The sequence below is a fragment of the Coloeus monedula genome (genome assembly GCF_965178545.1).
Source record: "Coloeus monedula genome assembly, chromosome: 4".
Lineage (NCBI taxonomy): Eukaryota > Metazoa > Chordata > Aves > Passeriformes > Corvidae > Coloeus > Coloeus monedula.
Window position 1 is genome coordinate 43,730,818 of NC_138784.1, and position 257,063 is coordinate 43,987,880.

General features: G+C 40.4%; 2 protein-coding genes across 4 annotated transcripts; one reads left to right on the plus strand and one right to left on the minus strand.

The window, feature by feature from the left end:
- Positions 1-348: 348 nt before the first annotated feature.
- On the plus strand, positions 349-136,756 carry PPM1H (protein phosphatase, Mg2+/Mn2+ dependent 1H; the record flags this gene model as incomplete). Its single annotated transcript, XM_082279557.1, has 10 exons — positions 349-584; positions 68,129-68,297; positions 76,949-77,293; positions 84,312-84,424; positions 99,450-99,534; positions 106,619-106,737; positions 119,791-119,854; positions 121,474-121,581; positions 130,112-130,263; positions 136,276-136,756. 10 exons carry the CDS (start codon positions 349-351, stop codon positions 136,421-136,423), a joined length of 1,539 nt encoding a protein of 512 aa, XP_082135683.1. The 3' UTR covers positions 136,424-136,756.
- Positions 136,757-177,363: 40,607 nt separating this feature from the next.
- Positions 177,364-244,979, minus strand: MON2 (MON2 homolog, regulator of endosome-to-Golgi trafficking). 3 transcript variants are annotated; one of them, XM_082280003.1, is made up of 36 exons: positions 244,758-244,979; positions 231,795-231,858; positions 227,737-227,864; positions 226,785-226,916; positions 225,226-225,355; positions 224,569-224,666; positions 223,246-223,371; positions 222,304-222,498; positions 221,456-221,580; positions 220,930-221,069; positions 218,148-218,301; positions 215,416-215,645; positions 214,216-214,297; positions 213,332-213,513; positions 211,981-212,093; positions 210,781-210,885; positions 210,444-210,524; positions 210,283-210,356; positions 210,114-210,204; positions 208,787-208,888; positions 206,503-206,613; positions 205,661-205,836; positions 202,352-202,514; positions 201,572-201,865; positions 200,702-200,900; positions 198,760-199,388; positions 194,754-194,897; positions 194,214-194,231; positions 193,819-193,947; positions 191,722-191,912; positions 184,955-185,015; positions 183,527-183,650; positions 182,529-182,736; positions 181,733-181,815; positions 179,723-179,865; positions 177,364-178,804 (listed from the first exon to the last, which is right to left on the minus strand). In XM_082280003.1, exons 1-36 carry the CDS (start codon positions 244,866-244,868, stop codon positions 178,757-178,759), a joined length of 5,184 nt encoding a protein of 1,727 aa, XP_082136129.1. In that variant the 5' UTR covers positions 244,869-244,979; the 3' UTR covers positions 177,364-178,756. The 3 variants fall into 3 exon arrangements, with proteins under 3 accessions (XP_082136129.1, XP_082136130.1, XP_082136131.1); XM_082280004.1 differs by lacking the exon at positions 194,214-194,231; XM_082280005.1 differs by lacking the exon at positions 194,214-194,231 and having other exon boundaries at positions 177,364-179,865.
- Between the last annotated feature and the right edge of the window lie 12,084 nt (positions 244,980-257,063).

The window sequence follows — 257,063 nt, forward strand, 5'->3', positions numbered from 1 at the left end:
CCGGGGCCGCCCGTGCCCGGCGTGTGCCAGGAGCCCGCCGGTGCCGCAGGAGGAGCAGGAAGCTCCCGGGCGAATCCAGCCGCGCTATCACATGACTCAGCAGCCGCTGCCGCCGGGCTGAGTTCACCCAGCGCCGCGCCGGGAGGGGGAAACCTGCAATGAGGCCTCGGCCCCGCGGCTGCCCCTGAGCCCACCGTCCTCTCGCCCGGCTCCGCGCGGCCCGGCGCCCCCATTGCGGGAACGCGGCGGAGGTGCCGGAGCCGCCTCCGCAGCGCTGCCCGCCGGCGCGCCCCGCTCCCCGCCCTGCGCGGCGGCCCCGGCGCTGCCGCCGCCGCCGGCGGGGGTACTATGCTCACGCGGGTGAAGTCCGCCGTGGCCAATTTCATGGGCGGCATCATGGCTGGTAGCGCGGGCGCCGACCACGGCAGCGGCGCGGACTTGCCCCTCCGCTTCCCCTACGGGAGACCCGAGTTCCTGGGACTGTCCCCGGACGAGGTGGAGTGCTCCGCCGACCACATCGCCCGCCCCATCCTCATCCTCAGCAAGGACACCCGGCGCCTGCCCTGGACCACGGGCTACGCGGAGTGAGTACGGAGCACGGCCGCCGCGGCGAGCAGGTGGAGCGCGGCCGAGCCGCTGCCCGCGCTCCCGGGCGCACCGGCGGCGAAAGGCGGCGATGCCGAGGGAGCCCCCGGCGGGGGCCGGCGCTGCCGGAGGCGGGGGGAGCGCAGCCACGGGCCTGCGCGGCGCCGCGGGCAGCGGGAGCGGCGGGGGGAAGATGCAGAGGGGGGCAGCGGCATCCCCGGCGCCGTGTGTCCGGCCGTGGCCGTGGCTCTGTACCTGGGTGGCTCCTTCCCGGGAGCCCGAGGATGCAAACGGCCAGCTGCCCTTGAAAGTCCCCGTGGGAGTGGCCGGTACCCGGATCGGCGAAGGATGGCAAGGGGCAGCACCGGGCTCCCCTACCCGTAGTGACGGCTCCGGGGCCGCAGGGGCCAAGGATGGGGTACCCGCCTGTGAGCAGCAGTCTCGGTCCTTGACCCTGGAATAAGAAGGGCTTTTGGTAGGGAACCCAGTTTGGTTTGTGCGTGTGTAAATACTTCCCGCTGCCCAGGAATAGTGAAACGTGTGGGGTTTGGGACACCTTCCTGTGGACCTGACAGCCGTTGTGCTCGCTGGTGGTGACTGGTCACTTATCTCCCAAAGTCTTTCTAGTTTGGGGGGACGCTTGAGGACCACAGGCTCCAAACTGAAAGAAAAAAAATCCGTTGGCTAGCCCTTAAACTGGGCTTTCCAAATGGTTTGTTGCCCTGACTCACTCATATAATGGTATTTACTTTAGAGGGTGTCTGATCAGGACCTGGTTGTAGCCTTGCCAGCCAGATAAAAGGCAGTGTGCCTTTGGATGCATCCAGCTGGCAGTGGGAGTAGCTGCGGAGGCAAGGCATGTCCTTGCACTTGATTCCTTTATCGGTAGGCACATCGTTTTCCTTGAGGATTCTGGGTGCAGGATTCAGTATTTGGTTTCTTTCTGTTACTGCTTCTAAGTCTTGAGCATGTCTGGCGATCCATGTTGCTACCAGCTCAGAGATTACAGAAGTTGCTAAGATAGCCCTTCCAGACTACAAGTTGTTTTGCTATAGTCTCTTCAGACATACATGAATTCCCCAAAAAACTGTTGCAAAAACTACAGTGAAGACTTCATAATGTTAATGAGCAATCACTAGCTTTATTTAAAAGGTTGTTACATCATTGGGGATGCTGAAATGGGAGATTTAAAGAGAGATTTTAATGACAGATTTAAAGAATTTTAAATTGGATTGTTCTCCTTAGATTATTAAAGAATTGAATAGATTACTGATCAAATTCCCCATGAACTGTAAGTTTAAATATTTAAAAGTAAGCTCTAATTGTTCTGCCACTATAATAGTCCCTTGAAAAGCAGTTCTTTACCAAAATAAGTACATGCTGCTATCTTAATCTTAGGTGATGTTCTGAGGCTTTCAGCAAGTAACTGTAATTGCAAGTTGGTGGCAAAGTGGAAGGGAGGTTCTCTGGATCCCAGGTGTGTGCATCCGATGAGCGTCACCTGAGACTGCTGGGGCAGAAAAATGTGCGTGCTGGAAAGTGAAGGTTCAGGTCAACCCTGTTGATAAAACCTGATGTGAGAGAGTGTTTGGAGATAAAGTAAATGGCTCTGGTGGTCATGAAAGCAGAACATACCAGGATTGTTTTCATATGCTTGTTGCTCTTCCTTCTTGAGCTTTGAGCAGCTTGGTTAATTGGGAGGTGTAAAAAAGTCACTAGCTTTCTCAGTTCCCGTTGTTATCTTTGTGAAAAGAGGTTGCCTTTTTGTTTTTTCTCTGGTGTTTTTTTTTTGTTGTTGTTTTGTTTGTTTTTGGTTTTTTGTCTCATCCCCTTCCCTTGCAGTTACTGGCTCTAGTACTGGTGGAGCAGATCTAAGGGGAAGGTGGTACTTTTTAGAGAGAACTAGTGAATGTGTCTCTACCCTCTTCCCAGAAGCATGTATATGATGTTCCAAAATTTGGGTTCATTGTAACCAGAAGATACCAAAATGCTCGCTGTGGAGAAGCTGACAGGAAAGCAGTGCCACCAAAACTGCATTGTTTTCCAAAGGCAAAGCATTAATAAAGAAGAAGAAGAAGAAGAAAATATGGACAAACTCAGATATACTAAATATGAACTTTTTTTTTGTTTGTTTTACTCATACTGAGCTACTACTAGGCTTTCTGAAAATAATTGCAAGACTTGCTGGGAGATGTGTTGAAACTATGTTTTTCTTTTGAAACAGGTTTGAGTTATATAGAGAAAAGAAATGGAAAAAGTACCAGGAAGATGAAATTACTATTATACATATTCTGAAGTTTGTTGGTTTGGGGAAAGCAGGGGATAAAGTACTTTTATGCTATTATTTAGCATTTTGTTAGTGTCGATATTAAGGAAACCGTCAGAACAATGTTTGCCTTTTGTTACAATACAAGCGAGCTCTTACAAGAATGTTAGGAGGAAGTTTGGTGTCCTCACAAGCAGCTTGTGATGTAACACAAAGGTCAGCTATTTAACTCACATTTTGCTAGTTTGCTTTGGTATGAAGATGTGAGAGAAGACAGGCCATACCTGCAGTGTGCTGAGGTCAGCTTCCCTGAGCTATTTATTGCCTTTTCTGCGTTTTCATGTTTTAGCAAACCAGCAAAAGTGATTTCAGTGTTCTGTTGGTTGGGATGCCTGTGGACACAGGGAGTTTTACTTCCTGAAGCTAACGAGAGGTTTGTTGTAGACTTAGTAGGTGGGGATTTGGCCCAGAAGGTGTAAGGAGAGTGTGTGTCACCTATACTTTGTCTGCCCTGATGTTGTGAGCCATTGCACAGCGGGGTTTGAGTCAGTGGATTTATGTTCCACACCCAGCACCAGCATCTGTCTCACTATCTTCAGGAAGAAAATTTGGCTCTGAGAATAGGTCACATGGAGGCTTAGTTTCAGGAAAGCATTTGTAGTGTTTGTGTTCTTTAGTTGTAAAACATGTCAGTTTACAGATGATACTGGAGTTCCTTGATGTCGTCATGTTGGTATTTCATCCAAGCTGGAGAACGCATTTTGGGGTTAGACCTGGTTCCCATGCAGGACTGAGGCAGTTTGTATGTACAAAATAAGCATTTTTTTTGTAGGGGATTCCTCTTGTTTCTTTGATCCCTGAGGAATATTGTTTCTTACTAAACAACATATTGACAAAGTATCTCACCCTGTTGACTATTTCTTTTCCCTAGTATCTGTGTGGTATGTGCCTGTTCATCTGACTTATTCCCCTGGAACAAGCACTTCTCCTCCGCTCCACTTTCTTGCTCCTCTTGTAATGAACATTTTTTGCAACAGGTATTTTTGCAATATTGCTCATTCATGTCATATATTTTAACATATTTTTTAAATTACCTACTTAGTTCTGTGATATTATGTAGTGAAATGTAAATTAGCCTTTATATTTTTATTATTAACTCTCCCTCTTTTAATGCTGTGATCGTTATGAAAAACATTTGCCTGTAGGCAGGCAAATGAAATCTTCAGAAACCTATTTGGTGCTGGGATAAAATATCATTGCTTCCTGAAATTTTGGTGGGAATCCCATAGGGACTCAGCTTCCCTTAGTAAGCAGCCTAAAAGTTGTCTTCTGAAGTGACTGGCGTGCACATGTCCCTTCCTTGCATGGGAGACCTGAGACCTTGAATTTCGTAGTACAGGATGGCAAAAGGCCAGCTGATGTTTCAAAGAGATACTCTTATACTAGAGACACTTGTCTAATGGTCATCAGGCTCCATAGAAGCAAAATTAAAATTGTATCCCACATCCAGTAAGCTTTTTAATTGTCTTTAAAGGTATCATTTTATTTAGAAATAAACTCTTCATTTTTTAATCAAGGGTGTCTTTAACATAGTCTTCTGCATGCGGTTAGCCAGCATGCATCAGGAATGTCCCTGGGAGAGGGTAGTCTGCTAACAAACGTTCTTTTAAGTCTGCCTTTAATCCAGAGGAGTAAGGAGATTTGCTGCTCTCTGAAAAGTTAAGTGATTTATTTGAATAAGGGAGGGTGGGAGGGATCCTGCCTCACACTTTATTTACTCACTGCCCTCCCTCTCCTCTGCAAGCAGCTGCACTTCCAAGGCCATGGGGATCTCTTCTAGAGTTTTCCTTGTCTGAGCCACGAGCTGGCTTCTGAGCTTCTGCTTGGATTGCCCTGTTCCTGGGAGGGAAGTTTCTTCTTTGGTCCCTTCCTGTGCTGTTTTCAGTTGTGTCCTCTTCCCTGCAGTGCTGCTGATAAGCAGCCCCAGTGTTCAACTCTGAAAGTAACTGGCAAAGTGAAGGCAGTAGCATAGAGTATGTAAATATGAAATGATTCAGATGATATTCACTGCATCTGAACTCTACCCAGAACATTATTTTTCACTGTTTCTTCTTCTGCTTTATGTTCTTCCCTCTGTGAAGGTAGAGGATGAACTGGATGGAACAGAGCCCTTCTCTCCTGGTTGAATTTCCTTGACTACATATGTCAGGATAAAATAAATGCTACATTTGCAAATGACGAAGAACTAGCCTGCTGCTCGTGCTGGTGGAGTTGCAGAGAAACTGCAACTGAGTAGCGTTTTGTGATAGAAAAAGAAGATTAGTCATTTTCCATCCATTTAAAATGTATATTGCTACAGACCAGACTGCAGTACTGTAATTGCTCTTCTAAACTGTATGAATCCTGGGGATGGGACTGTAGCTGGTTGTTTCTGTGTCCTCTGTGTTCCTCTCTTTGCTCTTGCTTTTCTGCCATCTCTTTGGAGAACTTCAGAAGGTACTGTTAAATACACTTAAGGGACAGGGGGAAAGATTCAATTGCATGTTGTCTCTGTCCTCATGCAAAAGAGAATTTTGCCCGCCTTTTTAATTTACTTTTTGAAAAATTCTAAATGACACTTCAGATACCTTTGCAGTTCCGAGTTACAATAGGTTTCCAGAAACTTGACTTTACTGGTATGTGTGTTTCTTGGCTTAAAAAGTCAATTTATTATCCCAGCAGTGACTTTTGTTTGATGGGACAAAGTCCGGGCTGTTTTTCCGTACTGTTACATTTCAGAGATACTGTGGTTTCTCTGCTCTGCAGGCCTGCAGTAGAAATTACATTTTCTCTGTGGTGTTGGTGGCTAGTGACCCATAATGAATGCAGCGTTGTAGGTGAAGCATGATGACCATCTCCTTCTACAGCATTATTACAGTGGCAAGTTGTTACAGTTCAAAATGAAGAGGGGGAGCAGTTAATGGATTTTTTTTTTTTTCCCTTCTCAGTGTACTGGATTTTTTTAAGGCTGATGATATTGCATCATGTTTTCTCATGCTGTGTTACTTAGCTTGTAATGAATGTACGTGAGAATTGACTGGAGGTTTTTATTAAAATATTTTCCAGCATTTCTCAGTGATTGTAAATATTTTGGGGAGTTAAGATAACACAGAAATATTTGTCTACCTTTTGTGTTCTGTCTAGACCAAACTACTTATACAAATGCTAAGCATTTTAATAACAATATGAAGCAGGTGAAAGCTTAACATGTCTGTGAGCTGAGGTAAGGCAAAACACAGCAAATGAGAAAATATTCCCGAGTTGAATATTATGAGGTTGGAGGATAGCATAGGGCTTGCAGCTACTGATTGCTTATTCTAATCCCCATTGCTTCTTATTAACAGAAGATAACAACACCACAGTCCTGCTCCTGTGAATTGGAAGTGATAGTCTTTCTAACCCTCACCTGGGAGCATGACTCATACCCCATCGGTAAACACATTTCTTGTGTGTGTTCTGTTTGGTACAAATTTCAGGAGGATCATACTCCTGGGGAAAAGAATACTTTTTTTTATCTTGTTCTGTTTGGCTGTCTTTTCAGGTTGTGTACACAGAAAAAATGAATTACTTTCCTTTTTAAACTTTTAAAAAAATTGTTTGCAATTCTCTTTGTCTAGATGAAAATATTTTTATTCTTTTTGTAGTTCAGAATATAAGACTGAGTAGGACCTGAAGAATGAACTAAAAACTCAAGTCCCATACATGTAGCTAAAGACAACTGAGCAGTCTTCCTCTGTATGAATTATTCTTCTGTGCACATTATAATGTTAACTTTAATGTATATTGCCTGGCTCTTGTTTAAGCCTGGGTTCAGCCTACAGAAATCTCATGATAATTTTAAGAGCTTCAGAAATCCCTTTCCTTGTGCAAGAGCTTATGCTATAGCATCTAATATTTATGTAATGCCCTAATCTGCCAAGTGCATTGCAAATAATAATTTCAGAATAAACTTGGAGAAAAATGTACATGTGTAAATGGACTGGTTCTTCCAAGTGAAAAATTGCAGCAGTGAGGATAAGTTTTGGCAAGAGATTTGATATGAATGTGGGGAATGAATCTCAAGTTTTAGGTTCTGTGTTTTGGTGACACAGTTATTTTTCCTGCTGTTGTGTACTTGGCTTTTCCTATGTGGCCTCTGATTTCTTAGAACTTACAGGGATAAAAGGAGAAAAATAGAAAAAGGATAAAAAAAGGTAAACCATGCTCAGGTATTTTTAATACTGTCTAAGTTGCACAAGCATGATTTCTAATGAGACAAGTATGAAATTCATGCCTCTAAGCTAGTCCCTCTGTTGCTACTCCCTCAGAGGCTTAAGACTAGTACTGTCTCACATGTTTTTGAAAGGCTTCCTTGAGCATGGTCCTAGCTTCTGACACCAGAGGGTCAGTGTCCTCCCAGGTAGCCTTCCTTTGGACCCTTCTGCCTTGGCATAGGTGGCAGTCAGCAGATGTTACTGGCAAACACTCCAGCTTTGTTCATTTGTCTCTGTTGCAGCTGCATCACTTGGGGTAGGTGTAAGTGGGAATGGCTTGGCACAGTTATCATCACGACATAAAGTAAACTGACAGGGCTGTGGCCCTCGGGGTGAATGGCTTTGAGCCTGTGAATGTGATCAAATGAAACATGCTCAATATGACCTTGAAAGGAAGCAGTGCTGCAAAGCACAGGTCATTCCTGTGATGGGATCTATGTGCCGCTTGAGAAAGAAATATGACTTGTGGGTTTAAGGATGGGTTAAGTCAGCTTCGTGAGCTGAATCCCAAATAAGACTTGGAGTGGGGGAGCGCTGTTAATGAGTGCAGGGAGATAATTTAGGCAGGGAAGACATAGCTACTTTGCTGTGGCATGGGGCTGCAGTAGGTGCTGTATCTGTGATGGAGCAGCATTTGCAAGGAAGATACAGACTCCTGAATCACATCTAACCTGGATCTTTATCCACTTCCCCTTGGATTTCTGTTCTGATTGAATTTGCAGTTCTAAAATGCGTGAGGTCCTGTTGGACAGCAGCACCTTTGTATTAACTGTGCCTTTTGTTGTCTCTGTCTAACGATTTTTTTCTTCCTTCTTGTTAAACAGAAAGAGAAAGGTGACTTCTCAGAATTGGTTCCCATTGGGTCAGGCACAATACTTGGTAAATACTTGGTAGGGTATATTTGGGATGGCCAGCTACAATACATGTATTATCCAGAGTGGTTTTGTGATCAGAGGTCAGGTGGAGTGGGTCACAGTTTCAAGTGCTTGGGGCACAAAACAGTGAGCAGGGCTGGTGAGAGAAATCCCAGCTTGTGTCAAGCCAGTCTGCTCCTGAAATCCAACAGATGTGGGATGGAAGTTTTATTGCATGGTAATTACAGAGGGTCCAGCACGCAGGAGATGGCCAGCAGGTCCGCTGAAGCCATCTGGCTTCCCCACTGCTATCTCCCCAATCCAGCAGCACACTTGCTGTCTAGTAGATGCTGCCAGCTGTACTTCGGGCTGTAAGTGGCAGGGTGCTAAGTGGTTGATGCTGCATGAGCTGTTCAGTAGGTGAAGCTCATAAAATGGCTGGAGGCAGGTGTGATTCCTCCTCCCAATACTGTATGTAAGGCAAGTGTTTGTCTGAAGAGTTTAACGTTCTCCAAGTAAATACTGCACACAGTATTTCATCAGGGGGAAGCAGTGCTAGGGTAAAGCCAGCCAAAGGGATGTCTGTGGATCTTGATCACAGCATGGTTTAATTGCTGAAGTCTGAGTGGGGGAAGGAGATATGTAACACCAAGCTGAGGCAGTCAGCATTACCAAGTGCAGTGGGTAGTGCAGGAGGGGATGTGGGCAATGTGTAGTTGGGGAATGCCAAAATATGGACCCTGTACATAACTTAGCAATCACACTGATTTAAGAAAGAAATTCAGATAAGAAGAGGTTTTAGTGGGTTGTAGCCAGCAGGCAACTTTCTGACACAAAGTAGAGTGGCAAATCTAGAGCTTTGCCCATCGTTTGGGATCTATATTCAACACAGTGAGGCTTAAGGGGAAGAGAATCTGCTGAGGGAGTCTAGAGCTGCTTGAGGTACAGGGATATGGGCAGTGCTGTGTCTGCAGAGAGCCTCTGGCTTGACAGAACTGAAAATCTCATGTGGCCTACATGGGGACCTAAATGCACCTTCTCCAAGAGAAGCAGGAGTTGAGTGGGTCTGGTCCCCCAAGATCATGTCAGCCTCTCCCTCCTCTGGTATGGGGAGATCTGTCTGTCCATTGCGGTCACGTGTCATAATACCAGCTTGTTTTCAACTCTAATGAACGATGTCAGACCCTGTAGGCTCTGTACCTTTCCCTCTTATGAAAGCAGATCTGAGGTCTTGGTGGTGACTGTGGCTTAAAGGTGAATAACCATTTCCAGTATCTTTTTTTTCCCCTTCCTCTTTCTTCTTTTTAAAGTGCTACCCTAAGGTGTAGTCAATCTTGACTGATTGTTTTTGATGCTGTTCAGGCTCTTTTGCAAGCAAAAATAATGACACTGAAACTGTGATTTGAGGCAGCCAGCTTCACGTGATTTCAGGGAGAAAGGGGGGGGGGGGAGATTAGGAGACTATGTGCCATGGCCTTTATGCTTTCCATGGTGGTATTCTGCTACAATAAGGGAAGAAATACACTGAGCTTTGATTGCATCTGATATCCTGCATACCACTGCTCCAGAAATCCTGCGGCAGAGTGTCCTTGGACTGGCATTAGAGGTCTGTGAGATTGTCCCTTTATAGGCATAGCTCTGTTTCCAAAGTCTTTGCAGTTAATTTCTTTTATTTAATCTGCTGGTCCCATATCTAAGTGCCTTTTGTGCTGTCCTGTCTATCTACCCCGTTGCGTAAAGGTACAGACAAGAGGTGAGTTCTTTCCTCCTCTCTGCTCCTCTCTCCCACTGTGAGCCCTTCTGGGTTTCCCTGATTTATTTCTCTGTCCTTAGTGTCCTGTTATGATAATTTCTGCTTTCCAAACTCCCTGCAAGGAGCAAAAAAGATCCAGCTTCAGCCAAGTTCTGCAGCAGATCCTTTTTTTTTTTTTCCTGCCAACATTGATTCATTCAGGCCAAGTATGATTTTTCTATCTTTAGGTATGTGTTAGAGACCTCCTCAGAAACAGATGATGCGTAGTGCATGTTTGTAGTGCTGTAAAATACCTGTCAGTCATAACTAACAATCTGGTCCTTGGTGGAGTTTGACACTGAAGGTGGGACTGAGGACATGTCTCCAGCTCTTATAACTTGAGCAGTGCTCCATTTTGTGCAGAAGGCTTGCAAAGAGACAAAATAAGTAACCTTGCTGTTCATCAGAGATCCCTGTGTTTTCCAGCTGAGGCAGGTCACCATGTGAACCCATGGGGTTTGTTAGGTTTTGAAACAGTTTGAGTGAAAGATGGATTTGGGCAACATTTCCCCCCACCCCTCCAACTAAGTGCCACTAATATTTAAAAAAAAAATTTTTTTTCTCTTCTCTCTTGAGGGGAGTTGTTATTTTATTGTTGGTTGTGGACCTTTTTCCTTTTTGATTCATTATCTCTGCTGCCTGTCTGGGGAGGAGAGAGCAAGAAGCTGTGAAACTTAATAAAGGGCAGCAACCTTTTCTTTTTGGTTGTGAAGAGCACTCCTTAAATTGCTTCAGGCCCAAGCATTGTAACTGAGAGCAGGGTCCTCTTCAGCAGGTTCAGGGCTGCATTGGATGATCAGTTTCAAAGGCAAGAACCCCTTTGTTAAACTCCTGTCCGTGCCTTGCTGACCAGGCTCATGAAGCAGCTGAGCAGCTCTGCTCCTACCCTGGGGCGCAAAGGGTTGCACCTCCCTTGGCTCCAGTGGCCGCGGGAGGGAGCTTAGTGCCTCTTCCTCTGTCCCCTTGCATCTCTCCCACTGTTAATTCCATTGGCTCCATGTCTGTGCAGGTGGCTTGGCAGACTGAGTGAGGGTCTTGGATTTTTTATTTGTTCAGCAGTACGTGATGTTTTGCAGAAGCCTGTGCTTTAAGCGTCTTTAAATTGCTGGTTGTGTTTTTTAAAACAGCATTTTGAAGAAAGTGCCTTTTCTTCTGAATTTGTATTAAGAATCTTTGTTTCATGAATGAATGCTGAAGTTTGGAATTGAAACTAGATCTATCTGAACTAGTTTTTGTTTCTCTTTGCTGAGCTTATTTTTAGGTGTCTTGACTGAGAAAGATCAAATCCTTGAAAAGAAATGGGGAAAAAAGGAAACTTCTAATTTCCTAGGCTCAAATTTGCAATGTTTATCCTTTAGAAAGTCTAAAAGTTGTACAGTGAAACCTACATTGTATTTGTGGTGCCATGGGGGGTGGAGTATGCCTTTAGATTTTGGTATTTGGAAATGGAAAATAGTAATCATAAAGGTATCCTCAGTGATTATTGCTGCTTGTGTCATGACAAAGGTCAAAGTTTTATGTATGGTTGGTTTGATATGAGTGGCTTACATTTTGCAGGATGTAAACAGAAATTTTTCTCCCCTTCTTCATCTTCCTGTTTGAACAGAAAAATTAATAGTTTTTCAGCTATTTTCATGTGTCATTTGACGATTAGAACTTGGCCATACATGCTCTCAACCATAATGCAGGAATTGATAAGGTATTAAAATGTACACTGATCTCTTTAAACAAAGGTGCATCAGCATCACTCCTGGAGGGCAATTCCTTGTCCCTTACCTTGTCACTCCTCTCATTAATCACATCTCCAGACCTGGGCTTTCAGTTCATTTTGTTTTTCTTCTCAATATAGTTCAAGATCAGCATCTCCATAGCGTTACAAAACCTAGATTGCAACTTCTTCAGGCTGGGGCTCCCTCTGGGGTACTTCTCAATGTCATTTTAAGGTCTCTTTATCCCTTCCTGGTAGTGCAAAGCTAGGAATTACAGTCCAGTTAGTTCCTTTGGCAATCTCTGCAGAGTAATCCCTGAAAATCCTAGGTCTGTGGATGGTAATTCTATTAGCTGTTCAGCAAGCTGAGTCTGGAAGAATGCAGCTGGTGTGTGGGAATGTGGGAAGTTCCCCATCTCTGCCTTTAATCCTGCTTTTAGAGGGGAAAAAAGTTATAGGCTAATGTGATTAGCTGTAATTCCATTCTTGCTTGGTTTTAGAAAAGTGTCTGATTCTAAATCACAAGCTAGTTCGGTGAAGTGCTTTCATAGAGGGGAGAGGGAACTATTTTGGTAACTTGGCTCATCTGTCTTTGAAAAAGCACTGGAATCAAGAGAAGAAACTCTCATTGCCAGCAGTAAGTTTCTAGTTCTTGCTGCACAGCATAATTTAGAAATTTGAAACTAAGAGCATGTAAATGGAAACAGAACATAATCCTTTCAGGTGTCTGGCGGGGGGGGGGGGTGTGTATAAACATGGGCATGGAACAGCTTAGCACACTGCAGATCACTCTTCAGGGCTTTGCAGGCCCAGAGGTTTACCTTGGGATTGTGTTATCGGCTGATACGTGACGGCTGCTGCTGCTGGCACTGGTGGTGTGGCTGGTTTAACGCAGACCAGGGATAGAGCTGTCTCTAATAAAAGCTGTGGCTTCTACCTGAAGTGAATGATCTGGAGACCTTTTTTCCCCCTTGAGGCACGTGTTTTTCTTTTTAGTGCTGAGGGAATGAGAGGATGGACTTCTGTGTGAGCACTGGTGTGAAGCATTAGAAACGCTGCTGGGCCCTGGAGAGGGGCAGAGGCAGGAGCCCCCGTGACAAGAGTGGAGCACGCTGTGGCCTGTGTGAGCATGGACAGCACTCTGCTGTGGGGACACAGGGCAGCGTCCCCTTGTGTGAAAGGCAGAATGCAACCTGACCAGATTAGTTGTGCTCAAAGGTTCCATGCTCCCTGTGGTCATCATATGGGGAGAAGAAAGTGTTGCCCTCACCAGCTCAGCCTGTTTTCTTTTTGCATGAGAAAGGAGGGAGAAGGCAGGGAAATACCTTGTTCATGTCTGGTCTGTTGGAGAAATTGGAAATGAGTGTGCCTAGTCTTGGAGTCAAACACTGCCTGAACCCTCTGCAGTGAAAAGCTCTGGAGAGGATGAGGTCAAAGGACTGAACTTGTTGCGTTTTTTGTTCAAGCAGCAAATTTGAGATACTTCAATTTGGAGAAATTGGATTAATTGAGGTTTTTCCTTGACTTCCTGACAACTTCTCCCTCCTCTCATATCCTTTCTTGCCAATGTGGTGGCAGTGACACTGGGGCAGGGGGGTCCTGGTGGTGGCTGCCCCCAGAGTCCCAGGGAAGAGAGGGAGTGTGCAGGCACTGCTGGAAGGGTGTCTGGCCAAGCAGTAACACAGCTGCTTGGTTCAGTTTCTAAACGATCGCAAGGTAGGAGCAAATTCAGTGAAAAGGAGTATTATTTACTTCTGTCTCCTGTGTTGAGTTGCCTTAAGTGTTGGTCCTGTTACAATAGTTCAAATGCTTGGAAGAGATGATGCTGTAGCAATAAAATGTTGCAATACTAATCCTATAAATTTATAGGCTTAGTCAGGCTGGTGTTTTGAGAGGTTGTGTGGAACTGCCTTGTTTACAAGCAAAAACTATCACTTCGAAAGTGGTGTAAGGTACACTGCCTCTCTTGCACTTACAATCTTGGTGGTTTGGTATTTGTGGTTTAACTGCTGTGCTTTCTCACAGCTTTCTCTAAGGCCAGAAAACCTCTTTTAGTTATCAATAACTGAGTGCCTTTCACACAACAGCAGCAAAAAAAGCCTCAAAGCTCCTCCCACTATCAAATAAAGGGCGAATTTCTGTTCTTTTCCCTTTGAAACTGCTTCATACTCCCTGGAGAACATGAAACCACTCGAAGAGTAGATGAATTTCATCTTGGAGAAATGTAGTGGTGTTTGGCAAGGATAATCTGAAGTAGTGTTACACAGGTACCTGTTTTGAAAATATAGTTACCCCTCTAGTATCGTTTCAGAGAGCACGTGTACGATCGAAGTAGGATGTGATAGTGGAAAATGGGTTGCCTCTGAAAAGTCTACTTTTAAAGCACTGTTAAGACTGTGTTCACCCTTAATTATGGGCAGTGCTAAAGAGGAGTAATGACTATGGAAAAAAAACTAGTAGGAAACATAGAGGAGTTGAAAGAGGGCAACAAAAATGAAGCGTGAAAAGGCAGGAGAGAGCACACTGAAGGCAGGGTAAATATTTTTATACTGGTGGAAAGGTTTGACGGGAATAGAAGCCCCTATGACAAAAAATGAAGGGCTGTAAACAGCAATAGAGATAATGCTTCCCTGTGTAACTTTAGAGTATATAGGCAGAATTCTTTGCATGAGAACATACCAAAGAAGTCTGTTACAGATGTAGGTCAGAGTCTCCTGTTTCAGGAAGCCATGAGACTGTGGATTTAAAGGTATTTAAAGTTAAAGACAGGTATCTTGAAAACCTAAAATCTTCCCCCACTCCCCTTTTTTCTTTGAAAGAGAGAAGTTTTCATGTTTGCTGCATGACAGGTGTCTACTGAGCATTAAGGGGATTGTGCTGCCATGGTTGGGTTAATTCCTGAATTAACCTGTTATTTCTCCCACTTCCACCTGTGCAGCAGAAAGCAGTGCAAACCCCCCTCCCCTTCCTTCTTCTTACACCCAATTTTTATTGCCAGCATGATGCTATATGGTATGGAATATCCCTTTGGTCAGTTGGAGTCAGCTGTCCTGGTTCTCCTCCTTTCCAATTCCTTGTGCACCCCCAGCCCATTCACTTGTGGAATGGGGTGAGAAAGCAAAAAGGTTCCTTTGATGCTTTGTAAGGCCTACTCTGCAATAATGAAAGCATCTCTGTATTTCTGACCCTGTTTCCAGCACAGATCCAAAACAGAGCCCAACACAAGCTAGTAGGAAGAAATCTAACTCTATCCCAGTACAGAGAGGAAATACCAAAAGGCAGGAGAAGGCCCCTCCTTTCTATTGCAGGATACTGCAATAGAAAACGGAAGTGGCAGCACAAACTACCAAAAAGTGGTGTGTAGTTTTTCTGCATGGAGAGAAATTCCTTTAAAAAAGAAAAAACCTCTTTTAATGGTGGGTAGTATTTTCATTTTAGGAGTGTATATTTAGACATTGCAGAAGGCAAATTTTTTTGTTCAAAGATGAATGTGCTTATTTCATGATATTCCAGAGTAAGAGTTTTTCCCCAGAAAAGAATTGAGGAAGACTACCTCACCAAGAAGAAAAATAATTACTGCTGGGTATTGCCATCATGTAACATCTTATTCTTTGTCCTTCAGTTCTTGTGTAATATTTTAACTCATGTTTCACAAGCAAAAAGGCAGAAGAAATTTGTCCAGATACCTATTTTTTTTTCCTCTTCTCTTGTTGAGAGCCACAGCTCCTCAGAAGCATCACAGACCTGTGGGGCTCTTATACAGCTTTCCCCAGCGTTGCAAAATTACTGTTTGAAAAAGACTTCACAAAGTCAAGTGAGCATCCTACTACAGTAAACATCCTACTACAGTAAAAGCCAACATCATTACAGGCAGGTTAGAAGGCATGAAAGATCTGTGACTAGTGAATGGATTAGTCATAAAGAATCATTGAACAAATAGCTCAGTCTGGGCGAACAGCAAGGTGGTGTTGACTTTGAAAATAAGAATGAAATCTGTAAACTCTTTCCCATGTGAGGACTTTAACAAGACCTGGAGGAACTAAAGTATTGACAGGGAAGTAGTCATACTCTCAAGGAATTAGAACAGGTGGGTTTGTTTTCTATGCAGAGAAAGGCACTTGCAGTACAAAAGCACTTGGCGCTCGCAGTAGCATGCTGCAGCGCAGTGGGACCCAAGTCAAATGTGGAGCTATTGTAGCATTTTGCTGGAGAGCTTATCTTGACCAAAGGCAAAAGCATGTTTGGAATTTTTAGAAAGAGATGAGGGTTTTCGTATATGAAGCACAAAGTAAGCTTGTTTGGGAATGCTCCTGCTAGAACATCTTCCTAAGCTGCTATTCTCCTGTATCTGAAACAATGAAAAACTCATTATGCATATCTGCAGATAAGCGCTCATCCAGTATTTGTCAGCAAAGTAAACCTGGTAAGCTGTGCAAATTTAGCTATTGTGGGGCTGTGGGAGGAAGTGTGATTGGAGGCTCAAAAATGAAGGTGAAAGAGGAAAGAGTTACAACTTGTTGTTTTAGGAAACAACATGAAATCTGAATTATAATTTGAAGTGTTAGAAATAATATACTTCCAGGTAGCTGTGTGTTGGGGTTTTAGTTTAGTCTTAGGGGGTTTTTTTTCTGTTAAAGGAATTTTCTCCCATATGCATGTTGCTAGGGGACAAATAGCTGTACTTAAGAAAGACAAAAAGGGAGTGGGGCGGGCCTGGCTACTTTCTTGTCTACACCTGGGTGTGGGGGCAGTTCGCTCTGAGCGTCCGGGGAGAGAAGCTGCAGAGAAAGGAGCTGCTGCGTCTTTCTTTTTTGGCCGTTCTTCTCTTCCTGCTGGAAACAACGCCGGGACCCCAAAAGCCGCTTTCCCTGCCCTGCTGGAGGCCGAGCTGTGGCTGCCCTGCCCCGCTGCTGCTGCTTCGAGCTTTTGCTACGCTGTAGCCCTGCTCGCCCTGCCTGCCTGGGCACCCGTGGGGTTCTCCCATCTGGATACATCTCGCCTGCCACCCGGGATTTGCGTTCGTCCCTGCCGCTCTAGCCTGCCGCTCCTGCCTGCCGTTCCCAGCCTGCTGCTCCTGAGAGTCCGGGATCGGCTGCCCAGGGGTTTGTGGAGCCTTTGTCCCATCCCTTCCCGGGATCCCAGGCCGCCATTGCCCGCGTGTTTCCCGAGCTCGCTCCGGAGCGCCCCCTGCAGCCGCGGGGGAACCATCGCACCTGCCCTGCTCACCGGGAGCCGCCAGCGCCCCTGCCGGCTGCGAGCGGAACTGCACCCGAGGGGAAATAGCCTGACAGCCGAGAAGGCTGGCACTGGGTTTGTGTGTGCTGTTACTGTCATAGTTGTTGTTGTTTTGTTTGACTGGTTATATACATATACATATACATATATATATATATATATATAGTAAAGAACTGTTATTCCTATTTCCCACATCTCTGCCTAAAGGCCCTTGATTTCAAAATATAATAACTTGGAGGGAAAAAGGGTTATATCTGCCACTTCAAGGGGGGCTTCTGCCTTCCTTAGCAGACACCTGTCTTTCAAAACCGAGACAGATCTTGGCGCCCAACGTGGGGCCTGAGGGCATTAAGAGAGAGAGCTGAAAAAAAGGAATAACAGTTCTTGGAACTTTATTTTGTGTGCCAGATATAGGAACCTTGTTAGGCTGCACTATGTGGTCTAGTTTACCCTGGTTCGGGTGGCATGTGGCCGTAGCTATATTCTTCCCCTTTGCAGCTCCTTACTTGAATATGGGTCCTCTGACTAAGGCTACCATTGCTGTTATCCAGCTTGCGTTATGGGTTGAGAAGGTGAGGAATTCATGGGTTTTTAGCTTCCTCCGGAATGTGGGCACATGGATAAACGGCTATCACACACTGAGCACATGTTTTTGGGGTTATGTTAACAATGGTACCTTCTGTGAGGAAATGACACCAGGGGAAGTTTTCCCCCAACCCCTCAACCAGTTCTTCGGGCCCACCCCATCAATTTTCGAAGGGTTTAAATTCCCTCTGAATATTAACCATCTGCTGCTGATAGGCCTACTCTATTTAGCACTCAAGGATAAGTTGAGATTGGCTTGGATATCTACCCGGACACCAGCCCCAGAGACTATAGATCCTGCCCCAGAACCTGACATGGCCCCAGAGAGTAGAGTTCCTACCCCAGAGCCTGATCCTGCCCCAGAACCTGACATGGCCCCAGACACAAGAGATCCTACCCCAGAGCCCTATCCTGCCCCAGAACCTGACATAGCCCCAGACACTAGAGACCCCGCCCCACAGACTGATACCGCCCAACAGTCCACCTCAGAAATGGACTACCCAAACTGGGTGGGGGTACTGGCAAAAGGGATGCAAGAGATGTGCCAAGAGATGGGTCAGGTGCGCCAGGGGATATGCCAGGAGATGGGCCAGGTGCGCAAGGAGATGTGCCAGGAGATGGGCCAGGTGTGCCAGGAGATGGGCCAGGTGCGCAAGGAGATGTGCCAGGAGATGGGCCAGGTGCGCCAGGAGATATGCCAATTGCTAAGGGAATACACCTCCTCAGCTAGTGAAAAGCCCTCTCCCTGCCCCAAAGAGGGTGAGTCCGATGGTGCAGCAGTAGAACCCACGGATGTTACAACCGTCCAGGCTTCAGCTGAACCACAAGGACAACCACAGCCAGCAGCAGTCGCCCCTGTGCAAAGGAGGAAGTGTAAGACCAAATCAGTACGACCAGTTAATGATGATGGGCAACCAGGGCCCTCACAACCAGCAGGAGAGCCAGAGCCAGAAATCATCACTGAGTCCCTGTCGTACGACAGTCTCCGCACTATGCGAAACGACATTGCGCGAAGGGGGCGTGAGCCTTATACCACCTGGCTGCTTCGGGTTTGGGACCTTATGGGCACAAGTGTGCAACTGGATAGTGGTGAGGCAAGGTATCTGGGATCATTGACCCAGGACCCAGGTGTGGACCAGGTATTTGTGAGGGAGCCAGGGCCCCTTTCTCTCTGGGAGCGGCTCTTAATGAGTGTGAGAGAAAGGTTCATTCACAAAGAAAGAATGCAGGAGTACCATCATAGAATGCAGTGGAAGACACTCGAGCAAGGGATTCAACAGCTAAGAGAGGTGGCAATATTAGAGGTACTCTTTGGGAGGGATGGACAGCATGATAATGACCCCGATAAGGTCAGGTGCACAGGACAGATGATGTGGAACCTGGCAAGGCTAGGGCCATCGCAATACACCACCTTCATTGCGACGATTGATGCTGACAATACCCGAGAAACCGTGGGCTCTGTTGCCAGCAAGCTCAGGCATTATGACAGCATGATCAATGGCCCGCTGAAAGCTCATGTCTCTGCTGTGGTCCAGGACCTCAAAGAGGAGATGAAGGAGATGAGGAAGGAGATGAGGGAGGAGATGAGGGAGGAGATGAGGAGGGTCAGTGTGGCACCAGTGCGAGTCACAGGCCCCCAAGTCAGAGCCCGTCGTCCCCCTGCTAGAGAGAGAGGGTACACCCCACGAGCTGAGCTGTGGTTTTTCCTGTGTGAGCATGGGGAAGACATGAGGAGGTGGGATGGGAAACCCACCTCTGTCCTGGCAGCGCGGGTGCGTGAACTCAAGGAGGGAGGCACTAACCGAGGGGGTTCCGCTAAGGTGAAGGTAGCCTCAGCCTCCCGCGATCGAGCTGCCAGGTATTTCAGAAGGGAGGATGATATGTCGGATCCCCTTGAAGGTACCTCGAGCATGTACACCCAGGGAAAGAATGATAACCAGGGCTAGAGGGGCCCTGCCTCTAGCCAGGAAGAGGCACGGGAGAACCGAGTTTTCTGGACGGTGTGGATCCGATGGCCTGGCACATCAGAGCCACAAAAATATGATGCATTGGTTGATACTGGGGCACAGTGTACTTTAATGCCATCGGGACATGTGGGGACAGAACCTGTATCCATCGCTGGGGTGACCGGGGGATCACAGCAGTTGACCCTTTTGGAAGCTGAGGTGAGCCTGACTGGGAAGGAGTGGCAAAAGCATCCGATTGTGACCGGCCCAGAGGCCCCGTGTATTCTGGGCATAGACTTCCTCCGGAATGGCTATTACAAAGACCCAAAAGGACTCAGGTGGGCATTTGGTATTGCTGCTGTGGAGGCAGAGGGCATTAGGCAATTGAACACCCTGTCTGGACTATCTGAGAATCCTTCTGCAGTTGGGCTCCTGAAAGTGGAAGAGCAACGAGTGCCAATTGCCACCTCGACAGTGCACCGCCGGCAGTATCGGACAAATCGAGATGCTGTGATCCCCATCCACAAGATGATCCGCGAGCTGGAGAGCCAAGGGGTGGTCAGCAAGACCCACTCACCCTTCAACAGCCCCATCTGGCCTGTGCGCAAGTCTGATGGGGAATGGAGACTGACTGTGGACTATCGTGCCCTGAATGAAGTGACTCCACCGCTGAGCGCTGCCGTGCCGGACATGTTGGAGCTCCAGTACGAGCTGGAGTCCAAAGCAGCAAAGTGGTACGCCACTATTGACATTGCCAATGCATTTTTCTCCATTCCTCTGGCAGCAGAGTGCAGGCCTCAGTTTGCCTTCACATGGAGGGGCGTGCAGTACACCTGGAACCGACTGCCCCAGGGGTGGAAGCACAGTCCCACCATCTGTCATGGACTGATCCAGACTGCACTAGAAAAGGGTGGGGCTCCAGAACATCTGCAGTACATTGATGACATCATTGTGTGGGGGAACACCGCGACCGAAGTGTTTGAGAAAGGAGAGAGAATAATTCAAATTCTCCTGCAAGCTGGTTTTGCCATCAAGAAGAGCAAGGTCAAGGGACCTGCCCGAGAGATCCAGTTCCTGGGAGTAAAGTGGCAAGATGGACGGCGTCAGATTCCCACTGAGGTCATCAATAAGATCACAGCAATGTCTCCACCGACCAACAAGAAGGAAACACAAGCTTTCCTAGGCGCTATAGGTTTCTGGAGGATGCACATTCCCGAGTACAGCCAGATCGTGAGTCCTCTCTACCTGGTTACCCGCAAGAAGAACGATTTCCACTGGGGCCCTGAACAGCAGCAAGCCTTCGCCCAGATCAAGCAGGAAATTGCTCACGCCGTAGCCCTTGGCCCAGTCAGGACAGGACCAGAGGTGAAGAACGTGCTCTACTCTGCAGCCGGGAACAATGGTCTGTCCTGGAGCCTCTGGCAGAAGGTGCCTGGTGAGACTCGGGGCCGACCACTGGGATTCTGGAGCCGAAGCTACAGAGGGTCTGAAGCCAACTACACTCCCACAGAGAAGGAAATCCTGGCAGCTTATGAAGGAGTCCAGGCTGCCTCAGAAGTAATTGGCACAGAGGCACAACTCCTCCTGGCACCCCGACTACCGGTGCTGGGGTGGATGTTCAAAGGAAAGGTTCCCTCCACGCATCACGCCACCGACGCTACTTGGAGCAAATGGATTGCCCTCATCACGCAGCGCGCCCGAATTGGAAACCCAAGTCGCCCTGGGATCTTGGAAATAATTACGAACTGGCCGGAAGGTGAGACTTTTGGGTTATCTTCTGAAGAAGAAGAGGAGCAGGTGACACGTGCTGAAGAAGCCCCACCATATAACGAGCTACCAGAGAGTGAAAGACAATACGCCCTCTTCACTGATGGTTCCTGCCGAATTGTAGGCGCTAGCCGGAAATGGAAAGCCGCTGTATGGAGCCCCACACGACAAGTTGCACAGGCTACTGAAGGAGAAGGTGGATCGAGCCAATTTGCTGAGCTCAAAGCTGTCCAATTAGCTCTGGACATAGCTGAAAGAGAGAAGTGGCCAAAGCTCTACCTCTACACTGATTCATGGATGGTAGCCAATGCTCTGTGGGGTTGGCTGGAAAGGTGGAATAAGGCAAACTGGCAGCGCAGAGGAAAACCAATCTGGGCTGCTGAAGAGTGGAAAGACATTGCCACTCGGGTAGAGAAGCTATCCGTGAAGGTCCGTCATGTAGATGCTCACATCCCCAAGAGCCGGGCTAATGAAGAACATCGTAACAACAAACAGGTAGATCAGGCTGCGAAAATAGAGGTGTCCCAGATAGACTTAGATTGGCAACATAAAGGAGAACTGTTCCTAGCTCGATGGGCCCATGATGCCTCAGGTCATCAGGGCAGAGATGCCACCTATAAGTGGGCACGAGACCGAGGGGTGGATCTAACCATGGACAGTATCTCCCAGGTTATCCATGATTGTGAGACATGCGCTGCGATCAAGCAGGCCAAGCGGGTGAAGCCTCTGTGGTACGGTGGGCGGTGGTCCAAATACAAGTATGGGGAGGCCTGGCAGATTGATTACATCACACTGCCTCAAACCCGCCAAGGCAAGCGCTATGTGCTCACAATGGTAGAAGCCACCACTGGATGGCTGGAGACCTACCCTGTGCCTCACGCTACTGCCCGGAACACCATCCTGGGCCTGGAAAAGCAAGTCCTTTGGAGGCATGGCACCCCTGAGAGAATCGAGTCTGACAATGGGACTCATTTCAAGAACAGCCTTATAAACACCTGGGCTAGAGAACATGGCATAGAGTGGGTGTACCACATCCCTTACCATGCACCAGCAGCTGGGAAGGTTGAGAGGTGTAATGGATTGCTTAAAACCACTTTGAAGGCACTGGGTGGGGGGACTTTAAAAAACTGGGAGATGCATTTAGCAAGAGCCACCTGGTTAGTTAACACCCGAGGCTCCACCAGCCGAGCAGGCCCTGCCCAATCCGAACCCCTACAAACAACAGATGGGGATAAGGTTCCAGTGGTGCACATGAGAGGTATGCTTGGAAAAACTGTTTGGGTAAAGTCTGCCTTGAGCAAAGACAAACCCATCCGTGGGGTCGTTTTTGCTCAGGGACCAGGTTGCACCTGGTGGGTGATGCAAAAGGATGGAGAGACACGATGCTTACCTCAAGGGGACCTTGTTTTAGGGTGAACTACCCATGGCTCTGTACTTGTATCACTATCAGCATGTATATTTGTATATAATTTGGGTAATGCATAGATTTATATGGTTAAGAAAAAAAAGTTAAGTTTCATGTAACATGTTAGTATGGGAAAAAATTCGGGGTGGATAATGTTGGGGTTTTAGTTTAGTCTTAGGGGGTTTTTTTTCTGTTAAAGGAATTTTCTCCCATATGCATGTTGCTAGGGGACAAATAGCTGTACTTAAGAAAGACAAAAAGGGAGTGGGGCGGGCCTGGCTACTTTCTTGTCTACACCTGGGTGTGGGGGCAGTTCGCTCTGAGCGTCCGGGGAGAGAAGCTGCAGAGAAAGGAGCTGCTGCGTCTTTCTTTTTTGGCCGTTCTTCTCTTCCTGCTGGAAACAACGCCGGGACCCCAAAAGCCGCTTTCCCTGCCCTGCTGGAGGCCGAGCTGTGGCTGCCCTGCCCCGCTGCTGCTGCTTCGAGCTTTTGCTACGCTGTAGCCCTGCTCGCCCTGCCTGCCTGGGCATCCGTGGGGTTCTCCCATCTGGATACATCTCGCCTGCCACCCGGGATTTGCGTTCGTCCCTGCCGCTCTAGCCTGCCGCTCCTGCCTGCCGTTCCCAGCCTGCTGCTCCTGAGAGTCCGGGATCGGCTGCCCAGCGGTTTGTGAAGCCTTTGTCCCATCCCTTCCCGGGATCCCAGGCCGCCATTGCCCGCGTGTTTCCCGAGCTCGCTCCGGAGCGCCCCCTGCAGCCGCGGGGGAACCATCGCACCTGCCCTGCTCACCGGGAGCCGCCAGCGCCCCTGCCGGCTGCGAGCGGAACTGCACCCGAGGGGAAATAGCCTGACAGCCGAGAAGGCTGGCACTGGGTTTGTGTGTGCTGTTACTGTCATAGTTGTTGTTGTTTTGTTTGACTGGTTATATACATATACATATATATATATATATATATATATAGTAAAGAACTGTTATTCCTATTTCCCACATCTCTGCCTAAAGGCCCTTGATTTCAAAATATAATAACTTGGAGGGAAAAAGGGTTATATCTGCCACTTCAAGGGGGGCTTCTGCCTTCCTTAGCAGACACCTGTCTTTCAAAACCGAGACACTGTGTAAGCTGTGTATACCCTTGATCAACTTTGGGTGGGTAGTAGGAAAGGTCCTCCCTGTTGCCTGTCTGTTCACCTTATGCTCTGCTGCCCAGAGATGCAGAGCTATAAAAGCTTTCATTTTGCAATGGTTATGTTGCTTTTTGTGGACAAGGAAGCCAGTGGTAGCATGGCTATGGAGTGGGACTAGATCTGTCTGTGGTGGTCAGCAGCTGATAGGAAGGACGCTATAGGAAGCATTGACTTGTCACAGTCTCTCCGTGTGCTGTGTAGCAGGTCTGCAGATCTCCTTCTGAAGGTGGTGAAGGGGGTGGTGTGACTGCAAAGCTGATTTCTATCCCTCTTGTCCTCCATATTTCATGCATGCAGTTCCTATTACAAAAGAGTGAAATATGTCCATTGAATGGCAGAGTAGTCTGACAACGTAGTTAAGGAAATGTTTCCACTTAACCAGCTGTGAATAGGAATTTGGTCTAGAAATCTGAACACAAGAATCTGACCATTTATTGAAGTCTAGGACTGTTAATAGTGTTGCCTTGTTGCAAATAGGGGCTTCCTGTGTGAGCAGCTGCCTCAGCTGGTGTGAGCAGCTGAGGAACGTGAACCACAGCTGAGAGTACAAATTTCATCTGTATGTGTTGGTAATGACTTATTAGATGATGTTTTGAAAAAAGCCATTTTAGACGGGTTTTTAGAGAAAAGAAACCCATGACCTTTCTCTGAAGTAAAGTCTTTCCGTATTCAGTGTGCCCAGCAGGCTGCCATACTGGGAGGTAGTTGTGTTCTTTAAAGTGTTTTGTTTTCTTTAGCTTATTACTTTCCTTTGGCCCTTCCCATGAAATTGCTCCTGTGAAGTTCCCCGCTGTTTGTTTGTAACAGCTGAATAAAATGGAAAACTTATAATTATATCTGAGAGTGCTGCCACTTGACTTGAGTACAGTTTGAGATAAAAAAGCCATGTTGCTCTATCTTTCAGCTGGTCTAATCTTGCAGTGTGACAGATATATTTTGTGAATTATGTTGATCATTATTCCTTTTAATTGTGTGGCAAATCAACATGAAACAGAAGAGTTCTGTCTAAAGAGAGCCAGTATTTTCCTCAACTAGCTTGTAGGCTGTGATGTCCAGTGTGGCTGTGCTGTCCATTTGACCTGTGGAGTGTTAGGGGACAAGAAACTTGTTGTCATGCTTTGATTTCTTAGACCTTGTCAAACTGCTGAGGTTTGACCACAGACCGAGAAACCCTGATCCCCAACACTAGCAGGCATCTGAAATAGTGGCAGTGTTATATGAAACTCATGTGTTGCACTTACCTTAACTCACATTCCTCTTCTGCCCTTACTTCTTGAGCCTTCAGAATAACCATCAGTCTTACCAAAATCTTTGGAAGGAACAAACTCGCAATGCACTAAAACAAAACCAAAACCAACAAAAGAAGAACCCCCCCCCCCCCCCAACAACCAAACAAAACAAAAAAGAAGTCTGAAACTGAGCTATGCCAGAATAGAACCAGAGAATCATGGAATGGTTTGTGTTGGAAGAGACCTTAAATATCATCCAGTTTCAACCCCCTGCCTTGTGCAGGGACAACACTGTTTCTAATAAATGCTTTGGAGGGCAGAGCTATAGGAACTTTGAAATTTACATATGCTTTGAATACAGTAGACTCTGTCCAGAACAGTAGGAATTGTGTGGGTGACTCTACACCCAGACACTTTGCTCCAGACAGTTGGTGAAGGATTGGAACACTATTTTTTGTCTTTCATATTTTCCCATCATCTTCCTGGCCATGATTTTTCTGAGATATTTTAAAACAAACCCCCCAAAAATCCAGAACAAAACAAAGAAAAATCTTTTTTAAAATGGGCCTGAGAAATCAAATGTACTGTAACTCTCCTGAATATGCATAATGGAAAAAGCTATACATATGCATAATGGTAGGGATATCCCTAGATGTGTGTAAGGTCTTTATGGCCTGACTTGTCCTCTGCTCTCCTTTTTTGCCTCCCTTCATTCCTAGTCTGCCCTTTCTTGCATCATCTCACCAACTAGTGCTCATCTTGTCTGATGAGGTGCCCTATGTTCTACCAGCAGTTTGTTTCTTTATGATTTATCTGTATGTAGTTAGAAGTTTTCTCCATTTGTTCATTTCTGAAAAAGTTTCTGCATACTTCAGGGCAAGTATCAGGCAAAGTTTGAGCTCTGTCAGCTATTCTCATAAAAGATGCTGTTGCTCTCTGGAGACCTGATCTCCCTAATATTATTTTGATAGTGGGCTATTTTAAGCCACAGTCAAAAACAAAATAACCCCCAAATTTGATTTTTAAAAGAAAGACATGCCACAGACTTACAGTAAGTCTCTTGGAAAAAAGCCAGTAAGATTAATTGCTGTCTGTGAACTCCCAGATGGTGAAGCTAGCAAAAGATTACACTTAAAGATTGTGTGAAACCCTCTTAGTCACTGAGAAATAGTTATACTATGTGGGATGCCTGAAAAATATTAAAACAATTATTTGTATAACACTGACTTCCATCGTCAAATGTAATTGTCACATCTTAAAGTTTTAATAATCCTCATTTTTCTGCACCTTTTAGATCCTATTAAAACCATCAAGATTTCCTAATTTCAGAATATGGTGGTATTTGTTGACAGTGAAATACTAATGTGGCTTTTATAGGTTCTGCTACAAAAAGAAAATGGCTATTTTCCTCTCTTATTTCAATTTCAGAGTCTGTTTCCAACCATTGCTACTGTGCCTTCTGTTTTAATCAGGACCTGGCAGAGGGATGGGAAGTGTAGGAGGACAGGCAATTGATGTTTAATCCTTCATATGATTTCTAATTTATACTAGGGCTGATTATACATGCATCTAGAGCAAATAGGCACACATGAATGTGCTAAATAGAGATACATTACGATTTTCTTGCTACAAACAGTATATCATCTTCCACAGCCTCCGTGGTTTCAGCCTGGTAAAATTCCTTATTACGTATTTTCACTTCTTCACTGTTCTTGCAGATGGGAAAACCTTGATAAAGATTCAGTGCTTGAGAAGTCTTGTTTCTTAGGAGATTTTCTCAAACTGTCACTTCTTAGATCAAAATTGGGCCTTTTTTGTTCTGAGTAATTAAAAATGCTGTATAAACTACAGAATTCCCTTAAGTGGTTGTGATAACTGAGTGGATGTGATAATTGAGTGGTTGAGTGATCATTTTATATGAAGGTTACAATGTATCTAATGCTTTGTTTAAAAACTAAATATAAACCCTTGCAGAAGGCCAAGAGCGTTGCTGCTGCTTTGTTACAGGGCCGAATTTGGCCCTTTTGTCTCTTTGGTCCACATTGGCAAGGTATCTGTTTTGCATAATTGCCCATTATTCCAGGACTGAAAGCTTGGACAAATCTGATAGCTGCCCCAAAAGGGTGCTTTGGAGGCTCCCTGATAGCCTGGTGGCATTTTTTAGCAGGGGGGAGTGCAGTGGAGAGAGTTTCATGCAGTTCTTTTGTTTGGGGTAAAGGCTTCTTGTTTCTCTGGTACATAAAGGAAAGGGTTAAAAGAAATCTCTCTATCTTCACATCATACTGTGTATCTGTAATGACAATGAAGTATTTCTGTATTATTGAGCGTTTCCTGCTCTGGTAATTACTGGTGTGTAGCATGCTGCCAAATGGTTTTATAAATCTGCAGAGACTGCAGCTAGCACGGGAAGTCTTTAAAAATAACACAGACTTGATTTACCGGGTTTGTCTACAGTTTTGAAATTTCCGTGCTGCAGAGTACAGACACAGTGCTTACAACTTAGTACTGTATTTTGAAGTCACCTTGACAAAATTTGAGGTGGCTTTCACACTTGGCATGAGAAGGGAAAGCTACAGGGACACACCCAATGGGAGTAGATGCAGGACAAGGCAAGTCACTTCCAGTGGAGACTTTCCACTCTCTCAAAGCATGAGGTTAACAAGCGGGTGTGCTTTGAAAGAGGAGAGAGCAGAAGAAGAGAGAATGCAGAAGGTTTTAGCGGTTAATCACTCCTTGGCATAAGTGGGCAGAGCTGAAGCCTTTGGGGTTTTGATAGCTTGAGCCTTGCTTTTAAGCTGTCTATGAAAAGACACACTGTGCTTTCCAGGTAATGTGGCCATATCTCTCTGATGTATCTCTAACATGCCCCAGAACTGCAGGATGAATAAGATTTTACCTCTGCATATCACATTGCATGGGCACTGGGTGATGTTTTGGTGTCAGTATTCTTTAAAGAATGTTAGAAAAGCTGCAGGGTGAGGAAGGGGGCTGTGGAAGTTAGACTTAAAAAGCACTTTAGAGCAGGAGACTTGGATGTAACCTACCTGGTTGAAAAAAGAAAAGGTTGAGAAATGAACTGATTAGATTTATGAAAATATTCATGGAAAAAAGGAACTCTTGTATCTAGTGAAGAAAAGCAGAAAAATAACTGAGGCCTGGTTAATTCAAATGAAAAATGAAGCACAAATCTTCCATGGCATGGTGGGTAGTTCAGCGCTCCATCAGGGAAATGATTGAAGCTCCTGTCTTGTGCTCCTAACTTTCATTTGAACACTCCAGAGACACCAAATACTGTAGAAACACAAATGAGTGCTGTTGATATTGAGATATTTCAGTCACACATCAGGATCTGTGGTACCTCAGAGGTCTGAGCAGATAATTAACTTTTCTGGCTCCAGAACGTATAAGTATACATTTTAGAATACTTGCACTGTCATAGCTGTTGGCTATATTGGTTATAGCACTTGCCTGCAGTCTTCCACGTTTAACTACTTGATGGTGCTTACACCACCTAATCAGACTGTGACAGCCTTATTAGTAGCTGTGGAGATGCTCTGCATTTTCACCCATTTAGAAAACATTATCTTGGCTGGGGTTGTAATTAAGCAGGTAGCCAATTAGCTGAGCAGTGGCTGAACTCCCAGATGCCACGTGTGTGCATACAAAATAGGTGTGCTAGGCAGTGCTCGTACCTGGTGACGGAGCTGCAAAAGCCGGCGGTAGGACAGCCCGGGGAGCAGCGGGGAGTGATGTGGTGACAGTGATGTTTGCAGTGCTGCCCCTTGCAAAGGGACAGCCTTCTCACTTCCGAGGAGCAGCAGCCCACGGCTTCAAACTAACAAGGCTGAAATTTAAAAGTGGATCTTGAAGATAGTTTTTCACAGCTGCTCTATAAAATACCCAAAAAGGATTCTGCGAAAGCCCATCTTTGGCAGTTTACAGTCTTGGGAAAACCTCATTTTCTTTAGGGGGTGCCTGTACTTCGAGCATTTGTATTTCTGCTGGGCTATTTACTATATTGTCATATTTACCCTAGTGCTGCTTTGACTACTAGAAGATGACTTACTTTTATTTTGATTAATTCTGTTTAATTAAAGGCGAGCATTTACGTCACCACATTTCCTTTTCCCTTTGATTTAATTTTATTCAGCCCCCAAGGAGTTATAAAATATCTATGAGCTTTCTGCAGTATCTACATAAATACTTAATTGTGAGGTGACTGTATTAATAGAATTTATTGTTCCTTATTTGAGTTTAATGTTTACATGCCATTTCATAACACAAGCAATGAAAAGAGAAGCCTGCTAAATTTCACGTATACAGAAAGTAATGACTCCTTGTCAGAAACAGTATAGGGATTTCTGTGTGTCTGTCTCCTTCTCTCTAAATATAAATGTAAGTATTAGAATATATTTATAGATATATAAAATATATCTGTGTTTGTAAATATTTTTATATGGGTGTATGTTTTAGAACAAGCTTCCAACAATATATGACAGGCCATGTGAATCAACTCTTTAAGACCTCACATGTGCAGAAATCTTTCAGGATAGCTGGTTCAAGGCAGGGTTCGCATTTTAACTTGCCTGCTCTGCTTGGTCTTATCTTACCTTTGTGCTGTAATTGTAAAAAGTAGTATTTTCATTACGAGTCTCTCTCTTTTCATTATCTTATTCTAGATTACTGGAGTTGGAAATACCATAATTGGGGTAAAAAGATCAGTGTATTATCCTTTGCCTGATTCAAAATATGTATTAAAGGGAAACTGATTTTACAGAACAAACGGAAACCCCCACATAACTCTATGGACAAAGTAAGTCAAAATTGAAGGACAGATGCACACTTGTTTATCACATCTCTCAGGGGTAGATCCATAGCTTGAAGTTTGCAGAGGAAAATTTCCAAGCCAAACTTATCCAAGGAGTAAGGCTCCAAGGTGAATACTTTCAGACTTCTTGAAAATATCTTGATTTATCTGTTCTCTTTGGCCAGGCCTGGTTGTCAGTCAGAGTGGGTGTATTGGCCAGTGGGTTAGCAGATTCTTAGCTGGGGATTGGGCATTACACAAGCTGACTCTTCTCCTGAAAGGAAGGATGTGCAGGAGCAGCTGGAAATAATCTTAGAAGATTTGTTTAATAAGAAAAGGGGAGAACACAGGAACTATGGCGGTATCAGGGACAGAGACAAGCATGGTGTTGTGATGCTTCAAGGGGCACAAAGATGAGAGAAACCGAGTTTCATCATCTCTGCTGCTATCATTCCAGTCTTCTGAAATGAAGAGGAGACAATGAAGCTCTCTATTGACCTTCATGAGGGCATCAGTGGCCTGGTTCCTAATTATTAATGTGCTAAAGCAAGGGCCAGTTGGTACTGCAGAGCAAAAATAAAACTTACCAGAAATAAGTGGGATTTTTTTAGCATTGTGTTGAAGTATAATCAATTCTTAATGGAAATCTTTTTATAACTTCTTAGACTGGGCATTTAAAAATATTGATTATAGGACTAGTGGTTTTAAGTGAAAACATGCTTTACATGCCACAACATAAGGGGGGAAGAGAGCTCAGTTTGGGTCCTAGTTTATGGTGTTAAGGAAATGCAGAGATTGCTGTCTCCCTCCTCTTCAGGGTAAAAAATTAGAAATGAAGTTATAAAAGTGCAAGAAAAGCCAAAAAACCCTGTAATGCACAGAAATAAAAAGTTAGCGATAATTTTTTGTAATTATTTCTGTTAAAGTACTTTATGTTCCAGAATGCAATTTGGACCATTTACTTCTGAACTCAGGCATCAGCTAACTAGAAGCCTAAACAATTTTGCTAAGAGTGTTTTTTCTTTTTAGTTGTTATACTCATTTCTTGTGGAGCATGTAGAAGAATTACAACACTGATGTTTCAGTTGGTTTCAAAAGCAAATGTTCCATGGAGCACTCAGAACCGTTAGATTTTAAAAATAACCTGACAAAATATACAATAAAATCCATACTGTATGTGCTTTTATCAAAATTAACCAGAGGTGATGACATCCATCATCTAATACAACGTAGTAGCAAGGATCTGAAAGTTTAATTCTGCCAAACATCCTTTGAAGTCTGGACATCAGGGATATTGAAATCTGATCTTTGTCAGGAGGATTTGACATTCATGGGACCACTAAATTCCAGAAAAGCTACAAGTCTAACCTTGCCTTTTAAAAATTTGGTTACACCAGTATAGTTAAGTTGGTGTATACAATCTAAGACACAGATATTGCTGTACTTTTCTATGCTGTCTCGCTATTCTTTGCCTCCACACAAAAGAGCTGGGATGTGACTTTATGGGGGTTGGAGGACTAGCCTTTTTTTTGTGGTAAACTATTGAGGTATCTCAGCTTGCACTCCGTGTGAAAAATTAATTGTTCATATGAATTATTACCTTAGGGTTTAATTCTACATCTGCTGAAGTCAGTTAAGTGGCTTCTCTTCGGATTTAATTGTTTGAAAATGTGAGTCTTTGGAAATACATATGACTTGGAGCTAGAGGTTCTGAAAAAATAAATCTCTTCTATGTGCATATCATTAGTCTTGTACAAAGGTGGTTTGACTTTCAAATAGGAGAAAATAATTCTCCAGATATGTATTTATCACTTTGACCTGTGCAAGTAAAAATTTTACTAAGATGGGGAAACCTGGGAAATAATTATTTTATACCTGAATTACCTGGAAAATCAGCTTAGAAAAAAGGAATTTTTTGCACATGTGGTACCATCTGTTCTAGGCACTGTACATTAAACCTCAGTGGGGGGGTTTTGTTGGTTTTATTTTTCTTCCTAATGTATTGCTATTATGTAGTGTTTAATCATGAGTTTGGAGGATGTATGTGACCTCATGTTAAAGTCCCAAAGCTATACAGGAGTGTGATGTTGATTGTTCCCTAAGTGGTGTTCTGTCTGCTCTCGCTGGTGTGGCTCATGTGAGGCAGCTCATGTTCTTTAGGGACCTTCCCTGTTCTTGGGGTGCTGAATCTTCCAGTGTGGACTTGAAACTTGTGGGCTGGGCATACTAAATCATAGTGTGGTAGCACAGTGTTACATTGTGTGAACATGGGGTGTGTTGCAGTGCTGGAGGACTAATCACAATTGTCTTTAAAAACTCAAAAGCCGCCCCTTTTTTTGTTTTGTCATTGGATCTCTTGTTTTAGTAAAAGTGATTGGAAGAATCTCTTGAGTTGTGACCAAAAGAGCCACAACTGACTTGACAAGGACAGTGTAAGGAAAGTGGTGCTGGGAGGTGTTTAGGAGGGTGGGGGTGACATTGGTGGCTGAGGACTTGACTTGTGGTCATCGGTGGCTGGAAACCATCTCAGTAACTGCATGTGTTGTGTACAGATGTTTTCCCTCTCACTGCTTTGTCCTTAACACTGGAATGAATGCTACCCTGATATCAGTGTTTATCTTGGGGATTGGAGAAGGTAGAAGGCCCTGCCCAGCCCAAGAGTTGTGCCCTGCTTATGCTCAATTGAAGAACTGATGAGAGGAAAAAACTGTTGGCACCAGCGGCCAGGAAAGGCCCATGGGTGAGACTAACGCTGTGGCTGCTGACAGATGGGTGCAAGTGTGGCAAGCAGCTGTTATGTGGGGGTCATCCACAAGCTGGGTTGATAGCTGGTGATCGCTGGATTGATTTGCTAATCTCTGGTTTGGTTCAGTTCATGCAGGAAGACTCTTCCAGAGCTGTTGCAACCTGTCATTTTTAAAGGCAAATGAACTGGTTTGTCTCTTAAGGCGTCCTCAGCAGTACCTTTCAGGTGCTGCACCAGCTGAAAGGAGATGTTTTGCTGCAAAGAAGTTGCATCTGTTTATCCCACCTCACTTTTAAGGGTGGAGGGCTTGTCCCTCAAACTGCAATGCACAAGTTAAGCACTTTGCCTGGCAACAGACATGTGATGAGATAGCAAAAGCAGAAAGACACACAGGAACAGTACAATGCAGAGCTATAGGAGCAAAATTAGAAATGAGCTGAGATGAAGTGCTAAAAACTGTGTTCTGTTAATGCTATTGCAAGCCTGTGAGGCAGGCTGGGTGGAGGAGGAGACTGGAGTTGCTGTCATTAAACACAGGAGAGAAGAGGAAGCAAGTGGATGCAGAACAGGGAAAGAATGAGTGGCCATGTGGCATGCATTAAAATAACTTTAAGGTGATGCACCCAAACAGGAAGGCAGCCCGGTGACTTGCAGGCACAAGGCTCTTGCTGTAGGCAGTTTGTGCTGCCAAGTGGTGCCTTGGCACGGGCTTCAAGCCAAATGCCACAGTTGTTTGGACTGACTGAGGGGTTTGGGCCGTGGTGTTTGGTGCTCTCAGGCAATGCTCTGGTGCAGTTCTCCAAGTCTCTTCAAGGCTGTTAAAGAACATCACTACAAGAGCTGCCGATCCTGCCGTGCTTTGAGACTTGCCTTTTTCTGGGTTTAGTTTAGAAAGGCCATATCCTCCTCGTGATGCCTCGTTCTTGCCTTGAGATCCCAAGAAACCCTGAAAGCTTTGAGCTCGGAACAACTGCTATAATACCATTCCTAGATGACTGGGGTAGTGCTGGCAAATTGGTTAATAGACTCAAAAGTCTATTCTGGTCTCTCATGAGGTGGGGGTGAAATGTATCTTTCATACCTTAGAAGTCCAGAACCCATTAGGATTTATCATTTTGATATTGCAGAGACCTGGGACAGGATTTTCAGATTCATGTAGTGTGTACAGCCACTTGATCTCAGCCTGGTTTAGAAATTATTTTAAAAAGATGTCTTTGCTCATTCAAGATACTGGGAATAATATTTTCAAATTCTTTTTAAGAAAAATACATGCCACAGAGAAACATTCATCAAGATATGACTTCATTGTTTTTTGTGTAAGTTTGATAAATATTTCAGTGAAGTGACCTGAACACTTTTCTGGCTGTTCCTAGAACTCAAAAATGTACCTGGTCTGTGAAAGCAGGACTAGACTTACAGTATGCCACAGGAAGTAAATTCATGAGTCAGGACTGCTTATTATGGAGAGGCTTCTATTAGATTACATGACTTGCAAATATCTGTAATAACTATTTAAAAGAAAAACGTTCTGCTTAAACGTGAAGATTCTTATAGTTGAGACTGAATCCTTATCTGAGAGTTCAATTTGTCCAAAAGGGTTATTTGTCTGTTCTCCAACTGAAGAATTTAGAAGGCATCCTTATGTCTTCAAAATGTTGTTAATTTCTTGTTAATTTCTTCAAATTGTTGTTCGTGTAAATAGTATGAAACAAAGAACTAAAACAGCCTTTTAGTGTCATGAAGCAAAATAATTATGAAAATAAGTTTTAAACACTGCTAAAGACATCGAAATCTTGGGTGAACCCCCTTCTTGGGTCTGTCTAATGCATTGCAGGGCTCATGACTTCCCTTTGCATTAACCATGTAGACACAGCTCTCTGCAACAGTCAGGGACTTGTCCCAGGATCATCAATTGCTGTTCACCAGCAGCTTTCACTGAATTTACTTCTGTTTCCTGAAGGTATTTAATTAGTACTGGTAGTTTGTTTTTTTGACTAGGGTTTCTGTGCTTTTCTCGACAAAAAGAGTTTTTCAGTTGTGGAGTTAAAGGAAGCTTTGCCATTTGTTTCAGTGGAAGCAGGGTACAGCCAAGACTAGCTGTGCATGTCCAGAATGTCAGTCTGCACATGCAGTTACTGCATCTGAAGATCAATTTATGTAGTCAGATGAAAATATAACTTAATTATATGGTTCAGTGAGAGACTGTGTAGTACAGCTGTAGCTAGTGAAATCCAGTGTGAAAGGAACATACAATTTTAAAACAGAATCATCATCTGTAAACCCAGAGAAAAAGGGGCTAAGTGAGGATTTTGGTTTTCTGGAAAAACATGAATACAATGATACAGCACTTCAAACATGGTCTATGCATACATGTTGTGGGGTTTTTAGTCAGTGGGGATTTTTTGTTAGTTTTTTTGTTGGTTGTTGTGGGTTTTTTTCCCCTAAATAGAAGTGGCTGGCTTGTGGGTGCTGTCCCTTTGCAGGACAAATTCTGGTCCAGTATTTCATTTTGAGTGTAGCATTGCAGGGAGTCAAATCCCAGAAACCTGTGGTTTGGGAGCCTGGGTATAGGGCCTTACAGGAACTCTGTTTTCCAGCTGTTTAGACAGTATTGAAGAGGAGATACATGAATGTTCTCTTGTTTCGGTGATCTGGAGAACATTGGCTTTGCCTATGGGTACGTCCTGGGAAAATCTTTGTGGGATCAGTGTTTCTGTGCAGAAATTGTGGAAAAACTGATATGTTTCTAGGAAATAGGTGCCTTGTTAGATACATTTTCACCTTAAGATGTGATGTCTTTTGGAATCTCTTCAGTAAATGTTTTTTTGTAAAGCTCCTTCTGTTGGACCAGTGGTTTCCAAAATGGGGTGTGCAAGATGATCCCTTGGGGTACAGGAAGGAAAAGAGTAGAAAATGAATATAATATAAAAATAAATTTTTAATTAAGAATTATAAATATTTTATGAATAAATATACATATGTTGTGGGTACATGGTCAAATTTCAATTTTATTGATGGGATGCATAATGAGGTGGAGTCACTGCATGGGACACTAATGTATTGCCTCAAATAAAACCACAGAAATTACAAAACTCAAGTCCTGTTAAAGAGTTTGTTTCATTTAAAAATATTTTTCTTTTTATTTCCTTGTCCTGACAGGGTCTCTTCTTCCCTTCTATCCCTCAGGGTGTGCTGCCTGTGCAGGCAGTCTTCCTTGCATGGACAGAGTATCTCAACTGCTTCAGGTGGCTGTCACTTCTACACACATTTACGTTCCAACCCAAGACCTTAGTAAAGCCTTACGTTATGTTTTGACGTGCTGTTAACAAAAAAATGAAGTGATGCTTTCTCTGTCAAGGATGAATCATCCTGACTACCTTTCTGTTGTACCAATTAAGGCTGTCTTCACATTAGGGCCATTCTTTTTCCTATTTGCTCCAGCCTGGACCTTCCTCTTCTCAGGAATGGCAGATGTGGAGAGAAGGAGCCCAGGATTGAAAGCACTTTCTCATTCACCCATTGTCCTTTGGAAAAGCAGGTGGATGAACCAAATCCTTTCTCTTCTAAAGTTCCTTTGTGATGTGAGGGAATGTTGTAAATGTTCTGATCACAGTTGGCAATCCAGATACAACTGAAATTTGCTTGGTTTTGAGTGCTGGTATTTAATGAAAAGTCCTATTTCTTGCTTTTTGTTATTTATAGTGTTATCTCCTTTACAAAATTATTACTTTCAGAGTAAAGAGTTCATGATCTAGGTTTTGTGCAAAGAATTTGAGTGCATCACTGAGAAGGACATTACTTCAAAGCGGGTGCATCTTTTTGCTTCTGAATATTTTTTAGGGGTGTGAGAATCATCCAGTTTCATAGCCCTTTCTCAGGATAGATGCTTACTTTATGTAATGCACTTTTTTTCTTTGATGCTGCTCCATCTCTCCTTGCCCACAGCCTCACGCACCCAATGGTTGCAGCCAGCCTCCATCCCTGCTGGTATGGGAAGTCACAGGCCGTGAGCTCTGCTGCACTGTCCTGGGCTGTGTTTGTGATACTCAAGATATCATTCTTGGTAGTGTAATGTTTGGTCTCTTTTGCTTAGGAGTTTATAATAATATTTAATTACACTGCTTTTTCAGATCTCTAGACTGTATATTACTTTTCTCCATATTCTGGAGAGTGATTTTAATAGCACTGTTTGTAGGCCTCCCTGCTCAATTAGTGTTTGATGCTGATTATAGAAATCTTGATCTGGGGGTTCTGAAACGATTAGAAAGGTGTATTTTTATCTGGAATTTGTATGCTAGCAGATGTTAATACTGACCACAGGACTGTGGCAGTAGATCTTTCTTTTCTGTGTTTTCTGGGGAATACCGCGTCATGTAGGATTATTTCAGAAATTATTACATTTCCTAGGGAGAATTCTGTTGCCATCACCAAGATCCCCTAGGTCATTTAAGAAAACAACAAAAAAGGAATTGCTACAAACAAACGTATGCCTACTTTTGAAATACTTATTTTAAAAGCCAATAAAAACCCAGGAATTATGAAAGGAAACTTCACATTTTTATCTAAGGAACTTTTCTTAATAGCTGGCTGACTGAGTACGTACACTGTAACCCAGCTTTTGTACTGGATGTTTGACCTGATTATTTAGTATTTTGTTTTGTTTAATTCTACAAAGTTGCATCCCTGCCAACTCTCTGCTGACTTCACTAATGACATTCCTCTTTTGCTCTTATTTGTTGTGAAGTCTAGATAAGTCATCTCTGGAAAAAAAGTAGGCTGTAAATTCCAGTTGTGGCTGTCACTGACCTTGCTGAAATAATTTTGCAGGCTTTACCCTGGACATGATTGTCTTGTACTACCACAGCGCACTGGAGTTAATGGACAGGTACCAGCTCAAAAAAATGGGGTAATGGTAAAGACTGAGTTTAAACTGCACAGCTACCAATGGTAGTGTTTTTATGGGGTGGCACTGGCAGGTCAGGTTTGGGGATTTTTAATACAAATGCATCTTTCACTTATATCTTTTACTGGCTTGAACCTGTTTAACTGCATGGTAAGGCACCCACCTGAGGAATCTGAAAGCTTTGTTCTGAGTGTCTCTGACGGATGGAATATGCTGAGCTGGGACCAGCCGGACTGAAACATGGGCCACTTATACCTAGAGTTGTTGACCAGCTTTTCTGCAGGAATCAGAATTTTGCTGCTGCTTGTTTGACTGTTAGTGCTCTTCTTGACTAACTGATGTGTAGTAGTCTTCATTGTTGCTGTTTTCTTTGTTGATCACTAGCAATGATACTAAATTAAAAAAGAGAGAAAGAAAGAAAGAGAGAAAAAGAGAAACCTTCATTTTCAGGAGGAAATTTGTAGCTATTCTCCGGGACAGCTCTTCCCTAATGTAGGAGCCATCTCCTGCAAAGCATGGATGTTGCCTTTTCAGTTTGGCATGAGGTCCTGCTTATAGCCAGCTCCAGGCTTCCTGAGCTGGAGTGAAATTCAAAGGGAATTAGGAGGCATAATGACAGATCCAGATCATGTCAGCCCTGGAGACGTGTCCTCCTGAGTCTGTATTTGAGCCCAGTTGGCAGAACTAACATCTTGTGACTGGGCATCTCCACTGAGTGAATAAAATAAGTTGATTCAGTTGTTCGGCTGGGCATGGAGAGGACAGAAGTTCTGTGTAGAACAAACTTACTCTTTTAAGTTCCATGTATCCATTTTTACGTGGCTAATGCTGTTGGCTCCCTTACTGGTCATGCTCACCTGCAGCTGGGAATGTGTAGGATTTGGTATTTTTACACTAGGACTCAGATTTTGTTGTATGCCTCTGCAGGAATGCTGATGGTGATGGGTGAAGTACTTGAGTGTCAGCTGCTGGCTACTCTAGTGTGCGTCTGTGTCACAAGCAAGAATTGTTACACTGCAGTTGATACATTTGCAAAGGGCATTTTTCAACCAATTTTACACATTCAGAGTTGGAATGTATCCCAGCAGGAAGAAGTAATCATGATGAAGGAAGCTTTTGGCAGTGCTGCACTTGCATTGCTCCCAGGTCTGTGCTTGGGATGGAGAGGCAATGCCGTGGCGGTGTCACATCTTTGCACGCACAACTCGTGGACTGGCCTAGGAGCTTGTAGCTACTCTGTTCTTCTTCCCCAGCAGATACAGAAGGGGTCCTAAAACCTAGCTCTGCAGTTCTTGGCTTGGAAGGAAAGAAGGAATGCTGCTCTAATTAAATTTGATTTATTTTCGTGCTTTGTTTTTACTTCTGATTTGCCTGCTCCCCTTGAAGGTGGAAACAGTCCTAAAATTTTTTTGCTTTGCTATATGTAACTACTGTGTGGGTGTTGCTGGGAGAGATGGAAACAAGGGGCTGAGAAATGATCCCCATTTTTTAAAATTAAAAGTGGTGTGTATTATTTGCCTGGTTTGGAGGACAGATATGAGTATATGTGATTTTTTTTTTTTTCCAGTGTAGCATTTCTACCCTGATTGCTTTGTCTATCATACATAATTTAATTCTTGAAACATCTTGCCTAGCATTGTTATTTGAGCAATATGAAAGATAAAGTTCCCAGTTCAAGTCCTTATTCATGACTTACTGCCTAAGCATTTACACGTAAGTGTGTGGCGTGTGTGTGTTGAGGGTTAGGGGAGAAGAACCTTGCCTGCTTCCCTGACAAGGATATGCCTGCAAGTGCTTCTCCACCAGAGCTCAGAGAATCACAGTGAAAGCATTGCTTGTGCATGTGGAAGGGAGCGGGTGTTCCTACAATTACTGAGGTACACTTACACTCAGTAAGAAGGGGCTGTGTGGGCAGCTTCCATCAATTCTGCTCAAATTAATCAAATCCTTCACAGAGGGCCTATTGATATTTGAGTATAAAGTAAGAGCTAAAAGGCCTCTGTTCATTAATTTTTAACAGCTCAAATGGCTTCCAGGCTTTTGATTTTTTTTTTTTTTTAAGACAAATTATAAAACAGTAATTCACATGGGAAAAAATTTGTCACATTTAAATAGCAGCCGAATCTTGTGGGACTTTTCCGAGGAACACATGTCCTGATGTTTGATGACTTTAAAAAATCAGTAGTAGGAGGCCTGGTTTTCACTCTCACACTGCATACACCTGGGACACCTTCATCATCAGATGTGTTTAAAAATTGGAAAGGGCTTTATATCATACCAGATACAATGCAGCAGTGTAAAATGATATGCCTGTACTTCAAATATTTGTAAAGCTGTAATTTTTCAGGGAAAAAATATTTTAGTTTTTGACTGGACTGATTAGCTAGATGGCTTTGTGAAATAAGTGTTCTGTTAGGTGAAGCTTTGATGGTATAACCTCAGTTTGCTTTCTAGCCCTCTAATATTTTTCCAGAAGTAACCCTGGGACTGTGAAACCCAAATTCTATGGGACAGTGCAAAGAAATAGAGCCAGCTGCAGGATAATGATGCTGGATCTTGGACATGAACACTGGAGTTTAACTGCCAGGACGTGTCAAATCTCTACTGAATGTTTTATATGCAGCAATATCCTTAAGCTAATAACTAACATATGTTGCATAATCCAGTGTTCAATGTTGTTGGATTTCTATTCCTTCCTAATTTCTTACATGGTTACTTAGTGCCAGCAAAGAATGGTTTGAATTTTGTGCTTGTTTGTAACTTTAAGATGAGGCCTTTCACCTTCTCTGTAGATTTCCGTAATTGTTAAGATTATTTTCATGATTTTAACAAATCTGGATTTAAAGTCAGAGAGCTTTGTTTTGAATTTTATTCGCTCTTTGAATGTAAAGAGAGGAGAAAAATTGTAATTGAGACATGGTATGTAGTTGAGTGATGGAAAGCAGGAGGGGTTGATAACTTTTAAAATAATTGCTTCAATAACTTTCAATCTTTAAAATCAAATGTATATAATCAGACAACTCAGCAGTTAAGACAAAGAAAGTAAAAATGATAACCATTGAATCATGAAGTATGCTCATTTGGTACTTTACAACTTTAAAAAGTTAATCTAGGTGATTAGAGCAGGCTCCTTCACCTGCTGAAGTATGGTAACAGGAGTGGAGGCTTCTTACTGTTTCAGGTGTAGGATGCTTACATTTGGGTCTTTGGTTCAGCATAGATCTGGGCTGAATGTTTAAAACAGAAACATAATCTAAAGGTATGGAAAGTGACCTCCAAAAGAAGGTGAATTTCTTAATTTCACTTTTCTGCTATCAACAGAGCTAACCCCAATCTCTTGAACTCAAATTTTCTTGCTTTACAGCCAGACCCTCTGAGATGATTTTGCAAAGCCATTTGCTTGTTGCTCTGCTCTCTTTCATTGCATTTTCAAGCAGTGGGTACTAAACATACTTCTTCCCTAAAAAAAAAAAAAAAAAAAATCGAAGGGCAGATAAAATTGGGGAAAGGACTTCCCATTTCATGCAAGACTTAAAAGTTTTCTTGCATGACCTCAGGTATTGTGTATTGGTCATCTGCAGGCCTGAGACTGGAGTGTCAGTGGGGCTGTACTTGGTTGTCTTTTAATATTTTACCATGAAAAGGCCTTTTTGCTGACAGAAGTGTCATATGTTGTCTTATACTGGATTTCATGGAAGCTTGTCAAATTATTTTTGCTGCATGTTGTAGGAGCAGATCCTGCTTTCTGGGAGCATTGAATATTGATCCAATTTGTTTACTGTTTTTAAGTAGATGCATCCTACTAACAACAGTGTCATTTAATACTTCCACTTATCATTAAATTCACATTTGATTTACTCTCTGTTTTACCAGTCTTATACATTTTGGAGCTGCACTGTACTTCTTGAAACACCAGATTTGGGCTGTGACTCATGATAAATCTGCTTGCATATGTCTCATCTTCATCCTCTGGAAAAGGCTGTCTTCTCATTCTGGAAGTGGAGATGGCTCTTCTGTATTTCTTCAGGAAGAGGTGCATCCAACTACAGACAACATTAACCCTCTAATGGTCCGAGTCTGCCAAATAACAAATTAAGTATATTTATTTTAAAACAGCTTGCAATGGAGAACAGAGGTGATGCAAACCAAAGTCCTAAAATTTGAACTTATCAGAAGTTCAGAGGAGCTTTTGTCTCCATGCTGGTTCCTATGTTTCCTCTGCTAGCATCTGCTGCCAGTCCTACCGGGCTGGGTCTGAGGTGGGACGCAGTGAAAGATGCCTGCTGTACTTGGTGCTAGCAGTGAGATGTTTTTGGGCAAATTGATGTCTTTGTTTTTTTCTGGCCCTGGCAGTTTGCTTTATTTGATTTAAATAGGGAACAGGAGGAGGAGAAAGGTAAAGGAGCAGTTGTAAATTAAAGTGGCACCCTTGTGGATTTGGGCTTAGTTGCAATCAGTTTCCAAAAGCTCATGTTAGAAAAAAGTTGTGTTTAAAGTAAGTTTTTCTCATGTTTGGATCACAGTGATAGTTTTGCCTCTTGTGTTCTTCACTGTAGGTGAGGAAAAAGCAAACATAGCATCCAGGATAGCAGCATGCTTCAACACTGTCAGTTCAGTGCTGTGAATGCTTGCCTGGGAGGATGCGGTTCTGAACATTTGGCGGGTAGATGACTATGTATCACCTTCAAAAGTCCTGAGATTTTTAGCTTCTCAAAAAACTACTCCATCAAGGCTTCACTTAACAGTGCTAATAATTTCCCCTGTCTGTCTGGCAGGGGGTTGTTTGTTTTAATGTGATCTCATCAGTATTATTAAAGGAGTTGGAACACTGCAACCTTTCTTCCCTTTTATTCCAATGCCAAATATATTTATGTGTTTTTAAGGTGGAGAGTATGCATTAGAATTATGATGCAGTATAAATAGCAAATGCTTCTCAGATGGCGAGTGAAAATAATTTTAGTTTATATTCTGCACCATGCAGTGTTTTAATGATTTGAGGCATCTTATTTTTACAGGACAGATTTCAGATATAGGTGACTGAAGCATTATGGCAAGTTCTGTCACTGTCCAAACAAAACCTTGGTTTAAAAGATACATATCTTGCTTTATGATTACTCCCTAATTTTAAGTGTTACTCCATTTATGTATGTTACTATGCATAATTTGTGTATTAATAATTCTGTTGAACAGAGCAATGAAGCCAAGAAACAGGGAAAACTGACAGCAAGATTGTACACTTGCATAAAAAGTTTTCCAGTCACAACATAAGAAAATCACCAATGTAGAAGAATTAGGTACTCAAAAAAATCCCAAGTTTTATTTGTTCTTTTTCCCTGGGTTTTCTGTGCCTTCTCTTATGACTGTTTTCCTTAATGGTGCATGACCTGTCTGTTCTCAGGTACCTTGGTATTGCATGTGGGACTCTGTAGACCAGGCCTTTGATAAGAATTAAACTACAACTTTATGGTGTTATCTCTATGGGAATTTGTAGCAGTCAGGTACTTCAGTTGTCTCAGGGATTTTTCTTTGCGCTGGTTATTATGCTGGGTTCTTCCTATGCTTCTACACACTGCAAAAATCTTGAAGACTGCTTTTATCTTTGCCCAGGACTTGATTCAATGATGACCCTATTGATTTTGTTTGCTTTTGTTGTGGGGTGTTTTTTTCCTGAGGAATGGCAAATGGTCAACTTCTCATTCGTCTCTTTTGATGAGCAGTGTGTTCTTTTTTGATCTTTGCTCTTTATCCAACATGTATTGTTCTAACTCCAGGTTTTATAATTTCAAATTATAATAGTTTTCAAGGTCATTGGGACAAGTCTTTCCCCGCATCAAGGGGAAGAGTTTTGACTAGCAGTGGGGGAATCATCTAGGGGAGGGGTAGTAACTCCTGACCAGCTGGGATGTGAATCTGTTGTTGGAAACTAAGCACTGCTCATGGGTAGTGAGTGTGTTAACGGGTTTGCTTTTTGCCAGGCATGTGATATGAATACCAAGAACAGGATAATTTGGATATTTTCCTCTTCTGGCAGATTAAACAGTACACTGTGCTCCACCAGTCTACACAGAGTCCTTGAACATTTGATGCCAACACCTGTTAAATTCCTCTAGAAAGTGTATTAAGTGTTACAGGGAGGAAAATTGTATGTCCTTATTTATGTACCCTAGAAAGGAACTTGGTGCTAAAGACAAACGTTGATCCAAATGATCAGTAAAAAAACTACTTGGAGGCAGGGGTAGGAAATCTTCCCTTTGATTTTTTTCTGCTGTTGCAATTGCTGTGTCATTCCCCTCAGGAAGCAATGTTAAACAAGATTAAATATGACTGGAGAAAGACATATCTGCATTTATCTCATCAGCGTACACTGATGTACACTAAATTCATGTTTCTGGGATAATTTTTTTGCTACAATCCAAATGTTACCTTTAAAGAAAAATTTTCCCTTTTTGCTTTTAATTTTTTTTCTAAATTGACCATCATTTCTGGACTGTGGCAGTAACCCACTGGAAACATAAAGCTCTTCATGGTAAAAAATATGTAAATCTTGGTCAAAAGTACAGTATGACTTTCTATGGTAGCCAAAATAAAATGGCATCTCTGACAGCTCAAATCAGTCTGTAGCTGAATTTAAAAGCTGCTTCTGCCCTGTGTTTTGATGACTCATATGCCATCTTCATGTTCACTGCAGAATTCCTTGAGGACTCTTAAAGTTTGGGCATGCTTAGAATAAACTGCTGAGTACCAAGGAGGTAGCCTGCCCAAGGTTTGTCACACAAGCACCTTCTTCACCTGGAGCCCTGCAATGACCCATGCAATTCCTGCATGACCCATACAGTTTAGTAAATGATTGTGCTGTTATCCTCTAAAAACCCTTGAATTCAACTGGGAGTTGAGCATCACAAGAACACTTTATGTCCTTGGTGGTGCAGTACCTTTTGTGTACCAGATGTCCTGAGGCCAGGTTGGTTCAAAGTAAAGGTTTAGGGCTAAAAATACAGTTTCTTTTCAAAGTTGTAAAAAGATGACACATCAAAATGTATTTTTAGAGTTATGCTTAGTTGGGTTTTCTCTTTGTTGTATTTTTGGGTTTTTTGTCCTAAGATTCTTTCTTACCTACTTTATCAGGTTAAATAGCTTGTGATAATGGCTAGTGAGCCCCATAGCTGGGCCGACATGTCCCAAAGAGTCACTAAAGCTACGTGTTCCTTCTGTATCCTTTCAGGTAACATGTCCTTCTGAAGGCAGTTTTGCTGGAGCTGCTCAGAACAGCTGCTCTGAGTTATTTTCCTCTCCCTGCCTAAAACATGAGGAGTGTCCTGACTTTTCGAGCCTCATTTCTTCCACTAGACACTGGCCTATTATCTTGTGGGAGATGAAGCAATTTTTCTGTGTCCTCAGACTCTTGATTAAAGTTTCTGTTGAGTATCTCACCTCGCCTATGTCCCATTGTGGCCCTCAGATGCTTACAAGGCACATTGTGCATTTAATGTTGTCATCACTTTAATTTTAATAGTATGGAATGAAAAACAGTATAGTAGAGGTGGAGAAAGATTATGTATTTAATCTAAACTGAATATATGAAATTCAGTTTACTATGCCTGTAGCTCTTTTCTTTTATCGTATAAAACCAAACATGTCACTGTAGAGCTGAATTTGAGACTGAGCATTGAGTAATTTCATCTTCCTGTCATGTGCAGTCTTAGTTTTGAAAAGAGGAAGAGGATATTCTAAGATACTCTCTTAAGAGTATTTTAAAAAATTGATGGTGTGAAAGAAGTGTGGAACTCTCAGGCAATTTTTATTAATGACTTGGGCAAATGTGTTTTCAGTTGGGCAGTCTATTTAATTGAGGTACAAGATAAAGTTTGTACTTGTTTAGAAGTGTGTCACATCATGCTGAATTTGTTGTAGCAGTGGTCGTGTGGACATCAGATTTCTGATTAAAACCTTTTTAAGCTTCCAGTAAAGCTGAAAGTAAAGCATGGAAACCTTGTGTTTTGGGCATTATGTCTGTTATGCTGCATTGGAATTAGGGTGCAGTTTTACATGATTCTTCATTCTGTAGTTATCTACTGGGTAAAACCTCAAGGTTTCCCCTAGTTCTTAAAAGCAAACAAACAGAACTCCCTAAAACTCACCACAAAGAAACCAACTTGTCATTCCTGTTGAGCTCTGTAGTCTGGTCTGTAATAACTGCACTTCTTCTTTTATTGAATCTTTTTCATTATTCTGGTCAATTATTTACTCTGTTTTCTGTGGAGACAAGATCTGTGCATATGTTCTGTGCACACCTCCTTACTTGGCTGAAAATAGTCAATAGGTTTCAAACTAAGTTTTACATTTATTACATTTTTTGTGGAAATATTGACTGTAGGGAGTGGTTATTGGTCTAATACTCAGCAGGTATTAAATGCTGGAGATGTCGCATCTTTCAATTCTGGGCTTTTCAGGGCTCTTGAGGTTTTGGGGTTTCATCAGTACAGCCTTTTGGGGGAGAGACTGTTACTTGGGCTCTGTTGATGAAACACAGCTCCAGGTTTAGTTTGATGAATTGTTCAAATTCATTAGCTTGTAAAATGGCAAAGCCGCTAGCCATGTCCCCTTGCCTCAGTCACCTCTCCTGGAAATTGTAAAGTACCCTCTGAAATAAGCTGCTGCTTAAAGTGAGGACCAGGAAGCTAAAAAGACTCTCTAATCACTTCAGTGTCTTCTCTCTCCAATTTGCTTCTTCCTACAGGTATTGAAAAGTTTTCCCTTAAAATAACTTGAGAATTGATTGATATGAAAATTGCACACAAGAAATCTTGTATGGCATAGGACAGCTTTTTTATAACCATGTCTGCTTTCACTATTGCTGCAGAGTTCAACTTTCAACCTGTGTTTTGCTGAGTGGAGAAGCCACTACTTCAAGGTACGTGTCAATCACGTGGAGAGTGTGGATTGCAGAAAGCTAACCTGGTAAATGCTTTGTGGCCTGGGCAGCGTGAAGCTTTAGTGCAAGCTGAAAAACCTGCCTGCAAAGCCAGGACAAAGCTGTTGACTTGAACGAACCATCTACACTGAGCTGAGGTACTAGCATGTGCAACATATTTTGTGGACTGTAAACTGGGACATGGGATAGCATTTGGGACAAGGGCATAATAAATCTGAGCCTTAAGTTTCAGCCTAAAAAATAAACAACAAAAAAACCCACAACCCAAATCTGGAGCTTTCTTTTCTTTTGTATCATCTTTAATTTCTGTTTCTTCATGCACTTTTCTCTGCTCTTGGAGTCTTTGATCAGTACTGAGTTCACGTTATCGATAGTCTAGTTCACCTTCTCTCATCCTGAGATCTCACCAGAACACCACAGGTGTTTTCTGTTACTGAATGCAGCTGTAGAGAAGGAACTTTAGAGACAATACACGGAAGTTGTAGTTTCACCTCCCCAAACCAGGTTAGGGCAGTACTCCAAGGAGAACAACAGTTTTAAACCACTTCTTCCTTAATTCCCTCTTCCTGTGGTACACGAAAACACTACTGTACAAAAAGAGAAAGAAAGCAAACTGGCAAGCTGTTATGTTATCCTAGCATGAATTTTCAGGCAATGGAAAGGAGGCTTTTGTATTTGGTCTGATGACACTTTTGCTTAAAGGTCTTAAGAATCCTTACTGGGAGCAGGACTTGTCTTGTGACTGGCTAATCTGGAGGCTCCTGATGCAGTTTTTGCCCGTTTTTGCCAAGATTATAAACTAGACATTTGTCATAACTGGAAGTAACTTTCTCAGAACCTCACAACCAATGTATGAGGGATTTAGGAACAGATACAGCCCAGTGTAGCATCATACTTGCATTGATGCTTTGTGCCTTGATGAGAGAGGGAGAAGTTTTCAAGTATCCCCCCTAGAAAAACTGGTGTTATCCAGGTAATGTTGTTTTAAGACAGCCTGTTTTCAGCTGCCTGCCTGTGTTCTCCGCCAGATGAACTCTTTTGTAACATCCATCAGGATAGTGTGGTGTCTGTAGCTCGGCCCTGTCAGCTGTTGATTTGGTGTTGGTCACTGGAGGTTGGTTTGGCTGTGAATGGGTAGGTGGGGGGCTGGAGGCAGCTTGTGGAGAGTCAACAGGCACAGTAAATTCTATTGGGGAAGATGGCTAAGACACCTGGAGGGTGATCAAGCCTCAGCTGCCTGTTTGCTTGGCTGATGTGTCAGGTTCACAAGAGTCTTTATGAGGGCTTATTGCCCAAGATGAATCCTGAGCCTTTGATTTTGACATAGCTTTTTCTTGATTTGCTAGAAAGATAAAAGAGTGACATATGGGCTTTTATTGGCCAAAAAATTATAGTTATCTGATTCAATACCTGAGTTATTTCTTCTGCTGAGGCAAAAAACGCAGTTGCCCAAGGCAACCAATATGTTCGGTGTGATTTTAGGTTGTGATTGGTAAACCTCTGTGGGCCTGACTGATAACATAAAAAAAAATGGTGTTGCCTTTTTTCAGTGCAGTGTTGGTTGCAAATACATATTAATTTTGCTGATTTTATCCTTTGTTAGCAATGTTTGTTAGGAACATCTGTCATCTAATAAATGAGATACCAGGTAGGAGCCAGCTTTTGCTTTTTTAAAAACAGTGCTGATATTGGTGTTAAGTGCATTAGGATCTGTCCTGAGTACGCAGATAGAGCTGGATGATGAAAAAATTTACTGTAATCCTTTCTTCCCTTGGCTTACCCAGAGGTGAAGAGGGTGAGGGGGTTAAGAAGAAGCACTGTATAAAATTAACCATGTGTAATTCTTGGGGTGCAGAGTGTGAATTCCCTGTTTGGAGAGATGGGGGAAACAGTTAACTCAGTTAACGTCTTGGGGATGTGGAACTGTAGCCAGGAAAAGCACTTGCTTTTCCAGGGTTACTCTAAGCTGGTCTTTCAGTTTCTTGCAAAAATAAGTTCAGTTGGGCACTAGGGAATCTTGGGAGGCCAGTTGATTCTGTCAGTCCTTTGCCTAGGGGTGATCTTTTTTGAGGTGATGAACTGTCCCTATAAAATGGGATTGTTTGAACCTGCTGTTTATGTTTGATGTTGTAATTATTTTTAGTTACGGCTGGGAGAAAGGAAACTTGTAAGTGGCTAAGTAACTGTACATGAAGGAACAAAAATTATTTTTCTTGGTTACTTGTAGGAAAAATACTTTGAATGTAGGCCTAAGTATCCCATGTCCCCTTCTTTGCTGCTTTTGAGACTGCTGAAGATTTAACCCACAGTCCTCAGTAGTTTCAGCTGCAGAATCACCCTTAATGCTCAGTTGTGGAACTGATTTTCCTGGTCTTGAAAGTAGCAAACCCTGTGTTTGGTATTTGGGAAACTGCTGTTGAATGAGTATCAGCACCTTGTCACTGGCTGAGAAATGTCATTGCTCAGCCTGGGGACACCAATTTATGACACCAGAGGGTGTGGGTGCCTAAGCCGCTGGGAAGCAAACCTCCCAATTACGCCCTCTAACTCTTCTCCCAACTTGACTTCATCAACAAACCCACTGGGAATAGGAGCAGCCAGTGGTCATCTAGCTCAGAAGATACATCTATACAGAAGAATATATTTGCTAAACTGCCTGTCTGGAGGTCTTGGAACAGGTGAAAGAACCTCCATGGACTATAAAGCAGCCTTGCTAGCTTTGTACGAGGTCAGAAGGGAGAAGAAGTGGAGTGGTTGGATTTAGAATAAAGGCATACTTTTCTGTCTCTTGACCTGGGCTATGTAACCTTGGTGTAGGTGAACAAGGCTGTTTCTTAGTTTGAAAAAAATGTTTTTTTTACTGTTCTGTCTTATCCAAGAGATGTGAAGAAAGGAATTACATTCTGATTAATGATACGTATTTGAAAAGTAACAGACATACCTGTTGTCAAATACAAAATTCAGATTTAGAGATGTACTTCTAAATCACAAACTGTGATTAAACACTTGAAGGACTATACTTATTAATTGCTGGGGTGCTGATAGATGGCTCCAGTCTATAGAACTTACTTTTCACTTCAAAGACAACTGTTGAACACGCAGGGGAAAAAAGTAATGTAACTTCCTCTCCTTACACTTAATGTAATATCAGATCCATTCATCTGTCACTTTCCTCTCCCCAGACTAGCATTCCTCATGCTGTTTTTTGTCCTTACTGTGCAAGGATTATGTCAGAAAGCTTGATTTAAAGGTCGATTTTACTACAGCAAAATGGGTTTGCGTATGCTGTGCTGCATTTTATCTGACTGGGAAGATCTTGTTACCGTGCATGTTACCAAGCACTACTGCACTTCCCAGTGGAAATCCCTGTAGATGTGTCTTCAGTAAAGCTCATCTGAGGTGCAGGAACAAAGCTGGTGGGGGCCTGACCCCAGGCTGCAATATGAGCTCCTACAGGAGCCTCACACAGTCACAAATAGTCTTGGAATTGTCTGTGCATGCCAGCTGTGTCCTCTGGTGTTCACCACCTTCTCTCAGCAGCGAATATAAAACAAAGCTGCACAAAGCTGATTTTATATGTGAGAGGTAGTTGAAATATATTCTGAAATCAGGAATAAATTGGTGTATTCTAATGAGCAGCAGTTCTGCCTGTGGCACTGCATCTTGCATTCGTCAAAGCACCAGGAATATATTATAGACTATAGGCCTGCATGACTTGGAGGTAGATACAAATAAGCTACAGTAGGAGAAGGGAAACATTTCATTTCTGGTTTTGTTTACATAGTATTCTGTGCATCTGCTCATTTACAGAATTGCCCATGCTAGTTTATGGATTTTTGTTATTTTTATTTAGCTCCCAAAGGCTTGGAAACTTCATTTTTCTTGTAATCTGCCAAAGCTGGAAAGAAAAGCTGCTTGTTCCATTAGGCTGTTTCAGGCTTCTGTGCAGTTTTTGACTTGCTTTTAAAGATACAAAAAGCTATGAGTATCAGACTGCCTGAAAGGTGAAGAATAAGTGCAAGATAGAGATGTCTCAAGCTCTGTTCATATCTTTGAGCTGTTGCTTGTTTCCATTAACTTCTGACCGAAGTGATAGTGCTTAAAAGCATGCCCGCCTCTTTACTTGACAAGATGGATAGTCTGGATAGTCTCATTCCTCATGTGGTGACAAAAATAGTACTTTCTCTGATTAAACAGCCATTATCAAATATATTGAAAGCAAAGGTGGTCTCCTTATTTTTGAAAGAGCAATTCTTCAGGTAGATAAAGTTAGTAGAGTTCCAGTGTTTTTTGGAGACCCAATATAGATGGGGTTGAGGAGTGTTCAGCTTGTGGCATGCACCTAAATGATATGCAAAACAGCCCCACAATCTGAATATTAATTTGACTGTATTATCCTTTGAGTCTTATAAATGCCTACAGAGTGGTGGTGATGCAAGGAATATTCTTGGAGCAAACAAGCTGATCCCCTTCTTTCACTGCTTTCTTGGGCTGTTAATGAAGTGATGCTGCCTTTGTTACAGAAGATAACTCTCTTCTTTTGAAGACACTTTGTAAAGGACAAAGCCTGAGATGATTTAAACAGTGGGGAGTATTGTTCCCATGTCCAAACAATGGATTTCTTTGTTAATAAGTAGTAAAAATGATCAGTCTTACCTTAATCAAGACAATTTTGAAAGTCTGTGTACTGTTGAGAACTAACTATAACAGTGTTTTTGTTTAACTTCTTTATTGTGATATTTAAAGCCCAGTTGAAGGCCACTGTGGAGTCATAGGCAGATAAAGATGCTGGAAGCACAGAAGTCTAATGGATAAGATTATCATTGTAGCACTCTTCGCACTATTTACTGAGGCTATTCAAAATGTAATTGGACACAAAGTTCCATCTCTAGAGAAAAAAAAAATCTACTAGATGTTTGGGTCATGTGCAAAATATACCATATCCTAAGAGAGTATTAGTTGGTATACTTCACAGCACATTGTACCATTATCTGTTAGCTGATGAAGGAAATGGCAAAAAAAAAGAAGGTATACAGTGTTGCCAGCTACCAACTAGAAAATCAGATGAGTAAAAGTGAGAAAAGCCACAGGCTGAGACAAAGACAGTTTAACAAGAAGAGCAAAAGCTGTGCATGCAGGCAAAGCAAAACACAGAATTAAAGGACTGCTTGCCATGGGGCAGGCTGGTGCTCAGCCATCTCCAGGAGAGCAGGGCCCCATCACATGTAATGCTTACTGGGGAAGACAAATGACACCACTTCAGACATCCCACACCTTCTTTTTCTCAATTTATATACTGAGCATGATATCATACGATCTGGAACATCCCTTTGGCCAGTTTGGGTCATCTGTCCCGGTTGCGTCTCCTCCCAGGCACCACCAGTCTCTTCCCCAGCGTGGCAGTACAAAAAGCAGAAAAGGCCTTGGCTCCATGTAAACACCTCTCAGCAATAACAACAAAAAAATCTCTATTATCATCACTGTATTCAGCACAAATCCAAAACATAGCCCCATACTAGGGGCTATGGGAAGCAAATTATCTCTTTCCCCCTCAAAACCATCATAAGTAGGCATTTAGATTTTTTTTTTTTCTTTCTGTGTAGTTGTTTGTGCTGGTAGGCAGGAGATAAATCCGGGTGGAAGAAGTACTGTTGTCATAGAGGTAACAAAATTGAGTGCAGTGAAGTTTTTGTCTGCATATATAAATGGGAAAGATGGGATACTTATTGCATAGTCCTCTGGCCTCCCATTGATGTCTTTATGGCAGAAATTCATTTTATATTCAATGGCTAGTTATGGTCTAGAAAGTAGAGTAAATCCAGAAGACTGGGCAAAGTTTCATGCATGTGAAAGTAAGAGGATTAAGCAATTTTAGTAATTTTTTTGTGGTAATTAAAAGAAACGTGCCTTCTTAAGCAGACATACTGCTTGCAAAACAAAACAAAAGACATGCAATTTTCCTTCAGCATCCAACCTCCTGGAAAAGCCTCTTTTTTTCAAAAAAGGGAAAAGAAGCACCTGCCAGAGTAACTTTCACAAGAAGGGAAGGAATCACACGTGGAGAGACATATTTGTCTAAGCTCAAGTGATAAAATGTGATTAACTGAGATTGGAGCAACCATTGAGGTTGGAACAGCCACCACGTACACTAGAAGACCATCAAGCAGGAAGTGGACCATTCTTTTGGCATTTACTTGAAGGTGTCTGCTCCCAGTAGTATGGCAGGAGAGTAACATTCCTTTGAAAAATGCTCAGTAAAGTATGTAAATAGCTCTGTTTGCTGCCTGCTGTCTACTCTAGAATGCTACCTTGGAGTTCTGACATGTCAGGGACTGTACAGCTGTGCTAAGGCTGTTCTGAAGATGCCTCAGGAAATTATTTCTTTTTGTTCCAGTTTATGAATGGAAGCAGATTATGAGGACTATGGACTGTCAGATTGGCAGGTTGGAAGGCTGGCTTCTTTCTTTTCTGTTGGCACCACCATCCCCCAGTGGGTAGGGAAGCAGAAAGACATAGTTGCTGCCATTGTCTGCTGCAGGCTGGTTTCTCCACAGACCTAAAGGGGCAACTTGCTCACCCCTGAGTGTGTAATCCTGCTCTGGAGGATCTCAGTCAGTGTGCCTTCACTCAGGTGCCCTTCTTTCTCTTGTTTGATCCTGTGAGGCCACACAGTTTGTAATTTATGTGTTAAAGGAGAGAGGTGTGTAACACCAGGAAGTGTGGCAGGAGACACCTTTGCCCCTGCTGCAACCACTCTTCATTCTGTGGAAGAACCTATTTCTTCTGTTCAGAAATCCAAATAATTTCTTTGTAAGACTGAATTTTGTGCGTACTGATATAGTCAATATTTCAGAGGAATTGGAATTTTTTTGCTTGCTTTTTTATCTTTTTTCCTTTCTCTTCCCAGTAGGGGAAGACTTCTCTGTGTTTCAAATTTCTTTTCTAATTGCTGGGCTGATTACTCCTGTATTCTGTGGAGCATTTTATTTCAACACTCTGAGATAGTATTTCTTAATCTTTGCATAGTAAATAAAATATGTCCTAATCAAATAAGTTTATCCCTCTTTAAAATGTACACGTGGGAGATATATATATATATAAAAATATATATATATGTGTGTGTGTGTCTCCAAAGCATAAAGGAAGTACGGTGATTGAACTGGTTCAGGAAACACTTATTTTCTAGGTGGTGTGATCATATTTTGTGACTATTTGAGTGTGTGAAATAAAGAATCTCCTTCCCAATTGAAGAATTGCCCCTACCCTTGAAACATGCACTCTCATGAGAAAAGGTGGGTATTCTGAGCTGGTTGATGGGTAAAAGGAAGGAAAATTATGTTGATGTCAGTTAAAAGTGAGAAATCCAGTGTAAAGCTGGAAGAGTCCAGATGTTTCATTAGCTATTTCAAAAATATTTTTTTGTGTGTGTGTATCTGTATGGATTTGTGTATAAAATAAAATACAACTTACTGGTTGTACATACATGCAGTATTATATAGACGCTATTTGTGATTAAGCTGTTGTTTCTCACGCTTAAAGTATTTTCTTTATTTTTATTCTCTTACTTTGTAGGTGCTTCCAAGGGCTTTTTGCTCTGTATGTAAAAGCTACTTCATGTTATTCTACTGTATTGTGCAATGCATTAAGGAATTTGAAGGCAAGACATAATATATATTAAGCTGCTGTATTTATTGCCTTATATTAGGAGACAGTCTTGTAGAGCTGGAGGATAATCTTGAAAATCAGTTATGTGTATATTGGTTTGCTATGAAGTTTCTGTTTGTTGCTGGTTATAAAAATTAGATGATTGGGAGTTTTCATTTTTCTTTCTTTTAGTGGCAGTATCTTTGGGCCGTGCTGACTTATAGTCAGAAATAACTTCCTTCAGCTTGCTTTCAAGGAGGGTGGTGCAGGACTATGGAGTTCCTAGCAATGAGAAAAAAGAAACAAGTCTTTTGGTGGTGGGACAAGAACCAGCTAGAGAAGGTTGAAGAACTGGGTCAGAAAGCTTGATACCATCCTGAGGATTGGGGGAAGAGATGTAGCCTCACTATAGCATATCCCTTTAACCAAGGGGTCTGGCAGGAGGAACCTGAGACAGAGTAAATTTAAAGAAAAAAAAAAAAGAGGAAAAAACCCAAAAAATACTTCATATAATATTGCAGTTGTATTTAGTGGTGAGGAGAGCTTAGGAAGAATGTGCTTGAACTCTGAGAAACTTGCCAGGGGACTGGAGATTGTGATAGGAGGCAAGGTTAGGCTTTATCAGGTTTGGCCTTTAGGCTGCATCGCTAGTTCTGTGGATACCTTAGTGCCGCATGCTCCTGAAGAGGAACTTGGGCACAGTGCTGGGAGCATGTTCATGCTGAGCTGAGCAGCAGCTAGGAAAACACCTGCCAGTGCTGAGTTGGCAACAACCATGACTCAGAGATGTCCAGGATCAAAAGGTCGTTCAAGCATCCTTTCCAGTGTCTTTGTGATCCAAAAGGGTGGTGCTCAGACAGGAATGGCTCTCACCCTGCTGTTGCCACAACACTGCAATGCTGATGCTGTGCTTGTTTTCTCAACACAGAGTTGGGATTTGCCAAATGACCATCCTTTTTAAGTTCCTGGCACTCATCTTTACCAACATCCCAGTTAGTTCAAAAACTATGTGGGCTTTTCTGCAGAACCCTCTTTGGTATTGTAAATTTTCTTGCTGCAGAAGAGTGGCTAACCTCATTTTTCCTTGAGTGCATAAGAAGTCTTTTCCGTGAATAATGTAACACACTTGAAGGTTCGGAGAAAGGTCTTTTGAAGATGAATTATTTTTAATTATGGTGTTCATGGTGCAAAACAGCAGCTATCTGTACTCATTTTTTATGGCAGAATTATATTTCAGGGGCATCATATGGTAAAATAAGAGGGGTTTGTTTTCCTTTTCAAGAGACAGTGTGTAGAAAAAAAATAATTTGTTTTTGTTTCTCTGAGGTTCCTGAGAAATTGTCAAGTAGAAAGGCGTAACCATCTGACAGTGTCCAGTGCTGGAGACCTTATAGGACTGTGTGGGAATTCCTGAGCCTGCAGGCTGGGATAAACTGCCCTTCATTGTAGGTCCTGTTCTGACTGCCAGAGCAACATTCATACTAGGAAATACTGCTGAAGCAAGTGTTGGCTTCAGTGTTTGTCATACGTTTATGGGTGTATTTCTAGTGTGTGCCCAGCACAGCTGTAGCCTGTGCAATCTGGCAGTTTTTCAGATGGTACCCAGGATCAGCCTGGGCAGCGTTGGGCAGTTTGGATGCAGACACTCAGCTCTGGGAGAAGATGAAGAGTAGCCCATGCCCTTGGCTCCTGGACTGGATAAGGGCCAGTTGTATGTGGTAATAAAGATGTAGCCAGGAGCAGGCTTGCGCAGTGGAGCAGGTTGCAGAGTTTGCTCCTGCCTGTCTGGGGCAGCCATGGTGCTTCCCTTTCAGCAGGCTCAAGGTCTCCAGCCTTCTGCTGGCCTGACAGCTTGTGAAACCATCAGGAAATGGATCTGAAAATTTTAATTATGTTTGGGGGGAGAAGGGGTAGTATTTGTCTGGTGGGTGAAAGTGCAAAAAATGAAGGTAATGGGCCTGATGCAGGGAGAAGGGAAAAGCCTTGAGGCAGGGAGAAGGGGAAAACCTTTAGGCAGAGGATGGGACCAAACATGCCAACAAGCTGCCCATGGAGTCTTTTGCAGCATTGCTAGATGGAGAGGGAGCTTTGATCCACCTTTCAGCCTATAGGTAGGGGAAGTCTGCATTTCCAGCAGGCTGTTCTGTTAGAGACCTAAACAGATTTTTATTCTTTAAAGTCCAGATTAAACTTTTAAATTTTTTTTTAAATGCTGTCCCTAAAGGAGGGGCTGAAGGCTGCACTCAGACTTGCCAAGCAAGAGACTTTTGGTCATAACCCCACATTGTGTCCCAGCCTCAGTCTGGGTTTTGAAGTTTTTTAGTCAGGAGACAGGCATTTTCTCAGATGGGTTAGAAGGATTTTTTTCCTGCTATCTTGAAACCAGATTTCTTGTATGCTGCCTTTAGTGCCCCATCCCAGCTAGATGAACTCAAGTCTCCTTGGGACACTTTATGAATGTGGGGCAGCCTGTGCACTGCTTTGAAGATCATGCACCAGCTCTGTGGCTTTTCCCAGTCTAACAGCCATGACTTAAAGCTGCTGGAGGTTTTTGTCCTTGGCAAATGATTTGCAAATCCTTTGCTGCCACTTGTTGATTATTTTGAATCGAGAGCAGATTAATGATTGTTTCTCTACCGGCAGTGTTGGCCTTTTAATAACAGCTATCCAGCTTTCTGTGCCTGTCTAAATATCCTGTGCTCAATGACTCCAAAGGTATGTATCTGGGTACTGTGCAAATGTCTAAATATAGCAGTAATAATCTCTAGCTTTCTTCTTTTCAGTCACCAGAAGAAATTGCTGGATCCATTTCCATGTGTGTGGAATACGGACTGAGATAAGGCTATGTTGACGTCTGTTTCGATATTAATTCTGACATCTCGTTGGTACTTTTAGAAGACGAGAAATTGTTTTTATGAAAAAGTGCCTGAACTTGTCTTTGGTTCCTGGTTGTGGGTTGGGCTTTTTCCCTATTATGCTGGAGAATACGCAGTTCTCAGCCCCCTTCCGAGCTACCAACTTTCTGTTCCACTGAAGTTACTTCTGGCTCCAGTCCCAGTATTTGTGGGGAACAATAGATCCTATTTTAGCTTATACAGATTTAATTGCTGTGAATGAGATTGGCAATTATCTCCTTTTGTGTCTAAAAATCCCACCAGCTGTTTTGTATGCATTTAAATAGTTACACCACGTTAAACTCGCATATTGCATCAGGAGCTATAATGCCAATATGTCCCTGGCCTTTATTTTAAAATAATTTTTGCTGCATTTATTTCTGTTTCTTCTGCTTCCCTTTAAACCCTAATTCTCTGCCCTGAGTGGCATTATTAGTCATACCATACATATCAAATATGCATTTTGAGGAAAATGCATTTCAAATAGCAAAAAACCAGAAACAAGTTGATGGGCTTTTTTGTTGTTGTTTTTTGTTTGTTTGCTCCCTCCACCCTCATAAGCTCAGGCATGTAAGTGGGAATCATCTGACCACATGCTGACAACCTGCTGTGTCAGTGTCTAGGCTCAGCTTTATCACCCACGAAGAGGAAGACACGTTTCATGCTATGTAAACAACTAAAATAGGTCAGATGAATCATGCCCCCAGATGTCTTCTTTCTCTTTGAGCTAATCACCCAGACTTTATAAGCAGACTTAGCTGTCTGCACAGTAGACATCTGACTAGATCTCACCTCTGGGGACCATACTTGTAGCAGCAATCACATGTGGGTGACTAGACACACGTAGACACGTAAGAAGATTAAAAGTACTTGGCTTCTTGAGGCAAAACCACTGCCAGTGCCAAGGTGAAGGTGCTCTGGGATCATCTTCTTGAAACCAAGGACAAACCTGAGTGGATTTTCCCAGAAAAGAGACATATCAGTATTTGATGTTCACAGTTACATACTGCTAAACTGGGGTGCACCATTTCTTTCTCATTACTAGCTTCCTAGACTCCTAAGATACAATTTCATAGCTTGCTTTTTCAGAAATGTTAGACAGGACTTCTCCCTATCATCTGCTATTTCTTCCTCCATATTGTCTCTTCAGTCTTGTTGTGGAAATATATTGATTTGGATTAAAAAAAAAATCGTATCATTGCACGGGTGTCCCTGTGGGGTAGCACACTGGCATATGAAGGTGGAGGTTGCTTATATTGGGAAAGCCAAGAGAGGGCTTGAAGGACTTTACTTGAAGTTTGCCTTTCATCCTTTGCCTGAGTATTTGCCTCTCTTGCTAATTTTACAGATTGTTCAGCTGCTGAATTCTGTGGGGTTTTCTTTTCAGTCTGAATACATTGTTTAATATTTATTTAGAATCTTGTCAAGGGGTTTATAAATTCAAACTTCCAGTTTCACTCTTTGTGCATTTTTGCAACTTATAATGTCTGGAAGTGAGTTGTTCCTTGGTGTAGCAGGATGCAGGGACACTCTAATACTTTATTATTTCCGGAATACGTATTTTTACAGATCTTGACACAGTTTTAATTTCCCAGTGGTCTGAGAGGCGTGGAGAGGTTTACATGGAAGTTACAGTAGTCAATTGGTTCTGGTGTTGACTTTGTTCTTGTTGAGGCCTCTCTGGCATTGCGTGTGCCTTTGGTCACACTGTGCAGGATCTACCCCATAGGGGCTGCTTAAGTTTGTACCAGGCTATGCCATCTCCTCTAGGCCTCTTTGGACACAAGTGATTCTCCTTAGTTATAGTGCTTTCTTAAATATTCAGTGTTGGCCCTACTTACTGTGTTTGTGCTAAGTATTTGCCACTCTGTAGGCTTTCCGAATGTGCCTGTTGCATGTACAAATGAAAACTTGGATTGAGGTTTTTTGGGTGCTTGTGCTATTGACTTTGGAAGGGGTAAGGTTCATGGTGGAGGCAGATGCATGCACAAGTAGAGGAGATGGTAGTGCTTGGGAGGTGTGACCTTTCAGACTTCACAGGGTGTCTGTGAGCTGCTCCTGCTCAGGGCCAGTTCCTGTGCACACATCAGGTAAGACATGTCTCTTGCTTTGTGCTTTCCTCCCTCTGCATTCCCATATGGACAAGGTCCTGAGCAACCTGTTGTAGGTGACCCTGCTTGAGCAGGGGGTTTGGACCAGATGACCTCCAAAGGACACTTCCAAGCTCAGCTGTTCTGTGATTCTCTGGTTTTGAACCTTTGAAAACTGCATAACTTTGTTGAGCCTCCTCTGCTCTTGGGTGGGAACATACCTTTTCATCCTACCCCCTGCAAGGACAAGCAGGACCCTGTGGGGGTAATTTACCCTGAGGTTGTGGCAAACCATATTAATAGGTGTTGTGCAGACCCCAGAGCTTCGGTACCTTCCCTCTTGATAAAGATAGCAGATGGGGCTGGAAAGGATACCCTTGTCTCCAAGCTGTGTGCACACACAGAGACTCTCATTTGCTCACTGCTATTTGCCTGCTCTTGGGTAGAAATTCTGCATTTGTCTGTCATTCTTCTTTTACTGGCACTGGTTTTACCAGGGTTTCTATGTTGACTTTCACTCTAAATTATCATTGCACTTGAAAATTTTCATCTGTGATGGCTGAACAACTGAGCAAATATGTTAAGCACTTTGACCTATATTACATGAAAGATAAGTGTTTTCAATGACATTTAACTGAATTTTGTATGACTTGCATGAGAAACATCACAGGTTTTTGTTTAGGGGAGGGGGTGTGTGTTTATGCATGTGTATATAAAATATATGTAAAAGTACTGAAAAATTTTCTTAATGCTCTTTTGCATTAATTATGGTGACTTTTTTTATACTTTGAATTTAGGAAAGCTAATTTCAGAATTGATTGTTAGCCCCAAGAGGAATAAATGAATGATTGCTGCAAATGTTTTGATGAATCACGATCTCTGAAGATTAAGGGAGCTGCCATTTTTCTGTAATCTTTTTTTTTTTTTCCAGGCTCAGGATTGCTGATATTTCATTGGTTTGCATTTAGCTTCTATTTTAGCAGCTTCAAAGATGAGGTCTAGGAATGCAATTTTGGTAACAGAAGTAACAGACTGGGTTTTGAGGCATGTTTCTATGGCAAAGAGTCACTGGAGTGTTTTTTTGCACATGGCCCCTTCCTGCAGACCTGCCAGCTAATGTCCTCCCAGAGGAAAAGTGATGGATGTAAAACTCCAGCACTAGGGTGTAGTTTTTCTTTAATTATTAAAAATTACCAGCATATGAGTGGCTTTGAATTAATTTCCTACTTGTGGATTTTTGGTAATAAAGCGATACGTATAATGTTTTCTCTGTTTTCTTTTTCCTCCCCCTTGCCTTGCATATGTGTGCTTCCATACATATACAGTTTCTATAATGACTTTTAAAAATAAATTAGCAGATTGACTTCTTTCTGGTTGTGGGGGCTTCAAGTACCTGCTGCAGTAGAGGGATATTGTGAATAAAGCATTAGTGCATATCTGTGGATATGTGTACCTTCTCTGTCAGAGATTATCTTGGGGCTAATTTCAGTTGACAGCTGTATAAAAGGGATTAGTACTGTCACCACTCACCTCTTGGGGTTAACTTTCACACATGCTAAATATGAGAGATCATTTTTTGTTGTTGTTGAAAGCTTGGACCAGTTTTGCATAAGCCATTTATCTTGATTTCTCTTAACCGTGAAGCTGAGACTGCGGTCTACAGCATCATAATCTAAAGATGTGGGATTTACTGCATTACTTTAAACACACAACTTGCTTCACTGTAAGCATAAGGAGAACTTTTATTTGCATATAATTGGCATTTCTGTAAGGAAGAAAGGGTTTATTTTAGATGTGCTTTCAAAAGTAGAACTTTGGGAAGGAAACTGGGGAGGAGGGGGAAGTAGTCTTTTGTTTTCTTCATGCATCCTTGTCATGTGCAGACACTCATTTAAAAGTCTAGAAGAAAACAAAAATATTTTAATTCAAATTAAGCTTTTGGTTGGGGTTTTGCATAGTAGTAGTAGTTGGTGGTGTAGTAGTAATGGTAGTGTTGAGCTTGTAGACAGAGTGAATATTTCTGAGGCCCAGATGCCCCTTGCTGTAGTGATTAGGGGCAGGTTGCTTTTCCCTGCTTTTTCATCATTTTAACTAGAGTGATTTCTGTATTTCTGTCACATAACTCTGTGGGGACAACTGAACCTCATAGGCAACCATTTTAACAGACTGTGTCTCAACTGTGGTACCCTCCTTATGAGGGAAGCTCATGGTCAAGACTATATTCAGCCACACAGGCAGAAGGTGGTGTACAGCTCATGGGAACAAACAAGTGGCTACTTTTCCTTTGCGTTAGAGGGAAAGGAGTGGCAGAACTTTGGTTCCCATCTTGAATGTGAGTTTTAGGAGAGATCCAGAGATGTTTTTCATCAAAAAGCAGCTCATAACTACTGTCCAGTGATGTGTTTCTTGGTGTGCAGTCAAAAATCAAGTATTGCTCATCTGAACTTTCAGGATCACCCTTAAAGGTTATGACAGTGAAATCACATGTGATAAAATGACTGTGAACAAAATAAAGAAGTTACTGTCAGGATGTGATTTCTTTAGACTGAACCAGGTGCCTCAATTTCAAGAGTTGCCAGTCCTAATGTGCAAAGTCACAGGCACTATTCACACATGGCTAATGAGACATGGTAAAGGATATTCCTGTAGAAAGGGTCCATTTCTTTTCACTACAGTTTAGGGTTTTCTTAATGCTTTCTGCTTCAATTTGAAGCTGAAAACTTATCACACCAGCCAAAACTACTAAGCATTATCAACAACATAATAATGTTATAACATAACGTAATGAGGGAACATACTATAACATAATAACATAAGGTTTATCAACAACAAAAATCTAGAAAAATCTAATAATGCATAAAAATCTCAATGTTTTTGTGTGAATATACTCATCTGCAGGCTGACTTCACCAGATTGAATGTGCCCTATTCACATAAGAAGCATAATTTGAAGAACTTTCAAGGCAACTTCTTCCTGAATACTGTGGAAAAAAGTTCAGGCCCATTTTCTGCAGATTAGCAGGGTTTGAGAACTTAACTGTTGGAGAAAAGAAGAAAAAGGTCTAAGTTAGTGAAAACTGGACTAGAAGGACATTGGCCAACACAAAGTTGTTTATTCGTATTGTCTTTTGGATCTCTTGCTTATACTTCAGCAAGTGTTGAACAGCCAGGCTGTTACTCTAGTTAGAGTTACTCAAAGTTAATCTAAATATACATGGTGAACAGTCTGACCTGGCATTCTCTGCAATTTCACTGTGCTTTGTGGGAAGTAAATGGTGGTTCTCTTACAGTGTCAAATTAATCTTTGCTTTTGCAACCTCTTCTTACCCCATTCTGATAGCTAGTACAGAAGGAGTGAGGAAGAAGAATCTGGCAAGTAGTATTGCCAGCTGTGGCTGAGGTTGCTCAGCTCTGAAGTGAGATCATGCTTAACCACCTTTGTATCCCACTGGTCTGGCTCAGCATCTGCTCGGGGATCACTGTCCCTTGGTTTTCTTCTGCAGTACCTGCATGCTAATTATCAAAAAGAGCTGCTTCTCCCTGTGTGGTGGTCATAGAGCTTTCTCATTCCTGCAGTAACCTACAACTATTTTGTTCCTTGTAGTCACTTAGTATTTAATCTTTTTTTGGAAAGAAAGCTGGATGATGTGCTGCACTGTAGCATTTTGGGAAGTCCATACAAATAACATCAGAATAGACCCTTCCAAGATGTCATTGACTTCAGTCCAAAGACAAGCTGTGTTACCAGGTTATGATCATTTGCACTGCCCTTGTGGTAAATTTCCGGCATAAGTGGTATTCTCCTTTTATACTTTGCCTATTTTCATCCCATATTTAGTCCTTATTATCTTGATGAGTGTCACAGCTTCTAGCTGGGCCTTAAAGTGAACTTGGCCTAGTATACCAGTGTAATTGCTGGTAGGAGAAACCATATTTTCACAGGACATCATTGCAAGATTTTATGGCTAAATATTCACTTCTTCCTTGGTTAATAAAATGAAAGTTTTATTTAGCCCCATAGATTCAGAGAACTGATTCAGGGCTGGCTTCAATTTCTGCCCACAGTGGACAATACTAGTGAGTGCTTTGGTTTTGACGTGCACAATGTGACAGTTACAATAATGAATGAATGGAACTGTTTAGGCTGCTTGAAAAGCTGCCTTTCATCTGAGGGAGGAGGTGAACAGCTAGAAGGAAATCTCTTTCAAGTTGATTCCCAGTGCAGAAATAAATCTTATGTGGGTGAATGGGAGGAAACAGACACCTACCTGGAAATCTAAGACTGTAAGTGAGATGTCACAGAAAAAAGCAGTGGCATCTACTCACATGCTAATCCATTAAGGGCGGGGGGGGGAAGTGGGAGGGGAAAGTAAAGCCAGCAACACTTATGTGAAAGTTGGTTTTTTATGGGATCTTTAATCGTCATTCTAAGACTGTTGAAATTATAACACAAAACTGTTAGGAACATGTTGTCTATAGGTATGGTATTCATTTGTCTGGGTTACTTCTGTGTTATTTGGGTTGGATGCAAGCTCTTGCCATGCAGTTGTGGAGAGGCGTGTGTGCGCCACAGCTGGAAAGAGGAGAGGCTGGCTGTAGCTCCTGTGATCAGGGGAGAGAAGGGCTTTGTGCTTCCTGATGAATTGATTCATTCAGAGTCAAAACAACTACAGGTGTCCACTGCTAGTCTGAAACCCCAGAGGAGGGTAGAATTGAAAATCGCAGTGTACAACAAGCTGCCTATGGATATAGCCTCTTTTTTTCTAGCTCCTTTTTTCTTTCTAACCTGTAGGGAGGGGACACAGATCTTTTGCATTTGTATGGGATTAATATTTGTGGAGCAAATGAGCACAGGTTCCCCAAGTAAAGACATAATGTAGGGCACTTTACAAGCAATGTTCCTTTACTGCAGCTTGTAGACTGAAGCTTTTGTTGTGGGCTATATTTTGCTCCAGGCAGGTAAGGCAACTTCATTGAGGTTTTTTTTTGGTGGGTAAAACTTTCCTGCTACAACACAGCTTGGAGTTTTGGCTGATTACAACTTAATGTAATATCAAAGAGCGTGGTATAGGAAGGACTAAAACACCCAAAGAGTATATGTATTGGTATTGATGCAAAAAAACTAGAGGGATAAATAGAAATACTTCAAAAGATTGAAGCCATCTTTTTTGTTTGTGGGTTTTTGTTTGCCTGTGGTTTGGTTTGGGATGTTTTGGGATTTTTTTTGAAACTACTATCAAAGCCTGTTTTGGATTTGTTCACCAGGCCTGTTCTGGTTCTCTTAAGATAAACTTAGGATTTTGCAATCAGTGATCTTGTCACAGGACTTTAAGCTCTGCTTGTGGAATGAAGAATACAAGAACAGTGTGACCTGCATTTCCATTCAGTCAGATGGGCTTTGGGGTCTCATGAGATACCAGCAGAATGCTAACTGTGAGCTAGACAAACTAGCTGTCTCCTATCTGGTGGATTTGCTTTTAGCTGAGGACATGTTTCAGATTAAGCCCCATAAAATACGGAAGTGTCCATAAATGTTGATGCAGATACTTCAACTGTGACCAAACCCCCACCATCTGACTGTGCAGGCTTCAGGAAGCTCCTGTTTGGAAAGTGGGATGGGTTTTTATTAGCACCACTATACCTCAAACTAAACCTTAGGATTACTTATTACTGAGAAATGCATTTGACACAGTAGAGACAATGAATTCTGTAGAAAGAGGGGCTTCTGATCCAAATTAGGTACATTATTTAGGTTGAGCCTTGCAAAAGATTGGATAGGAGATATATGGGTATTGGAGGAGAGGAGGGAAAGGATGGAAAGCAGTTGATCATCAATAGGTTTAATCAGTGTCTTGAAAAATTTGGGGAGAACAAAAGGAGGAATTCACTTGAAAATGTGTGTCTAAGTAAGCTAGAGAATTATGTAGGCCTCAGTTGTCTTTTAATTAATTTTAAACTATTTTCTTCTCTGCATTATTATTAGTATTAATGGTAAAATGGAATTGAAATGATCAGAGGTGTTTTATCTCATTTTGGTCACTTTACTGGTGGATAACTTATAACTTAAATTAGACAGAAAAAGATATGAAGGGGCAATCTTTGGAAGCTGAGGCACTTCATCTGTGGAAGTAAGGGCAGATTTTTCCATAAAAATTCCAGAGGTCTAATTAAGAGTTACCTTTTAGAGATATTCATATCTTGTTAGTTCTGCTTTGTTATTTGTATAAGCACCTTAGATGTGATTTTTGTTCTGATGAGTTGCAGTCTGGGAGAACAAGGAGGAAAGACAGCAGTGAAATCAGCATTGGAAAGCTGGTTGAAAGAATTGCCTGGAGGAGGGATTTGGGAAATTGCAGAAAGAAAAGCATCTCAAAAGTCAGCAAAGACAGAGCTGTTTGAAGCTGAGTAGATGTTACCAGCTTCTGTGCTTGGCATCAGGCACCAACGCATAGTTCAGGCTTTGAGATTAAAAATCACGAGCTTCACTGCAGCCATTTTCCAGGGTTTGCCTATGAGATGGGATGTGAGAGTAGAAGAGTGCCTGTGTCAGGCTAGGGGGCAGCTTTTGGTATCTAGACCCTGTATTGCCTGGTAGGATTCATAAGCACCATTTTTACATTTTGACAAATCCAGGCCTTCACAGAGAATAAAATATGCTTAATCCTCTGATGAAGAAAGAAAAACTGGAATTCTGGGAGAGACAGTTGATTTCTCGGATGAAATGCATTGTTCAGAGCCCCACTCCTCCCTCCTCAATACACTGACATCCCAACTCCCATGTCTACTCAGTATTCAGTCTTGCCAGGTTCCTTTTGATCACATCCTCTTCTAGCAAGGTGCTTGATACGCAATTTCAGCTCCAGGTGTTATGTGATAGCTGAATGTCAAGTCAACCTGTTGGGTCACTTTGTTCTCACAGTCTTTCTAATGTATTCATGACTTGACAAATTTTCTTGGTAAGAGCTTTATAAAATGGTAATATTGTACATAACTTGACGTGTCATTAAACATCAGAACATCTTCCACCACACAAGTCCTGAAGTCCATCACTAAGCTCAGAAACCGGAGCTACTCCAAGAGTTCAGTGACTTTCATAAGGAACAGTAAGTGGCAGGAAAGTAGTGATTTTTGTAAGGAGTAACTTTTGTCTCTCACTTGTCTTTTTTAAAATGGGATTGAAAACAGCAGCATCAGTAAGGAGACTGGTTGGCTAAATATTGATTAGTTCCTGGTATGTTAAAACTACACTTTCTCTGCTGCTGCAGTATTTTAATCATGTTTGTGGCATTTCAAACTGAAAGCTGATTTAATTGCTTTGGTATTTCTGGTTTTGTCATGTGTGTTGTGTGTTCTTCCCCCCCATTTCTGAATATATGCTTCTAGTTTTTCTAATGTCAAGAAAATGAGAGTTTTCAGACTCTGCATCTCAGTATTTCATCTGCAATTGCCCAAAGGTTAAGCACTACAGGGGATGAGTGCTTAAACTGCTCACAAGGGCCTTGCAACTAATTCCTCTCTCATCTCTGCTCTGTGTGTGTTGCAAAATAATTTTATCCACAATTAGTGTTTAGTTACAAGACATACTTGCAAACAAATAGTGGTATTGTGCATACAGATAGACTGCAATGTGTGGCATTTAGCACTGTAAGGAAGCTTCCCATTTCTGAAAGCAGATAATTGCAGGGGATGTACATTTTCTTTTTAAAAAAGACTGTTTTTTCTGTTCAAAGGCAGGAATACTCATTTGCGTGTCACAGCATCATATTGCTCCTTGAAAGTCAAAAGAATGTATTATCTTCAAGCAAGTATCATCTGATACAGACTTGACATTTCAGCAAGAGCAGGCAAGCTGGGGTCCCCTTCAAGCCTTCCTTTTGTTTTTGTTTTCATTTCAACAACCTTTAGCAAGTATTTTCCTATTGTGTAAAGTTTTACTGTAATGAAAACATTAGAGATCAAGAAGTCAGGTATGTCTTGAACTTGCCATCAGGACTATGATGTGCCTTCAAGCTGTTTTAGTTTCTGGGGAGGCAGCAGTTATTTCTAAAGACATTGTGTGCCTGATGTGAAACTCGGTGTTTGTCCAGTAGTGGAAATACTGTCTCTGAGTATCAGTCAACTTGTTGACCCAAACCTTGCAGTAGAAAGGAGTGGGTGGATAGTGTTTGTGCAAGAACGCATGCTTGCATCCAAGTTATGGTGTCTTTGCTTGGTTGGAACAAGACATCATCCCAGCTTGCACAGGTTTTCCCCATGTGAACCCAGGACTGTCGGTTGATGCAAAATTGGTCAGTTTGTGATAAGATTCTCATGTAGAAGGTGGAAAATGTGTTTGAGCTTGACTGTTCTGAGACTGATGATAGTAACCACAGTATTTTGGATAACACAGACTTCTGATTAAGATTTTAAAAGCTTGTTGGTGGAATAGCTGTTATTTCAGCCTCATCACTGATCAAAGGAAGGAAGCTGTGGTACAAGTCTCAGGATACCTTTGGCTGTTTAAAGCTTGTACTGAGCTCTTAGTGCTGGTTTTTGCATGCCTGCAGCTCAGTGCAAATCTTCTGTTTTCTACAGGGCAGGTGGGACAGATGGTTTGAGGTAGGCTTCTGGGGGCAGGGGGTTACGCTGTGCGGTACTAGAGGGATGTATTTAGTATGCATCGCTGTATCACTGTGGTACAAGCAAGCTTGACTTGCCTGTCAGAGACAAAGTCTTTCCTTCATATTTGTGTCATAGCATTTCTAATATATGCCATTTGAACAGACTGCCTTTAGCAGTAACGGCTTTGTAGTTTTATAGCAGGTATTTTGTTTGTGCAAAGACTTGGAACTTGACAGAATGCACACTCTTAGCCAGCAGATTCATTATTTATAGCAGAGGGTGACAAGTAGAAAAGCAAATGGGGGTCTCATGTTTCAGCTGGGAGGCATACGTGTTATCAACTTCATCCATAAAGTAGTCTCTTGTAAGAAAAGGTATGGTATGCCTAGGGGTGAAATATGCTCATGGCACCCTTGGTTCTTATTCACATAGTTCTGCAGAAAATGCTTGTTATGTCGTGTGTGTGTACGGAAATAAGCAAGTATGCCTGTGTGTATGTTTGTATCTGTGTAAGGCAGTCAGGTATTTTAATTCAGTCAGTACTTGCAACACTGCTGGTCTCTGGTTCCCTACATCTCGAGTCACATTATGAGATACAGATGGGGGCTTCTGTGCTTTGCTAATCTGGTCTTCGTTTCTTTGTTTTGTTTTGCTTTTTTCTTAGGGTAATAAATGCAGGGAAGAGCACGCACAATGAAGATCAAGCCAGCTGTGAAGTCCTCTTTGTCAAGAAAAAAGCTGGAGGCAGTAATTCTACACCAAACAAGAACTCTTCAACAAAACGGAGGTCATCACTGCCCAATGGAGAAGGTCTCCAGCTGAAAGACAATTCAGTAAGCAAATTTCTGTATCTTGTCAGTGGAGAAATACAAAATAAATACAAAAGGATTGTGAGAATATGGCACTAAAGGGTGTTTTCTGAATATTTCATATATTTTCTTTACCTCTTACTAATTATCCCTGTTTAAATGCAGAACACTTCACTGTATTTTTCTTAGCTCTGATATTTAATTTTTTGCATTGAAAAATGCTCCTTGCATCTAAGATATTTTAGTTTAAAGATGGGCAAGGGGATGCTCCTGGATTTTTCTTTTTGTTTCATTTCTGAAATATAATGTTGAGAAATTTGAAGATGATGAAAGGGCTGGAGCACAGCACAGCCTATGAAGACAGGCTGTAAGTTGGGGTTGTTCAGCCTGAAGAAGAGAGGCCTCCAAGGAGCCCTTAGACTAGTGATCCAGTACCTAAAGGGAGTTGGAGAGGGACTTTTTTCAAGGGCCTGTAGTGACAGGACAAGGAGTAAGGACTTCAGACTAATAGAGGATTTAGATTAGATATTAGGCAGAAATTCTTCGCTGTGACGGTGGTGAGGCATTTAAACCGTTTGCCCAGAGAAGTTTGGCCAGGTTGGATGAGGCTTTGAGCATCTTACACCTAGTGCAAGGTGTTCCTGCCAATGGCAAAGGGGTTGGAACTAGATCATCTTTAAGGTCTCTTTGATCCCAAACCATTCTATGGTTTTATAATTTACACAGATGCCTCATGGTGCCACAGAAACACAGGTCAACCTCCATCTGCTCTTTCTAAGTTTCTGCACTGTCTTGTAGGCACACTTCTGCTACATGGAGCTCTGTGGACACTGCGTTAGGAGCTTTTTTCCCCTGTGCCTACACAGGGCTCAGATAAAGACCTATATGAACCATATAGTCTGTTAAAATGGGTCTTATATCTAAGCCACTAAACCACATCTTCAGCCAGTGTTGGAAAGATACCTGTGTTCTCTAATTTAATGAACTACTAAAGCAGGAGAATCTTTTGGTTTATGGAGGTAGGGCAAGGTCATCCAGCACACAGAATTCAGTGATTTTTGCAGACTATAGCTTCTCTCATTTGTGTGAAGTCTGACGTATGTCATACACTTGTTACTGGCAATCATCTGCTATTCTTCATCTGTCTTGTTTCCTGACTGGCTAATTACTTCATCTGCTCTTTAAGCATGAGCTCAGCCTCCAGCAGTGATTGGTAGTGTATGTTCAATTCCAGCATTTCACCATGTAATACTAAATGCCCTGTCTGAATATTTGAGTCAGACAATGTGGACATGCTGCATTCCTGCTGCTGGAGAAGATACATTGTCCCTAAGCAATAATTAATTTTTCAGTGGACTGTAAGTAGCCTTTCTTGGTGGTTTGAGGTTTTTTTGTTGGTTGGTGTGTATGTCTGTTTTAAATCGCATGGTGATTAGCAGCCTGCTTTGGTCTCTCTCCCAGAATTCCATGGCTTAGTACACCTGATGGCTGCAGGGCTCATTGGGGTCCTGAGGAACAAGCATTCCTCTTGTACTGTGTCCCTCCCCACCTCTTGTTCCTCCAGTTCTGTTTCATACTTCATTATTGTTGCAACATTTTCAAACTGACAGATTCTCAGGGTTTGGAAATTTCCCTGTTCTTTCCTCTTCAAAACCTTTTTTTAAATCACATTTCAGTTTCTGTGTGCTGGTATTTCTCATTGTATTCAGACAGTCATGATTTCTTTTTTCAAGTACATTTTTGCAAACTCCTGGATAAAGAATAATGCCCCAAACTTGCTGGGACTAAGCGTTCTGCATACAGTCATGCAAGGCAAAACAGAATTTGTTTTAATAAGCTGTGGTTTTAAAAGTCTTTTCTACGAAGTCCATGCAACTACCTGCTGTTGGTTCAGGAAGGTGCTTGGTTTCAGGAGTGTATTTAACTTTTGTATGTATTAATTATGTTTAATGAAGCCACATTTGGCCACAGTACTTGTTTGTATATAGAAAACACAACAAGATAAGCACCAGTGTCCTTGGTCCAGGTGATGGGTTGGTTTGACACTATCACTGTGCCATGCACACAGGCACACTGCAAAGACCTTCGTGCACACACCAGCCTGGGTACACACATCTTGATGCCGTGCAGAGATACGAGGTTTGGTCTCATGCCACGGTTAAGTTCCAGACTTACTGTGTGAGATACGTGGTCAAGTGCCTCTGTGTCTGGGATGTGGGTGAATGTAACTGGGCTGAATTTGCCTGCTTTTGTGTATTTTGGGGGCTTGCATGGGACATAAAAATCTTTGTAGCATTGTTTCACAAAGCCCAATTAACTTCCAGTATCAAAAGCTTCTCAGGAGCAAAAGCCATGCACTGCATGGTTAATCAACTTCCTCAGAAGGAACTTTTTTCCAACTCTTGCATAGTTAATAAGATTAGATTGCATTAAAATACAGGGATCTAAAATAGTTTTGTTACTGGAAAGGCATCTTACCTAACCTTGATGTTATCCATTGTTACAGTTGTAGTACTGTTATAGCAATGTAGTGGTAGAGTTAATTGTTTAGAGTTGTTTTTAAAAGCGGTTCTTTTTATCCATTTGAAATTTCATGATTGTCGGTAAATATCTCCTCAGTAAATATCTACTTACACAGTGTTTATGAGAAGTATCTCATAGAATGTTCTAATTTTCCTTTCTCTCTTCACTAGTGTATTTCCTAGTTTGATTCTGTATCTTTCATCTTGATTTTGAAACAGCCACTCCCTTTCAAGTTTCTTGAGAGAAACAATCTTGTTTCAAATCTTCTGTTCTTGATTCTATTTCTGACATATTTTGACCAGAAAGGAGGATAACATCTAAAGTCAGGAGCCAGCTGTTCCATATAATAGAGTATACTGTTTTCTAGTTATTTGTTGTCTTGTTCTTTATATGTTCTCTTCTTATCTACAGATTTACTTCTGTTTTCTACATGGCACTGGCATAAGTGCTGTCACACTCATTATTTAGTTGTGGAAAACCTATGTTATTAGACCACAGCTTGTGTATTTAAATTTGTAGTATATTTTCCCAAAACAGGCATCCTGGAGAAAGTTTTCTACTAGAGGGCAGTCTTACACTAGCAGTTAGTAGGATTTTTTTCCTTGCTACACCTTTTGTTGGTTGAATATATCTAAAAAGGCAGGGGGGGGAAGCTCATTTCTATGATGTGTCATATTTTGTTTTCATATTTTTATACTGTGAGGTATAATACCCCTCAAATAACACTGTTGGCAAATATTTTTTAAGGAGTGTATGAATTTTTTGTTAAATGTGATGAGGGTGCAACTTAATTTGTGTGAATAAAATTTAGAAATACTGACTTTAGACACTACAGTGAACGATAGACTATCATCCCAGGAAATACTTAGTAAGAAAGCCAGAGATTAAATACTGTAAATGCCTCATAGGGAAATCCCACTGTAACACACAATCTGAAATTGTCTCTATGTGGTGAAACACTTTTGCAGAAATACTGAAGGAAAAAGAAATGAGGGAAGTTTATGGAAAGAAAGAGTTCTGTTCTTGTTCTGTTTTTCAAAGTGTGGAGCACAAGGGAAATAGGTACTGAAACTGTCTCTTCATTTAAGAGTCCTTTTCATCATCCTCAGATTTTTCTTTTTTTCCACAGAACCTTTGAGAGTGCCACATACCATCTTTGTTTTATCCTGCTTTTTGGGAAGTTTATGAAACATCAGCTACATCTGAGACTGTGTGATTATTTTTGTTTAATGCTAACCATCAATCCAGCCCTGTGCTTTGACAAAGTAGCATAGGGGAGTTGGAGATCCATGTGTTGTCCACACAAGTTGAGTGCCACTATCATGGACTCTCCAGAGCTTCCAGAGTTGGAAAGGAGGGGGTGGTAGGCCAGAAATGCAGAAGCGAACGTTTCTTTAACGCCGACACACAAACAAATCCCAGGAACTCTATTAAATAGCATAAACATTGTTTTCTTCTTGAAAGGGTGGGTAATAAAATCAGCAGAGCAGTGAAAGGAAAGAATCTTTAAATTCAACCCTAATTAAGTAATTCTCTCCCCTTCTCCCCCACCCCACTCCACTGCTGCTTGATTAATCGTATCTGCTGTCGGTCCCCATTCAAGAATATTCATGTTAAATTGCACATCTTTTTCACTGTTTTTAAATGCCTTTAACTATGGTGTACCTTCATGATGAATGCCAAAAACCATCAGCAAACAAAACGGAAATCCTGTGCCAGGATATTGTCATAGTGACGATCAGGCTAAAGGACTTAATGTGATGCATTATTAATTGTCATTGTAATGTGAGGATATATAATTACTAATTCTGTAGTTTCCTGTGCCACAAATCTGGGATGGTCTATATGTTTTGTGTGACACAAGGCTGGTAGCCTACCACAGGCAGCTGAACATATCACTGGTAACATGAGGAGGCTTTTCTCTGAGGATTAGGGTGGCAATTGCTGGCCCAGTTCAGATTTTAGGAGAACTCAAGTTGCTCTCTTATGTGTTTCGAGAGTGTAGTTCATATCTGGAACAATAATAGTCAGGGTAGGTTGTAGTTTCCAGAATAAATCTTTAGTGGCAACATGATTTATTTGCCTGTTTGGAAGTAGCTCCATAACAACATCTGAAGGTTTGCAATGTAAGACTACTGTCTAGCTTACCTGAAGAGCATGTCCCAAATTGATCACTAGGTATTGCTAAGGTTTTTCCCTTTTTTTTTTTCCCTTCATATCATTGAGCTCAAACTATGTGTGTATATATATGCAATTTCTCTCATGATTTCTCGTCGGTTGCTTGACCCAAAACTTTGCATGTCTTAATTATATTTTACAATTGCAAAACCCAGGAGACTGCTGAACCTTCCTGAAAGCTAGGTCAGCAGTTGAGGAGCCTGAAGCTTATTAAATTTCCTAGTACATTCTGGGAATTAATTGTAAGGTCAGTGCAGTGAAGGATTTGTTTTCTCTTCATGTTTCTGTTAGCTATTCAGCCTGTTGTTAGGTTGGAATCTTTTGAATGAAAATCTAAAATAAATCACTGTGGTGATTGACCACAGTCCTATTTGAGGACTCTCCCCAGTTAAAAGAAGAAATGAAGATTGGTATTTGAAAGACAACTTTTGGCAGAATACTGCCAGTGCTAGTAAAAATAGATGTCTTGTTCTCAGAGTTTGCAGTATGTCAGTTCTTTTCAGGAAGAAGTTCAAGCTCCCAAATGTAAAAGAGAGAGAACAGCAATGCATATGCACACCAAAATAGGTAATTGGTTGGTGGCTGCAGAGGTCGTCTCAGCTGTGAGAGGAAAAGCAAGGACCTTTCTGTGCATTTTGCCTCATCTGCATGCCCTGACTGCTGGCCCTTGTTTGTTCTCTGAGTCATTGCTTTAATTACATCGTATTTTTAATTCTCATTGAATTGGTGTGGTTTTGGGGAATTAATTTCTTTCAAATAGAGGAGCTGGTTTTATTCTTAGGGTGGGGAAAACGATTTTGTTTTTTTCTTCGGTTTTTTTAGACAGCTAATAGGTTGTCTGTGGTTTTCCTCTTTGCTAGGTGAAAAGTAAATGAAGCTTTGTAGGAATACACAGGAGTTTTTCAAGACTAATATTTAGGTAACAGTAATGCCTGCAGATCCCAGCTGAAGTCAAGGCCCTAGAGCATCTCACTCAGAATGTGTGTATGAGAGCAGCATTATGGTAGTCATCTCCCCTGAGTGCTTAGAATACAGACTTTCCAGTTATCTAGGGTGCTTCTGCTGTTGCTAGGGAGAAATAAATCTACTTTGGAATGAGATGAGCATAGTCTGAAAATGCAGGAGTTTTTCTGTCTGCCCAACATAAGGACAGTTTAGAGAACTATCCTGGAGGTGGGCAGTGTAGATGTCTGAACTTAGCTGAACTGGTAGCAACGTCCTCTTTGTACAAGAATTACAAGTCCAAAAAGCACAAGATTAGTGAACCACCACAGCTGATGTGACCATGCCACAGTGACATGTGTCAGTGACAGTCTGAGAATACAGCTCTGGCCCATGTGAACTTCTTTGTCCAAATTTGTGCCACCCATTGGCTTAGAGGAAATAAGTGGTAACATTTCAATTTCAGGTTTTGTCATGGGCTATTGTTCATTTATTGCTTTAAAGTGTCCCAGTCTCCTCTTTATTTAACTCCCAGACTTACATGAGGCTTGTTCAGTGTAGGACATATCCAGAGTTGAGATCATAATTATGAGAGTAAATTGTGTTAATAACTGTTCTCCTTTATCTTCTGAAAAGCTGTAACACAGACTTTTCCGGGGGTTTGCTTTGGAGAACTTAAGAAAATGGACTGTGGGTCAAGCTTGTTCTCAATTGTAAGTTTCTGTTCCACTTTGGGGGCAGGGTGAGAACAATGACAGAGTATCTTCTTCCTTTTGGTGGAAGGTAAAATATTTCAGTCTCAATCAGAGTTGAAATGCCTTGGGGTTTTTTCCCCCCAAAGACAGCACATTTCCAAAGGAGTAGCAACTTTAAAGGACATGAGGACAAAAACTGTGGAAGCATTATACATGGTGCATCATAACATGGAGTTTGGCCAGGGAGACAAACTCTTAAGAAAAGAATGGGAGCAGAAGTGGTTTGATACACAATTCCCAGGAGGCACAGTGTTGTCATTTTGAATAGTTTCAGTTTTCAGCTGAAATACTTTCACTTTGGAAAACTTGCTTCTGTTGGCAAAATACTTTACATTTTACATGAATAGCAATCTATTTATACAAGCAGGTTTTTAAATTGCTAATCCTGTTAGCCATTAAAAATTACTTATGCAGAATTTTACAGCCAACTGTTGTAAGAACTTGGAGAGATTCTGAGCCCAGAGCAAGGTAGTAGTACAGGGGGAAATTTCACAACAGGGTTTTTTATGAATTTACCAGGCTGGATAAGTGGGGGGAAGAGAGGAATGGGGCGGGGGGGGGGGGGGAGGGGGTGTCTGGCTAAGGAGCTGTGTTCAGAAATATGGACACTTGTTGGTTTTTCCAGGAACCACTAGGATGTATCCTGTGTGATCCTTACTGTGGTAAGTAAACAGTACTTTAGGACAATACTCCCTTATCACAGCATTTCAGTAATGAAGTGAAGAATGCGTGAGAGACTGATGAATTCCTCCTCTTGGAGGAGCTCTCTGCTGTATGGATGACTATGCTGTTGATGCATTGGTTAAGAATATGTTTGAACTTTACCACATCAGCAATGACTTTTATCCAGTTTTATGATCATGGCACCTTAGTGGAGCAGATGGAACAACAGAAAGAAGAGATTCTGAGCCCAGTGGAGCAGCTGGAACAGCAGCCCTGAGATTCTGAGTAAAAGGAGTTGCAGTTCACAGCCCTGTCCATAAATTTGGAATAGGCAGTTCTTTGGCCATGAGGTGCTGAGATGTACGTGGTACCTAGACTTTATGCTGATCTGTAGTGTAAAGGAGCAGTGTTCAGGGGAACAAAACAAATCATGTCTGTCATCCTAAATTAGACCACAGTCAGTGTGACATGCATATGTAATTTTGAGGTTCTTTGACTGCAGTGAGATCTAGGTTATGCTTTCTTATTACGAGGTGTTTTACGGTATTGTAGCCTCGTTCCTGTCCCTTGCAAAATTGTTTCTTTCTAAATCTGTATTAGTCCACCCAGATCTGACTTGCAAGGCAGCCCCACTAACAGCTGTTTCTCCATAGCTGGGAGAAGGTGCAGGTTTAAAAGAAACGGAGGGGAAACAAGAGACAGGAAAGACCCTTTCCCCATGCTGCTGCCTGATATGCTGTCATGCAAAGATGGGTATCATCACGCCTTAAATGCTTACCCGAGGATTGCTAGGTGAACTTCTCTTCCCCAAAAAAGTTGAGGTTATTAAGATTATGGCTCCTTGGTATCTTCCAGGCATATTGGAGCTTGTGATGCCCAGAGCTACTTTGCTTCCAGCCCTGGTTTAATGCCCTGTCTAAGTGATAGGTACCCCACCATCTCCAGTACTATGCAGGAAACTTTTTAGGGGAGTGTGAAGAACTAGGCAGTCAACATAGAGGCTAGAACAAAATGAAATGCAGCTGATCCCACCTGCGTCTGTCATCCTCGAGGACCTCTGTGCAGGTGCTGTTTCCTGGGCTGGCACGGGCAGGGAAAGCCTGAGTCGTCCCATCTGCCAGCATGGATGGACCTTATCCACCAGTTGTGGAAGTAGGGTTCACATCTTGTTGCTGGATGTCAAACTGAGGTCCTTTGTCTCATGCCTAGTAAAAAAAAAGAAGGTCTGTCACAAAAGTATCAGGTGCTGTTTTGTGTAGAATTCTGGTCTTTTGTGGTGGTAGGTCTATCATATATTCAGATGCTATTCTACAACCTGTGATGGCTGTAAGATAAGAAAGATTTTAAGTTCAACCTTTTTTTTTCTTGGACTTTTTTTTTAAGAGGTTAAGGAAAAGAAAAAAACATGGTGGGGATGTGTGGTAAAAATACGCATTTCTTCTTTCTACCGGAGTTGTACTGACACTGGGTATTTCTGCATTTCAGAAAGAATGTAGCCTCTGGGAAAGTTATCTGTGTTTCACCTGCTGCCTCTGTGCCACCAGTCACCCTGCTCACAACTGTGTGACAGTGACTATTTCTTTTCCTTCCTTTTCTCCCCTCTTGCTTCTCCAGGACACAGATGGGATCAACCTGTACTACTGGTCCCTGTTTGATGGACACGCTGGGTCAGGGGCAGCTGTGGTCGCTTCCAAACTGCTGCAGCACCATATCTTGGGGCAGCTGCAGGAGATTGTGGACATCCTGAGGAACACAGCCGTCCTCCCGCCCACCTGCCTGGGAGAGGAGCCTGACAACCCATCCACCAACAGCAGGACACTGACACGGGCGGCCTCTCTGCGCGGTGGTGTGGGAGCCCCAGGCTCACCCAGCACCCCTCCAACACGTTTCTTCACTGAGAAGAAGATCCCACATGAGTGCCTGGTTATTGGGGCCATAGAAAGTGCATTCAAAGAAATGGTATGTATGTCTCAGGGCTATGAAGTCCTTGTTGTTTACATTGAGTCACATGACCTGGAGAAGATGAAGATTTCGATTTTTTTCTTTTCTTTTTTTTTCCTTTCATTGCTTTAACACCATGTGAGTGTGAACAGAACTGTTTAAGAGCCTTCACAGCTTACCAGGTACCCTGTGAGGCAGGAGCTGCATCTTAACTCCCAGGCAGCATTGTGGCAATGTTTATTAATTACTTGGCATTTAGTATGACACTCTTATTTTTAATTTTCTTCTCCCCCTTCTTTAATGAGATAAAGATCAGTATTGCCTTACAGTGCAGATTTCAGCATGGGCAGTTATTATCAGGCTGAATATATGGGCATGCGCTTTACAAAGCCTCGCTGCCCTACCAGAGCAGCAGCAAAGGCTCCCTGTCCAATGACCCGTAGTTCACATTGGTGTTGGAGTAGTCACTGTAGAGTGTCTGCAGCTCTTCAGTGAGGCAGGTTTTGTGGGTGCGTGGGGCATGAAGTACATTCCTACCACCCACTTGTGTACAGCATGAGCAACTGTCAGGAAATCACAACCCTATGGAAACAGAATATCCATCTATTTCCCTATGGAAGCTGATTTTTTTCTCTTCTGTAATTGATGTAGCTCCTCCACATCTTCCCCCTTCACTTCTCCACGTTATTAAAAGTCATTCTTTTCAGGCAGAGCAAAGGTTTGGCCTGCCAGCGAGTACGTGTGGATCAGGTCTTGGGAGGTCTGATACTGTTATTGTTTTCTTTTTTAAAATTTTGTTGCTGTAGTTTTCAGAAAAGCCTCTTATTTGAAAAGAAGGACTGTGAACTATTCAGTATTTCCCAGTGGTTTTATTTGTTGTCTGAAAAGAAGTATCTGATCATTGTTTTTCCTGATGTATGTGAATTTTGTTCAGTACATGCATTTAATTACAGACTGCAATTGTTGTTACAAGTAGTACTTCACTTTGAGTTCTGAATAACAATTATCTTTTGCTGGATTGTTCTTTCCTCCCAAGGATGTGCAGGCAAGCAGATCCACCAACTGGGTTTGGACTTGCAAGTGGGTAGGTGCAGGAGCAGCATTCATGGCCATGGCTTAGGCATACTTCAGTAGGGGGTGTGCGGGCAGATTTATTCATTATGGGTAGTAGGCTCAATTTCTGCTAGATGAAAAGAAAGAGGAGGATGTAGGAAAATCCATCAGTTTAGCACACCTTTTCAGAAAGAGAGGACTAGATTGTTCCCTTCTTTGTTGAGAAATGAGGGAGGAGATGACCATGCCCATCCACTGCACCCTAGTGGGTTCAAAGCATGCTTAAGAGGAACACCAATTTCATGCTTCAGTTGGTGTAATTTTGAGGCCAGAAGAGTGCCAGGCTCTGAGAGCATGACATGATTCTCTCCTGTTGAAACTGTCTCCAGGTGCAGGAGAGATGAGAAGTGGAGTTTCATGAGACTGGGCAGTGAAGGTAACAGAGCATAGAAGGTCTGTATCAAGTACTCTACCTCTCCTGTGAGAGCAGTGTGTGTGGTACCTGTTGCTGCCTTCCTGCATGTGTCTGAGTGATTAGGGCTGTTATTGCCCTGCTTTGTTTTGACTTCACATCTCTGGTAGGTATTCACACAGACAACCATCTCAGCTTATGTTCAGAGATCTGACTGGTTGTGAGGGCTTTTGTGGCTAGAGTATGACACATGCAGAAACCCTGGGTAACTCACTCCAGTTACAGTGTTTAGGTATTCCTTGTATAGCTCATACTAATCTGTTCTCTCTGTTTCTAAACTGAACTAAACAGAACATCTTCCTCCATGTGTATTTGTTCATTTGCTACAGATCCAATATCTTCATTCCCACTTGCTTTATATTAGAGGGTTGAAGTTCATCATCTGTTTTTGATAAACAAATGACCACCACAATGCAATGTAATTTCAGCATTAAATTTTACAAGAAATCTTACAAAAATGGTCCAATTAAGGAAAGCAATAGAGAATTGAATTGTATCTACTTTAAGCTCTGGGGTGAATCTTGCCCTTTTAATTGGTTTAGGCGAAAGAGTGTTTTCTTTCATCTGTGTAAGGGAGCAATTCATAAAATCAACACTTCTGTGTCTCATCTGTGCTTGCAATATTTCATCTTCCTCCTGCCTCTGTTTAACTTCCTGATAGCTTATACTCCTTTTAGTCTTTGCATGAAGACTTTGGGCCTCTTCCACAGCACATTGTTTAATCAGCCCTTGTTTGTACTGGAACTGGATGTTGTTGAGTTAGGTCAGTGCAGTTGAGATGTGCAGTGTGTATAAGGGTTTTGTGCCAGCAGAGTGTATCGGTTTACCTGGCACGTGGTGAAAGCTCAAGCTTCCTGGACACATTGGCAAACTTCTTGGTGTTTTTTCCTGAAATACCCATTGCTGCAAAGGAGTCTTATGAACCAAGTGAAAATAATGAGTAGATGAAGATACCTTTTTTAAAGAGTCCAACCTGACAGGTTTATCTGATGATGGCTGTGTCCCCTTTTCCTGGGAGCATTTAGTATACCCTTATTTTTTTCCCCAACTTTCTTTTGAATTCTAGTTAAGATCTCCCTGGTTTTGCCTCAAGTCTCAAATAAAATGCAATTCATGGCTTTCAAAAGGCTTTTAAAAATTATTTTACCTTTTTTTGGTGTGGTTTTCTTTGGACAGTTCTTGTCTAACAGCTACATGCAGGAAAACCCTGTGGAAAGCTGATACAGATCAAGTCAGTGCCTAACTTAGATGTTTAACAATCAAACTGTCCCCATTTTGAAGTACATCTATATGGTGTTTTCTGTGTTGAAACTGGGATTAGCAAGTTTGTGCTGTGTTTTCAGATAATTTAGTGCCCTGTCTAAAAAACAGTAAATGTCAGTAATTGCCAGTATCACAATTGTTCCAGTTAAAAAGAAATAACTAAGCTCAAGTTCTGAAGGTGTCATAAGTCAAATCCTCTCATTTTCATCTGTTGAGTTTTAAAATGTGCATTTATAGATTCAGTTCAAAGGAGCCAGGAGGAATGCTTCCAAGTGTAGTTCCATACTGGACAGGAACATCAAATTATAGTAGTTTCCCTGTATTTAACCTTGTATACATGTGTGATGTATGTATTTGCAAGAAAGTTTAAGGGGAGAGAGCACCTGTTGTACACTGAACCCCATTTAATTTTAGATGGGAAAAAATGGCACAGAGCTAGTCTGTGTGATTTATTGGAAGGTATAAATTTGCATTCGTTGTATGATTATTTTCTTCTTTATTGAGATTTTTTGACTGAGACAAAATCTAGACAGATGCTTTTTCTAGATTGGTGCCATTTTAATCAATTGAACGGTCTTGAGAGAGCGGCATGTGTCGTAACGATTCTCTTTTTAAAAGTTTCTACTCATATAACCAGTAGAAGTGAGAGTTTAAACAGAATTACAAGCATTTGATATAAAGCATGCCAGGGAGTTAATTTTGTGTGTATGCCTTCTGAAAGGTTTTTTTTTTTTAAGCAGATACCTAATACTGTTAACGCTGCTTTCTGTCATAGCAAGATTGAGATCCTGGAGGAAAAGCCCCTGCTCTGAGGATAAATACAGATGAAAAGAGTGGGGGAAGAGTGTGGCCAGCAGGTTGAGGGAGGTGATCCTCCCCCTCTACTCGGCCCTAGTGAGGCCACATCTGAAGTGCTGTGTCCAGTTCTGGGCTCCTCAGTAGAAGAAAGAGAAGGAGTTACTGGAGAGGGTCCAGCGGAGGGCAGCAAAGATGATTGAGGGGCTGGAGCATCTCTCTTATGAGGAGAGGCTGAGGGAGCTGGGCCTGTTTAGTCTGGAGAAGACTGAGAGGGGATCTCATTACTGCACATAAGCATCTCAAAGGCGGGTGTCAAGACGATGGTGCCAGACTCTTTTCAGTGCTGCCCAGCAACAGGATGAGGAGCAGCGGCCATAAACTAAACCACAGTAAGCTTCCCCTCAACCCGAGGAAGAACTACTTCACACGGAGGGTGGCAGAGCCCTGGAACAGACTGCCCATGGAGGTCATGGAGTCTCCCTCTCTAGAGACATTCCAAACCCACCTGGTTCCTCTAGGTGACGCTGCTTTGGCAGGGGCTCGAGTAGATAGATGATCTCCAGCGGTGTCCGGCGGCGGGGAGCGGCGGCCGCTGCGCGCAGCGTCCGCCAGGTGGCAGGAGCCGCCCGTGCCGGGCCGGGGCCGGGGCCGGGGCTGGGGCTGGGGCCGGGGCCGGGGCCGGGGCTGGGGCCGGGGCCGGGGCTGGGGCCGGGGCCGGGGCTGGGGCTGGGGCTGGGGCCGGGCCGGCCCCGCCGTGGCTCCGAGAGACGGTCACGTCTTGTGGGGACCCCAAGCGTGTGCTCCGGGAGCCCGGCCCGAGCCTCGGCCCGCCCCGCGGTCCTGCCGCCCCGCCGCTGCCGGGCTCGGTGCAGAAAGCCGCCCTGCTCGCCCTCACCTGCTCGGTCCGTCGCGGTGTCCTCTGCAGGCTGTGCTCCGCCCTCCCGCATCCAGCACCAGGGAACGGGGACCACGCCTGGGGCAACCCTTGGGAGCATCTGCCACCACATGTCCCGGCGCGGAGGGTTGAGCTTCAACTAAATTGGCTGCTTCTTCGGCAAAAAAAAAAAGGAGCTTGCTCTGAAATAATGGAAAATGAGGAAAGCTTTGTATACACTCTGTCTAGAAGGAGCCCCTTTACACCCATAAAGGCTTTAGAGGCATTCTGGGGCTTCTGCCCATGTCTGTACTACTTTCCCAGCACTGCTGTTGTGAAGTATTTCATTAAAAGCCGGTGTCTGTACATCAGAACGAATTGGTAGCATTGGTGAGCTTCATTTTATTTTGCTTTATTTCTCCCCCTCAAATCTTGTTGAGTTGTCAGAAAGCCTTGCCCTCTCTCCTTGCCGCTGAAAATGTCAAGCAAAGTATGTAATATCAAATTATACACGGCACTGAATGTACTCTGACAAGTCATGGTAGTAAATTGAAGTTCTAGATGGGAGAGCCCAACGACAGCAATGATTCGAGAAAACACAGTACACAGATCTAGTTTAAATCAAAGAAATTCTGAAAAAGGGCCCCTAAGGATTATCCATCTTCCCTCCTATAATAGATGCTTCTGAATTCTGGTTATTGCAAGAAATAAATTTTGGTTTAGGCACTCCAGCACTTGCAAAGTGTATGTATGACAGTGCTGAAACCAGATGAGGAATTGCACATTGTTTGAAGGTCTTGGAGGATATTATGAACTGTGGAACTGAAGTGTTCTTAAAATTCCTGCCAGTGCTTGGAAAATCCACTGTAGCATTTGTAAGTTTAAATTATTTTGATGGTTAGAAATATCGGCTTCCTTTGAACTCTTCAGCTTAATTTAAAAATATATAGAAACCATGGGGAGGAGAATACAGCTCCATGGCAAGATTAGATAAAAAGGCCTTTATAACAGGCCCATGTGTGTGACCGAAGGTTCCGCAAGATATGATTTATATCTTGGGAGTGTTTTCCTCCTGGTCCTCACCACCACCACCACCACCCCCACTTCCCCACCAAAAAGTGGGTGAGTGCAGTAGAACCCGTGTTCCTGTGGCAGCCACGTGCAGTTTCCACACACAGCTGAGGATGGCCCTCTGGGACAGCACCTTGGCACTGTGTTTGTGGCACAAATGGGATGTGTGTGCATTGGCCAGCGAGGAGTCACATTATTTGGGACCAACACTTCAGCCCACCCGCTCAGGACAGCGCCTGAGCGCTGCTGAGCATCCCTACTGCTGCTCCAGGTCACCTTCCTCCCCTGAAATTTGCAGGAGACAAAGCGTGGGACAGGGACCTCTTCAGATTTTCTATCAAATTGCAGCTGTCACGGTTTGCATTTGTTGTAGTGCTTTTCTTCAGATAAATTTAGCTCTGAAATAAAGCTCTAAATTCCATACCTCAAGGCATGAACAATTTGAGCTGTTTCTTGCTCAGTGCAAATATGAAAATGGCTGAAGTGTAGGTCTGTGCATATGCACACACACAGAGGCAAACATATATTCATAATAAAAACCACATAAAAGTAGCCAAGGTTTAGCTGGAAAAGATCTGCCAGTACTTGCAATGGTGACGTTAAATGATGCTCCCTGTTTGAATCCAGTGTTACAAGGACGGACCAGTTGGAAATTGGATTTGGCTCTGGACACAGGAAAGAAGGGTAATTTGTAGCATGTTATTACCTGAAACTAAACTACAGACAGCAGAATTTATTCATTGGCATACACTTCAACGTTTGTTTCAAATGTATGCATGAAAGTAGCTTATTTACTTTTTTACTCTATGTTCTCCAAGCTTTCTTGAGGCACTGTATGTGTATGTGTATATGTGTGTGTGTTTATTTATATAATTTTTTCTTTCCAGGACTTTATTGATTGTTGGTGATAAGTATAATTTGTGTCCTCCACTTCTGTGGAGGACTTTTTAATATTTCTTGCACTCAGATTCAGTTTAGCATCCACTCATTCCCCATGTTTCTGAAGGGTAGCCTTGTGGCATGAGTGTATCTTGCTGTTGTTCCTAAAGGCGTATGCCCCACAATCCTAGCATTCCTCTAGGGGACCAGGTATTTATTCATGTTGTAGCTGGTCTCATTAATTATTTGCTGTCTATGTAAAGCACTCTCCAATTATACCACCAGGTACCTGTTGTTAAGCTTCATTTATCTTTGCCTTCATTGTGCTTTTGCTGTTGCAAATTCTCTTGCATCGCTGAGAGATGCTGTTTATTCCCTAGTACCTGATGTTTTACAGTCTCCTGACCTGATTTTCCCAAACATCTTTACAAAAAGTAATAGGTACTCCTCAACACTCTGTTCTTCTCCCAGCTCGTGTGACCATAGCTGCAAGAAAAGACAGCCAGTGGGACATACAATTTAATAAAGACTATTGTGTTTTTATTCTTATTGTATTTTTATTATTTCATTTTCTCAAACATTAATTGCAATGCTGTCTTTATAGATCTTGTTCTCTTTTCCCACAGGATTTGCAAATAGAGCGAGAGAGGACCGTGTATAACATTTCTGGTGGCTGCACAGCCCTAGTGGTTGTGTATTTATTGGGGAAGCTTTATGTGGCAAATGCTGGTGATAGCAGGTAAGTGTGTTGTCTCTCCGTCTAATCCTTTACCCCAAACTCCCCAGGCCTGGTGTTACCGAGTTCCTTAAAAGCAGCCACTATCACAAGATTCTGTTTCTTGGCTGGACACTTAGCACTTCTCGCAGAAATGCATGCAAGTGCCAAGGATAGAGTTCCAGTATCTTGAGCAGTGGTTGCAGTCAGGGAAACTTCTGGTCCTGTAGCAGTTTCTGAAAGACTTGATGGTTGCAGAGAAGTGGAAAGGTGCTAAAAAGCCATTGAAACAGAAGAGGTGTTGGGCGTGTAGTAGAATTGTGTTGAACACTGACAAGGTGACTGCACCCAGAGCAGCTGGTAGGGCTGTATTTGTTCTGTAGGAAGTCCTGTGTCTCTTGTTGCCAGGCTTAGTCTTGATAGGCCTTTTGGCTTTCAGATTTTCATGTAATTGAAGGTAGTGATCAGTAAGCAAATAGCTGCTACTCTTGCATCGGGGGCAGAGGAGAGGGAGACAGACTATCACAGTATAGGTTTTTTGCTTTTCCTCTTCTAGCTCATGTACTTGTACATTTCTCATAACTGAATGCTGTTGCTCAGGAGCTGTTGCTTTGTTTTATTTTGAAGTTGGGTGCTTGAAGACTCATTATAAGCTTTTTTTTTGTCTTCTGATGCTGCTGATGATAGGAGCATACTGGAAATCTCTCACTTGCATTCTTTCCCCATCTCTAACTCTGCCCTTACCATCATTGGAGAGAGATAGTGAGGGTCTTCCTGCAAGACTTCAGACTTCACATGTTTCTTTTGGCAGTGCACTGTATAAACAGGACAGAGAGAATAGTTCCCTTGTGATATGAACTGCTGTTGTATTCTGTTCATTAACAGCCAAGTAATTAATATCTGCAAAAGTATTGAACCATGTTGTCTTTAGGTGAAGACTGATGTGGTTATGTGTTTGTGTTTAAGGTTTGTGCACACACAGTTCATGTTTGTAGTGTGTACACCCACGTACTTACAGAGACAACACTCAAAAGTGAAGCATTTTGTAGTTTAAACCTAAGATTTTTATTGCCTCTTACTGATTTAAACTGTGTAGGAAGTCAGATAAATCCTTTGTGTGTAAAATTCCTTTGCTTTTTACCTTGGTGATTGTTTTTAAGATGCTAAATTTGCTGTATAGGTTGCAAGTTGTGCACCCAGTTTCTATTGACAAGTGACCTATTTGAAACTCCTTTCTGCATCGTGTCAAGTGAGCCCTCACATGGTAGCTGCAACCATGTTTGAAGTGATCACCTGTCTCGTCAACAGAACCACTAGCTGAATGATCTTCTATCTCTTCTGCCATTAAATTAGAAATAATCATGTTTTCTTGTGCTATTGTGCTTGAAGTACAGTTGAGTCTGAGTTGGCTAATTTGCTTTATTGCCTCTTAAAAGTGCGCTGTGTAAAACTGACCATGCGGGACTTACTTCTGAGTAGCCTAGTACTTCTAAGATCTTTGTTCCTAAATGACTGGAACTGGCTGCTTCCAGTTCCCTCAGGATTCCTCCTGTGCTCCCTGAGAGCAGCCTCAGCTCAATTGCAGCCTCTGATACCCAAGGGCAAGACAGTCCTGTTGGCAGTGATCTGCAGTGGGTGCCAGAGTATTGGTGTAACTGTAGTTAAACATACTAAGTCTTCAAGGAGTTTTGCATGTTCATTAAGTCCACCCAAAACATCTCCTCAGAAAAAGAGGGAGAGCAGGAATCAGAAAGGAAACCATCAGCAAGACTGGGTGTTATTTGAACCAGGATTCAAATTCTCATTCCTAATAATTTGTAATAAAGTCCCTTCAGATTCAAAACAGTTTGGTTTTGCACTTTCCAAATGGACTTCACTGAAGATCTCTCTTATGCTGAGGAGAATTATCCCAAAATCTTTCATTTTCAGGTAAGTCCATTCCTAGACTTTCCTAGCTCAAAAGAAATTTTAAAGCTTTAAAGTGTAGATCAGTTGGTCTGGGTCTTTCTCCCACCAAATCCCCTTTCCCACTTACAGGGAAAAAACCAGCTATTGCAAAACATCCGACTTGCTGTCATGACAAAAAGGACGTTTTAGGACTAAACAAGCCACTGAGGTTGTCTGCCCACTGCCAGGGTGCACAGTGCATTCCTGTATTTTGAAGAGCCCAGTTATGTAGTCAAGAAATTTTACTTGTGTTAGTTGGAAAAATATGTTGCTTTTTGCTGTCTCATCCCTTGTGGTCAACTTTGTGGTTTGTACAGATAAAAGGGAGCGCAGTGAGAAATACAATAAAGAAACTACTTCAAGAAATGTTTATCTGCTTTTTAGAAGAAGGGTCGGTTTGTTCTTTCACTTAAATAGGGGATGACTTCTTGTTGCTGTTGGAACTAGATGCCAAAACCCTTAGTTCTTAGTTCCCCTCCTCATTTGCACCTTTCTCCTCTCCTCGTTCTCCTCCTTCTGTCTCTGCTACCCCACTGGAAAAAGCCGGCAAATAAATCAAGTTTAATTTCCCACAGATAGGAGTCAGTGAGAGAAGATTTCGTATGGGAAATAAACATTTTGGGTTCATGTAAACCTCAGTTACACTGCCTCTCCCCAGGTGAAGGTTAGGTTTTATAATTTCAGAGAACTTCAAAACAGCAGAGGCTTTTAAAGGTGGATTTTGAAGAGCTTCTGCTGTTGGAGGACCAAGGTATGTGCAACAAACTGTTCCTATCACAATGAGACTAAGGCAACGTTAAGTGTGAGACTTGAATAATAATGTACTGTGTGGTGCCAGCTATACCTCAGACTTATGTCTGTGGTATTCAGTTTATCCACCAAAGCTTCTCAAATCTAATCATTTCATGCCATGTACCCTGGCAGTGTTGTATAGCAGCTGTCCTTTTGTAGTTGATGTGTAATTACATCATGAAAAGACTTTAATTACCATATTACTAAATTACCAGCCAGCAATCCTTTCAGGTTCAGCCCTAGCTCACTTCTGTATGGACTATTAGGCTTCTCCAAGCTGAACACTTTTGGTTGGTGTAAAAGGGAGGAAAAACTGTGCTAATTGTAGGTTTTGTTATGAACTATTATTGAGCTTGATGTTATGGCATCACTAATGTCAATGATATAATTAAACTTCTGCTAACGATGCAATCACAGTTCTGTAATAATTACATGTTAACTGCACATGATACCAGAACCCTACTAAAAATGAGGTGATGTATTCAGAGCCTGATAAAAACAACTTGGAAGGAACTGCTTTCATTCTCTAATGGCTTATCTGATCATTCTTGGACTCTGCCATAAATATATATATAAATACTTGTACAGTCAAAATTAATATCTGAATATCAGCCACAGCTTTTTCTAATGTTTCTTTGTCTCTCTTTTTTTCAGTGATTAGCATTGTCCATGCAAGGTTATCTGATTAGGAACTGATAGTGCTATAGTCAGCTATCCAATATATAGTGCTTTTTTTGGTGAACATTGAGGCGCTGTTTTTTGCTTACCAGCATGACATATTTACTATGAAAACTAGGCCATTGGAATAGCTGCTATTTTTTTCTTTTCTTTTTTTAATATGGAATAGTAAATCTTCTCTGGTCATTGTTTTAAATAGTGTCGTTCAATTCTATATTGCTAAAGTGACTTTTACTTCTAAACTGCCATAACACGCCTTGTTAATCTCAGTTCTTTTTAGTTTTATGCTCTTTATTAGGATGTTGTTTTATAGCTACTGATGAAGCAGTTGTAAAACAGGGACTTAATGTTTTTACTGATTACTGCCCAATTATTGTATAGCCTCATGCAACATAACATTTGTCCAATATCACTACAATGACTGTAATGCAATATGATCATATTAACCATCTTTGGCACGGGCACTGTTCTGGCTTTTGTGTTGTCTGGTTAGGGAGCTGCTCGGAGCCTGCAGGCACTTCCATTTTGTGCTGTGCTTGGAGCCATGTAGGGTAGCTGTGCCTTTATCATTATACAAGAAGCAGAATATCACAAGTTGATTTGACTTTTCCATACACCCTGAAACCCTCACTAAATCTGCAAATGGGTTCTTGGGCTTTTTTTGATTTATTGGCAGAACATAGCATCAAAGCAAAGAGCCTGATATTTCGAAGGCTTCACGGACTTGCAGGGTCACTGAATTTTTTGCTTTGCTTCATCAGCTCTTTTTTATCATCTTTTTGCCTCCTTGCTTTTGCTCCCCAGTACTTATGTTTTCAGGGCATGTTCACACTCTCCTTGAACGTACATCCTCATGTCCAGAATAGATTTTCTCCTCCTTTTTGCAAGTGTAAAATTAATGCTAAGGCATTTGGGCTTATTAAATGGTAGGAGCTTGTTGAGTGAATATTTTTGTGATGGTTTTGTGTGGGTGCAGGTAAAGTAACTTCATTGGTACTTCAAGCGACCAGGTGTGGGAGAGTGTGTTTATAACACAGTCTTCTCCCAGTGTAATAAAATAGTGAATTGAAAATTGAATTTGTTTACCTTTTCAGTTCTTTCTGGATTTGCTGCTTGTGTTGAAGCTTACTACATTTATAGTTCCTCTTCTTTGTCATGGTGCTTGTCAGCTGCTTCCCTCATGGTTAGTTCTTGTTATAGGAAGTCAGATTTGGGGGCTTAATTTGTTTTTATGAAGTAAATGAGAGGGGCATGGAAACAGCTATGTGTCTGCTGACTGGCAGTGTAGCTTAAATAGAATTTCTGAGAAGTCAGTATTGATGATTCTGAGCCATTTTTGTGGTTCATGGTATCTGACCTCTTCCTTGAGGCAGTCCAGCAGGGTTGTTTTTGCCAGAGGCGCTAACACTGTGTAAGGATGGAAACTAAAAAGTGTTCTTATATATTGCTATTGTAGAACTAGTTTAATTTAGTCTTTGGTTTACTGTTTTTCTAGGAAGCTTTAATTTTCTGTTTTTCATAACTACTCATCTTCTAAATGGTGTGTTTTTCCCCTGTTTTCTGCGAGTGGTCTGCCTAAGCCCTCTCTGTCTTCTTACATCTGTGTCTACGTAAACAACAGTAACTGTGCTTTATACTAGAGACTTAGAGGTCTCTAGGGGAAAGACTAACTCAGTTACTAAGCTTCTCCAGTCTGCAGTATTTGGAAAAGCATTCTTTTTCATGTCTTCTCCTAAGGATGGGGCAAAGAAAGTTTCAAAACTGAGCAACACACAAAGGCCATGCAATTGGTAGGGATTTCTCTTTGTCCCCTGAAGTTCTCATTCCTCCAAATTCTCAAAAGATGACTCCCCTGAGGCAAGAGCAACACTTACAGATTGTATGTTGGCTGATCTATGGTACATCCCCTTTTTAGGTTATTATTAATTCTGTGACAGAATCACTTGAAAATAAAAAATGTTAGATCATTTCAGGGCAACAGATAACCTAAGTCTGGTTTGCTCACAGGTCTGTGTAGTGAGGAAAGACTGAATTCAAAGCAAAGCAAGTCTCTGCCATGTACATTCTCCTTCACTGCAGTTTGATAGGTGGAGAAGTCTGATCCTGACTAGCCCAAAATGTTGGAAAAGATTAGCCACGTTCAGGAGACATGGCCATGTCCTCTCTTTCTGTTCCCTCTGTCTCTTTTCCTTAGAAGCACGATTTTCAGGCCTGCAGAAAGCCCTTCTCCCTTTTTCCTGCCTGGCCTCCTTCCAGGGAGAAGCAAGAGCACAAGATTCATTGGAATGACAGCAACATCAGATACTGCAGGATTTCATGCTGGATAAAGCTTTTGAAGGCACTTCAAGAAACACTGAAGGCAAGGTGTGAAGAAAAGGTGTTGGATCAGAAAGAAGTCATTTCACTCAAAGGGCAGTGCTAAGGAAGAGCATTTTCTAGTTATCCAGTGGATGACAAGTTCAGGTTACTGGCATGTCATATCCAGCACTGACTTGGTAGAAATTATTCATTTGGTAGTAAATGTTTGTAGGCTTTGAAAACAAAATGTCCTACTTCTTTTTCAAACTCTTGTTTTTCCTGGGAGAGCATATGCCTTAGCAATACCTGTGGCAATTAGCAGGTACTGAAGTCATTGTAAACATTTTCAGTGAGGAATACATTCAGTTAAATCACTGGTCCTTACCACAGAGACATTATCTTATGCTACAGATAATGAGGAAGGAGAAAAATTTTGGCTATTCGAGTAATATCAGTAAACTGTAAAGCCACAGTTCATTGGTATTGGTTTCCAGGAATAAAGAATTCTATTAACTTTAATTCTCATGGAGTTTCAGCCTTTAAAAAAAAAAAGGAAGGCAAAAAAAAAAAAAGCCAACGAACTCCAAACAAACTATCTTTTTAATCTGTGCCTTTGTAGCTGAGCACAGAGACGTGCAAGTTCTTCATTGCAGTGTTGCAGGGCCAGGGTCAATGCATGCAAAGCAGCCTGGGCACTTGGTTCTCTAGCTCCGATCTGTACTTTGGGAGGGGGGCCAGAGGGAGCACCCCAGGCTTGCTTGGTGAATGTTTCAAAGTCTGCTGTGGTCCTTACTATGTTGAAAAGCTTTTCAAGTCACCTGAATTCAGCAAACTCAAGGCAGCCCAGGCTGTTCAGTCTCAGAAGCAGCTGTGCAATGCTGCTTGAGCCCTGCTCCTGAGACTTTAAGTAATGGCCCTGGTCACTTCTGTGTGGGTGAATGAAGCAGGACTTGGGTAAAAATTCACGGATGAAGAGCAAGCAGAGAGCGTGACTTGCAGTCTGCTTTTGCATCTTGATCCAGCTTGTTCCAATATCCTGCCACTGGTGCTGAGTTAAGCAGAAAAGCTGAGGTCAAAGTAGATATGACTTTAGGTGCTAGAATTCATTCTTTCTTTGTCAATGGTGAGACAGCGAAGAGCAGAGAGGTAAAAAATCCTTACTTCTTCCATCTTACATGGACAGCCATATCCCAGCCATATCACTGACAAAATAAACACTGGCTTGCACAGCAATGCCTTCATCCACTAAGCCTAGGTTTAGTTGCCATAGTAACTTGTCTTGGAGATGAATGTGATATCCTGGACAGCAGGGAAAAAGACTGATTCCACAGATACCAGTCCTGGGGCTCAGAGCTGGCCACAGAGATGTGACTGCACTTCTTTGTTCATTTCCCTGGCACGGCCTGAGTAATTGGTGGCCTGGTGTTCAGCCATGATACAGAAACATGGTGGTCTGTCATCATTGCAGCCTTGTACTTAGCTGTGTTCAGATGAAGAATACACTGAAATCATTGGAGCAAAATGAATCCTAAGAGGGCAGTAAATCTCCAGCCTAAGGCTGTTGGAGCCAATGGTGGGCAGTTTTTGTGTGCTAGTAGTGTCACTATAAACTGGCTTGTAATAGTTTTCTAGCTGCCAGCTGAAGCCCTTTCTGAAAGATTGATGCGTTGAGATGTAAACTACCAGGAGAGTACACACAATTAATTACAGAGCATTTTAGTTTAGTTTATTCACATTTGGGTTAGTACTACTGGAGCTGGAGTAGACGATACTAGGAGTGTAAAGGTAAACTTATAAAGTCACTATTGATTCAATAGCAAAAGTTACTTTCCCAATTAAGCAGACAAGAACATTGCATTCAGATAGGTACTGCCATTGCATTAGTGATGGGGTGGGCATAAAAGAAAATATATAATTAGCCCTAAAATGAAACACCATTGATAAAGCCAAGTGCTAATAATAACTCCATACTTAAGATTTCATCAGCCAGGCAATACACTTGAGGACGTAAACTAGGGCAGGGAATTCACAGTAGAGTCCCATGGGAATGGAGCTGCAGCCTACTAAAGAGGCACTGACAACTAGAAGCATACCACTCCAGGGGTCAAAAATGATGGGGCAACGTGTCTTCTCCAAGTTACTTCCTCTGTGGACAGCCTGCAAGCTCAGCATTACATTTAACTTAAAACTGTACAGTAGTGATGCAGAAACAACTGAAGTCATTTAGTTCCATTTTTTGTGACAACCAGGTGCTTTTCATGGTTAGATGCAATATATAGGGCAGAGGGAGGCTGCCAGTGGTAGAAAATCCCTTTAACTGCTGCTTACTGAGTTGTTAGTGAATACATGAGATGGAATACCAGATCAGTTCTAAAAATTCTGATTTCTGTTATTTTTTGATGGCAGTAAGAAAGATCCTGACTGGTCAGGTGCTACTGTAGATGAGAAGTAAGCCCTTCCATGGAAATCTGTGTTATTCTGCTTAGAGAAACAGCTTCTGTTTGCCTATTTGTGATCCTTTATTAAAAATAATACAATTAAATCAGACCACCAGAACAGTGGCTTTAGAGTATTTCAGCAGCCTCATTGTGCCCAGAAGTCTTCTCCAAAGGAATCACTAAATAAGCACTAGAAATAGAAATATGAGTGAGTCAGGTAATTGGAAACAGTGTAAAGCTCTATACGTGTGTGCAGGAACAGCTCATGTGCTTGCAGGTGCCTCTGAAAGACAACTTTCAGGGAGGTTTGCAGGGTCTAGATTTCATAATTTCTTTCTCTGCTTCTTTTCAAAGGCAGGAGGAGGTTCTTGTCTTGCCACAGGAGAGGTATAGCATGCTTGGCTCCATGCTGCGGCAAAGACTTGAAGAAAGGACCTTGAATGAAATACTTGGGAATGCCCAGTCAGTGTCCTAGTGGAGCAAGGGCTGCACTTGGCAGTTGTGCTGCTGAGATACTAACCCTTGGAGCAGCCAGGGTGGCTGGCAGTCTGCAAAAAGCCTTAGCAGAAGTTTAGAAGTGATCTTCATTGTTCTGGCAGAAAATGCCAGAGCACGCTCCTGTAGGAAATTACTTTTGCAATACTTCACCAAGGCAAGTTCTCACACCTTTTATTGGCTTGAGGGAGCTGAAGTTCCCCCAAGCGATGAATGAAAGTGTCTGAGCAGCCTGCTATAACCCACAACGTAACATGAAACTACATTGTCCCAGAAGAGCCACAAGTAGGGAGAGTCTGCTCCCACTTAACCTTGGCTTTGTTCCGCTGAAAGAAAAATGATCCAGTGTTTCTATCCTGTCACAAGGTTTCTGTGAACGGGCTTATGTTTGTGCTGAAGAATACAAAGAAATCAGAGTGGCAGGACTGTTGAGTGACAGTAAATGGAAAGTGAGGACAGAGACAATTTTCACTAGCTCTACTCCTTCCCTGGTTTGTTGCTTGTTTTCTTCTTGATAGTGATGCCAAGAGTTGGGGCATTATCTTAGATATTATGGGTGGGAGGCAGCCAGAGTGTTTTTTCCGTTGGTGTTGCTGAGGGTTGCTGCTTCCACCTGAGTTTTATGGTGATGGATATATCATCATTGGAACCTGTTTTAATGCCAGGTAGATGTTACATAATGGTTTGTTTCACTATCTCCAGCCTACCTTAATTCATAAAATTAAGGAAATCATTTAAAGGCTTTGCACTATAGAATCATGTTGTTAGTGAATACATGGGATGGAATATGAGATCAGTTCCACAGTTACTGCCAGCACAGTGAGGTGTTTGTTCACCTGGTTTTTAAAGAAACATTGAGAAATGGGTCTGTGTGGGACAAAGTGGGAGTAATTCAGTTTTAAGTAAGTAAAACCAAGTTGCCAATGCTGCATGTATTAAAAGTTATCAGTAATCATAATGGCTGTAAGTTCCAGTACTTCATTTACAGAAGAGAAAAACATTTCTCATTTTAATAATTTTATAGTCATTGTCTTTCACTTCTTAGCAATTAAGAAAAGGTAAAGAAATAAATAAAAAAAAGCACAGCTGGTTTGAAGCTTATCAAACATTAACATTGATCTTTCCTGGATTGTTAAAATATATGCATTTAGTTACCAATGTAAACAAGTACCCATATAGACTGATTCTATAGTAGTTCTAGGATTTCCATTCTTTTTTCCACAACGATCTTGTGACACACCTAATTAAAATCTACTGCTTAGTTCCCCCTTGAATGTAATAAAACCCTGCCTTATTCTTTCTGTCAGTTTAATCCCTCTTTCTTTTTCATTGACACATTTCTAATACCTTTGCAGACAGGCCAGGCACTTCTGCTTCATCTGTACTGAATCCACATGCTTAACACCTTTTGACAAAATGGATACATCCTCCCTCTGGCTTGGAATTGATATACACTGTCAAAAAGGGTTTTCTGAATGGTCTTTCTCTGTCACCTTTACCAGATTTTTATCCTGTGTTGTAGAAATGTGCAGTTTAATGTTGCGTTTCAAATAATTTTTGGCTGAAAAAGTGTGTAACGGAATCAGGCTGTCCCCTGAACACTCCTAAGAGTTGGAGATGTCCCTTTGTTTTGAACACCAGAATCCCAATAGACCTGTGACAGCAGTGGAATTACACTTTTGACCTTGTTCACTAAAGTGTTGCTTTCTCTGTATGATTAAATGAGAGTAACCAACAAGAGGTTCCTCTAAAATGTATGAATTTCCTGTATTTGTTTCTCATAAGAAACATAGAAAGGATGCTGTGCAATTTTCAGCTGATTATGTTTTCCACAAAAGATAAAACAAACAAACAAAAAAAACCCTAAACCCTGCTTGATTTGAGGAGAGGTGGTAGTTGTTAGCCATATTAAAAATGCAAAAGCAGTTGATATATCAATATTTTCCTTAAGCCTGTGTTGTTGCTACATCTTGAGCATCACAGCAGCAGTATAGCACAGTGGCAGATTTTTGTCCTTTTGTTGCTTCAATCTCCATGTATTTTAAAAGCAGATGTATACTAAGGCACTAAATATGATTTCTAAGTATTGAATCTGAATATAGAAAATAACTGTATACTTAATATTCTGTGTGAATTTAGCTGATCATTCTGGACTATACTCTCATGTGAATCCAAAAGATAAATGCACTGTTTTCTGTAGATGCACATGCAGCCTTTTAAGCTCCTGGTGTTTCTTTTCATTTGCATGTGACTGAGCAGACATAGCCGGCTGTAGGATTTGCCATGACTGCCAGTCCTGACTTGTGCATTGAGCCACTGGCACATCTCTTGCTCCCAATTTAGTTATTCAGGGTGTGGTTTCGCTGGATCAGAAGAGCTGGAGAGGCCAAAAGAGATACAAAATCAGATTCTTGTTTCTTCCATTTTAGGCTACTTCAGCTGTGTTTTGGGAAATTTTTTCCTCAATATATTCCAGTTTACTGTGAGTATCCCAGCTCTGGATTAGTGAACATACTTTCATTGTCATGCAGAGGATATGAAATGCAATGGCAAGTACAATCCTGTAGTTCCTGTGGGTAGAGAGTTAGGGTTCAAAAGAGAGGAAAGGACTCAGGGAAATCTAGTTTGTTTTTAGAAGAGATCAGAATAAGTGACTTACTGGCCTCTGTGGCTTCAAGACTTCAGAGCAGTTTCTCGCTGTAGACAATGGTGTGTGGAGAGGGCATCAGAGCATGGAGGGCAATGCACTGAGGAGTCTGCAGATCTGTGACTCCCAATTTCCAATCCTGCCAAAAAAAAGCTTTTCTTTTTAATTACTACTTCATTGGTGATATAAATTAATGATTGGTGTGGGTCTGAAGCAACCTTGTCATCAGAGAATATTTGGTTAGTGTTGACATACTTGTTCTCGGCAAACATGAATCATCCATCTGCCTTTGGCAGGCTCACCCTGTGGCTCTGCTATAATGTGTTTCACCAGTGTGGTGGAAATTAAAATGTCACTATTAAACATGGCAGAATCAAATGCTCTCTGGGCGCTGCATCTATTCAAGGAATTCTTGCTTCCTATGTAGTTATTTCTGACAGTTTAATAGGACAGCTGTATTCTGGCATAAAATATACATTCATATATCCTCAATACATGGGGAGTTTAAATGCTTTCAGAACACTACTTCCTTGCATACGTGTGTTTCATGCATGGCAGAAGCAGTAATGCTCATGTAACTGCTGCTTAGTTGCCATGTTGCTGCTTAGTCCATTAGGAAGTGCAAAGTCAAAATTAATTGTCCTGCAGGACCGTATCTAGTGGGTCTCTAAAAGCAGTTGCTGGAGCTGTTTGCAGCTGCTGCATCAGCCAGGCTCCCTCCTCGTGAGCAGTTATTGACTCTGGGCTGTTGAATTCTGGGCTCTGGAGGCTGCTCGGTGGAAAAAGCCTTCAGTCGCTGGTTGGCAGCTCTGTCACTGCAAGGTCACAGAAAGGGCACTTCAGTCTCCAAACCCAATTAGGGCCTTATTCGGCACCTTTTCAATCACAGGGGAAAATCCCACCGAGCAGGGTGGCTCCCAGGCCAGGCTTTTGCACCCAGCTTCCTCAGTGAGATAGCCAACAAATGTGCCCATTCTTGTCATTTGGGCCATCAGAAATACCCTTTGCTGTCATGAAACAGCTAAGCAGTTAGTGCAGAAAGGTCCCAGTATGGGCTTATAAGCTCACCACAGTTGAATTTGGACCAGTGCCTTGTACGTGTATGTCTGTGTCCCTCCCGTTACTCATATCTAGAGCTGTCTCATTCCTCAGATCAAATCATTTGACTTTATGAGCAGCTGTAACTTGCAAGTTGAATAAAGTCCAACTGGTGAAAACATTAATGAAAAACATAAAACTCTATTTTACCAGGTATCAACAGTATTACTTTAATTCCTCCTCCTCTGAAGATTTTTTTTTGTGTATGTGTGTGTGTGCTGGGTTGTGCTTTTCATCCCAGGTGGCTGCCAATTCTGGTGAAAATAAATTGAGCCATGAAAGGTTGACCCACTCGCCTCTGAATTGCTTTTTATTTGATGTGAGTCCCTCAGGGCCAAATTCTACCCACAGAAGTGAGAATGACAGGTATCAACATATATAGAAAGTATGTCAATGTGCACAAAGAAAAAGGTGAACCCCAGACTGGTCTCAATGGTCTTTAAAATATGGATTTCCTGTGAAGTGGTGATTAAAGGGGAAGCAAAGAATAATTAGAAAATTAGCCTGATGTGCTAACGGTTATATCAACGTGTGGTTTTATATTAGCTCTTGCAGACAAGCAAAAGATCAGAAAATCCCTTATGACTCACTTAAACTAGTGTGTAAAATTTGGTTAGTGTCTGATAGCTCCTTTGATCAGTCTGGTCTAGACTGTTGCCAGAGTATATATTCTGTAGTAAACCCACAGACCCCTTAAGTGGAGGCCTACTCAAGTGAATCAAATAACATATAAAAAAGTTATATAAAATGTTCACTGTCTGCGTAAATAAATCTGGTTCAAAGCTGAATACCTCAGGAACTGCAAAAATAAAAACAAATGTGTTGTTGCAGAAGAGAGGTGGTAGAGTTCTTAGTCTGTATTTAAATGACTGTCTCAGAAATGCAAAAGATTTTCAGCAAACTTTTATTATTTTTAATTGGATAGGCATTTTTGTAAGCCTGTAATGTAGTTGGATTCCCTAAAGTAGAAAAAAAATCTGTCCAAAATTATGCACAAATTTGTTTTAGGAAATTAAAGAGTTGCAGCTACCATGTCTGTCTCAAGTACATAGTACTGGTTTTAATTAAGGGCCAGTGGGAACCTTCAGTATATAGGCTGCACTCTTGCCACCTCTAATTTCTACACGGGATTATTTGCAAGGAAGTGCTGGAAGTCCAAGAGCATGAATTTTATTACCTTTCAAAGCAAATCAGTTTTCCCCTCATTGCCTGAGCTTCTTCCCACATCTCCCATTGTAGTACCATCCTGAACCTATCTGCTTTTTGCAACGTGAATCTCAGAAATGTGAACAGTTCATTTAGTCATAGATAATGCTGCTGCCTTTTGCATACTAGCAATAGTAGGTGACAGTCTGGAGAGAGTTTTAGTCCACTGACCTAACCACAAGACTTGGAAATCTATCCAGTGCCACTAATTTTAGAAATTCAGGTTTGTACCTGAGTTGGTTTTCTCAGGATGCCTGTGTTTTGAATTTAGAGGTTTAAGTTTTCAGTCTTTGTGTGCCTACTATATTTGTTGGTTGCTTTGCAGTGCCATCAGAATACCTGGCATAGAAGTAATGATAGCAAATCAATCAAATTATCAAGGGAAGTAAGCTAACTCATAAATAGGACGTCAGTGGGGTGAAAAGATCACAGAAATGGGACCATTTAAAACATAGAGAAACTAAAATCCAAGTGGCAAATACTTTTTTAGCTATACCAAATTCTGTCTAAATTCAAGAGGGGAGCTGGTACACTGCTGCTATCCAAACACTGAATTAATCTACTGGTGGCTGAGGCAGTTCCACAACAGACGTTGAAGTCTTTGGGATGATACATAGTTTACCAAGCTCTTCAAAAGTGCCAGGCATTGCTCTGCTTACAGAACTGCCTAAATAATGGAAAGATAAAGGAACGTAGTTCTGTGAGTGAATACATGAATGTAGAATGCAGAAATATTGGGTGAATTCTCCCTTCCTGTGACTTGTGTTCCAGCCAGTGGCATTACACCAGGGAAAGATTGGACCATATTTTGTGTGCAGCATAGCAGATTGTTAAGACGCAACAGGCAGGTGTTTGAGAAAATTTTCTCTCTGCCATTTGCAGAAGCGTGTCCTGGCTAATCTACAATCATTCCATTACCTGCCATCTTTCAGCAGGTAACTAGTTAAATTTGTGTTAAATAGGATTTGCTTTGCTATTTCCATTTGCTGTTGGAGTAGAGATGTTCTGACATGACATATGACCAGTCAATAATTGGAAAGTGCTTGCATGAGTCATTTGAAGCCAGTAGTTTAGACAGTGTCAGCCACAACTGGTATTAAAACCTGCAAAGAGTTGTTCTACAATCACTGATTCTGCAGCATCTCCTCTGGGTGTCTGCATTTCACTTAATAAGGATACCCTGTAGACATCAATTGAAGTAACTCTTGCCTTTATTGCTTGGATGTTTTTGTGAGCTCTAAAATGAACTTGGTTTATACAAGTATACTTTGTTACCCAGCCTGAAGGACGCAGGGCAGGAATTACCCTGTTCTGCTGACAACCTCAGTGGAAAAGAAATGTCTTTATTTGTCGTGATTCTGAAGAGAACGAGACTGCAACTGTACCCCATGGTTTTCTGGGTTTTTTTACCTTCTTTTTCTATGCTGATGATGTTTTATTACTTTTACAGGGCTATAATAATCCGAAATGGTGAAGTCATTCCAATGTCTTCAGAATTCACTCCAGAGACTGAACGCCAGCGACTTCAGTATCTGGTAAGAGACCTGAGGAGCAAATAAGGTGCTGCTGATGACAAGCATTGCCTGATAATATCTAAGGCTCAGAGAAATGATGCTGAGTTACTGTGACTCAGTGAAGGATGATGTGTCCACTGAACACCAGTGACTGATCACGTATGTCTTTAAGCCATCAACAAATGTGGAGAAAACCCTGGTGGTGCAAATCTCAATAAAAGGACTATTACCTCTTTGGCGATGGCCATCGACTAGCATGGCTGTGCTTGTGTACCTTGTTCAGCTGCATACCCTTCAGCAGCTCATTGGTGTTGGATTTTGAGAGCTCAGACACAGAGCTAATGAGCATCCCAGTGCTTGCTGTGTGACAGTATAAAGTACCACAGACTGCTCTTTGTATGTGAATGGTACTGCAGAGTTTGATTAATTTACTCTTAACGGTGTGCTGGTTGTATCTCCATCAGGGGAAAGATAGCCAACTTAGAAGGGATCTCAGTGAACATTAGTAGCTGCAGGATAGGATGGGTGATCAAAGACTAGTTTTATTTAGTGTAGCAGCACCCATAAAGCTGGGACAGGGTGACTAGCTGGGAACATGTGGGATGCTTTATAGACCAAGCTGTGTTGGCTGATAAGCTGCCTGAGTAATATAAGTCAAAATGTATGGTGTTATTTTTCATACAAACCATCCTGTTACTTTTTAAGGTTTTCATTGATGGACAGGTCAGATGGTTGAAGTCAATTAGTTGTTTGTCAAAATGCCATTCCTAACATGGCTGAGAGATTTCCTTTGTGCTTCTTCTGGTCTCCTGCTTTTTCCTTTTAGAAATTTAAGCTTCATCCAAGGCAGGCTTCACTCTCAGCCTTGCCTGACTCAAGGTGGACAAGCCAAGGCCAGTGGTGTTCCCAGGTCTAAGGTATCTTCTATTTTCAGCCTGGACCAAGCACTGTGGTTTGAAACTAAACAAAACGCCAGTGTTTGGAAGGTGGTGGTGTAAGGTTTTAAAGAAAAAATTGTGTTTCCTCAATTGTCACGTTTGATTTTTTTTCAGTCAGGTTCATCGGCTTGAAGCTGAAAATTTCAGAGGAAGTACTGCTTTGGGACTATTCATATTCAAAGAACCAAATGGAAAAGAGGCCTAATAAATATTTACATTTCAGTTACATTTAAAATAATTTGTTTGCCTCTAAAATAAAAGGTGTCTTTAGCATCTAGGGAGTCCGCTACTTCTGTAGGAAATACGAGATAAAACATTGCCTACAAGGGGTTTTTTTTCTCTTTTGATGTGCTTTCTGGCTTATATTTGAAACCAGTAGCTGATCTGAAAAACATTTCTGCTGTTTCCTGTGGAAAATTCCTTTACCTTTGTTTGTCTATTTTAATTCTGTATGTAACAAATATGCCAGGTCTATGGGTATCACGTTCGAAGAGAATACATGCAAGACAGCAAGAGCATGAAACAAAATTACAGATCATTTCAAACATAACACTCCCTAAGCAAGATTTTTAGTGTTTAAAAAAAAGAAGATTACCCCAAATTTCTTGCAAGGTTGGCATAAGCATTACACTCCAAAGTTTGCATCTGTCTTGCTGATTAGATCCCAAATAATTCCTCTTACTCGCTTGTCGGTCCCCAGGTTCTGCTATCAGTCTATTATTCTACCATCAACATCTCTCGTCTGTTGTTCCTGTCTGAAAGTTATTTACTTTGAGTGTATCTTCTTATTTGCAGTTAAAGCTGAGTTTCTTTGTTTCAAACATGGTGCGCTGCTGTTCCTGCACAATAGGAAGAAAATAATTTAATCACTTTAGCATTAATATTCTACTTGGTAAATGCAAAGATACTGCTCGCTATGAGGAAGTTACTGCACAAGCAAAGGGACGGTATGGATTTACAGCCTGCAGGCTGTTCCCTGTGCAGCAGACGCTGTTGGTGCAGTCAGGATGAAGGAGCTTTCCTCTGCCTTTAGTGCCTGTTGATTGCTTCAGTCACACAGGATGTTCTTTTAGGCCCTCTTTTCTGAGCCTTAATTTCTGTGTGGAAAGAAATCCATGGGATAATGAGTTGTTCAGGTCATGTGAGTTTCTTTATATGAAGTCCTCCAATCTAGTCTTAGACAAAACTGTGCTTCAGCTAGTACTGATAGAGTAACTGAGAGGGGAGGGAAGCCAATGTTTTTCCTGTCCTGGCAGGTTTATTGACATGCATCCAAGAATGGCCTTGGCAGTAGGCCTCTGGCATGGAAACCTGAAAAGAAAAAGTTGACTATCCAGTTGTTCTGACTTTGAAGCAGCTCTGAGCATGGTCATCACTCCATAGGAGGGCAGGCAGCATACAGCTGCAGACTTCAGGCAGGCTGTATGGCAGAGACAGACTTCTGTGTCAGGCAGCTTGTTGAGAGTATTGCAGAAGGCAATCAATCCTTCAGTCAGAGAGCACTTCTTAAGATGTAAAGTGTGAAAGCTTTGCACCAGTATTCCCTTGGTCCTTCGGCTTCTGTAGAGGTTCAGTGCACCATGGCGCTTCCCTTCCACTGGTGGGCATTCAAAAGCCTCCTTTTTTTTGAATTTCTGTCTCTCTTTTGCTTTTAGCACTGTAGCAGGAGAGCTCCACACAGCACTTGGGAAAAGTCCTGGCTTACCATATCAGTGTATCTTGAAGGGAAAAACAATCCAGTATTGCCTGGGAACTGCTCTGGTACATTCAGCAGTTGTGCAGGCAATGACAGCCAGAAGCAATTTTCCTTTCATCTTCTGAGGAGACTATTAATTCAGTCATGATAGTCTAAATTGCAACAGTAAATAGGATCGATGTTGTTACTTATTCTCTTGGAAAATGTGTTTAAAATGAATGGTGAATTGAGCATACTGCAGGTGGGTGTATTTCTACTAGTTACTGAAGTTGCACTTCTGAGATGTCACGTGAGGTCAGTGTGGTGTTTGTAGCATCTTCATGACTGCAGCCAAACAGCCCCTCAAAAGTTCACCAGAAATGGTGCACCACTGCTGCCAGTGCAGGTGTCACTGCTAGTAGAGACTAGGTGGCCACCAGTGACAGTGACCACAGATTATCTTTGTGTTTGTAACCATTCAGACAACGGTTCATGAGCCCAGATAGTCATGGGCTCAAAGGGGATCTATTCTTACTTTGTTGCTCAGGTGAGGATAAAAGTGATACTAACTCACCTGCTGAAGGATGCCTGCAAAACCTGAGCCTGAAGAGGAAATGCACCTAGATCTCCTAAATGTCCAGTCAGCACTTCAATTACAAGTCAGTCAAGATGTAATTCTCTTACTGTTTGTGGCTCCCTGTATCACCCAGAGTAGGATTGCTTCAACCATCTGACAGAGTGCATGATGCTGTGGTAAAAGAGATGTGTGGTTCTATGGAAAGGGTCTGGGCCTTTCACAAGATAAGAGACCAATCAAGGGACGGATTTGGCTTCTATTCTTTTCCTTCCTTTTACCACCACATCCTTTAGTTTTAATCTCTCTTTGGTTTAAATGTGTCCTATGAAAATGGCTGAGTCATCTGCAAAACTTCCGGGTGCGTTGGGCTGCGCATGCTGTTGAGAGCAGTAGTCCCTTGTAGTAGAATATCCTTTTGGAGAAAAGGGCATGATATGATAAAAGTATGAAGTTGTAAGATGTAGTTCGTGTAGGGGAAAGCAGCAGTTCTGAAAATAACACAGAACACAGTGAAACCACTAGTGCCAGCAACATTCCAGTGCAGTGCCTACTGAAGGAGCTGGAAAAGGCATTGGCAGGCCTTACTGAGGTACAGATGAGATACATGCAGTGTTTCCTGCCACCTAATTAACTAGCGTGCTAATGTGTAAGTCTAGGTTTATCTTAATTTCATGTTTGCTCTTCTAATCATCAGGAAACATAGCAGGAAATAAATGGCCTTTTTAAAGAACCATGACTAATATTTCCTTGAGTGGAGTCCATTTTAAATAACTAATTTTGAATGCAATGCATTCAGCCACAAAATACACCATAGAATGGCAGAGTACCAAAAACACACGATGCGGACTATGCCAGGTTTATGCCAAAAAGCTCAAATAGCTTCTGAAGCAGAAAACACAAAAAATGTTCCAGTTCCATAACACAGAATAACAATGTTGTCTGAACATACCTTTTAAGGATATAGAAATTGTTTGATAGTTACACTATTTGTTAAATTTCAGGTTCTCTGAGTGGTGTTTCTGATCTGAGGTTCTTGCAAATCGAGACTAAACAAATTAAAAAATGGAAAATATGTTGCATCATCACAGGTGAAATTTTGGTGGTCGGTTCACTTACCATTTTTGTTTCTTGTTTGATCACTTGAGGGGATTCATCATTTTATGGTGTCTGCTTGTATATCTATTTGAAAGATCTGTAGATTTTCAAAGTGTTGCTTTGTATTTACTTTCTGGTTCTGCTGCCCAGCATGGTTTTTTTGAGCTGGGGAGGAGAGCCCCACCTTGTAAATGAAGAACAGTTCTCAACAAACCCAACTGGATGTTGCAGCTGAATTTTATAGTGGAACATTCTTCTCTGTGTAGAATTACCCGTGAAGCATCAAAAATAACTTTTTAAAAAATGGTAAAAAATATGGAAAATTAAAAAGCAAAGCAAAGCACAACAAAAATCCCCATTTCTTCACATAAGAATTCAGATCACAGAACACCAGAAGCTTCCAAATTGCTCTTTTCCCTCTGTTTTACTGATGCCAAAAATATTAGAATCAAGTTAAGATCCCTGGATTATAAATCAAGCATTGAGGCTTGGCTGCGGAAGAGAAGTCTTATTTGAACATTAGCAGTCCACTGGTAACGGTGCCAGCTTTATTAATCTTATTTCAGTTGTGACCTCAGACTTTCCATCTGAGTACATCTTTATGCAGTGCAGTCTCTCCTGATCGCTACCTTTACAATAAAGGAAATTCTTGTTTTTAAGTTAAAAATGCTAAAAACCTCTATAATGTTTTTCTTCTGGACCTCTGATCCAGACTGGTGAATAATCTCACAATCTGAAGGTTAGGTAACTTCATGTTGGTATCAGGTGTGATGGTTTTTTTCTTTAAGTATGACCTTGTTTTGTAGGCAGGCAACAGTCTTTAGCTGGTACTGGTTTGTAATGTTTTAATCAAGGTAGGCTGTGCATTTTTAAAAGTGAACTGAACTGCACTTTCAAAGCAGACTGACTTAATTGTTTACAATGTCATAGACTAGAAAAAATTTTAAAAATACCAAAAAAATCCAGCTGTTTGTTGTCATATAAACAAGTGTCGTTCATATGTTGTGATACATCAAATCATTAGGAATTTTCCATCCTTTTTGCAACTGCAATGAAAATAAATAAAATAAAAAGCTTACGTGTACCTTTGAATGAAGAAGTTCTGTAAGTATGAAAAACTTCATGTGGACTAATACTGCTGAACCTCTCAAAAGTCACTACTGCTTCTCAACCATTTCTGTAATGAGGAGAGGGATCCAATTAGAGGGTCCTTGAGAACAGTAGTTGGGTGGAGAAGGGGACCTTGGCTGACTGTAGACTGCAGGAAAAAAAATGTAATTGCCTTAACTGTACACAGAGAGAATTTGATGGAGTTCCTATTCCAGGAAAGGATCACGATGTCAAGATCACGCTTGGATGCTTGAAAACCATCTCTTGAAAGCAGAATCCAATCTTGTTTGCTACACACAGCAACCTTCCTCAGTCCTGTTTCAACCAAGCTTGAGGTGTTTTCTGGAAGGATGTCTGGCGATGGGAACAGGGACAAGCCGATAGCAAGTTAGCATTGTGATGTGCTGAGCCTGATAGAGCTCCTATTAAATTGAGCGGGAGCAGGCTCAACTCTTAAATGCAGGAAATATTTTATTGTGAACTATCTGCATGACAGATGCCAGGTAGATCAATGAGGGCTTCCAGTGCTTCCTGCTTACCATTGATGAGCACTAGATTTATGACATACACACAAACTAAACCCCAGCTCATTTCGTCTTCCTTGATGGCAGCTGCTGCTGAAGATAAGGCAGACTTTATTGCCTCAACTGGCTGGATAAGGAAAAAGAGTTATCTGCAAAAGGTTAAGAATTGCAACTTTTTTCGGTTCCCTAGCCAATTTGACTGTCTTTCATAAGAGCTCGTTCACAACGCAGCTTTGCAGACAGAGGGAGAAAGGCTTGTTTATTTGAGTACTAAAGAAAAAGGAGTGAGATTTATTTCAAAAAGAAGAAACAGAGTATGTTTAGGATTAACCTATCATGTCAAGTGCTCATGTATAAATTCAGCCCAAAAATTTATACCGTGGATGAAGAGCCTCGTGATGCTCTCAACTATGGTCAGCTTTGGAGAACGTGAGCCAGAGGGACAGCTCTGGCAAAGAGGCCTCTCAGCATCTGCAGAGCAGTGCACCAGAAAGGACATGAGCAGCATTTGAGCAGTACAACCATCAAAGACCTTAGTTGCAGTAATGACACAAAACTGCTGCTGCTTTTATAGAAGTCTGTTTTGCATGAAGGAAGTAGTTTTTCAAAAACAAGAAAATAAATGGCTCTGTAGCTTGTGTTTATTTGCAGTGTTGTGTGATGGGGTGCATTTGTCTTGAGGTGGTGACAAAGTGTGGTAGCAATGTTAGGTTTTCTGTGTTGTTGGCATAGCTGAACTAGGAATCAAAAAGCTTGAGCTTCACTGCACACTCATCCCTCCAAGTCTCTCCATGGTTTTGTATTTGATCATTCCTTTCCCTCTTGCTGACTTACAAAAGGGCATGTGTTCTGTTTTACAAAGCTCTGCAGACTCTTTCAGGGTCAATGGATGAAGTGTGGTTTAGAGATCCCAAATCTTGAGGAGCAGGGAGAAGAAATGAAGAATTTTGAGGGCAAGAGGCCTGCTCCCTAAAAGGCTGCTGCTGGATATCAGGCACGGTCAAAAATGGTGTATGTGCATTGTTTGTTGAAATGGAGCACATAATCTTCCTTATTTAAAAAGAAGGGTAGAGGAGGGGGTGGAATTTGTGTGGGAAGGGACCAGGAAGGGATGGTAATACTGTCTCATTAAAAATAGATGATGTCTTGTTTTATGTGGTATCTGTGGTTTGATTTCTGCCCGCAGGCTTACATGCAGCCCCACTTGCTGGGAAATGAATTCACACATTTAGAGTTTCCACGGAGGGTGCAGCGCAAGGAAGTTGGGAAGAGGATGCTGTACCGTGACTTCAACATGACTGGCTGGTAAGAATGTGTCCTTCTCAGCATGGGGTCAGCCTTCTCCCCAGCAATGCCTGCTTCGTACCTGTCTTAGATTAGTGTAAGCTGCATCAAACATGGAGGTGTACCCCTGTGTACTATGAGAAAAGGCATTTCCTTCTTTCAGATGTATCTTTCTTCTAGAAGACAATCTTTTAAATTAGTTAACCTCCCTCCAGAGCCAGGACCTTGTTTCATTTTAACGTGTGAGCACTCAAAGCAGAGCAAGCATATAAAGGGGAAGATGTGCCAGGGGATCTTCCTGAAAGGTAAACAATTTTCCTATCTTGGAAGTAGCTTTTTATGAATTCTGGATCAGTGGGTCAGACATTTGTCTTTTAAACCAAGACATTGGGCCATCATACCTTCACATGCCGAGGAAAGCTTGCAGAAGGGAAGAGCTGCCTCCCTACTCCAGTGCAGCTGGCTCTTGATTTGGATATCCCTTGAGGAATTGTTTTAGACATGGGCCTATCTGAACCAGCCTAAAATGAAAAGGCTTGAATGAACAGCATGGACTTAAAGAAGCAAAGACAGAAAGAATTATGTGGATTTTTTGTTTCTGGCTAAATGTCTTCATTGTTTTTTGTTGGTTCAAGAGGCTCCTTGGAGAAGCCCTAATCTTTGCTGTTGTGAGTTTTGTGCGTGACCTATAAAGTCAAAAGCCCAATATATGCAAATGGTCTTCATTTCCATGACATTTATGTTTTAGTGTCTGTAGTAAATGTCCTTTCAGGAAGAGAATGAACAGAAGGGTTAAAAAATAAAGCCTGTTTTAGGTTGGGAAGCCTGGATGCTCACATACAGCTACAGCTCTACATAACTTTTGATTTGTTCCATGCTTTATGGACCATAAACATAACGATGTTTTAATGGCAGAATAATGATCTAAGTTTAGTATAATCTGAAGTGTTTGTGCAGAACATGTAAATCTGAGAATAACCATCATTGTCTGTCATCTTGAACAGCTGCTAGTAGAATATGCAGTTTCACCCTGAGAATGATGACTTCACATTTTAAAAAGGCTACAGGCATGAGCAAAAGAATAGGAACAGAATGAGAACATTGGATCATCCGAGGACTTAGACAGCAAAACATTTGGAAGATCATGAGACACTCTCCAAGTTTCTGCAAAAGAAAGATTTTTTTGTTAAACTCCCAGATGTCTCTGGAGGCATCAGTAAAGAATGGTTTCGTGTAGACTTCCAAAAGCTCTTTTTCAAGATGTGACATGCCAATTGGGAGGACAAACATGTGGGGAAGAGCTACAGAAGTATCATAGGAACTTCCTGAGAGGAGGGCAAGAACAGATTTCTGTCATCATGGTTGGAAGGCAGAGAGAGTTTCTTCAGGTTCATGGGAGCTGTTTTGCATTTCCCTGGTTGGTTAGTGGTCTGGAAAGGAAATGAGGTTGGAATGGTTGAAGTTGTAGCATTGGCACTTGACACCACAGCTCTTTTCTTGTTAAACAAGAATGACCATGAAGTACTGCAAAAGAATTAGGTGATTAATGCAAATGGACATCACAGTGATCAAATTTGGTTTTGATAAATACAAAGTAAAGCATGAAGAGGAAAAAATAACTATTTATGCACACTAGAAGTTCCAAATGAAACGTCAAAAAAACTTAGTGGAAGTTTTGCTTACTACAATAATTTTTCCAGTCCAAATCACCAGCAGAATGTTGAGATTTGTACAGCATTGGAAAGTTTAAAAGTTAAGTGAAGAGATAATTCTGTATATTAGTTTCTACCTCACTTGTGAATGTGTGCATAGCACTTTACCTTATCCAAAATGGTTATTACATAGCTAATAATGTTTGGCATTAGAAAAAGGAACAGAAATTCTAAATGTAGAATAATGAGTAAGGTAGAAGAGCTTTGATAATTCAAATTGGCAGATTTGATTCAATGTGTTGCTTTTCAGTACTGGTTTGTGAACTCTCTTAGCTCTAGCATATAGCAGAGAGGAGAAGACAGTTGTTTTCCAGTTGATTTTCTGAATTTCCTCAAGTCTAGAACACATGTTGATCCAGTTAGAGATTCTAATATGGTCAGTGCAAAAATTGTCACCAGTTCAGTACAAATAGACTTAGCTGTAAGCAGTTGTTCTGGAATAAATGCTTGAACTATGACTTGAAAATTCAGGTCTGAATTCATCACAGTATTGTCCCAGAAAAAGATGACCTGTGCCAAGCAGAAGCATGTGGAGACTGTGATGAGGCTGCCTCTCCCTGCTGTTCCTTTTGACTTCTGGATGGAAGTGAAAAATGGGGCCTACATTTTTGTCCTAATAAAAGAATTGGAGTCTTTTATCTGCTCCATATTGCACAACTAGTGCATCAGTTACCTCTTTGGTTGCCTCGGGACAATAAAATGATGAGGAAATTGCTCTATTGCCATACATTTGTGTAAAACAGAGCCCTTCTAAATAAGGATCCATTTCTTTTCGCAAGGTTTTGCCCAAGGTGTTTCTTATCCATTGAATTGTGTGCAGTGATCTCCTAGGCAGAGGAGAAGCAATCAGTTTCTGTTTATCTAAGAGTCTGGGTCAATTTTAATGGTTGAGATTGTGGACAAGACATTCAATTTCCAGTTTGGTGGCCCCTCAGAGGTGACGGTTTGAGGCTGCAGAGGTTTCTTAGTGGTTGTTTTCCACTTCAAGGATTTTGCTTCTATTTTCTTTCTAATTCCTGGATTCAACTGATGCATCAGGACACAGTGGCTGAGGACATGTCTGTTTTGCATTTGTTTCTAAGGACACTATCTATCATGGAGAATAAATTAGCATATATATTCCTTTTCTTGAAAATGTCATATGGTGCTTTGGCCAGCCAGAGCTTGATACACTAAAATGCTGCTGAACTTTTATCACATACAATGCAGATGATCAATTGTCTGAGTTGTTTTTTGGTCACTAACCTCACTGTGTGTTGACATTTGCACATACACGTAGAGAGGTGCAGGTGATAGTAGGAAGAAATAGCCACTCTTATACATAATTACTGAATCCTTTAGTGAGAGAATGTAGAACACTCTCTGCTTTGATGTTTCTTCAGGAACACAAACTGTTTTATTTTACAATTCAGCATACTTTTTGTGTTTTCTATTAGAAGCTGTATGACTTTTTTTTTTTCTTCATTTTTATCCTCCTCCCTTGCTCCGGAGCTTTTCAGATTCTCAACAATGGCTTGGCTTGCCCAGCTTGTTTAGATTACAAAAGATTATTGTCTTTGGGTCTGTTATAATGCATTTGGCCCTTTATTTTTTCTTTCTGCTTTTTCTTTCTTTTTTTTTTTTTTTTTTAATGTGAAGTTTCCACACTGGCTTTGTCTCCACAGCCCACAGTGGTAGCACAGCTGCCAAGTTTCCCCACAGCATTAGGACAGCCACTGATCCAGCAATGTGTACCGCATCACTAGTCCAAGCTGCCTGTTACTGCTTTGAGACCAGCCTTTCCCTTCTCGCTCCAGCACTCCTACCCTTTCTCCTTTCTTTGCAGTGGCAATTGCAATGAGAAATAATGCTGTATTAAATATACCTAAAATAAATCCCACACTGGTGAGAGCTGACCATGAGCTGCCCTTCCTGCACCCTTGCCCCATGTGTGTTGTGGTTGAACAACTATTGCAAAACATGTACTGTAGCTGGCGAGGCATCTTAAGAGCAGTGTGTCCTGCTGAACAAGCTTTCAAGCTGTCTCCAGCCATAATTTGCTGGCAGATATTTGTGTTACTGACAGTCTTTCACAGCTGGGTCTCTGGGCTGGGGTTTTCAAGCCCATGGCTTGTAGAGGTTAAACTTGTATCGGAGAGAGGTGTCCTGGTGACTTTGGCAAGTTCTGGCAACAGAAGCATCAGGAAAGACTCAGGGGCCATGTAAGCAGAGAGTGGTCAGTGCTAAAAAGGGGGGCAAGTTACCTGAAATGACAATATAGTGGGGGTAAACAGCAGGCCTGGTGATAGCTGCTCCTTTAAAGGACTGCACAGAATTAGTGTTCTCTGTCTCTGCCTTTTAAAGTTAAGACACAGTTGGTCAGATTTCCCTCACTTGTACATCCACTGTGAACAATTTTGAAGGACTTTACTTTGACTATATCCGATAACCTTTCCAAACTTGCATTTCTGACTGGCTGTGTCCTTCACTGTGGCTCCTTCCAGAGTTCCCCCCTCAGCCTTCCATGGGGCTGGAGTAGCAGTACAGCGCTGTGCTTAACCAAAGACATCCAGAAGGCACTACCAATTGCCATCAACTTTGGTGGTTTCAAAATTAATTTTCTGCTCGTCCTTGGAACAAAAACAGTGGCTTTTCTACTGCTTGCATTGAAGTGGAGTTCTTTAAAGGCTTGTTTCCAGCTCTCAACTTAAGCTTTTTGACTTGATTTTAGCATGGCAAAAGAGATCTAGATAACAAGTATATTTTTTGACCTATTTGTTGGTTGCTTCCTTTGCCCTCCAGGAGAGGCAGAGCCAAACAGCAGAGCTGAACTGCACCCCATCAGAAATGGTCTGAGGCAGTGTGGTACCCACCATACACCATGGGCTGCAGCCCAAGGAGGCAGTGAACAGGGGAATTGGGCACTGACTCTGAGTGCACCATCTTTGCAGCAGCAGTGGAGCCCTTGCCAGCTCCGTGTCCATATGTCTGGTGAGGGGGTGCTGTGGCACACAGGGTCAGCTCCCGAGGGTCAGCCCGTGCTGGGGAATCGCCCGCCCTCATGATTTATTCCAAAGCTGGGAGGCTGGTGCCCTGAGGCAAGCGCTAAGCAAAACCCATTTTATTCTAGAGTCAATATTGCCCACTGCCTGGAAAGCTGCCAGCCTACTCTGCGTTCGCCCTTTTCTTTCCAACAGGGAATGTCTTTCAGCCTCTAAGCATCTGATTAAAAAAGCAACTTCACTTTTCAAGCCGTTTTATTTTGTTTGGGATGGATGCCTTTTGCTTTCATTGTGCAGCCTGCCTTGCCGTCTGCGGTTCAGACTCCAGCTCACAAAAACCAGGCTCTCATTAATCACTTATTGGGGATCCAGAATACCCCAGTGAGAGCCAATGTACATGTTTTGCTTGGTAATGTGTGAGCTGATTTGAACAAATATTGCCAGTGCAGCCGCTATCTTATTCTTTATTGCTGGGCTCAATGTCCTTTGACAGCACATTCAGGTAGCCTGCCCAAGGAGTGCCTGAGCAGATTGAGAAATGCCACAGAAATGCTTTATGGAGCTGGCGCCTGTGTTGCACCCTCCTTTAATATAAATTGATTTATTGAATCAAGCGCCGAAGCCCTGCTACAGAAACCTCAGGCTATAGTCTCTAGAGAACCACCTAATAAAACAGCCCCAACTGACACTCCTCATTAGCTTTTCCACCGATCCCAAGGCAGTATTTAAAGTGACAGTGTCCCTCTTTTTGGCCTGAATTTATCTGCTGGCTAATGCCTGAGGGTCTAATTAGCTTAGCATTATTAGTCTTATTCAGATAAGCTGCATTTCCTAACAGCTTGATTCCAACTTGTAAAAAGTAATTGGAAGTCTGCAAACCCTGTGCTCTAACCTGCTTGATTGTGCCTTTTAGCCAAAATCATGTAATTTACAAAAAATTATCCTTCCCCCATTCTTTTTAATTGAGCTTTTTTGTCTAGTGAAACATTGTGTGCTTCTTCTGCTGAAATCCTGGCTGTATTGTTGTGTTTGAGACCTCAGCCGTATCCTTTGTACAATCGCCAGGGAGAGATCAAATTTTAATTTCATAATTACTTCATGAGAAAGCAACCTTTTCCCCAGTCATGCCTGATATTAATTTCCTTCCAGCAACTTACATTTTCATAATTTAATGATTATGGGGCACCTTTGCAGCACTGGGCCTTTCTGGAGGAGAGAGAGGATATAATTTTTGCAGCAGAAACCATCATCCGCAGTCACTTGCCTTGCTTTCTGTGTCTGTGCTCTTGTGTCTCGCTGCAAGGTGGCAGGGAGCGGGAGGTGCACACAGCTAGAGCAGCTTGCTGGGCTGTGCCTGGGTGTCGGGGGGCACAGCTCTGTGATGATGAATGGCTGTTTGCAATGTGCATGTTATGCATCTTTTCAAGATTTGCAGCCCTCGCTGCAGGAGCAGCGGGAGGTGAGAGCTGACCGGCTGTGTACAGCACGTCTCCTGACAGTGATGAATGGCTCTTTCCCCCAAGTGTGCACATGCCATAGGAGCTGAGCCAGTGTCTTTGGGGCAGGAGAAAGCAGAAACAGGAAAATAATACTGCTGCAACAAAAGAGAAAGGTTAAGTCTGGAGTAAAGCTCTTTGTAGACAACCTCTATGGGGCCAAATGAGAATGATAAGCGTGAGGTTGGTCTGAGTCAAGTCCTACAAGAGCATCTCCTTCTGGAAGCAGTGCATCTAAGAGCTGTCCCTACATGGCTGTGCCTCTCCACTTGGGCTTTGCCTTGGTGTGGAATCAGGGGCCACAAATGCAAGGGCAAACAAAAGGGTCCCACTCTGTTTCATCAGAAGGAAACTAAACTGGAATGAGATAATCTTCAATCTGAATACCCAAGCAAAAACAGCCCTTCTTTCTGATAAGGTGAAGTCTCTTTCCACACTCATGCTTTCTCTGGCTTCCCCATCTGCACAAATTTGACATAACTTCAGCTGGGTCCGTAGAAGTTCTCTTTCTTTCCCTTGTTACCCAAGATTGATTTATGGCTCTGCTTCTGGCTGAGAGAAGGCCTCTTGCTCCTTGGAGGAGTTTGAGCACTGCTGTGGATTGGTGAGGTCTCTGTTTGCTGTCTCACTGCCTCCTCCATCCTGCACTGCAGAGATCTTTCCCAGAAGAATTTGCTTTGTCAATCTGTCTTAATACCACTTTCCTTTGCTTCCAGAGGATCCCAGCTAGCAAGTGTGGAGCAGGCACTGTGAATTTAACACGCAGCCTTTCTCCCATCTGCCTCAAAACATCCTTTTAACAAGAAATACGGCAAAATACAAATTTACAAATGGTGTTTCTGTCCATCAGAGTGCGCTCCAGTGCACTCAGCCCATAGAGTGTTAACAGCCCACTTCCCTTACCCCTCTATCTCCAGAGTAAACTGCTGACAAACCTTCCTGTTTGTCTTTTAAGAGTAGAAGAAATGAAATTTTAAGAAGTGTTTAAGGCAGCAAGTTCACTGGGGGAAAAAAAGAAAGACTCAGCCTGCTGAGTCTGTTGTAGAAGGTGAACCTGCTTGATGTGCAGCTGCAGTATCTGCACACAGGTTCTGTCACTCACTAGTGGAAGCTCAACAGCTCACAAGCTGTGAATGAGAGCACTTGCAATACTCTTGCTCTGTCCCTCCCAGCCTCCTGAGCACAAAAGCAGTAAGGGAGATTGCTTTTAAATATCTTCATAATTTTTTTCCCTGATTTATCCTTTTTTGGTCAAGGACTTCTCTAAATACTTGAGATGCTTGACAATCCTGTCCCTAACTTTTCTTCTACCACTTTCTTTTAATGCTCCATTAGAGGTGAATAGACTAAAAAGTCAGCCACATTCCAGGAAATGCCTGAAAAGATTCTGGTGCTTGAGTCTTTAAACTAGGCTGGCCAAGATGGATAGTTCATTTTGCTTAGGAATTACTTCCACAGGAATATATGGTGCTGGTGCTCTCCGAAGTCCAGACTCCGTCTTAGGACTGTACACAGCAGTGAAGGCTCCCTGGAAGTCCAAGGCTCACAAACTAGTCTGATTTGACCAAACCAGAGATCATATATGTGTACAAGTCAAGCTGAGATACTTTATATTTTTTTGATTTGTAGATTGGTAGACAGAACTGGGATTTACAAAATGAAGCATTATATACTTTCAGGTTCATAAAAAGGTGTTTCTGAATTTTCTGGTAATAATGAGTGTTTTAAAACTTGTGTGTTTTCCTCTTTACTTGAAAGAAGGCCTGTGAGATTATCTTGGTTAGGGTAGATCTTCCCCTAAAAACAGTTTTGTGCACATGTGCTTGTACATCAGTCTTTAATTGATTTGGCTTTGCCATCATCTTTTCTCTTAACAAACACTGCTATAGTTTGTGTGCTTTAATTATCTTTGTTTATTGTAATTTTGTTTCATTAAACTGTGTGTCAGATGAGCAATAGGGGAAAGATACCAAAACACTGAACTTCAGAGCTAACCTATCTAGAGGGTACTTAGTATCAGACAGTGCTGTCTGGATTTAAAGATCCTGACTCTGCAGAAGCACAAGTGTAAGGACATTTTTAAGATTATGGCTGAGTTGAGACATAAGTTGTATAATTTTCAGTGGCTCTGTGCCTAACCTGCACTGCACATCTTCTTGATAGTAAGCATGCTCTTTACACTGGTTAGATACCTGTAGTTCAACAGACAGTACAGATGAACAGTTCCTTTTGGACTGGTGATTTAAGCTGTTACCCAAAGGGTGAGCTCCATTCCACTGATTACTTGTGTGGGAGGGAAAAAAAAAGAAAGTTTTGTGTTGCTCAGATATTAATATGTGATTTTCTGTTGGTATGACCAAAGAAAGTTGACCTTGAGAAGGAGGTTGTTTGGATATCTGGGGTAGTTTTGTTGTGAGTTGGGTTATTTTGGGTGGGGACGAGAGTAGGGGCAGGTGGAGGGTGTATGGGGATACCCTAGGTTTGGGGTTTTTTAGAGTGGTAGCAAAGCAGTGCTAGAAATACACACAATCTACAGACCTGTCTCCGAGATGCCTTTAGCCTTGTACTCAGTATGAACTAGGACTTCTGTGAAGCAGTAGTGCTTTCTCTTGGTTGCTTGCCAGAAGTAGGTTTATTCTATGCTTCAAGCTAAAGCCCTTTGATGATGATTTTCTTTGCTCTTCCTTAGGTTTAATTCTCAGTTTACTATTAGGTGTCACAAGCAGAGATGTGAAACACAGACAAACTTTCTAAAGCCAAGTGCCATGAAAAAGCAGAACACAGAGTCTGGATTCCCCTGTCATGCACAAAACTGAACCTTCCAGGTCAGGGTAGAGATAGATTGTGTTTTCAACACCATCTGTTGTGCCTGGGGATGCCAACACAATGCTTTTCATGACCAGTAACCTTACACAGTTTGCCATGAAATGAACTGGAATGTGGATTTTGGTTTTAGTCATGAACTTTTGCTCTTATGTGAATTTGAATGTGCTTTCAGAAGGCCAATTTTAAGAACAACTTATATGGCAGGAGAACTCATAACACATGTAAGACATTATCTAGGATTTTGGCTCTTAAATTTGCATATGGGAGCTGACTGGTTTTTCAAGTTCTGACCCAGCAATATGTAGGTAACTTTGATAATCTTTTATTTAAAGAGCGCTAAAGCACTGCTAATGACCTCAGCACTGTAAGAAACTTCTTCTGTAGATTGTGTTGTGCATTTAGTAGCTCTTGGTTATTTTTTCACCATGAATTTAGAGCAGATTCCAGTTAGCATATGAGTAACATCATGTCAGTCCTAGTTCTTTTGTTCTGACATCTCTTTTGGCTCCTGGTGCGATTTGGCCCAGTTTTCCAAAATGTTGATCCTGAGTCCAAATGTAACTTTGTGGGTGGTACATATGTCAAGGCCTAGTTCAGTATTTTTGGACAGCAGTAGCATTTCATAATTCTTTTGAAATGAAAAGAAGAAACGAAGTTAACTGAAAAAAATGCAGCTAGATCTAGCTGGGCATGAGCTTGCCTTTTCTACTTCCCTCTGCTCCCCCTGTTTTTCCATTTGGAAAAATAGAGGCTTACGTGGCAAAAGCACTTAACAGGCTTTAGGCTCATTCAGCTCTGGAAGCAATAGCATTGCCTTGTCTTTATAACCTTTCTTGTCATGCCCTAGTGGCCACCAAAACCTCCTGGGATGTGGACAAGGAAGACAGGAAGAGGGGAGGGTTGCAATGCTGTGTTGTTAAAACAGTGAGCTGGGCTGAATTACACAGAGGGCTGAATAAGGCCGTGCTGGCATTAAGAGAGCCAAACCACCCCCTCAAGTTCTCTGTATGTCTGTGTTTGATATACCTACTGCCATATTATATCTTTATATACAGTAGACAGAAGTATAAATGCAACTTTATTACATAAAATCAAGATAAATAGTCCAAAAGGTTGTAGTCTGTGTGAAATAAACCCACATACAAAATACGGGAGGTTTCACAGGGCATAAATTAAAATGAACTTCATATCTTCTTTCCGTCTGCCCAGTGCAGTTGCTGAGTTGTTAGCTGAAAAGCTGTGCTTCATGCTTCTCTTGCAGCAAACCACACACTAGTATATTATTAATTCTGTTTCTCTAGTAACGCAGGACATAGGTACTTTTCTAAAGTGTCTCAGGTTGCTTTTCAGTGTGTCTGTGCTACCTCCGCTGCTGTGGTTGCAGTTCTGAGCATTGTCTTTTAAGTGCTGATAATTTTTCAGGCAATAGCTACATCAACAGTAAAAGCACATTTGAGATGAGTTTGACACCCAAGTTCTAAGCCCAAGAGGTGACAGGCTTTGAGAAACCACAGAATAAATCACTGTAGCTCTCTGGGGCTCCCTCACTTAGTTGCACGGCTTCAGGAGGTCACAGGCTAGCCAGCTGCTCTCCATAATCTGCTGATGGAACAAGTTAGCTGTAGCCCTTGGAACATGGCCTCCCCCAATGTTCTTATACCGTGGTGTCACAGTTAAAGGCCTGAGGGACAGTGGTTTTTGTAATGGTTCCATAAAAGAAGCTGGATTCAGCAGTGGGGACCATTCTTTGGAAGGACACTGGCCTAAATTATACTTTTTTCCCTTCTTCCTAAAGCACAGTCAGTGTGAGGTGTTGTGCAGGAGAATATAAGGAGGAAGAGGAGAGAGGGAAAAAAGCTTGGTCCCTGTTTTTGTCAACTTACAGTGTAGTGTAAAGGGAGGGCTTTGGTCTTAAATATTTGCAGTTACCTTGCAGATAATATAGTCTGTGTGTAAAGAATGGGCTTGTTTTTTCCTTTAAAAATGGGGCTGCAAGTAGTTAAGTCACATCATCTTAGTTTTGTTTGCTATTTTAACAAATATGTACAACAGTGTGAACAGCCAGTACTAATGGTTGTCTTCTTAGGCTTGTGGCTTGATTAGTCATTTGACTGATGCCCACAATGGACTCAGCTGATACCCATTTTCTTGGTGTCAGAGCACAACTGGCTCTGTGCAAGGCATAGCTTGGACTCCTCAGGAAACGGTACAATTTTTGCTCTACATTCAAACCAGGATATCCAAGTTAGTGAGTGAGGCAGAGGTATTTGTTGGAAATAAAGGAAGGAACAAGAGCAAAGTGCATGACTGACTCCTCCTTCCCAACTAAATGCTATTTCAGGATTTAAACATCAGGGCATTATTATCATGCTGGCGACTTGTAGTAATTTGTGTCTTTTTGTCTGGGTTAAGAGCTAATTTATTTGCCCTCCCCAGTACAGAATGCCATTTGAATGCCTTCACTGTATTGTCTCTTAGAGAGATGGCCAAATATTATGGTTATATATTCTAAGATATTCTTGGCTACATGAAGGACCCTCTGTAATTTGCAAACCTCACCTAGTTTCATTTTGGGATGTCATACATAGTAATGTTTTGTAGTATGGGAGAGGAGTCCTCCACTACTGTTTCTTCTATGCATTTTGGTTGCTTTTCTCTTTTTTGTTGGTCCTTCCCTTACCTCCAAAACCGTAATATGATCCCTCCCTGTGATTACTGGGAAATGTAAAGGCAGGGCTTAAATGTCTATGCAACTCTCAGTAAGTCCAAGGCTTGCCTGGGTGATGCAACATACACAGCACCATTTATTGATCCCAGGCCTGTGCCGTATTTTGGTGAAGCAGGGGGCAGTTTGATTACAATATAGGATTTCACCCGTAATTTTTAATATCCTGCTGGTTTAGGTCACAGCCTTAACACTGCTTAAACTTCATCCCATGTGACTCCCTGGAGCTCAGGCAGCCATCCCAGAGAGGTGGAGAGCTACACAGCAGGGGTTGGCAGTGGATGGCAGGGGACCTGCCCAGCACCTTCCCTCCCCCTCCCGTTTGTGCACTCGGGGTGCTTTTGGTATCAGCCCGAGGGCTTAGGGCATGGATGGGCCAGGAGGGAAGCACAACATGCCGGGAAAGGCTGAGGAAGGATGATTTTGTATGACAGGAAGCATGCCCCTCTGGGGCAACGTACCTTAGCCAAAAAGGTACCCCAGCACCTGAGCTCAAGCATGTATTATACAAACCACAGGACTCTACAGCTTATGAGAATGACTGTCGTCTTCTGTTGTTTTTTTTTTATTTCTCACTGGCAAAATTGCTAACCTTCTTGCCTCATCAGTGTCAACAGCTGGATGTGTAAAAGGTAGAGTACGCAGGCATGCGGTAAACAGAATCAGAGCATGAGCATTTACTTCTCTTGTCTCTTGTCCATGAGAAAGCTGCTGTGAAATGTGAAACCTCTGACAACCTTGACTGTTGCAGCCAACGTCAAGTGAGCACTAAATAGCCTAAGACTTCAGCATGTGAAGCTTGTCTTGGTTTCTGTGGTCCTGGAGGGTGAGAACAGGATCAGAAAGCTGTTTTACTCCATCTATACATGTCCTGTTGTTGCTCACGTTTCACATTAACAGTGTGAATCTAGGCATTGGTTAGTTTCTTGGTGGGTTTGGGGTTGTTTTGTTTGAGTCTTTTTTATTTGGTTGAATTTGCGTTTTTTTATGACACTGTATTATGGTATAGCTGGTCATACCCAACAATATCTTAACTGATTAGGATGTTATTCCAGCTCACCTCTTTCTCTGCAATCAGTCATGTTAGATATTACAGGAGCAGCCTGTCATGTTAGATATTTTCTCATCTTCACTTTTCCTTTTGGTGAAATGGATAATTATTTACAGAAAACCTTCCTGCAGGAAAAGAAATTTCCATCTTGGTTCAAAGACAGAGTCCCTAGGAAAAATAATCTTTTTTTCCCCCTTTTTTGAAATCACAGCTGCTTGTTTCAGGGCACTGGGTCACTAATTGAGTGCAAGCTTCATAAATGTTGTTTGTCCTCCCCCCACAGGGCATACAAAACCATTGAGGAAGATGACTTGAAGTTTCCCCTTATATATGGAGAAGGCAAGAAGGTGGGCATGTTTGCTTTCCTCAGACCAAAGGAAGAAGGAATTCTGTGCTGTTTACCATTCAGTTTAGCCCGTGGCAGTCCAGTGTTTTCCACTCAGTATCTCTTTATTTTATCGTTTTGACAGCTTGAAAGAATATCTTGGTTCTGTCATAAATCACTCTCATGTCTGGGGGGTGGTGGGGGGAGCTCAACATACTAGAAAGCATTTTACAGCAAACACAGTCATTTGTTGTTTAGTTCGCTTTTGTTTTTCTTTCATTGTAAATAGGCTACGATGAGACTGTCTGAAGTAATTTACTTTAAATGTTCCTGTTTCATTGTAAAATATAACTAGAACAAAGCAGGAAGATATTTAATAGTGCTCTGAGATGCAAAACTCTAATTTAGGAAAGGGGGGGATCAGGGAAGGATTTGTCAGGTGTAACACCCCTTGACGTTATCTTCTTCAGTTAGTGTATGTGAACTCCCTGTTGAATTTTGCTGATGTGTGATGGCTGATAGTTGAAAGGGAGAAACACTGTTCTGTTTGGTATACTTTGTTTTCAGCTCTGTGATTAAGAACAGTGAGATCATTAGTGTTGGTCCCAGCAAGCTTAGCTGGATGCAGCAGTAGGATCAATATAAGGATGCAGTGGTGTCAGTTTGCTGATATTGGTGTGCTTGCTGTTTTCTAAATAGTGCTTTCCTGCTGCATTAGGTTCTTACCTCAATGCAAAAATAGACACTCTTCAAAATTAGTCTGTGTTTTGAATGTTCAGACCTGCAGCTTATTTGTGAATTTGGTTAGGTTTATAATTATTTGCAAAATGTTTCATGAACATCTTTTTCATTTACTTTCTTATGGCCCTATGAAGCCAGGAGTTACTGAGGCAAAATGATTCTGAGTCAGTTGCTCACTGTTTTTGTTGCTGAGCTCCCTTGCTCAGAAGCTGCTGTGGTTAAGCTCGAGTTTGGGGAAAGTGATCTGCCCAGCACAGAGAGCAGGTGTCCCTGGGAGGCTGAATGCCTGGTCAGTCTTAGAGAAGCTTTAATGAAGGAGAGCCCAGAACCTCTTGGGACCCCACTCATGCCACAGAAGAAGGTGCTGGGGGAAGGAAGGGGTAGACATGAGGGAACTGCAGACCTGCTGTAGAGTGACTCTCCCTAGAAGAGAGCACTGTGGTCAGTGCTGCTGTCACCTGTGTGTTCAGCAATTTAGGGTGGCCTTTGGCACTTTTCCCTGGTGAAGGGAATACACAACAATATGCCAATAGGAAGGTGCCACAGATTCCTTATGTGAGTAATTAAGCTCCTTATCCTCTACTAACAGTATAATTTGCTGAAGGAATGCTCTCATAGACTGGTGTGGACAGTGAGGTGACTGAGTTAGGTTTCCATAGTCCCAGTACCTTAGAGATGGTGACTGAGTAAGATGTGGATGAAAACAAAGCTTAAAATAAGGAAAAAAATGGAGATGGAACGAGTGTGAAAAGCTTTGACGTTGATTAGCTATGTTAAATCTAGAGTTTCTGGGAGAGAAATCCCTAACTGCAGCAGTTACAGATTAAGAATGTTATCTCATTCCCTATTGACACAGTCCATGTAACAAGATTTTATCCCATTGCTTTTCTTTTTTTGCAGGCTCGGGTTATGGCAACAATTGGAGTGACCCGAGGACTGGGAGATCATGACCTGAAAGTGCACGACTCCAATATATACATCAAACCTTTCCTGTCCTCATCTCCTGAGGTAAAACAGCCAAGGTTCAACTGTCTGATTTGTGGGAGGGAAATAAATTTACTTAGTGTGTTTATTTGTTCTTCTCAAATCATCCATTCTGATTGTGGTCCAGTCCAGGTAACATGCTGCTGTTTCCAAAGGTGCAGCACAATAGTAACATCCACATAGTAGGAACTAAGTTCACAGTAGATTCTAAATTCCCTAAGTGCATGCCCTTGCTCTGATTGCTCCACATCCCTGCAGAGCACTGATTCCTTCTCACTCCCTGTTCTATGGTTATCCTGTAGCCTTGCAATTCAGTGAGACAGACGCCCATCTCTCCTCCCACCTTCACATGCTCCAACTCCTGTCAAGGCCTAGATCATGCTGCCTTCACAGAAGACGTAAATCTGTGTACTGCAGAAGGGATGTCTTCCACAGCAGTGTAATGCCCTGCATTATACAGAGGATACCAGATCAACTCTTAAGCAGGAAAATGCCAAGAGCCATAGGAAGGGTACTTTATGCTTCCATCTGTCTGCCCCTTAACCTTCAGTTCTTAACTCTTTTGATAGTTTTGTTTAAACACCAAATAATGAGAATGTGCATTCCCAAATGATGGTGTAATGAGGAGATTATGGGGTATTTGGGTTAAGGGTAGTTTTAAATGCCTCCTTCATTTTGAATTGCCTCATCACAAGCAATTCCACCCAGTTTTTGACCACTGGAGACCTTGGAGTGAAGGATATCAAGCCTTCCAAAGGGATTTGAATGTATTTGTTAACAAGGAACATGCAAGCCTTGCTTTTTTTTCTCCCACTGTAACTGCATTTCTGTTACTATGTCAAGGAACAGATGTCACATATTTTCCATAAAATATTAAGCAAGGGCAAACCATCTGATGACAGCACAAAAAGCGGCAGCTTTGCTTCCATGGCCCAAATGCTGAAAACTGTCCATTGTCAACTGGATTGCCAAAGTTTTAACCATACCCAGTATTTGACCTTGAATTTATCACTTGCCCTGGCAGTATGAGAGAAAACACACAAATAACATCATACTGCTAGGAAGGAACCAAATTATTAAATTAACCTTGCATGGAACATCTCTAAGGCCAATTTGTCATGAGTGAGTGTTTCAGGTTTCTCAAAGAATCATCAGCAAAGGTATCAGCAAAAGCAGGTTTAATATTAAAATGAAAGCACAACAGTTTGTTGGCAGGGTTCACTCTACTACTTACTAGATGGTTGAAGCACACAGAGAAAAAATTGGACTGAAATCTAAAGTAAATCAATCTAAAACTAAAGTCAACCAAAAATTATCTATGTGGGGGCTGGGGACAAAAATGGTTAAGGATAAGGGAAAGGGTAAGGATAAAAAGGAGTAAGGGAGACCCTTCTGTTGAGTCACAAGGTTCAGAGTAGACCCCCTTGTCAAACTTATCCCCAGACTTGACTACTTGACTAAAGGTTTTAACAACACTTAACTAATAGCTGAATTTAAACAATTGAACGAAATTGTTTAAACAAAAGATTCTATAGAATTTACTATAAGCACAGCAGTAACTAACTTATAGGCTTAACTTACTTACGAATCTAACATATTTAAGAATCTAAGAGAGCAACATTCCTAGTACCTTTGCTATAGCATATTCACACTCATACATACTCAGGCCTAAAAGAGTATGTACACACGCTGCTGTGGTCCAGGAGAGCTCAAAGGGTCTCACTTGGAACCACTGTTTATAGGGTTGTAAGAAAGTTGGCTTCAGTCACAGTAATTTACTGTTCTAGCTGCAATTTGGGTTGGTAACTTTTTCTGAAAGTTTGATAACTTTGTTACAATGTTGCTCCATTTGGGTTGTTACTCAGGTAAGAATAAATTTCCAAGGCTGTTCGAAAAAACAGCTCGTTAGGCAGCACAAGTTCCTGGGAGCAGACGGTGTTTCTGATAAGCTCAAGAGGAGCTCAGCCCAGGTGCTGTTCATCAAGGCCAAGGCCTAACAGCATTTCTGAGATCATAGTGGCCCGAGGAGGGGCAGGGAGGAAGGATGCACCACCACGACTAAAGGCAGTCTGGCTTACTCCACAGAGTGGCAGTGTGGTCTCTCCTTGCCTCTGTGCCTATAAACAGAGATATAAAATTTACATATATTTATTATATAAAAATTATGTATTAAAATTCCAATTAGAAAAACAAAAATTAAAGAAGTGCTAAGAGATTCCAGCCCTGAAGAAAAGAGGGAGCTCTACAGACAGCCCCTTCTTCATGTTTCCTTGCTCTCAATTGTGTACTTCCCCCTCTCCCCCTTTGAATGTGTGGTGTCCCTCACTTGAGACCTGCTCTTTTTCTCCTCAGCCCGGCAGGCAGGAGCTCTGCCCTCATCACTGTGATGGATTTGTTTAATGCCAGAAAAATGATGCAATTCTACCTATTTATTTTTCTTTCTGGCATGCTGAGACCCAGTGTTTCTGGGATACGTAATGGCTGCAGCACAGCATCCCAGCAGTATCATCTCTGCCAATTGCTGCTGCAGTATTTGTGTGTGTCTATAAACCAAAGCTTCTCATGGGCTTTTCTGATGTGTGGGGAATGTGTCTGTACGTGTTCAAATTCTGGAATATGACATCCAGTTCATATGCTAGCCACGTTTTGGGATCGCTTAACTGCTTTGCAAAAGGGAAGCAAAACTGGCTTTGTTTCCACATCTTCATCACAGCTAAATTCGGCAGAAATATATGAGGGCAGGAGGAGGAAAGACAGAGCACCAGCCACCTGAATTTAGAGATACTGGCAAAAAACCCCCTGAGTATTATTAGGAAGTAGCATATGCTCTAGCTTGCGTTCCATTGCACCTCCTCCTCTTAATCATCTCTTCCTTCTCTTCCTAGAGAGAGCCCCAGTGCTTTAACTCATGTTTTTCCCTGACTTGTTCTGTCCAAACATCGGCAGCGCACCTTGCACAGAAACCAGTATGAAGAAACAACATCTTTATTCTGCCATCTGGGAGGCTTGGCACTTGGAAGCAAAGGCAGTGGCATCAAGCAGCAGTCGTATTTGGTCCCTGTGCAGCACTGGATTTTGAATTGTTTATATAGAGGTAGAGAAGCACAATGTGTGGTTTCCAGACCTGGAAAAGGGGAGGCTCAGGAAATTAAAGTGCAGAGTGGGTTGTGACAGAGGGAGGATCCAAGTCCTCTGGCTTCTGTTTCTGTGCCATAATTACCGTGTCCTTTCTCAAGTAAGGGGCAGTGTGGTGAGTTTTCAGAACAATTTACTTCCAGTGTGACAAAGCTTTTCTATGTCATATCCACCAAAATTTAGCTCAAGGAAAGGTAAACATCCCTGAGACTACATCCAGAAATAGGCATATAATAGTAATTTGACGGTGGTGTGAAATGATACTTTGATAGAGTGCCAGGCTATGGGAGGAGAAGTCATGCAGCCAAGACTGACGAATGTAATCAGTATTCAGTGGCTCAGCTGTTATGAGACCAGATTTGGAGGACTTCTGCAGGTTGGTGAGCTCTAGAGATTTGAACCTCTCATAATCAACTGAAGTAGCACAAAGCAGGCAAGCCATGGCTGAGACTCTCTGGCATGGAATTAAATATTTATTTTTCATAATGGAACAGTCAATTTGAAAGCTTTCAGCAGGAAATTCTGCTTTTCAAAGCTTAGCAAGAGCCACCTTGTTGCAGATGAAAAGCAGAATTTCATCCTGAAATTTTTTGAATGGCAGCTCAGCTATTTGGTGGGGAAAGATGTGGATCTGATGGCAGCATTGGCCTTTGCCAGCAGTGAACTAAAAGCCAGCCACCACAGCAAATGATAAGAAGGATAATGAAGAAGAATTTTTCTTGTTCCATTGTGTTAGTAAAATCTTTCTGACAACTCCACAAATATGTCCAAAGAGATCACTTTAGATTCACATCTGCCTTCTGAAGAAATCCTCAGGAATTACGCCATCGAAAGGAACGAGTAAGGCAAATACATAGAGAAGTACAGTGCGATCAAAGGGAGTCAAGGTGCCTTTAGGAAGCAAACATCAAACCTTAGTGGCTTCAGGTCCTTGAGATTGTGTCTACAAGAGAATTAAAAAATAATAATAAATGCAGCAGATGCTCTTGCATGAGCACTTTGATTTCTCAGAAAACATTTGAGAAACCGTTCTGCATCACAGGTTATTAATATAAAAGATATGAAGCTACAGACTAAGTGGAAAGTTGGCACAGTCTACTGGAAACTGGCTAATGGGCAGGAAACAAAGGGTGGCAGTAAAAAGCTAAAAGGAGATTAATTGGTGAATGCTGCAGGGAACAGTGTTGGGACCCACTTTTTATTATTTACATATAAATTACTTGGAGGGTGGTATTGAAAGATCTCATCATTTGCCAGCAAAGCTGCACTGGATAACACTGCACATAAAAGGGATGATACAATTAAGAAAGGGCTTTATTTATTGAAGTAGCTGGGTTGATCAGTAGTGCAGGCGAGTGAATGCAGGCTGTTGTTTAGCTGGAATTCCCCTGAGGCCTGCTGCTGAGGAGCACCTCAGGTGGCTGCAGGCTCACATGTCACTCTGTTGTGAGCGGCTTTCCAGCCACAGGGACTTTTGTTGGCTGCCTATTAAAAACAAACCTGGTGAACAGGGCACAGCGCCTTCACAGGGCTGCCATCCTTTGCAGCAGCAAAAGGCAGGGTTTGTCCAGTGGGTAGATCTTTTTGAAATGTAAATAAAAACCAGCTCACCTGTTTGTTCATTGCTTTCCCAGAGTGGTTTTCTCAATGCTCTTGACTGCATGTAGGTAATATGTAATATGAGACACAAATACCTGGATGAAAGACGTTAATTGACAAACTGCATAATGCACATTCAGAAAGATGTGTGACTGTGGGCTCTAGTGGTGTGTATGCCCTGTTACCTGTCAGCAGATCTGTAAGTACTAGTCAGGTTAACTAGTATTATCCTATCTATAGGATGTAAGTGCTTATTGTCGTGGCTTCATGGCTGGCTGTGCTGCTGAGGTTCCTTGCAGTTTTTAGATTTTCTGGTTGCTAATGTCAAGTTCAGCTAGTTAACAGGTCAGCTGCTTTACATCAATAAGACATCAGCAGATGGAAGAAGCATGATGACCAAACTGGGCTCCTTTCAGGGCAGCTGTGATACTCCAGAGAGATTAATTTAAAGAGTGAGAAACACTACCTGGGCAGCACAGAAGGGGCTGGTAGGCTGGAGGGAGTTGCTGAGAAGGCTCTCAGGACAGCATGGGAGGCCGAGGACACAAGTTCTGTGGGGCACTCTCAGGATTTATGTCTGGCTGCAGAAGCAGTGATTCACAAGGGAAAGACGGAAGATCCAAGATGGCGTTGTTAGGAAATTTGTTGAGGGTGCTGCACTAGTTGAGGAAACCTCTGCACTGCCGGTCATTGTCTGGCCAACTGTCACCTGCAGGAGCAAGGTTCTGCAGTGCTGCTTTACAGAGCAGCTTTGCACAAACTTGCGTTACAGACAGAATGTTCCTTAAACCTCACTGTTTACTTTCCTGAAATACAGCTACAGGAAAGAGGCAGTCATTGAGAGGGTTTACTCTGGAATTTTAAAAAATAAAACAAAATAGTCATTTTCATTGCAATCATTGAGCTGCTTTTGGTCGCATAAGATTTACAGGGCTGTAGGGTTCATTGCTGTTGCAGGCACTTAGGTAATTCCCTGCTTGTCTCCTCATATTTCAAAACTGTGGCATATCATACTCTCTCACCTTTTCTGTACAGTGTGGAGTGTGCCGTGGGTGCTGCACAGCGTGAGATGTGTGTGGGGTGGGTGTTCCGTGAGCCCTGCTGGGCTGAGCTGCTGTTCCACGTGCTTTGGTGGTGCTGCCGAGCCTGTGTGCCTCCAGGAGCTCTGCTGTCACACTGCTCCATGTCCAGCTGAAGGCACAGGGCGCTACTGCAAGAGACCCTCATTGACCCAAGTAAGAACTACAAGAAAGCTGCTGGCAGAAAAACGAAGGGTTAGGAGCTGGTTACTTTCTGCACCTGGACAAGGTGGTGTGTGAACCTAACTTCACCCTCCAATAGACTGGACAGCTCTAACTCATTTTTGTCAGCAACATATCAGGGGTACCTACAGCTGTATTTAAGAAATACAAGGCAAGACACAAAGAAAGGACTTAAGGTAACTGCGAGGCAGACAAAACTGCATTTCAGTGAACGTTTTGTTGCATGTCCAACTAGTCCTTGTATGCAACAATCTTACCTCGAATTGCCCCAAGCTTGTCTCCTGTAACCTTGGCACTCTCTTTTCCTTAGTCTAGGGACTGGCCTAACACCTCACTGTTCTCTGCATCTCTTCTGACATCTAGTTTCTTCTCAACATATGCCTTTCTGCTGGAGGTGCCCAGTTCACAAAGCTTGACCTTTTAGGAAGTACCCTTCTTCCTGGATTACACAAAAAACCCCAGTAATTGCATTTTTTTTCTGTTCCCCTAAAACGAAACATATTCTTGGTAAAGTGATCTCTTCTTGGTGTTGCTCTTGCATTTTGACCCACGGACTGGCTGCAGGTGGCTTTGAAAAGTTTCTCATCCATCCCAGTGCTGCTCCTCAGAGCACCAGACAAAATGGTTCATTTCAGGAGGATTCCAATCAGTGATGCATGGTTTTGCTTTCCCACCTTCTACCCCACCTAAGCTGCAAAAAAGGCTCCTGTGGTATAATATGTCCTTTGCCTGGGTTGGGATGTGCTTTTCCCAGCACAGATGTTTGAAGCTTGGTTAGCCCTACCAGGGGCTTGGTGCTGAGTGCATCCTTGAGCATTAACTCTGATGCTTTCTCAAGTATTTGCTGGTCCCCAAGAGATCTGACCAGAACATGTGCTGCATATTGATGGTTGTATTGGCTAACTTACCCTCCACACCCCAGCGACTTCTGAGTTGCAGCTCAGAAAACAGTGGGCTGTTAAGGCTGAACTAAATTCTGGAAGACAGGGACTATGACAGCTACTGATTTCTGTGCAATGAGCTTGAGATGAGAGGTGTGCTGCATATAGGGGTCTTTTCTATATTCCCACTCAAGTCTAAATAAGCAGATACACTCTAATGAAGAGAGTATCTTGCTTTGAATTTAATCCTCTCCAAAGTCCTTATTCAGCTGCTACCTTGGATAATGAAGTGAAGGTTACATTTTACAAATGACCTTCTTGTGCTTTTGAGTGAAAGGCGAGCTGGTAAGGATTAGCATCAGGTCTAGGTGATTTTTTTAAATCTTTTTTTTCCTCTGGTACTGGTTGAAGTCCCATAAAAGCATAATTACATTAAAAGGTCCAGGCATTTTATGTGCATTGCCTGCCTGCTCCATGGCTCCTAAGGGAAGAGTGCACCATGAGGGAGAATAAAACAGCTCATATTTTCTTGTTATGCCAAGTGCTTGTCCTGACTAACTGTGCTGTTAGTGTAGTCCAAGACTGCAGCAGGGTGCATGATGAGGTGCACCGTTTCTGAATTTCAGTATAGGTGATGCTTTCCTCCTGTCTGCCTTACCATGGCTGTTACAGTTCTTTCAAGTTGTGGTTGTTGCTGTGGTAATGGAAGTTCTCTGTGGGTCCTTCCTAATGGCTCCCCATCACAACCTGGGAATTGCAGGCATTTCTCAACTGGAGTGTGCTGGAAGGGGAGTTACACCAAACTAAAGGCTTGTTTTAAAACACTTTCTATGGCCTTTGCTTGTATTCTGGCTCAGCTGATGGCCTCGCAGCAACCCCCACCGTGACTGCCTCTGCTACTCCCAGCTTCTCTGGGAAGAGGGCAGTGGAAGTTGTTTTAAAGGCAGGATGTTAAGAGGTGCCAGCAGTGGTCAGCCTGACTGGGGCTGCAGACAGATGAGTTGAAGCCAGTGGGTATTTTAATAGTGCAAAAAAGCTTCACTTTTGTGCAGATCTTGAATCGGTCTGTAGCTACTGAAATCCTAACAGATACATGAGACTGAGCAGTTTTTCTGCATTTCATGGAACCACTCACTTGCTCAGGCAAAACTCGTGAGTTCAGCAGCTGCCTCAGGTTTAGAAAAGTGAATGCAATGCTGGCTGTCACACAGGCATTTCCGAACATGCAATCTGGCAGACTTAAATGGATCTGGACAAATAGTGAAAACAATTATTTGTGAATATTTTATAAAATATCAAAAATTCATCAAATAAATTATTCAGCTTCCATACAGCTAGTCCTGCCAATGCTAGGGAGGAGCCTCATGCACTGAAGCCAGGCTGCCGGGTGGGGGAGGCTTCAAGTGCTTCTGGCATCAGGCAGCACAGGGCTTTAGAGCCTGGTTTCAGAATGCTTGCATCCATCCCGGCTGCAGTTAGCACCTGAGCCATGCTGAGCTGCAGCAGGAAGGATTGCTCTGTGGAGGGCTGAATTGGAGACAGACTCCAGCAATGCCATGGGAGGTATTTCAGTGCCCTGGCTGAAACCTGATAAACTCACAGCCAAACTCAGCAGTTTCATGAACAGGTCTGACAATTGCCTCCTTCATGAATGTCTCTTGGGTTTTTTTCTTTTAGGTGAGAGTCTATGATCTCCTGCAGTATGAGCATGGGCCAGATGATGTTCTGATCCTTGCTACTGATGGACTCTGGGATGTGCTGTTAAATGAAGAAGTGGCAGAAGCTGTCACTAACTTTCTACCAAACTGTGACCCTGATGATCCCCACAGGTTCGTGCTCATCCCTGATTTTCCAGCTTCTCTATAGAAGATCACTTTCTGGTAACATATTTTTGTAGAAAGTATGATATAAATAACATTTGGGAAACATGCAACAAGAAGACATTTTTATAGGTTGGATGGAGCCTCTACAGCAAACGTGAGCAATTGGAGCAGGGGCTCTATTATAACTCAGGAATGTCCACCTTGAAAGGAATAGGTGTGGGATCACAGCATCTTGGCATGGGATTCTGTTTGCTGTATGAGATCCTGTGAAAACTGTAGGAGGCTGGGGTCTTGGAAGACCATGGCAACAAGTCTCTCCTCTGGACAGTCCCTTAACACTAAAGATTGTTTCTCTGTAGGACATCCTCATAATCTCCCTCTCTCTCCCACTGTGTATGTATATAAATACTGCACGCTGTGGTTCCCACTCATTCCTAGTCATAGTGTGACCTTTAAACCCACCTTCCTTAGAGGATGCTCAGTGCTACCAGCTACAGGATGGGTGTAGTGACAAAATAGGTGGAAAGTCCAACCTGTGTTTCCTTTAATTAGATTATGCTTTATTTCACTATTTTAATCTACCTCGTCCTCCTCATTTTTTCTATCTTTATCACCTCTTAGATCATCAGTTTCTGTCCTTAAACCATCATGCAAACAAACAAGTTCCCAAACAACCATCTAGAGGCTATCTGCCTTGAGTGAGTCCATAGGTTTGTCTGCTACTGAGTTCAGTGTCACTGTGAATTAAAACATTATGCCAGAGATCAGAAGTCTCTCGTTTGTAACCAGGACTGTGAAAGTGGAAAGAGCTTGATTTATTCTTAGGGACTGCTCAGGAAGGGAAGTGTGTGTTGCTACTGAATTTAGGCCTGTCTACCACTGTGTTCTGCCCTCACCCTGGGCTGAGAGTGGGGAAAAGAGATTTTACACATCCCCAGTTGGTCTGTGGAAAGTGGAGTTTCAGAAATAGCTAAGACCCATCTCAAAATGCTTGCTGTTTCTTGTATTTCTAAGTGGTCATCTTCACAGGGTCAGCCCTATTCTTCATCAACAAACAAGGTAACTGGGTATGGACACCTTGACAGTGACTTGGGTTTTAAAGTGAGAACACCTTCAAAATAACAGCAGTATTTTCTTGCACTGACACTTGCAAATACAGAATGCAAAAAAAAGGGTTTGCTGCAATTGTCAGGAGAATGGAGGACTGATGATTATCATAAAGCTGCAACTGCAATATTTTGACTTTGCCCATCTCCTTATGCCAAAGATAAGATATGGTATGAATGACAGCCCTGGGCCATCTCTACTTCAGCAAGACATGCAGCTGTGTCTGCCCTTTCTCCGAGAGGAGATGAGACAGGATCAGTTAAGGGCACTTCAAGGGCATCTGGCAGTGTGCTATGCAGACATGCCATTAATTTAAGGTAGGAGGAGATGAGCCATCCAACCTACTTTCAGTTATTAGCTGACACCATTCAAAAATGCTATGGTGCTTTTGTTCTCGTTCCCGCACCACTGAGCCTCTTCCTGCAAAGACACCTGGTAACACACAATACCTCTGTCCTGGCCTGTCTCCATTCTCATCTAGTATTTGGGAAAGGTTGGCCCTGCCTACCATCCTCACCAGTCCCATCTGTTATGAATACAGTCAGGGTGTGTTATGTCTATCTTGTTCCTTTTGGTCTTTACTAAGCTCATGGTGATAGCCACCATGATTGCTGCAGTAGGAAGCAGGATTTTTTGAGCTTTTTGACTTGTTAGGTGAGTCATTTTTCATTCATTTAAAACACTCAGAGCAATGAGAGACACAAAGAAAATTATATTTTCTTCGTTTTGATTTAGATTTTCTTGTACTGGTTGGGTAATTGTGGGGAATTAGTCACTGTTTGTCCCAACATGAGTACCACACATTCCAGAGCTGAGCCTGCTGTTTTTATAAACAGACACATTTATTGGTGTTTGAACAAACACATTTATTGGTGTTTGACCTACTGGTCTATGAATGGACATCTGAACTGAAAATAAATTTGTTCTTTTAAGGAAGTTTGTGCCAGATCATTTAGAGGCTTACAAATAGTTGTGGCAAGACATTTCTCATGCTGGCATGCAAAAGGTAATTAGAGCAGTCCCTCATATAGTTTACAATGATATTTATGAAAATTACCTTTGTGAAATTGCTCTTGCTGCTTGGTTGTAAAGAATATTTAAAGGTTTTTAAGTACTGTGTGAGAGGTTTTACATAATTATTTCACAGTGGTCTAAATGAGGTATAACTAATGAATTTACAGTAGCATTCGAGCTCAAGCTGTGGAGCTGCATTCATTCCTCTCACTAGTCAGTGACAGAAAAATCTCCTTTGCCATATTACAAGTGTTATGTTTAAAGGAAATGTTATCCCAGAAAATGTCAGGTTCTGTGATAGGTGTAGTGACATAATCTGTGGTGAGGTGATCAGCTGAAAATGTAGTATCTCTAGGGATGTAGAAAACTTGTTAGAATGTAAGAGCCTTGCACCCTGGGTTTGGTAGTGCTGTGGTCCTCAGGAGAACCAACCTGTGGAACAGCCCCTGGATCCACCTGACCCAGTAGCCTACTTATTCCCTGACAGCAGTGTATTAAAAAAGAAAAGAAAAAAAAAAAACTAGAGAGGGTTTTAGAGCTGCAGAGTACTTATCTGTTACATAATTCGTTCCTTGTGGGAACAATATCCCTCCCATTTGAATTAGAAGTCACTTTATAGCCTGATGGGTAAGAGCTTAGAGCCCTCAGCAGTGCTCTTGGGACTCTCTCCAGCTGATATTTACTGTGAGTATTAGTTGCCCACATAAAAAACATCTCTGAGTTCTGTCAAACATAGCATGTGCCTGGATGTCTCCAAGCAAGGAGAGCAAAGTCCCCAGGTCTCTCTTCATCCAGCCATGCAGACACAGCCTCAGGAGATTTGGGCACAGACTTGTTTAGAGAACAGTTCCTGTGTGAGGACTGTGATGGAGTGAAGAGGCTGGGATGGAGCTGGATTTCTTAGCCAGCTCATTCCTTATGGGTATTGTGGCAGACAAGCATTACAGGGGCTCTGAGCGAAGAACAGGTGGCAGCACCACTGCTGCTGTCCATACATCAGCTCTCTGAAGAGGTATGAAGATGGAGAACTGTGACTGTTTGCCAACTTCCTTCAGCTGCATTTATGCACGTTTACCCCCGACCTTGGGAATCTTTTATTTCTCATCCTTCCCTTTGTCATTTCTTGTCCCCTCACTTTCCCTCTCACTCACTAGAGATTTATGAGGATGCTGAGGAGCTCCTCCACATCTGCTGAGTGTGAGGAGATAAGAAGCTGCTCAGACATCAGCATGATTCCCCCACTGTCACCACTTCCTGCAGTACTTTCACTGATCAATACAGAAAGCTTTGGCATAAGAAAAAAACCTCCGTATGTTTATTCTTAAAAGACAAAAGCTGTATTCCAGCAAGGCTATTCATTAGGAGGAAGTGGATACTTTAAAACTACTTCAGCAGTTCTCTAATGCTGTTTCGACAGCTGAATCCCAATTCCACAGCACTGGAGAATAAAACATGCGGTAATGGACTGCTGCTGCTATTCATCTCCAGGTACAAGAGACTCACCCTGGCTCTGCCAGTGCCAAGTTGAACAGCATTGCTTCAATTCAGTTCTACACAGGAGAGGAATATGTTACTTCACTGCTACCTTCACCTGTTCCTTTTCCTTTGCTTCATTGTGCTGGTTTTCTTGAGTATTTCACCATTTGTCTACAAGAGAATTTCTTGTTTATTAAAATTCCTTTTTTTTTATCTTCCCCTCTCCAAACATTCAGCAGCAAAAGCCAAATACAATCAAAAGCAATACTCATTCCTTTGTACTCCTTAGATGTGGGGAGTCCTTGTTAATTAGAAAAAGCAGGGAGGCAAAGTTTTCTTGCAGAATGATGGGTGTTTCTTTCTTAAATTCTGACAATAGCTGAGAAATCCTTGGGAAATATGTTCTTGCCAAAATTCACTCAGCATCAGACATGCTGTGAATAAATATTTCAGTTTCTTGCTTGCCACGTGGAGTTCTTTTGTTCCTTAGCCCTGCATCTGATTTGGAAAATGAGGAGTGCAAGGGTGTATGTTTGGTTTTTTTCCCCCTAGAAAACATGATTTCATGTTGCATTAGGACAGTAAGGGCAGTGGTTCTTGTTACATCCTGATGTTTTAGCTCGAGTTTGTGGCACAGACTGATCTCAGAACATGTGGACAGTGCATGTATGTATGCAAGCATGTGTGTTAGATTTCATGTCTTTGGGCCCTGCACTTACTGCTAAAAGGAAATAATTTGTCAAAACTAGTGAGGCCTGGAGATTTTATCCCTCAGTACCATTAGGAACAGTGGGTGCATTGCAGCTGTACAACATTACTTGAATTTGGCATCAAACCTTTTGACTAGTTAAGTGTTGGTTCATTTGCATTGAAGAAATCTATCCAGTAGAGCAAATACATCTGCTCTTGGTTCAGAGGAGTCCTCTGAGTTCAAGGCATCAAGATTCTAGACACAGAACATAATTGGGTTGTTTTTTTTTTCTTTTATCCCCAGAGACTGAATGAAGTCTCAGTGATAGAAATTAAAACTTAATAATGAATTCTGTGGTGAAAAGTTCTGAGGTTAGAACACTCCTGGATAATTGACAAACTTATACATGTACACAGTGCTTCTGATCAACAGAGATACTGTTCTTTCCCTTTCTACAGGTGAGATCTGGGCAGATAATTTCTGGTCGAGGATCCTCCCTAGAAAAGGGGGTATTGAAATGCAAACCCTTCTTGTCCTTTCTGGTTTGGGAAACTACAGAGGTGTGCTTTAATTCTGGAGGCCTGTGTGTGTGGCTTCATAGAGCGCTTGCATCATGCTGGAGGTTGATACTTACGCTTTTAATAGAACACATGCAGACTGGTGGTTTTTTTTCTTGTCAGAGCTTTAACTATTCAGTTAATTTTAATTATCAAATCATAGAAAAGCTTGCCTCCAACCAATCAAATACAAAATATCTTGCCTATGTGTTGGGCTGATGAAGTAAAACACATGACAGTAGCTGTTCACCCATAATGAGGTTCCTTTCAGAGGAAACTTCTAAGTGAGTACACAGATGTGTTGATGTAGTAGCAGCAGGTAAAGCAGTAGGGGACAACATGACAGAGCACTGTCTAAGCACCTTTTGGACTCTGACACCCTTCTGCCCCCAAGCAGCATGTGGTATTTTTTCAGGACAGAAAAATAACTCCCATAAATCCAATGCCACTCAGCCCAGCACAGGCTGGGAGTTTTGAAGTAACATGAAACTTGGTATTTCACTAAATTAAGCACTTGACCACTCACATTCATGCAGTTTTCACTGAACTCATAAAAGTGAAAGAACTGTGGGACTCTGATAATCTGACCATGTTAACTGTTCCTTTCCAGTTTCAGAATAAAAGAGCTTTAAAAATCATTTCTGTGGTCAAGAAAAACAGACAAGTTAGTCTACTTTGGCTTAAAGAGAAATTTGGATTTTATTTTTCATGCTCTATTACTTGCTTTCAAATTACTTTGTTCCAGTTCATTTCTGAAACAGTTGAGCCATGTTTACCTTCAGATGTGTCAGTGAACAAGTGTGTGGTTTTCAACAAGTAGTGTTATTTGGGGTCCTCAAGTTTTCAGACTACTACTAGAAAGTCAATTTGTTAAGGCAAGTGTGTTTAATATTTTTCTGAAGACTGGTGAAGTCAGGCACTCAGAATGGCCAGTGATTTTTGATCAAGTGGTGCCTTTCAAATACTTTCACATTCTTATTCAGGAACTGTCACTGAGCTGGAAGGAGTTGCTTTGTGCATATGCCATGGCTTGTGTTTCTCCTGCCTGTTTCTAAAACACTGGGAAGCATGTCTTGGTAGGTCACAGCATTAAATCTGGCAGGCAGCAGGCTGTGAAAACCCACTTTCCTCATGGAGACAACCCTCCCTGGCTGTATTGTGCCTTTTCCACAGGTACACGCTGGCGGCGCAGGACCTGGTGATGCGAGCCAGGGGAGTGCTGAAGGACCGGGGCTGGCGGATATCCAACGACAGGCTGGGCTCTGGAGATGACATCTCTGTCTACGTCATCCCTTTGATACACGGGAACAAACAGTCGTGAGAGGAGCATCAAGAGTGGTTATAGGATGGGGAACTTTTTGGGAAGGGCCTGTAAGAGACAATATGCTTTTGGTGGTCTGACCAGGACACTTCCAATTGATGTAATCTAGTCAAAACTAATGCTGGAGGGGTATTTTTCTGCCCAAAAGGTAGGGCTCTGCACATATACTGTATATGATTAAAGATAACCCTTAAGATTCCAATTTCCCTACAGAAATGGTTTTGGTGCTTAACAGGAATGGGATTTAAATGCTGCTAGCATATTGTGGATTCTGTCATCCCTCTAGGTGGGGTGGGGAATTAATTTTTTTCTCAGTTTACCATGTAGCTTGAAAGAGCCATTTCAGTTGTGAAAGTAGAAGGGGGTATCAGAAGCCAAGGAGGCTCCTGAAATCCATCCCCAAATATTCAGAAGGGGGCTTGGGTCACATCTCATTTAAGAATATATATATATACATATATGACACTCAAGAGTTTTCTTCTTTCAAAAAGTTGTATTCATGGCTTACCTATGGACAACTTCAAACTCGTGTAATCCTCTGAGCCCCCATTTTCCTCTCCTGTCTCTTCTTCAGTAGACTATACCTCCTGTATTTTAGTAGGAAAACTGAAATTGGTTTCAGTGTGACTATACCTGTTTACTGCAGCTAAAACAGTCACCTGCAAAATTGTCCAGGAGAAATAGGTCACAGTCCTGTATGGCAGAATTTATTCTGGTGTGAGGAGTTACTTGTCAAGATTTCTTGTTGTGTGTATACCATGATTATACAGAGCATGCAAACTCAGCTTTATGTGATGTTTACCTGGAGGCCGTGGTTTCTTTGGGATCAGAGATTTATATTCATTGAATGGTTCTGCCTGCTTTATCCTGTTGAAAGGATCCCTGACCATAAAATTTTTGCATCAGTTGAGATTTAGTAAATTTTTTTGGGCTCCTGAGTGTGCTTTCAGTTGGACTCCTACTTGAAGTAGTGGTATTGTTCTCATGAGCAATTTGGAAGCCCAGATCATGATCTATTTCAAAGGTGTTTCACTTCTTCCTGCCTCACTTATTATTCAAGTATACCTTTGCCTGCTCGACTTTAGTGATCAGAAAGGGACAGCTTAAAACTGTGTCGTCTTGGCATTGAGAACTGTAGTCAAAGATCACAAGATGACTTTGAAAGATACAAGCCCTTGGCTTGATTCAGCAGCTCTTTTCTTTGCAGTGAAGAAAATTTGTGTAAAACATTCTTGACGTGAAAGCAGTAGTCCAGAGAGAAACAAGTGAGCAAGTCTGCAGTGTAACCTGGCTGCCTAGTCCAGGCAGGCAGCTCTCTTACTTCACTGGCAGCAATTTAAGAGAAAACAAAATCAGGAAGTTCTAGCATACAGGCAGGTATTGGCTGGGGAGCCAACTTCCACGTCATTTGTGCCCAGAGCACATTGGTGTGGAGCTGTTCATCTGGTTTGTACTTCTTTGATAAGAAAAAAGACCAGGAGCTGACGTCATTGTGGGGCACTGACTAGAGAGCTCGCAAACGTTATGTCCTTCCCAAAAGAGAAAGAGATGCTGTACCCTTTGCAGACTTTCTCCTGAGCAGGTGTGGCCCAGAGAGCTTGCCAGTTCTGTAATTCATGATGTGCTGTGTAAACGCGACGCAGCCTGAGTGCGGTGCAGCTGCCAGATGCTGTATTTGACTGCATCTGGAAGTACAGTTTGGTGGATTTAAACTACTCTTCTACAAATCTCTAGACCCAGAAGAGTTTCAGGATGAAAGTAGACAATGTGGAGAGTGGAACAGCTCAAACATTGCAGCAAGCTGCATGATTTTAACCTGAAAAGTGTTCCATAGGTTCCCCAGTGCCTCATGTGATAAAGCTGCACAGAAAATGGATGGTTTATATTCTAGAGCTTCAGTATAAATCAATGGCATATCTGATTATGTGTTTTCATGCTTTCTTTCCATACTTTTTTTTCTCTTTACCTCTTTTTCTGTGTGCATCTGGGTGAAAAGAGGGGCTTGGAGTCTAGAATATTTTTCACATGGCCCTTCATATGTTTTAAAGTTTAAGCAAGAGATCTTCTCTTGCACTTTTTTTTTTTTTTTGGCCTAATAAACTGGTAAACATGCTTTTCATGCTCTGTGCAACTCCTGTTGTCTCTTCGCAAATGCAGTTGTGTAGTCCTCTAGCAATTCAGATCCTCTTTCACAAATAAATTAGTGCTGGCAGATCTGGTGAAATCATCTGAACAGGAAAGATGCTGGTGCTTGCTGGTACCAACAAAAAGCCCAAGTCAAGTATTTCAGTGCTCATGCACTGTTGGTCTTCATTTGGTAACATGGTGTCAACATACATAGCAGTCACTATAAAACCATTGAGTGCAATGTGGTGGAAATAGATTTCCAGTGTAGCATTTGCCAAAATTTGAAAGTGAAACTTCAAGGCAATGGAAAAGGCACCTTCTCATTCAGGGGTGTTTTTAAACATACCCCTGAAGGGGTGGGTTAGCATGAGTTGGTGGGAGCAAACTGGCAGGTGGCTTCTCAGAGCATGATCTGGTGGGCTGGTGAATCAGCCTGCACAGTGTTTGTTGTTCATCTGAGATATTGCCATCAGTCAGAGCTTCTCTGCAGTGACTTGGCCCAAGGACGAGTTACGTTCACTGTCAGCCCCTCTCCCAGAAAGGGCAGAAATACAGTATCAACAATTAACATCAATTAGCATCAATTAATGAATTCTGAGAACTTTAATAAAAGGTTTTCTCCTCAGATGTATGTGACTGAAACTATGCTGTGACGCTTTCTGTTTTGCTTTTTTGCAAAGTATCTATTACACATTTGGGTGCTTTCCTCCCTGGAGTGTCTGGCACATCTCTGATCCATGCATTAGTACTTGAGCTTTCACTTTTACCTGCTTTCAGTAGGAGCTTCTTGCATCCCTGAGCTGGGGTCGTGCTCTGCTTCAAGGCATGGTATAAATACATATACACACCTAAGGCTCACAGAAATAGCAGGCAGGAGTCATTTTTTGGGGAGGTATTGTGTGAGAAGCAAGAATAATTAAAAGGACTTCAAATTCTCTTTAAAGGCTGAATTACTTTGCATTACACAGCATTAGAAAACACTGATGGCAGGGAGGATCCCTGGTGCACAATGCCATTTTTTGGATGGGTGCAGGATGGGTATTGCCATGTTCAGACTTGCAGCTGCTCTAGGGCTCAGTGAAGCTCCCAAGTTAGAAGCAGACAGCTTGTGTCCTCAAACTGGAGCAAGTTAGGCACCAAATCCAAATTTTAGATCCCTGGCATGTCATCTTAGTTACTGCCTGATGCCAGCAGTACTCTGGGTTTTGCCAGTCAAGTTCCCTTAGTATCCAAAATTGTTTCAGCCTCAGCAGCAGAGAACCTCAGTCCTGAGTTACATCTGCATTCATACTGCTATTGCACACAATGCTCTGCCTTGCCTGTGCATAGGCACTGCTTAGAAAGTTGGGCAAATTCTTGTCCTTCCTTGGATAATGGCAAGGAAAGGCAGCAGTAATGGAGTTACCTGCAGTGTAACACTGTCTTCTCCTGCCTAGTCCAGTCCCATTTTTAGCAACTCAAAACCAAGAAGCTTTTACCATTCTCCTAGAAGTACTGTTGCAGAAAGTAGAACAGCCATTTCAGATATTTTTCTCTTGCACTACCTACAATTTTCTAACCTAAAATTTTATTTATTTAATTTGATGAAGAAGGTGTTTAGAAATTTAATTTACAACTGATTATGTAAGGCACACAACCATCTTTTGGTGCATTAAGACAAAAATGCTTCCTTCATGAACACAAAAGTGTATTGTCTGAGAGGGCTGCTGTTCAGTGGCCTCACATTGGAGAGAGAATTTTTTTAATAAATTCTAAAAAACAACAGGGCTAACAGGCTAAAGGAGAAGTGGGCAGAATCTGCTGTTAATAGTAGATTTCCATTTACAATTACTTCCATGTTGAAATATGATGAGGTTTGTGAGGTACTGTGAACTCTGTTTCCTCCAGGATGTTTCTGAAGAACTGCTCTTGATGTTTGGGCAGATTTTGGCTCTGAACTTCTGCTAGGTTTTTAAAGAACACTACATGCTTCGAGCAAATCTGCTGTGTTTCTTCCAGCCTGGGTGTTTTCCTCTTATTTTACATTTTATGTACTAATACTTTCAGCATTTTTCTATCAAACATGAATGGCAAACTGTGTGGAATTGTTGTTCCTCCCGGACATTTTAGGTATGTAAATAGTTTTCCTCCATGTGTCTTAGATGAAGACTCAGTGATGTGGCTGTCATAGAGAGAGTGACCAAATGATGCTGTAACTGTGCTGCTGTATTTCTACCTGTGATGTACTTGAAGGAGGATGCCCTTCTCCACCTCCATGCTCATTCTGTTTTCTTTTTTTTGCTTTTTAATCCATTGCTGTTGGTGCTCTTTCATAGGCATCTTATTTTGATTTTTTTTAATAGCTGCCACATTTTTCTTTCCTTCAATGGGCACTTCATCTTAATATCTTAATTTGAGATCTGTACAACTGTCTGGGGTTTGTATGTCCTGAAGAAAGGAGGACCTGCTGGAGGAAGATTATTTTGGACCAATGTACTTCTGCTTTGTGACTGTGAAATGTTAATCTTTTTGTAATCTAAGAACAAAAAATGTTTAGTAAAGGGATATATTTTGTGTTTTTTGAAACTTTTCAGTGCAATGAACAAAAGAGGAGGATACTGAAGAAGTGTATGTGCAAAATTTTAAAATAAAATTTTAAATTATATATTATATATATCCATCTAGATGTATAATCGTTATTATTCTGCCTTTGTCATGAACATTCCCTGAGTCTCTTTATGTGTATTACTAATTGTGCAATGTGGACAAGTAGCACACTCTGCTTTACAAGGGAAGAGAATTGATGATTCACTGACAAAAGGTCTCACTGTTGAGTTAGTGAAGTAAATTCCTGTGAGGTGCATTAGTGTATGGGTTGATGTGGAAGAGTTCAGCTGTAGGATAGCTGTGAGAGCTTTGTGCTGCCATCAGATCATGATTCATTGCTCAGACTGCCAGTTGCCGTGTTCTGACTCAGTGAAGAGCTATGCAAAGTGATCCAGTACCAGCTCTCTGAGGCATTGAGTGTAATTCTGGAAATGACAACACAGTTGGAGTAAGTTTTCCCTCATCCTCACTTCCTTAGGAATCACTGTCTTAAATTCTGCTCTGAGTTTATGTTTAAGGGTGAATTCATAGATTCCACTGAAGCAAGGTCTCATGGTTATTTAGTAACCCACAGTGCTTTTGCAGGTACTGAAGATGCAGGAACAAACACCAGCCTCGCCCTGTACCAGCACAGCCACAGACAATGCCACCTGGGTTACCAGCAAGAGAATGAAAACTGGGCACTTATCTACTCATTATATTTTGAAATATTGCATTGCAGCACAAGTGGTTCTCCTGCTTCCTATTTCACCTCATGCTTGGTAAAAGAGCAGTGAAAACATCTGTTCTAGTGCTACTCCAGTTTTTAAAGTGCTGCACGTGCCCATTGTATCCACTGAGCACAATGGAAGGTGCAGAGAGAGGTAGTGTGTTACTTTCACTCTTGCTTCACTACTCTCCCCTTAAGTCCTACAGTTTATTACTGCAGTCCAACCTCAGTGTCAAATTTAAAATTGCTGTGCAAATAAAACTTCAGTACTGCTTTGCCTGGCTTGCTGGTGTCAGCTGAATAATAGGTGTTGGTAGCATGCAGTGATAGGGAACTGTTGCACACCAACTGAACCTAAAGGACCTTGTTCCACATCATCCTCTTGCTTTTGCATTTCCTATGCCCTAAATTCTGTAAGCTTGTAGATCAAGTAAGGCTTGTTATTTTAAATTTTTTTAGGTGATCCATACAACTCTTAAAATTTGGACATCAGTTTCTGTAATTCATGTAGGAAATAAATCAGTGCTTTGCCAAATAATCCATGCATGTATCCTACTGAATGTACTCAGTTAACTAAAGTGACGTAAGAGAACAATCCCAGTTATTTATTGTATTTTGTACAGTTTCTGTAAAACCGAGGCCTGAAATTTTGTCTTCTTAATGTATCCTGGTAGAGCAATGTACTTTCACAGAAAGTTGACTTCTTTATGCTTTTACACAGTGGTTTTTACTGATTCCAGAGTTTCTCTCATGCTTTCCAGGAAGGCTTATATAAATCAAAGTTTTTGCACATCCTGTTCTAGTTAGGAGGAAGGATGAAGGGGTTTTTTTTAAATCCTCCACTTTGCAAAACAAGGGACTTTTGGGGATGTTAAAATTATTTCAGGGGAAATGGTGCTTTGAGGGCGAGATTGTTGAAAAGGAATTTGATGGAGGTAGACAGAATGTGTCTACAGGTAGATAAAGACACCCTATTTGGAGACAATAATTTAAGAACAATTAGTCATAAATTTGAAGCTGTAGCAATAGTCCACAGCACTCTGCCACAAAATAGTAAGGGGAGAGGGAGGTAGCTGCAGCAGAAGGAATAATTAGATCTTTACTGTAGCTAACTTAAGACTGATTATTTAGATGCATAGACATAGAAGATCTCTGAACCTTCATGAATTTGTGATCACCTAATACTAGAATTACATTGTTTTTCTTATGTGTTTTAGTCCGTAATTTCTTGGCCTCTAAAGAGTCATAGTGTCCCTCATCTTGACCACAAGCATTTATTCCCTTAAGCAACAGAAATCAATCCCTCAATGTTTTCCTCTGTCAAGATGGCACTACAACCAGCTGTAATGGTTTCGTGTTTTCCATGAGCTTCTGTCATCCCTGGATTTACAAGTCTGTTGGTTGGGTGTTCTTGTCTGTGGTAAGTCAAGAACTTCCCAACAGACTGTACTCCAACAGAGCATCTTCCTGGCTTATTTATGCTATGCGGTGGTATTTTTCCTTCCTTTCCTCCCCTTACTATGCCCCTCTGATTTAAAACATTTTGGAGTAGTTAACTGCTGTTTGAGATGTGCCACTGTGTCCTTGGCAATCCACCTCCTCCCACCACTTGCTTCCTGCAGGTGCTGACAGCATCACCAGCAACGCAGGAATGCTGGTAGCTAAAAGGAAAACTCATAGAAGGGGAAATGATTTCTTCACTATCCTAACATTGCTCATTACTTCAAAATTGAAATTTACATGCCTGTAATATTTTAATTCTCCTGTTTGAAAGGAGAAACTTCCATGGTTTTTAAGTTGGTTTTAGAAGGCTCAACTTTTTGAGCCATTGTTACCCCAATTCTTTGGCTCAGTAATTCTCCAGGAAAACTACTCCTTCTTGGCAAATTAAGAGCTGTCTGGAAGATCCAAAGGTTGTCACACAAGCTCAAATATAGCATTTAGCTTCTCATATGGTAGTCATTTTGTATTTCTGTAATTGCTACAACTTTTGGGGGACTAAGCAAAGAACCTGAAATTTTGCTATTTTTGCTTTAGAAAGGTAAAACTTAAGGATATGGAAATTCTGCAAGATATCCATGAGTAAAATTACAAGAAAAGATTCTGTTTTCCCATGAGAGCTACTGTGGAAGACAAACGACTAGGCAGTCACCTCATGAAACAGCACAAATTGTTCCTAAATGGAGACCATTTCTCTGCCCAGTATAATGTTCAATAAAACTCAAGGATGTAAAAGCAGCTGACAGCCCTGCAGTCATTTCAGTCTGTTCAGAATTTAGACTGACCCTGCCCATCCAGATCTCTTAAATGTGTATTAGTTTAATTTTTAATCCTGCAGCCCTTTGTGGCAGATGTGGGCTGAGGCAGCTGTTTCAGGGTATGGTGCAGTATCACAGCACATACTGGGATGGGCAGGAGGAGACAGGGAGAAGCCAAACCCAGCTGCAGTTATCCAGGATCTAGAAGCAGACAAACCAGTTATTTAAAGAGGGAATTGCCAAAGAATGCACAAAGAGCAGGGAATTCCTGCAGACATGAGCAGTTTAGGCCTTAATTCTGAAAAATCCTCTTGTCCCCATGTTGTGCCTGTTTACTTTCATTCCTGGATTGGTACTACAGCTAATTGCACCAAATGTCTTATTTCTTGCCATCCGCCAGCTTTCCCTAGAGCTTTGTCTGCCAAATGTCAACTGCATCTCATCTAGCTGAGATCAAGGTACTCCACGAACAAGCTCCTAATACAAAGTTCTTATGCTGCGTTTTCTGAGGATTGTGTTCACTGTGCTCCCAATTAAAAAAATAAATTTACTTTGCTGGTCTTTTCACCCCCCTCTTAGTGCTTGTTTTTCACCAGCACTCATGCAATTGAATTTTACATCTGGGAATTTAGAATATGTTAAAAGAGCTGGAACATCATTCTTACTCCTTGTCTGCTTGAACACCAGCATAGAAGCAGTTTAAATGAACCAGACAAGAATCAAAACACAAGTTTCAAACTCAGTTTCATGTCCAGACATATAAGTATTCTGTGAATGGGAAAAATATAAAACACAATGCTGAGACGGTAAATCTTGCTGTGGTTACATTTTTTTAAGAGGGGTGTTTTAGGGAATGTCTGTTTAGTGCCAAAAAAAAAAAAGAAAAGAGGGAAAAAAAGAAAAATATTTACTGTTATATAAAATTTCCCAGTCATTCTTTTCTGCTACTGCTCCTGCAAGGTTTCCCTGGTGCTGGCTTCATTAGGAAAGCCGGTAGCCAGGGTCTTGGGTACTCAGTCAATTAGAAAATGGGAATAAACACCCAACAAACCTGGAGTCTTGAGGTTAGCTGTACTGCACAGAGTTCTAATAAATAAGCTTTTGTAGAATATAAAAACTGAAAATACATAATTATATATATATGTAGTTACACACACACATACATATATGTATGTATAGGAAAAATTAATAACTAACTTTGAACAGCAACAAAGAAGATACCTGTTTCTCCAGGCACCTCATACTCAATGGAGACAAAATCAAGTTTTAAACACTGAGCTAGGAACAACTCGATTTTGTTCATTCTTTGGAGGATTCAGCAGCTACCTTTGTACTGAAAAGCTGCATCTCTCCACAACTACTGGGAATGCACCAAACTATGGCTGTCAGACAACCTGGGCCAGTGAAGCCACCTGCCCCTGACAACCAGCAGCCTCCTGGTGATGAGTTGAGCCTACACCTTGTGAGGACCTGCAAGGTTAAGCAATGGCTAAAGAGATGACATGAACGTCTAAGGGATAAATCCCTCAGGATATAGGCTCCTTTCTTTTTTTGTTTTCCTTTCTTTTCTTGTTGGACTAGGGGATGAATGCTTTTATTTGCACAACACCCAAAACAGGGCTCAAGAGCATGAACACCAACCCTTGTAAACCTCTCAGTAGAGTCACTGCTCCTCAGGAAAATGGAAAATAAAATGACTCATCTCTCTTTCTGCTCTGGAAACAGGCAAAGAGAGAAAAGCATGGTTTTGCCTACAGTCAAGAACCAGCACAGTTGCTGCACTTCAGGTCATGGGCTGCCTCACAAATAGAGCTTGGTAGAGAGATTTGAGGTTTTGGGGGTCTCCTCCTTGTTGTACTGGGCTATAGTTGGCATTTAACAATGTTGGCTGTTGTCTTGCAACAGCTGAGGTGGATTTTGTTGCTATTCACCCATCCAGTATTGCTCTTAAAAACAAATGTGCTGAGGTTTCTAGAGAAATAGTTATTTTTTAAATGCATCTAGGGCCATAGTGTGATGGTTGCATGCCAGCCTCCCCCAGACACTGGTCACACTCTCCCCTTGCCCTCCCCAGTAACATAACATGCTGTGTGCAATGAGCTGCTTGCTCCAATGGAGGTGATTCATTTCCAAGAGGCATATTTGTAGGAGAAAAATGCTTTGAGGGTGTTGCTGTGGCTCTGTGTGACCTGCATTGGGGATGAAGTAGAAACCTCAACATTGCAGACATACCCAGGGTCATGTTCACAAGGGTAGCAGTGGGGGAAGGATGTGAGCAGAGCATGAGCAGCTCTCTTGCGTCATGTGAAAATAAACTCTAATAGCAATTCAGGAAAAGGAGTAGGAAATTAATAAGGCAGTAAAGATTTTTCAAAATTGGTCACAAACCATTGGTTTATCCCTTGAAAAGCTTAGTTGCAAGGATTCTCTCCTCCCTTTGTCCCCCTATCTCTTTCAATAATCATCCTTCTTCATGCAAATATAGATGGAAAGGGGGGAACAGTGAAAGGTTAAAATGGAAGCAGGCTATCTTTCATCAACATGGTAATTTCGCTGCTTGGCTCAATGCCAAGCGCTTACTGCAGCCACTAGCTGCCATTCCAACATGAGTGAAAGGATCTTTAATAAGAGTGTAAATAAAAGCCAGGCTGAGAAATGAGTTTTCCATCCCAGCAATCACTGGCCTAACCTCGGCTGTAAATAGTCTCTCAGAGCAGCACAGATGGAGTACCAGCACCTGGGGATCAAGGCAATCTCTGCACAGTGCAATTTAAACAGCTGGGTACAATTGAAACACGAATTAGCAGGGATAGATGGAGGGATTCCATTTTGTGTGCTAGGTAAAAACAAATAATTCAGTCCTTTTTCCCCTTTTTAAAAAAAGGTGGTGTATGGGGGGAGAACTTTTGACATGATCTTGTGGGAGGTGCTCATTGCTGCAGCTGTGAGGTTAATTTAACCATGAGAATTTCCCACAAGGTGCTGTAAAAACAGAGCCCTAATTTATGATCATTGATTTAACAGCTCGAAAGTGATTTATCTGACCTCAGTAAAGATAGTGAGGACACCAGAAGAACGATCGGTCATCCTGGGCTTTGTGTGGCTGTGATTGGCCTTATTAATTTAGAGCAGAAGGTCTGTTTCAATGTCTTATTGAGACAGTCAAAGGCAGTTGGCAACTGAACCATTTTAAATACTTTTTTTTTTTAAGCATTACTAATGCTGCTAAGAACTAAGAATTTATTCCACATGGAAAATATTCTCATTAGTTAAGAAATGGTAAGGCTTCATTTAGAACTATACAGAAACAGACACCTGGTCCTGGATTTGCAAGTTGTTTTTTCTTAAGTAATTTTTTTACTGTTGTTGGGAATCTAAAGCACACTGTGAAATGGAATTGTTAAGCATTACAGTAAATGAGAAATAGCTTTGCAAGAGATAAAAGAGGTTGGCACAAGGGATTGCTGGCTCTTGCTCTTTTTAAGGGTAGATTTCAAAAACACCTAAACACGTATTTTACTATTTTTATCATTCAGTAGTCTTTATGGAAGTTATAGAGCTTATTTGTTGACAAGTAAATATATCTAGGTTTCATTTCAGAAGAATATGCTTTTGGTTAAAAGGGGTGTAGCATCCACTACTGAAATGTCACAACTGAGTGATAAAATTTCTTCACAAAAATAAGAGCAGAAAGGACGAAAGGCAAAGGGAAAGGTGACTTACTCTCTCCCTCCAGAAAGAACAACTGTTTTTAAGAGGAGTGTGAAATGAAATTCAAGTGCTTTAAAAGTTTACCTGAACTAGAAAATTTGAATACAGAATAAAGTGTATTTGCACAAGTGTGTGCACCTGCACAAAAATCAGCCAGGAGGTGTGTGATTAGGAGCGCTAACCAGGAAAATGGGCTGGAAACAGTACTTACCAATTTCTCTGACCACCTGGACTGATGTGTGGTGGGGTTAAATGGCACTGATTTGTATGGCTCTGCATTTCATTCACCACTGGATCATGCCCAGCTTTAAAGCCCATCTACAAAGATCTCAGTAATTGTCTTTTCAAGGTGGGAGACAGAAATGCTGCAGGTTGGGATTTCATCCATGGGGGATGAATGCTTGCAGTCATTTTGCTGTCCTGGTGACATGCTATCTGACTGGAAACTAAGATAGTCCACTTAATCTCCATACAACAGGGGGAAAAACAGAAAACAATATTTCAGCCCTTCGAAATGTGAAATAATAACAGTAATTTTCAGAAGTGAAAAGACTTGGACAATAGAATAAATTATGATGTATGTAAAGCTTCCACAAAAATCTCATACACATTGTCATGAGATTGAAGAATAAATTCACAAACAGCTATAAATCTCACTGAAAGGTTTGAGGGACCAATGGTACCTATAAAACCAACCCTCAAACCCCATACAAAGAAAGCTGAAGCCCATGTTAGCGTCCTGAAGAATACAGAAAGTTTTATGCCAGCCTGAGCATCTTCTTCTACTTATTAATCAATAAGTAGCACACTAAAATATTTCCACACACTATTTTTACCTGTGACAAAGATGTCCTAAAAAATAAAATAAACCTTCAGAATACTGACCTGCATCTTTGTTCATCACAAAATAATGCTAGGTATTTCTTCCCTCTTAAATCCCATTCTGGATGGGTTCAAATGTGCTTCTGGAAAATTACAAATAAGCATCCTCAACAGCACAGGCATCACAAACACTTTGGAAGAAATCACTGCTTCTTAGCAAGTGGTTTGCATTTTTTTTTCCCTATCCCTTAATTGCCACAGACTTATCCTAACCCTTGACATGATGGCACACATAGATGTAAATGAATCTTACAGGTTAGTTTAAAAGCACAGTTATTTTTCATCTCAAAAACAACAACTTAAAAGACATTCTCTTTTAGGGGCTATAGTTCACATGACATCTTGGAATACTGTTCATCTCAGACTTCTCTTGTTTAATATTCTTAAGGAAGGCTTAATTGGCAGGATCTAAACTATGATGAGACTTGTTTACTGCTGAAGCACAAGCAGTACAGGACAAAAATCTAGAATATACAGATTCACTTGGTTGGGGTGGGGGTTTTTTTGGTTTTTTTTTTTTGTTTGTTTTCTTTTGGGTTTTTTTGTTAATAAAAAAAATCTCGGTTACTGCATTCACAAAAATATTCCTGCTTAACAAGAAACAGACAACGTGAGAGGACTGAACCTTTGGAAAAAATGTTAATAACTGATGAGCTCTACAAGGTGCTCTTTTACACATCGTCCTCCTTCATTTCTTTGAACTCCTAAGAACTATTTTCATGAAAAGGTGTCTTTAATTACTGCAGGAGTGATCTGCAGACAAATATGCTCAAGTGCCAATGTGTTTACCATTAAGACATGGAAAGAGATATTCCCTTTCTTTGATGCTACTTGACCTCCTCAGCTCTGGATCAACCCACTCCCACTCCTGCTTATGGTCCCAACAACAAAGACCAGAAGCAGACTTCTCTTGGAAAACACTAGAAGGAAATCACTGACTGCCCAAGGCTGCGATTAAAGCCACTCATATAGTTGCATAAAAAACACAACAAAAACTGGTGTTGCAAGTCTCTTAAAAAGTACCCACAGGTTAGGAAAGGACATTGCTTGGGGGTTTGCTGGGCTTGGATTATGTAGCATGACCAGGAAAAGCCTGGTTCTGCCTAAGGAGTGCACAGCATAAACAGAACGGGCTTCAGGAGCACCTCAATCCTCCAGTCAAAACACCACACATCTTACTGCTAAGTATCCTGCCCACAGAAATGCATGACCTACACCTGAGAATTAAAATCACAAGCTAAAAGCACTGCATGCAGTGACATGTGGAGGAGCACAGGCACGAGGAAGCGTTTGCAGTGGGGCGGCAGCGTGCGCGCTCGGTGACACCCTCCACTGTGGGCACACGAGTCCCAGCGTGAGCCCACCCAGCCCTGCAGGGCACAGGCAGAGGCACAGGCAAATGCCACCGTGGGAGACCAGCCGCCACCATGGGGGCAGAGCACCGGCAGCAGAGGAGCCACAGAAACTCAAATCTGCCTGGGACGGCAGGCTGTGGGTGCGCTGCTCTGCGTACAAAGGTCTACAGCTAACTCTGGCAGCTGAAGTGAATGTTGTGCTCACCTTTGCTTCAGTGCTAAGAAAACTGCTGGAAAGAAGCTCACGGAACTGAATTAGGATACCGGTGGGGTGGGGGGTTGTTTGTTTACCTTTGCAGAAGTTTTAACATTACTTGAGATCTCCTGGAGAAAGGATTGGGCCCAGTAACTTCCATCCTGACTTGGTCTTCAAAAAAAACCTGTTTATTATCAGTCAGGTGTACAGCAAATTGCTTATAAATGCAGAGGTAAGAGAAAGCTTCCAAGTAGTTTTAAAGCTGCAAAGACCATAAGGAAAGTCCTTTGCGAAGTTCCATTTTGCTCCCACACTGGCAACTTTATTGCCATCCATAGATCTATGAGAGGAGGGGTTAGCAGAAGTTTGCTAGAGAGTATAAATCATCAGTTGCTTGTGTGCAAATGCACGATGCTGCAGTACACAACTGGCTGGGGATTGGAAAAGTGAGGGTTTGTGAGGTCAAAGACGTATGATCAACCTTGCTTATCTTCAGGTTAAAGATGCTGACTCCACCTCATATGCAAAGAACTATATGCTGGATTACAACTATTACTGACAGGTGTAAAAGTGGTACAGAATATATGTTTGAGTTATGCATAAAAACAGTCTTGTAGATGAGAAGAAGGAAGTGGAATGTATTTGTGTAACAGAAAAATGCTGAATACTGTATTGCCTGCTTTCAGCCTCCTTCCTATGGAAAGGAACTAATTGCTTATTTTCATCAGTGGTAAATACAGTCAGAGTTATTTAACTTAAATTTCAGCCTTTAGTGGAAACATATTTCATCTGTACTGTTACTATTGCTACCATCATTGCATTCATAGTAATTTCTTGTGGCTGGTGTTGGGTCACCTTCTGTCATCTGCACTGATGGGCACAGATAGACAAGTGAGCTTTCAAGAAATTGCTCAGAAGAATAAAATTTGCGAAGTCATAATGTCAAAATAATTACCCTGTGTTCTTAAAAACTGCACTTCATAAAAGAACTTCCATGAAACAGTCTTGTTCTCAACACATTCTCTTTCCTCCTAACAGCAGAATTTTCATTTTTAAAATAGGCTATTTGTATATATGTTGATCATGCACCACTGCTGAGAAACTCTATGCTAGTTTTTAGCACACTTTCTATAGATACTTAGCTGGGGATGAGCAGTAGTCCTTTAAAACTGGACCAAGAATGATTCATGTGTGTATGCCATTAGTTTGGCAAAGTTCTAGAGTCTCCTGTGTTTTTCTTACACTGCCATTTCCTCTGGAGTTGTGCCTATAGGACGATTTCTCCTGTGGATTTTAATGTAACCGATGAGATTGAGCTCTTACAGCCCTTCCACTAGCAGGCTCTCTTCTTTACAGAGCTCTTTAGATAAAGGCATAATTTTTTCAGAAACTTAACATTTCTAATTTTTCTTCCTGTTGGTTAAATCTGGATGAAATATGCCAATGAATTCAAGGAAAGATTAGCAGATATTAGCACAATCACATGAACCTTTTTTTCTTAAAAAGTCAGGTTAAAAGTGTTCAGCCATAGCAAAGTAATTGGTTAAAAAAGCAAGTGAAATTACGTTATAAAGCAGAACAAGCTTTTGAGTAAGAAAGAACAACAAAGAAGCATGTGACTATGGATTTACTTTACCTTTCTGTTTCAAGAGACATGAGGAAGGCTGAAATGCTAAAAACTACCCAGCTGCAATGTTAAGTGTGTAACAGTGACACGACACTACAAAATGGCAGTTGACAAAAAGAAGTTGTCATAAGACAGAATCAAGAGAAACAGTTAGAGACCATCTTGATAAACATTTAAGACCATACAATAGGAAGGGGCTCTTGGAAACCCATATTTTATTCCTCAATGGTTTTACAACTGTCTCACATAAGTCTTCTCGCGTGGGGGTTTTTTGCCTCAGCAGTCTGCCTAGGATGACTGTTGCTATAACAGCACTCTCTGTCTCTTTCTCCATGCCCTACTCTGTGATGAGCCTTCATGTCCTATGCCCTTCCATGTGTTCATGTAGTCATGGTTCATACACAAATGTAGCTCTATCTCAACTTTATTGCCCACTGCATGGGTCTAAACTGAATCTCAGAAAGTATCTATACTTAGCATATCCGTTATGGAAGATTCTTTTTCTGTACTGTTCTCAATAATCCATTGATCTTAGCACCAACTCTTGAGTCATCTCTTGATCATCACACTTTTACCCTTCCTTCTTCAGGAAATGGGAAAACTCCACTGGAAGTTTCTAGGAAATCTGTACACTTCTGTTCACTGGATCATTGTAAGTTTCAGATCCAAATCTTTAATTTTTGTCTTAGAAAACACGCTTCCAGATCCATTATCATGACAGCCTACCCATTTTTCTTCAGAAAGGAGCACCAGTTACATCATGTCTTGGGAACAGACACAACTAAGCTAGCTGACGCAAATTGACCAAAGAGATATTTCATACCCTATGTTAGTTCAGTTATAAAAACTGAGAAAACGAGCAGGAAGGGGGGCATTCATTATTCACAATGTTTACCTTTCGGGGCAACCTCTATGTGTGCTGAAGCCCCGGTTCCTGGGAAGGGCCAGACATTGCTTGCTGATGGGAAATAGAGAATAGAAATATATTTTTTCCTCTTTGCTTGTGTACACGCAACCTTTTGCTTTTGCTTTATTAGACTGTCAACCTACAAGCTGTTTTTCATCTTATTCTCTCCCCTGTCCAGGTGAGAAGGGGGAGTGATAGAGTGACTTGGTGAGCATCTGGCATCCAGCCAAGGTTTACCCACCACAGAGAAGTAAAGAAAATAGCAATATTTAACTGCAATTACCCAGTATCTTTTCTCCATAATCAGATTAGGTACGGTCAGAGAGTTTTGATAAAGGGCAAGTACATAAACAACTTCAAAATGCATGTATAAGTGTTTACAGTTCAGCATTTCTTATGAAATACTAAGGTTACTGCCAGAGTTTCAAGCACCAGTAGGACAATAATTAAGTAATAATCAACTTGGTCATCAGAACCTAAGTGCAACTAACTAAACTTTCTTTCTTTGAAGGGGAAAAACTTGAGAGAGAGAAGAAAATACTGCTATTAGTATAAACTGGAAGAAGATTTAGAAATGTGTTCTACTAGAATACATTCCTACAACACACTTCTCTATGTAGTCATTAACAATTGGCGGTTGGTATAGGGAAGATGAGATTTTTACCAGCATTATTTGAAATATAAAAGAGTAAAAGTCTAGTCACTACAAACTCAATACCACGTTGATAAACAATCACAGAATTATCTAGATTGGATGAGACCTATAACATCATCAAGTCCAACCTTTGACAGATCAGCACCCTGTCAACTAAACTGTAGCACTAAGTGCCATGTCTAGTCATTTCTAGAACAATTCCAGGTATGGTGACTCAATCACTTCCCTGAGCATTCTGTTCCAATGCTTAATGACCCTTTCTATGAAGAAATTCTTCCCAATGTCCAACCTGAACCTCCCCTGGCACAGCTTGAGGCTATGTCCTCTCTTCCTGTCACTTGTTGCCTGGGAGAAGAGGCTGACCTCCACCTGGCTCCTGTCTGGCAGTTGTTGAGTGATAAGGCCACCCCTGAGCCTCCTTTTCTCCAGGCTAAACCCCCCAGTTCTGTCAGCTGCTCCTCATCAGACTTGTGCTCCAGACCCTTCCCCTTCTCTGGACTCGCTCCAGCCCCTCAATGTCCTTCTTGTAGTGACGGGCCAGAACTGGACCCAGTACTTGAGGTGTGGCCTCACCAGTGCCGAGTACAGAGGGACAGTCACTGCCCTGGTCCAGCTGGCCATGCTATTGCTGATACAGGCCAAGATGCCATTGGCCTTTTTTGCCACCTGGGCACATGCTGGCTCATGTTCAGCTGCCTGTTGACCAGCACTCCCAGGTCCTTTTCCACTGAGCAGCTTTCAGCATGTCTTCCCCAGCCTGTAGCACTGCATGGGGGTCATCTTAACAAAAGAAGTCACCCTAAATAAACAAAACATCATGAGGATGTGAAGTCTTCTTCTGATAGGAAGAAGTAACCAAATTCAGAAAAGGAGGAAGGGGTTAAATTATAAGAACATCGAATCAGGAGATATATTTTATGTTCATTACATGGTAAGATTATACTGTTCCAACAAAAATAAACCCCATATATTTTATGCAAGACAAATGAGGTCATTAGTTTATGTTTGAAACTAGTTTGATTTCAGTCACTAGGCCTAGGATTCTCTCTAGTACAGTGTATTTTTGGGAAAAGCTAATAAAAATGGTCACATGGGAATGGTCAAAATAATTTTAAAAAAAAAATAAAAGGAAAAAAAAGTCTGTCAGGCAAAGGTGTGAAAAAGTGCCTGAATAGATGCATTCATTTTAAGAAAATTATTTTCCACATGTATGTAAAGATCTGTCCTTTTTTCAAACAGCTAAATCACTTGAGGAAGAATGGAAGTTACTTTTTAAATGCAAAACTGGCCAAAATGGAAACTCAATAAAGAAGTGGAATTATTGCTGGAGAAAATGATCATACTTTCATCTTAAATTTGTGCAGTTCTTAAGGATCTGCTTATTTACATATTTCTTGTTATAAAATAGCATGTTCTTACATGAAGCAGCAGGCACTATCAAGTCAAAGAGTGTAAAAACTCCAATTTCTTTCCATCATTTGCAAATATCAACAGAAATAAAATAATTCACCCATCCTGCATTTTGCCAAATTCAGGTTAGAGTAGATTAAAAAAAAAGGAGGTGAGAGTGGGAGAAAATAAAAATACATGTGTTGCTTTTCAAACAGTTCCTTTTCTTTTGTAGATACCAAGAACAGGCATTTCTGATAACCTCGACATGACAGTGAGATAGAGAAGATTGTTTGCTCCTTCACCTTTTTCCTGTAGCTTTTAAGACAAGCTGAGCTTTGCAGGCTCTTACTCGAAATACAAAGGCAGCTGAACAAGTTGTATTACACAGCAACACACCTGAACTACAAACAGGAAACCATGTTCTGGGTCAGGTTTGATATCAGGTTTCAGAATACTGCCTAACAATGCAGTGAATGTGCCTGTCTGGTTTAGGTGACAATACCACCCCGGGTGGCTGCAGACTCCTCATATGAGTACATCCAGGTTTCACAGAAAAGGTTAGTCATTTTTGGCATAGCTTCAGACTACTTCCAAACCACCAGACCCATCTGTGTACCACCGTGTTTGAGTCCCTGGTCTCTCACTGCTTCCCCAAGTTCACTTTGGGCAGCTGAAAAAATCTCAATCTATGTTTCCTGAAAAATTCTGTAAATGGCTCCTTTCAAATGTTGGAAAAGGCTGAGGTTAGGTTTAACTGGTTATCCTGTAACAGAACACATAGGAGTGTCCTTGGAGAGGAAGAGCAATTTCTCAGCACTAACTTAAGAGAAAAATCTGTTGGCACAAACACAGACACTTAAAATTAAATGTATCATTCCTGTATAAAAGAAGGAGGAATCTAAGGAAATTTATCACAGCTTTTCTGATTTTTTTTTTAATTGAAAAGCAGACCATTATGGAGATTGATCTAATGGCCCAGGTTAAATGATAGTTTCTTGCTGCAACAGCTGCTCAGATGCTTCCATAAATAGGGCATATGACCTATATTACTTCAAAGGAATACTGACCATACTGGCAGTGGATCCATCAATTCTGCAGTTGCCTTCTATAGCCAAAAAAGACATACATGGAAAATCCACTGCTGAATGAAGATCCATATTTAATAATATGGAAAACAAAACCTGCTGGAATTAAGGTGAGAACAAAGAAAAGGGAAGTATTTGAGAAGACTAACCTTCATGAAGCAGAGAACTCGAGTTTGTTTGAGGGGGTTTTTTTTGCACCTGTACTTGAATAAGCACCCCAAGAGAAGCAATGTGCTATTCACAATCAGAGCCAGTGATGACAGCAAAGGAAGCAAAGCTTCAGTGAAAGCAAAGGAAGTATTCTGTTACAGCCATGCCAAGACACTAAAATGATTGTAACCTACTTGCCAACGTAGTCCCACTGACAAGCTTTATCTCATGGCATAGAAATCTCCATTTCTAAGCAGCATTTTTAAATTGTAACACCAACAAGCATTTACTAGGTATTTGCCACTGATTGCTAAACACCCCCCCAAACAACAAACCAAAAACCCCCAAACAACAACAAAACCAACCAACCAAACTAACAAAATCAACAAGTTCCACCTACTGTCCAATCAGCAGTGCAGATTGACTTGTGGAGATTTCTGAGTAGCCTTTTTCCTTTAAGGTGACAGCATAACAGCTCCTGAGTCTGTTCACATTCCAGCATATAAAACCAGGCAAAAAGAACTGCAGAGCTGTGAAGAAAAGCACAAGAAGAGTGCCTTTCAGCATCAGCCACTGCTCCTGACTCTTCCCAGGTCACTACAGCAGTAGCTATGTATCCTTTTGGCTAAGTTTGCAGCAGCTGACCAAGCATGGCAGGGAGTGGGCTTCTCTCACTACCACCCTACCGTCAAAGCCTGGCTTTTTGCAACAGGAAGAGGAAAATGAATTCAGTACCTGCTCAAGGAAGGAACAGAACATCTCTCTTTGTACAGGTTAGGATGGGCAGACACTGTTACAGCTACGAGAAAAAAAGACGTGAGGACCCTGGGCTTCTGTTGACAAAGCTATGGGCTGGGTGCCGTCCCCAGTGGGAGGGCAGAAAGATGGCCAGATGCAGGGAAGGAAGACAGGATCCAGAAGTGGGTTTGGTGGTTGGACAGCTCTGAGCACATTCCATGACCAACATACCTGTCAGATGCATTTAGATGACCATGAGAGAGCTACGTCCAGAAGGCCAACACCAAAGATGAGTCAAAGTCATTACAGAAAGAAGCAACTCATTCTAAAGGCTGAAAGAATGTCTCTAAGCTAGAGGTGCCTTGTGAACTATCAGGAACATAAGTTTAAGCATGATTTCTAGGAATGCTGAAGGCAGCAGGATGTGAAGCCAAGGAAACACTAGTGACAGGCATGGAATAACTGTATTTCATAGAGGAAAAAGTGCTGTATAATACTGCAAGAGTGCATTGTTAATGACTTCCCATCCCCCCCCAGGAGGAAAAGAGAAAGGAAATCACTGACTTGAACATTCAATTAATAGCCATAGGCATTCTGCAAATTTTTATACTACAGGAAGAAGAGAAGAACCATTACCATAGTCATTGTCTCTTTTGGACTCAATGGAGCTGAGGACTTTAAGTACGGTAAGGATGGTAGGATTACTGCCTCCTGAAAAAGAGAAGTCCAGGGCCCAGACTGCCAAGTAGAAGGAGCTGACTGTTTGAAGACCAGGCAGAAGCTTATCCATTAAGTAGTCATGGAATCCGATGCTGAAGACAGTCCCAGATAGTGTTTTGGCCTAGTGGTACTGCTGTTGTCACTTGCTCTATACAACACCCTTGTAACTTTTTCAAATGTCAAACATCAAACATGGGTCATTGTTTAATGACACAGCTGTTAAGAGCTATAGCATGCTTCAATTCTATCACTCCTCCCAGTCAATTGTTCAAAGGTTTAATCACTCCTACAACTCAGACTGTAGAAATTAACGGCATAAGATGCAGCTGCATTTTCTGTGACTCTATATATTATTAAAAGCTGCCCACAATCTTTGATATATGTAAGTGCTATATTATCTTTCATCCTGTTCTTTGATCTGCTGACTACATATATGGCATGTATCTTGACAGTTTTTTCCCCCAAACACTTCATTTTTTGAATTCTCTCCAATAGACCCATTTTCTTTCTGAATTAAGATGATCAGTTTATCAATATACAGTAATCAAGTGTTGCATACCGGGAAGACCACTTTGTTTAGCTTAACAGCTTTCTTTCTGTACAGTGAAGCTGTGTTACATAAGCCCACTTCAAGAGGACTATGCCAGCCCCTTTTCTAAATCTTTGCTTAATGAGATATAGCCCCTGTGGTGACTACCTTGGTCCTTGTATACTGCCAAAATCCATGCAAAGGAGTTAACACGATGCTGCCTTGCACTGTATGAAATGTTGAAGTTATGCACCTAGCAATTTCATCCTGCTTACTTCCATTGCAGACTACCATGCAAGACTATGCAAGCACTTTATAAAGAATGTGGGGGAGGCAGTACTAGTCCTACCCAGTTAAAGCATTTGAAGGGTAACCTAAATCTTCAGTTGTATCCCTTTCTCACTATATTAGATATACAAAATATAGAACAGAAATAACACTCCTGTTTTCACAGTCTTGACAAACCAAAATGTTGGTAATAGTGTTAATGGTATTTTTAGAGATGGGAAACCAATTTGAAACAGCTTAGAGATTCACAGTGTGAAGCCAAAAGGGATGTATAAACATAACAAGAGAGAGAGGGAGGAAAAAAACCTGAATACTAAACAAGTAAGAAAGTGCCATTTGGTCTTACTAGGTAATCCCATACTAGCCACTATTAATGAAAAGGTGTCATCTTTCAGTCACTTCAAGCTCTACCAAAACTATTGCAACATCAAAGACACTGCTTTGTACCTGGTCAGAAGGTTGCAGAAGGCAAGTTTTTGGCTAATTAAATAGAATTTGATTAGCATAAAGGAAAAAATCAGAAGACTAGCAAAGAAAGAAAGAAAAACAAAAGCCCAGAGGGACAAAAGGAGTGAAGTCTGGTATTTTGAATAATGGCTGGGACTAGCTCAGTCAGTAAAAATGGCAAAATCACCTCAGCCCTTGCAACCTTGGCTTAGTCTGAGAACTTTGGGATTTCAAAGCATCATGACTGAACCATGAAGTGTGGTAACCCACACTGGTGTTGACTTTGAAGGTAAAATCTGCAAATCTTTTTACTTAATCAACAAATTCCAAAGGAGACGAAGAGAGGGGAAGCCCTCCTCTTCTACCATTTAGGCTTATTTCAAAACACTGGGTCCACTGCAATAATTTTCCTGTCAAACACTCCTATTATCCATCAGATATAATCTCAATATGTTCTTTAAACCTGCAGGAATTTTTGACTGAATTAATTCTATTTTTATCTTTTTCCTGACGTTTACAAATAATTTTATATAACAGACTGAGAGTTGCCATCTGTTACCTTAAACTACTTTTAGGTCTCCATACAACACATCCTGCAGATGTAGCCTACTTTTTTTGCTAGTATATATGGTACTTCATGGTTGACAGTGGTAAATATGTTGGACTGTGATTAAGGAAAACAATCTGGATTGCTTTGTAACAGTAAATGCTCCACGTGTAATGTCCCATCAATCATTCTGTCATCTGTAGCTGTCATTATGGATGGTATTTTGCCTTCCAGAGCATTGATAACTGGAATGAACAATACTGGCATCCATATACAGAACTGCAAATTTTAGCATTGAGTAAGCTCTGCCAGAATAAGACTGCCAGAGTAGATGGGCCTTGGGAAGCAGCCCCATGCACAGCTCGGTTCCAGTGGTTCAGTCTCTGCCGGTTGTTGACAGTTGCTGCTGGAGTTGCTGCTCCACAGCTGCCTGAAACCCCTCCTGCCACTCCAGTCAATAGGAGGCTGTGGAGGGTACCACAAAGACCTCAGAATTACCATAAAGGATTTTCTGGGCAAATGCCAAGTCCATCCTTGGCATGAGCTGACCAAAGCCATCTGGGCAGCATTACACATGATCATCATGACCAGCTGAGCCACCTGCATTAGGGCTTCCTGACACCGAAGGTCCTAATGGCACCTGAACTGTTCATGCACCGCCTTCAGATTCAGCTTCAGCTAGCTGCAGCTCATGTGGTGGCTGCTGGAGGTTGTCAGGAGTCATGAGATATCCTAAGAACTCCACTATCACACTGCTACAACAGCAGGGCCACAGGTAGTACAAGATTGGGAAAGGGAAGGGAGAACTTATTACATAAATATTTAAGCACCTCTGCTCCCACTAGACTTGGCACTGATAATTTTGTGCTTTGATTAGCATCACTACTATTTATCTACTTTCTTTAAGCCTTGCACTTCCTTGCATTATTAGACCATTTTTACTTTTCAACTATTAAAAGGGATTGGTAAGCGTAAGCACTTGCTTCCTCTGCCATCCTCCCGTATTTTCTACTCTAGCCTATAACTACGTACTAATGTTGCAAAGGCAGCAGCTGGGTACAGGATGCATGACAGATCATGTATGACATCAGGCACTAACACGACAAGAAAGCAATCTTTCAGGTGCTGGAAAGAAGACAGACATTCATGAGGCTGGGAAGCAGTGGAAAAGTCAGTCACAAGGGAGGGAAGAATCCCAAGGGACCTGGAAAATAATGGCATCTTAGCTGGTAGACTGGCACACCTATAAACATTTAATGTGTATAGCAGTGCTAGCTCTCACCTGACACCAGTTCAGACCTCCCTTCCTCTAGCCATTCTAGCCAAACCTACATGAGGTTATACAAAAGTAACCTACTGCATCCTTGCTGACAGAAGCATTTCTTGGGTCCATATGCAGGTTTTGCAGCATGAAAGGCCACCATGATACTGATGGCACCAGCAATGAGCCTAGCTCAAATGATTACTATTTCACCCCCACACTGTATCTCTAGGCTGCCAAATTTCAGCACGACTGTAAACACTGTGTAAATCAGATAGGGTTACATGACACAGAGCAGCACAAGACAGATATGGACTGTGACAATGCATGTGTGCATCCTGATAGCACTTAAAATTATCACCTTGGGAAAGAAGACCTCAGAAAGCACAGATTCCACATATTCAGTACAGCCCACTGTCTACGTAGATACTGGCTCCTAATGAGGTAAGCAGGTAGGTAAGTGGAGGTAAGGAAGTGATTTATTTTCTAGTTAGCCTGAGAACTGCAGAAAAAACATCACACAGTTTTTGCATCATCATGATGCAACCCTCCCGGTAACAGATTCAGACATCAGATTTACCCATCATAAAGTAATTGTCCACTCCACCAGCTGACCAGAACTGGGTGGAGCAAGGCTCATGGAATCATAGAATATCCTGAGTTGGAAGGAACCTATTAGGATCATTGAGCCCAATTCTGGAGCCTGCACAGGACACCCCAAGGATCACACCATGTGTCTGAGAGCACTGTCTGAGTGCTTCTTGAATTCTGTCAGGCTTGGTGCTGTGATCACTTCCCTGGGGAGCTGTTCCAGTGCCCAACCACCCTCTGGGTGAAGAACCATTTCCTAATACCCAACCTAAACCTCCTATGATGATACCACTTCAGGCCATTTCCCTGGGTCCTGTCACTGGTCACCACAGAAATCAGTGCCCACCCTTCCCCTCACAAGGAAGTTGTAGACTGTGATGAGGTGTCACCTCAGTCTCTTCCAGGCCACTTCTCCTACAGCTTCTCTTCTAGACCCTTCGCTGTTACAGCGGGGATTACTGTAACAAGTATATTTCAAACCAGGAGTCCCGTGGAAAGGAAGTATATATGGGCAGATTCGTGGTAGATGTTTCAGAGATGTTTATTTCTCCAGCCGCATGGCCGGGGCTCTCTCAAGGACTCTACAATCACGAGGCCCAAGGGTCCTTGGCCACCCCGGGGAACACAAACCAACCAATGGGAACGAGGCTGACCAGGGGCAGGGAGACCCCGTGTCTCCTCCCCAGGGCTCCATGGCAGGGGGGAGAGACCCCAACACTTCGCCATCTTTCTAGCCCTCCTCTGGAGTCTCCATAGAGGGTAGTTGTCCTCTTGACATGTACTGATGTAGTTGGGAAAGTGACAGCTCTTCACCTACAACCCTGAAAACAGGCCTACAAAACAGCAAGGAAGCTGAGGGTACACAAGAATTTAGGAGGAGGTACAGCCTGCACAAATGACCCCAAGTGACCTAAGGGATATTCTGTTCCATATGGCATATATGCTCAGTATATAAAGCTGGGGGAAGAACGAGGATGGAGCAATGGTGTTTGCCTTCTCAAGCAAACATTAGGCATGTTGGAGCCCTGCTTCTCTGGGGATGGCTGAACACCTCCCTGCATGCAGGAAGTGGTGAATAAATTCCTTGTTTTGCTTTGTTTATACATGGAGCTTTTGCTTTACCTATGAAACTGTCTTTTCTCTCAACCCACAGTTTTTACACTTTGACTCTCCTGATTGTCTCCCCACCCCACTGGGGAGAGTCAGTGAGCAGTTGCTGGTGTATAGTTGCCAGCTGGGGTTAAACCATGACAAGAAGAACCCCAGGGCTTCATGAACAAGAGTCAGACTGCACAATTTAGCCTGTGCATCTATTGTACAGACAAACCATTTCACAGAGGACTGTACTTCGGCCCTACATCTCCCTCAGCTTCTAAAACATATTCTAATTAGAAACAGAGAGAACAAAAAGAACACACAGCTACCTCCACAGCCTCATCTTCTTCCTGGCATAACTCAGGGTTCATCTACAACTCATCTAAAAATTATCCAAGGGAACACACAATAGCAGAATCTACCCCCTCAACACTGGGGGAATGGAAAAACTGATCCAGGTGACGGCTTTCTTACATGAATTAGTACCTATTACATAGATTGTTGACACAGGAATACATTTTCCAGAAGGTTCTGAAGGCCCCATGCTCCAATACTAGGAGTGGAAACACCAGAGTGGCTCACAGAAATGTTCCAGGTTTTGGGACCACTTTTGGCTCCTCTGTGCTATTTGTTAGGCACCACCACACTTCTCCCTGCATGAAAGATGAACATGTCTGTAGTAGCTGCACAAACTGTTTGCTGCCTGATGAATCCCATGGTACTGTACAAAACCACAATGCATGTCAGGTATCATTTTTCTGGACAAGACTGATACAGCTTTCACTTACACCTACTTAAGGAAAAAAGGCGCCACTTCATATTTCAAATACTGAAATGTAATTCACTATCATGAGCAAAGCTTCTAGTAACTAAAACAGCATTTTTAGGTTTATTTTAATCTTGCAGAAGCTTCATTCTGGAAGCTCAACTGGACCAATCTCCCGTTTAACAGCATGGTGCAGAAACTCTGGCAGTGAACAAGACCCTTTTTAGACTGAAAACTAAGCTTCAGCCTGAAACACAACACCTCAGCAAAATCCACACACACAAAACACACTGATTTTTACCAGATAAACTAGAAACCAGATTTTTTAAAAAGTAGATTTCAAAGTAGCTGAAAATCTGTTGCCTTTTTTTTTTTTTTAAACTTGCCTTCACACCTACTATTTTTCTTTGCAGGTGGCACACAACAGATGCTCTTGCCTTTCTGGTCAAAAGCCTTGGCACCAAAGTAATGCTCCTTCTAGGAACATACAACACAGGTAATACGAGGTCACTAGGCTATCACTTGGAGTATTCCTCCTAAGGTGGTACTTCAAAAGTTAACCAACAGCAAAATTATCCCCTCTTCTCTTCCAATACACACAAACCTCCACAGAGAAGATAGGATAAACAGGACCTTGTCTCATTCAATGCCAGCATTTTCATACCCATTTCTTCATCTCATTTTTGTGGGACAAGGCTGGTTAATTTGGAGACAAAATGCTCACTTCTTGCAAAGGGTGAAATGGACAGCAAAGCATCCTTCAGAATGGGATGAGGCATACTCTGAGTTCTCATGTGAATGGAGGAATTTGGATATATCACTTAAACCAATTTTCAGGGCAGTCAGAAGTACATAATTTTCTTTTAAAACATGAACCTGCTTTCCAGTGGCTGAAAAGAGTTGAAGTTACCTCGGAGAGGGTAGAAAATAAGAATAAAGTGATCAGGGACCAGGAAGGGATCTGATAACTAGGTGTCATGGATGCTATTTTCTTAGCTGGCCTAGAATAAGAGACTTCCAGCACTTAGGAAAGAATGTGCAAGACTGGATTTCTTTTCCATGTGTGTACTGACGCACTGGGATCACTAAGTTCTGGATGTAGTTAATCCCATGCACCAACACAGTTCTTTGCTGCAGCCACTGCAACCCTTCACCAGAAGCCTAAAACAGGCAGGCAAACTTCAAATGCTGTCACCCAAAATACAGGCAGTTTTGCTTGTGCTGCAGAGGCAAGCAGGCTACACAAACTAGTAAGGCGAGAACTTTAGGTACAAAGGAAACAGAGTAACAGCAGAAGTAACAAAACTTGGAAAGAGAAACAGTAAGACCTGGTAGGAGAGCCCTTTCTTGCTGGTAAAGTCTTGGACAGGAAAAAGAAACAGAAGTTCACTTCCAGTCTTCAGGCTTGCATCCCAGAGCAAACATGGCAGCTTTCACTGTGATGTTGCACTTTCCACGGAAACACTCCTGGCCTTTTTCATTAAATGCAAGCCTTTCACTTCAGGGATTCCAGTAGAATCCCAATGCAGGTAACTTTTTCTGTTGTATTTCTCCTCATGTCTAACACCTTCAGTGGCAGGACGTGCTCATTTTGGACAGAAGTTCACAAAGCCTATACAGTATTGTAGCTAAGAAGCTAAAAGACTCTTAGCTAAAAAGCTCAACTTGCTCAGATGAAAAGACTGACTACTTTCTTAAAAATAAATGTATACATTTGTAAAAATTATGACCCAAAAATATATTACAAGACTACATTGAAAACATTCTAGACAACTGTAATCTGTGTAAGACCAGTTTCCCAAACATTCACACTTTTGTTTTGAGTGACACTTCAATTTCTGCTACAGAAACTCTCTAGAGGCATATACCGTGTGTGTGTGTGTACATATATATATAGGCGTGTATATAACAGATATAAAACTTCCTCCAGAAGCAATGTTCTAGAACTAATTTCTCTGATTTCTCTGAGTAACACTTAAGCACAGGATAGTGGAAGATGCACATAAACTATTTAAACATAAAGAATGTGGTCCACTTTCATTTGTAATTACTAAACATTTCCTTATGTTAATTTAGTACTCATTCTTATGGAGAAAGTATCAAATGAAAAGCCACACATAATTTATTTAATGCACTGGGGCATTTTAAGTAAGTGCTTATGTATTTAGAGATGTAATTGTCTAGAAACTGGCATTTCCTCTTACTGTCTCAAGCTGCTTCCCAGTGTAAAGCAGGTCCCAGTCATTATTATGTGCATGGTCCAGGAAGTAATAAAGTAAATGGCCCAAGCCAGCCCCCAGTGAAGCCAAGTTCTCAAATATCAATTTTGCTAGCATGGGAACACAGCACTCTCCTTGGTGACAGAGAGGGCAACTGCACCCTGCAGGGAAGCAACTATCTTGGATCTAAGATTTTAGGTTGATGCATGCCAGTATCTTTAGAAGCAGCATTGACAGACAGTAGCTGGAGGGGTGAGCAGCTGGTGACTGCTCTTCACAAAATAGGTAAGACAATAGCGCAAAAACACATCAAACCAGGGAATAAGAGCATCTGAAGCTTAATCGACTATGCCGTGAATCTCAATGCATTTTTATTATTCCATGAGTCAAAAGAAGTGCTTAGAAAAGCTACAGACAAACATTTCTTGCAGTACTTTCTCACCCAGCACAGCCAACAATACACAATAGGGACACTATAAACTAAATAACTTTGCAGAGAAATTCCATCAACTCAGCCATGTGCCTATTTTAATGTTTCTATAAAAAATTCACACAAAAAGTTTGAGTGAGTGAAACCCCTGAAGAATAAAGCAGAAAAAAATTTCAGAAAGCGACGATGCCATAGACAATAACGTGCCTGCAGTACTGCTTTTTAATTGGCATGATGCAATTTTTCTTTCCAAACTAATTCATCAAATCACAATAAAGAATGACTAAATTTACAAGATATGAGCTACTCTTGCCATTTCAGGTTTTCACAGTATTTTCAGAGCCTTGACTTTTACAACATCTCTAAGGTAAGGCTCTCCATTCCACTGAAGAATTAATCTTTTTGCCTCCAAGCCTGATGTTGCAGCCTTCATATATCATACAAGTACACTAGGGAAGGTGGACAGCTAAACAGTAAGGGCTGAGACTAGGACAAAACTAAGGATGGAATTTGACTGGATTAACTTCTGTATTTTGAATGCTAGATTGAGTAGTGTTCTGAACCAAGAAATGTATGGATAGCCCTAGAGCAAAGCTAAGCATCTTGTATGCAACTCCTCAAAGAAACAATTCACATGTACTTACCTAAAACCTACTGAGTAATACACAACCAAGACCCATGTGGACATGAGGACAAACCACTTCGTGAATTATACAGCATCTCAGCAGTCCACTACATGCATTATTTCAGTACCACTGTCTCATTTTAGTACAGGTTCTTAACATTCTCCTTAAGTCATCCACAGTACAAAGCACTACTGTTCAGATGGCAAGTGAAGTTTAAGGGAGATACTTTACACAGGAGATAAAACAACTAAGTGGTTAATGGCAGCATGGTCAAGCATATTTTCTCTCATTAATTCTTTCCCTCAAACCCAAAAAGCTACAACAGGAGCCAAGATCAGTCCTACACAAGTTGCCTGAGCATAAGGCAAAGCAACAGGGAGGACAATGTCACACAACCCACCTACAAGGCGCTTAGCTGAAGCACCTTCACAATCAACATACACAGACCGGGTCCTTGAAAGGCTAATTCAGATCAAATAATGCTAAGGCACTTGCCAGCATGGTTTGTGTCAGGGATATATATCTCTGCCATCTCCTTTCTGAAGGGAAAGGGACTGGTGAATAGCCAGTTAAAATAAGATGCCTAAAGGTAGATGGTGAAAACACCTATTAACTTCCAGATCAAACAAGCTCTGCTTGATATGTGCTGTTTGTTAGGACAAGAAAAGCAGGCAGCTATAGCATCCTTTCTGACCCTTCAATTAAGTTAGGAAAAAAACCCAAAGATGTTTTAAATTTGGAAACAGTCAACAGCTATGACTGCTATTTTACTTCAGAGAAAACCTACTAATAACAAAAATTAATGTGTTAGTTTATTAGTGAGCATGAGAATACCTAGCTTTTGAAAAGTTCAGTTCGTGACAAAGGTTGATTTACCACAATAATGCTGTGCACAGGGTAAAAATGAAGTATCATCAGATTAAACTTTTTCTCTATATTCTGGAAGACACTTTACAATTAGAGGAGGTACAAGAGCAACCTTTGCATGTCTTCTAAACACATAATGAGTTCAAACAATTCAAAAAGAGAGGTAGGGTTAAATACCTGAAAGTTTCTTCCCCATATTAAAAATACATTAGAACTGTAAGTCAGAAGCACTACTAAGGCACTGACTTAATTCCAAATGCTTAGCTACAGCTTTAATTTTCACTATAAACTTAACAGGCTCATAGTTAGGTCTTATAAAATTCTGACTGAAAAATTAACTCTTGTTTTTAAAAACATGAGACAGTTATGCACATTTATTGTACAGGTTTAATATATTCCAAGTTTAAACCATTGCAATAAACGATCAACACACTAAAATTTGTATCAAAAAGATACCCTTAGCCATCACTATAAATATACCAGCAATTTTAATTAATTCACAATAGCAAAATCATGACTTTGCTTTTCACAGTAAGTCAAAATATACAGGAAAGATATCTCAGAAGTTCATCGCAAATTGTGAGCACCAAGCAGTACAATTAGTCAACTATACTGTAAAAAGACTCTCTTATCAATATAAAGTGTTAATTACATATTTTTGCTTTTGTTAGAGAAATACTCAAGATTTTTTACCATTCAGACAAAAGCACTTAATATCACACATACAAGTTTTGCATATTCAGAACACAGAAAATACAAGTCTGTCACTGATCTCCATCTTCACAAAATAGAAAATCCACCTCTTTCAAGGACGCCAGGTGAATAAAAAGGTCTAAGCATAAGAAGAAGTGCAGGCACTTGCTCTTCAGCCCAAATTCAGGTACCCTCCAAACAGCATGAAACTAGTGATTTTTCATCCAGCTCTGCAAAAGAAGGAGCATCCTACTGATGGGGTCGAACCCCACTACTCGTCTTGGTGGCCAAGGCTAGATTCCTCCTGCAGAACTAGGAGGAGAAGGAATTGTTGCCACCTCAGCAGCATGCAATCCCGAGAAAACAAAGGGGATTCCCATTGTCATTGTCTTCATCTGCAGCTGATCATCACCAGCACTAGCAAGGCAGTAGCTTGCGCAGTTATCTCCACAGCGGGCAATGTCACAACCCGACCAACAGCACAAACTACTACCTCAGCCAGGGCCCTGGTGCTCCCGACCCCTTCTGAAGGGGGAAACAAGCAGGCAGACAACACAGCAGCGACAAATAAAATTAAAGGGAAAAACAGAAGAAAGATAAAAGGGCTCTGGGGTCTTTTGATGATCCTCGTCTCCTTTATCTGCTGCAGACATCAACCAGACTCCTCTCGCCTGACTGTGAAAAGCAAAGGGAAACCCCGCCCAGCTCCCTCCCCAGTTTTGCCCTTTTCCTTGCATGACCTGAAACCGACGGGAAGAGCTTCATTTATCAGATACATTACAGACCCCAGCTGGTACAGTAAAGATCACGTTTAATTTCAAACAGCCACAGTTCCGCAAGCCTGTAACAGATGGGGCGGGGAGGGGAAGCAGGGAGGGAAGGAAGAAAGGAGAGGAACCGGGGGGGAGAAAGGGGGGAGAGAAACACAGCAGAAAGACACCCCCCCACCACACACACACGACCCTCCGGCCACCCTCCTCGCCCTCCCCCCCCCCCTCCCCGCGGGAACGGCGGCGGCACGGAACATGCTCGCCGCCCCTCCCGGCAGCGCGGCCGCCCGCCGGCCTCGGGCAGCCCGCCGAGGAACGGGGTGCGGGGCGGAGAGGCGGCCGCCAGCCCGCCCTGACCTCCCGCCACCCCCGCGGGGCCGGCCCGCCCGCTCCCCGGAGAGGCGGCGATGGGCCGAGAAGCTCCGGACCCAGCCCCGCTCGCCCGAGGACGCGCCGTGTCGCCGGCCGGGGCGGAGGGGCCGCAGAAGGACCCCCGCCCCGGCCGCCCCAGCGGGGAGCCCCCGTCGCCTCTGCCGGCGGGAAGGAGGAAGCCGAGCCCTCTGGCGAGGGCGCCGGAGGGCCGGGGAGGGGAAAGCGCTCGCCTTGCCGAGGCCGCAGACAAAGGAGGCGCCGTGCGGACGCCGCGGCCCCACTCCCGCCGCGGCTCCGTCCGTCCGTCCGTCCGTCCGCCCGTCCCTCGCCGCCGCCGCCCGTGTGTCCGGCTGAGCCATAGAGACCGCGCGGCGCGGGGGGAGCGCGGGGCGATCCGCGCCACGTGACCGGGCATGTCACTCACCCGGCCGCCGCCATCTTGCGGAGGGAGGGGGAGCGCTGCCCCCGGCGAGTGCCCAAGATGGCGCGGGCGGCGCGGGGCCGCTCCTCACAGACGGGGGCGCTGCGCTCGCCCGGGGGCGCCGGGCCGGGCAGGGCCGCAGCTTCCGCTCCCCATCCGCCACTCCTTGGCGACCGCGCGAAACGCCGCGGCCGGAGCGGGGCCCACGGGAGGCGCTGGCGGGGCGAGCGGGAGGCAGCGGACTCAGGCTAGCCCCGGGAGCGGCGCGGCACCGGCCGGCGGGGCAGGAGACGTGCCAGCGGGCCGTCAACCGCATGGGCCGCTTGGGGCGGGAACTTTTACCTCAGCGCGAGAGGCACAGCGGGCACGGGCTTTCGGGGTACATACAGTACCTGCCTTGGCTCTGGACTTTTAATTTGGAAGCTCTTTTCTTTCTAAATGTGAATAGACTCCATGACGATTATTCCACAGAAACTGACCTCAAAGAAACAGACTGTGAACCTCATTACAGATTCACGAAAGTTATAAATACTAACATTCTTACTGTTCTGCCCTTCACCACCAACACATATATGAACAAATCTATTGAAAAAACAGCTACCGGCACACCAGAGGGATTAGACTGAAAAGTTAAAAAAAAAATTAAAATGTGTTACTGTGCTTAGAAAGACTGTATTAGCATCAGTGGTGCAGAATATGGAAATGGAAATACAGACAATAGACTTGAAGTTTCTAATGCAGAAGTATCTACAACAAGGGTTAAGAAGGAAATGCAATGCCTTTTACGACAACTTGCAACAAATTTGCAGTTGAGAAAGTCGCACTGGAAAGGAGCCAAAACACTGCCGCTTTACAATTACGTAGTTCCCCCTTTCTGAAGTTGCTACCTACATGAAGCATTGGGCACAATCAGATCACTGATCACTTGTTTAAAAGACATTTAAACCAGTGACATTCTGTTGGAGAAAACATGCCAGTGTATGATGAGGTGATCCTGAAGTTCGTGTATTTTTGATAGTGCCCGGCACATTAAAGAACATTATATAGCTGAGGAAATGGAAGCATCGAGCAACTCAAGAGTCCTTTACTGCTGGTTCTGAAAGGGACCGTTTATCTCCTCCAGACCACTTTCTCTCAATTCCTGTTCTCTAGGGACAGTGAGACTTAATTGTTGTAGCTTTTGAGGCCAACTAAGGAGAGGCAAAGTATTACAAATACAGATGCACCAAGAAGTGTATGCTGTGTTCCTACTCAGATAAGTCGGTGTACACATAAAAACCCAGTTTTGAAAAAGAAACACAATTTAAAATTGGGAAGTTTAAGTGTTTATTAAAAAGAAAAAGCAAAAGCCAGATATTTTCATACTTTTTTTCCTATTAAATAATCAGATTTAATTATATTACAAAATATATTAGCAGTGGAAAAAAATCCTCCAAACTTAGAATATTAAAGGTTTTATTTACTTCTGGGTTAATTTTTACCTTTTTTTTTTTAATGTGCTCCCTTCTGTTCTAAGGCCACCTCAACTATAATGTAAAGCAACTTTTACACAAGACTATCAGTATTTCACATCTCAATGACTTGTTTTCCTGAATTAAGATTTCTTTTATATTTGTTAATTAACAGACTGAAATCCATCTTAACATCATGAGAACATTTAGAAAGTTTCTTAGGCAAGGAGTTAGCAATTTGTATTTGAAGAAAATCAGCACTTCTGGGTGAAAGTAAAATGTAAATTCAAACCACATCATTTGGATAAATTTATTGTAAGAAGGGGAGATAAACAACTGTAGAATACTGTTTCTTTTTGGAGTTTGGTAAGTTAAATAATTGAAATATTTGTCATTTATCATGTCTAAGCAGAAATTACTTTTAAAATTGTAATCAGGTATCAGTGCACTACTGGCAGATACTCACATACATCACAGTTTCTTATATGGCAAATCAGAAGACCTACACATCTTGTTTGATTTGCATTTATCTATAAAGTCCAAGATCTATTACAGCAGATCCTGGAAAGCAATGAAAAATTAACTAAAAGGTTAGGAAATAGGCAAGGCTGCAGATGGATACAGGCACCAATCTGCAAGCTTTTAGTCCCTAATGTTTGTTGGAGCCACCCACCTTGCCGATTCATGCTGTAATGCAAAGCTCTGAAAGATTTTGAGGATGGGAGCTCTTAGTTACTTTCAGTAATTCAAGTTTTGTTTACCAAGAGTGTAAATGTGCACGGACTTTCAAAGAACTCATGTTTACTAGCAAATATTTTCTCATTTTCCTAAGAGATGAGAAATTCAAATGCCTAAAATAAGCATTCAGGCACCGAAGTTGTAGGTTTAAGAAGTAACTGTAACCTTGCTGACCTGAAACACTTGTGAAAAAAGCAGCAGTTAAATGTAATATATAAAACAATCAGAAAAATTCTGTGATGAGTGTACAAAAGTGTAGCAGTACTAGAAATGTTTAGTTCGGTTTACTGAGTTTATGAAGACAGTAACATCATGTTCTCATCCAGACTGGGAAACTAATGGAAAACCAAGATGGATCACTAGCAGGGAGAATTTAAGGCTCAAAAAGAGCTCAGCTTTGTACACTAACTGCAGATCTCTTAACTCTTCATGTAATTATTTAGACCAATGCCATGACTACAAGGAAGTCACAGCATATTGTCCCTTGCAGATACAGGGTACAACAGATAAACATTTGAACATGATCTCCACCCAGGAAAAAACCAGGCAAGCCTTAGAGCAGGCCCTTACAAAGGATATGTAAAAGCCCAAAAAGCAAGCAAACAAACAAAAGCCATAAAGAAGATGCTCTTAGGTGAACTCAACACACTGCAATAGCAAAATCAACTGCATTTTCTGTGGCTCTCTCATCTTCTCCATTTTGAGATGTCTGAAGTATACTAGAAAAACACCAGGAAACACGAGATGCCTAAGGCTAAGGAAGTTGTCCTGTGCTCTGATAGCAAGAACTGTCACTTCCACATAGCAACTCACATGACCTTTTAGGATGGAATGGCTCTCCTGCCAGGCCTGCCTATTTTATCTTCTCTGACTGCAAATGAAAGCCAGGCTAGTTAATCTTGTGGTAGACCTCAACATTTTAGTTACCTAAATCTCAGAAGAGAAAACCCAACTTGTGCATCTCAAAGCAGACACTCCATACAGCCTCTCCTAAGTTTAATTATATGAAGAATGATTTCTGTCAAAAGTGACTTCTATTTAACAATGACTTAAATAAACAAGAAACTACATTTTAAGCTTGATTTTGTATCTGTATTCATCTCCTCTAAAAGATTATTATTTCATTAGCAATTATTTAAATGTTTGTTTGCAATTAAATATAGTCCCACTAAATCTGGTGACCATTTAAAACTAGGGAATAAATTTTACATACCTAAGATTATATTGCTTGTTAGATGCTAAATAGTTACATTTTATCTGAAAACATCTAAATACATTTTTTGGTTATTTAATATTTCATTAGTTTGACAAGAGCTATGTTTGGATGAAAAGTACAATATGAAAAATGGCATTCAAAATAATTCTTAGATTGATCTCTTTTAAATGTACTGGATACATCCACAAAATACATTTTGTTAACAAAGAGTACAGAACCAATTGTTTACGGTTGCCACTGCCTTCAGCTTTTAGAGAGAGCAGATTTTACCTTCAGAGATCTATCCTGTGTATGGAAGAGGGAAAAAAAATGCAGAACCTTTTCAATTCCTAACCCATTTCCAAGTTTGACCTTAAAGTTGTTTGAATTGAATTGGTTAAAGTGGTATTAAACTGCAAGAAAGAGCTACTACTATCAGACTATAGCACTTCAAAAACTTGCTTCCCACTCTTACTCAATAAAGAGGGAGGGGCTTGTGCTATTCCATTCATCAGTTCAGTGCATTCTCTTTGAGACTCTGGCAACAAAACTGCTTAAAGTTTTAAGACAGTATAGTGCATACAGCTGTAACAGACATTATTAATTTTGTATTTTGAGAGAAAATATTTATTTTAAATAACTCTGTTCTAAGATAAATGTTTACCTTTCCTCATTTGTTCTAGGGCAGTACTTTGTGTAAACTCCGGAGCTCATTTCGGTGGTAAGGTAGTACCATACAATGCTTTGCGAAGCCCAGAGGCATGAACAGATGTTCCGTAAGTAGATCTGCAAGTAACAGCCAAGATGTACTCCAGAAACCAGCTCTTTGTACATGTACATCCCAGCAGTACTATGCACTTAATATTCCTGTCCCCTTCCATGTTTTCTCATGACAGAGGCTGATCAAAACCAGACGGCTCTCTGTGCACTCTCTGAATTGGTGGCAATCCAGTTTTGGCTGCCCACTTTTCTGTGGAGCCTCTCAGCCCCTCCCCTCAGTACCAGGCATTGGTCTGTGATGTGATGGGGGACAGAAGTGTGAGTCTTCTGGCAAGGAAGCCAGAAACATAAGCAATTCCTTGGCAACTTTAATTGTTCTAAATAAGAAATTGTTAACATTAAAAACATCAGACTGAGTGATATCAGGCTTCAAGTTTCCAAGCGTCACACCCGCATGAGCCTCTGCAATCTTGAAGCAGCTTCAGCTTTGGAGATACCACTGGAGACTCGTGTCAAGTCTAAGGCAGATATTCTGTGCACAGAGAGCAGCAGGTATGACTCCAGCTTGAAGATCAGGGTCTTCAGTAACAAAACTGTGAAGATGCCAGATACCTGACTTCCAAGGGCTTTTGTTTCTTATTTAGTTATTGCTAATCTCTTCTGAAAACAAAACAGACCAAGGGGCTGATGACTATGAGTATGTTTCAACATCACAATATTTTTGATTGAAGAAAAATATGGTAGCTGTACTTAACTCATTCTTTCCATAAGGAACACAATTTTAGGTGAAAAGAAGACTACACTGCTGATAAATGTGATTATGAAGTTCTTAAGGCAGGAAGTGGGAATAAATGTGTTGACATGGAGAGAAAAAAAAGCTTATCAAACTGCTTATAAAAGTAAGCTTATCTGAGAATTCCTCTAAACACAGCTAATGAAGTACATTCAAGCAATGAATAGTCTCATCTCTTGCTAGTGAAATCCTGTAGTTAGCACAGTAAACATACAGGTAAATGTTACCCTTTTTATCAAAGTTGTTTCATAATTAAGACATAAATTCTTAAATAAGGAGCTTAGAAAGAAAAGGATCAGTTTTTAGCATGTTACTCTCTAACTGATAGGACACAAGGACATCACAAAGATGATCTTAAAAATACTGAAGTTACTCAAAGTAATTCTTTAAATACCAGGAAGAAATTCTTCAGGCCCAGTGAATTTGCCAACATGTAACCATTTTCTCTCCTGTTTCCCTTTTTTCTAGGCAAGCTTCTTCAATCTTTGCCACTCATATCAGTTGCACAAGCAATACACTGGCAGTAGATTTCTGATGTTTTGGATTAGCCGTCACCATAACAAACCAAAAAATTCAACACACAAACTGCAGCTCTGAAAACAGTGTAAACAGCCACACTCCTTTAGGTAGTCAGCATTTTTGTTAATACAAACCTTTTACTACTTAGGCATTTATTCTCTGTCAGCTGACAGGTGTATCTACTTTCATCCCTATCTGTTAACACTCATCTTTGGTGGTATCTAAATTTCCATCTTTCATAGGCCTCCCCTCACTGTGTTTAAAGTCGATGAAATTCCTTTAACCTGAGTTGGTCTCTTATTACAGCTTGTCTGGCACATACTTTCAGTCATGACCTTCACATCTCCAAGAAACTGTCCTATCTCCTCAGTTCCTCTCTTACTTCAGACTTGTATTCTGTGAGATGTTATCAATTTTCTGTGGTCTGACTTCTTTAAGTCCAGTCATTTTTATTTTGAGGTTCTCCCTCTCCCCCAAGAATTGTGAATATTTAATTTCACTTTCTTTCTTTCTTACGCAAGTTATCTTAAATCACCCATCCAATACTTTGCTCACTTGCTGCTGCTGTAGTCATTCTTGATCCCAGCAATTGGTTCCTAGTGGGTGTAATGCTGTCTGTCCTAAATTAGACAGCAGTCAGGTACTTTGAGTATGACATTAATCTGAACACTAAAATTCAGCTATGAACTCTAAAGAGCATCTACTCTCCAAATGAAATCTGTGTTCTACACTGATGATTATTTTTATTTGACTTGTACTTGCCCTGATACACAAAATGCTGTCTAGACAAAGAGTCCCTGCATCCAAAAGTTACAACTGAAGCACACACAGAGAAGCACATATAGAAGATACTGTGAGAAGGTAGGGGTGAAAAACCCAGGGAGAAAATAGGCTTTTCTTGGGGAATAAAAATATAATATCAATATTTTGCTGATGGCTAAATGGTTTCCACCTACAGATGTAGACAATGTCTGTGCACGATTTTGGATTTCAATTCAAACAAAACCTACACACTAGAGCTGCCTTATTTGGAACTTTCTGACACACCCCACTCTAAACAGTCTTACTGGGCCTGTGGCAGTATCACAGTCAGAATGTGCACTGCTCACAAGGCAGCTGTGCACAGCAGTTTCTTCTCATGCTTACAGAGCCTCACCTTATTCAGGAGGACACAAGCTGAAGGTTGCCTGCCCATACACAAAATGAGTAGCTAGCTACAAATGTGAAGTGAACGACTAGTGAAGAGACACATAACTGAGCTGTACAGAAACAGATGAGTAGAAAATGTGCTTTCCTCCTCCCTCCCCTCAAGAACACTCCTATCCTGAGCTTCTAAATGAATTTCTGTAAAATACACTGATGACTAGTACTTGTGTTTGCCATGTGCTGAGGAAAAGAAAGGCATTAGCCTCACTAAAAATATCTTGCCTGAAGAGTTCAGGGCCAGCTATGAGAAGATTTGCTCTTTGGGAAGAAGAAACGACCTACGTAAAAAAAGAACCCCATCTGCAGAATACTGTGATAACCTACTCAAGTTTCACAGACATACTCTTACTTACTCTTGTAAATAACTAACGGTGAGCATGTGTTTCATGTGTATTTTTAATGTCCAGTAACCCACAGTTCACAGTTCACCAATAAAGCAGGAGGAGAAGCAGGCTCATATACAAGGGAGCAAAACAGATGTCCAGTTAGATAACCATCTCGGATGATAAGCAAATAACTACTGTAGGTTAGTTCTAGGAATAAGACTTTCTATAAAAAGTTCCCAGCTTGAGACATCTGTTCTTTTTTCATAATCAGTTCTATGCAATCTTAAATCCTCATGTACATTAAGGCAATGGTCATGGCACTGAGACATACAAGTTTTCCCAAGTAATCCGAAGTCTTGATATGAACATGCTAATAATCTAATAATTTCCTCCTTGGATTCCCATCCATGTCAGTTTTAAAGTTGTGGACAAGAAGGAAAAAGGTGAAGATTGTGGTTACTTTTAATAAGCAATTAATGCTTATCTTCTAACTTCCAGCAGATGCATTTCTATTCAGTCAGCTGTACCACACTTATAGATGACTTCAGCGACACTGCAGACCCCATCCTGAAAATGTCCACATTTTTAAATTCTCATGACTAAGCAACCCTACAGATTTGAAAAGAACTTGGACATGGGTCTACTCAACAGGTAATGCTGAATTAATTCAATTTCTTCTGAACAAGATTTACCTTGCTAGGAACATGTAAAAATGTGAAATTTAAATATTCAAAAATGCTGCTGCATCAAAGATGCCCTAAGAATGCTTAGCAAAAAGTACAAATAGAAAAAAGAAACTGATATTTCAAGTTGGAGGAAATATTTGAGGGTTGGACAAGAAGGCACAGTAAAGGGAATAATTCTTGTTCACACACAAAATTAGTCAATGAAAACATTTTCTAAGCTAAGTAGCTTTTAGTTTTCAAACTATTTATACAAAATACAAAAAAGCAGTTTTAATGTGGTCAACCTCAGACTGCATGGCCAAAACATGCCTCAAATAGCACAGATATTATTCATTTTGTAATTAAGAGAAAAGGATGGTAAGTTAGCTCATTGGTAGTTTATTTCAAAACCTTTTGAAGATTAATATTCGTAGGTGTAAAGTAGTCTAAGCTCTAGAGTCAGGAAAGACTCATGCATCCCTTTTTGAATTACAGATAAAGATGAAGATTTGCCTCAATGAACAAATGCATCTGTATTATCACTGAAAAATCCATTAGAAACTAATTAGAAACAAATTCACCCATAGCTTGGTCTGCACACCTATATACTCTAAAACAAATTAATTCCCTTCTTTCCTGCCCTACAGTTTGTTTTTTTAATGACCTTGACTTATCTTCCACTAATTAGGAGAGCAGTTGTCAGGCTTTCGCTTTCAGAGAATGGATAATGTTGTTACGTGTATGCAAGACCCGGTTCTGCAGTATACTGGAAATGCTCCTCCAGAAAAGGTATTTTGACATAAATTCTATTAACAAGAAGCATTTGTTTCCTTAATGTGTGTATTCTCTTAAAACTATTCAGGTTTGACAATTAGGTTCCATGTAACTTTGGTCGCAGAAATGTGCAAGGTCTTGAAGCCTCTTTAACATTTACTGTACTTTGAAGCAGAAAGCTTTAAAAAAGGACCATAAACTGGAAACTTGTGGGAGCAAGCTGTCCAAAGAACTGCCTGGAGAACATTATTCATGCAGGGTAACCCTGACCAGTTCATCACACCTTCAGCTTGAAGCTTCTACAACTTTTACACCTATTCACATATACCAATCAGTGTCCCTTTAGCAAGGAAAGTGCAAAGCAAACAGATGTAATACCATTTCTTATGCATGACGATCTTTTAATATCTACAAAAGACTTGAAGAAATAAAACCCTAAGGGTAAGCTCTGAAATTCTGAAATCCATAGAAAGGCACCTGTCTTTTTCTTTTTTTTTTTTACATTTGGCCTTTGTGCTTTCACATCACAGATTAAAAATGTGAATACAGGTGAAACATTATTGAAATCAAGATTAATTAAATAACTTTAAATGCTAGATCACAAACTTTAAAAACAATACTATTAAAAGTGGTTTGCTTCAATTGTGTATTACGCGACAGTGAAACAAATTCACATTTACTTTATGACAAATTTTACTGCATTTCTAAATGAGTAACTATCTTCAAAAATACACTTTTCATGGTTTTTATCAGACACGATTTATAATTAAAAGATTAGAACAATTTGTTTGGGTTGAAAAGACATTACAAAACAAAACACTTAAAATTATTAACAAAATATTACAGCCAAGTATTTTAGATATTTGAACTTGCCTTTCTTGGGTCGATTCAAAGACTGTGATACTTGCCAAGAAGGTCAAAAAAGGCTAACAACCCTCAAATATGTTTGTTTTCTTTTTAAAGCAAGGCTGCAACTGCAAAAATGGATAGAGTTAAGTAGAACAAACATCTTGAAACAAATTTATTATAAAGTGAGGTATGGTAGTGCTGAAGTGCTACAGTGGATTTCTGCATATTCAAACTTATTTCAGGTCAACTACTCTGAAGTTTGAGATCAGCAGACTGTGACTGCTTACTTCAATCTTTTGTTGTATGACCCTTTGCAGATGTCCAATGGCCACAAAGAAGATACATTCAATTAAGCAAAAACTAACATGATCAGATATGAATGAGCATATCTGGCAATTTAGAAGGCAAACTGTAAGTAAAAATGCAAGCATACAACTTATTCATAATAAATACATTTTCAGGCATTTGACATTATCAATATTTTTAAAAGAATTTAAATAATAAATGCAACTATTTTATACATAACTGTACCATTTATTATACACACAAGTATATCAGTTCCCTTTGTTTACAAAGGCTGGTTACAGATATATGGAATGTTACAGTACCATCTTGCATAAAATTTTAGTACAATTCGTACTTCAAAAAAGGGTGCAAAACACCAGCCTAATAAATCTGACTGAATTGAAATATTTTTAATTACATCATTAACACATACACAACAAGCTGTACATAAGCCCACTTTTCAATCACCACTTCAAGATACTGTAGCAAGTACATTAGATTATAAATGATTCCAACTAGTCAGTTAAATTTATTAAAGGTTTGCACTGCTACTCGCTCTGGAACCTTTGAGATAAAGCCTGTATTCACGACTTACTGAGCTCTCGTTAGTACAGTTAAGAGGCAGTCAGCACTGGTTGCCAAAGTACTAGTCACAAGAGATTTCCTCAGAGAAACTTGAACTGGGAGCAAACAGTTTTGGATATTCCCTTCAAGGATCAAAAAGAAGTTTTATGGGGTCAAGACTCTCCATTCTGTACCTTGGATGCTGGTGGATGCATGAAGTCCTTAAAGGGAACCAGTGCCTCCTTCAAAGCAGAGCACACTTCTGAGGATGAACAAGTGATACATTCTACTAAAGTCGGGTACAAGGCAATAACTTGTGCCCATGTGCTAGAATCAACTGCAGGGAAGAAAAGAACAGACTGAATCACTTACTACTGTCCAAATACTAACAACAGATTTTTTTCAATACCTCTAAGTCAGGGCACATTCACAGTGTGCCTAAACATAGGTACTTGGTGCTATACAGACACTGTGGCATCCATGCAGGGCACTCAGATATGGGCCAAGATTTCTGCAGGAGAACCATTTGTTTTTTCAACTGCAACTGGAGGCCAGATGGGATAATATCCTTAAAGTGGTGCTACACACCTGTGTTTCTATATATAAGTCATTCACTGTGGTTTTGGGATAAAGAACTGACAAATTTAACATAATACTTCTATTCAATCTGTAATACGCAAGTGTTTTCTGCCTGCTTTTCTCAACTGTTGACAGAAAATTGAACTGGATGCACATTTCACTTTTGGAAAATTGTCAGCAGTGAGACTTTCTATTGATTTTAGATCATTTCAGATTACAAGAACTATAGAACGCAAAGGTAGAAAACACTGGACAAAGACAAAAAATATCCATGGTAAAGTTTTGTTACTCCAACAAGTAAAATTAAACACTGTAGCATGAATCTTATTATAAAGTCACTTCCTTGCTTATTTCTGTGTTAGCTCTGCTTTCAACAAACCCCTGGCTTCAGACAACAGTAATAATTATCTTAAATAAATAAAATTATTAAAAGGTAGAAGAAGTGAGAGTGAAATGATTCTGTAATTTTTCCAGTGGTTCTCTTTCTAAGAAAGTGTGTGGGAGGTTTGGCAAGCACTGCTGCATATGGACCAGGGGAAATATGTCTCTCATTGCAGGAAGAGGGATGTGGGGAACAGTCCAGCTGAGTTGGCTACTCTACCCCTCTAAGAGGAAGACCCACTAAAGTAGCACTTCAGTTACCTTCAGGGTTAGCATCCCGGCATAAAACTTGCACCCTTTTGCCATGAACCTTGGAAACTGTATCATCATAACTCTGGCTGCTCAGTGATGATGCAAATGAGGAACTGCCTCTTTCCAGAAACTCACCTGCCTGTGTTTTTCTGGAAAGGGTGTTTCATTTGTTTGTTTCAGGATTGAAAAGGGTGTTTTTTCCTGTTCCTTCTAATATCAAAAGCAGGGAAGTAGGGGGAAATGTATACACAGTTCTGTCACAACTTCAGAGCCCAATACAGTGGGCTTAACCAAGACTCATGATTGTTTCCTTCCAAGAACTCTCCACACATACCGAAGGTGCAGCTTACAAGAGGAACAGGATACACGATTATAAATGAAATTGAGGTCTTTCATTTAATTCAGCCATTTAAATACATCTGTCAACCATTTACTCAGGCATCAATGAGCTAAGCTCAATCCAGGGGACAGGAAATAATAGAGCAGGAAGAGAGGGAAAGCAAGACCACAAGTGTATGTATCTACCAGCCTGTCCATGCATTTAACTTGTACACCCCTTGAACTGCAGATTGCACCTATGTGAACATGATCCATAGCAACCTACAAAGGTATCATGAGAAGGAAAAAAGTGTCTAACCAGGCTTCATATATTTAAGAATTCTATTAATATTTTTGGAACGGCATTTTTTTTCTTTGTTTTCAGAAGACACCAAGCTTTATCTAATAAAGGACACCATAAATTGAAGTTTTCTCTTTTATTAAACATATCTTAGGTTCTTATACTTTTAGGCATGCTGGAAGAACTTTGTGGGGTTTCTTGCTGTCTACCTGCCACCTACATATACAAAGAATTACAGAACACTGACTCTTACAGACTACACTTTTCTTTCAAATTTCTGGGAAGACTACTAAAGGAAATAATAAATGCATCTTTGGCGAAGATATAATGTTACCTTATTTAGAACCATGTTACTTAACAACCATCAACTTACCATTTTCAGGTTGAGTCTTTTTAAGTGAATCTATGAGAGTACTGACAGCTTTTAAAACAAATATTATTTCTGTTACTTGCTGCCTACAAATGAAAAAATGCAAACAGTCAACTACTCATTTTTGTTTCAATAATATAAGTTTTATAGAAAAAACTTTCCCACCATTATTGCTGTTATCTCAGAGAGGACAGCTTTAGCTGTGGTACTGGAAACAGTAACACCATACAAATCTCAATCTGAAAACACTCATATCAGGGTAAGTGATAAGGCTAACATAAAGATAATAATTTTCCACATTCATGATCAAAAACCTTCAAAAGTTAAGCAAATTTCAAGTAAGTTCCCATTTGAAAGAATTTCTTAGTATTTCAGTCAATTTTTCCATTTCAAGAACACTTACTTGAGTAATGATTCACAATATTGCTGTTTGGATGTTTTATCGTATTTTTGAGGATATTCTACCCACCTCTCAATTTAGAAACTACAAATAGCTCTACTGGGAATAAAAGGAAATCCGATTTCAGAAATATTATGCTAGAGAGATCAGAAACATTGTTTCAGTAACTGAAAATGTAACAGCACAGACTATGACCATTGCTACTTAAAGGTTTTTAAAAAAAAATTTGGTACCAGCAATTTTCTTTGAAGTATCTTCCCCATAAAGATTTCCCTGCCTTTTAAATTTTATTATCTCCCACACCCCTCATTTTTTTCATGACTAAGTGATATTTTGAATGCAAACTTCTTCTCATAAAGTCCTGGTAATACCTTTATTTTCTAAAGACAACGCACATACCGTGGAAGAGGACATTTGCCACTCAATCTCTCATCTTCTATGTAGCGATGCAATACATCCTGTGACCTTTTCAACAGCACAGAAAGTGCCATTCTAGAGATGTAGCCTTCTTGAGGAGTTGTGACTTTATTACTGAATGAAAATTGGAGCAGTGTTTCAAAACACACCTTAGAAAACTCCTCTCTCATTCGAATATCTATTTCGGCTTCTGTCGAAGTAAAATAATGCATTTAATTGTGCAGTGTGCATGATGCTGCATTTCAATCAGTTTATTATAAGTTGAGAAAAGGTTATCACTTCTCTAGTATTAAAAAATATTAACAGTGATAAGAACAAATAATAAGAATACATTCTAAGAAAAAATGACTGTGCAAAAATCACAATAGTTCCAAAAACAAGAAATTCATTCTGCCACATTCTCAGTAACATGTCATGTACCTGACATTGCTTTAACTATAAAATACATGAAATAATCTAAAAACAGCAAACCCAGTCCTACACTGTAGGTACTACTCATATTTGGTACCATACAATTCAAGTATTTTTCTATGTAATGGTTTATGTCCAGTTTTTTCATCTTTCCAAAAATCCCTAGAAATGTTTTGTCTTAAAGGCAGAGAAGGTATCTGGTTAGGTACACCATATAGTTACACTAAGGTCATTTAGTTTTTAAGAACAGGATATTATGTCTGTCTTACAATTGTCTGAAATGATTGCTAGAACTGGCACAAAGGAAAATAAACTATGTAGAAAGTAACACAAGTACAATATTATATATTATATGGTCCAAGCAGTAAGGAAGTAATTTTTTAAAAATTGCAAGGAAAGCTTGGCAACTTCCACAAAATATAGTTTATAAAAAATGTTAGATATTAAATGGTCTATATTGAATTTGTGCCAGGGAACTTCAAGTCTTTATCATAATAAGTACTCTCAACATTTTAATTATTTTCTAGTAGATTTAAACACTGTATTTTTTTGTCATTCAGGTACCATACCTGTAAAGGAGGATGACTGAGAATGTATTGAGCCTTTATTGAGCATAGTCATTATTTGACCAACAAATTCCTTAGGAATAAAATTAGCATATGGCAGTATCTCTGTGCTGATAAGCTGCACCACCTAAAATAAATTACATATATTTATATTGGTTTTCTAAATAATAAAATTGTAAATCTAGTATGAAGAAACATTTAACAAGAGAGAAAGGCCTAATTAGACTTCACAAAATCTTCTATTGCTAGCATTTGAAATTTGAAGATATGTCCAAAAGTGTGGTCTTGCATGGGACAATTAACTTGAAATAATAAACCTTTCCCCCCACCACTTTTGCCAGAGTTTCTGATGAGATTTCAAATGACATTTGAAGTGTAGTCTTCAAATTGAATTTATGGTTTTGAAAAGAGAAAATCTAGCATGAGGAATCTCTCTCTCCCTTAACCGCAACTCAATACCCTCACTATGACATTAACACACATACCACATCCCTAACAATGTGACATCTGTAAAGCAGAACAAGTGTGTTAATTATCTAAACAAGCTTAAGGCAATACACATTAACAGAAATGCTCTCCATCCTTGTCTTGATGCTCCCATTCAGGAACAAAGTGGGTTTACATCTCCATAAATTAATCCATTAGATTTGAGAATTCTGCTCACTGCAGGCAGAACTGCTCTCATTTTTCATCCGGATATCTTTGTGTTCCAGCCACCCCTCTGGAAAGATGACGGTGATGAAACCACCGATACTGCCACGTCTTCTCTGCAACTCCTTTTGTTTTGCATCCCTAATCTCTGTTCTGCCACATTTCTTTGCCCTGGAGTTAAAGGGGACAAGTTGCTCCTCACTTCAAGTATCATCTTCTCTTCATTTTCTTCGGCCTTATGAAACCAAACATTTTCTCTTTACAATTACAGCGATCTTTGTGCTGCATGAACAACACATCATTTCTTCATTTATGCCAAAGCTTCTCAGTATTGAGAACACATTTTAAGGGCAACAATGTCTAAGAAAAAAGGAATTTTTGCTAATCGCCCTCTCAAAGCAGAAAGCACTCCTTTTATGTTTAATTGTCAGCTTTCTCTGTGGTCTACAATACCTGTGTAAATGCTCAGCAATAACATAATAGTAAGGATCACATAATGAGTTAGAGGCAGAAACATTCTGGCTTAGCCACTCTACACTGTTTTGAAGATGAGAGGAAAAGAAGCAGTTTGTGGCACCCCACTTTCTACTTTTTGCATCACCCTGAAGCAGCTGAATTCTGGGCCTATGAATTTCCTGTCTTGTTTTCAAAAATGAAAACAATATCACAGAAAAAGTAATGAAAGGGTAACTTTTCAAAAAATTATTTAAAAACCAAATGCAACTTGTCAATGTCACTAATTTGTTACTTGCAATAGTATATTTGTTAAAAGTTCCTTACCTCAACATCAATACTCTCATTCTTCTGAAATTCTTGAATTGAGAGATTATCAGGAGGTGTACTAAAAATAAACAAAGTGCATTATACTTTAAATTTACATCATGTGTAAGGAGGTAAGTATGGGAAAACACATTACAATTACAGTTATTACATGCATCAAGTTGGTACTATTATATGGTAATGATTAATGATCACAAGGCCAGGTTGGATGGGGGCTTTGACCAACCTATTTTTTTCACTCACTACGCAAGAAAAATACTTTCGAGTTTCAGCAGTTCATCTGTAAAAATTTTTTTTAATTTTACATTTTCCTCTACATTAATGAAAAACTTTTAATTAATGGGACATTACCATGTCCTTTTCCCCTGCTAACTGAAATTATGTATATGTTCTCATTCTTAATGAATTTTATTAAAAGAAAAACCCATTTTATAAACAATAGTTTTGAAGAAATTTAGAACTTTCTGGCGTTCTTTATTTATTTTCAGGTGAAATGTCCAGAAGCGATTCAACAGACCCTGTTGAATCAGAGCTAAGCACATGCTCACAGGCAAGGCAGCTGCCTAGTATAGGACTGTGAACTTGTGCCAATCTTGTCCTCGTAACGGTACTCATCTGGGCCTGTCTTCCCCATCCCATTTCCAATTTTAAAGAAAGTTTAAGGACCCTGAAGGTTTTGAAATCTCATTCAAATCTGGTTAGTTTAGCTGACAGATGTTTTGTTTTATTTTACATGATTTTTTCTTTCAGTGTTCCTGTATGTTGCTGACCAAGACAAATATGATTTTTCCGAGATGGGCTTTTTTCTTCCCCATCTTCTGAGTGCTTAACATAACACACTAGAAGATCAGTCTTCACACCTACAGCTAATTTTCAGTTCGGACAATTATGAATGTATTATGTATGTACCAATGTATCTGCTTGAAAAATAAATATATCTCTGCTCCTCAAAGAGACTTCATGTAGATGAAGTCTAGATCAATTTATCTTTGAAACGGACAAGTGTTACATGTGTGACTAGAAAAAACCACAAAGAATAAAATATGAAATATTGTATTTATTATTGGGTTGTGTATTAAGCAGTCAGGAAGTTTGGAATTTTATGTTGAAAACATAGAATAAAATAAAATATTAAGTAGTTGTTCAGTCAGTACCTTTTCTAACACCCAGAGCTGTTAACTATGCAAAACCTTTAAACAGTAATGTAAGCTAGTATGATACATAGAAATGCAGGTCATGTTGAAATACAAGGGAAGATTTCACTCTGACACTTCCTAATTTATGACTCGCTGAGCTGAGGTTTACTTAAAGACATGTTAAGACCTTTCTGCCCAGTCATCCATATCTGATCTATCTTATATACTACAGATTATGGTACGCATTTGTTCACGTAGCAAATTATTCCCAAGTAAATAGATTTTTGTAAGGTGCCTATATGGATACATCTATCTAGGGGCAAAATACTTTGGTGTTCTGGCACAACATATCCAAACCATACTGGAGGGTCGAGAGCCAGGAAAGATAAGAGTGTGATGCAGCAACTTTCCCCAGTACAGAGCTCCCAGCCCCTGCCCACTGAACAGCGAGGGCTTCAGAGCCAAGAGCAAAAACCTAACAACCACCCGGAGTCCTGCTGTGCACAGCACTCTGTTCAGAAGCATCTTTTGGGAAAGTATTGATTTACTTCCCTCATGTGAGCATAGACTTCTGCTCTAATAAATTTTATATATATATATATATATGTATATATATATGTATATCTACACACACACATTTGTTGAATTTTATTGTATATAATGGCTTGACATGCTTCTATGAAAGCCTCTGGGAAAGAAGAACAATATGAAATAATAAACAGACCAGCTTCTTACTTCTTACTAGAAGACAATTTTGTGCAAATTAAGTTATATAAAATGTATTAATTTTAAATGTCATTTTGATTTATGACAAAAATCAAGATTATTGAGTCTCCTCAGCTGTAGCTTGCTTTAAAAAAAAATTTAAAAAGCTGAAACTTCTATCTTGGAAGTTGTTAATTCTCTATGACAGCAGTATTTTCCTTTTTCATTTACCTGGGCTCTCTGGGCTGTATTTGAAATTTCTTGTACAAAGCTGCAGAGACCATTTCTGCTGTGCTTTGTACATTTTAAACAACGAGTATCCCCTCTCATTTAGCCCCACAGCTGGCTTGAAACTGTTCCTATCCGAAAGATAGAGGTGGCACCATGCAGAAGAGGTTCACTATCTTAAATACCGTTATTCACAGAGCTTTAATTTAAGGGTTCAAATTACAGTGACCTCTTGTCTAATCAATGCCAACTCAGTTTCACTGCCAGAAGCAATATTAGGCTATCTACACATACGGTTTCTAGGACCACAGTGACTAGAAGGGTTACGAGTTAAACTAGAAACATGTTTGAAATATTGGTTAAAAACTTAGAACATCAGTGAAATAGTTTCATCTTTCTACCCAATGCTCAGCCAGGTGGAAACTTGGAGAACATGCATACAAAAATAAGACAAAGTGCACTGGCATATTTTAATGAACAAAGCTAAAGGAGATAAACTAATCAAATCTGTTATGCAGTGCTGCTCAAAGGACTGACTGCATTAAGGCTTTTGTGAGTCTTACAGAGATGCAGATGTTTCATATTTAGAACCATCCAGCAGTGCTAAGTCAGGCTTGGAGAATAAAGATTTGAAGAGAAGGTACAAAAGGAAGTAATTTACCTAGCTTTGCATAAAGCCTGGACAGACAATAGCACAGGACATCTAAAACATTTAATAGTGGAAAGTGTGGAGTATGACAATGTATCAAGAACGAAGGAAGAAAAGTAAGGGGTTTTTGTGAGATAAAGTTCCGGTTTACTTGAAACAAAGAGCTTAGGAAAAATTACAGAACGCCAGCATAAGAAAGTAAATTTTCAGTTCTAACCATATTCAGGTCTAACTGTATATATCTAACTATTCCTGTCACAAGGGGTGACATGTTAGAGAATGCTAAAAATCCAGACAACACAGTAATGGGGTTACTCTGTCTCACTGTCAGCCTCTTGGGGAGTCAACTGAACTGCATTTCCCAAATTCTTTGTGCTTCAGAACCTTTCCATTCCATGCTGGCTTCAGTCAATTTGTACACTCCTGCACATAACTTAATAACCTCCCTGTCCTGCATGACACATTTGCAAGTTGGAAAGCCACCAGAGATTACCTGACTCACAGCTGCAGTAAAGCCACTTGGTCAGGTTCAGCAGGGTTACTAAAACCAATTCAAGTTTACAAGTCATGAATCTAACTATGAGCATTCTCTTCAGCTGTGGCTCGGTTAATTGATTTTGGTGATATGGACAAAAGTCCAAGCAGTACCAAAAGTTTTAAAAAGCACAACTCATTGTTAATATAAATAAGTCAGGAAACACACCAAAAACCAGTTCTATACCACCTGGCTGGCCTTAAACAGAGGACCAACATGGATAGTTGGAAAGTACATTCTCATCGCCTTCCCCTGCAACCTGAAGGTTGACATGCACCTCAACTCAGCAATAAATTTTGGCTGTTACTTTCAAAACAGTGAATAAATTCTCTCAAATTGCCTTGGAATAAGGCACCACTATGACTGATATATGTTTTCTATGAGAATTACCAAAAAAAATTGAAAGAACACACTAAATTTGAAAATTCTGAATTCAATTTCCTTGCAAGTGGAACAACTACAAATTCAGGAGACTGAGTAACCTGCAATTATAAACCACTAGAAGACACAATTTAGCAAATTTCAAACCAAAAGGGGCAGGTTGCCCTACTTGCTAAGGGTAGTTTCATAGCATCTTGCACAGAGTGCGGAAAGACTAAAGCAAAGAAAATCTGAAGAGAATTACCTCAACGTGGGGAACTTCCACAGCTATCTCTAGAGCCCTCCTTGCATCACAGCGAGAGAGACACGCTTCAGTAGCAATATGGGGAGGAGGAGGAGAACAAAGCGGATGAAGAAAAGGAGAAATGACTGCTATTACAATTGTCCTGACTACTGGCATGAGGAAGATGTACTCCCTTTTCAGCTTTAATTTTTTTTAGGAGCACAAGGCTCAGGCTGATAGAGAGAACAGAAAGGCTATCTATCCTAAAGCTACCAAGGGACAGGGCTCTAACTGTATGTAGGGGAACCATACTCTTGGAAGGCAAACTGCTATTTAGAAAAAGATTAACATAAGGCAGGTAAAAAAAACAACCCCAAACCAGACATTCTGTAGCCACACAACATACAACTATGTAAGCAAAATCCATCTACTCACAACAAGCCTGGAAAGCGTAATGATAAATGGCATTAATTACAGTAACAGGTCAAATTTTCTTGTTGTAGCCATGTGGTTCTATAAAATACCAGCCTATTTTTAGTGTTTTTAATTATTTTGAACCTTAAAGTTTCTAGGTGAAAGAAAAGTTTTCTACACTTTTCTAAGGACACCTTTAATTATGATTAAAAATTTTTTTCTAAAACACGTTTTGTATGTAAAGTTATAGTGTACACTCTGGTTGCTAAAGAGGTAAAACCAGACTTAAGACAGACATCATCAGGCATCATAAATATTCACACAAGTACTATTTTTCTTCTACCTCCAGAGAATATTTGCCCATGTGTGACAAATGGCAAAAGGTATTAGAATTAACATAAAGAGTAATAGTTTCTAGCAAGCAACACATTAAGATGAAATTTCTATGGTTGAAATAATATTCAAGTAAAGCATAAATCACTCACTGTAAATTAAAAAAAACCACAATATATTTGGCCAAAAAGGTAATGAAGATGATAGGCGATTATCCTGAATTACGCCAAAGAGTTGTGATAATTTTACTTGCCTGGATTTATGAACAATTAATACCAAAAAACTGTAGCAGTACCAGCCTTGGTCAGCTAAGAACATGCAAAATGGAACTGTTTCATTTGCTTTGCAAATATTTAGGAATAATTAAATTACAGCAAATAGTAATATGTATTCCCAAAGCAACTTTTAAGGGAACATATATTCTTCTACAATAACCTGAAAAACCTTCATTTTAATTCTGTAAACCCAACAATGATATAGATTATAGGGCATTAACTGATGTGGACTGCCTGTCTCAGAATGGAAGCAGGAATACTAACTGCAGCTAAAAACAAAACCAAGCAAGATACTGCAAAGATTATTTTATATTAAAGAAACAGTGAAGCATAAAATAAAAACTTGGATGACTGAAGTGTCTTTTAATCCATCATGGTGATCTTTTCTACTTTAAGGTCCTCCTATTTAATAGAATTTTCTTTCAAATAAATGAAAAAACAATAGGAAGGTTTTTCACCTGATTGCCATATAATCCTATTGATGCTATTCCAAACCCATTCATTATTACACACATTTTCACTAATGGATGTGTCTCTAAAATAAATTTTCATTGGTATTTATTTTTTGTTTGTTTTGGGCAAGCTGCTATTTATCCATCATTAGTAAATACAGCTGTGTTTGGTTGCTCACTTTTGTGTGTTTCAAAACTAAACACACAGCATATTAGTGTAAAGCACTGAGGAGCTTTACTGTTCTCTGTTAAAAAGAAAGATTCATTTGTTACTGAAATTTTTCATATTCCACTGTGTTCTTTATTCTAAAACACTATTAGATATACTTAAAGTACTCCTGAAAGATGCTTGCCCACAGATGTTTACAGAAGATAGAAATTCCATGCCACTCCTAAGCAGTTATCTAAAATACCTAACCTTCCTTAGAGTAAAAGGTTTCCTTAGTGTCTAACCTAGATAATTTTTGCTGTACTGAAATAGATTTTTACCCATTGCCAAGGGACAAAAAAAATTCTTCTCTGAAGCAAGCTTTTACTATATTATGAAAATTGATAATGTTTTGCTAATGATACATGCCTTTGGTTGAACAAATAAATAGATCCAAGGCCAGGCTGGATGGGGCTCTGAGCAAGCTGGTCTAGTGGAGGGTGTCCTGCCCATGGCAGGGGGTTTGGAACTAGATGATCTTCAACATTCCTTCCAACTCAAACCATTCTATGATTCAACGATTAAATTGTCTGTCTCTGATTATTACTACTTTTCAATTCTGGACTTTCTCAACCTGCCCTTTGGAAATTGAGAATGTGCTCCATTCTTGAGAGGAATCTGTCCATCATAAATATGATTATTAGCTACCTTTTTCATTAAGTATCATAAATAAAGTGTGGTTAATTATTAAGGTGCAGTCAATTTATCTTAGGTAGAAACAAAAGCAACATAACTATGGGCTTCTAAGTGAACAGCAGTATATGAAATAATTTTCGAAAATTCATAGTAAATGGAGTATTTCAAGATGGAACTCAGGAGAAATATATATAGTTAATGCTGTTCACCTTAATTAGAAAAATACTGTTGCAATTCTGTTCAAAGTGAAGAAAGGAACAAATTGAGTACATATCAGCAACTCTTTATCAAATCTACAATAAATGTCCTTGGGAGTCCATACAGAACTCCCAGTCCTGTTCAGAAAGACTGTGCCTTATATTGAGAGTTCAGCTGAGCTCTTGCTTGCTCTTACACTTCACCTTTTGATTGAAGCTTTTGCTATTACTTTCTAAAAGTATAGCTTTTTGAAGTAGACAGATTGGTTACCTTCTCTCCATCATTCATTAAATAATTTTCAGATATCAAATAGCTCTACTGACACATATAGTGAACAAATTACTTATAAGAATTTCCCTTTAAAAAATAATAATAAAAAGGAAATAGTGTTTACCTTTTTGTGAATAAAAAGTCTTCAAAAGTGTTTGCTAGCTCTGGCCACATACTGTCAAATTTTCCAGACGATGCATGCTGTCTTGCAACAGGTAGTCCAATGGAGAGAACTTTGAGAAGAGAGGACACAGCTAGCTTCCATGTGCTTTCAGAAGGACAGGAGTACTTCAGACTGAGGGGTATTCTTAGTGTCTGCAAAATGAAAGTCAAAATAAAATTTATAGTTGCACAGACAAATCTAAGATTACAGCAAGTTTCTGCACAAGATCTTGGGAGACACTGTCACAGATGGTAGTACAAATCCCTATCTTTTCAGCTAGTATATGAGATGGCCTTCTACAAATGTAATTCTGAGGATGATTTATCATATACCAGCTGGCTAAAGCACAGGTCTGTAGCCAAGTACAAGGTTAGAAGAAGAAATTGATTCATTATCAATTCCACCATGAAATCACACACTAATTTTCTTTTTCTGTATTGCCATCCACCATTTCTGCTAAGTCTGACAAATGGGCTTTCCTAACATCTAAGAGACTGCAGGCAGTTTATCATCAGTGTATTCTGGAGAATTTAGTCTCATTCCTATAAAGCCATTCCAAGGGCTTCCACAGTAAAGAAAAAAAGCCTCATTGAATTTAGACTTTTCCTAGTAAAGTTGAACTATATACATAAACACTGGAAGAAATCTGGACATTATTGACTGTTAAACCACATCAAATTTGAAAGTAAGAACAGTTAGGGAAATTCTAAGATAAAGGCTTCAATACAAATCAAATGTAAAGCAGATGAAAACACAGCAAATTTTAAGCCTTTTAGATAGAAAGTCATCTTCAGTATCTATAAAATAAAGTCATTTATATATTTGAAAACATTAGGCATATGAACTATTTACACATATATGCATTCCTTTTAGTATTGTTAGTCAAAATTACTTAGAACCTGATAGTAATTTATCTTGGAAAACCAATTATTTACTTGACATTTCAAATACATAGTGACTAAATTCAGGTACTATATGTATGTCCCCCATGCTTTTAGTTCAGTGTCTGATTTGAGGAAAGCAAAGGGAGGAAAGACTCACTCTGACTCTAATGAGGGTGTCAATTATAATTAACTCTATGGCAAAAAATTATGACAGGTAGAATCTTACCCTAGAGATAAACAGAGTATTTTTTTTCTGCTGCTATTGGTCATACGTGTCAAATCTAATTCCAAAATCAACATGGGCTTTAGAGACATGAAAAATAAATTTAAAAGCATTTTCATACATTGCAATAGATTATATGATATATATTATATAACTGCAAATGTTACAGAAAAGGGGTATTTCTATCAGTTTTACCAATGCCATTAAAACAGAAGTGGAAAACAACTGCATTAACTTTGAAATACAAATATTTAATTCCTAACAGATTTCAAATAGTATCACCTGCTTTAATTCATCTGCTTTAACATTCAGGTTTCTAAATTTCTATACAGGAAAATCCTGATGGCAGCCAAGGCATTGCAAACAAGCTAGGTCATATACATTTTTATTTTCCGAACATTTACTATTACTTCTACTATTTACTAAAATTTTTTGCTGAAATGGAATAGTCAAAAAAGTGAAGAATTTGACAATTTCACCCTAAAGGTATATTTGCTCACCTTTAACATTTCATAGCTGCATTGACACATGAAGTAATTTAAAACAAATCAAAAGTAATAGAGCACATGCCCCCGAAGTATATATGCCAGTGTACAGAAACTGGTCTTTGGCCTTCAGTGCCGTATTTACTAAGAGGCCTACTTACCACATTTAGGTGCTAACACTTCCAAAGATGAAAATTTTGTGGCCTAACACATTTATTGATTTTTATCTTAACACTGAAATACTGATGCTGACATTACCCAGCTAAGAACAATACACAAAGTCTAATCAACAGCCTTCCAGCTCCAAAAGAAATTATTCCCCACTGCTCATCTTCATAAAATATCAATCTGTTTACTACAGCTTTAAGCTTCCCAGAAAGCATTTGTCAACACTAGCTGAAAATAAAACTCATGTTTTTCAATATAAGCTCATTAAATTCAGAGCACATGCAGGTCAAACTTTTACCTTAATAATGTTCTGAAGAACCTTCTCTGTTACCACAGCTTTATGGCAAGCTGTCTTTTGGTATAAGTCCACCACAACTTCCAGTGATCTCTCTGCAAATGGTACGTAATTCAATGCCACCCATTCCGCCTAGGAAAGGAAATCAGTAAATTACTAAATTATACATGAAAACATACTAATTAAGGAACAGAAAGTGTATGTTTTGCATTGAACTCTTGGTTTAATGCATGCAAGGTTTGCTAAGAATATGGTCCAAGCAACAAAACTGCAAATACAATGTAGTCTGGCTATGAAAATGTACTCTACATTGAAGTAAAGTACATTTAAGTAGGAGAAATGTTGCAGTCTAAGCAAGACAACTACATTAGGACAATCTTTAAGGAAATTTAACTCACCGGTGCAAATAGTTGTATCTAGTGTGATTCCATTGTGTTGCAGGACAAACAGAATAAGAAGAATTAATACATACATAATAGTTACCTCTTTGATTACACTGAATCAGATGCTCATGCTCAGTGAACAGCAGCGTACACAAATAGAATTACTGAACACGTTCCATTTCTTTACAGCACGTGCAATTCAAAAATCTGAAGCTTGAGGTAATTTTGTCCATTCAAAATTATAATGTCTTTGTGTTAAATTTAGTACCTCTTGTAGGACAAATTATTTTAGATTAATTCATGTACAAATTCAGACACATTTGCCTGGTGTCCAAGCTAGACCTTTCCTACGCGAAGGAATACAAAGTATAAAAGTAAAGAAGAATGCAAAGGGAGTAAAAGAAGATAACAAAAGCATGTAGAAAAAACTTACTACACAACATGCACAGTTAAGTTTTTACAGATTGAACAAATGCATCTTGCTGAACAACCTATATCTTAAGCTGAATTGGATTAGCCAGCCAAGTGAAACAAGTGAGATTTCTTACTAATTACCTGATTATACTTTGCATTTGCAATGTGCTTAGTTTCAAGCTGTCCATACTGTGGAGGCTTGCAGGAAAATTCTACAAAGGCCAGCAGCTGGTCAAAGATTGCAGGATACATTATCTGCATACCTTCTGAGCCCACACATATAGCCTTTATCAAAAGAAAATACAGAAGTTTAATATATATTTCTTGAGCTTTTGCTTTCAACACCTGCATCAGTACAAGGAATTCCTACAGAAAAATCCCCATATAAGACTATGCAAGAGTCATGCTGTATGAAAGACAGTGTACAGTTCCAACAGTTTAAGAAAATTAAATTTTGTTACTTTATTGAAGTAAATAAAGTGGCAAGATACCTAGTTCAGTAAATACAGCTATCTCATCCAATAAAAGGTATATTTTCTTCACAAACTCGGCTTTGACATGTCAGTAAAATAAGATGCATTATATAAGTCTTGTATATAGATCTCACCCACATCATCTTTAAGTTCTACTTCAATAAACATTTAAATCTCAGAAGTAAATCATAGAAGGCTTCAAAAAGTAGTTAAAAGAATGTCATATAGAAAGGAATGTAAATAAAATGAGAATTATATGATTTGGTATAGCTGAAACTCATAATCTTGCTTTAAAATGGAAAACATTTCAGGAACAGTGTACTTATACTATCAAAAAAACTCAAAACCCCTGTATACTACAGCAGTAAAAGACTAGAAGACGAGCTCTAATGAAAAATAAAAAGACAACAAAGAATAAAACAAAGGCTGTAAAATGGGCTCAACATATGGAAGCCTGAAAGGAGACCCAAAGCTCCTTTCTGTATCCATGTTCTTGAGTCGCAATGTCCTTTGTTAGTGGAATCACATTATAAAATACCTTTATTCAACTAGTCAGGGGTCAGTCTGAAAAATGTTACGGTTTTTTTATGCTATTCAAAATGCAAAGTTGTTCCAAAACTTCTGAGAAAATCAGAACTGACTCAGGTCTTCCTGTATCAGCAAAGGACCTGATCCTACACGCAAACACAGAGACGTGTTTTATTTCAAAGACTGCAAATATTTACATACTCTTCTTTAATGCTTCTGTGTGTACTCCTGAGAGTATCAATTGATTTCAAGAGAGGAAGAAGGTACTCTGGCCTAAAGCAAAACCATCTGACAGATGGCCTTTGCTTCACATCAGCGCTGGCTGGCTGCCTTGCCATGTGAACTGTACTGTTTATACAGCCAAGAGGAGCAATCACGCAACTTCACAGAACTTACTCATGTCCGAAAATACTTTAAGTAATGTTTTTAGGAACTTCAGTGCTGTTGTGTTAGTAACATAAGCATAGGTGGGACGGGAGGTTTGAGGTACCATCTTATGGAAGTTGGTATTTGCAAAGGCTTGTAACTGCGATGGTAACCTGCTGACACTGGGAGTGGGGAAGGGAGATGTCATACTTTCTCATGCGGAGTTACTGCGTTTGTTATTGTTTAGAAACCTTCAGCTACAACAGTTTAACATCTTGACAAGAACAAGAGTATAATAATGCGCAGTTTTTCCTCATGTTAAAAACTCTGGTAACCCCCTCTTTGAAAAGCCCTAATGCCTGCAGCCTTTAGAAACTAAGATCATCTGGATAAGGAGACTAACAAACAGAAAAATCTGAGATGAACAGTGTCAGAGACTGAAATATTATAGTTTATTATTTAAATATTTTCTTAAAGGATTTTTACAACTGTATTACAGAAGCTGCAGAGAAGACCACTGCACCCTGAATGGGGCCCTGACGGAGGCCTTACACTGCTTGCTGATGAAGATAAAGTAACAACTCAGGACTGGGGACATTCATGGAGCACAGGCTTAACACCTCCAAGGTGGAGACCACAGCCCCAGGGCTATCAGCTGCCAGGCTCACACAAACCCCTGGAAGCAAAGGGTGGAGGAAGGAGAGGCTTTGGGTATCTTGGAAAAGCCTCTGGTCAGAGGTGCAGTGACTGCCCATCCTCCACTGTGCAGAGGAGCCCAGCTGAGGGGTCCTCACTGGGGAAGGGGGGGAGCTTATCCACAGCAGGAGTGACATGGGCCCCCTCAAAGGGGTCCCCAGACCCTGCACCAGAGCACCAGAGATGATGCAACAGACCCTCAGTGTTGCAAGGGACAGTGTGTCAAGCTAGCCCCTGGCAAGGGGAGACACGTGAGTCTTCCCACCTGGCCCAAAGTGTACATTAATCCACGGGATTCTGCACTCTTTGGCATGTGGTGTGGTGGCATGTGGCAGCGTGCCGTGGTGTGGCCATGGCGGCGATGGGGGACCCTGACCACCAGCAGATCAGATGGAGGGGAGCAATGAGATGTCATCAGGACCCTCGGGAGGGTGATCTGCTTCCACCTAACCCCTGTCACCTCTCCCTGTTCCCCCCAGCCCCCCATGCACACTTCTTTTCCTATTCTTCTCTTTCCCTCTCTACTCTTAAATAAAATACATCAATTTTTTGGCATCAACATCTAACCTCGTTTGGTTTTAATCTCATTTCTCGGAATATTTTGAACCTTCTGAGTTCCTTCCCGTTTATGCACAGAGACTTAGCTTGCTTGGCTTTTCTGGGTTTAACCCGGATCGTAACAAATAGATGGACTGATCAAATGGGGAAAACAGGATTTGGGCAGGACTGAGCTGCTGGAAAAGGGAGGATAAAAAAGGGTCAAGTCTGACTGGAAAAGGATGAAAATGTAGTAGACACGACTGGTTTTAAAACTTCATGTTATTTATATACCCACATACAAAACTGAGATTTAATACCAGCTTCTATCCAAGCAAACCAAATTGAAGTTCAAATAAAATAATTTACTCCATAGCATTTCCATGGCAGGGATGGTTGGAACTTGACGATCTTTAAGGTTCCTTCCAACCCAAGCCTTTTTATGATGCTATTATTATACCTCTATTTTCAAAATACATGAATCAATATTTCTTAAAACCAGTAACTAAACTAATGGCTGCAAGATAATGATCCTGCCTTGCCCGAGATAAATCAGCCCATACTAAGCAAAAAAAGAAAACAAAACACTGAATTGCTGCTCATTTGGTAGCCACCATGTGTTCTATGAGCTAAATGGGGCAGGATACTGACAGCAGCAGCGGGGAAGTATGACCACATAGCTAGGCAAAGTAGTCATAACGTGAAAGCCCAAAGGGAATGAAGTCAGGTCACATGGATATTTTAATTCTGGCACTTTCCAAGTAACTTTTTTTGTGGGGTTGTTTTTTTAAAAGTAGTGCTTAATATAAATACATGATCTCATTCATTATCAACTCTGCTTCTTTTGAACAAATAAGTTTTGTGAATGAGCACTGAATTTTGCAAGGAGATTTCACAAAGGCAAAAAGAAAGAAGCAAGCAGTACTCTTTTCTGTTTTTCAGCTTTCCAGAAAAAGAGCACCCTCATTTGTTGTTCGTAGATTCATTTGCATGAAGGGTGCTCTTTGAGGATGAGTTCTATAGTAAGACTTTCTTAAGCAGAGATGCAGCATTTTCCTTAAATAACTGATTAATAAGAGGCAAGAATGTAGGTAATCTGCTGGAGAACCTTCTATATTTTATGCTTTGTGTAAACTGGAAGTTCTCATGATCACTGTTCTTTTAGACTTTGTTCATGGCAGCACCTGGACATCATATAGGAATACTTTTTGTGGGACTGTTCCCCCATCTCCATGTACAGATCTTCAATATCAACACCAACAGTACTTCAATATTAGATGGACAAGTAAATGGCTACAAACACAGCACAACACTTAAGGTATTTCTGCAATCAAGCAAAAATGCATTTCATAAAGATTACACCATTCCTTTCAATGCAGAGCATCTATTTTGCAACAGGAATGGAGATCTGATTGTTATAACACAATACACTGTGCAGTTATAAATAAGTTAAAACATCGTGTTTAAATCACCACACTGTAGCTCTATAGAGAAGAAGTAGGACACACTGTAGTTTACCTTTCACACACTAAAAGTTGCATTATTACCTTTTGTAAAACATCTAAAGCTGTAAGCACCGCTTCCTGTAAACTTGTCAAAATTGCTTCAGTGTAAGATGGAAGGATGAAAGGGGAAGCATCTGAACTGATTGGAACTGAAACAGCACCATGCAATATGACACCCAGCTTTTGGAGATCATCCATGCTGAAACCAGTTTTGATGTGTTGGTAAAGAGCTGGGAATATTTGAATTAAAGCTGTAAGGAAAGGCTGGCTGGGAATGAAAGTCAATTTATCACAAGTAATTGGAGGCCTTGTACTTTCTGAACCAATCCTGTACCAGCTGTTCCAGGCTGCCCACCAAAGGTTCAAATCTTCAATCTCATCTGTTACTACAGGAGGTTCAGATCCATTGTATCTTCCTATTCTTTCTCCTATGGAGTCAGTTCTCATGAACGATCGGCCAAGACTAGTGGCAGTGGTTGTCCCTACCACCAAAGGTACAGAAACATTGATGGCAGGTGGTGTCTCAGGCTTCTCAGAGTCTCGAACAGGAGAAACAATTTGTAGGATCTCCTGGAAGCTTTTCAGAGCAGCCAAGGAAACTTCATTATTTTTGCTAAGTGCTGCTGATTGGATGTGATCAAGAAGAACATCCCAGGCTTGGGAAAAGTCTCCTATTAAAAAAAAAGAGAGAGGAGGGAAGAAACATCAATTTGGAACTTGCTTCCTATTCCCATTCCCACCCACCCTGCCTCTCTAAAAGGCTGCTCATGTACTTGTTACTCAATACACAGAAATTTCAAGAGATTAGGTGGCAATTTGAATGACTTTTATATCAATTCAACCATAACCTGAAAAAATGAATGTGACAGAGAAACACATAAATATGAAGAATGAAACAATATACCTATGTTCATGCTAAATTTGCTAGCAAAAAATCACATACCACATCCCACACCAGTAAAATACGTTTTCTTCATTCAGTATAGTGAAACAGATTTGTTCTTTTACATACCAGATGTCTGTTGATTTCAAGAAGGGTTAAACACACAAAAAGAATTAAGGGCCAAATCGATACTCATGCAATGTATTTAATAAAGAATTGGTTTTAAAACGCTCTGATAATTGTACTGTGAAAAGATTTCATTTGAGGCGTTTGAGTTTTTCATTAAATTTAGCCTTAACCTTCAATTTTCTATATTACTAATTACAAGGGTTTGAATAATTAAAGTAGTTCTAATTTTTTTATTCAGTTTTAACTCAAGTTTAATATAGCTTAAATTCTACCACATTTCTGCAAATGACTAATACACTTACTAGTTGTTAATATGTTGATACCTGCATCACAAATGACCAAAATTAAATAAAACACAACTTATATCCAGTTAATATATATTAATTGTATACTATGGGATGGCGAAGCTACATTAATCTAATGAGGACTTTTCTTTGTAAACATTCTCTATTCCTTTTACACTTTTTCCTTGTAGAAATTACTAAGCTATTGTAAAATATTACTACATACAGCTGAACAACGTAAATGTTCAATACTCCACTGACTTTACAGGTCAGTTCTCTTTACATTCTAAGAGTACTGTTAAATTTGACTGATGCTATGGAAGAGTTCCAGGCAAGTGTTGAATTCCCTTAGAAAGACAAAAGGAAAAGCATGTTCTGACAAAAACAAAGAAAAGACAAATTATTATTGTTATCAGTCTACTATAATTTAAAGCTATTTAGCACCCAGAATTGGGACTGAATTGTGACTACTGAGATTTAATCTCAAGTACTGTGATACAGAAGAGGAAATCTGTAGTTACAATTTTTGGCTCTAAGGAACATGAATTAATAACTCCATAATTTTCATAACATTTGAGGTGAGACAACAAAAACCATTTTTGAGCTAAGATTAAGATTCTTGCCCAGTACTTTAACTGAAAAAAACACACAAAAGCAGAAAGTTTATCATTGTGTCTATAAATTTTACCTAGAGGCTGCAGTAAGTATCTCCTAGTGTTAAATATTCTTGCAACTCCAGCGAGTGTTAATACCCATGTCTCGGCCCACTGTTTCTCAGCTGTGTCTCTTGAATGATGAATGAGAATGTTGCCTCCTCCTGATTCAATCTTCTCTTTGTCAGCTGTCGTAGAAGATTCTCGAACCCTATCCAACAGGTGAAATAAAACCTGTAATAGCCAGGAAAAAAGAGGAAAAATGCAACTTTTCAAATAACATAGCTGTATTCATAGAAAACCAACAAAAAATAGTAATTCTTTCATTATCCTTTCAGTCACTGTGTCACTGAAAATTCCCTTGCTCTAAAATAGTCTCTGCAGCAGCCAAGATTAACAATCAGTCAACCCATGATCACTTGAGAAGGGCTGGAAATAGCACAATCAAACCCACCGAGAACAGCGTCAGCACCAAGAGAACGCTAATGCCAGTGGGACTCAGACACTTCCCAGCTACAACAGGCAGGCTCAAATATAGCCTAAAGTTTCCATAAAGCACAACAAACATCACTGTGACTTAGAACACAGCATTTGACAGACCCTCTTGAAAGATTCAAAACAGAATGCAAAGCAAGGCTCCATCTAATGCCCTATCAGCCCAATCACATGACCCTCAAACATCTCCATTTTCTCTCAAAAAATGTAAGTCATTCATTCTTGTAGGAAGGAAACCATCTTTTTATCAAACTTCTGAGTAAAAAATAAATAATTAGGATGTTAAAATTATATTTTAAAAGTGGCTTGTATTTTAAAAGTGATAATAGTTATTAAATGGTGAATGGTCAATGGTTATTAAAACATGAATACTCTTTACAAAACCTTCAATGGAAGCTTACACATCATACCTTCCATATTACTGTGTGCCACGTTGAATGCTGCAGTAAAGTTCCATGAGCACCAATAGTAGAAAACAACGTCTGCCCAGCGCTCTTTCTAACTGCAGGTCGGGGATCCACACACAGTTCTCCAAGTTTGGCATACAGGCATAACCAAAGACAGTCAAATGGTGATGCAGGATGAAAAGGTCTGTTCAGCATCACTCCCTTTTCTTCTGCCTGTTTTTGCAACACTGCTTCTTCTTTGTTTAGCTCCTTTTCAATTATTTCACCTCTTTGGAAAAAATAATCTGAAATATTCCACTACAAAATAAATAAGACATATGGTGTTGTACAATAAAAATAGGGTAATGCTCTTAGTGATCATGAAATAAATTGCCTCATTTTCAGAAAGCATTTTGCAAAGTACATCAAGATATTAATTTCCCTATACTGAAGTGAGATCAGCACATAAATATTGTGAGGCCCAAAAATTACTCTTCTTTCAGATTTTAGGCCCCAGTTATAGGGGGCACAAAAAACACATATTAAAAATAAGATACTGATGAATATGGTTACAGTGCAATTCTATTTCTTTTACTAAGCCTGGAATCATGCAGATTAAAAGTAAGTTGTGCTCTCTCAATTTACCTATGATTCCAAATGACAGCATGGGAGTTCAGTAAGAACCCAAAAGCTAGGTTGTGGCTTTCATTTGTATAACTGACTACAGATAAGTTTTCATTAAAAAAAGAAAAGAAAAAAATGAAAGCCAGAAGCAGCATCACTGTAGGCTAATAAAAAACTCACCAGCAAACCAATGGAAGTTAAGCTAATATTTAGCTCTTGATTGTGAAGTCCAAAGCTTCCTGCAACTTCAACAACTATCTGCAGACAAGTACATGGCATTGTAGGAAGGAAGTCTGTCACAACCAGCTGAAGACACTGGAATGCAGTCCGTATTAAGGACTCTCTTAAAAAAACAAAACAACAAAGCAGACACACACATTCATTTCACATTTCTTCAAAAGCACAGAAATGTTTTGAATACAATACAGGAGACAGCATTATTAAATACAAAAAGAAAAAAATTAATGTTTTTGAGAACAATTTACACCATTTTAAATGGGTTTTTTGGGATATAACTTTAAGTTGAAGCTTGAAATTCTAATGAAGTATTTTACTCCATGTTAACTACCTAGTGGACTTGAAGTTTAGACTTTCCAGTGGTCCTTAGCTAATTTTATATAATGAAGTCAGCTTCTCTGTCTTAAGAGTTCTAAAACTTGTTAGTTCAAATGTGTTAGCCAGAACACTATAAAAAAGCCACAATGGACAAAATAAAGCTTAATTTAAGCATGATAATCTTCCAAAGAGCAAGCTGTTCTGAAGAATTTCTTGTATCAACAGTTACAAATTACTTCAAGTATGCCACAGAGGTGGGCAAAATGTGTTTTTATTTATTAGGAAAGTGCATGCTAACATAACGGTAGTCTTACTTGCTTCAATACTACATTAGATCAGACAAAAACTTTTCAAAATATCTGCCATTAAATAGATCCTTAATCATTACTTTGCCTTCAGAATTAGATTCTTAATAGAAACATAAAAATATAGTACACAAAAGGTTTGAAAGGCGTTCTCAGAAGCAGCAAGGCCATTTACAACTAAAATCTTGTTTAGTGATAGACAAAATGAATGAATCAAAAGGAGTGGTGGAGTGCAGATAACACAAAATAGGGAAGCTGCATTTAAATTTCACTGCAGGGTTTTTTCAGTGTTTAAATAACAGAAATAATTTCAAATCTTTGTAATACAGAAACTTGATGTCCTTCAGGATATATATCCCAGAAGAGAATTTCAGACTATAGATATGTCAGTTACCTATTTCAGAATTACAAATGCAGGGTTTTTTTCTGATTAATTCAAGATCAAAATCAGAGGTGGGTCATTTCCACTGTATTATAAGAGCCAATATAATACAGAAACCAGAGGAAGACACAAGAAACTTCACATGGACAGTAATGGTATAACTAATAATTCTCTAATATGATGCATACTGCAGAGAAACATCCATCCTACCATGTAAGATCAAAGTATTTATCATTACTATACCAATGCAGGATCTGCTCACACAATACTTTCCCCCATACTCATTACAGGAGTCTACAAAGTGAAACAGACCCAAAACTGCTGCAGTTCCGCCTCCACTACAAAGTTTCAAAGGTATGTAACTTCAAGGACTCTAAGAGAAAAGGGAAAGAAGCAGGAAATCATAGTACAATTCCACTACTCACTTCGAAGTATTTAGTTAATGGGAAAGTAACCTCTCTTTCTAAACTTCAAATGCAAGGTTACAAGAACAAATTCAAAACAGTTTTTCCAACTAATGTCCCACACTACTATGTGTTTGAAGAAAGGTTTTGAAGCCCCTCATGCAAGTAGCAACAGCAATAAAACTCTTCAAATTGTAGAGCTGTTGGTGTTATAGGTGACCACAAATGGTAACTATAAACGGAAGAAACTTAAGCTTAGTGAAAAATCTTAAGATTGTATAGGGCTTTATCCATGCTTAAAATAAACAGAGGCTTTCCATTGAAAAAGTCTTCAAAGACAGGCTTCCTTTTGTTTGGCAGGCTAGTACTGTACAACCCAGAAGTGACCAAAGTATCAATGGCTTTCAAAACAGCATTTTCTGTATTTGTAACAGCCTGGAAAGTAGTTCTCCAGGAAGGGAAATAGATTTCTGTCCTGGAATCCAGGATGTTCACTGAGCAGAGGGAAGACACTCGTGAAGGAAGTCTTGTGGTCAGTAAGTTAATATTTAAAGTACGATAATAGTATCTGCATCTTGTGCTCACAGCTGTAACTTCGGTAAGAAATTAAGTTCTTTCTTGAGGAAAAGGAAGCATGCTTAATTTTTTCCTACTGTAGTTAATATGATGTGGACAAACAGTGCTATGTAGTTGAAGTAGATTATGCCATATGCTTTGTAGCAGGAGACTACGATATAACACAAGATGTTAGTAACAGCTTGAGGTATCAGCCAGTGAGATATGGGTTTGAGATTTAATGGGATCTGAAGACTGTCTTGGGAAGGAATTTGTGCTGGTTCTCATCCATTACTAACAAAATCAAAAGGCATGCAGGAACACATTGCACCAAGTGTGGAAACAACAAATAAAGCAAGCTTAGTTACCAAAAAGGATGCTCACAACCAAGTGCCAAAATCCTAGGGAATTTTGGTATGTACTACCACCAGAGCAAACAATGCTGGTCCAAGAGCAAAATCCTTCAAGCATTTGAAGGGGCTTTAGGAGGTTTTTATATGGCCAGAAGACTAAAGTTAAGGTGGGACAAAATGAGAGATATGCCAAGGAGAATTCTACTGACACTAGAGTTATATGATGACCTATCCTGCTGCTAGTCTTGACTAGCGCCTAAAAAAATAATAAATCTGGTTTGAGTGTGTGGGTATAATTCTTTGTGCTTACAGTTGCAAAGTCAGATGTTCAATTCACTGCTCATTTCAAAAAAACTCCTTGCAAGTTCATTTCCCACTTTCCTTTGTGGGCAGAGAACAAGTCCATCTCTGCTGGCAACAGAGTCAATTTTGTTAGTCAAGGGATTCACCCACAGCCAGTAAATAATCTTCCATCCTTCTGCTACAGCAACCATTTAGGTAGGAAGGCTTCAAGAAAGAGAGCAATCAGAAGATACACACTAGAGACTACTGGAAGATTTAAGAAGAAAAAGAAACAATAGATACTCTGAGCAACAGCTGATTCACACAGAATTATTGGCAAGCACCAGTATGTCCACCAGATGGTCAAGTTCAAATGAAATGGCACACTGAGTACTCCTCAGTGTATACTGCATACTGGCCACAGGAGAACATAGAGTGGAATAATATTCTGGTCTTTTGGAAGATTAATTCAGTAAAATAAAGTTGCTTCAGGAAGAATTAAAAAGTGTATTTTTGTTGAGTAAAATTTTTCACAAGCCAAAAATTACAATGAAACTATGATTATTGAAGTGGCTATTAAAGTACAAAAATATAAGCAGAATTGTTTCTACTGTTATCTTACATGAGTTTAAAATTTTATTTCCACCACTTACCCCTGATCACTTTGGATTGCCCCCATGACTCCAAGCACCAATGGCCAACCAGGTCCTAAGCTGTCACCCTGACTCTGTAAAATCTGCAGCACACACTCCAACTGCTTGATCCTGATGTCAGGATGACTAATGTTTGACAGCTCCTTTAGTGGATTCAATAAAAGCAACTGCAGTCTCTAAAAGTAAACAGTAAAGCATATTAAGGATGCTAACATTTAACTGATTCTTAAGTATTTTTATGTGAAGTGAAAACATACAGTACAAATTAAAGATTCATTGAACTAATTCAGTAGTTCACTCACTAATGCTCAAATTCAGAAAACAAAGGATCTCTGCAGAAAATCTACTTTCCTGGCTCCTGCTCTCCAGGTTCCTCAGGAAGTAGCTACAGATGCTGTTACAGTTGCATAAAAAGTGTCATGCAACTTTATGCTCACTCAACAGGGCTACACTCAGCTCCCTACTCAAGAGACCTTGGAAAAACTATCCAATGAGCCTCAATAAAAATATTAAAGTGTTTTATTTATCATTAATTGAACAGCTGTAATTTAGAAGGTTAGGCAACACATTTTTTACCTGCCATAGCATCACATATATACTTCTACACATTCTGGTTTGCACTCTTAAGGGTGACCCATAATTTTTTCTAAGAAATGGACATAATATGCAAGCACCACTCGTTGTTAGGTATTTGAAAAATGAAGGAGGATACTTTATTAGAATGCATGTGGTGTTTCTCAATAGTTACATCTGAATGTTACAGCTATAGACCTTATAAACTCAAATACTAAAGTTGCTTTATCAATGAAGGAGAAAAGCATCTGCTCTTAAACTTACTTTACCTGATTTTGAGATAATGGAGGATCATGTCTGAATGTCAGTCCTGCTTTAATGAGAGAAGTTAAAGCTTCTGCTCCCCATTCTCTCATTCTGGAGTTGGGATGCTGACAGACCTGAAAACACAGCAATGTTTTGTTTACAGTCACTTCTATTTAACCAAGATTTCAACATATCTAAGATATTAAAAATTGGTATTGTAATTATATTAGACTGTACATACAATAGTCTAAGAATAATACAATAGAACTCTAATGATAAAATTTGGTTTCATAATAAAAAAAGAAATTTATCATTTGGATAGACATACCTTCTGAATAAGGAAGCAATAGGAAGCAGTGAAAGACACAGAAGGAAACATAATGAAAGTTACATATATAATTCAAGTCAATAAATTTTCCAAAATTAATAAACTAACTGCTAATTCTGAAAATGATTGATTAAAAAGCACCAAACAACCCTTCAATAAATGCCTGAGTCTCTCAGGTTTAACTTAACCTAAAGCTACTACAAAACTGGAAGTTTCTCATACTGCTTAACATAATCAAGTAAGGAACATGGCAGTAGCCAGAAAGTGTCTTCTACACTCTCCAAGACAAAAAGTAACTACATATTGAAAGTAAAATAAGCCTTACACTCCATTATTTTTAAAACTTGACAAAGCAATAGGGAGCATCTTTAAACTTGAGTTTCAAATGCATACCTTCACTTCTCTTTGTCTCTAAATTCTCTAAGCTTAACACTTTTGCTAATTGCTTTTCTTTAGAATATAAAAATTACAACCATTGTGCATATTCATTTCATAGATAGCTAGTATGAACTGTGCTGTATCTAATACATTCCCCTCAAACTAATATGGGAAGTGTACAGTTTCATTGACCTCCACACAGTTATTCCCACCCACCCACCCTTCCAGCCCTAGCTCTGATGGCGTGAGAACCCAGAGTCAAGTCCAAGGCAGGATCATAAGGCTTTTACTGGTGGACCTTTCTCTTATCAACCACTAGCCAAACTGAAAAGGAGGACAATGTAGAAGAGCTAGCTTAATTTTTTAAAATGCAGACAGTAAATAGCCACTCTCCTGATTTACTTACATTTTTAAAACTTTATATAAAATAAAGAATTTTAAGTATTTCATGCTCTGATTCTGTCTAGATAACCAGTTCCAGAACCAGGGAACGAGTTATTTCCACAGGTTGTGTTTAATTGAATTATAGCTGATGTTTCCTCCTTCCTTATTGTACCTCAGCAACTTAGGTTTAAAAGGAAATAAGGCAGTACTTTGAAAGAAAATGAAAGACACTGTATTTCCTACAAAACAGTGGCATATTATCTGCAACGCCCAGGTAACAGACTGAAACAGACTGCTCCCGAGATATCTCAAGATGTGGATGGTGAACCTTATTGTCTTGTAGGGCAAAAAATAGACAAGAGAAAGAGATGCCTGTACTTTACAACTTTAAACCCAGAAATATCCAAATTTTTTCTCCTGGATAAAGCAATGTGTGGCTTCTATAAAGAGATGGCCAACCCTTGATACTAGTTGAAATAATGCACTGGTGCTAAGGAAGTGTCTGATACATTCTGAAATATGAGGAAGAAAAGCCTTTTCCTTTACCCACTCTTAAACCCTGTTCTTACATTTTACTCTCCTATATACTTGTGTAGAGAATTAAAACTACAATTACATTCAATCACCTGGTTTTAGTTTTCAATTCAAAACATATGATTTTTTCCTTGATGAAATATATTTTTTGCATTGAAGTTAAAATACTAAAGCAATTGAAATAGGATTATGACATATTTTTATATCTGAACAGTATTCTCTTAAAGAAAGCATTCAAATGTTAGCTTAAATATTTAAAAAAAAAAAAAAATCCAACTCTTTCTCAGTTAATCTCTTGGCTTCAATCTATCTCAGAATCTTCCTAAATATTTGTACTGGGTGAAACAGTAAAATGTGCTTGTGCTACCTTAATTACAACAATTATATGAAGTATAATTACTTGATCTTTTTAAACATTGGTGTGTCAAAAACATATAAAGACTGATGGCACCATAAAGACAAAGTTAGCAAGAGATATTAAAACACTGTAATCTAAATATTAAATTCACTTTTAAATTCAAATCATAATGCATTCGAGTTGCAAAAATAAAGCACCTAAACCAAAAATATATAATTACAACTTAGAATTTTTTATTTTAAATTAAACGTTGAAAACATATTTCCACAAGATCTTCATTAATACAGACCAAATTCTAGTACAAGTGATAAAAGCCATTAGTTACCTCCAGAAGATGACCGGTCAGAGGTCTCCAAAGAATCTCAATCCTGCGCATGTTAACTAGTCCCGTTTCCAGTAATTTAGCAACAGCAAAAAGTGATGGTTCCTTAATAAAATAGAATTTGAAGGCATGACTTTGAGGTAACTGAGGCAAGGCGAGAGCATTTTGCTAGGGGATAATTTCTAAATTAAGGTGCAGCTCGTCCCACAGGCCGCGAAGGCTGGGACGCTCCCGCAGCAAGCGCAGTGCCGCAGGAGAAGCCACACAGGGGCAGCAGCCTGACAGAAACCGGAGCACTGACGGTCCTGGAAAAACTCGCGTTTGCACAGTCCTCCCTCCAACCACCGTTATAACATGTTTAACTAGCAGAACAGCCTTTTCTCCCATTGCAACTTTTCAAGTTAAAATTATATGGGAACAAACAATCTGGAATATTTCATTTCATAATACCCTAATTCTTCATCTTTCATTTGCTTCATAAATGCTCTGGAGGAATATGATAAATTTCTCATTCATCAAATACATATTCAAATATTTCTGGTAAGCTTCTTTCAATTTTACGTTTTTTTTAAATCAACATATAGTCAAAATGACTGCTGCACTGAAATGACTCTCTCTTCCCATTTCTGCTGATTTCTTTTTCTAATTTTCAACTGATTTTAAACACAAACTGTTTTTTTTAGTTCATTATCTGTTGCTGTAATAGTAAAATATTGTAAAATGTGTTTTCTGCCTTTCTAATCTGTAGTGTAACAGATTAAGGACAAACTTTCAGAAACTCTCCTCTGGGATTAATTATGACTAGAAGAATATATATTCAATCTTACCCAATCACAGGGTTTTTAACCTTTCTGGGCTAAAGGTTGTTTACTGAAGCTAACATTAATATTATGGTTTTCCCAAGTAAATATGACTTATCAGGTTTTTTAATATCTAATTTTCAGGCTTTCTCTGAAGTATATTGTATGAGAAAATTGAAATGAAAATGAGCATCTCACAGAACATACTGTGCTACTCAGCATCCCTAACCTCTGAAATTATAAGGGTTTTTAAAAGTTTCATCCACCCACAATCTTATTAATGGAAACACATGACATTCCTTAATTAACAAAAAGCACAGGAACACAATGAGGATGTTCAGAGAATTTAGTAGCTGTATGAACCATTGAAAACAAGACATTCTCTGGCTCATAATTAATTTTTTAATCTAGAGCATCAAAGGTATTACTGTTTTTAGTATTAGAAATAGTTATCTTAAAGAATAAATGTATAAGTCTTCTGCCTGTTTCACAAAAACATCTAAAAAGAAAATAAACAAGTCTTTTTATACCTTATTGTTTCCATAGGCCATATCCATGGCTTCCAGAGACAAGGAGCAAAGGGCATTTATTAGGTGATGTAAAGACACATCATCAAGGTACCTGAAAAATAACTGCTATCAAAACACTGTTGAGTTTGATATACACACATTATTTTACTTATAAGATAAGGTTTCTTACTGTGAGTTTTCAAAAAGCTTTGATATCATGCTGGATATAGATGGCAGATCAGTCATAACTGCTGTAGTCAGAACCTTGAAAAAAAGACAGAAATATGTCTTACAGATTGCAATAGAAAATACTGCATAATCATTAAGTGAAAAACAAACAATCACGCTTACTGTGCTGGGCCCTTCCACAGCTCTTCCAGGTTTTAATGCACCCCCAACACTAGGCTTCAGTCCCAGAATCCACACAAGATGCTGAAAAATACAAAAGGACCATTTTCAGCAGAAAAACCTCTTCAGGCAGAGAAGAAATTAGCATTATACTCAAGCTAGCCACCAACCTTCCAGCCAAACAGAACTCAAGAGAAACGCTACAGTACTTATTCAAGGCAATTCACAGTACACCATGAGAAGAATCAAAGCTGCTTTTATTGCTTACTGAGCAACTGAAAACCCAATCACAGCAAAACACCAAGGCATAACAGCAAGGCATAAATATTTCCTGTGATACCTGAAGAGTAGCCAGGACAAGTTGCCACGATGTACCAAGAACAGCTCCATGGAAGTGAGCTAAGTTGAGTAATGTCCTCATACACTGGATATTTTTTGACGTCAACTATGAAAAAAAACCCAACAACAATCAAATAGCCACACAATTTTTATCATTCCACAATGATAGTGTTTCTAGCAAACTTCCAATTTTTACTGAAGTGCTTCAAGATTACACTTTGTTTGCACTAGTGAAATATATTTTTTTAGAGAAGTAGTTCAGTATCTCTCCTCCTTCTCTCAGTCTTATCTTGGTGGGGATGTAGATGAGTACTTGAGTGCTGCATCCAGCTCTGAGGTCCCCAACACAGGAAGGACATTGATCTGTTGGAGGGCCACCAGGATGTTTAGAGGGGTGGAACACCCCTCCTATAAGGAAAGGCTGAGAGAATTGGGATTGTTCAGCCTGGAAAAGAAAAGGCTTAGGGATGACTGAATTGCAGCCTTCCAGTACCTGAAGGGAACTTCAAGGACAAATGGGGCAAGACTATTTACAAGAGCACATAGTGACAAGACAAGAAGGAATGGGTTCAACGTGAAAGAAAATAGGTTTTCGTATTAGGAAAGAATTCTTTACTGTGAGGCTGGTGAGGCACTGGAACAGGTTGCCCAGGGAAGTTGTAGATGCCCCATCCCTGGGAATGTTCAAGGCCAGGCTGGATGGGGCTTTGAGCAAGCCAGTCTAGTGGAAGGTGCCTGCACATCACTAGGGGTTTGGAACTAGATGATCTTTAAGGTCCCTTTTCCAACCCAAACCATTCTATGATTCTATGATTTGATCACTGCCCTCTCCTCTCAGTTTCACATTATTATCAAAAACACAAGTTCAAGTACTCCAGCTTAATTGCATTATCTCCACAAAATCAGTTTATCTTAAGTGAACCTTCACACACAAGCACATAACACAGCTGAGATCTAGAGTTTTCCAAATGGAATGGATGGGAACTTCTGAGCTAAAAGCCAGAAAAAAACAAGACTAAGACTTCTTTGCAATTAGAGAACTTTACTGTCCGGTGCTGTTCCAAATTAAAACCTTAGGACAATTAGTTAAGATGGCCATTATTTGTAAGAATGCTGTTTATCTGTAGCCTGTTTTTAAGACACATTGAGATGCAGGAAGAAGTAGTTAAGCAAAGTAAGATCACTTACAAACTGTACTTACCATAACTGTTCCCTGTGGCTGAAGAGCTAAGGGTTGCCCCACTGCTACAACCTGCTGGTGAGACTCGCTTGAAGGACTAATCATTTGAACATTCTGTCCCTGAATGGAATATGCTGGAGGAAAATTGAAAAGAAAAAAAAATCTAAATTTAAAATCCGGTATTTACTTGTTGTAAGAACCATCTTCTGGCAAATACACGCTAGAGAATTTTTTTTACAGTATTAGCTTTAACATACCCCACTTTGAGACCTTTAGTCATATTTAGATTACTATGCCATTGCCCTGGAGAGTTAAAAGATCCAGCAATTACTCTATTAGGTATTGCTTGCAATACATTATATATTTTATGACAAGACTGAAATATTTATGCTTAAGATCTGAGCACAAGAGTGTCTCAACTCAGATTTTGGTAGTAATTGCGTGTAAATGGTATCACTGTGTGCTACCATTGTACAGTGCACTCAGAAAATGAAGGTGTCATCAATGCTGTATCATGATATTTTTCCAATATGAGACTTCAGGACACCAATTTTATAACTCACTTGTAAAAAGAAGAGCAACTGATATAAAATAACTGAGGCTCCCTGCTTTGTTTCTATAGATATTTGTGTAGCTCAGTCGTGCACACTCCTTCACAGACTTACAATCTAATAATACACTTAGCTGGTACACTGGACTGAATTAAGGGTGCTGGTCCTTGTTCCCAGAGTAAGATATTTTTGTTTTATATTAGGAGATTTAATGTTAGATTCATCTGTCTATTTTTCAGGTAGTTGCCCTTCTTAGTAAGTAGCAATTCACTTTCAAAGTTAGAAACAGAGTACATCCTCAACTGGGAAATACTATGAATTACAGCATTCTCTCAAGATGTGGGACACATCAATTCAGCTTTTTGTAGGTTGAATAGAGCGCAGAACTTAGATCTTCTGCTTAAGCAGTAAGTATTACCATCACTAGACAATTGTGGAAAAGACTGTAGTACATCACAAATGCAGGATGTTCTAGCCAAAGCTTTAGAATCCAAGTTGCCCAGAGACCTTTTCAGATTTTGAATGCCTTAATTACACACCCTAACAGATCTTTACAATGGTAGACAGATCTCCTTAGAATTTGAATTTCTGACATATGCTAAGCATTCAGGAAGTTTTAGGTTGATCAGAATGATACTCAGCAAATGCTGCAAGACTAACCAGTTCTGGAAAGCAGGTGATGTAGGTGCTGTCTGAGGATTCTAACTTACTTTAATATAGCCAAATACTACAGCTGCAAGTCTTTGGAATCACATCCTGAAAAAAATTGTGTTTAGAGGATGATACAAAAAAACACAATTAAGAAAAATTTATATATTTACATTTGCTGGACAGAGCTGCAGTTGTGCTGTTTAATACAGTAAGGGCATAGTGAGGAGGCAAGGAACCTTTGCAAATGGCTGTGATAAAGGCATCTCTTGATGTTACAAGACCCAGTCTTCCACAAAGTGCAGCCATGGTCAATTCTGCTTTTAGAATATTTTCAGTGGCAGCTTCATCAGTGCTGAAAGAGTACACATTGTTCAGCAAGAATTAATACAGAGCACAGAAGCAGGCAGCTATCCAAAACTGGAAGCCATGAGAATGTATACTTTAAACCCATTAACACTATAAATATTGAAGAACAAGAATAACCAAATTCTTCAAAACTACAAACTACAACTACTTCCTACAAAATTGGACTTTACTTCTCAGTGACTTGGTAAATGAGACTATGAGAAGATATTTAAAATTAATTTCAGAAAATGGTGTTTGATAACAAAAGGCTCTTTGAAGGAGACAGTTAATTTACCACGGTCATTATATAGTAAAAAGCTTTCCCACTTTAAAGATTAGATAGTACTAACAAGTACCAAGACATTACTTAGTCTCTTATCTGCAGTAATCAGGACATGCAATCACTTCAATATGTTGAAACATGCAGGCAAAGTAAAAAGAAATAAAGATAATTTAAATCGTTTCACTGCAACACTTTGAAAATGCAATTAATTGTTCTATACTGAAATACATTAAAGGTTGATGATGTTGGACTTCTGGAGACTTCTGTGTCATTTACTCATTCAGTCTAAGCCACAAACCTGACTGCTCAGATGCCATGAACAGCACTTACGCTGACAATTGTCAATTTGACTGGTATCAAAAGCCAGTTTGAAATATAGCTTGGATATCAACTTAGAAAAATCAAGAGACATGAAAGATCAGATACCTTGCATCAAGTAGGAGGGATAGAGCAGCCAGAAGACCACACCAACAAGCGTTCACCATCTCTTCCCAGACAGCTCTGCTAACTTAAAAGAAATATATAAACTTTTTTATAGCAGAAATACAGTAGTATCACAAGCAAAATGCTTGCTACTGCATCTTTTAAAGTGTGTTTTTGTATTTATGTTTACACAGCCAGCTATATGTGCATAAAGAAACACACTCACACCAGTATTATTTAAACAGCTTGCATTATAAAGTAACATTTTCTGAGGTAAAAAAAAAGTCACTAGTACAACGCTTTTTCTAAATAGCGCCAAAAAACCCACCAAAATCCATCTTACCATGGCGTATATATGGCCATTTTTCATCTTTGTCTATAAAAATAAACATTCAGAAATGCAAAAACATGGGACAAGAAACTCACTGAAATTTTGCAGTGAAGTAAAAATACTCTCCCGTGGTATCTATAATTCTCCATAACTTTTTTGTTTCTGTAATTTAATAATTACAGATTTAATTACAATTCTGTAATTAATTCTAGCAAACGGCCCAGCCCATTTGCACGCCTCCCTTTCTCCACCGGGCCATGCCAAGCCCCTGGGTGGAGCCAGCGCTCCACAGCACCACGGAGAGCTCCCGGTTCCAAAGGCAGCGCCCGGGGCAAAGCCCTCTGCTTCCCCCTCCTCTCCTTTCGGCAGTCCCGATGCCTCGGCTCAAACTTCAGCTGCAGAGTCTTGGCTTCCTGAGGGACGAGCCCGACTCACTGTTCAAACACAAGTCTTTCTGTACATACACACCGCTATACAGACTCGTCGTATGTTCCACAAAGAGAATCCTCAGTTCACATCAGTTCTGCTTTTAAAGAAATCCTCTATATACTGCAATTTTACTTAAAATCTCTCCATTAAAACATTATTTTTATCTTGTTACTAGAAATAGATTTTTCTTTAATGTGGTCATAACTCCATTTTTGTCAGTCAGATTGTCTCTTGTGACCTTAGATCTCAGTGTTAAGCCAAAAGCAGAACATCAAGTCAAGTATTTTTTTAATGGAACTGCTGTTCCATTTAAAAACCCCAACACTTCATTGAAAGTTTTTATATATAAATAAGAATCAATAAATTTAAGCAAAAAAGCATGAAATTTTAAAATCTACTTTCTATAAAATTGTATTTCATATAGTGTTTGCATTTTCAGATACCTAGTTCTTTCTCTGATTGGTCAGAAACACACTGCAATTCTTGCTCTGAAGACTGTGCTGGTAACGAGGTTGCCTCTGTTGTGGTTTGAATGACGGTTTCTGCCTCTCCCAACTCTCCTTCAATCATGGTAGTGATACCACGGACAAGATCCAGCAAACAGTGAAATGCCACTGACATTGCATAGCCTTCAGGGATTGTAGGTGGCTCTACTTTGTCCAGCATTTCCAAACTAAAAAATTGAAAACATCACAAGTGTGTAGCAATACCACTGTTTTTAAAAACAATAATAAGATTCCAAATGAATGTTAAGTACAAACAGACCCCAAATACAATCCTTCAATATTTATTGCAACTCAAGAAAAACACCTTTAAGTCATTAAGTAAAAGAGTAAATGAGTCACTAAATAAGACAGTAACCAAAAGGGTACAAACCCTGAGTACAGACCTGCAAAAAATATTTTAAAAAATTAACACATTTAAGCTAGCACTATGAATAATTCTACTTGCATTATTATTTTACTTAGAGCCACTGCAACAGAACTTATTCAGAATACAAGTACCTAGGAACAAGAGAGGAAATACATCTGAAAGTCGTGACAGTGTGAACATAGTTATAACAAATTGAGAACAAGTCAGACATTCTATTATCATTATCTTTGAGTCCACATGACTAGAAAAGCCTGTACATAGCTAGATATCACATGGCCAAATATTCATCACCTACATGCATAGGTAAACAATGGAAGTTATTTGTACAAAGAAAATATGTCTACATGATTCGCTGCTGAAAAGCATGCAATGAAAACATCACTATGCTGGAACAGCAGGCCCATTGCCATTTTTCTCCATCTTTTACCTTAAAAGCACATAAAGAACTGCTGAGTTACAAATCCAACAGAAATTGTAGCTGACACAGCAACAGCATCTATACAAGTAGAGACAGTCTGTTGCAAAAACTACCTGCTACCATAACAATCATTATTTATCATTTTTTACTCTACAAGCTACTCTTAAAAAAGCTACATATTCCAGCTAAAATATATAAAAGACACGTTTATACTGTAGTGTCACCACTCTCATCTGCACAAATTTTTCTTTCTCCCAAACATGCCACACTTCAGTTATTACCTCTAATTTCCTGAAGACAGCTGCCTCAGATATCTGGGGGCACAGGAACTACAGCTAAATCAAATGGTCAGTATTTCACCCCCTGTATACAAGTAAGTGTGAATATATATATATAGGTCTAATTAAAATTAATGGGTTTTATAGTTACAATATATTTGTGAGGTAGAGGTCATGTTGTCTTATTTTCGAAGACAGGAAACACTAACTACTGAATAAATCATATGAGTTGTTACTGTTACATGGCAATGGCCGTGAAAAGTCTTGAATAGTTTGTCTATTCTTCTTAAAACACTTAGTTCCTTATGTAAAGGGGAAGACAAGGCATAGTGGTCTGGAGAAGCTTGTATAAAAGTATGAGATGTGGCCATTGTATGAAAATCTAATTGCAGCAGAAGAGAATAATGTGACCCATTACAGCAAGTCATCTTCTTACATACAGACACTACAGAAAAAAATACAAGATAGGAGAAAAAAACTGGTGTGAAATGCTTGTGACAACTCTGGTACGTTATACAAAAGAAAAAATGCAAAAATTATGCAGAGAAAATCATAGAGTCACTTGAGGTATCCAAAGGTAAAACATAAGCAAGTTTAGAGCAGGACAGGAGACTATGATGGTGACTGCAAGGGTCTTGAGCCAGTTAAGAACAGAAAGTAAGAAAAAAGAAAAGGAAGAAAAGTAGAGGTTGTAGTAGCTGACCACATTAAAAAATTGCATTCACCAAGAACAGACAGGTAAACTAAAAAAACATTCATGTCCACTTCTGGAACAAAAAGTCAACACATACACATAAACTATTGAAATCTGAGGATGATTTTTTTTTTCTTCTGCATCTCAAAGGCAGATAAAGGAGTTCCTACTCTAAAAATACTGAGATCCAGGCAGATTTCACTGAATTTTATTATGCCACAATTTTATGGTGGTACAAATAACTACAGGTGTGGAAGAGCTTGTCCCTCAATGGTCATGACCGATATGAAGAAAACTGCACTATTTAAAAAGTAACATAGTATTCACAGCTTTAAATTGAGAACACTGTCTCCATTGTACAAAGTCATGACAAAATAACTGGCCATTCTAAGGAGCATTCACAATCTAGCCTTGGTATATATGTCAATATATTGTTCGAAAAGACAACCAGACCAGTATCTACTGCAATATCCTGCTCAATAAAAACTCTAAATACAGTAATGCTGGTGTAAGAAAGCTATTCTTCATTCCCACTGATGTCCTATTTGCTTAATGCCCTGCATGTCTGCCATTACAAAATGCAGCAACAGGTATTCCAAAATTGTTTTATACCACAGGAGGCCTAAAACTGAAGAGTTAATACAGATAGTATGGTAGGAAACCAAAATCCAACTGACGCTAAAACCATAGGGGACATTCCAGTCAGAATCCAGGCCATTCAGAAAAAAAAAGCAAAAAGACCAGAACATTTCATGGTACCAACAAGAAAATTCTTAATATACTTCAATGCCAGTGAAACCAAGACCTCAATATCCACTAGTAAAAAAAAAAAACAAAACCAAACCTTAAATCACTGAATTGAAAAAAAAAAAAAAAAGTTACAAACATTTTCAGAAAGATAGAGGTACTCACTATGTAGCTTTAGCACTTCCTTGTACTGTTACATTCAGGATGGGTATCCAAGTGCCTCTGTACTCAAAGGCAGGTAATACAGTTGCACCTCCGCCCATTCCAAGCACTCCTGGGTTAGTTTGTGCTGAGCCAGTATTCCCTGATGCACTGCTTCCTGTTCAGAAAAACAATGTGATAAAATCAACCAGTCTCATATTTGTGATCAGCAAATATCCTTTTTCTACATTTAATTTTTGAGACACCAGGATTAATCTGAAGACACCCAGTTCAATAACAAAAACCAACAACACAAAAAACTATTTCTGAGCTCCCTCTGGCGTCTAAAACATAATCCTATGTGCAGTTCCATGATGTCAAGTGCCTGATTTCCAGTCAGAATGTAACGTTTCTGTGAAAGGTAGAGAAACATTCGTAACATTCTGTGAATGAATGAAACTTACAGAGTCTTGATGAAACAATGTATGTTTTATTGAAGAGTCAGACAGACACTTGAAAGTTAAGGGTTATTTATGTAGTTGCATGTAGAACTCAGTAGTCAGAAAGTTAAATTATTCCAACAACAAACTTTCAAGACTTCAGAAATGCAAAAACTGCAAGAAGAGAACTGAGAATGGCAACATTTGAATCTGTTCCATGCCATGGTAGAATAAAACAAACCTCAACAGGGAAGAGCTGACAATGTGCCAACCAACAGCTAGGAAGGCACAAATTTTGGTTCCAACCGAGGAAGCAAAAAAAAAGCAACTAAAAGAACAAGGAATTCTGTATATATACACTTTCTTCATAGAGAAGGACATCTATACTTACTAAGAATAGGTCCCACAAGTTCAGATTCTTTCTGAAGAGACAATGGGGGGAGAGAGCAGAGTCCCCAGGAAGGCGACTCACAGTGTAACTGCCATTTTGGTGTGCTTGCTTTTAATATGTGGAGAGTAAACTACTAATTTAGATAATAAACTACTAATTTAGGCAATGTGAATATGCAGAAGCTTATGCATACACTTCAACACAGTAACACTTAACAGACTGAAACAAAAAAATCATGCCGCTAAACACAAATGGTTAACCAAACACTGTCACTAACACACACTGGTGTCATTTTCTATGATCCCACTGTGCAGTCAGACATATACAACTATTTTTGTATTAATCTAGCTCATTAAAGTGGGTGGTAAACATTGCCCAGTATACTAAGAGTGACACAGAACTTCAGTAGATGCAGCTTTCAACTTCTATGAAACAGGCAGCTTGTTGCAAGACTGAGGCTCAAAAATCAGGTTTACAAGGAGTGCAAATGTCCAAAGCCAGGTTGAATAAGGCTTCTGGTCTACTGGAACGTGCCCCTTCCCATGGCCAGGGGGCTGGAACTAGATCATCTAGGTCATCATTGAAGGTCTCTTCCAACACAAACCATTCTATGATTCCAAAAGACAGCCTGCTATGAGAGGATTGCTGTTACAATCAGAAGACTCTGTTTGAAACTTACATTGCATTGATCTGCTCTTTGCCTGTCAAATATGGCCATAGGAGTAAAAAAGGTAGAAAGATACATGCATGAGAAAGTGACATGAGAAACACTGAGGCAGAAAGAAGAAGTGAAAAGGAAAATAGAAAACAAACTGAAATGATAACCCAGAGAAATAGCAACAGCACTAGAGGTATGACCCTACTGCGGTGCTGCTTCACATGAGGCAAAATTTACATTTCCAGAATGAGTATTATAGAATGGCTTCTCATATGCGCATGTTACGTGATGAAAAGTGCTCTTCTGATTTACTTTGAGATAATGAAGCTAACCTAGAAATAATACTAATAGAAGTGTACTATCAGTTGCTGTTCAGACAGCTACTACAGAACAATAGACACTAACACAAATTTCCTCACGCCATCACTTCGAAGTCCAGCATGGGATTCCAATGTCATGAGTGAACACTGAAAGCAGTGAGTCTAAACCTAAACTTTCCAATGTTTCTTAATTTAATAGCAGATATGATAGACAACAATTACACTTATTATTTGGCTCTTATCTCTTGAAAGAAGGCATACCAAGACACACCCTTACAAAATTATTTTTATGTTGTTTGTTGCTGAGGGCTCTGCTTCCAGAACTACAGAAAGAAGCAGAGCGCTTTAACTTGGACATAAACACCTGCAAAGGCATTAACAGGATGATAACAACTTCTTATTAAAATACAAATACATAGTGAAATGTCAAAATCCTGGCTGCAAAGAAAAGACAATCAAGTTCATTTCAGTAAGTGTCTGTTTTCAGCTTACAAAAAAGACAGAGACCATTTGTAAAATACACATCTTTCATTCTACCTCTTGGCTCCCTCAGTCCAGTTTTGGCCTTGAACGTTCAGAAGAATTAGTGATTGCCCCCCACAAACACACACTGTCTTACTACTTAAATTACGCACTGCCATAAATGACATCCCCGCACAAGGAGACAGAAATCAGACACATTTTTATAGTCAGAAATTAGAAATAACTCCATCAGAATTTCCCTCTGAAAAGTTGTGAAACAAAGAGCTGGGTCACTGCAGAAACAGGAATCAAGGCAGGAACACTGCTCTGCTGACTGGGGTCTACACCTTCCCCACAGTACAGGTAGGTAAAACCCCCTGTTGTACCAGAGCTGAAAACACCAGTTTGTCTCAAGCTAGCTTATGAGCAAAATAAACACAGAAGTACAAAGCTGTACCAGAGCTGAATCAAAACATAATTCATTATTACAAGAAAACAACGGCAAAATAAAATAATAATAAGGACAAGGCTTTACCAGTTTGATTTGGTGTTGCTGATGTGTTCCCCGTGCTTGGTACAAGAAATAGAGACTGGATAAAGGACCCCAGTGCATTCACAATATCACGGAAAACTTTAGTGGAATGTTGCTTCATATCATATGACTGACAAAAAGACCTGGTAAGTATTTTATAAAACAGAAAGTATTTGACAAACTGGAGACTAAAAGAATATTTTAACAGCAACTTCCCCCCCCACACACACTCCAAACTGTAGACTAAAAGCACATTTTAATGGCAAATATTTAGGTAAACAATAATATTTAATTTTAGGTAAATGCTCCTTTGACACTGCTAACACATAGACATACTCGAACAACTATAATTCAGCCCTTCCTGGATAATAAGCATTGCCTAATGCATTATGCAAAATTATTGTGATGAGCTTATTGCATTTAAGTTTCTACATATTTGCAATGTTTTAGGAAGCATTTTCCATTAGCGAAAAATACTAAAAATATATCTTAAACTTTATGTAAAACCAAAACTCAATATATTTAATACCTTAATAGCTGAGGCTGCACACAAAGCCTGTGAATAGATTCTACTGCAACAGCTCGTAGCCACTGTGGTTTGTCTGCATCCAGAAACTTAACCAGCAATGACAGAAAGATTTCACATTCTGTTACCTAAAACATATAGTTTGCAATAATTAGCAAAAAGAAAAAGCCTCCTACAAAATATTTTCTCAAAAAATCTTTCATCTCAGGAATCCTATCACAGCAAGATTTGTACAGAATCTAAAAAAAACCCCTTGAATGAGTATTTACTCAGAATTATATAAAAACATAACTAATAATAATAGTATTTTTGACAAGCTAAAACCACATATGCAGTTGTACTGAAGGAGTTAAATTCCTCACAGACATTGCAATAAAGGTCATACATTTGCTACAGTAAACAAATTCAACTGTAAGAGAAGTATTTTTTTTAGGAAATACCCCAAACTCAGGACATAACAGATGTGTTTTTTACCCACATTCTGTCAACAGCTTTAGCAACTCAAGTCAAAAGCCTCTTAGAAAGTATTAACAAGGCACAGTAATCATCATTATCTAAAATCAGGCAAACAACAGAAGATCAAAAGGTTCCCAAAACCTGAAAGGCAGTTAAATAGAAAAAGACAACAGCTAATCTATTACGAAATTCATACAAGCCCATGATTAACAACATCATACATTTAGAATACATGTAAGCACAAATCCACTTAAGAGGAAAAGCATATGTAGCCTTCTCTTCCCTCAGTAGACATCAACAGTTCCCAAGAACTAATCAATTCTACTACTGATCACAGCACTGGCATATACATAGAAAAACAAAACTGCATAAAGAAGATTTGAGCACATTCTTACCAGCAAACTGTAAAACTGTTTAATCAAAACAGAAACTACTCGCAGCAAACGCATACAGATGGGAAAGTATGGTTTTTCCACTGGTGCTGGGGAAGAAGAGGTGGTGGAACCTTGCCTGAATTTGATATTTGGGGAGAAGAGCTTTATAACAAGAGGGCATACCCTTTCTTTAAGAAGAAAACTGAATTCCTGATGCTGAAAAAGAAAATAGAAAAAGTTATATGCTGATAGTCCTTAACTGCTACCAGTAGCTCTGACAATGCATCTTATTTACATTTGTAGTTATGATCAAGCAGTCTGAATGTAAATCTTGGTATAAATTAAAATCAGGAAATGAAAAGGCAGAACTGCAGACACCATTATAAAGCTATCAAAAAGCGTGAAATTACAATGGTCAGGCTCATGCCATGCACTCCTCTTCTTGTATTTCCAAGTTGAAATAGGCTGCTAATACAACACATATATTTATGAATTTTTTTAATTTACCTACTGTCAGCTAAAACACATTACTGCAGGATTACAGTGCATTTATATGCAGTAGATACATGCAATTCACAGTCATGATTCTTACTTTACAAGTGGGGTGAGGTTAATGTTTTTGTAGAAATAACAATTCCACAAATTTAGTTACAGAGCTGTCATAAATCAGGCAAGATAAGAAAATACATCTCTGGAGGAGATATAAACAGCAAAACCGAAAGTGGAACAGACTAAAACATGCTCTACAAAATGTATAAACATAAAGAAAGTGTTTGGGAATAGAAAAACATAGTCAAAAAGCATAGGGAACTTTTCTATTAAACTGCCCCCCCGAATACATAAAAGCTACAAGTCTTTCAGGAAAACAGTATTTGTGTTAAATTAAAGAGGATTTAATGAAGTGCAGATTTTACTACCTATGTGAACAAAAGTCTTACTGTTTTTCATCCAAGAACTACTCACTTGTAAAAACACTTGTGGAAAGTCATTGAGGACTGACTCAAGAAGTTCAAGGCCAAATGTCCGTGTCATTTCTGTCATACCCACGAGCCAGTAGGGAGCATCAGCATTAACTAACTGACAAAGATCCTTGGAAAGAAACATAGTAATATTTACATTCTCCATACCAAGAAAGTTTCCAGAGTTTATAATGAAATCTACATGCTCTCCTCTTTTGTGACTAGTTTTCTGATTACTATGTAACTTTTCCTTAAATGCTTTTTTTACGTAAATTATAAAGCACTGAAAACTTTTAAAAGAAATTTTAAACTTTGCTGCTATCCTTGTAGCATGTGTTTTCATTCCCACCCTCAGAAATCTCTCAAGACCAGTGAATTTGCTAAGTCAAGAAGATTTTTACTGGTGTCATGAATACAACTACACCTTTTCACTACATACTTGCCTTTATGTCGAACACCAAGCACAAGAAACAGGACTGAACTGCGGTTGTAGTGCTTTGCTCTGTTTTGGGTCTGGCTGAAATGGAGTTTATTTTCCCCATAGCAGCCCTCAAAGCGCTGAGCTTTGCATTGGTAGCTAGAAAGGTGCTAATAACACACCAGTGTTTTGACTACATCTGAGTCGCACTGTCAGAGCCTCAGCACTGCCTCTCAAGATTTCCCCCCACTGCCACCAAGAGGCTGGGCAAGATCCTGAGAGGGGACACAAAAAAAGTCATCCCAAATTAACCAAAGATGTCTTTGGTTAACCTCAGTTATAGAATCTAAGAAATGGAGGAGGAAGGGAGGCATTCATTATTTGCAATGTTCACCTTTGGGAGCAAATGCCATGCATTCTGAACCCGTTTCTCAGGAAGTGGCTAAACATTGCTTGCTGATGCACTTTGCTTATGCACATGCAACCTTCCGCTTTAGTGAACTGCCTTATGAAAAAACCTATGAATTGTTTTCCTTCTTATTTTCTCTCCCCATCCAGCTGGGATGGGGAATGGTAGAGCAGCTTGGTGGGCACTTGAGAGTCCAATCAGGGCCAACCCACCACAGCTCACAGAAATAAGAATCTTGAATTTAATGGAGACAAGTATGCTTAGCTATTATTTAAGATTTATAGTAAAACATTTTCCAAGACCACTTTGTCTTCATTTTCCCATCATTCCCCTGTGATACAGCATATCACCACCAATTTCAATAAATACACATAAGAAAGCCCAAGGCTCTGGTTAAGGACATTGTCAACATGCCAACAGCAAATTACTTAAATTTCTTAAAGAGATGTAGAAGCACCGAATCTTAACTGCAAATATATAAATATATGCTCCCCAACTACCTGAAAAAGCATATATGCATCCTTAGCACATGGCTTCAGTGTACTGACAGATCTTCTATTACTATTCCCTTGAACTGCAGCTGGCTGGTCAATAGCATCTGTGCAAAAAACCAAAGTTTTGTGAACACAGGAACTGTTAAAAATCAAATGCACATTAAGTGTTCTTACAGAAATACTCTGTGAGAATGGCCAGGTACTTCTCCTGCAACTTATCAAGTCTATAGAAACAAACATTACATTGACTACCAAAGATCATCAATACCAAGCACTTCTTTCAAATGTTCTCTTCAAACACTCTCTTCTCTACTGCCATGTATTTCCCACTCAGTAATCTATGGTACATTCACCTTAAATGACACCCTCACCTCAAATCCTTTCACAGTACTAACCTGAAGACCAGTTCTCACAGCTTGAAAAGAAAAAAAAAAAAATCTGCATTTTATATATTGGTGTACTGAATTGGACTGATACAATGGCAAAGGATTTAGCCTCCTTTAAATACAAATAAGTGTATAAAAGACAGTTAAAATTAATGACGTCTGTGACTTTTTTATAACATCTATAGACATTTTACTACTTCTTTATCTGAAAGAGAAACATCTGATATGTGTCAAAAAGCAGATCAATAAAAGCAAGCTGAGTAAGCAGTATGCCCACCTTTATATCGTTCATCTTCAGCAACCACTCTCTCAAACACCACAGTAACTACCTGCCGCACTGTGGCTGCCGCAGTATTATTTGTGATGTTATCTTTTGTAAAGTGCAATCGAAAGCAAAGTACAATTGCCTGAAAGGAAAAAAAACCAGAAAAAATATCACCTTACAACAATACATTTCATCTTTTAGCTAAGAGTCAAGAAGGTTGATGGACTGAGGAATGCTTTCTGCTAAGTTTGTCAAAAGGTTGCCCAGAAAAAAAAAACCTTAATAATTTTAAATTCGAAGAACCAGAATAAGTTTTATGGATTACCCTAGCCAAAAAACTCTTTAGTAATCTTCCCCAAAGTCAATAAAAAAGTGGCATTAACTGATGACATTACGATGTGCCAATAAAAAGTACAGTCATCACGGAGAATACACAGTAATCACACAGAACAACTTGTATGGATATTAATGTCAAAAGGACATTAGGATTGTAAGGTTAATCACAGAAAAGTCAGTAAACTCCAAAGCTAAAATGTCATTCCTCTCCTAGGCTGAATCACAATACTTTCACAATCATGTTGCCTTGACTGCTATTATTCCTGACATGCATTTTAATGTGCCATTGTGCTGGCAATGACCTGAATACTTTTTCCCATTGGATTTTATTATTACCTCTAACTCATAGTTTAATGCTTACCTATTTTATAATGAATTTTGAAAATTAACATCTGTATGTGCAGTGAAACCTGTGTTTCTTGTTCTTATGTCCATATTCTGTGTTCTTGCACTTGCAAGAACTTCAACCACACCCAGCCACAGAGCCACACAAGATTAAGAATTTTCTTTTGCCTCTTTTTCATGTCTATGATTTGTGGACTCTATTCGTATGATATTTCCACATCAGTTTGAAATCTTAAAACAGCTTGACTGAAACATGAACACTCAACTGGCTGAAACCAATTTTCTCCCATGTAATCTAGAAGAGAAATTTACTTCAAGAAGAGTTTCACAATTCACAGATGGGTAAACAATGTTGCTTCTTCAAAAAGAAGTATCTTAAAAGTTAAATTAAAATGGCCAGGTCCTTATTTTTTGTTTTAGTTGAAACATAAAATCCAAAATGTTTCATGTTTAAGACTACGAGACAAAGTTCTTACTGAAAGAGCAATAACTGGACTGCTTTCAAAAGAAATTCAAGACAGGGTGGAAGGCAGCTTCTTTTAACATTTTCTCCATTAGTGAGAATTTACACTGTGCTATGTGCTCTGATTCCAGTTCAAAAGCACACAACAAATTTTACAGATGAGAAGGATAGGCATTGGCCCAGTGCTTTTATTTCAAGTTCCTATTAAGTCAGAAATGTATTAGTGGAGGAATTACAAAACACATGGAAAAGGAAGCTAAAAGAAATCCTGTTTTCAGAGTCTAGTCGTAAAGACAATACGGACACGATAGAATAAAGAAACGCCCCCCCTCCTTGTCCATTGTTTTCACATGCTTCATATGTAAAATTTCCCCATTTTTCCTCTTGGATATTTTAAGTTCTATAGTTGACACCAACAAATTCTTACCTTGGACAGTGCTTCATCATGCACAACTGTATTGGTTGTTAAAAGTACAAGAACTGTCTGGAGCAATTTAAGTTCTTCAAGACTGTTCTCCATCAATTGCCAAAGCATATTAATAATGTTTCCTGCTGCAGCCTACAAAGAAATTTTTTTTTACCAACTATTACAATATTTACGTACTGGTATATCATGTGTACATATGTAAGAATATCACTGTCATAAAGGCATATCATAACTGAATGTGCCTGCTTGTCTATACCATAGCACTACATTGAGAATATAAAGGCAATTTCATTGTCACAAGCTTCCCAAAGTATTTTTAAAGAATCAACAGCAGAAATGTCTTAATATGTAGCACAAATTAAAGCGTGTACTTAACTTTCTACTTGGAAATATGGAAGACACAATAAAAATATATTTTACCCTCAGAATTCACTCATATCAGAGAGAAAACAGTGTAATTTTATATTACACAAACACAACTGAAGGTGTATTTTAACAGCATTATTTTTACCAGCTTCCTAACATACTATATGTGCAGTACCATAATATATCATGACATTTACTGCTGCTGCAGAAGATGTGCATCCATTTTACCTTATTTTAAAAATAAACTGTAACAAAAGCACAATAATTTTATTGCACAGAGTATATTTTGTGGAGGCACAAGGTCCATCACATGTTCAGTTCCTGCAGCGTAAAAATGTGAACTAAATTTGCTGGTTTCAATTTTCATGAATTTCCTTCTAGAAGTTACTAATATTTCCTCACTTTTTTTTTTTTAAATGGTGTAAAATGTTTTCTTTTAAATTACTGAAAACCAGATACAAGTAAAATATTTTGTGGGCTATGTTCATTATAACACAAAGAGCCTCCTAAAACAACTCATTCAACTTCTGTTTGAGGTATTTCTCACTCTGAAATATCTATGGTTTTGTATAAAGATTGATCTTACCTCTGAAACAACTTCATGAGACATGAGCCTCTGTATGGCTGCTAGACACAGCTGAGTGATCTTTGGTTCTTTTGTTCCACAACCCATCAGAAAAGGCTGAACCACCTCTGAGCTGTTCTCTTTCAATGCTTTCAAAGAGAGATATGGAAGCAGTCAATGCTTAATACTTTGAAAAATACAATGCAAAAATTGTTAATCCCACCTATTAACAAAAAGCAATCTCCAGTCTTGGAAATTTAGGATTTACACATGGACCACAGGGAAGAGCCAAGTGAAGACAGACACTGGGCTGACACAGCTCACTTCCACAATTACCCTGGCCAAGGCTCAAATTCCAAGCACCTTCTCGCTTACACACTCAAGAGACTTTCCAAATCCAAAACATCAACTTAAGAGTCCATGTGGTTAGCAAGAAGGTGTAAGGTTCTGCCAGTTCCAGAGTTTCCCTGGCCTTGCCACAGGAACCAGTCTCAGGCTGGTAGCACTGTCCTTCTGCTCTGCTTCACCTCAGCACCTAATGCAGGAGCAACACCGTGTAGCACAGAGCAACATTCCAAGCCACAGGGCAGGAAGGGGAAGAGCAAACTGCCACCAGCAAAACAGGAGGAGAAAGAGACTGGACTGACAAAACAGGCAGGAAAAGAGACTGGACTGTTTGTATCCAGAGTATGTTCACCTGGCTGTGAATTTGTTAAATGGTGTTTTAGTGGCAAAGGGTAGCTTCTTAAAATGAACTTCTGCCAGGAGAAAACCAGTTCCCATAAACTTTTCTCTCTCCCTTCCTTTCTTTTGTTAAGGAGAAAAAGCTTCATAATGAATACAACATTCTACACCGGCATTTAAAACAGTTTTTTCCCATAAAAGTAATTCAAGAAATCTGAGATAATCAAATTTAAAAATATGAAAGTATTAAAATTTTTTAAAATATTAAAGGAAAGCATGACTCTGACTGATGAGTGGTTTTCCATTTGCAGGTATGTTTGTTGATTCATGCAAACTTCTAAGATTTTAGCCACTCACCACCATTTTAGACACTAAAAATTTCCTCACAGTTGCAAGTCCAATGTGTGTTCTTACACTGAATGTCATAACTTTGTTTTAGTCTATGTGTAGTAGAAGAAATGTGTTCATGGAAAGTTTCACACGCTTTTAAGAGGACGGTAGTTACCACAAACAAAAAATACACTCTCACATAAAAATGCAAACATGATCTTTACTATTAAGCATCACTACAACTAATTCGGAAAAAAAAATGAAACAACTACAAAAATATACTTTAGTGGTATTTTCCAACTGAAACTAACTCACTCAAGTTTCTAAGAAAAGGATAGGCTATTATAAATTATGGATGCCAACTTTCTACAAGATAATAGCTCTTAGAGGGTGATATCAACACACAGCCCAGTTCCATCAGCCTCTTCAGAGCCAGTGCAGGCTCTATGTCCAGTTGACATTTCTGAACTGCCACTAAATTCTAACCACCAATCAGAAAAAAGCAAGCAAAAAGATACCACAAAACATTTATCCTTAACATGAGACTCCAGATATAATTCTGAATGGCAAAAATGGCATGACAAAGAATAAATTTAGGCCTTTTACAATATTTTTCTTCTATAATCCATTAAAAGCAACAATCTCACAACAGAATCTAGACAAATATTTTTACTTTATGAAGCTGATAAAATTAATGTTTTGTAGATCTGCTTCGGTACCCATCTGGTTTTATAGCAACCAGGCACATGGAGTCATTCTTGGGGCTTTCCTGTTCAGAGGGACAGGAGCTTAACTTTGATGATCCTTTCCAGCTCAGAATATTCTGTGATCACATGATTCTGTGACTGTATTAGCTTTGGTCTTCAAATGCACAAAAAATTTATTATTGCCAGGTCTGTCTCAATTTTGCTACCAATTTATGGCAATAGGTATTGAAAAAGAAATCTATCTTACTGAACCATAACAAATGAGAAGTTTCTTGAAAGTGTAACTTATCTGTTTATTTCATCAGCAAGATTATAATTCTGATTTTTAGAACTCCTAAACTGTAAGTTTTTGCACATCTCAAAGCCACATGGAAATAATTTCTCAAATTTATCTCCTTTGATATAAGGCTTTCTCTTCCTTTGGAATTTCTCAAATTCTTATAAATAAATTATAAAGCATGCACAGACTGCCAAGAATGAAGACCTTGAAACAGCTCAACTTAACTTTTCCAAGAGAAAGAAAGAAGTTAGATCAATGACCTCAAAGTTCTGGCAGGCTAAACATATCCCACCAAAAATAACAAAGATTTTCAAGATTTTAATAATGATTTTAAGCCTGCATCTATTTTTCTAAAAATCATAATCCTACACAATGAAATGCTCAAGAAAGCATCAGATCAGCTTATTCAAAACAATCTGATACAGTTGTTCTTATCTACGTTAGTGAAACCACAGTTTACATCAAAATATTAAAAAAGTCATATCCTGATCAAAATATTTATTTGTATTACTAGAATGTTTTGTAGATGTTCCTAAATCATCTAGCAGTCAAAAAGTATCCACTAGATTTCACAATTACAGTAACGTTTTGCAGCTTTATTATTACTAATGTATATACATTATTTTTCTTCAAAAGATTTCAAATATTAGATAGGAGACAATCTCTTGACATTAACATGTATAATTTTAGGTTACAACTGATACCTCAAAAAATACAAGAGTTCATAAAGAATTTAGTCTGTTTAATGACATTATGTTTTAACCATGGAATGTTAGGATAATGTGCAGGCAAAGTACATTTTCTCAGTGCAAAACTGTGAAACAAAGGGGGGAAAAGTTATTATCCTATTAGCAAAGATTAACTAAACAAAATAACTTTTAGGACCTGCTGGTTTCCCAAACCTTTTAACAACAAATCTGTGCAGTTTTTTTTAAATGAAATAAATACTAAGTACATTCTAGTTTAAACTTTCCAAAAGAAAATCATTTTAAAAATTTTACTGACTACCAGAAAGTGTTCCCTCAAAAAGATGAAAGCAATGACTGCCCATCCATGACTAAATTTAATAATCTTTCCCATCTCTTCCCTTTGAAAACTAAAAAAACAGAACTTTGCAGGACTAGAAACTAGCATTCTAAAATACAAACTTCCTTATGCAGTAACATGTTGACAGCTTCCCAAACGGCTAACTACAGCTCTCCCTTGATTGTTTTTGTATTTTGATATAGCTGACATTACCTGGCACACTTTTCCCACTTATGTCAGCATTCATGACAGCAGTAAAAACAAAGAAAATAAACAAATAAAAAAGAGGCATTAAAGTGAAATACTGAGGATTGGGTCTGTTAATTCAAATAATCCTAGAAAATGCCTCCTTAACAATATCTGATTTACATACCTCAAAACAAGATATGGTTTTGCAGCTATTTCACTGGACCTACCAAACAACCAGCATTTCAAGGATTTTGACTATATCTGGGGTAGACACTCAAGTATTAATGCAGGGACATTTAAATCCGGCCAAGGGCTTTACCAGCAACTGGCAAGAAGCCAACTTTATAAAGCTGAAGACAGTCAAAAGATACTGTTTTAAGCACTTATAAAGCTGTAGCTCACAAGATATGCCCCGTCCCTCAAGGCATTGGAACATCTTAAATTGAATGACCTTGTCTCAAACAAAGATGGAATTCTGCCTGCCAGTTACAAGTCCCAAAGGCTGGACTAATACACAGATGTGGATCATACTACAGAGCACCCAACCACAGCAACTAGAACACTGAGACTGTAAGGTCTTATATTTCACGTTACTTTTCTAAGTGGATGATAACTTTTGTAGAGCATCAGCTGAAAATGGAGCCCTTCCTCAGCACCAGAATTGCACTAACATGAAACACAAGCAGTATTTAAAAACTTCTGTGCTACTAGATTTTTTGCTAGGTGCCCAAAAGTAAAGCATCAACAATACAGCACACACTAAAAGACATGACTAAAAGACTATTAGACATATCCAAAACATCTTTTTAACATTTTGATCTGTAACTCAGCTTTATTTTTCCCATTGCACTGCAAATAATTACCTGCCAAAATATCTGTGTTCCGTGCAGCTATTGTTTTCACTTTTATTATTCCTGATTCAGCAGCCTGGAAGAAAAGAAAATAAGTAGTTTAAATGCTATACCATACATCAATATCTGCAAAGAAATAAAAATATTATAGACAAATAAAAAGGTACAGTCTCAGAGCAAAAAATGTTTTTGTAGTGGTTTCTGCCAGCAGAGCTAATGCAGAAGTGAAATTTTTGTAGCTGCTAGAATTCCTTTCCAGAATTCCACAGGAAGGGTTATATTCAGAATTTTTTGGAAATCATGATTCTCATTGTATTACTTTCTGGTCTTATGAATGCAAAAAAACCCACTAGTAAGCATAAGCACTGTTACATAGTCTTTATACAATTTCAAGCTATGAGTATAAAAATGAAACCCATTTTCCCCATGGATTTTGGCTCCCAAATGTCCTATACAAATTATCCCAGGGCAATACCATGAAGATGCCTTTCTAACAATACGCTCTGTTCTTCCCAGCATACCATACAGTGCATAGCACCAGCTCCTCCCCTTTCCCCATAAGTGTGACGTGGCAGAGCAGCAGCATCCTCCTCTCCCTCACACACTCGTTCAGCGGGGCCAGGGCTGCGGGCTGCCTGGGCACAGCATGGCAGGGTGACAACCAGGGCTGCCCAGCCAAGCCAGGACATCATGCATGGCCCCAAGGGAATGGCAACTCCCTCTTCAATTGCCCACAAACACTTCCCTGCGTAAATCACTCAAGTCATGTTCTCTAATGGAAATCAAGCCGAACTGGAAATGTGACATTGAGGCTTTGCATTTCAAGACTATAACTTCTGAAAGTTTTGTGTACAAAACCTAAATACAAATAATACATTATACATTGTGCCTTTCCATTTTTTAATTCCATTAATACACTATAAGCCTCTGGAAAGAATTAAATAAATCAAAATAAGCGCAACAGGTTTTCCCAAACGACTGAATGCAAGTTGCTGGAAAATACTGTTCTGCAAATTTGAAAGCACACTTCCCCTTTTATTTCAGCTTTGTATTTCTGTGTATTTTCCACTAAACACTTATATTTTTCCTCTGATACTACTATATAAAGATGTGTGCTGTCACCACATAAAATATATTAGAGAAGCAGAGAAGCTGTGACAGCAGAAATACAAAAATGATAGTACATAAAGTTCTACCAAGTATTAATATTCCCTCTTCCTCAGAACATTATTCCAACAAGATTTCCCAGAGAGTCAGGTTAAGGTGCCTGTATAAATTCACAAGCAAATATTTAAGAGTTGATATACATATTTCTCAAAACAGCCAAATGAGAAATGCAAAGCTGGAATTTTCTTCCTTTTTTTTTTTTTTTTTAATTTCCCAAAACAATATAGGAAGACTAAACACTGCCTTAAAATCCTGGAGATTTATGTAAGTTTTTCTGAACACAGTTTTCTACTTCAAAAGTAAAGTCAATAATATCCATGTGCCTGATTAACATACAACATGCTCAAATGAGCACAAGGCAACATGCACATATATATTCTGCATAATTAAAATGAGGCATGCCAAATGCAGCTCTCATTTATTTTAATTATATTAATGTACTGAAGTTCTTGAGATTTAAGTCAATCCATGTTCTTCTTCAGTTATAAATTGTCAGCTAATTGGAGGGGTTCTTGTCACAACACATTGTTCCTATTAATTAATATGAAGGATTTGTCACAGTCCAACTTCAATTACCTTCAAACTGAAACTCATCACATCTACTGGTAGTTTATTTCTTTCTTGCCTGGAGTGACAAACTCATTCTGATTCAAAGAAATATTAAGTCTGCTCATATTAGTGGCATTAACAAACACCATGCACTTTGCACAAAAATTTTCCAACATAATGGCTCTCAGTTGTTTCCATGTTTTATATAAAATAGTACACATTTTTTAAAGAAAGAAGGTAAAACAAAACAACTGCTGAATATAAGCATTCTTCTCCATGCAATACAGAAATTTCTATGATCATCTGCATTATACTCTATTTCAGAATTTCTGTTCAGAATCCCAATTAAAAATGTTTAGACTTAATTACACTGCACACATCCTACAAAAGAAAAATAAAGTACTCCACTGTTTATGTAAAAGAGACAACACAAACATTTATAAAAAAATACCTTAGTTGATCACAAATAGCCAACAGAACACACCATAACTATAAACAATTCTAATCAGTATACATGAATGTAAAAGTGTGCTTGGATTGCATCAATTTAAGTGGCATATTAAAAGATATATTCATAGCTTTTAAGTTTACAAATTTACTATAGCAGCCTGCAGGACACTGCCACATGAGAAAAGGATCTTATAAAACACTAATCAAGGAGAGAGACAGCATTATAGTGTGTGTACTTATGGGTACAAATATTATAATTTACTTTGACATAAATATAAGACACCATGTCTTTAAAGCAACCACCAGTTTTAGATGTAACATTACCAGCTTCCCTTAGCACTGCAATTTATAGTAGTCTAATGAGCAAATCAGTTATCTCTCTATTTTGAAAAGAAGCAAATACATGTAATTCCTGAAACATAACAAAGCTTAAATGTACTTACAACCTTCAGTCAATTAGATCGCCAATTCTGCTGCTTTAATAACTGTGAAATGAACTGATATAAAATGTCTCAAACACACACTTGCCATTATTAAGTTTTGCTTCATGTTTCTCCTGAAGCAACTGGGAAGGTGAAATATTGACAAAGAAGAGAAATTGACTCTCAGTGATAGCACATATTCAAGCCAATCTCTTCCAGTACTTTGACCTGGTTTTAATCAGTCAATAATCTCACAGCAAAATTCAACAGGACCCTCTGGGCTCAAACACTTGCTTAATCATCCTTCTGCTTCCTTGGAAGTTAGTTACCAAGCATTTGCTGATTATGAGGAAATCACCCTTCACAGAAATCAAAGTAAGGCAAATAGAAAATTTATGTGCCAAAAAAAAAATTAAAAAGATCAAGACAGTGCAGTTTCAAGTAGACTGAAAAGAAGTCTGCACCTACTATCTATCTCCTGGCCTCAAAGCTCCTCTCTGAATGTACAATCTGACAACAACATTCACAGCTGCCTTATAGACAGCGGTTCTCTGCACATGAGAGACCAGGATGTGGAAATGCATTGACTCTTTCAAACCTAGCTTCAGGAGTTTCTCAGATCCAAAACTCTTCCCCTCCTAATTGACTTCTGAGTCTTCAGTTGAAACAGGGAAGAATTTCAGTCTTTCTGTCATCAGATGTGCTGTGAGCATCTTCCAGATTTTTGGAAATTTTCACACTTTGTTTAGGGTCAAAAGCACCTATTGGGTGACAGAGACAGGTAACAGCTGCTCAGACAATCAGGAAGGAAAGATATAATGTATCCTCAAGTAGAACCAACATTTTCCAGCATCCAGGTAACATTCATGAGCTAAATTTCTCCACATCATAGTCTGTGTATATATATTTAAAGCTCTATAACTCATCAATAGCATATGAAGGTATTGGGATAACTGGGATATACAATTCTACATGAGTTCAGCATGACGTAAAGGCAAACCACCCACACCAGGAGTGATAAGTGCATCTAGAAAGTACCAATTTTTCAAATCTGTCTTCTGAGACATAGTGGAAGCTCTTAGACCCAACTGCAGTAGGCAATCTACATTAGCTCAAGACACCACTATAGCTAACTCCATGATCATCACAATGTTACCCAGCAGCCCAAGAATGGGACTTGTCTCGGCAGTACAAAGATTAATGGCATGGTATATGCTTGAACATTTAAATCTCAGAGGCCAAGACATCTTGGACCTCTATTGCAATGCATACAGACAGGCAAGTAAGGGACCAGAGGGGTCAGCTGGGATGTGATCAGACAGTACATCAGTTGCTCTGCAGTAATCCCTATGGTTTTGCCTTTACTCTGAGGTAACTATGAAAGAGCTACCCTTCTTTTACTGAAAAATAATAACATAGTTAACAACTTTTCCTAAGGGAAAGATGACATAAAATTCAAAACTAAAGTGAAAAAAAGCACTTGTTGTCTCTGCCATATCAATCATTCTTTTAAAAGTTTCAAACCTGGGTTTTTAAAAATGCTTTAGGAAGGATAAACATGCTGATCTTCAAAGAAATTGGTGTCTAACAATTAGGAAGAAAAGTTAGCATCTTTTTTACTTTATTAACCAAAAAAACATAAATTCCCATAAGGATATTTAATGTAACAACCAGGCACGTGGTTATTTCTACAAAGGATTGATCTAACATTAAGGATATTTTTGTATAAATTTGTAAATATGAAAGCATTATTATCAAAAGTTAATAAAACCAAGAATGTTCACTGCTAGTGCTTTTGAATGACCATTTGTGTTTTCATTGTACATTAGAGCAAATTGCCATCTCCAGAGGCATTAAAATTGTTGTAAGGTTTGCAGTCCTTACTACACAAGCTATTGATTTCTCTATTCTAAAAAGAAAAGCATTCAGGAACAATAGTTTGTATTGGTATTTACATTACATTGTTTGCCAACCTTTTATTAAGATGGGATGAGAGTAATATATGTTATCTATAGTCACTTCCATATCTATTACAGGAAATAAAAAGAGCAATTTTTTTCATATCCACCATTATCTGCCTTTCCAACTGGAACACTAACCCTTTATCAAATAGTTTAGATAAGAGGTCCTCCTGTCTAAAGTACAGTTTCACTTCATTGTTATTCTGGCTTGCTTTGCAAAAGCATATTCTGGACCATTACTGTACTTCTAAACTATTATTTGGAAAAGAACACACTCAGAAAAAGTTCCTCACTAAATCAGTTTCATGAAAGCACTAAAGCATACCACATTTGTATGAAAAAGCATTGTACTTGCCTTCTGTATTTTTATCTTCCTCCCCATGAGTACGATCTCTACTCTGACCCTTCTCTTTTATATATGGTCATTTTACATGTGAATTAAACTGGCAAAATGCCAGTTTTGATCTGACATTGCTGTGCACTCACAGGGGTTTATTACACTGAACAAATTATTATCACTTTGTTACAAAATTATCATAAATTAGAAAAAAAAGGATTAACAGATTCTATCATATACTTTCTTGTCCAACTGAAGATATAAGACATTGCAGTTTATGTTTTTTGTTTTTTAAACACACAGAGTCTTGTTCATTTCCAGCTTTAGTGCAACTGTATTAGTTGCTCTCATATTCAGAGTGCTCTTTCACACTTGACAGGAGTGACTACTCCTCTGGTCCATTAAACTTCTGAAATTGTCAGTTTGCAGTACCAGTAGCCAGTTCAGAATTCTGAAGGTTAAACATCACTAATGCCAGGAGAATTGCCAGTGTTATCTAAAATGCTTCAGGGCTGCTGCCTCTGGAGCTACCTCACTTGACATGAACATAAAGATATTTGAATACAAATACTTAATATCACAAGTTTTCACTTGACAGTCAAAATACTACACCTCAGCTGGAAAAAACATCACATATAAATTAACAGAACAAATCACAATGCATAACATAAACCAACGCATTACCAAACAGCACTAATGTAGACAGAAAGGCAAAAGATCTAACATGGAAGAAACACAAGCCACTTAGCAACAATTTTTTTAAGTTCTACTTCTCTCTTCAACAGACAGAACAAAGATGTACCCCATATTTTGTACTGTATTCTATATAAATCATATTGGTAACTAAATATTACATATATTACAATATATGGTGGATATTAGATACATATGTAGTGTAAGGATATTCTGAGAGAGCTTGTATCTACCATTAAGAGATTTCTGAGTGATCCATTCAAGTACCACACAACTAATTTTAAACCACTGAAACAGAGCACTTGCACTTGAATTTTACTTACATACTTTTGACATAACAATTATCACTCTACATTAAAAATACAACAACAGCCTGTTTCAGAGCTTTAGGAGACATACACTTGAAGTTCAAACTAATTTTGCCTTCAGCTTGTCGATCACAACAGATGGGACCAGGCAACTTTTGAGGATTTGCCACAAGTACTACATTCAGTCAGCAACGTCTATTTTCCAGACACCTGGTAAAAAGAAACAATAGCTGACAGTTTAGGCACTAGTTGAGAACTGGAGTCACCAAGAACTTTCAACTTCTGCTACAAGTTTCCTGTATAATCTTCAAGAAGCCACGGTAGGCAGATAAGAATTAAATCAGAGATTAAGATGCACAAATTTAAATACTTAGACTCCCATTACAATGGAGATTGTCTCTACTGAACGCTCCTTAATTCTTAAAGCCTCTCCTTAAGCTAATTCAGCTGACCCACTAGCAGGGGCTCAATGCAGAGATCTAAGCTTAGGCCTCTGTATCCAAGACAACTACATGCAGACACCAGAAGACCCATGCCCTCCTGGACCAGAGGCTGGAAGCCAAGGAAGACATACTATGGTATCTCAAATGGCAATGTAGAACACCTAGTATGTCGGTGATAGAGGGAATCAATCCCCTGGCTATGAGATACTCTGAATTGTTCTTTGGCTCTACTGACATTATTTCCATAACAAACCAAGCCTGCACAATCAATGAAGCTTAGACACCCAACATTAGGGACCTTAATCCTGCACTGAAAAGTGTGACTTGGAAAGTGTAAAGACCGACTTTAAATAATTTTCTTCATTCATTAAATTGCAAGGTATTACATGATGAAGAAATTTGACCTGTGCGCCTTATGTGAATCACTTTGAAACACATGACATTTTCTCTCAAAGATTACAATGATCACATGAAACTTATGATTTACAATGGACCATGAAGCTTAGAACACATCTGAATAGATGACGGTCTCCTAGAAATATAAGGGTTCACTTTTTTAAAAACATAATTTTGAAAAAAATACTACTGTCAATATTGAAAAAAAACCACTGCAGAATTAATTGACTCCAAACATGAAGCGAGCAGACACAGCAAGTGGGAAAGATCAGAAATCATAAAAAACTGAAAGAGATATTAGGGATCACCAGTCTCAGGTTACCAGCTCAGCTACAGGCTGGCAACTCAAGAGTGCTACAGAGTAATCTCCAGTCACCTGCACAAAACACATGCTTTAGTGCAAGCTGCCTAAGTATGACAATATACATTTTACAGAGCACTGTTTCTCTATTTCAAAAGAACCTTTAAAATATTCGTTAAGTGAATACCCATTTAAAAAAAACCCAAAACCTCCAGTTTTCATCCTTCCAAACTAATGTTGTGAAGACCTGAAAATAAACCAACCTGGAAAGTTCAGTGTAGGTTAAATTCCTTGTAGGCTATAGTGTCAGAATTATTTAATCAATTTTATTCAAAAAATAAAGCAGGAAACCCAAAAACTTGATCACTCCTACAGAAAATGGTCTATGTACAAAGGTTTCGTCCTTCCTAGGTTCATTTGGCTCATCCTTTTATCACTAAAGTAGTGTGAATGCAGAGCACTCAGAAACTATTCAATGCTAGAAGTACATCAAGTGACTCAGATGCCCAAATCACAAGACACTTCAGCATGTAATTTTCTTTCTTAGCCTTCTCCAATATGTCTACTGCACTACGTTCAACAAAATTTCTGAAATATTATCATTACAGAACAAAGAGCTAACAAATATTCACAGGTTTTAACTGTTCCTTCCAGTTGCATTAGGAGTCCTAATGATCACTTCGACATTATATATGAAATTAACTGATCTGTATCTTTTTAGTGTGTGTTTAACTTTTGCAATACATCCTCATGTTTAGTTTCACACAGCTACCCAATGGCATCAGAAGTTCTCTAAAAAGGACAAGCTTCCCAATTAAGTTTTTGGCATTAGCTTTGGCATGTGTTCAAGATCGGCATATCATTCCTAAACAAGGATGATTTAACCCAGGGGACTGAACTGTCATGTATGTCACTCAATGCAAACAAGACCGGACTCCAAAGGAAGAAATGTAGAATAATGCTTGTCTTCACACAACACAACACACTGCCCCTCAGAAAGGGCAAATCCTATCTCTTGCCTCAGGCTAGTCCACACCACATCTACTGTAATTAAATAATTTAAAGTTTGATTTGTCCAGAAGTCACTCAAATTCTAAGTTTTTGACTTTTACCCTAAGAGCTTTGTAAGGCTACTTGCCTGCAAGAAGAGTTACTTATAAAGGAAGAAAAAATACAATTGCAAAATTGGATTCTATTATTTTTCCTAGATACAGCAAATTACAATACAGTTTCAAAAATGTGTCTGTGTGCCAAAGGAGTATACAACTCAGTAAGTAGCTAAGTAAAAGCAATGCTGCTATTTCAAACAAAGCTCTGGTAAAGAAACAGCACAGTGAGGCTATCAAAAGCTTTCTTCCAAGAGACTCAGGAGAGCATTTCTACTGACCAAAGTATTCAAAGCTAATTCTGTGCTTCTCTTCCAGGTGGAGGCAAGTTGAACAACACTTCTTTTCCAGCCCTACTACAGCAACAAACATCCTAAAACATACAGGTAACCTGCAACCTATTACACAACTGCCAAGAAAAGGGCACACCCTGTCCAAGGCCAAGCTGATCCTGCCATGGGATGATGCCATCCCTGTCTGCCCCAACCCCACCTGCCCTCTCCCTTCCCCTCTCCTACCAGCACAAATGTGCCTGAAACTGTGCAGGGAGCTGAGTAAGAGTTACTTTTTTGTGTTTTTTTTCTTAAAATCACTTTGCTTTTACTACTATTTAAAAGTCAAGAAAAAACCTGAGACAACACAGAGACTACAAGCCTACCAGAAAGCTGAGACTGCTTGACTGGATCTGTGTAAACAACAGTGAGTTACATATGACTGGAATTCAGGCTGCGAGGAACTTTTGGGTATACTTCTTTCTCCTTTTAACTCCATTATTTCTGCCAATTATAAATATTTCCCCCTTGTATTTCTGAAGTTTTGTAATGCAGTAGAATTATCTAACCAAATCAGATGCAGCTTACTGAACAATATTTTCACTCTGTAATAAGAAACAGCAGGTAACCTATTTAGGACACTAAACCATTTTCAATTCTGTGATAAGACAAAATTCTTACTCCAGTTCACTAAGAAGAGCACCACCAGCTTTCCACAACTGCAGCACGCAATATCAAAACCCCAGTCACTAGCAGATTAAAATAGTTTATAAAGCTCTATGTGTGCAGCACACAGTTCAGTGCAGCGTTAGCAGCATTACAATACTGTCCAGTACAGAGCAAATCTTAGAGCTCACTGTATTAAAAATGACATATTAATGAGCAAGTAGTATTGTTTTCTAGGAGAAATGCCAGATTACTTTAGATAACATCAACAGGACTGATGCCTGTACCAAAGACTGTTCCATCCTCTTCAAGCTCTAAAAAACAGTGTTTTATTTACACTTGCCCTGAGAGCTTCTATCCCATCCACGGCTGATTTCTGTTTTTCTAGCAGGGCAACAGAAATACGTTGTGAAAATACAAACACATATGTCTGTCAGTTTAAACAGGTTTGGTATTTCAGAGACACAGTCACCAAATCACTTCTTGTTCACGCACCAGTTACTATTAATAAGTCTGTTACGTTATTTAAACTCCAAACATCATCAGCAACATAATTTCAGACTTATAGGTTCTTTCTGCAGCTCCCATTTTTAAAGCTTTAAACGGCATAACCTAGGGAAAAACCTACTTGGGTATTATTTGTCACACGGAGCACAGACAACATATGGATGCTTTGGAGACAACAAACATCCTGTTATTTCTCAGTTAAAAGCTCTAACTAAAGGGAAGGAAGTTGGCCACGTATTTGTGTCCCAAGTTTAACAGTGGGAGTAAGTCAGTAATTTCAAAACTTCTTAACAGATTATCGAAGTCAGCAAAAACCTCAGACTCTACTGCTGTAAGTTACTGGATTTACAACTACATGATTTTCACATAAACGTGACCTACTAAGAAAACTTTACAGACTCAGAGTAACAGAAAAATTGAAATGAAAGCACTTAAAACATTGAAGAGTTCAAGTCCTATTTTCAATAAGGGTTCATTAAGACCTTACTTCTTACTCCTAATTGAGGATAAGATCTAGATCCCATGGTTGGCTGTCCCCTTCTCTTCTGCATCCAAACCCCACTCTCACCCTCCTCTCCCAAAAGAACTCCAGTAAACTTCAGCTGTGTCACGTACATGCCTGTTCAAAGAATCATTTAATATTGTTTTGGTCTCTCTGAACCTAATAGATACTGCATAATTTTGTAATAACACATGCATTAGAAAGGTGTTTAAAGAGTGAAAACTAAAACCCTTCTAATAAAAAAGGCTCTGTTTTTCTGATCATACAACTGGTCTAAATCCTTACAGTATTGGTTAAAGGATTTACTCACGTTAATCATCTGAGCAATGAGCAGAATTGAAAAGTACATTACTACTTTTATCACAGCAAACCAATCAGCTAAATTCACTTTGTAGAATTTTAATACTATTAATATAAAACCAAAACTAACAAAATAAAACCAAACAGACAATTCACTTTAGAAGTGGATGAAGATAACAACTGTGAGCAAAATCTTTTACTATATCAGACACTACAAAGATTATGAGAAGCAGTTTACCTTTATAAAGTACCTATCAAATCTAACAACTATGATATACATCTCATAACTATTAATTTGGGACTAGGAATTTTTCAATAGTTTTATCCCAGTATGGTAAGCTTATTAAGTGACATGAAAGCATACACATCAACTGCAATATAAACTCATAAATTACAGGGCATGTAGGAGAGTCTAGTTACACTGCAAGTAAAAAAGTGAGATTGTAAGTGGTATGAATTTGTTTTTAAAAGCCAGTGTTTAAGCATGATTTAAAAAACTGGTGCTGTTCCAAGTCAGTAAGAAGAATATGCCACTCCTCTAATCACTCTAGCTAAATCTAATCATGACCAGACCAAACATATGCAATTAAAATATCTGTTTAGCAGTTGAGATTTGACAAAAAAAGGACACCCATTTCCTTTAAAACTAGAACAAAAAAAAATGGCTTCCAGAAGTGAGGAAACAAGATCGTTTCCTGCAACTGTATCATACATCCTACTGTAGGACTGCTTTCACCTCAGACTCCCTGTAAGAGCACACAGCTCCCAGCGGAAAGTTCCATCTCTTTTATAAATATCTTCTAGTACTATTCCAATAAACCTATCCAAATCCCAGACAATTGTGGAAAACTTTATTACATGTTTTCAATGAAGAAAGCTATACAAATTGCTGTCAATTTAAAGGGAACAACACAAAAGTCGAACTTACACAAGAATACGATAAACATGCTGAACAAGTATGAAGGACATGCAGTAGTTACTATAATACTTAGCCATGGCAAACGTAATGAAGCATTACTTAAAATACCAGCTTAAGAACGATATTGCCCATCTCCTCTGTCGATCTCAAAGAAAATAAACATTAACACAGTGGGGAAACTTGTTCGGAGACTAAACAAGAGTTACATAGTAATACACAGAAGGGAGCGCAAGCAGCACTCCGGCCTCCCTCCAAACACACACAGACTTCTGTTATACTGATCAGAGCTTTTTCTTATTTACATGTGACCACCACACACAATTCCTCAGGACTGATCACAACTTTCTCTTGTTTTTCTATGACCACACAAAATTTCTCAAACACACCAGCATTCCTCCACAACCTAAAACAGTACATAACATGCTCTGCTACAGTGTGTCACTTCATGTCTTTCAAAACAAGCAGAGTCATTAGCTTCAATTTAGCTGTTAAAGTGTATAATACTTCATACAACATTAAATATGCTATCACTTAATTGGAACCAAAGTCACATAACACATGCAATGCCTTTCTTCTGGGCCTCTGGGTCTGCAGGTTAATCTGACTTAATCTTATAGTATTTTTCCTCCCAGTATTGCATGGAAAACTTTTTTAAACAGCAAGTGGCAAACTACTGATAGGGAAAAAGTTAAACTGATTGTATAAAAACAACAGAAAAACATATGGTTAAAACGGATATTTTAAGTTAGCAAGAAAAATTCCAATTGCTCTTCAATTAAAGTAATCCTGCTCACCGAGATTACTGAGGTCTCAAGGCTGCACAGCATAAACTCAGGTTTCAAAAATAAAACATATAATCTTACTGGAATGAGTTTACTAAAGGGATTTTTAAGAAGGGCAGAAAAAACAGTAACCCAAACTTCTGTGTCTTCCAAGCTTCCTCGGTTGTGCCCACACCGTTGGAAAGCCACACAACGCCAAAACGACGCGGTAGTGATGACAAGAGACCCGCCCAGCTCACACCGGCAGCCACGGATGTGCAATGGTCAGGAATAAGGCACGCCGGCCCGAGCACCACAGCCACACTTCGAGACAGGAGCAAGGCACAGACCCGAGGGGAGACCTGCGGGGCCCCGGGCTCCCACCGCAGCCGCAGGGCGGCCGGAGCCGAGCACGGCCCTCCTCGGTCGCAGCCAGCCCCTCGGGCTCCCGCTCGCTCGGTGCCCGCACGCCGGGGCGCCCTAGCCCCACCACCGAGCTCGCCTCCGGCGAGTTTCGCTCGCTCGGTGGTGCCGAGACAGCCAAGCCGAACTTTGTGTTTCCCCCGGAGGGCGCCGAGGGTGCAGCGGGGCCGCCCCCTCTTCGCCCGCCAAGAGACGGTCTGTCCGCCAGCCCCGCTCCCCGAGGGGCACAGCCCGGCCCACGGCCCCCGCCTCGGCAGCGCGCTGAAAACAAGAGCCACAGAACATGCGACACGAACAGCCCCGTCTGGGCACAGCCCGCGGCCGTGGAGGTCGGAGCTCACCGAGAACGGCACCGGGCTGGGGACTGGAGCACGGGCACACCGACAGCTGCGCTCCGGCCGGGCCCCGGGGCAGGGAGGCCCCTCCGGAGCGGCGTCCGCCGCCCGGCTCAGCCCAGCACGGCCCAGCTTGACTCGGATCAGCACCACTCACCTCCTTGACGGGGGGGAATTTTTTCCGGCACTCCAGGCTCAGGCCCCGCAGGTCCCCCTGCATGTTTTCCAGCAGCTTCTTCACGGCTTCGGGGCTGCTGGTCCCGGCCATGGCGCCGCCGGGCCGGCCCCGGGCCGGGCGCTGTTCCAGAGGGCAGGGGTAGCGCCTGACGCTCCGCGGGCCCGGCCGACACGTCTGCGCCCCACACCGGAACCCTCCGGCCCCGGCCGCGTCCCCTCCCCGCGCCGCGTCCCCTCCCCGCTCCCACAATCCCGGGCGCCGGCAGCTTCCGCACACACGGCCGGGGGCGGGGAGAGCGGCGGCCGCTGGCAGGGAGGGAGGGAAGGAGGCGGCACCGGACCCGTCCTGCCGGGCTAGGCCGGGCGGGGAGCGGGGAGCGGGGCCCCTGCCCCTTCCCTTTCCTCTTCCCCGCAGTGCCACCGGGTCGGCGTGAAGGGGCAGGAGAGGTGCTGAGACCTGGGCCGAGGCTGGGCCGCCGGCGCTGGGGAGCTGCCGTGGGGAGGGGACAAACCGCGGCGTTGCCGAAGGGTCACTGAGGAAGGTGGTGGCGAAGCTGCTTGGGCTTCGGTGGCCGCCAACCCCGCCGAGCGGTTGCAGGGGTGCGGAGATCGGTCCCTCTGGCCAAGTCCGGCTCTCAGGAGCGTTTGATTGTAAAAAGCAAAAAGCGAGGTATACTGTTACGTTTTTATTTTGAATCCTGAAGTTCTTGCTTTCTTTCCAATGTGAGTGACTGTGCAGTGAAACAGATTGCCCAGAGAGTTTGTGAAGTCTCCCTCGCTGGAGATTCAAGAACCGTCTGGATACAAGTCTATGCAATGTGCTCTGAGGTGACCCTGCTTGAGCAGGGAGGTTGGACGAGATGACCCTAAGTGGTCCCTTCCAGCCTTGCCCATTCTGTGGGAGTGAAGCTTTGTGCCCTTCTCGGCCCGTGTGCGTTCGCAGCGTTCCGTGATTTCCTCTAGGCGAAGCGAGGGTGAATCCTTCTTCGAGAAGCTTTAAGATAACATAGGCAGGGAAAAACCAAGGGCACGTGGAGTAGTTGGGTCCCGGCCACCTTTCGTGTCACCAGCAGTGTCCCTCAGAATTCCAGGCCAGCAATTTTTAACCCATTCCTAAAGCAGGCTCTCGAACAAGCAGCACAAGCTCTTCGGTATCTGTTACCTGTAGTGATGCAGGGAGCTTAGGCCTGATGGCTGCCTGGGAGCTTCCTTCTGGAGGACACCATTCATCATTCACCATAACAGTTAACATTTCACAAAGGTTTTGATCTCTGCAATAATAATTTTTCCGTGGTCTTGGTGCGGCAAATCCTGTACTGTGCTGGCTGCCTACCTACCTATAATGCAGCATGGTTCTGTTCCTCTTCTATAAACCCAAGGAGTTGGAAAACATCCATGAGTTTTGACATGCTGTAGTTTTCAAACCTGGGAGTCTTGGAAAAAAATTATGAAGAAGTCAAATGAATAAATGTTTACTGCCATTATTTAAAAACTTTTAAGTAACAGCTTTTCTTCATATTTTCCTGAAAGTCTTCAGTCTTACTCAATGTTCTAGTATTTTGAGGTTTTTGTCTTGTAATGAAAAAGTAAAAAGAACTTTTCATAAATTTGAGCATCCCTACTTGTATGTTGGGTTAATTTACTCTGAGATTCATTGCAAATGATATAGTAAGCTGGCACAGCATTGGCTGTACCTGAACACATAAATTTTTAGGGGTGCTTTGTGAAGCAGAGAGTGCAGGATTGTTTTCTAAGTAATTTGTTATTTTAAGATCTTTATATTTACATTGTTGTCAATATACTGGCTGTTAGCTCAACAGAACTGGATAAATGGATGTGAGTTTTTAAAACTGCTTGTAATACTTGCACAGTTGGATTAGGTGGTCAAACTTTACATGCCGTCAGACAAAGAATTAGGATTTCACCCCTGTGTCCAGTAAAAGCAAACATGATTCTATAACACTGTTATGCTTTCAAAGTGCATGGGTCTGTGTATTCTCAAAAGCTTTGATTTTTCTATGCTTACTTTAAAAAAACCCCAACAACAAAAGCACAAGAGTGTTGTCTTCAGTAGAACGATTTACATGCTTAACCAATAAGCATTTTCCTAAGGATTTTCCCATCTTACTGCATCTGTTCTGGGCTTCAGGCCTGGTGCAATTCGCAGACCAGTCCAAATACCTTAATAAGAAACATGGATGATTAGCTAGGAGAATGAATGAATGAATGATTTACTATGCACGTGTATTTCTTAGGTAAGCTTTAATGATTTACTTCCTTTCTGTTGTTTGGATTTTTCCACCAGTTTACTGTACACAGTGAGCCATGGGCACATTGATACTCCTGGTATCTACTTGTCTGCCTGTTTGCGTACTTGACATCATTTACATTGATCATACATATCTTTTCAACTACCAGCCTAGCCACTCAGTCTGCTGAGCATTGCCAGCCAAATACTGCAAGATTGCTCTTGAGTTTGGAAATTAATCTTACAGTGGCTGTAGAATTGAAAACTCTTCCAGATCTGCTGAATACAAGAACTGGGAACTATACTTGTGCCTGAATCTCAGGCATGTCTCTTAAACAACAAGGTCATCTTTCTCACCATTTTGATGGATGCCTTTTGTAAATGCAGGGATTTATCAGTTAATCTAAATCAGTGCAGTTAAACTGTTTAAACTAGCCAGGATCCTTTTGAGTGACACTGATTTGATTGTGAATGTGACTTCTGCAATTGCATTTCATTGCAATAGATTCTGTTGCTTGTAGTCCTGACCCTGAGCAGAAGTGCTTGCCAGTCTTTTTTACACTTTAAATACCCCAGTTACAGTTCAACTCACTTTTGATTCAGAAGGTGGCATGGCATATGTGGACATCTCTGACAGCATGTTTTTGACCAGCAAGCTAAGAATGCTAGTTAGCTTTTAAGCTGACTTAATTGGGAACAATATATGTGCCTACATCTCAGGCACATCTCTCAGCTTTTAAGCTAACTTTGTATTGCACTGCTTTTATTGTATTGTGGTTTGCTTTGTTATTAAATTATATGTTATTTTGTGATGGGCAGTGGGTGATTGAAATAATTCCCTGTAGCTTTATGGCCCTAATTACCAACAAAAATGCTCATGAGACCTATTGTGACTCATTAAGTTACCTTGTGCATTCCAAATGGTGCACATCAGTCCTTTTAATTGGATTAAACATGGGGTAGCATTCGGCTGTATTAATTTCAGGTGTTTAGTCCTAGTTATAGCCCATCCTGGTAAATGTATGCAGATGCAGGCTTTGTATATGAGAGCAGGGTTCTGTCATCATGCTATACAGTGGCATTCACTGTGGCAATGAATTGGTTTCATTGTAATGGGAAGAGTTGTGATTTTCCTTTGAGTTCACTTTACCTACACTCCTGTATACTTCTGTAAGTGATATGAATCTTTAAGTAGCGATAATACTAAACTAACTTCAGGAGATGAAAAATCAGTTGTGTGGAAAAGTAAAGGTGTTTGCAGACTCTGGTGATTTTTTTGTACTGCAGAGTTAAGAGTTGTGATGGAGAAAATTTTGCCTCAGATTGAACATAGATACTGATGTCAAAAGGCAAAGTTAAATTTTAAATCTAAAGACAGTGAGAGACTGATTAATACCAAATATGCCCTGTAGCCTTTTATAAGAACTGTGCATTGTATTGGTCCGTGTAAGCACAAAGAAGCCCTTACTGTGTGAACACTTCAGGAGCTCCTCCTTAAATTACAGACAAAAGAAGTGGGCCAAGGGAGTGTTTCTGTTGTGACACAAATGGGCTAAAAGAAGTCATAAACTTCCCTCTAGTACTCTTCGGGGTTTTTTTATGGAATAGATATGAACCCTTGTTCCTTTAGGATATGGCTGTGTTAGATCTACCAATAGATTGAAAAGTACATTTTCCAGTGTGAACTCCTCATTAATTTAGCCTGTGTTCCTTTCTGCATAGGTGTGAGCATATGTTTACATGTTAGTACTCATTTTGTTTGCATACTAACAGTTAATACACATTTTATTTCATTTGGTTGACTAAAAAAGCAGTCCCAGCTGCTGTCTACTGGTGGATCATCCTTTTCATCATTAGCAAACTATCAGTAATTTTCATTTCAAATCAGTCATATTTTGTGTAAGGTCACTCACAACAATGTTAAGCAGCAATACCCAAAATGTCAGACCTATGACATGTATTGGGTACTCAGTAGTGATTCCCTATTGAGTGCACAGCTCACTTCAGGGCCTACACACAAATCTCTTGACCAGAGGCTTAGATGCTTCCAAGACTCTCATGTAACCAGCCAGCAAAGCTGTTTTTCCAATTTTTCCTCCTTGAATCTTGTCCAAGCAGATTCTCAAAGCAGTGTTTTTTTTTGTTTTGTTTTTTTTTTTTTTTTTTGTGTTGGCCTTTTGAGAGCTGGTAATTGAATCAGCTGAACCTGGTAACATCTTTTGTGAGAAAGAACTGCTGTCCACTGCTTGAATTAATTTTTTGTTGTGTTAGAGCTAGCAATGTAACAACAGACCAACAGAGACATACTTTCCAGCTCACACAGGAAGTACGTGGCTGGCCGGGGAAACAAACATTACTCTGTGCTTTAAACTGACTTTGTCTTTTATTTCCTTACACAAATAACAGAATTTAATCTGCTAACCTGTGATTTTTTCCCTGCATGGTGTATAATGCAGCCCATTCATGATACTTTTTTTTCTGTCAAGTGTAGAAAATAGAGAAACAGAGGTGGAGATGCTACTTGACTTACACAGAAAAACCCGACGCTGACCATCCTTACCACCTGAACAATTAGCACAGCCTCAGGTCACAGTCAGCTGGTTTAGAGATAAAGGCACAGTTGTGTTGAAGCAAACCAGTTGTGATTCTAGGCACTGTTGTTTGATCCAGAGCTCTTCCAGTGGACAGTGGATTCAACTGCTCTCTCAGGAGAAGTTTTTTTCTGATTATCTCATGCTCACTGCAGGACGTGTAACTTAAACATGCCCATCAAGAATGTCAGTAATATGCATTGTGCTGCAATCTCATTATTTGCTGTTCTCTCATCTATTTGCCAAGAACCTCCCTACATCTTAATAGTTTCCTTTTTATATCTTCTTCAGCTTGTGTGAAAATTACGGAAGTATTTCCAGACACCAAGTAACCTCCAATCTACTAATCACAGAGCAACACCAGAGAGGAGAAGGGTGTTCCCCTGTGTAAAAATAATTTTTTTTGGCTGCTGCAGCAGAGAGGAGAAGTCTCTGGATGCTTTCTGCAGGCTCTGGTGAATCCTTTAAGATAATCGTTCCAAATTGCAGCCCTGAGGCTGCTAAGGGATATCATTACTACAGGACAGTTTTCACCAGCTGAATGGATGTTAGTTCCTTTGTGTTAGGAGTGCCCCTGTGTAGCAGGGACTGTAAAACACAGAAGATAATTATAGAAATAGCTACACTCACTATACTCATATAAGCTGCCCGGAGACTAACACACCATGTAGGTATTCTTCTTTTCTCACCCTCCATGGCAACACTGCTGGCATGACCAAGGTAATTTGTAGCTAACTCATCCCAGCCTAGAAAAGACTCAGTATGGCCATGTACTTCTGAGAGCCTCCAGCACAACCCTTTGCAAAGATAACTGAAGTGGGACTGTTCCATTCTTTTACAGGCTGTTCTTTCTATAAACCATAGGAATTAGAAAATTCTTTGGTTTATCTTATGTGTTGCACTCATCTTTGTTGCTTTATGAAGATTATATAGGCTCCTTATCTGATTCAGAGGACTTTGCCTTTGAGATAAATATTTGTAGAGGTTCATGCGTGGCTGTATTTATAAGCAGCAGTCTGAAAGAAATTTTGTTACTCAGGTTGGGTCCAAACAGCTAAACAGAATGATCTTACTTCTCAGGAAATTTGGAAGACAGCCAAAGGTATCCAGTCATAAAGATCCAAATGCTTTCCTTTGTAGTAAAATGGCTCCCCAGATCACCTCCATGTGTGAATATGCATTCCCAATAAAGCAGGGCTGTATCACTGAACGTATGTACACCCTGGGTCATGTGCAAGCAGAGACATCCATAACCAAGGATGCATATGTGTGGCAGTTACATAGTTAATTTCATCAGTTAATACTGGTATTTTGGCAGCATCTCTACAAGTTGTATTCAGTATTTCACAAATAGCAGCTGCTTGCTGGAACCTGCTCCCAGGGCATCGTGGATGAGCTTGTCTGTCTCCTCACACCAGTGCATGGATGCGCTCTTGGCTAACTACTGGCTAGAGCATAGGAAATTCCAGGTCTGAATATTCACTGTTCCACCTGAGAGCCAAGCCCTAGAGCTACTGAACAGATCATTAAGTGGGATGTAAAACTTGTTTAGCCAGTCTGAAACCTTATTTCCCTTTGACAGCACAGTCATCAGTAGATTCCTATAGCTGTTTATTTCTAAGGACCTTGCTTCCCTGCTTCAGTCATAACTAACTAAACCATGCCATGATCCAAGAACATTTGATAAACAATTGAATTAAAAAATTAGAAGTTAACATGTACTAAGTATTGACAGATTCTTTACCAAATGGCTTTATTCCTGACCCAGCCACTCCTCCCTTTACTCGGCCACACATATACAAATGTCCGGTGGGCTTGAATGTCTTATTTTGTTGAAGGCAAGATCACAGAAAGCCAGAACCAGCCTTACCAACAGTAGAATTTCAAAGAAATTGACACTTCACTGTCCTGTGATGAGCAGCTGAGGGAGCTGGGGTTCTTTAGCTTGGAGGAGGCTCAAGGGCCATGCCACTCTGTACAGCTACCTGAAAGGAGGTTGTAGCCAGGTGGGGGTCAGCCTCTTCTCCCAGGAAACTTGTGGCAAGATGAGAGTCTTAAGCTGCACCAGGGGAGGTTTAGGTTGGACATCAGGAGGAATTTCTTCACAGAAAGGGTGATTAGACATTGGAATGGTCTGCCCAGAGAGGTGATGGAGTCACTGTCCCTGGAGGTGTTTAGGGAAAGACTGGACATGGCATTTAGTGCCATGGTCTAGTTGACATGTTGCTGTTTAATCAGAGGTCTTTTCCAATCTAATTGTTTCTGTGATTCATTTTTTTCCCCCCTTCAGGACATTTCAAGCCTTCATTTGTAAACTGCTTCCTAAAATTTATTAGCTCAGCTCCCAATCCTCATAATGTCTTGGAATCACCTCTAGATGTTTCCTTTCTACTGGTTTACCCTAACATTTCACTAAGTTAAATCCTTTGCTAGAAACCAAATTGCTTTTTTGTTGTATCTCTGCAAGACAAACCACCACTATCAAAGATTTCAGTTTTTAGTTGCCTGTTACTGACTTTTGCAGTAGTTGCTTTTTTTAATCATAGGACTCTGCTCCTTTTCTAAATCCTCTACCACCTCGTTAGTAGTATCTTACAGCTACTTTCTCATCACATTCATCTTTTCTATTCATGCAGTATAGGCTTCTCCATACTCTTGGCTTGTCTTAGTGTGATTGTTTTTACATACATTCACAGTTCTTCACTGTTTCTTCCTCCCTGATATTACAGAAACAATGTACATCTTTGTCTTGGGGTGGCTTTATGATGTGTACCCCGTATCACCACTCTATGCCCAGACATGATTCCTGTGCCTTTCTGTGTCTTTACAACTGGGTGCGAGAGAAAGGAAAAAAAAAGTCAGACGAACCTTTCGAAGCAGTTTGTGCTCCAAGGTCACTCTATCTCCTCTGCATGCTTCTGCGGCAGCAAGAGCAGAGGAAGCCCCCTTTTTCCTACTTTTCAGCCAGCTTTTGGCTCTGTTTTCTCCAGAGACAGATGGAGAGTTGAATTTTTTTTCCTGGGACTTTGGTTTCTTCTTCTTCTCTTCTGGACTGTTCAGAACACCAAAACATCAGCTGGGAGACCTTACACCTCAGCCCGGAGGGACCCAAGCCAACCCAGCTCCAAAGAGGAGAAAGCCACACCCACAATGGACTCTGGAAATTTACCAGGTTCTCTCCACAGCGAGAGGTTTTATTATTTAGCATTATTCTTTTCCCATTGTGCATTATGTCTGTCAAATAAGTTTTTTTCTTTCACTTTCCTCGGAGGAAAATTTTTTCCTGAACCTGGTGGGGGAGTGGTGGCTGTAACCTCCCTTCCTATCAGAGGACATTCATTTTGGATGTTCCTCCAAATTTGTCTAAAATCAGGACAATCATAAAAATGAGCTTTCTAAATTAAAATTTCAGACTGACCATGACATTAACCAAACAGAATTTCAAAAATTGTGTAGAGAGGATAAGCAAATGCTTCTTCCCATCTTAACTAGTAGTACAACCTTCTTTGATTTATCTTTTAATCTGTGCTACCTTATCTCAAAAATATTACGTAAATAGCTGAGGTTAAATTTCCTAAAGACATCTGCTAAGGCATTATTTCCTATACCAAAAATCAGTATGTTATTTGTATTTGCTTTTCATAGGTATAGATGATACAGAGTCAGTAATTATTGTCCTTTGTGTTTGCAGACTTTCTCCTCGGGCAAAAGACACACATTTACACAATACCCAGAGCATAATATGTATTTTAGAACATTGACAGATGTTGAAAACAAGCATAGCTCATCTGAAGTCTTTCCAGACAGCATTCTTTGTGTTCTGGAAAATGCCTTTGTGCCCCCAGAGGTGGTTGCAGACCTCTTACCAATTGCACAATATGTAGGTTTTAATTTTCAAGGAACTACTCATTTTTCAACAGGGGCAAGTCTGAACAGGTCATTGTGTTTTAAGAGAAACTGTTATGGAGAGGCAGGGATGCTCTTCCAGAATGGCAAAGAAAAGAAGGAAAAGGGAGATGTATGTTTTGGTTTAGGCTGTAACTGGGGGAAAGAATTACTTGGAGGAAATGACAATAAATCAAAGATCTTTTTCACGGTTTAAGGGCAGCTGAAAATTAAACTACACACAGCTGCTCCCCTTCCCCACCTCTCTAGTGAGAGAGAATAAGGGCAGAGATCCGGAGCTAAGAACAACTTACTGGAAACAGCAATGACATAAGGAAATGAACATCAGCAACACTATTTAACAACAAAAGTAAACAAAAAAGAGGGTGATTTACATACAAAAAATGCTCGCCATCCGAGCAACCCAACCTGTTGCCATGCAGCTCCAAGACAAAGAACAAAATGGCGCCCAGACCCTCTGTGTACCTTTTCCCCCCAGGCCTGAAACAATGAAAAAAAATGGCAGCAAAACCCTCCAGTTGGGACAATTGTTACCCCACTGCTCCCTGGAAAAAAGAATGCCTGCCCTGTCCCGGGAAGCAAGAGCCCTTTCCCTGCCCCTGGCCATGATTTAAGATGGTATGGAACAACACGATGACTTGGCCATGCACATGTGGCTCCAGGCTCCATCCCTCCTGTCCTTGGCCAGAACTAGGACAGTCTTAGGGAGAAGGTTTGGAGTGGCTTCATAAGTTGGTAGCCATGGTGAAAGAAGGGAAGAAAAGTCATACCATTCGCTATGCTGAACAAGAGCATGGGTTTTATTCTCCTGTTAATGAATTCTTGTAACACTAGTGAGTAAAGGCCTTCCCTCAAACCATGATGAGCTCGGAGCAAATACCTACACATTCAGGCCTCCATTCAGAACTTCTAAGTGATTTTTAATGGGTACAATTAGGTCTAAAGAGGCAGGAACATTCCTCTGAAAAGAACAGGATGTTTATGGATTCAAGGATCTCAAAGCTGAGGCAGGTGACTCAGATGACTCAGACTAAGTCTCCATCCCAGCAGGGGAAGGGCCCTTGCACCTCTCAGCTGCCTCCCTCTGTAGCCCAGGGAAGGCATTTAGCCCAGTTAATAGAACAACACACCACTTGCTTCTGTTAGTTGTTTTGCTGGTATCTTTCTTCTCCTTTCTAAACAAGTAATTGCATAAAAGACTCCCACACTTATCTCTGTTTTCAGATTGTCCTCTTCTAGTTTTGAACCACTAGTTCTTTGAATGTTTCCATACACTCCAAGACACTCTGCATAGAGTTAAGTCCCCCCTCATAAAGTGTCGCATGCAACTTGAGGCACTTCTCAGTAGTCTGAGAAAGCAATTCTTCTCCCCATCTGTTAGTGCAAATGTATTTACTCTGGGGTTGTAACTTTTTTCTATACTTTGTCCCAGGTTACAATCCAAACTTTTAAAAGGTAGTAACTCAAACAGTGTGTTTTTACAGGCTCCTTACCGGAGATCCAGAAAGATTAATCCAACTTCTCAATTCTGTTTATGTATCCTAGGACTAGTTCTTGTGCCACTGTTTCTGTGCTGAATTGCTTGTCCACTGGGCCTACAGAGGAGTATGGGGTATTTACTCCTTTCCATGTTCTGTAGGTAAGATCAGAATATTTTGCACACTGACTAAAAACATTAATTTAAGACCAAGTACCACCAACTTCTTCAATAACATCTCTATTCCACGATGACTTCCTAATGGAAATTATTTTGAGGCTATTAGTTGTTTCCTAAACATTGTATTGGATGATACTGCATAACGTTCATGTTTTGATGACAGTATTGTGATACTTAAGGTGACAGTTAAATGCCAAGTAGTGAAATAATATAGGTGCACCTATGTTATCATCTTTATCAATTGTCTTTTTCAATTACTGCCCTGACAAGTAACAACATTTACTTAAATGACGTTAATTCTTTATCAATAGAATCCTCTATTAACTTTTGCATAATTTGGCCCAGGATGACTGTTAATGTTACCTGGCATAGAGTAACCGAGTTCATTCCTTAAATAAATTTCTCACATTTGGACTATTCCGGCTTTCCATGTTATTCCAAGGTGCAATTTCTTTTGAAAATCTCCTTGCCTCAGGAACACATTATGCCAGTAAAGCATGCAATCTTGGAACTAGAGAAGTGGAACTGTTTTCACAATGTTTACCCCCCTAGGAAAAAGAACTAAAAAAATCTGAAGACAGCAATTTGCCTGCAGACTAAGAACATGCTTATTCTATCAGATACAGTTTTCCTATTGTTTCACTACATTTATAGTGATTTTCTTTGTCAAAGTAACTAGTGCTTAGTTGCAACTACAACTCTGACATCAAAGAAAGCAGCATAATTTTTAAAGAAAACTAATGGGTTTGCCAATTAATTTCTTGGCCTGCCATACTGATTTCCCTCTAAAGATTTCAAATATCTTAAAAAAAACCACCGCACTCCGTAATACAGGGCTAACTTCCTGGGAAAGCTAGAAGGGGTTGTGGCCTTCCCATTAGCAAGTAGCTGTAGATGCAGCAGATGTTTCCACATCATCTGATTGTGGAACATCTGACAGCTTTTCTCATTTCATCAGCTCAAAAGTAAGCTGCAAACTTCGCCTCAGTGTGCCAGGAGGGCAGGTGGGACTTTAATTTAGGTGGATGATGCACCAAAGCAGCCAGAACATTGTCTGAAGCCAACTAAAACAAGAGGTCCTGAGCAGTGTTTCTTTACCTCTCCTTCCCTCCCAGTCTGGCTTTAAATGACATATTGCTGTCACAAAATCTACGGAGTAAGTGGAAACTGCAAGCTCTCTTCTGCTTCCTACTCTGTTCTACTCTGCTTCTGTTTTGTTTCTGTGACTGTCACATTAACAAAATTAACTGAATCTTGTAATTTTAGAGTTTATGCTGATATATATATATATGTTTATACTGACAGCAAATGTTTTGATGAAAAAAGCACACTAGATTTTTATCTGACATGATTCATAACAGATGTTAGGATTCTCTTCTCCATATAAATGATGGGTTAAGTGAGAATAACTTTTGATAAACACTGTAAATAATAATATACTTTCTGTACTTTAAAACATGTCCACACTGGAAGAATTCTCTTATATGTGAATACATGTTTTATAAAACTCACAACTTGACTGAAGTCCTAGAAACCTTTGAGACACTCGAATAGAGATATTACTGATTTTTATCTCTGATTGGGAAGCTGATTATACAAACTTGTGCGTTTGTAAACTTGGAAGCCAAATTAACAATAACAAAGAAAAAAATTAGAATTCATCTATGTACATTTTCCTAATTGAATGTTACTTTGATCAATACCCTTTTAAAGTCTAGTTGGATGATCCAATTACTAGTAGGTAAGTACATTCCTTCAAATATGACATTCTGTGTGTGTGTTTATTTACATTTTCAAAGGGAGAATGAAGTGCATTAGGACTCTGAGTTATCATATATTAAAGCTCCAATCTACAAACTCCTAAAGTATTTTGGTAAGTCAAAT

What these genes read in the sequence shown, in the direction of transcription:
- MON2 (XM_082280003.1), bottom strand. Translation starts at nt 244,868, where the DNA reads ATGGCCGGGACCAGCAGCCCCGAAGCCGTGAAGAAGCTGCTGGAAAAC. An exon ending in AACAGTTTTACAGTTTGCTG is followed by an intron (nt 221,581 to 222,303) that starts GTAAGAATGTGC and finishes TATATGTTTTAG; the next exon opens with GTAACAGAATGTGAAATCTT. An exon ending in CCAATCAGAGAAAGAACTAG is followed by an intron (nt 214,298 to 215,415) that starts GTATCTGAAAAT and finishes ATTTCTTTTAAG; the next exon opens with TTAGCAGAGCTGTCTGGGAA.